General features: G+C 41.0%; 5 protein-coding genes across 15 annotated transcripts; 3 read left to right on the forward strand and 2 right to left on the reverse strand.

The window, feature by feature from the left end:
• Positions 1 to 4465: 4465 nt before the first annotated feature.
• Positions 4466 to 137608, reverse strand: add3a (adducin 3 (gamma) a). Of its 10 annotated transcripts, XM_033625321.2 has the most exons (17): positions 137350 to 137608; positions 115358 to 115395; positions 48060 to 48304; positions 34824 to 34962; positions 34050 to 34201; positions 32496 to 32576; positions 25363 to 25512; positions 24823 to 24966; positions 23955 to 24053; positions 21573 to 21749; positions 19515 to 19772; positions 17601 to 17705; positions 17356 to 17442; positions 16387 to 16410; positions 15525 to 15648; positions 11208 to 11300; positions 4466 to 7486 (listed from the first exon to the last, which is right to left on the reverse strand). In XM_033625321.2, the coding sequence occupies exons 3-17, from the start codon at positions 48252 to 48254 to the stop codon at positions 7236 to 7238; spliced, it is 2079 nt and encodes a 692-aa protein (XP_033481212.2). In that variant the 5' UTR covers positions 48255 to 48304; positions 115358 to 115395; positions 137350 to 137608; the 3' UTR covers positions 4466 to 7235. The 10 variants fall into 10 exon arrangements, with proteins under 10 accessions (XP_033481212.2, XP_078022146.1, XP_033481211.2 ...); XM_078166020.1 differs by lacking the exon at positions 115358 to 115395 and having other exon boundaries at positions 137350 to 137436; XM_033625320.2 differs by lacking the exons at positions 115358 to 115395; positions 137350 to 137608 and adding an exon at positions 95073 to 95209.
• Positions 137609 to 146699: 9091 nt separating this feature from the next.
• On the forward strand, positions 146700 to 164064 carry cusr (Copper-only SOD repeat protein). Its single transcript, XM_033624796.2, has 10 exons — positions 146700 to 146986; positions 149039 to 151121; positions 153301 to 153400; positions 155946 to 156014; positions 157437 to 157544; positions 158513 to 158645; positions 158763 to 158877; positions 161188 to 161312; positions 162449 to 162526; positions 163571 to 164064. Exons 1-10 carry the CDS (start codon positions 146947 to 146949, stop codon positions 163660 to 163662), a joined length of 2943 nt encoding a protein of 980 aa, XP_033480687.2. The 5' UTR covers positions 146700 to 146946; the 3' UTR covers positions 163663 to 164064.
• Positions 164065 to 165586: 1522 nt separating this feature from the next.
• On the forward strand, positions 165587 to 182203 carry xpnpep1 (X-prolyl aminopeptidase (aminopeptidase P) 1, soluble). 2 transcript variants are annotated; one of them, XM_033624798.2, is made up of 20 exons: positions 165587 to 165733; positions 166916 to 167040; positions 167388 to 167451; positions 168044 to 168148; positions 168610 to 168702; positions 168956 to 169099; positions 170153 to 170248; positions 171021 to 171102; positions 171285 to 171495; positions 172958 to 173047; positions 173136 to 173186; positions 173605 to 173663; positions 174023 to 174100; positions 174826 to 174897; positions 175018 to 175078; positions 175224 to 175293; positions 175752 to 175925; positions 179456 to 179532; positions 179663 to 179761; positions 180070 to 182203. In XM_033624798.2, the coding sequence occupies exons 2-20, from the start codon at positions 166924 to 166926 to the stop codon at positions 180187 to 180189; spliced, it is 1863 nt and encodes a 620-aa protein (XP_033480689.1). In that variant the 5' UTR covers positions 165587 to 165733; positions 166916 to 166923; the 3' UTR covers positions 180190 to 182203. The 2 variants fall into 2 exon arrangements, with proteins under 2 accessions (XP_033480689.1, XP_033480688.1); XM_033624797.2 differs by lacking the exon at positions 165587 to 165733 and adding an exon at positions 166471 to 166613.
• Positions 179831 to 184029, reverse strand: LOC117255791 (uncharacterized). The gene is made up of 3 exons (XM_033624974.2): positions 183837 to 184029; positions 183630 to 183726; positions 179831 to 182573 (listed from the first exon to the last, which is right to left on the reverse strand). Exons 1-3 carry the CDS (start codon positions 183940 to 183942, stop codon positions 182231 to 182233), a joined length of 546 nt encoding a protein of 181 aa, XP_033480865.2. The 5' UTR covers positions 183943 to 184029; the 3' UTR covers positions 179831 to 182230.
• An 80268-nt stretch (positions 184030 to 264297) lies between these two features.
• cxcl12b (chemokine (C-X-C motif) ligand 12b (stromal cell-derived factor 1)) lies at positions 264298 to 280852 on the forward strand. The gene is made up of 4 exons (XM_033625197.2): positions 264298 to 264454; positions 267036 to 267153; positions 274209 to 274292; positions 277546 to 280852. The coding sequence occupies exons 1-4, from the start codon at positions 264388 to 264390 to the stop codon at positions 277583 to 277585; spliced, it is 309 nt and encodes a 102-aa protein (XP_033481088.1). The 5' UTR covers positions 264298 to 264387; the 3' UTR covers positions 277586 to 280852.
• Positions 280853 to 288358: the final 7506 nt, after the last annotated feature.

Raw genomic sequence — 288358 nt, forward strand, 5'->3', positions numbered from 1 at the left:
GTTTGTGTTTGATGTATGAGTGTGTGCATCTGTGTTGTGTTGGAGAGCTTCAGTCAAAAACAGGACACTTGTCATTTGACAAAGATCTATGGTGGCCGCTAAAGTTTACAGCACAGCAACTGTAGAAAACACACACACATAATCACAACACCAACTTAACAATATATGCACAGCATACAGCCAAAGACAGCAGGACACAATGGAAAAGTTACAAAACAATGGGAACACTAATCCCTTGTTTTCCAGAAAGCATTTTTCCCCCATAGACCACCATTATAAAAAGACGTCTGTAACACTGTTGACAAGGTCAATAGTGACTGTTTTTATTACAACTTGGAGGTGTTATATTTGTAAAACTTTTTGTAAAACTCAGGCCGAGAAGAGCATTTTAAAAATCTGTGACATCATCACAATGTAAAGTCTATGGGTCAAGTGGGTACTTGTGGGCGAGGCTAGGAGAGACACACTACTGCACATATTCGGTGGGCTGCATACCGCGGAAGTAAACCTGGAAGCTAGGAACTTATTTTGGCGTCTAGTGCCAGGTAGGCAGTTCCACTGAAAAGGCACCATCTTGGCGTCCCGTATCTAGTTATTATTATACATCTATACATTAAATATGGTTGGTGTGTTCATAATTTTTTAGTGTACCCTAGAAACTTTCATTGTCTTTTCAGGGCCACCCTATAATCAGACCTATTCCTGCAAAATTATAAACTTAAAGGAACAGTGTGTAGGGTTTAGGGGGAATCTATCAGCAAAAATGAATTATAATATTCATTGGGGCGGCTGTGACTCAGAGGTAGAGCCGGTTGTCCACTAATTGGAAGATTAGCAGTTTCGATCCCTGGCTCCTCCAGTCTGCATGTCGAAGTGTCATTGGGCAAGATACTCAAAATTGCTCCCAGTGGCTCATCCCCCAGTGTGTGAGTGTGTGTGAATGGGTGAATATGTCATGTAGTGTAAAAGCGCTTTGAGTGATCGGAAGACTAGAAAGGCCCTATATAAGTGCAGTCCATTTATCATTATTTTATTTTAATAGTGTGTTATCACCTGAAACTGAGAATCATGTTTTTTTTGTTAGCTTTGAATTAGCCCTTCATATGTTCATAAGTAGCAGGTCCTCTTTCATGGAGTCCACTGTGTTGCACCAAATGTTTCTTAGGTAGCCCATAACAGATAACCACTGGCTCCAGAGAGGGCCTTTCGAATTTTTATGTTACCCGAAGGTTGCAATCTGTAAGCTCACTACTACATGGCACTAAATTCTACATACTGCACCTTTAAAATTTGTAATCAGTCTCTGTTTTTGACCAAATACTAGATGATTAACTTCTTTTGTTTTCCTAAATTGATAGATTTGACAGTACCCAACATAGTTCTAATGAATATACATTTTGCCCTTATCGTGTGTTCCTCTTTGCTGCTCTACAGGGAAGAGGAACACATTATGAAAGATGAAGCTTTATTGATCCCGACCCAATTTCCCAAGGGATCAATAGTTTCTTCTCTTATATTGTAATTTGTCTTCCTATATAGTACAGTTAAAGTGTGAACAACAAACCAATCAAATGAACTCGGCATCAGCACTTTACATCAGATATAAGAAGCTATAATTGAATGCACTGCTCAAACTGTCATTAGCACACTTCATCTTTCCACAGTCACAGGAAACACAAGTCACAGGATTGCTTGTATGCTTTTATTGTTCATATCAGGAACGTTGCCAAGTAAAGTGCTGTATACTGATATCACATTCACTGACACCAGGACAGGATTACAGTGTTGTAAATACTATATATGGAAGCTACATCTAGCAATATGTAAAAACAGAAATGATCCTACATGAAGACTTTCTCAAGACATTCTCTTCTTTCACTAACACACTCCCTGACGTGCGGATTTCAAGATTTTTAGCGTTTGTGTTAACCTGCTTATGATGCCATGTGGATGCCAGGAAAGTTTCCTTTCCTTAAAATTACATTCAAATAACTTTTTCCTCCAACCATTCAGGCATATCTTAAATTGTCAGCTCAATTATCTGGTGTGTAAGTATCCTAAAAAATATGATTTCTGACAGGTGTGGTGAAAGCTGAGTTGTATTGTTTCCCTCAGAAGAGTTCAAGTTAAAATAGGCCGAGGTGAGAAACGGCACATTTAAATTTTAATCTGTTCTAAAAAGAGACAGCATAAGAAGTGATGGGCAGTCCAGAGTGGACAGCTCCACCAATAATATCTGCAGCGGCTTGGCATCACAAAGATAATCATTATTGGAGAAAAAAATATCTTGAGGGGGTGTGTCAGACTAAAAACTGCTAGTTCTACGTCAACATATAAATATTCAGTCAATTGGCAGATACTTAAAGACCAGAAGGAGACATCTTACGGGGAAGTTAGCACACACTATCATGACATAGGTTTTGCATATTTTGTTTTGCATCTGAGGATATAAATGCAGTCAAGGCACATTGGCTGCTCTCATACACACAAAGTCCCCCAGTTGCTTGGATACTCGACTGGACAGTCCATGCTCACTGTGCAAAACAGACGCCATGTTGTGTCAAAGCTGTGACAGGTTTGAACCAGCATGAGACGGACATCCCTCTTGTGGATGGAAAGCGTGCAGCTGATTTGGGTATTAAGAGAGAAGCGGATTCTTTGGTGGTAAAGTGAGCATCTGTGGACACATCAGAAGGGCACCGAATAAAAAGTCACACCTACTTAAACAAAAACACAACAACATACACATTGTTTAAAGCAGTGGCTCCAGACCTCTTTTGATCATTTGAAGGGAAACTCCACTGAGCTCCACTGAGCTGTGTGAAATCTCCTAAATTTCCTAAAGTGATGTCATCTGTGTCAGCGTCAGTTGGGTCTGAAGACTCCAAGTTTGAAAATGGAAATAAATCTGGGGGTGTGGAGTTTGAAGAAAGTGAGCATAACAGACCCCAGAAGCTTGCTGGTCATCCCTGCTGGAAGATAGAGGCTCAAAGCTACATTAGCTGCTGCTAGCTTAACATACTGAATTGAACTGGCTGTGGTAGAGTTGCATTGTGGGTAATGTCAACATGTTCTCACTCCCAACTTGTCAAATATGGCTTGATCAGTGGTCCTACGCTTCAGACTATGACACTCCACAGTATTTAGCCTTCTGGCGTCACTTTTTGATGCTCAGGAATGGCGTCTAAATTATTTGCTCGTTACATGCATAGTGTCTTTTCAAAATAAACTTTCATATTGATAGGAGATGTAAGTTTCATCACAGAAACTACTTTAGGTTTAGGCAACAAAAATACTTAATAGGCTTAGAACGTTTTGACTGTGTAATGTAGTTATTAAACCTCATCATTTCACGAGACACACACACACTGGTCTCCAGGGTGAAAGTCCTGCGATTGTTTGACACATCCACCACCCCTCCCTTCCATCTACCTTGGTTTCTCGCTCTTTATACTACTTAACTGCTGTTGATGGGTTTACACTGGTGTTAGCTGAAAGCCCAGTACGTCTTTTACAGATGCTTAAGGGTGCCTTGAGAATCAGACGCAGATGGCCACTGACCAGGCTGCTGTATTTGACATCTGGGAATGAGAATGGGCTGGTAATGCAGGCCCCAAATTTTGTCTTATTTAAATATTTTCCAATGGGGTTAAAGTTATACAGTATTTTACAAGAAAGAACCAAAGGTAAGTCTGAAAAATAAAACTAAATTGCTGTCGCAGAACTGAGATCTTTCTCGAATTGAGATTTTTCTTATGCCTACCCAGTAACCAACTTGCAACCCATTGTGAAGGTCCCTCCCTAGGTTTGAAACCACTGCTTTAAAGAATACTGAAGAATTCATTACTTTACAGGTAAACAAGATGCCACACAGTATTTATAGTTTGTCAGTAACAAAATATACATCATATTGAAGGGTCAAATTTCTGGTAATGTGTATCTTCTGAGTACACAGCGTTTTGGAGAGAGACCTTCTTATACACGTCTGTCTCTACATTCATGCAGCGATGCATATCTCAATGTGTCAAGTGTCATTGTGCTCACTCTGCATTTCACAGCATGTCTGCTCAAGTGCTTCCTCTTTTCCTGTGCCTCTGTTATGATCATTGTCTCACTTGCATTTAGTCAATCGGTGCCATAAATGTGTCGCGACTTCCTGATGGAACTATTCACACAAACAACATTTCCATCTTTTAACATCATGAATAAACATTTCAAAAAAGGCACATTACTTTTTTCCTGCTCATTTAACACTGAAGTACTATATTACAGCATAGGTGCTCCTATTCAAAGCTGCTCTACAATACTGTAAATCATCATGAAAATGCAGCATTAAGCTTGTGAAACTATGAATATGTACACTTGATCATATACCTGTTTGAATCATGATAATGGTATAAAGGAAAATGAGTGTGTATGGATTATGCTGAACGCAAATTGTGATGAACAAACATGAAAAATGAGCTTCCGTTTCTTAAAATACAGTTTTATTTGTGAATTTACACTGATTAGCAATACATCTAAAAGCAACTCCATTAGATAACCATTTATATAGGATTTTCACAGGTCACAAAGTAGCTTGGCTCATTCTGGCATGCCAAAGCAAAACTCGCTCTTTTTAAAAAAAAAAAAAAAAAAACAGAAAAAAAGGTGGATAGAGAGGCATTAGTAAAGCAAGGTGCAAACAGTCGGAAACAGAAGAGGAGAAAATAAAAAGGATGCAATGCACATTCAGTTCATCTGGGAGCAATTTATGCTCATAAAATGGTTAATAAAAAAAGCCTAGTGCTCTCTGCAAACTAAAAGGAAAAAAAAAAAACGTACTGCGATACAAATAGAGGATGAAAAATAAAAAGAACTTCCCAGGAGGAGAGATGGTATGAAAGAAGAAGACAGTCTGAGTGATAAAAACATGGTGCGTTAGTGTCAGGTTGTCCTTACCCCCTGCCCCTCTCTACTACACACACATATGCACTTCCATTTCCAAACTCACACCTCCCTTCTCCATCTTCCAGTTGTGTGACCTCAGCTCTCTGCCCAGAGCCAAAAGCTATCGTTTAACACAGCTAAAGATGTGTCCCTAAACCCTCCCTCCCTTCCTCCCCACCAAATCCAATACTTCACATTGCTAGCTGGGATATTGGTACATCTGGTTAAACTGCGGGGGGGAGGATATGTGGCAACCCATCACACTTTGGCTTTGCAGTTCAACTGCGGGTCATCTGACAGTTACAACACGATCGTGTTTACTAGAGAAATTACATGAGGGGAGGCTTTAGAAGCTGAAATGACGATCGGGCTCGCAGAGCGATCAAATAAAAGTAAAAATGTCCATATGACCTCCTTATTATGTTCCAGTTCCAGGAGGAAATAAATGGCAAATTAAGCAAGAACTGTAGCTGCTGTGAAAGTAGCTACTGAGAAAAAAATAAAGTTTGTGGGAGCCTGAGGGGTGTCGATGCAGTCACTGGGGTGATTTAACAGAGGTCTTCTGAGGGTCCTTGATGCCCCAAGCAGGCAGAATCGCAACCCTTGTCTCATCATTTAAAACAATGGAGGAAAAAAATTACAATATGGCTTTAAAAACAAACACACAAACACACCAAACTAAAGATGTCACCACTCCACGACCCGTGATTCTCATTTCAGCTGGTGACTGCAGATAGTTTGGCGTTTCAACACTACACTTCCTGTTTTGTTGAGTTGAGAAGTAGAGATCATTTCTCACGCATGACACCAATGAAAGACTACTCCCTCTTTTCATTCGACTCACTTTCTGGGTCCTGACCTTTCTCCGACACCATGCCTCGCTTGCTACTTGCACAACTTTTTTGTTTTTTTTTTTAACCAAATACTTCACAATCTCCTTCACTGGTGAAACCACCTGCAACTAAAATGTGTTATATACCACAAGAAAAGTGCAGCACAATAAAATAAAAAATATATAGTTAAAAATCTATAGCCAACATATCCAGTTTTCATATATCTGTGTTATATAGTAAATTTGTGTACTCTGAAGATTAGAATATAATTTGAGCAATCAGGCATCACTACAGAACATAGTCAGCCATATAAATTCAGTTCTTGCAAAAAGAGAAAACATGCGTAACATCTGTAATTCTCTGTAAAAGCTTACAAATGAGTACAAAATAGAGTCGACTAATACCAAATTTGTGTTCGATAAAAAAAGATCAGATTTCATGAGATGACAAACTAGACACAGTGACGCTTCACTAAAATGAGATTGTTTCTTCTTTTCTTCCATTTTGTTTGGCAAAAAAAGGGAAAAGAAAACATTGAGATGAAGAGAAGATATGAAAATGCTACATAAATATTCTGAGTGAGTCAGCGGCTCTTTGAGATTACGTCAACTTAGTTGTGATAAACCGTCAGCCTTCATCCTCACTATCTTTGTCCAGTCCACTCTTTAACTCATCTTCTAGCTCAACCACAATCAGCTGAAGACAGGGTTTGTATCAGATGCTTGGAGAGTGTGAGAGAGCAGAAAGAAAACGTCTCTCACAGCAAAATAAATCAACACAAGCCCTGTGGCTGTTGTTTTTTCTGAGACCAGTTTTCCAGTGTGACTTCAAATTTAACATGGCCTCTCAGTTCCCTATACAGAGTCAGGTGACCAGAATGTAAAAACAAAACCTTTAAAGACAAGGGGATGTCTTTAAATAAAAAAAGGTTTAGTTTCATTTTGTGCAGTTGCACAGCACTCGTGTTGCAACCCAACCATCTAATAAAATTGGATTTTGAAGCAACAAATATGCGAGGTGGTTTCAAGTTCTATTTTCAGCCTGGGAAACAACACAGGAGGAGCCAGTTATTCAGGATCTAAATGGCCTCAAATGACACATTACGACTTTCAAGGAGCCCTGTTAGAGTACTGCATGAGTGATCAGGTGTGTAGACACTCAACACCCACTCAAGTCACCCCATATCTGCTGCAACTTTAATTTGTGGACCCACACGCCCATCCCAAAAAACATTCTCGTCTTTTTGCAGAAGGAGAGACATTTCTTTTTTTTTGCAAACCAATTAATTTTTTAACTAATCAATTATTCTGCCTTTTGCACATAAAACCTTTTGTTAAAAAAAAAATTCAAATAAAATTAAAAACATAAAAGGACATTGAAAAACGAAGACAAAATAAAAACAAAGACAAACAGAAAAGGTGGCTGCTGCCCCTCTCTTCTTCTTCTGCCTCGCTCCCCGCTGCCCAGCTCCTCTCAGGCCTCCGTCTTCTCTTTCTTTTTGTTCTTCTTCAGGAAGGACGGGGTGCGGAACTTCTTCTTCTTCTTGGTGTTCGGCGACTTGGAGGGCGAGCTCTCAGGGGACAGCGCCTCCTCGATCTTCTCTCCGGAGCGCACCGTGATCTCCACGCTCTCCACGCTGGTGGTCAGCTGGCTGACGCGCTTGGACAGCTCCTCATCCACGTCGCCGTGGTCGTCTTTGCCGTTCATCAGGCTCGTGTGGTTATCTGAGGGGAGGGGGGAGCGAGACACAGGTTAGATCAGGACAGGGAACAATGAACAAAGGAGACCACATCACTCAATTCAGCTTGACACACCCTATAAACAGACAACACCCACAACTAAGAAACAACCATATGGTCTGTGCCTGATATAACATCAGTGAACAACGTGTACTAATGTGGAGGAGTGGATCATGTGGGAGATAGTGAGACAGAGTTTGCAATCAAATTAACTTATGGAATAAATCAGTAATTTTCTTATAAAATATGTAAAAAGCACTGACGCTGTGGGTGTCAGGAAACACTTATCTCCTTTATGTTCACTGTAAAGGCCTTCACACACGGGGGGTGTTTTTGCATGTGATTCATTTACTCATCAATATATATGTTTTTGTACCTTTGGTTTGGTCATGAGCACTTTGACACAGAACGTGGATATTATGCAGTGAAAACAGCTTCTTTATACTTTTTTTTAAGGTTGAAGTTACTTTTTTTTCAAGCTTTTACACCTCTAATAAAGGATGCACCAATCACATTGTGCGGAGTAGATGTCACATCATAACCTTACCACAATAGCAACTGTTTCTAATTTGCATCTTTGCCGGTGTGAACAGTTTTGACTGAAAGTATTCGTAGCTGAGTATTTCAGTGTCATTTTTTCACCACTGCCCTGGTGTGTCAAGGCCTAAAGTCAATGACAAGCACAGACAATGCAAAATGAAGTCACAGAGACTGTCAGGGCTATGTGGACATGTGAAGTATAAATTGGGTCCATGATGTATGTCATGAATACACTAAACGCTTGAAAACAATAAACCACCTACATCAGGAAATTAAATGCTTTTAACTGATTTTGTCTTTGTATTTGATCATCGGCTGGAACCAGAGTAGAAATGTTAAAAAACAGATATAAATTGAATGGCCTAATGAAGCATCTTTCTGCTCAGGTATTACTAGTTTTAACTGCTTTAGTTTTTGAAACTTTAACCGGTATTTTTTTTATCACTATTTACACAAATATAGGTAACACTTTACTTGAAGGTATCTACATAAGGGTGACATGACACTGTCATAACTATGACATGACACTGTCACGAACTTGTCATAAACATTATGTACATGTCATAAACGTATATGACTGCTGTCATTAAGTGTCATTCGGTTTTTGTAATGACAAGTTGACATTATATTTGTTTGGGATGTCCTTATTATGACGACCTGAAATTAATCAAAGTGACGTTACCAGAAGTTGTCTTTGTCATGACAACTTGACATTAAAATTAAGACATCCTCTGGTTATGTCATCCTGATAATGTCAAGATGGACATCCCAAACAAATTTAATGTCAACTTGTCGTTCATTTGAGGCTTTGCTGTTCTGAACACACTAATACCATCTGAACTGTGTGTTGAACTTCCGCCTCACACAAAGGGACATGCTGTCCCAGTGCTCTACATATTTCATAACATCCCTGCGTAAAGCTCCAGTGACCTGATAGCACAGAGACTCTGTCCTCCTTTCACCTTAAAAAAAATTGGGGCTTTGAGCAGCGACCTACACCCTCTCCCTTAATGACTGTTCATGTAACAGGCCCGCTAGTGTCACATCTCTTTCTCTGGGCTGCGAATGCAGGTTAGAGAATGAAGGGCAGCGGCATCGTGTTACTGAACATGAAAACGGTGATGACTTCTCCTGTTATCTTCATCCGAGCACAAAAAAACCGACACAGTGCGACATTAGAAAGCAGCTCACACAACAACTGACCCGGTTTCAGTACATCTACTGTACACGCTGACCTCACAGCGGTGGTGTCAGAAATTATGGGTCCCCTGAGCCAATGTGCTGTCGTGGGTTAATTGTTACTCATTGTGTGGTTTTGCGTGTTTGTGCTGGAGGGAAGCTGACAGGAAGTCAATCCCATAGTGTCATTATTTACAGCCTGTAAGGAGGCCGCTGTGATCTTTGTCTTTCTTGGAGGTACACCAACTGGCTTCAAATGTCAGACCCAAGGTTAACTGTTACGAAACTGTAGATCCAAATGGAAGCAAGAGGCAACAATTCAGTACCCAGAAATCATGTGAGGTGACATCATAGCACACTAATGTTACCAACCCAGCAGGTCTGTGATGTTTTACACAAAGGAAAGAGACAGGGCAAAAGAACTCATATTGATGTGAACTCCTTTTGACAATGCTAGTAAGTGGTGCATTTAAGGACACTCCAGCATTCAAGATTAAGAGTTAACGTGCCCAAAACTTGATTTGCCTCCTTTAAAAGGCATAGTTTGTTGTTTTGGGGAAAAAAAATTATTTGGTTTCTTGCCAGGAGTTGGACGAGGAGATCGACACCACTTTTACGTCTGAGTAATGAAGACAGAGAGATGGTCTTTTCATAAAACTAGGCTGTCTTTGCAGTAGAAAGACATAAATACTTTTGAAATTGGTACTACGTGACCAGAGAGAACAGTGAAAAAGGACTGTGTCATATGCTTAAGAGCTCCGGCTGGTAGGTGACATAATGCAAACTCGTCCATTTGACACTATGGCGGTTGAATGGTAACAAACAACCTCCTATTACAGCCAAAACACATTTCTGAAAACATCTGAGGCGAGAAATAGGCAACACAGTGAAAGAATCTTGGTTTATATTTGATCAGCGCTGCTTGGCGACGCACGCTTCCCTCTGCACAGTGACACGGCTGGCAGATGTCGTTCGGTTGAAAGAAAATAGTTCCCACATGAAACTGCTCACAACAAGGTCTGTGGATTATCTTGAGTAACTGGGTCATGATTTCTGGAAAGTGACATTGCTGTTGAGTCTGCAAATGTTATTTTTTGGCACTTTGAGCACCACAAGCTGAGTGCCATCTAGTTCCATTATATTGGAGAGAAGGTGGACATCTCTACGGCCGATATCTCCAACACTCAGCAATTCACTCCAAAACAATCTAACTTGATAAACAACACTATGCTACGCTAGCTATGCTAATTGCCTGGCTCTCGCTCTATTCTAAACGACATAAGACAGGTATTGATCTTTGTCTAACTCATTGCAAGTCAGCAAAGTCTTCGCAAAATGTCAAACTACGACATCACAATCAAAGCCAGAAGACAACACGCAATAAGCCAACATGGACACTCTGAAAAGAACAATGTGAATTTGGTCTTCGACGTCCCTAAATGCACCAATAAGGAGAGCTTTCAAAAGCAGTTCGAACAAGGTAACAGAGCTGCTCCTGTGATGGATTTAACTATCTTAAAGGATTATTTACGACATGATTCTCATATTGTGCTGAAGGTAACCAGTGGCTCTGAATCTGTTTTTGTACCCTGAATGTAGAAATTATAAATGTATGCTTTAAAAAACTGTCAGCAGTAATGTAAAATAAGTGCCTTTAAGGTTTGCTTCATCGCTTCTGGCGAGTACTGATGATTTTCATAACCAACAGCAGAAATGTATTTGTGAAAAAAAAGGACAAATTAGGTTTTAAACAGACGGGACACTATTGCAGTTTCATTATGTAGACGGGTGAGCTTTTACATGAAAAATGGTTAGTGCAGTACAAACTTATAGCACAGATCAGTAGTTTAGACATTGCATACTGAGCTCTGAGTCCATTTCATTTTAATTTGCACTCTCATGCAAAGACACATCTGATTTTAAAGACACACAGCAAGGCAGTGAAGATCATTCAGACAAAGTGTCTCTGTCTCTGAGTGAGCGATACCTTCTTTAGCTGGAGTGCTTTGCGGGGACTGGGTGAGAGACAGAGACTGAGAGAGAGTGGAGCCGTCGTCGGAGGTTAGCTCGTGCTCTCCATCTGCAGGGAGGGTGGGGAGGGGGTCGAGGCGGGGTGAGGGACGGATGAGAGGATTGCAGGGTGGTGTAGAGGATTGAAGTAGTGGGACGACAGCAGGGGTGAGTGGGATGAGAGGTTGGGGAGGGGGATTTGGGATGAAGGGTCAGAGGGAGGGTGAGGGAGTGGAGGGAGGGGTTGAGAGATTAGTGGTAACACACACATGTTAGAATCAGGCCATGCACAGCTGTTTTTCCACAAAATTTCACAAAAATCCTTGTCTGTTGATTGTCAGGCTCTCGGACAGCCGCCGTTTGTTTGTTACATGATTCTCCTGGTGGCTGAGTGTGCACTGTAACGTTCTGTTGTGCCTTAATGTCACACTGACGGGGCAGACGCTCTGAACTCAGAGGCTGCAGGTTGGATTCCCAGAGCAGCTAGCTAGCTCCTTGCGCAACATGCTAACACAAAACATGCTAACAATAAGGCCATTTATTCGCTTTAAATATGTGATGGACAAAAATACAAAAATCTTTGGGCACTTTCACAGGAAAAACGAGGGAGATTAAATATATTAAAGCTAAGGCTGCCCATTATCTAATAGTGTATTTTAATTTTTAGCGGAACTGTATCATGATGAAATTGTTAGCCAAATTATATCATCAAATTTTTTGGTTAAGAATTAACAAGAGGAGCAATACCAACTTTTAATACACTTTATATCCTAAAGGCCTTTGCACACTGAGCCTGTTTTTTCGGATGCGTTTTTAAAAAAATCTGTCATCTGAAAAAAATCTGCACAGAAACCTTGCACACTGACTCCAATGTGCGACGCATTTCCTCCTTTGCCTCTCTCCACTGGAGTTACCTATCTGGCTGTCATCACTTCCTCCCTGTCTTTCATTTGGCACTGCAGCTGCACAAAGGGGCTGCACTGTCCTCCCTCTCTGTCTACACATTCTGTGTGCTGTCCACATCCTCCTCCTCCTCCTCCTCGTCATCATCCACCTGAATAATACTATCTGACCTGCTGAATGTGAGCCGCCACATTTTCTTCACTGACTCTTGGTCAGACGTCTCTGAAGGCTTCTGACAGATGCAAAGAACGCAGAAAATTGAACCTGTTCCAAAAATTTTAATGCTGGGCAAAAGTTTTGAACTCAGTGTGCAAACATGATTGACACAACGTGAAGTCGTTGACAATTTCAAACAAAAAATAAGGATTTAGCGTGCAAAGGCCTACTAAACAATAAGAATGTTCTTATTTCACATCCTACCATCATATTTTTTAAATTTCCAAGACTACCTTAAAGGAGCAGTGTGTAGTATTTGGTGCCATCTAGCGGCAAGGACTGCAAATTGCAACCAGCTGAAATTTCTCCCGTTTGCCAAGCGTGAACTCCCAGTTAGAATTACTTCAATTTTAATTGTTAAGGAGCTTTTTACTGGGCGCCAAATCATCTGCAGTGGTCTCCTCCTCTCCAAAACGACTGGACCAAGTTATTCAAAGATCTTCAAGGTTCCTAGAAGGTAGAGCAGTTTGGCTGCTAACTACAGTGGCTGATGTGAAAATGCGAAGGGCCCTATCTAGAGCTAGTGTGCCAGTGTTTGGTTTGTCCATTCTGGATTACTGTAGAAACATGCCACTGCAAAATGTTGGACGAGGACCTCCTCCTTTAGTAGATATGTAATGAAAATGCGACATCTTATTTACAGGTGATTTTACACCAAACAAAACATAATTCTTATTCAAATTCTGTCCATATATCCCCCTAAATCCTACACACTGGACCTTTAGGCCACTTCCTGGCTCTTAATGCATGAAAAATAACCGAGTACATGTTTTGTATCTCGTCCATGATAAAAACAGCTTTTAAAAAATACCTTTTGTACGTACAGATAATGTTACAGTGCAGCTCAGCATTAGTAGCTTCATTAGTTTTAAACACTGATTAGTATGAATGAAAGACATTCCCATATTACTTTAACACATTCATTGACACATTCAGGGTTACACATTCAGTTGGCTGACGCACCACAGTTATTCACAACAGCATTATAGAACGTGGTTGCACAACAGCCTGGTCTGTGCAGTGAAAGTGCTAATATGTTCTCCATCAGATGTTACATGCATTTAGTTGAGATCTGAGGAGTGAACTGTGCATTTTTCAAACATGGTGTGAGCTACATGAGTCCTGTCATGTCGAAAATTGCTAAGCTCAATTTAAGTGCACCTTAGGCAACACTTAAGTTTCCATCTAACAGCTGCAGTATACGCATTTCATACTCTATACGTTTATAATGATCACACTTTAACTTACAAAATGAATTTACAGAGTTGACTGAACACTTTCAATCACAGGCTAAACCTGTAAGTGTGTGTGTGCATGTGTGTGTGTGCGTGTGTGTGTGTGTGTGTGGCCCAGGCATATATCAGGCCATTACAGACGGTCTCCAGCTTGCATCCAGATTGGCCACCGGGGATTCGTGGGGCTGTGGGGGCAACAGTGTCATAGCAACGGGCTCCGCTCATGTGGCGGGTGTGAAGACCTGCTGTCTGTTCGGTCTGCCATCTTAGTCACACCGACCTCTCATACAGTACATGTACATGCACACACGCGCGCACACACACACACACATTGCACCATGTTTCATATACACATAAGGATGATCCATGTGGATGATCCTATAAACACTCATGACCATGTGCATGCTGATGTACACACACATGTACACCAGTATACACATTAATCTGGTCCAACATGGAGGGAGCGTATGCAGAATGGGGACTAGTGGACAACCCCCCATCACTATTTGTTCACTATTGATTTCCCCCCTGCCTGCCTGAAAGGCAGTGGGACAGAGGGCTAATATGATTAGTATTGACAATCCTGTGTGTACGAGCGTGTGTGCACACAAGGTTAACATGGATGATGGCAGCAGTAGAGCCTGCGGGAACAAGCCCTCATGTTAGGCAATATATAGGTGTGTGTTTGTATGTGATACCCCAGGCAGTGTGTTAGAATCCACTGGGATCACTGCTATGGTGATAATATGGATGTTTACTGCTGAGAGAGCGCAGGACAGACTCAACCTGAACAGTAATCAATCTGAAAGTCAAGATATGAGGAGGAAGAGGAGGGACGGATTTGCCAGTTCTAAGAAATCCTGATTTGGTTTGAACTCAGTTTGAAATCTGCTCCAGCTGTTTTAGTGGATTCTGAGCACTTGAAAATGTCAGATGGAGCTTGTTAACAACTTTAACAGACTTCAGCAGGACGTGCTCACATCTGGCTGTTAGGGTCTTGTCTTTGCTGCAGTTGAAAGTCTTTGAAAAGGAAAGAGAAAGCTCATGGAGGGAGGAAGTCACCTGGCACCAGCTAGACTGAGACTTTATTCTCAGTTCAAATCCAATAGATTTAACTCTCGGTGCATGTCATGGTCATGTCAGTTTTTGAGGCTGATACCAATATCTGGCTTATAATAGAAATAAGATAACGGTATACTGGATAATTTTGTAATCAACGAGTTGAAATACAGGATTGGGAGCAGGATTTTTTACAGTTGAAGATAAATTTTAATTTAAAAGATGGCAGCAACAGCTGCAAATTCAAGACAATGAACTAAATATGTAACTATAATAAATAACTATCAATCAAAGCACAATAAATTCAATTTAAGAGAAACTGAGGTTAAATGATCAATTAAAATACAACCTAAGAAACATATATTGCTGCGATTGATTTCTGATCTCTGATAAACCAAGATTGGCTGATACTTTTGACCCTGGTGACACATGAGAAGGCTCTAATACGAACAGCCAAAAATTAGAGCACACATCATTAACGACAGCAAAGACTTGCCACTTACTCAAAATCTTTTTAAGGGCTCAGATTAATCAAAACAAACTGTGCCTTACAGATTGATTATTGAATGACTGTTGTAAATCTGCTCAATAATGTGATGTTAAATGAACCTTCACAGATTGGGAGGATTGTTTGCTGCTCACATAAAGCTTTTGGCTACGAGGACGTCACTGTGTGTGTGTTTGTGTGTGTCAGTGTGTGCAGTCCATATGTCTCTCAGTGTGAGCCGGGCTCTTGTGGTGTTTGCAAGTTGAGCGTGAAAGAGTTCAGAATCAAATCCACACACCTATGAACAGTCATGAATTTACGGGCTGGTGTGTACTGTACGCGTGGGAGTTTACACGTTTGTTCGAGTGCGTGTTTCCATGTGTGTGTGTCGTACCGCTAAGGCCAAGTTGCCTCCTCTCCACGTTCTTGCAGTACTCCTTCAGCTCCTTTTCTGACAGCTCACTGAAGGGGTTGGGAGGCAGGGGAGCCATCTGCTCCTCCTCTGTGGGCACGTATGGCTGGGGAGGAGACAGGGAGAGGGGTGAGCATGGGCATTAGAGCACACACACACACACACACACACACACACACACACACACACAGACGAACGCATCAGAGCACAAATGCATGCACGTACAAAAAACAAATCCCTCTCCTTTTTCCTCTTCCTCTTAAACACACACACACACACACACACACAGTGTCTGAGAGGTACAATCATTCATTACAACATGACTACAACAGATCATATAAAGATAAAAGTGTCGACCACATCAAACAGAACTCATCTAATCATCAACTCCACGCAGAAATCTTCAACCAATTAGCCTGATAAACCCCAACATCTTTTTAACAGACTGTGGAATAATAAACACTCCAAAAGCATACTGATGGAGTTTACACTGGGGGCACCATGACTAACAAAACAAGTCACACACATGCACACAAAAACACACATTTGTGACACGTCTGCTCAGATTTTTGCTAAAAAATCTCTCCTGAAACCATCATGCTCCAACATAACATTTCATTTCCAGATCTCACACACGTGAAAACAAGAAGTGCAACTTTGTCTGAAACAGAATTATAAGTGGTGTAAATGAATTTAGAATCTTACAAAAACAACATTTATAAACACATGCAGTGTTTCTGTTCTGAACGGGCAAAAAGGTATAAAAAAACTCACAAAAAACTACAGTCAAATAAAAGCACCACTGCAAACGGTGACATTTAGAAAAACACTTGTGGATATTTACCAGAACTTTTATCTGCACCAGCTCCTTCAAGACAAGACACCAACCACAAAACCATCAGCATGGAAATGTCTTAATTTGATATTTTTTATCTTACGTTTTATGTGTTCATTACTGTCTATTTCATTCAGTCTTTCATAACTAAGTACGTCTATAAAACTTACAAGAGGTAAGGTTGCCAAATGTGCTCACTTGTCTCCACCTAGTGGCTGCAAGGTGTCATTAAACTGGCTGTGCTCTCCAGTGTACCACTGAGGCAGGTGATTAAAGCTCCATCACAACAATTCAGTGCCAACACAGGTGTTTTCACTTGTGTCTAATCAGTCAGAATAACTGAAAACACCTCTGAGTTATTTCTCAATAAACAAGTATTTAGGGAAATGTGTATTGTTGCTTCAGTGCAGCAGGGAGGCCGAATGGTTACAGACACATATACTGGATCTTTATAGACCATCTGCCGAAATCCTGAAAACTAAATGTGGAGTAAATGTGTCTGGCTCTGAAGAAGAAGAGAAAAAAATGTGTGTTATAATGTGTAAATTTAAAAAAAGGGTAAAAATGGATGTGAACTCTCCATGAAAATCTGATTTCTTGCTCTTACTTTCTATCATTACTTTCTGAGCTGCCCTCAGTGTCAGACAACTCTGTTAAAGTAAACAGGTGCCTCCTTCAGCAGGAAACAAAACACTTTTCTGTTAGGTGGGAACATCAAACTGTTAAAAGCCATTTGCATTAATTCAGATATTTTTTTAAAGTTTATTTTTCTAAAATTTTGTTGTATTTTTCGTATATCTCTAACTGTAGGCAAGATGATATGGAGCTCAACTACAGCCAAGTATAAAGGTGATCTAAAACAGGTCTTGGTGTCAGACCCAGTGTCTGGCACCAGTGTTTGAACAGATCTAAATCAGACTGTAATGCCAGCAAACCAAGTGAATTTAGATTTGAACATCAAAGAGAGCAAATTTTTACCCGTCGCGGTTCATCTATAGGGATGCCTGCAAGGTGCTGAGAGCGTGGTCCCGATGACGTCATATCAAAGCGGTTCTGCTCTCTGATCTGTGATAGGACAAAACACACGATGGAAGCTTTAGCAGTGACTTTGATTTAAAATTATGGACAATTCAGAGCTCAAATTAAATTGACTGAAACGCTGAAATGTGTACACCTTCACATGTAACACTGCTGACTGAGAGGAGAGAATAGTTAAGACTCACTTTGTTTCTCTTCTGCAGCACTTCAGTGGGGTCTGTGTTGAGAGGGACAAACTGATTGGGGTCCTCGATTCGGATTGGGGTTCCTGTTTCCTCCGCCTTCATCCACTATAGAAGAAGAGGAGGTGAAAACACGTGAGATCAAAACTATCTGCTCAGAATTACAACCTGACACAGTAAAAATATGTAAAAACCTCTGATGTGACTATTGAATGTATAACCCTATTTATAAAGCACTTTTTAAAAAATATCTATTCTATGCTTACAATATATATTTTTTTAAATATTAAAGTGTGGGATAAAAACTGAGGGACTAAAAATATATGAGCATCCAGCAGTCAGGGGCTCTGATAAAAACCTACTAGGTAGGCAGTTTAATTTTTGGCTTAATTGGGCAAAATTCCCATAATAACCTTTGAGCATTTTGTAATTCAAGTGGACTGAGAGAAAACTAGACTTCTGCACCTCCTCTTGTCTCTGTTTTCAGACTTTAGAAAGTCTCGCCTGTGATGGGAGACTTTGGCCAATCACAGGTCATTTTAGAGAGACGGTGTTCCTATTGGCTGTTCTACAAATACAGATGTGCATGTGCATCCCTTTAGATTCTGAAAGCTTGACTTAATGGTGGAGAGTCCTGCAGAGACAGTTGCTATCCCAGCATTAGCAATTGCTGCCTACACTGCAAAGCATCCCAAAAAGGAACACTGACTTATTAAAACGAGAGTCTAAAAGAGAGTCTGACTATAAATGAAACAAACACGTCAGTGTTTCAGAGATGGAGAGATAATGTTTCTAATAGTTTCGCCTTCTGCTAACCACAGCCAAAGGCTCACAGCTGTTTCATGTTCCCATTTATTGTAGCTTATTTTAGCTAGATCCTCGGAGAAGGACCCCCCAACCAGTAGCCACAGCAACCTGAATCCAGCCAGTGCTAGGGGACCGGACAGCCCCGACTCCCCACCGGACCAGGAAACATTCTGTGGCTGATGCTGGCCACCAGCCTGCTGTGACACCCAGTACTGGGGGGTTTGCACTGGCTGAATTCAAGCTACTACACCTGCTGACTGAAGTTCTGTCTCCTGTGCTAGTGCTTGCTCTCCTCCCAGGGAAAAAGTCCACAGTGGCGGAGAGACCATAGGGTAGCTTGCTAGCTCAGTCTTGTCTCATTTGTGGTCTGACGAGCAGAGACAGAAAGCAGGGCGAGGAAGGGCTGAGCCAATGAGCTGAATGCAACTGTACAATGAAAGTAGGATTAAACACGTCAATGTATGGGGAACACTTGGTTACTGCATGATGCGTGTGCATATGCCTGTGGATGTCTGGTGGGAGGGACTTAGGAAAGAGAGAGAGGAGAGCTGCAGGAAGAGGACATATTTTAAAATTTTGCCTTTTATGCCTTTTCTAGATTTCCTCCTATCCCATTTGTCAAGATGTTTCAGTTTTTGCTGCTGATTGTGCTCATTCGTTTTAACAACGCCTCTTCTGAACCATTCAACTCTGTGGAGGTGCAACATAAATCACTGGAGTACTCTTTTAAAGTCACTAAGCTAAATGCCTCAAAGATAAATCACATCAACCAGTGCAACTGATCCATAATGCAGTTCTCTACTCAGCCAGTAGATGGCAATATAGTATCAGGTTTTAAACACTGAGGAGCAGCTCCAGTCACAACAAAGCAGTCAACACTGACTGACAGTAAACTGGAGGATGAGTCAGGGCACTGTGTGATGTACATGTTGACCCTTTTCCTTCAGGTTTATTATTATAAGTCCGGATTCACATTTTAACACACAAACATTAAGAAAAAGTTTTACTTTCAAGAAGTTATGGAAGTTCAGCTTCATGCATTTATGAATCAGTATACAAACTGAAACCTTTAATCCATGTTTTTCACACCAACACACACACTCTGCTCACCGTGGTTGTCCTGCTGTTGTAGCGCTCCTCTCCGCCCTCCACGCTGACCTTGGTGTAGCTGTTGGGGGAATTGAGCCAGCGCGTCTTCTCCCTCTGCTGCCGCTGCTGCAGGAACTTGAAGGGCATCCTTGTGGCGCTGCTGTCCCCGTCCTCCTCGAACATGAATGCTGTGACCGTGGCGGGGATCTCTACGTCACTCTTGTGCCTGGGCTTCTCTCGCACGATGGGGTGCCTGTAGGCGTAACCTGTCCTGTAGCCCTGCAGCGGGAAACAAGGTCACATTAACAGTTGGGTTTTTTGATACATCATGATTTGTTTAGTGTTTACAGTCACCAGAAAACAAAACCTCATGGTTAAATCATACATTCCTATTTGTCTGCCGTATCTATGTTGTCCCCATTTGACTTCTGCTCCTCCATCCATTCCTTCTACAGCTGTAACATCCTGTTTACCCCATCAGGATCATTAGATGGTCTCAGATAATAGCTCACATGACAATACAAACATAATGATGCACTTAGTTTCTCATTTTTACACCAGTAGGAGCATAAATTAGAATTTACTCAGTGACTTTTCCTTCCTGTAATGCTGCTTGAGCTGCCAGTTTCACACTTAGTCGAATGGAAAAGAAAGAGAGACCCAGTGTTGTGACCGCAGGGTTTCTGGCAGCACAGACGGCAGAGCCAGAGAGCCATTTCCTGTCTGACCCTTTCTCTCTTGCCCCTCTTCCACTCACTCATCCCTCTCCTCTTTATCCTCATCTTTCCTTTTCTCTCACACTCCCATTGCTCCCCTCTCTCTGCAGCTTAAGTCTCACTGGGTCCTGCTGTTTTTCAGACATTTTTCCACACACGGCTTGACAGTGGAGTTCCGTTCTTTTCCGTTTTGTCCTTCTCTATTCATCTCAGAGTCATGGACAAAGTTAACCTTTCAACTTGACGTGAACCTCCTTTTTGAGACAGTTAGCAGGGCTGGCATGCTCTCTTCCTGCAACAGCCGATTTTTGTACTTGCTCAAATCAGGAACTTTGTTATAATTGTATACTGGTTGTGAAAGATGGATGGAGAGAGCAAGTGGTTTATTTTCTTTCCCCTCGTTCTCTTCACTGTGTCTGGGTCTTGTTCTGGCACCAACAGCTTATCTGATACAAATGTCGTGTTCATGAGGTGTGAGAGCAGAGAGGGATGACACAGAGCTGAGCTGTTCAGAGTCTCGACATGCTGCTGGGAGGCAGTGACTCGAGAGAGGAGAGCAGAAGAAGAGAGAAGAGGGGGACGGAGAAAGGTGAAAAGGTGAAGTGTGCGTGCGTGGGGAGGCACAGAGGAGGAGCAAAGACATTTAGCAAAGACTGACACAGCACTTCTCTGCGTGGTGATGCTAAATTATTATCTTTTAAATTATTTGCCCTCTTCACCCAAATTTCTAATTGTGCCATTTTAAATTCATCTCTCCTCCCTCTGACTGTTTCTGTCACCAGATTAATAGCTCTCAGTATCGCCAGTTTCCTCACATTTTCTATTAGTAGAGTTTAGGTTTCTGTAGGGGGCGCTCTTTTCTACTGTTTCCCAACAGTGGCCATCACCGTACATGTTGCTTCCTAGTCCCACATCAGTTCATTACAAATAAAAACAGACATGTACTATAAAACTACAGAGGATTTCTCCCACAGAGAACATTTAAAACAAATATAATGCATTCATGAAACGCTTATGGGTTGTGTCATTTTTTTTTTTTTTTTTTTTTTTTACAAAAAGCCAAACAGATGTTTAGTTGTAGGAAAATGACATCACTTTACAGAAGTGGTTTTGTAGGAAACGACCTCTGAAAGGCCACAATGTGCTGAGACTAAAGAAAGGAAAAGGAATCCTCTGTATACTTTTATTTTCGTGTAATTTTAATATTTGCCTCTGAGCTTATTTGTACAAAGATAACACACAGAAGCGAACAGTGTAAATCTGATCTAGTCATTTAACAAGCCCGAGGCTTTATGATAAACAGATGAGTGTTCTTTTCCTATCGTTGTGTTTGTGATCTTCTCACTTTGATGTCTGGACTCACCAGGTTATCAAGCATCCTCATCAGAGACTCAAACTCCAGCTCGCCAACCTTCCATTTGTACTGTCCGGCCATGCTGACGGAAGCCGTTGAGGCCAAGGCGAACACTCGTGATTTGTACTTCTCCTGATCCAGCACTATCAGGTTGTCCACACCGCCAGCACATGAGATGGCATTCACCTAGAATGACAAAGTAGGGACAGAAGGAGAGGAATATGAGCATCGACTGCAGACTGATGGCTCTTGATGCAACACAAAACTGACACAAAAAAGCCTCTCTGTTGCCAAACATCTGTAGCATTAGATCATCCACCTAAAATAAGAATACGCAGACTTCCTGACTATTTTCCACGCAGAAGAAAGACGTCATTCACCAAAATCAAAATGAGATGCCCCTCAATCTACAGCGACCACAGCACCAAGGAATATACAGTACATGGCATACAGCAAACATGGTGGGGGGATTTATTTATAGAAATTAAGCTGGGCTTTGCAGGATGGATTAATGTTTTCTTTTGCTTGACCGGGGGAGAGTCAATCAGGAGATTTGGTATGACTGTTCCAGCCTGGGACACAACGACGTCTCTAAAATCCTCCGTACAAGTGAACACAAAGACATGCAAGGGTCCAACAGCAAAACAACCAAATAAATCCCACACACATCTCTAAGCATTGATACATCATAGCATCTCTCACAGCTCTGCCACTGAACACAAGTGATGACATGTCAAAAAAGTATGATAGCTATATCTGTGGATAAAAACACGGTAGTTATGTGACCCGTCTTTGACATCATCATGGGATTCCTGATGTGTTCCTATTAATAGACTTTAAACTGAATATTATTCCCCCATGAATGGTATACCAGCAGCGAATATTGTAACAATATGTTTTACATACAGTTGAACAGTCAATGTTTATGTCAAGCAGGTTACGTTTGGATTCATACTGCTACATTTCAAACATTTACCCACCCATTTATTCAACCTTTTCCTACTTTTGCCTGACTATCCCGACCACTTATCCATTATTTTAAGCTTACTATTTCAAGCATTTATTAATTATTTTGAGCTTACTATTTCAACCATTTACCCATTATTTTTAGGTCACTATTTCAACAATTTATCAATTATTTTTTAGGTTACTATTTCAAGCATTTATTAATTATTTTGAGCTTACTATTTTACCCATTTATCAATTATTTTTAGGTAATTATTTCAACCATTTATCTTTTTTTTTAGGTAATTATTTTAACTATTTATCAATTTTTTTCAGCAATTATTTTAACCATTTATCAATTATTTTTAGGAAATTATTTTAACCATTTATCAATTATTTTGAGCTAACTATTTTAAGCATTTATCCATTATTTTTAGGTAACTATTTCAAGCATTTATTAATTATTTAGAGCTTACTGTTTCAACAATTTATCAATTATTTTTAAGGTAACTATTTTAACCATTTATCCATTATTCTGAGCTATTTCACCCATTTATCATTTATTTTCAGCTAACTATTACAATTATTAATTATTTTTAGGTATCCTTTTCGAACCACTTATCAAATACTTTCATCTAACTATTTTAACCATTAATCCCAAGTAATTTTTTTTTTTACTTTTGCAAACTATTGAAACCGCTTATCTTTTCCTTTCAGATAACTACTTCAACCATTTAATCTATTATTTTTTTAGGTAACTGTTTTAATGATTTATACTTTCGACTAGCTGTTCTAACCGCTTATCAATTACTTATTGCTTACTATTCCAACCAACTGTTTTAACTGTTTATCCATTACTTTTAGCTAACTGTCTCAACCATTCATCAGTTACTCATTACTTTTTTTTTTTTAAATTAGCTGAGCTACAATCTTTCCACGACAGAATTCAAATACCGTAAACTAAATATGAATGTGAAATTGAATATCAACTGACAATTCTGATTTAATTATCATTCATATCTCTTGCCTGATCCACACCTCTTGAAATCCCCTCTGCCATCTTCCTTCCAGCTTTCTTAGTGGCGCAATAAATCAAAAGGAAGAACAACACCCTTCTCTAAATGCTGCTTTGGACCAACGTCAACAACAACACATCAGCTCATTACTCCCTTCATCACTCCTGATAGCCTGACTGTGAGACTGTTTGGCCAACACTTTCCATGAGGCAAGAGATTACGACTTATGGAGTGTTAAAATAGTGAGAGTGGGGAAATGTGAAAATGGCTGTGGAGACATTATATTTAGCGGGAAAGCTGCCGCCCTGTTGGTCTAATACATGTGCAGAGGAAGCTGAGTGGTGCTGGAATGTGTTGGGTTCCCAAAACAGCAGCAGCTAGCTCGAGTGTGTGCGTTGGTCTGTGTGTGTGTGTGTGTGTGTGTGTGTACCTGGATTTCGCAGGCGTATTGGGCATTGTAGATGTAGTGAAAGGCCTCTTCGATGGTCTCCCCGAGAGCAACCACACCGTGATTCCTCAGCACCAAAAGCTGTAACACAATCAGTGATTAGGAACAGCAGAGCAGTCAGATCAAACAGAGTCTTCAGAGGTACAATTATGTAACAGGCCATTTAATTAATAAGTAACTATCAAAACATTTCTAAGTCAATGTATCAAGGGGGTCGGGCCCTGGATGACGACAGCAGGACCTGGCAACACACTACTGGTGGAAATTCCCTTGAATTCCATCTTTCTGCCAATTCAAATTCTGTTGAACTTCGATCATTACAAAAGAAGCCAAGTGCATGACGCTCACATGAAGAGCGTGCAGGGACAGAGGGGTAAAGCGAACCTCTCAACATCTCAACAGGATGTGCTGGTTTGACTGTCTTGCCACTGTTTCCTACTTGAAATAAACCACACCCTGATAATTCGTTCATTTCTCTTTCTTGACTGCAAGGACAAAGAACGAAAACACCCCTTCCTCTAGCATGTTAAAAATACCCGTCAAGATATCAGGTCTGCACATCCCAGGCTTAACAATGGTTCTGCGCTCTAGTGTGAGTGCAGAGTTTTTGGATATTTCTATTTATTTATTTATTTTTGCTGAGCATTAGATGAGAATATCAACACCACCCTCTATGTCTGTGCAGTAAATATGAAGCTACAGCCAGCAGCCTGAGAGTGTTATCCATCTTCTCTTCTATCTGCCCAGAAGAAAGCTAATTTAGCATATTTCTAATAAGTGAGCTATTCCTTTAAGAATGACGACGACTGCCCAGGTGGACGACCTTGCTCAATTTCTTGTTTTTTCCTACCTTCGCCGTAGGTCCCAGGGCCTTCTGCAGCTCTCTGCGCTCCTCCTGGTCGTCCAGGCTGCCCTGGTAGTTGTAGTAGGCGATATCACCCAGGATCAATGCCTCCTGGGAGATGGGCAGGATGCCACACTTCATAGATGACACCTAAAGCAGGAGGAAGGTGAAAAAGGCAACAGAGGCATATGAGAGATGAGAAGTTTTGACGGGTGTGTTCGAGCTGTTTTATTCATCTGAGTCTGCGACTGACATTTATATTAGATGTCTCTGTGAAGAACACTTTGAAACTCCTCTGATGACTACAGAGACGAGCCTCTGTGTTGCATATCACAAACACTTCCCATAACAGCTTCTATTTAGAGATCATTATTCCTTTTAAGTTGAGGTATGATTTAATTACAGCATTCAAATTCTAAAAACTCTCTGAAACAACTCAGCTCAAAATCCAACATCTGATTATTACGTTTGCTGTTAACAAGAGCCTCAGGTGTTCTGCAGGTTAATCAGGAGGTTTCAGTACTGTGTAGTGTAATGTGAACTTACAGCAGCTGCGGCAGGAGTGTGCACGTGTATGATGCAGCGGATGTCTGGACGCATTGAGTAGATGGCAGCATGTGGGCTGAAACCTGCAGGGTCGACCCTCAGGTTGGTGGAGCCCTGATCGATCACATCCCCTATGATGTTGACCTTCACCTGGGGCGACAAGGAGAGGAGACAGAGTCAGTGAATGCTTCATGGAGCTGGTGGAGGTGAAGCTATTTTTACCCAAACCCTTTTTCCTTTTTCTTAACTGGTGCAAAACTAAAGCTGGCTATTAAAGGTTTCTGAAACCCTGACAGCTGCATCATCCAGACAGCTCTCCTGAGAAGGGAAGGGAAGAGAGATGACGAGGCTACAGGGAGACATACTTTAAAACAAACCATGCCCAGATCAGTGTAATCAAATATACCCAGGCACTAAAGCACGTCCGGAGACTTGCACATAACCAGATCCACTCCCTCACACACAAACAAACAGCTGATAGCCCTCAGAAATTAACTAAGAAGACATAAACACAAGTCAGAATCAATGAGCATGATGACAGAAATCACATTATCAACGATTTCTCCTCTCCGTCCACTCCTCTCTGGGAAATGAATTGGAGCGTTACCAGGAAACATAATATAGTCAGGGAGTGGACATGACGTCCTGTACTATGACAACTTAATTACCAGGCAGTTAGCAGTTATTAGATTTAAGGACGGGAGAGAAGAGCGATGGAGGGAAAGATAGAAGAGGCAGAGACCTGGAGGGAAGAGAGTTGGCTAACCAGAGTAAATGAAGAAAGATAACTGGACCAAAAGGCTGAAGAAAGAGCAACTGACTGCAGATGACAGTACTCGCTGTAAAACCTAATGACAAACAGAAAACACAGCTCTGCCTGTAGATCTTGTGCTGCCGTTACCGTGACCACATATTCTGTGATAGAAACTAGAACCTACAAGCTCACATTTTGCATTCACATTACAAAGTCCAAATGTGCATCACAACAGGAAGGGGCATCAACCATCCAGTCTGAGGCTAATGAAATACACCCATTCAGCTGAATATTTACAGTCCAGATTTTATCTCATGTGCTTTACTTCTGCCACACTTCGCTCCTGCCTTGAGAAAGACTGTGTTTCTAGAGTAACTTGTTTTAAACTTTCTTTTCTTTTTGGGGCTTTTGTCTCTTATTAGGACAGTCGAAGCGGGAAAGGGGGGAGAGAAAAGCGGGATAACATGCAGCAAGGGGCTGTTGGCTAGAATTGAAAAATCAGAGCCCCGAATAAGAAATAACTGGTACAGCCAAAAAAGACATCTCAGGTAAAATAAGGAGAAACAATATCAGCTGGGAGCCTATCCCATTTGATATTGGGCGAGAGGCAGGCTACACCCTTGACAAGTCGCCCGAAAATCGCAGGGCTGACACATAGAGACAGACAACCATTCCCTCTTCACACCTACAGCCAATTTAGAGTCACCAATTAACCTGTATGTCTTTTGACTGTGGGAGGACTGTGGAGTACCTGCAGAAAACCCACGCTGACACGGGGAGAACATGCAAACTCCAGGGTTCAAAGCCCCGACCCTGGGTTCGAACCAGGAACCCTCTTGCTGTGAGGCAACAACGCTAACCACTGCACCACCAGCAAAAAGTAATTTTAAAAACACATATATACTTTGTTTATCATCATCAGTTTTCACAGTCACTTTCTTTCAGGTTTTCACCCCTCCAATTAACATTCAAAACTTTACTGTGACCTGAGTGGCAGTGGCAATACACTATGTGCGGACAATTTTGTGTAGTTGCCTTAAAAAAAAAAAAAAAAAAAAATCAATAATTTCTTGATTATTCTTGACATGTAGGATAAGCCTTGCACACTGAACCAGACTTAGTAGGCCAACATACAGTAGTGCTACCGAAAACTTAGTATAGTATACAGAGTATTAAAAGTACCAAATGCTAATGACAAAAAATGCATCAGATTCAAAACATGACTTTTAATTGGTTTACTTTGTATTTTGTTGTACTTGCATTTTTATTTTATCAAGATCACAATCTAATGCATTAGTGAGTTTGGCTTCACACAGAAAAAAGGTGTGGAACATGACTCACTTTGCAAAGTAACATGTTTTGGTATTAGAACAGAAACGCAGGTGTTATATCGGCACTTATATAAAAAAAAAATATTGATTAACTTAAACACCAGGGTGAAGTGCACAGCTTGATTTTAATCTCTGGGTCAACTCAAGCTGAAAATCCTGAGACCTGTCCTGAGTGCTGCTCTGTCTCCAACTGTTTGGATGGATAACCTTGTATTGATCTTTCACCCAGCTTTGGAAAGTGAATAGCACCAGCCGAGCGTAACTAACCACCACCATCTTTGTCTCTCTGCGCACACCCACAGCTGCAGCCAGCTGTCAGGCAATGGAACATCGATTGATTTAGATCACATGTCCAGTACAGTGTCAGTTCACCCTGTCATGTCCTTCAAAAAGCAGCTCCCTCACCCTGTCAGTCAAACCCACCCTGCTGCTGAGAGGCCCCTCTGACAAACATAGCACTGCTAATTATAAGAAGATGCCAAAGGACGTGTCAGAAAGAATCTGAAATGTGATTCAGCTGGATGAAAAGTACTGGATAAGGGCCCGAAGAAGAAGAAGTGTGGGCAGCTGGAACTATTTATCACTGCACTGACATCAAACTGAACTAACAGATGAATGAAATGCACAAACCAAAAACACTCAGATGGACCAAAGTGTGAATCCCTCTATGAAGTCAAACGACCTTGCCTTCACCTCAAAGCTCAAACAGAAGATCGAGAGGGAGAGGCAGATGGAAACTGACCAAAGCCAACTGAACTCCAGCCTTTCTCTGACGCTACAGCCTCCACCCAGCTGACCCCAACACGACCCCCAAGACTCTTTATTCCGGATGACTTCCTCTTAATCAGTCTCTTCGCTTCTTTAAACACTTGAACTCAACCATGTAACTACAGAGAGCGATGGATCAAAACAGGTTGAGAGAGGAAGAATAAGAAGGGGAGGAGGATAGAGAGAGAGAGAGAGAGAGAGAGAGAGAGAGAGAGAGAGAGAGAGAGAGAGAGAGAGAGAGAGAGAGAGAAACCCAGCAACGACAGACTGGCATCAAAACACAGACAGGCAAATCTGAAAAGTGCCAGACATCATAATTTTGTTGTGTCTCCCGAAAGCTGCTATGTTGTGGTCGGAAAAGATGGATGTAGTCCAGATGCACACTCAACTAAATATACTCCATTTTAAATGATTTTGTCATATATCTTCAAGACTGAGCCCACACTTTACCCTGCTGTCTCTGATTTGTACGATACAGTAAGTAGCTGTCAGCACAAAGTGTCATTATGAGCTACTTAACTGGGACAGTGTTTTTAGTAGTTAGACTTTTCCCAGTGGTACAAGGACAGTCATTCTTTCAGTCACTGAGACAGCTGAGAGAGTTCAGAGTGAAAGCTGCATGTAAACAGCTTCATTTATGTTTCATTTGAAATGAGTCATGTCGGGAAACAAAACAAGTCTGGATTGGTAAAATATTTTGATGGGAGGAGTGTGCGTCCACTTTAAGACGATGAGGCGTCTAGCTCGTAGAGTTCTAAAGGCCTAACCACACAGGGTTTAAGGTTCCTGCTAAAAACTTTCTCAAGTGTGTTAAGTATTTGACGCCAGAAATCAGTTTAATCTGGACAGGACCAGAACATGTGAGTATGGTCAGCAGGCAACTGTTTGCACCTTTTAAAATTATTACTTGTATACCCCGAAGAGGATCTCAGATTGTAATAAACCATGCCTTGCTCATATAGAAGAAGAGCGCACTAAATCAACGATATGGTCCCACCTGTTGTCAGGTATTGGCACACCAATTTCTTGCCCTCTAATCTGCTTCAGATGGGCTTTCAGATTCAGGTTACGGGAGTCAATGGGATTGTAAATTACAGAGATGGAGTGTTTCTGGATGGGATCCAAAGCTGGAGGAGAATCCATCAGGGGCCCAGGAGGGTGATTAGGGAAATGGGGATAGTTAGAGTTAATGAAATGTCAGACTTTAAAGCAGTATTTTAACTCCCTAAAGAAAATAGTGTTCTCACTTCTGGACATCGAAATTGTGAATACACTATACACGGCAACTTTTCCTATTTACTATTTGGTGTGAGAGTGTTTTTGTTACAACTAAAGTAAGCTAGAGAGCCTTTGTGAGATACAGTGGTGAAATATTAAAGATGTTTTATTTAGTTTTAGTCAGCTAAAGACCTCTGACCTACCTGCGTTTGGCACTGAGGGAATGCCTCACTCCCCAAATGATTATTTTATATAAATTACCTACCCTGTGTTGTTGAATTTGTGAAGAAAACCTTCTTTTTCTCGCATCCCAGTCTCGAACGACAAATCCAAAAACAGAGAAAATTCTTTATGAATTGAAGTAAAAGGGGTTTGTGTTAAACAGCAGCAAAGCTATATCAAAACATCTGTTTGCAAACTTTCACACAACTCAGGCAGTATAATCCGAGTCTCATTTGTCCAGTCTTATGCTCGGTGTTTCTCAAATAGACAGCCCTTACTGACGGGGAAATGAACAGAAAATGGAACTTAATCTGTGCTCTCTTCAAAGCCAGACTCCATTCACAAAAACAGTAATTTTACCTCTCTGATCACGGGAGCTGCTGGTCTACCACTGCCTCCATCAGTTACTTAGTTGGTATTATTGTGTGACTTTGGTGAATCTAACCCACTAACACTTCAATTCATCAAAATATTTTCAGTTTTTTGGATTCTTTGTTCATCGTGAACATGAACATGGGTGAATTATCGATACACAAACGATCATTTGGGAGTGAAGTATTTCTTTAAACTAGCACATTCATTCTTACTTAAAATATCTTTGGTGAATAAAAGGTTATCAGATCAGTATCATGCTTCACTTCACACAGAGATCAGCATTGACTGCGCAGCATCTGGACTTATTTGTTATTACGAGGCAGCTAACTGATACCACCACATCTTTGGGGGGTTGTAAAGTTGATCCAGATGTTACACAGACAATTTCTAATTTATCTATTTATTTAATAGCGTGACCATTGTCTTTATTCCTTGAATAACTTAAATCAGATTTGGATTTAAGCAATAAACACACATATAAACTGAAGTAAACTTTATGTTCATTTGAGGCTGCAGCTTCTGTTTGACAGATAAATTTTCTGAGCTTTATTCTGCATCTAACAAAGTTTTTCCACCAGTTGAACTTCTGCATTGTATTCCCTATAACGAACACAAAGCTGTATTTCCTTTGAGAATAGCTCCAGAAATATCTCACCGTAAAATCTGACTGTGTTTTGTGCTCAACAGAAACTGAACCAATCAGGACTGCCAAGAAGGTTTAGCAATAAAAATGTTCAAATTAAAGCCAGACTTAGAGAGGAACAAAGAATAAAACTAATCCGTCTCAATGACCTTAAAAATGCTTGTAAATTTACTCTTCACTCTCGTTGCTATCAGGCACCAGCAGGAACTGAACTTCAGCTGAGTTTCATTGCACATCTCTGCCTGCCAAATGCTCCTGCGGGTCAAACAGTGAAATCTGCCTGTCAGCAGTGTGGCTACTACATCCAGCTGTCGACCCACACCTGCAGCCACATTACACAGGTGTGTGTGTGTGTGTGTGTGTGTATGTTTGCACAGGTGCTGATAATAAAGTAGGAAAGAAGTACAACAAAGCAAAGAGAACAAGAAGAGAGGACATAAAGAATACTATTTAAGTGTCAGGTGACTTTTATGCAAACTTTGATAATGTTACATAATAGAAAAAACAGATTGTGGGGGAGTTATATGGCTTTGTTGGGTAGACGCTGAAAGATATTCCTCCTGAACGTCAAACAAACCGCAGCCACCAAAAACATGACAAACATTCCAAGAATTTATCAGTACTGGGCAAGTTGATATTGTTGTTTTGTCAGTTCATGTTTTTTCGTATTTTATGGATTAAACCACAAGACAAAAATATTTGCCCTAGAGCACAAACGGCCCCATGCAAATGACTGAAAGTTTAATTAATCTCAGAAGTTGTGGCTGACAGAATTTTCAGGGAAACATTAATGCTAAAGTGCTTTTTGTGCAACAAACATGAACCATCTTCTGGCTGCTAATGCCAAGTATGAATCATTTTTTTTATTCAGGCTGTTCGGTATGTCTATAAAGCTATTCATAGCATACATTACTTCATTAATACCACAAGTCAGGGTGTTTCATCTTGTTTTAAAACACCGAGAAAGCCTAATTAATTTTTGTAAGATACATGTGAGCAGAAATAAACTCTTGGATGGAGACGAGAGGGAGAAAGTAGAGCACGAGGAGAACAGACAGACAAAAAGATGAAAATAGAAACAGAATTAGAGGGAGTTAAAATGTAAGGCAGGAGGAAACAGAGGTTGCAAACAGATTATTACACACATCTATTGACATCGCATGCTTGCCGCTGTGACAGTGTGTGCACTCACTGAACCAAAACCTGACAAATAACACAAACAACAATATTTGCTGACTTTTTAGGGAGAAGCAGCAGACAAAAAGGGATGGACACAAGACAAACACTTGAGAGAGAGTGGCTGAGAGGGAGGCACGCTGTCCTTGCAAAGACCAAAACACTGAAAAGAGGCTCATCTACAATTTTTCATACAATTCAAGGAAGTACATTGAAGGAAGGAAAATGTCTGATTAAGCTAAGTGGAAAAGCATTAGCCTTGTCCAGTGAAGGCCACAACATTAATACTCAGAGCAAACCTTATTACTGCTGGCAAACACACAAACACAAGGACACTGACACACATTTACTACCTATTTGTTTGTTTCACGCTAACCAAGGGCCCGCTAAAATCAAAGGTAACTTCAGTTATGAAGTTACACAAACACTTAAAGAAAACATAAATGTCTTGAAAACATCTCAACTCAGAATCTTGCGCTTGTTGTTAAAATTAGATAATTGGATTAGATCTTAATCCAATTCTGTAACTTTTTTTTAACTTTTTCGCTTTACTGCTAAAAATGTAATTACATTCTTTAAGGCTGAGAATATAACTTCATGGCTGTATGGATGTAAGGAAGGGTCTGTGGGTTCTTAAGTTTCTTACCAGGTTTGATGCAGACGCCTCAGCGAAGGACAGTCCTCTGGGGATGATGAGGATGTGGTCTTGCTCTTTGCTGACTCGACCCTAAGACAGGGAAAAGTAGAATTACTTTTTTTGTTGAAGGATCAAGTTGACTGAAGTCTGACGGCAACTAACTTAAAAAAAAACCCTTAGTAAGGTAAGGATAAACTATTCTTCATCTTCCTACTCCGAATGAGGGATGTAAGTGATTAGTCAACTTCTGTACACCAACTTCTCTTCACTGTTAAGTTAGAGGCACTCACTCTCTCTTGTGTATCACTCATATCTGTCCCCACAAAACAGGGTCAGGTAGGAACCAATTGGCTCATAACCAAGGGAACATAATGACTCCACTTTAATACTGCACATGAGAATACAAATGAAACAATACACAAAGTACAATAAATGACAATGAAATAATAATTTACCAGTAACTCAATAATGCTGAATCTATTGCTACTTAAATATAATTAATGTACCCATTAATAAATACCACAGCAACTTAAGAAATAAAAATAACTGAAAAACATAATGTGTGCAGTAATTATGGTTACATTATTTATAAACTTATTATTATATACAATTGTGTTCACCAACAAAATCACATTTATTAAAGATTTATTTTCCTAAAGAATATTGTTTTAAATAAATGTTATTAGTTAGCTTTATGAAGTGAGTTATTGACATTTTTTGTATGATAATGTGCAATGTTCATAATGCGTGGTGCAAGGTTCCCCACATTTTAATGCATTTAAAATATGATTTAGTTATTGAAAAATGTGGTTAATGATTTCAAATGGCTCTTATAATATATGCAATATTTTTTAGACAATGTTTAACCATAAAGAATAAGTTGTGCTCAATTTTGAATGTTTTTCTGAATGTTTTGAGACTTTTTTAGACTTGCCGACTAATTAAAGTTTAAATTTCCATTTTAACATCAGTAAAATTAGTTGTAAAGAACACCTCTTATTACTGTTTATAATATTGAGCAGTGAAACCATACTGGTCAAAAGTAAAGTAAAGCAACATGTCAAAATTATTCTTTTAGCATGCTTCTATGAGTGAAAGTAACATGTGAGTCAAGACAATTCAGTCAATAAATCTCAACAGAACAATCAACATCTGGTGTATCTACTCTTATTGCCTTTAGAAACCATTGCTGTGTCTGAAGTCATTTCCTTGTAAATTCATTCACTACTCCCTGTAAGAGAGACACTCAATGATAAATCATCAAGTGCAGTGTCACACCTGCCACCTGTCATTTTTACTATAAAATCCAACACACTGCATTATGGGAATGTGGGAAGAAAGAAGCATACATGCCACAGACACTTTGTTTTTTATCCATTTTTGAAGGCAGTATATATAGTGCATAAATTTCACACTTAAAATGAGGACACTGAAATAAAAAGGACAGTAAACATAGTGTACTATATAGTAAACAGGGACTGATTTCAGACACAGCTCATGACTGTCAACACTTCTAAAGGACAGAGTTTGAAACTCAGTCGTGCTCATGATGCAGTGCCTTACTGTGATGAAGGAGTTGGCGAAGTGTGCCCAGCTGAACAGGTCCACCAGTCTGTAGAGGCTGGCCACTTTACAGCGTGTCAGCTTCTCGCCTTTCACCATCGTGGTGGATTCCATTCCGTACATATCGTTGATGGGTGTGACCATCCCCAGACCTGAACGATGGCACGATCAAGGTTAAAGGAAAGAAAATGATCCAGTCGCATTAAAATGATACGCACAAACACTTATCCTGTCTTTCTTACTACGGTGACGACAGCCACGCAGGACCACTGTCAACATCTGTCTTGTTATCTAATGATGTACCCAACACATCTGGCTCCATATGAAACACACTGAGGTCATGTAAACAGCACTTAAGCTTTATACTTTGTTTACTGCCAACGCCTCTTAGATTCACTCATTACGTGTATATCTTAAGGCAGAGCTCAACTGAACTACTACTTTGCCTTTGGTATGTAATTCTGCATTAGTCGTGCATTCCAGTGCACTGATTGAAAGCAGACTTCACATACGGACTCCTGGACACAACTCAAAGATCAAAATGCAGAGAAGTATGCGCAGCTCTTCCGGAGTCTGGGGTCAGGCTGTCTTTGGGTATTTATGCCCTTCAGCACACAAAGCTCATGTTTGGATCTGGATGTCCTCTCTGCAAATACTGATGCTCCGTTTTGTTTTTCAGAGTAAAGTGGCTGCACCCTGAGCAAGGGTGGCACGGTCTGCTAAATGTTAGTCTGGTTGCCCAGGGTGAAGGCCCACAGCACTGTGAGCACTTACTGAGGGGGGAGGTGTTGAAGCCGGCCACGGAGCTGGCCATGAAGAAGTCAGCGATCTGTCTGAGGGCCAGCAGGCCGGTGGGGTTGTTGCCCTTCCTCTGCTGCTCCTGGATGAGGCTCTCCAGCTCCTCTTTGAAGGCCTGGAAGAGAAGAGGAGAGAGGAAGAGTTGAGAAAGGAAATAATGTGACAATGAGATGACACAACGTTGATAACTAGAAACGGAACCCTCAGATTCCCCTAAATGCGGATGAGAAAGCGATTTTTATAACATCATAAAGGGCTTTTTGGATTGAAAAGATAAGATCCACCTGTACAGAGCACCAGCAGGAGAGTTCTGTATATTCAATTTAGAATTTTCAATGTATCACAACTGAAAAGAAACAATTTACAATATTTATACACCACACACAGAAATCAAACCTGTGATTTTGAGTTACAAGACTGGACAAGGAAGAAAAAAAATCATTTTGAAGATGGGACTTCAACTTTCTTCAACTGTACTGACATATATAAAGAGTGAAAAGACAGCAAGAGTTGATGGTGAGAGTGATTAGAGTTGAAGGGAGGGCAGGGGCTTAATGGTGACAGAGGGATGAAAGAGTAAAAGATGTGGGAACATTAAGAGAGACAGGAAGAGAGGGAATAAACAGGGAGACGTGTTAATCACAGATTAGACATGCTCCTCCAGTGTCAATCTGAATAGTCATCAAAGCCCTCTATGAAGCCGGATCAGGATAGGCTGGCTTCCCAACAAGCTGAGTCAGGATTGGCTGTCCGGGTAGCTCGCAGCCTGCGCTACAATTGGCTGCAAGAGTGGGAAAGAGAGTGTGTGTGGCTAATCCTCCATGTCCAGACTACAGTCATCTGTTGAATCAACAGATTCAGCTTCAGCTCCTTCATTTAAAAACAGATATAATGTTCATATTTATTATAGTTGATTCATGTTTTCATTGTATTTTTTCTATTCTATATTTACGTTTCTTGACTTTTGCAGTACTTGATTTTATTTTTATTTTCACTTACTACACAAATGCAAATTCCTAGTATGTGGAAACCTACTTGGCATTAGACCACGCTCTGATTCTGACACAATAAAACAGATGCCAACAAGCTCTTATGCAAGACCAGATACACTCACAGCCGGCTGTGATACATCACATGAAGCACTGTATGATTTTATGCTTTCACTTTCCTTCAAAGCAAATCACAAGACTTCTCATTGTACACTGACTGCAGACTGTGACAGCAGACAAGATAATACTGTATGTGTAGCTGCTCATAATCTTAATAAGGTTGTTACCCTCTCAGGGCGCACGTTCAACTGTCCATACTGGCTAATGTCATTAAAGCTGTGACCAGTACAGAGGTAATACAAAGGAAGACATGATAAAGTGTTTAGATATGGAGAAATAATGAACAACGTCTGTTATGTTCCATATCAGGACATCACATTTGTATCACATGGTCATCCATTAGTTTTAAAGTTTGTCTTCAATCAGTTTAGCCCATCATCATTTCACTGAATAAGAGAGTTGATGAGCAACGAAGCAGTGTTTAACTTCAGTTTTCTGTACTTTGTGCACTGGTTAAAATTATTTATTAAATCGACTCCAAACAGCCAGAAATAAGTATTTGTCTCGCTGCTATTACAATAAATTCAATATATATTAATGTAAATTAAAACTAAAACACTTCCTGGCTTATCTTATCCCCTGAACCATCTCTGTATGAGATGATATAAATGATTTCCTGGACTCAAATCCAGCTGAACGTTTTAGTCAGAACAATTTCCTGATAAATCCGTAACAGAGATAGGCTCCAGTCCTCTGCGACCCCTGACAGGAAAAGCCTTTACCGAAAATGAATGAATGAATGAATCCCCGAACATTTTGTTTTCTCCATCTGTTCCATCACCCTATCTTCTATCCTGCATTTCTTTCAAGATCTTCTGAAATTATATTTATTCATTTTATTATATCATTTGAATTAACAGTCCTCAAATCTCTGTGAACTTATTTGTCAAAATCCTTGTGTGGATCTCCTGCAGGTACATACAGTTCATGTCTGACATGCCTTAAAGGGAGTGCTCACCCCAAAAATAAAATATACATCTTCTTCCTCATGGGCTGCACAGTGGTGCAAAGGTTAGCACCGTCGCCTTATAGCAAAAGGATTCCAGGTTCAAACCAACCAGCTGGCTGGGGCCCTTCTGTGTGGAGTTTACATGTTCCCCATGTCAGTCCAAAGACATGCAGGTTAGATGCTCACTGCTCACAACATGATCTATGAAGGAAAAATATGCGGTTTTGATTTTGGGGTGAACTGTCCCTTTAAGAGTTATATTAATTATTTGAGAAGAGAAAAAGACGTGTATACTACCGCCTGTTTTGGCCTTACCCACTGATTTGATCTAAAATCGACTTCACCTCATGTGAAGTATGCTGACAATCTCTCACAGGCTCCGAGTCCACATTAACTTCCTGGTGGAAATTTTACACCAGTGATTGGAATCTGTGGCAAAATCAGCACAGCCTGAGAGTGAAAATAGGCCATGACACTATTTCCATGCGATGACTCCTATTGCAGGGAAACATCCAATATTTATGATTTTATTTTATCTCAGTGCTTATGCAACAGCCAACACATTCCCAAAGGAGCTGCATCTGTGCACAAAAACATCTCCGACACTTAACTTCCCCTTGTCTCTGCCCCCCACATCCCCTCAGCTCACCCTGTGGGACAGTCCATTAGTGTTATGCCAATGGAGTTGGGGCCGTTGGTTTTATGCCCATGTGGGGGTGTTTTTTGTTAGAAGTGGAGCAACCCCCCCTGTGTCAGGACACACACAGTCCCGGAGCACCGCTGATTCTTAACCCAAGCCAGACATTCCTCAGTCCCTGGTGGCAAGGTTGCTGTGGCAACTGGCCTGTTACGGATGTCTGACAGTGGTGGGTCGGGGTTTTTTGTTTTCAGTTGGTGTTGTTGTCGTTCTGGGCATTTCTGTTTGAAAGACTGTTGTGCCATCACATTGACACTGGAGCCGCAGTGCTAAAGACACAGTTTACTGGAGCCAGAGCAGAGTCACTTGACCCTCAGGCAGATTCTGTGCTCCTGACTCAACTATAAAGGTTTTTGTTTTGAGTCTGTGCTGGAAGATTATTTCTGCTTTGACGCTGCTTTTACAAAACGTCTAACATGAACAAAAACTTCAACAGTTGGTACAGTACTATTGTTAATATTAAACCTGCATTAACAGCCTTATTGACCACTTGAGGTCAGAGGTACATACAGGACCAGGTATCGAAACAACCCAGCAACAAGCACTATTGAAACTTCACCAGTCAAATGATACATGCATTTGGTCCTTTTTGTACTCTGACCTAGAAATAATGCCCATTAATATGGTTTTGTTCACGACCAATCATCGCAAGTCCTCCTCAAGTTAATGCGACCTGTGATTGGCCCACTGCCACAGCAACTATGACCCATACAGTCTGTGGTGTGGTGAAGTCGAGCTCAGTGTATTCCACAGAGTTGACAGTTAAGAGTGCAGGGAAGCCACCAAAACATTATTAAGTATGGCTATACTACACGCCTGTGGCATCCTGTGGCATTCTACGCAAGTGAAAGCTTCCATTCACATGATGGGTATCGAATAAAGTAGAAAAAAAAAGGATCAAATAAAGTTCTCTTTTGGTATCTGTATCACTTTTAGGGTACTGGTATCCTAATGTTTTGAATGATACCCAACCCTAGTGCTACGAGGTATAAACATTAACACTGACATATTATTGTCTTTAAAGCTGACATCTGCTTATTTACACATCCAGCAGATGCGAAACAATATTTGAATTCATTGGAGTCATGTTTCTGGCAATCTGATAAATTTAAATCTAACATTTTGTCTCCTTTTAGCTCTGTTTTGGTCTCCACCAACTCCTAAGGGAAATATTTGGCTCCAGCTGCGAAATGCTCCACTATGTTTACCTACTCTTCATTCATTTTATCTGTCTGCTTCTGAGCAGGCAGTGTAGGCTACAGTGGACTTTTACAGCTTTTTTTGATGGCTGAAAATGATGCTATTGAGAGCTTAAACTGAGGCAAAACAATATAGTTGCAGACCGTAAAAACAAAGTAGCTTAAAGATGCTAAAAAAAAACTATTCAGAATCACTTTTAAAATACTGTCCAATCAATTTCAGACAAACTTACAACACAACAGACCCGTAGTGTTTTGGAATGAAACCTTATTAAAAAGCACATGAGCGTAACAACAAACACATCCAGAAACACACACGCACACACAAACACTAGCAGGCATCTGCTCTACAATTTGTGTGTGTGTGTTCTCAAGCAGATTATGACAGCAGGGATTTGATTCCCAACAGATTAATCCTGAGGTCTAAAGTGGATCGTATCATTAATATTTTGGCAAAACCCCCACATCTGCACCAATGAAAATAACATCACACGTCAAGTGTGTTTTTTAGCTGCTGTAGCGTGACTGCTCGACTCTGATAACACCTTCGAACCTTCAAAATACATTACATCACTGCAGTTACAGCACATTTGCCTTTGGAGTGAAAAATAACAAATATCCATCATCTACCTCGCCTGATTAAAATCACTGACAAGGCGAAGCAGCTCTCTCCACTTACTAGAGGAATAAAATGTGATCCAATCAGAGAAAAGGTTTCCGTGACTGCTTCAAAATGGCAAAAGCTAATCTTTCAAAATGGAACTGCAGCGGTCTTGAGAGAATTAAGTCAACATGCAGACTAGAGCTCGGCGAGCACTTTGGGTGGACAAGTCGAAATCTAAGAGTAGAGAAAAAAGTAAAACATGTTCACTCCTGTAACGTAACAAAAAGCTGGTTTGTCTGACATGGAAATGTTTCAGACAACCTCTGTTGTAAAGGTGAGGATTTATTGGATGAGCTGTCAGGATTCACAGCCTGCTGAAGGACATTACATCAGGGCAGATGCTTCCTGGAAAGAGCACTTTTAGACTTTACTACGCTGTCTGGTGAACAAAAACAGACATTTTCACATGCATATTTTGGATCATCGGAGTCACATTCTCCAGAGGTCAACAGAATCCTTTCTTCAAACTCTTACTATAACAGGAAGTTTCTAGTCTTCCAAGAGCTTGAGTCATATGACCTACATGGGAGTTTCCTTTTGTCTGGTTTAGTTATTGTTGCAGATACAGGTGACACTTAAACCGCTGTATGTCATTCTGTGGGAAAGGAAGACAGAAGTTTTTATGACTTTGTTGGAGCGAGACTGCTTCTGCACGTCTGTGCTTGTGTGCTGATCAAAGAAGTGACGGTTGCAATATTACCTCACATGCTGATCTGAATCAGTGCATTTAAACAAATCTGGTTGTTGTTAAGGTTCGCACAGAAAACCAAGGTTGAAAACAACCGTTACAAGTAGCCTGTATTGGACGGGGACTCAACTAGGCTTTATCAGCTGAATATCAAATGTCTTCTTCTGTTTTCTTATACCTGTAAACGCTGTTTTTTGGGATCATTTCCTGTAGCAGGTTAGGATTACCTTCTCACTCCTACAAAACTGCATCACAGCTCACCTGGAAGAACACAGTGACCTTTTTACGGGTCTCTCAATGAAGGTATCCAAGCTCAGATTGCATTACCATCAACTGGGCAAATAAACCAGTAAAGGATCAAAATCAAACTCTTCAGACATACTTGCCGTGAAAAGACTCTTACGTACACAAACAAATGTGCAGAGATAAGTAAAAGGCAAACACACACACATTATCCTCAAAGCTTGTAGACACACACCAGGTGAGGCCTGTAATTTCAGCCACAACCTCCTCAGTTATGTCAGCACAATGCTGCTCTTTCAAGTCGCCAACGTGACAGTATTACAAAGTAAGAGAGTGTCTGCCTGCAAGCTGGCCAATGCTATTGATTTCCCCCATCCAACCTCAGAGGGTGCGTCAGTGAAATTGGTCCCCAACTCCAGCTGCAACAGCTCCCTACTCTGCATAAACTCCCTGCCCTTTTTCTTCAGAGATGAACTCGTTCACCCTGACAGAAAGTACAGGAAAATCTGAGCAACTGGGAGCATTTACACCGACAGGAATTACCTGCTCCTGTTTGTATACAGCATCACCAACAAAAATAAAAGCATATAGTCTATATACTGTGTTTTAGGAAGATCCTGCATTGTATTATGAATGGTTGTCAGAAGAGGACGGAGGGAAGGAAAGAAGCCTGAGTCACTGTCAATCAGAGTCACTGCAAACCTCCAGGTGTGCTCGTGTGACATTAGCCTATGGCACAACGTACTGTTAACTCATGTAAATCACACATGCCACCAAACCATCTATCAACAAACTCTTATTTCACTGGTTGCACAACAAATGGAAACAAACATAAATGTACTGGCGCTACATGATACAGTAGCTGGCTTGCTGTAACACGTAGGTGCAGGAATGTTTATGTGTTGCTTGGCAACAGTCCAGTCCCACTCCAGTTGCAGAACTACTTGTATTGGCAGTGCCAAATAAATAATTAAATAAACAAACAAATCATAATCTATGGTCGCTTATTACTGTTAACTAATAGATGGCTCTTATAGAACTGTTGTATAAAAACAATATCACAGCTCAGGCCGTGCTGTTGTACTAATTATCAGGTTGTATGACTGAATCTGTGCTGATAGTCAGTTCAACAGCATGACCTCAAGTGTGATATTGCTCAATTAAATTAGTTGCAAACTAATTTGATAATAGATTAATAAGTTTGAGTATTTTTTAAGAAAAAGAAGTCAAACCTTTCTGATTCCAGCTTCTTAAATGTGAATATTTTCTGGTTTCTTTCCTCCTCTATGAAAGTCAACTGAATACTTTTGGGATAAGGACAAAATAAGATATTTTTGGACACTATTTTGGGATATGGGAAACAGTGGTCTACATTTTTAACCATTTAATGACACTTTATAAACCAAACAACCAACTGATTAATCGAGAAAATGGTTGACAAATTAGTGAACAATAACAATAATTGTTAGTTGCAGGCTAGTCCGGATTGTATCAATATCACCGGATCAATGTCGGATGCAAGGAAACTGTGCATTAAATATAGTAGGTTGGTCATGCCATGGCCAATACCCAATACACCTAATCAGGTCAGTATCTGCACTGCTACTGAACCGGCATACTGGATCACTGCATAGTTGCAGATGGGTTCATGCACCCATTTCAGCAAGAAAAATCTTTACATTTATTTTGCTTTATGACTAAAACATTTCTGCCCCTGATTTGGAATGAAAAATGTTTATTTTAGTTCCCAGATGGGGAAACTGATGGCGCTTACATACTAAGCACCCCAGAGATTCTTTTGACTTGTGGTCAATCCTTTTGAGGTTGCACATGAGCTAAAGTGGACTTAGTAACATTTTAGTATGTTACCCTCTAATCCTGAGGGCACTGCTCCACTGCTGGAGGTTTCTGCTAAGTTCAGCACCCAAGAGATGTCGTGAAATGCCAAAACTGAAACACAGCCGCCGAGACATGGCTCTGAGGGGAGAGGCGGTGGTTTAAAAGAGTCTCTGGAGAGAGTTCAACCACTAATGTTCTTTCAAATGAGACCTTCAGGACTCGAAAAAGAAAAAGGAAAAACATAATAGAGCGCAGCCTTGACATTCGCCTCACACGAGGGGTTCTCGGCAGAACCCGCCAAAGCACCATAAATTATCCACTTGTGTTTTCTGGCAAGTGGGGGGGAAGAGGAGAAAATGTGCACTTCCTGTGAAAACCACGGGACCGGTGCAAATGAGGCTGAGTAAATTCACCACTTGGCATCAGTAAGTCACTTCTATGGATGATGAACAAACTGTGCCACAAGACGTGGAGAGGAGAGGAAAACCTAATAGCAGGGGAAAAAGCAAGATGAGCGGAGATGCAGAAAATAGAAGCAGCATGTGGAAGTAAAACTCAAATTAAATTTCATCTGATTTAATTTCAAGCCTCTGAGGGCTCCTGACCTTTTGACTTTCTGGGTCGTGAATAGAGTCACGGCAACCTAGTTCCCAACACAGAGTGAGGCTCGACCACAGAATTTAACACAAATTAATATCATGATTTACCAACCATGACATCATGAGACTTGGATTTGCAGCCAAAATCTGGATCCAAGCTCCTTCTTGCGTATGAAATGCGACAGCAAACCACCTCAAGGCACATTTCAATCCTTGCATGTCATACGAAACACTCTTTATGTTAACCACCATTACCAACGAAAGCCTTCTGAAACATCCTTTCACTTCCTCTTCTCTCTTCCTTCCTCATATTGAGTTTAAGCAACCAAATAAATCGAGTAATATTAACACTAAAACTTATTTACACACATTAACTAGACTTTCAGTGCGGGAAAATAAATATTATTCTGGAATTTATATATTAGTGGAACAATGTGTAAGATTTAGGGGGATTTAGTGGCATCTCTCGGTAAGGATTGCAGATTGTAACCAGCTGAAACTTCACCCAGTTAGAACTCCTTCAGAAGTCATAGTTCAGGAGGCTTTCACTGGCAGCCGAATTACCCACGAAGGTCTCTTCCTCTCCAAAACAAACACACCAGGTGATTAAAGCCAGTAAAAACGCTGAATAAAGCAGTTTCAAGTTACAAATCAGCGTTTCTCCTATGCTGTTTGGCATGTTAGCCCAGCTCCTACTAATGTGTGCTTAGCTTTTTTCACTAATAACTTAAGAACTAGACATCCAGGAGGTTTTTACCAGGAGCTGAATTATCCATAGAGGTCTCTTCCTCTCCAAAACAAACAAACCTGGAGATTAAAACTGGAAAAAAAAAAAAAACACTAAATGAGCAGTTTCACGTTAGAAAAATCTGGGTTTTTCGGATGCTCTTGTTGCAGAGAGGGGTTCTAACTACGGTGGCAGATAGGAAAATGCAAATGGCTCTGTCTAGAGCCAATGTTTAGTTTGTACATTCTGGGCTACTGTGAAAACATGACGATAAAACATGGTGAACTCTGTGGACGAGGACCTGCTCCCTACGTAAATATAAAAATGGCTCTTTCTAAGGTAACAAAAACATAACAATTCTTATTTCAGGTAATAATGCATGCATTATCCTCCCTTTCATCCTTCCACCTGTTGTCTTACTATGCCTCAGTGCATATTATCGTTGTGTACATGCAATGTTAAGTGTCCACAAAGCCTGGTGGGACACAAAAGGACTGAAAAGGGTTCAAGGTTCATCTGCAGCGTCTGACTTCCAAAGGTAAACACTGCCGCATGAATGAGGCGGGTGCATGAAGTCAGCTGAGTTGATTCAGTCCCGCCTGGGCTATATTGGTCCGATTTTAACTACAACCTGCCATCTGAGTGCTAGAAACATGTAATCTGGAGCCGCCGCTAGTCCCATAACACTGGAATCAAAACAAATAGACAGAGAGCAAAAGAGGGAGAGAGAGAGAGAGAGAGAGAGAGAGACAGAGTCCCCATGTGTAGACTCCCAGCTGGTGACATTCCTGTTATTGTTGTAGCTGAACATGGGAGAGCAACAGACTGAGAAGGATGGAGAAAGACATGGAGATGATAGGACAGAGAGAGGGAGTGAGAGGGAGGACAAGCACACATGTGCACGTCCAGCTGGTGACACACACTTGTTATTGTTGTTGAATATGAGCAGAGCAGCGCTGAGAGGCCAACTGTCCTGATGTAAGGGCTGAAAAACCCTCAGCGGCCAACAGGGAACCACCTGTTACTGCTGACAGAGAGCTGGCTGGCTCATATTTACAACCGCATCAGGCCCGGATAATATACATAACACTGCAAGTGTTACACATAAGCAAACACACACACACAGCTGCTGCGACTTGAAATATGATTGATGATGACAGTGAAACTGAACTAAAAAGGTCAAGTTTTGGGCCATAACACCAACAAATAGCTGAAAGAAACTAAAACGCTCCATAGAGCTGAGGGGATCTGCAGTATCAATTAGGGGGGACCCATGTTCGACAATATGATAATAAGATCTGGCAATCTGATGCTAATTGATGCATAGAAACAGCTGTTTGCAGCTCACTCTCTTGTTAACTATCCCTTCAGTTCCCTGTTGTTTCCCTTCTGTCTGTTGATTGCTAAAATGGGGGGACCAATCAGATCCAACTATGTAAATTCTTAGTTAGGGAAACCCATAGCGTTGAGTGGTAACTCTCCGTGGGTTCATCATAATGAGGAATATCTTTCACATCACACACTGTCATTTGATCTACTGTGAACACAAACATATGGATTAGAGCAGCTAAAATAAACGGTTATAGTTTTGTCACGATTAAAACATCACTTCAGTTTAATAAACTATAGTTAACCTTAACATACACCATGAGTTTAGACCATGAAGATCAACCAAGAACTAGGGCTAACTACAACTTACTTAAAGCATGGCTTGAAAGCAGCATAAGAACACACTATAAGGACAAGAGCCAATAGTCAGCTGGTGGTCGGCAGCATTCATGTGTTCAGCACCTGCCTGAGAGGAAATAACTAGTTTATGTTCAAGCCAATCATCTCATTTCACAGTTTCACTGGTGTGTGAAATATGTAAATATGGTGCGAGAGGGTAAATATGTAAATATGTTCATAACACAAGTTGAGAGCATGTTTAATAGATAACTGTCTGGCACTGTTTTTGCTCGGTGTTGTCAGGCTGTGGTCGGGCAGCTCTCACTCACTCACCACCACTGCCATTGATTCAACATGCTGAATCATTACTGATAAGGAAGGCCTGAAGCAGGCTGTGCCAAACACACCGCAAAAAACATCAGTGATAGTCGGCCCACAGACGAGCTCAATGATGGCCCAACAGTGCCCTGCGGACGACTGTCTGATCAGAGCAGGGCCCTTTACTGTACTCACTCATTGGCTCACCCGAAACTGCACTTGTGGTGCTCAATCACGTACACAGACAATGTGACACAGACACACACAGGGTATCAAGTGGAAACCTGCATCAGCAGCACCACGCTGCTGCCCTCCCAGACATCTGGCACATAACACAGCGTGCCAAGAAAACCACACTGGGCATGTGCAGAATGCAGATCACATTTAAAGCTTAAAAAGAAACAGGCCAAACCACGGCAGCCACTACCCAATATCAATCACACACACACACGCACACACACACACACACGGCTTGTGTTACTCTACTTGTGAGGGATGCTCATTCATGACATTCATTGCAGCACCTAACCTTATCCTTTACCTAACTTTAACTTCACCATGAACCTGTCCCTGCTGACTCTAAAACCTTCAAAGTGTGTTTCTCACTTTAAAGTAATTTGAAGTTCAAATACATACAGACATACACACACACCTTGTCTTTGCAAATGTAAGATCGCACTGTTAACAGTGAGGAGTGCTGCAGTCAGAGACCAGCCTTGAGTCAATAGCACAGAGTAAATATTCTTAATACTGTGTGGGCTGGGCTGAAAGGCAGGGGGCTCGTTGTAAAATCTCCACACAAGGTGACACAAGTGTTCAAAGGGCACAATACAAACAGCGAGACAGGGCAGCACTGAGCTCGACTCTGTGGCCGAGACTACATGTCCTCGGGTATTATTTTTACTATGATTTTGGCCTTTTGTCCTCATGCAAACTGCATTGTAGGTCACTGAAAATAACCCTGTGTAAAACTCTGTACAGGGTGACGATATTCAGAGACTTTTCAGTGCTGCCATGTACACAGGGAAAACTGAGTTTTTGGCATGTCACATCAAAGTGTGCGCTGTTATCTCCTTTGTGAGGTGTCACAATCGATGCGACATTTCGTGCAATGGCGGATGTGTCCAAAATAATGCTGGCTCTAACCTTGCTAACAGGACTTCTTACACGGTTATACACACATGTACAGTTACTCTTACACTATACTGATAAAGAGAGGCGTCAAAATATGCTATGGAGGTCACTGCTTCAGGTAGCCTTGCAGTATTAGCTTTATTTCAGGCTTCAGATTGGACATCTTCTTCTTTGTGTGGCTTTAGGGTTAGCATTATATCACTGCCTGTTGGTTTGGCATGTTCATCAGTGTGCTTCAATTGTGTTTTCATTTGGACAAATATTTTTTGAAACAGTGCTTGTGTGGACAGTTGGGTTTTTTTTGAGAATGAAAGAGGAAAAACTGTTTTCAAATATACCTGTGGATGTGTGGACTAGGACTGTATATGGGTAGATGAGCAGAGTGAGTTGGGCTGTTATGACCAGAGTTGGGTGCTGAGTTCCTGACAGGGATGCATCCAAAAAGGAAACACAACCTGACAATGGTTCGTAACCCTGTGACCTCTGGCTCTGTCGCATAAGTTGCCATAACTTGTGCTCTCTTTGAGATTCTGCCTGTTATCTATCCTTTCATACGTTGCATGCAACTGCAAACCTACAGCAAAGACACAACATCCGAATACTTTACAGTACCACAAGTGCCTAAATAATTAGTATGCATGGTCCCAAAGGGGCTCAAACCTTTAACTGTAGCTCCAGCATTTCAGTTTGGCTTTTAGACTAACAGTAATTCTCAAGAACTCAAGACCTCCAGGGAAAGAAAATCCAACCACAACATGATGCTTGTTGGCTGAAATATGCCCTGTGCTCACAGAGTTGTTTACCTCAGCAAAACCTGACCCAACACGAGCGCCTCTGGACTGGAGGGCACTTGGGAGAGTTCCGACAGTAAGCCTGAGCGAGGGCGTGGTAGCTGGTGGTTATATTAGGGTTTAGGCGGGCTGCTGACTGCTGTGATTTTGTGGCCAGTGTCACAACATCAACATGAACACAGACACACGAGCACATGAGATGCTGTAACGTCTTTAGAAATAACTTGATTGGGGAATAATAACTGACAGAAGGAGAAAACGGGAAGTGATTACACAGAGTGTTAGTCAGTGAGGTGAAAAGTTTGCGGCAAGTTCTCCAGTGAGTCGTCAGTGATCTTAATAACTCAACCACCCTGTTCTTTGGCAAAAGATAGACTAACATGCAGGTGGTTTTCCCTCCTTCCATCCTGTGTCATTGCAACAGTTTGTTTTGTTCGGGCTAGAGTCTATTCCAGCATACACTGTGGAACAGGTGGGGTACACCCTGGACAGGTCCTCAGTCTATCACAGGGCCAACAGATACAGACAGACCAACACATTCACCTATAGCAGATACAGGGAATTTAAAATTGCCTCTTTTGACTTACGGGGCTCTGTAAGATCTGCGTGACTCGTTTCTTCTGCTCCAGTACATTGAAGTCCTGCCGGAGGTCAGGGGACATGTTCCTGGCCCTGATGTACTCCGGATCGTTGACATTGACCCGGTCGAAGTAGCGCTCCTTAGTCCCTCCACTGGGCGGGGGAGGAGTGGTCACCACCCCCTGATGGCCGTCCGCACTCATGCCTGCTTCACCTCACACGTTCACTCTATGGCCGCCGCTCTGACTCTCACCTGAGAGGGAGAGAAGAGAGAAGAAGAAACGATAAAACACAAATCGTGGCATTATGAAAGGCAAGTGTGAAGTGGCCATAAAGCTAAAGCATATGCACTCTGGTGTTTTGCAGTAGGTTTATGGACGTTTAGGGAACAGAACAGAATGTACAAAGATCCAAACTAAATGCAAACATAGTCATCAGGATGCAAAACAGATTTGCTTGTAGAAGGCAAATTCCTTCTTATTTCTCCTTATTTCTACTACAACACACAGAACAAAGCGTTCACTGACGGACACACCACTGATTTAATATCCATTGCTCCCCCTTGCCACTGGATTGAGTTCAATGATTGTTGTCTTTCTGACATGACAGTGTAAGCAAAAAGTAACATATAACTTTCAAAACTAAAGCAAAACATTGGGCATATGCCAGTCCAATTTACTGACAAACAACATATCACCAGCAGATGACGGAGCCACAGTGTGTGTTTCAAACAGGAAAAAGATGGCCCTGTTGCTGCTGCTCTTTGACACAAATAACAAGCTCCTGTGCTGTCCTTACAGCACAGTTTTGTTCCATACACACATCATGTCACAACTGCACATAGGCATTAGTCAGGTCACACTGACACAACACCCAACAAAGCATATGAGGAGGACAGGAGCAGTTTTGTTTGAACATCCAGGCCTTGACTGGTGAGAGGGTTTACTCCCACCGTTCATTCTCAGGTCAGCTGGCATGACAACAAGCAGTTTGCAGGATAGAGGAATTGTTACAGTAAAAGCAACAAGTGTGACTGACCCTCTCAATGCCTTGTTGTAATGCCAAGGGACAAAGCCAATGAATGCAAAAGGAAATACATTTGAAAATATGCCAGCATTTGTTATGTAGAAAGAGTTTACTTTGTGATACAGGATACATTTAAGAGGAAATCTAGCAATAAAGTACAATCTTGAAAACAAACTTTCTTTTGGCTTAAGTGCATAAGTTAATGACCATAAAGCCCCATCTATGTCCTACGCAAACTCCTTTAAAACTTGACCGAAGACCAAGTGAGGACACAGTGGCCTGACTTTCCACCAATTTCCTTTTTTTGGATATTGTGAAACCAAACACATTAGAACAAATGCATAACCTCCTTGGTGAAACGCAAAGATGAATTCACAGACAAAACATATAAAACTTCATTCTCCAAGATCCCTTGCAACACAGCTGCTGTTGCAGTAGTGAAGGATAAGCTGGTGGTGTATTAGGAGAGGCGGGGTTTATGGGAGCTCTAACAGATGGTGCCTTGGCTTGAAGAGCAGAGGAATGATAAAGAGGGAGCAAGAAAGAGTTTAAGAAAGGAATCCCGCTGCTTTCCATCTTCAAAAGCCCAGTGGTCATCTGACAGCAGGAGGGTCGAAATTTAGGGTTTACTCTGCCAGAAGTGACTCCTTCTCCTTTAGCTGTTTCTCTTAACTCTGTACGATGGGAAACAGGGGGGTTGGAGAGGTGATTTGGTTCGCACATGCTGCTAAGCTACTCACTCAGGTCAAATGCCACTTAAAAAGATGGTTGAGATTAGTAGAGTGACACACAGCTCAGTGTATGGAAGAGTCGTACTCAGAGCAAACAAACAATGAGTTTAAGAAAATCCTTCCGAGCGGATGATCGTGTTTTCAGTGGGTTTTTTTCTCATGACCACACGTCCTCACTTGCTCCTATGACAGTAAACCACTGTGTAAAGACTTGACATTTATAGTGTTGCTACTGTACCAATTAAAATACACAAGAAAGCCAGCAACAACACTTCCTTTCTATTACCAATGGCTTCAAACGTTATGAAAAGTTACTGCAATTATCCATTATGCAGCAGACCGTCGATTTACCTCAATGTAACCACTGCTGCTTCCTCTGCTACCAAACACTGAGCGGTCAAGTGTTTAATGCCTCGCTCAAAGACACGTCAGTGGTGGTTCAATGTGTTTGTCACTTGTTTTTCCAACCTAAATATTCTCCATTGGTACTTTGAACTGGAATCACTGTCACAACCCTTATAAGCTAGGAGATGTGGCAAGCCACAGACAAAGAGTGTTAGCAAGAAGCGATCCTAGCCCAATCAGCTGCTACTGATCATCCGACCGATATTCGGATGAACTTCTGACGTGTCCGAATTTTTGGACGGCCATCATCAGGCTCTTTCGAAGCTGAAGCAGAGCTGCCTGTCAATTTGCCAAGATCAGTGCTTTTTCTTTCCACTCAATCACTCGTACAGCGCGTACATACGTATCCAGCTAGTTTGTTGGTGCTGCTCATTTGATAACTTGTGTGTGTGTTGGTGAGAGAAAAGAGAGTGAGAGAGAGGGAATCAAAACCTGGACCGGTTTTGCAGGAATGGACCCTGAACCGTACGAACCGTACCTCTGGTGGCAAACATACTTCTACCTTCACTGCCCTGGAGTTTTCAAAAAAATCTTAATTGACAATTGGCAATAGCCACAAAAATTCCCAGGGCCACACAGGATGAGCACGTAAATCATGAACTTTGGCTTCACATCGCAGATGATTTACTCGTACAGAGGGAGTTGGAATTAAACAACAGCCTTTTTAAAACATGCACAAATTGCTTAATATGACAAAGGTTTGCCAAAATATCCATGTTATCCGTACACCAGAGAATCCATGGAAGCGCAGGAAGCCCCTCACTCCGTACCTGATCCCACTAATAAAGCTGTGATTTACAGTATGGAAGTCAATGAAAGCCACCAAAAAAATCCTCTTTAACTGGAGGCAGCTGGGTGGTGAAGAGTTATGTAACATGATATTGAATTCACCCTCCTGCTTGCCTGCACAGTTCTGTTTACTGAACGCACAGGACAGGCCAAGCCAGGATAAAACCACAAAATGATGGGTTGGTGATGGGAGTAGGCGTAATGGGTAATTAAAAGAAGAAAGACCTGAGGAGTTATTTGCTATTGTGCAACATCTGTACTCCGTCATCAACTCGTCACTGTACTGTTGTTACACTCTCAGCTTTGAGTTCCTTTACTTCTTGTACCCATCCTGTTGCACTTATTCAAAGATGCTCCAGTAACCAAAAGTAAATGAAAAGTTGCATATACAATTATCCACACCGTCTCAGATGTGTTCCTGACTGACAGTGGAAGCTCATGCCTGAAATTTGCTGAATGAGTGAAATTCTGTGGGGCCAAATGCAACAGCTGAAGCCTCACCAAAATAAAGTGACACCCCCCCTCGGAGCTCTGAACCCTGCCTCACCCCACCCTCTACTCTCACAGATACACCAGTACACTATCCCATCCCTGTTCTGTCACAAGACACACAACTCCAGCAGTCCCCAGCATGAGCTTCCACCCTCCCTCCCTCTGCTTCTCTCAATAGATCATTGTCCCCATCCCGAACCCTCTGGGCCTGGCCACATCCAGAGAGATCGACGGTTGGGAGGTTTGGGAGGGTGATGCGGGGAGAGGCGGTGGTTGTGTGAGTGTGCACAATTAATCTGAGTAAGAATGAAATCTGATCCTTGCATTAATGCATCAATGTTTATAATTCAAATTTCACGCTTCACGGCAGACGCTCTCTCGTGATTTGCTCAAATGCTTCTTGAATGAGACACATTGAAGTCTCTCAACAATGCCAGAAGTTTAGATTGAGTTCAGTGACCGACTGGAAATTTGAGACACAATTGCCCTTTACAGATATGGCATTAGAGGACAGAGCTGTATTGTAATTGATTTAAGCTCCATTAATCTGTGGCAGATAGACCAGGCAGGCTGTGTTTACTGAAGAGCGCTAGACTGTGACTGCTGCCTGAGGCAAGGTGACCACAACCTCTCACCCCATGACCTGCAGTGACCTTCCCCTCCCTCTCACAGCTCTGCAGACATAAGCTATCTTCATCAGTGGGCAAGCTGTCCATGAAAACGTTCTCATCTATAAACAATTACTTTAAAAGTGCCATGAAACAAATCACTGTGATAAACCTTGCCATGCTCAACATGTTTTTGGTAAGGAGTTACAAGATGAATGGTGTGGACACGTAACCCCCATCTAGCCCCACTTTAACCTTAACAGTAGGCTGTTAATGCATGAGAGGAAGAGATTTATCAAACACTCTGCAGGTATGTCTTTTATGTTAACAGAAAAACCCTTGGAGTGTATTCCGGGGTTTGGACTGGACCGAAAAATCTGTCAATTATCGATCAATAATCTGGCAATTATTTCCCCAATTAATGGGTGAATTATTTGTTTCAGAAAATGTCAGAAAATAGGAGTAAGTGGCTGATGCCACTTTTTTAAGCCCAGCCTGATGTCTTCAGATTACTTGTTTTGTCTGATGCGGTCCAAACTTACAGACTTTCAATTCACTATCGCAGAACACAAAGAAAAACAGCAAATCCGTACAATTAAGAAGCAGTAACTAAACAAAGTGTCTGCTTCAAACACCCAGTGAAATGAAAAAAATATTTTTTCTCAGTTCTAATCCTGTGTCCCTGTGTTTATTTATCATTTATCTATATGCCAAATGTTTGTCAAAAAAATTAGTATCAGAGTATATTTACATCAAAATCCTCATATTTTTTCTTCGTGTAAAACCAGGTAAAACAGCTTCAAGTTTTTGATGACAAATCCTGCACTACGGGATGTTTAAAAAAAGTTCATCCAATCAAATGAGACTTTGGGCGACTAGCCACACCAATCATATAAGCTCGCACCTCACCATTTGTGGGTTGTAGTCAGGGCGTAAAATTAACATTTTACCTCATCTGCCATTGGCTAGTGACCTCCAAAAATTTACCGGCCAAACATATTTTTCACCAGCCAAATAAAAAAATTGTGCCTTATTTGATGAAAAATAGTTACCTTACGTTTTAGTATGAAAATCCAACCCTGTCCTCTGTGTTTCTTTGGTGTGCTTGCGGCAAAGGCTGCAGCTCATTGTGTTGATGTGCGGGTCGTAGGTCAGCCATGACCACGGCTGGCCAGCCTTGTCTAGTTTCTGTTTTTCAATAAAATGCCATGCGACATTTGTACTCTGTTTAACTGTCTGTTCTTCTTGTCCAAGTCCAACATGTTCATCTTCGTTTTTCCTCTTTTCTGGCATTGGTTTCACGGCAGAAACGTGTCGCCACATCTTGCTCAGAAGTTACCATAGAATGCCCGGGAAACAAGTTCTGGTAGCTGATGTCATGCGTTCCCGGCACATGTACAATAAGCCATGAGGGTCAAAAAAGTCTGACACAGCCAGAGGCGGTCCTGGCTAGTTTTACGCCCTGGGCGAACCTCCTCCATTGACAAATAAAGAACAGTCCCTCCATAAGTAAAGAACAGTCCCTAAAGTGCGGTGAGGTTTGTGGACTGTTTCCTGCCACAAAAAGCGAAATGTGAACGGCTCGTTTCTCCTCTGACACGCCACATACCTGTGTGCTGCCACGGCTCGGCTGTCCAGGTACTACTGGGCAGTCATGACGCCAAGAAGAGGAAATTACTGGACCTGGAGTCGGACTTCTCTGTCGCTGGTAAGCCATTATCTTGCGCCGCAGAGCACTATGAGCCTGTCTATTCCTGTCTGTGACCCCCGTTCAACCCACAACTGCCAGGATTCGCCTTTCCTTTCTGCTGCTGGTTGAAACGTGATAATAGGGGCGCCCCACTCCACTAACTTGACGTGGAAATGAGTGGTAGTCTAGAAAACTGGAGAGTTTTGTTTGGGTTTTTTTAGTTTTTTTTTTTGGAGGGCGCTCATGCAACCTTACATAGATTGCGCCCCGGGAGGTTGCCCACATTGCCCATAGCAAAACCCGTCCCTGGACACAGCTGGCAGAAATGGTTGAAGCACATAAAAAACCCACATGCAATTCAAAATTTTCCATCAGCCACTGGTGGGTGTGTGTTTTTGTTTTACACGCCAAACTCATTTTTTACCCACCATTGGCACTTGGCAGGTGTTAATTTTACGCCCTGGTTGTAGTAGCTAACAGTGCAATATGGAGAGAGACTGAAAGAGATGTGTGTTCAGAAATCAGTGGGCAGAACCTTTGTTTTCATTTCCATAATACTGAGGACTATTTTGTTTACCTCTCCCTCATCTTTCTTCTGATCTCATGGTGAAAGAGTTGTGTGTGAGGAACCAACAACCAACTAAACTCTAAGCCCGCCCACACTTAAGTGGTCCTGCAAAGTGCAAAGGATTTGATATAAATTCCTCAAAGTACAGAAGCTAAAGATGCTCTAACTTCCATTTCATTAGGACTGTGGATGTCTGACCAACAGTCTAAAATCCCAAAATACCGTTATGACTATCATGAATGACCGTCACATTGGAGAAGCTGGAACCAGCAAATGTTTGCTTATACATGGACTAAAGATATTATTTGATCATCAAAACAGTTGCCAATTAACTTTCTGTTCATTGACTAATTTAATTGCATCGATCAGTTGCTTTGCTATAAACAAGAGAGTACATATATCAAATTCTGAATGACTTAAAAATGCATCTGTCTTGTGAGACCTCAGAGAAGTCATATTGATGTATGACTGCATTCCTTCATCTTTATCATTTATAAGAGCTCACTGTACATTTCTAAGACAGAGTGTTCACCCACAATGCTTCAGTGGTCCTCTGACATTCGGAGCTGGAGCAGAGCCAGCAGCTCAGACAACACACAACTCTCCATCGTCATCTGATGACAGCCAGCTAATCTGAAAACCTGCGTCTGACCCATGTATCTGCTGCTCCATCTCTCTCTCTGAGCCTGTCTCACTAGTTTGCTACATCTCTCTCATTTCTGTCCATCACTCTGTCGGACTTTATCTCCCTCCTCACCTTTTGTTTTGTGCCTTTTAAAAAAACTGCACCCAAGATACCTGGCGCATGCACGCCTAGAAGAAAAGCATGACAAACTAAAAACAAAGTCACAACAATACTGATTGATATTACAGGCAGTCGACACAAGCACACTGGAGGAGACGCCCACCAACAACACCACACACCCATCCACCCACTCACACACACCTCCTATCTTTATCTAGCCTGGGGGAAGCTTCAAAGCGTGGCTGCTTGAGTCTCCATGAGCTGCCACCACTAAAAATAGACAAACAGCCTTTTGGGTTGTGTTACGACCCCAACGGCAACAATACCAGGAAAGAATCTGTACGTTGGCTAATTTTATCCACACACAGTGTAAATGGCACGGTGAGCACACGCATGTAGAGGCAACTCACACACACACACAGAGGTAGGTGTGTCATAACATGCCTGCATGACAGATCCAGCAGTGAAACTGGAGGATGGTGTGTGTGAGCCAAATGCTCAGCAGCTTACAGATCCTCCAGCGGCTTTACTATGAGATGGTGAAAACTCTTCTTACGAGCCCACCAGCGAGCCAGCAGTCCCTGCTTTTGTCTGTAGCTGTAACACATGGCAGCAGCTGGTTGCAGTTTGGGGTGTTGGTTTATTGTGCAACACTATTATGCAGATTGCAACACACACAAGTCTTATTTTGATCCTTTTCTGGGCGTTCTGTCTGAATTATTGATTCATATTTTCAGGAAAGGCATGCTGAAGGCTGGTTCTTGTTGCTCCCATGACCCTAAAGTGTGTCCTTCCATCACAGACAGCCACTGATATTGTACACATTAGAGATAATAGCCACAGCTAATCTTCTCTGGTGTTCACACTCACTGCACTGTTACTGCCAAGCATGTTTATAGTGCAGGAGTGCGTGCCTGCGTGTGTGTGTGTGTGTGTGTGTGTGTGTGCCCTACCAGTCACACTAACATGGAATTCCCCTAAAACTACAAATCAGTTTAAGGGTTGGGAGCTGGAGTCATGCTTTCGAAGCTTATGGGAGCACAAAGACAGAAGACAAACTGCATTCCTACTCAAATGAATGAGACTGGGTCTTCAGAAGACAATTAGAATATATATGTACGTATCCCAACCAAAATTCAAATGTCCAACCAGGTGTGATGAAGAAACCACCTCATAGACAAACAAGCCAAGCCCAACCAACCTTGTATTTCCTCCTTGGTCAGTGAATGGGAGAGAACAGGCAGTAGTAGTAGGCGGCTGGGGCAAAACACATGTCTCTATTTTTCCTCCACTGCTCGCCGTCTGTGCTCAAATTCCAACACTGAGTCCCAGAGAGAAGCCGGTGAAAGACGAGACAGAAAGAGCAGGATGCGAATGACTGAAAGTGAGAGCCAGGCTGCAATCACGAAACCAGTCGGTCCACTTGTCCGTCCAGATTGTCCATATAGATGCTCTCTGGCCGAGCTGCCAGCAGTCAGCAGATTCTCCCAGATTCCTGTGGGCTCTGCTCCTCGGCTGCCCCGGCGTTCATCAGAGAGAAACGCATCAACAGCTGTGAGTGTGTATGTGAGAGGATATATGTGTGAGTGTGTGTGTCTGTGTGCCCTCTGCGAATGAGGGTGTGTGTTTGTGTGGAAAAGAAGCTAAAGGGACCACGTGATGCAGGCTTAATCCCCCGCCCACTGGCTGGAAGCACACACATTCGGGCAAACACACACATACAGGCTGCTGGACCAATCAGAACTCAGGCTCACACACACTAATCACCCCTTCTCCTCCTCCTCCTCCCTCCTCCTCCTCCTCCTCCTCCCTCGCCTGCTTTCTCTCTCTCTCTCTATCTGTCTAGTCATCTTTTTTTCTTGCCTCTCTTTTTCCTTTGATCCATTCACTTTCTGCTCTTTCTCCCACATTCCACAATCCTCTCTCTCTTTATGTCCCTCATTCACGCCCCCTGCTACAACGCCACCCCTCAGGCGACTGTACTAAAGGTCAGTGTTTATGAGTCCGGCTGGCAGCGGTGTAACTACAGCCACACAACCTGCTGCAGCCAAAACTGCACAGCCTTTAAAGCTGCTTCCGCCCCTCACGATCATTGTTTTCTGACTCTGCGGTGAACTACAACACCAAATGCCTTAAACCAAGTCAGAGGACACTGTCGAAACTACAGTTTCAAATTAAAATGTCACAGTTTAATGATTCCAGGTCAGAGGTCAGAGGAAGCCTCGTCACAGCTGTTTGTAATTCAGCGCCTTTGCCTAAAGCAAAACTCCATTATAAGCCTGGCATCTTTCCTGCCATCCATTTTTTCTGTTAATATTTGTTACTGTTGATTGATTCTCACCAAAGCTGCAACTACTGACTACCTTGCTTTTCTCCAGTACATTCCTAAATGATGCTTCAACAACCAACTGCAACCACTCATTCTTCTTACTCACGCTGAGACACGGCACAAACACATGAAGGAAATGATCAAATGTCAGCGCATAGTCACTTTAATTTTTCTGTTTGCTGGTCAGCTGTAGCAGATTAGACAGATTAATTCTGACTGATGACCACAGTGATTTGGTTAAGTCATCAGTTCCATACTGACACAAATAGTGATTGATATAATACAGCAACTGTATTCACAATCACACAAAATATGAAAAACTGCATTGCTTAATCACTGCATTGAACCATGTTCCATTATAATGTATAATTGGCCTTGAGGCCCAGACGCACCAAACCAACATCAATGAACTAATGGCGAGCAAGGCCAACTGTTGAGTTGGCTGTGTCTCAGCCAAAACGTTGTTCCTTAACACATGGCAAAGTCTACAACCACTGGCCAACTACTTGTAGGTTCTGTGTCTGTGTGTGAGGAAATAACTCTTCATACCGACAGGGGGAGGTAGTCTGTATTCAACATTCAAAACGGGAAACCGGAGGTCTGTCAGGATGGATTGAAGATGCTAGTTAGCCAGTTAACAAATTAACGCCACCCAACGTTGAAAGAACACATTATATTTACTGTGCAATGGTGAACAAAAATGAACCATTACAAACTATCTCTTCTAAAGAGCTCACTGGCTAAAAAATAGCCTTACCTTATATTACAATTTTTTTTTGTTTGTTTGCTTTCCTCACTTCTGTTTCTCTTCCTTGTGAACTGACCTGAACTGCCAATGAGAGTGATTTCATTCACCAACTGGCCCCGCAATCTGCAATGGCTCTGGCCCCAATTAAATATGCTGAATTGGCCAAAAAAACGACAAGTAAAGCAACAATCTCCACAGTGACTATGTGATTATAGGGGCTAAAAAGAAAAAGTTGGACTTTGGGTACATCATCAAATGTACAATGAGGACATTGTAGTTTTTCTTCCTGTTGATATATCGAAGCAGGAAATTTACTAAAGTTGTACCATAAAATAAAGACCACAATCTGAACCCAACTTGTGGAGAGAAAGCAGAGGCGCAGACGACTGAACACAATTTACAAGTCATATATGCAGAAGAAAAACAAACAATCCAAGCAGCCGGCAAGATGTCAACAACCTGTCAGCCGAGTCATGCATGATGCGGTTTGATTTTCACAGAATTATGCTTCACCTCGACTGCTATGTAAATTTACACATGGATAATTTAGATTTACCAGTGAAAAGAGAGATTATAAATGCAGGTGTGATGCACAGAAGGGTTGAAGAATCAACTACAGGGACTTTTACTCTAACTTGAATAATTAAACAACTTCTAAATGTCTCACACATGCAGGATACGACACCTCATTCCTGGCTGAGTGTGAGAGATAGTGCTGGTATGTAACCTACCAACTGTCCTTCTTAACTTTGAACTGTCCTGTAAAAGTATGTCATTATCTCACGCTGGCACCAAACTTTGTCATAAAACCTAACACACGATTTATGTGGATAATAGATGCCAGAGGCTTTTGGCAGAGAGCGTTTGGGTTATAAAAAGCCGTAGTTCACATTGATTGCCATCACCTGATAGCTTAGATGATAAGACATTTTTGTTTAGGCTCCTGGGAGAGAAACTGTAGCAACACAGTGGCAACAGACGCCAAGCCGAACCAATCTGATGACCTGCAGTGTGAGCTGAAAACCTGCCAGAATTAAACTTTACACTAAATCCTCCATTGTTTTGTGAAATCTGTATTTCCTGCTGATATCTAAACAATCGTGCATGACATTTTCTGTACTGTAATACAAAATGGTGACATTTGTGCTGGTGCATGAATTCACTGAACAACATGTAACACATGTTCAGGCAAGAAGTGAAAATCAATGTGCCAAATATGCATGTTGTAAGTATGCAAATAATGTTGGCAAAAGAATGAGTTAATCAAGATAAATGCCACCGTGCGGAGTCTGATTATTAGTGTTCCAGTGTGTGTGTGTGTGTCTCTCTCTCTATCACTGTGAGCCTGAGGTTAAAATGAGAGGGACACTATGACTGACAGCTTGACACAGGAGGCAGTTAACACCACTGAGGTGAACCTGTGACACAGTGCAACCATGTGAGCTACGTAGAGTTTAAAACCACAACTGGCAGCTATAATACTAAAAATATTTGGACAAATTCAGTATACTGATATATTGTGTTTTATATGCTGTTTAACTGTATGTGAAGAGTTTTTAAGTTTTTCAAACTGTCTCTCCTCTTGAGTCCAAGAAGAAAAAAAAAAACATTATCATAAGAACTCATAATAATACAGGCTTGCAGTACAATAAGTTTACAAGTTATTTTGAGAACAATGTTTGTTATCAGAAGATTTCATGTTTTTCATTGTGACGCATTATTGCACAATCTATTATCTCCACCTGACTGTTCCACTTTGACAGGAACACACAAACAGACACACACACACACACGCCCACGCCCACACACACTGTGCGGAACTTGTCTTTATAGCAGAGGAGGAAGATTGTACCCATTGATAAGGCTGAGAAGCCGTGGACATCAATTTGTCAAAAATATCAATTTATCAATACACATCGATTCTGAATATACTAAAAGGTTTCAGTACTCATTTTCCGCAGTATTGATACACTGACACCAGCTGCGCTTTCTCATTTTCTTGTTGTTAATGTTTACTACAATCATTCTGCTTTTTCTGCTATTAGCCAAGAGAGGAAAAGTCAGTATGTCATGTTATAGCCTTGTTATATCTATTTATTTTAATAAAAATAATAATAATTTTATGCCCTAAATGTCAATTCTTCCGTGTGATATCAAAAACGGTTTAAAATATTGATATTTTTAAGGTGTGCCCATTGTATCAAAGTTAGAAATTCCAATATTGTCACAACACTAGTGGGCATACAAACACAAACACACAGACTGTGTTATGCATTCCACAGTCATGGACTGGGTGCTGCCGGCTCTTTTAAACCAGTCAATTCCTCTAAATGGCATCACATGCATGTGGAGGGAATAACTGGAGTGTTTGCTCAGGGGGCTGCAGCTGGTTTGTACCAACAAACAACTATCATCCTGCAGTGGCCTCATGACTAACTGTCTTTTCCCACATACTGTGTCCCCTACACAAAGAACAATAACGTGCTCTTGGGCATTGCTTGCGCTGCTTGTCTATGAAATTACATTATGAGCAATGCTTATAGAAAATAACCCTATTTGTAACACTGTTAGCTTAGAGGGGAGTGAGCCTCGACTGCAGCAAAATATTCCTTCAGTGCAAGAAATGTGCGATGGAGAGGCTCTGCAGTTTTTCAGTCCAACCAAATGCTGACACAGCAGATCTCACTGATTAGTTTCTCCAATTTCAGTGACGGTGAGCTGATCAATACAATCTGCAGCAGTACTGATTGACTGGAATCTGCACGGCACATTATTGTATCCTTGTCAGTCGGTGCTTTACATTATCAGTGACATATAAAAAGCTGCACAGAGGACTCTGCTATTTGAGCTTCATAGTATTCTTCATGCTTGCAAACCATGGACTTTAATGGAATGGCCATGAATTCCCTTGTTCAATATTTGATTTTGCTTTTGTTGGCAGAGTCAGTGAAATACTGACACTGGCATTATTCCTTCGTATTGGTACAATATTAAGTCTCTCTGTGCTGCCCTGCCCTCTGTCTGCACACTGTTTTCTTATCCGCAGTGCAGCGATTATGCCAAGTACAGACTGGCATAGAAAGGAGACTGATCTCCCCCTCAGCACCATCACCTCCTGGATGTTGGTGCATCACTCAGCACTTTTATGCACACACACACACACACACACACACACGATCCCCAGCTGTCACTGCCAGGCCTGACTCAGGAAAACAGAGCTACACACATACACAAACACCTGCACAACACTGAACGCTGCCACTTCTGGACAGAGTCTAAACACAGGTCATTGTATGAAGACATAACACTGCACTATGGATTGTGTCACATTAGTATGGGTTGTAGCGCCTGCTGCTCATGTCCTATGTAGTTATCAAAGGGTTGGCCTGGGGTTAGACAATAAGAGCATTCAAAGTACCAATCACTTCGCTCTGACAGACAACATCTGGACTGTAACGCTTGCACGCCATCTAAAATTTTAAAAACCTAATGAAAGATGCAACACAAAACTGTTCTACAAACTTCACTGCTTCTCTCTTTTGCCTACACAACAAGTGCAAAGAAGGCTAAAGCAAAGGGAAGACATCACGTTGGGACAGACAGTATCCAAGCAGCTATGTCTCAGTGGTTGATAACAGCCGTGTGGAATCCAAAATTACTGTTATTGCTTTAGGCTGACTCATGTGACACATTACAGACGAGGTTGGTCTAAACCCAGGCCATCAAAAAGAGCTTGATACTCTGCCGTCTCCACGCAACTGTTATCAAGTGTGATGATTAACAAGCCCGTTGCACACCACAGTGCTCTTAAGTCACCCCCCCCCCCCCCCCCCTCGTGACCTCTGTGATAAGCCGCGGACAAAAACAAAAACACAACAGTGAGGAAGACGTGAGCGTCTGCGGGGCTAAGTGCATGCTAGTATCATTTACTGCCAAAGCCCTGCTATCAGCGTTCTGTCAGCGTTTCCCACCAAACGCCAAGCAGTAACAGGAGAGCAGTGAGGGGCACGTTCACTGATGCTAACTGTTCAGGAATGTACAAACACTTGAGGTTATTGCTGGGCCCTCTGAGCTTTTTCCCAAGATCTGAAAAAAAAAATAGCCGACCAGTTTGGGAGACCCCACGGTGGGAAATTGACAGATGTGGTAATGCTTAAGAAAATAAAACTCATTTGGTTAATGGGTGTGAGGCGACCCCACTGACACAAGAGAAGGATTTTTTCCATGAAGCTTGTTTTGACTACTTTTACTTCAAACACCATTTGCCCACATGACAGGGAGGTCAAGTTGATTCCCAGAGGACAGTCTAAAGCCACATGACGGCCTCCAAAATAACTTTTGCTAACAGCTTGTCAGTTCTTATAAAACACCATCATGTTTGTGTCATGGGTCGACCTGCAGGACAAATACAAAAGAGCAAGTCTGCAGAGCATATTGAGACGTTTACACCTGCCAAGGAGGATTTCAGCCTCACCTGGAGACCTGACATTCAGAAAGAAAACAGTAGTGGTGGGGACATGCTGCAGGTGCTGGCCCGGTTTCAGAAATACTGTCAATTCAACAATTTGAAGGCTTACTAGATGTGAAAACACTGCAACCATGTAGAATTCTGAGACACTATTATGCAACTCTGCAAAGTTACCAGGTTGATAATATTTTTTTCTGTTAACAACACAATAACCCTATTCATGTTACAAAATAATCTAAATGTGCATTTACAACAATGACTGGAGCGTCTCCACTTCTGCTCACAGTGCAAAAATGAAGCCAAAACATCCCAAATATGGGTACGGCCATCTTGTGCTGATGAAGTTATTTGGAACCCGAATCTGCACAGTAGTGATCAGAAAGCGGAGCTGTGATATCAAGTTCCCACCCATGTAGCCGTCCAACCCAATCACGAGCACCCCAATTTATATTCAGCTGTCCATCATGATGTCACACCCCCTTTTTTTAAAGCATTAGATAGCAAATTAATACCAAACTTATCGGAAAAACAAACACGTGACAAAAAAAATTCTAAAATGACAGAAACCAGCTTTAGGAAAAATTAATTTGACATGTACTTGGATCTTATAGTTTGGCCCATGTCCCATCCGCTAACATGGAGGAGAAGGGGTTAATGACCTATATTGCAGCCAGCCACCAGGAGGCAATCCAGATGTTTTGGCTTCACTTTTAGGGAACTGTCAGGCCGTTCATCTTTATTATACAGTCTATGATTTCCATGTATACACACCTGCAGTATGATGTTGTATTTCTTTGTCTTAACACTAGGAATGTAACGATTACCGATATTACGGTAAATCTCGGTTAATTTTTACACGGTAAGAATTACCGTTTATGTTTAAATTAATTGCATTATCGTGTTGGATTATCAGGATATGTAATAACAGCCTCATTCAAGTCTCGCGATGCAGGTGCTGCGTGAATACGTAGCATGTGTAAACACAAAATGAAAACATAGCGGAAGGTGGTGATAGCGTCACTCAGGACATTTTCCCCCCAACTAAACGCACAAAGTCTGAGGTCTGGGCATACTTTGGGTTTCTGAAGAATGCTGAGGGACAGCTGGTGGAGGACAACTATCCTGTGTGCAGAACATGCAGAAAGAAAGTTGCTGCGAAGGGTAGCAACACTACAAATCTACTGGCTCATCTCTGTGACCATCATCCACAGCTTTACAGCCAATGCAAGCTATGCTATACAAACATCAGTTATTGTGTGAGGGACTTCGGTTTTACTAAGATCGTCATAATGTGTAACTCTCGACGTATACGGGACATTTGAGCCATATCTGTCCTCCTAAACGGCGACTAGGTTTTCCGTTTTCGTTTAAGACACTTAGGAGCTACTAGCTGAGTAGCTAATAGCCGTATTAGCATCTATGTTGCTAACGTTAAGTGTTTCAAAACGAAACGGAGCTGAAAACACTGAGCGGAGCCGACAGAATATAAACCAACATAACGTAACGCTAATTGAAATCAACTATGATTGAATGACTGTGATTATGGTTATTGTATGGCGAGCTAGAATCGATATAGACAGCCAGTTATGCTTTCTCGAAATAAGCTCAAGGAAACAACATAAAACGCTGCCGTGTTAACCTTTGACCGAGAGCATGCACTCCTTTTGTCATACAGGTAATCCTCTGACTCACATGCACACTTCTAATGTGTGAATTATTCTGTGTAATGATGACCATTGCCCTTAGGGCTTTTTTGGTTTCTCCTGCACATTTGTGTTATCTATTCTATATATTGTATGTCTTTTGTTCTACTCTTGCATTGTTTTATATATATTTTTCCTCTCATACTAATAGATAAATAATTAATATATAAATTGTTTACATATTTTGCTGACTGTTAAAATGCACCAGACAAATAAGCTTTGCTCCTGTAATGTGTTTACATATTTTGTTAATTTAAAATAAAATTTTCTGTTGCTGTGCCAATCTCTTGCCCCTTTAATGTGAAAGTTTCATTTTAATATAAGATTTTGGCTGTTAAAATTTTAGTATGATAAGGAAATTACAAGACTTAGTGAAATTATTTCAATGTATCTATTTTTTTGACATTTTACAGCGCTTAAAAAAAATATCGCAATATTATCGTTTACCGTGATAATTTGGTCACTATAATCGAGATATCAAATTTTCCATATCGTTACATCCCTACTTAACACAGTCTCTCAATAAAACAATTGACCAACCTCGGTGTCGTTCATTTTTATACTACAAATTTGATGTAATCGACACACAGCTTGCTTGCACCTGGCAAAGTTTTTTATAGTGTAGGAGGTACGACATTTATGTATCACGTACAAATTGACGTAATAATAAAAAAACATGGATACTTGGCATCTATTTATCGATTGTCTTGCAAAGTATCGTAATACTATGCTGTATCGATTTCTTCCCCTACCTCTATAACTGACACGGTTGACATATTTTTACTTGAAAATGGCAATTTTCACTGAGAGGTGCAGCCATTATAATGAGGAAAAAGTTAAATAAACAAAACACATAATGAACCCTTAACAGCTACATTTGCATTTGTTGCTTTTTTGCAACTTCTTGATGTTTTTTTTTATTGTTATTTCTTTATTTCAAGGAGACAGTGTTGGCATGATGGGGTTGCATTTTGTTTCCATGTAGTGCCAATGCTGGTCTGAACCTTAGTTTATCTATCAAACTTATGTGGCATGCTTGCAAGTAAAAAAAAAAAAAAGAAAGAAATAGAAAAAAAAAAAAAATGAAATAAATAAACAAACCCACTTTAATCTCAAATTAAATATGTTTGGATGCTGGAGGGGACTGAAATCTCCTGATACCTCGTGGCATTCAGCAGACCCTGTTTTTTTGTTTATTTTCTTATTTATCTACAGCGTCTTGCTTGGACACGACAGCAGAATACTGCAAAGTCCTTCATTAGCAGTCACATTCAAGTGCAACAACAGCAGGTGGAACACAAACCTGTGTTCCTGCTATTGTTAAATAAAAACAGAGAGATAGAGGTGGAGAAGACAACCAGGTTCAGAGCCTCTGTGTGTTCTTGTAATCAGCCTTTATGATCATCAGGGTAGTAGGTGTTACAGTGAAGCCAGCTCTGGTCTTCTCTGATCAGTTTTTAACCCCGCAGGGCTAAAAAAACAAAGGCAACTATTGCGTTACCTGCGGTACACACACACAAACACACAGAGAAAACCTGTAAAGCTGTCACTCCTCCATTTATCCGGCTCTTAACGGCCTGTCTAGTTTTACGCTTGTATGGGAGTGATCTTAAGTAGCCTCTAATCCATGTTTGAGGGGTAAAGAGGCATTTAGAAAGCAGCTAATGTTTAACGCACTGAGACGCGTTCAGATTCACTTCCTGGAGCGCTCACTGGGAACAATGCTGTCACTGTCAGGGCAGCTGTGTTACTTAGCAAAGAGCAGAGGCACACACGCACACACACATAAAGGCCATTACAGGGATGTACTCAAGCGTGACCAGGGAAGTCTGCCTCTGTCTCGGTTCAGGTAGAGAAATAAGGGTAGAGACAGAAGAGAGTGGGCAAGGAAGTAGAGTGCTTGTGTGTGTGTGTGTGTGTGTGTGTGTGTATTTTTTAAGAAGTCATTGTTAATCCTTCATTTCCTCCGTTGATGGAGATGAAAAGAGGCCTGGAAGGGACAATGGGAAGTCACCGCCCAGTTGTCACCTCGGTCAAATGTGCAATTCAAGGTCATGTTGAACGAGAAGCACTACAGTGACACATCGCTTAGGAAACACAATGTTTGTCTGTAGGAAATTTAGAGCACGTATCCTGATTTAGTACCCAAAATGAACTACCGATTAACCAGTTATTTCCCGGATCTGATCTGTGTTGACTGTTAACAGTCACGTTTGAAGTGACTCATATGTGACATCAGTGTGATTGGATCTCTGCCCTGAAACACTTCATATACAACAAATAATGTCTCATGCGTGCACTGGAACAGCAAAAAACCCCAAAACATTACATTTGCGAGACATTTGGGGAGAAATTAATGACATCTAGCAAAAGCTTAATTTCTTGAGTGACCGCCATACTTGGAAGGTCTTATGACGCCATTCTGTATAATAATTAGCCATGTGCTTCTGTTTGGGAGAGTGTGTAGCATATTTTGGGAAAAATGGCCCATCAGAACAATAGGCGTTTGTTTAGTGGGAGCGGGCTGTTATACAAATGGGCTTTTGGTCCACTAGCTCCATTAGCAGCTACTGCTGGTAGTTCTGTGGCGTAAAAGAGAGGTGTGGGTGCATCCAGGAGAGGAGTCAAGTCAAGTGGGGCTACATGTGGAAGGCTTCACAGAGGAAAGCTTCCTCCAAGACCTGAGGACTCCCGGAGCTACATTCTGATATCTCTGTTGGCGCCTCCAGATAACACTGTCACGGCATGTGGCAAGCTGTCCTTGCCACAAAGCATGTGGCAGTCAGCTCTACTGACTGGTGACTGAAGCCGACTGCAGCAGTTGTACAGCTATTGCAGGCTTCTGTTACTTCAATTGTTTTGTTTCGATGCTGCATGGTGAGTGATCTGCTCCTGCACACTAAAGTATGATGTGAAAAATTGCGTTGCGTGGCCAGTGATCGGATATGTGGATTTGGGATCAGATATGAAAGTGGCCCAGATCTGATTCTGTATCCACACTATGCTAAAAAAAAAATCTGATCTGTGTCACATGAGAGCAAAAACAAAAGAACATCAGATTTGGGCCACATCTCCTTGTAATGTGAACGTGGCCGTCAACATACCTGTCAAGGCTCACAACTAAAACTAGAGTAAAGATAAAACCAGCTGATAAAAATGACCCATTGATTTCTATGTACTCTTTCTTGTCCTGGTCACATGTGTCACTGCCTGGGAATACTGGTAATAACTTTCAACTGGCCTTAATTCCATTTTCATTCGTCACTTTGTGCAATTGAACACTGACGCCTCATACTGATATCTCTCTGTCTTTTCTTATCTTTCTTGTGAACAAGGCGGGTCACTAAACGGATTGAGATAAGCTTCTGTTTAAATTCTCATGAAGGCATTATTGAGTCATTTTGTTTCCAAAAATACAGAAGTAGAATTTGAATTTGAAAAAAAGGCCGGTGAATTTTGTGCTATTGTAAATATCTAAGTGAATTATCATGTAAAGGTTTGCTAACATTGCCTGACATGGAGCACAGGCGTTGGGTTTCCAGCTGGTGTTCATTCAGGTGCGCTGTAATGTCTTTATCTGTGCTGCATATCACATGTGGAGGCCCCAGACCCATTCTAAACAGAGCCTACAATACCTGTGGCCTGCCGTCACTCCCATAGCAATCACAGCTTATCAGATAACACCATGCACACATACATGCACCTTTTCTCCTCCCTGTTGACAAGAGAATGCGATACACACCTTGAGTCAACAGAAACGGAGGACAAAAGTTTACAATAATATCACTTCCTCTGGTTGTTAATGCAGGATTTCACATTTTTACGTTCAGCAGGTTTTCAAGTTGGCACTCGATCCATTAATACATTTATTTGATTTACAAATTGTAAAATGAGGAAAGAAGAAAAAGGGAAAGACGTCAGACATTTTCTGAAGTCCTGGTTGACCTGCAGTCGTTATATTCTGAAGGAGCCAGATGGCCCAAATTCAACATGACAGAATGTCAAAAGAAATTTCCTGTCAAGTTTTAGTCGAAAAATGGCCGGATACACCTTGAACGCAAACTATAAATGAGTGCAGGACAGCTTAGAAGTTCAAAGTAGACGTTCCATTTTTGAAGCTGAGGAGAACCAAGTCTATCACAGTCCACACTTGGCAGTCAGCTGCATGACTCTTCAATGAAACTGTGGCATGAAAGCTAAAACACAGCGACTCACACAAACTTTCAGGAGACAAAAAGGTGCTTTGTAGCTTCACATCCCACAGGCCAATTCCTCTGTATCAAAGCCGTGAAAGGAGGGGATCGCCCACTTTTATCTCCACAACTGAACGCCACCGTGTGTACAGCATTAAAGACACTAATGACCTTTCATACCAGCAGAATGTGTGCATGCAGGTCTCTGTGTGAACGCGTGTCCTAAGCCTCTGTGTGTGCCAACACTGCCAACACAGTAATCAGCATCAGTCAATACTGTTTAGCAGTAAGTGGTGTGACAGTCTTAATTAGCTGTTGGAAATGCACTGGTCACGCCGTGGTTTGTTGTAAATGGTTAGTAAAAGTTATATGAAGCATGGAATTCTTGTAAAGAGCTGAAAAAGCAAGTAAGTGTGAAAGAGAGTTACATTTAGTTACACAACTTGATTCATCACAATGAAAGGTCATTTTGTCGTCAGGTCATTAAGATGGCCTGCACAGTAAAGCTCGTCGTACCACTGATATCACAAACTAGGGGTAAAATTAATACCACAGACATGTTTTCCAATATGAATGTATACAAAGATATGTAACTGTGCTCACATTTGGACAGAAAATTATATAAAGCGCAAGGAACTGTGCTCAACTGTTGTGGATTACACCAGACAAAATTTTTCCTGTAAGATACCATATCAGTACTTATTACTTGTAATTAGCTTGGAATAACAGAATTTCATAATAAAAATGAGCACAACAACCCAATAAGATTACACTGGAAGTACATATGTGTTCAAATATAACTAGTCTTCAATTTTGGGAATTATGTTTATTGGTTTCTTGCTGAGAATTAGATGAGAAGTCTGATACCACTCTCTTATCTGAAGCTCATATGAAGCTTCAGCCAGGGCACATTTATCTTAGCTTAGCATAAAGCGGTAAACAGCCTGCCTGGCTCTGTCAATTGGTGGTTTCATGCTAAGCTAAGCTAAAGCTAAGTTCACACTACACACTCAAAGTCATTAGATCGCTGCGCTGTTCACACTACATGACTGAAAGGCGACAGGGGGTCATAATGCCAGGGAAACACAGAAGTGCAATAGCCCACCTTCCACCTTCTCTTCCCCACTCTCTGTCCCTGGTTCTCTCTTTCTCTCATACACAGACAAACACACCTTGGAAAGCACAGCAGCACAGCAGCACCACTTGTCTCAGTCCTCAACCTGTGTCTTGCGCTGTCATTGGCTGTAGCTCCCAGACAATGTCCATGACTGGTCTAGATATTTAGTATGCTACATATCTGGGGAGCGTCTGCAATGCGTATGGTTGCTTCTCGTCTTACATCTTCAGTTTACACATAGCGCTTGAGCCCCAATTTAGAGTGCCAAGCCAGCATTGCTTTGCCTCTGATCTGTGACGTTGCTGAGGGGCTCAAAAACAGTTGGGGGGTGGACAATCAAGGCTACAGTCATGTAGTATGAACTAGGCATAAATGGCTTGAATGTATGTGTACAGGGGAGTCTTGTCATCGAGGGTTTGTGAAAATTGAAGCTTCATAGTAGTCACATATCATTTTAGGATATCATTTAGAGGCAACAATGAGTCAGAATTTGTACAGCATACTGCCATACTCAATAGTCAAACAGGACCTTTACTGTTGTTACATCTAAGTTAATTGGGCCTGCCCAGTAAAGTGATTCTAACATTGATGTTTGAGCAATTTAGGACAATTTAAAAAGGATTAAACAAACCCAACTGAAATGTAAAATAAACTGCACACACACACACACACACACACACACACACACACACACACACACACAAACACACACACACACACACACACACACACACACACATTGCTGGCTCCTAATCACCTTGTAATTACAGCTGGTAATGACAGAGCCATAGACAAAGTTTAACAAGACCCCGTTGCTTTAACCACGCAAACAAAAACAATCCATCGCCGGGTGTCACAGATGCTAACTGCTACCGCATGTCCTCGCCGCCAGACGCTGGCTTTATAGTCAGGCAGGGGCTCAACAGCAGAGCGGTCCAGGGCGCTCCATGGCTACACAACACAATATACTTTTACAGGAGAGCTGTGTGCTGAATTAGCTTTGGTGTGAATTACTTGACATTTTCTCAAAGCTCTTACTGACATCAATGCCTGACTGGGAACGACTGTGAAAACCATGTGGATGCTGATAAGTTGACTCCACTGTTTTTTTCTTTAACTACGCCCTGATGGTTTCTACAAACAAAAAAGCTTTTGAACAGTTTTAATGGTACCTGGTTAAGATTCAAATCACAGGCTGCGGCTCAGAATGTCTCCCTATTATTCAGACAAACAGCTTCGGCTACACAAACAATACTGACCACTAATAAACACACTCGTCTGTGACGCTTTGCTCAAGGTCACAGCGGCATGTAATGTGAACAGAAACTTACTGCAGTACTTATGAACTCCAAATACCATTTGCCGGTCAGTCAGTTCAAATCATTGGACTTGACACAACAGAGACACACACACCAACAGAAGTCAGTTCCCATAATGCTTTGTGGGATGCAAACAGGAAGTACAATGTTACCATGACTTTAAGTTGCTAACACTGTACACACTTTATTTTTAAGTACAGTGAATTTCCAGCAAACGCTTTTATTTTAAAGTGCCTTTTCCTGTTGTTGAGTGAGTGACTAACAGACAGCTACTTAACAGAGACAACTAGCTCAACAACATGGGCAAATACAAGTGTGACGCTGAATATTTTAAACTTTGTGGACCTTGAACTAATGACTAAAAAACAATCTGGACCCTGTGGCTGGACCAGTTGGGAAACACTGATATAAAGTATGCTGAATTAGCTATTTGTAGTTACTGTCTGCATTGTACCCAGGTCTTTACAGACAACTATTATTGGATTACTTTGATGCTTGAGAACATTTAAAAACACAATGATTCCTGGGCAAGTACTTGAGTATTAAGAGGTGTCTTTTGACGTCCGAGGTATTATAATGATATTAATACACATATATGATATCCTTGGAAAGAAACAGTCACACTGAATCTAAAAATATGTGTTCAGTGTCTGTGTGTTCAGATATGACACATTTGAGTTATGACAAAGAAGGAGTATGATTTTTTTTTTTACTGAAATGGCTGAATCTTTGCCTCATGTCTTTCTCCACGACCTCCCTTCAACTCCACTGGATTTAAACATGTGTTAACATAATCTTTTTGCCAGTTAGTTTAGTCATGTCTGACTAATGTATCAGAAATGTTGAGCCGTGTAATACAGATCCATTTTTCAGGAAGCAAAACTGCAGTATCTCTCAGGCTCTAAGCAGAAAAGTTGTACAGAGAAACCTTTTATGATCTTTTTTATATCTATAAAACCCCTGGAGATTTCCCCGCTCTAGGCTGCAGTAGCTTACACAGATTCCCTGCAGTAGAGGACGAGAATACACTTCTGTCCTGGATTTCTAACAGATAATCGAGTTATTTTCTGGCAGTCTCAGGGGCGAAAGCTGCAGAGTGAGATGGACTGTGTGTCACTATTGCAGTAACAATAGATAAGTCATATTGAAATGACAAGTTTCATTTTGTATGTTTGGCAACAAACTGTAGGATGTACTAAATAATAAAAGAGAATTTGTCTTTGAGGCCCCAGAACAGACGAGTGACAACAAACTGCAGCTTTGAGGTAGGAAGGTTTTGGCGCCGTGAAGCTTAGCGGTTAATTTCCGAGACAAATGGTTTCTGTGCCAATCCCTCCACACCAATCTGAGCCTGTCTCTACACCAGGTGAGCACACATTTTGCCTGAACTGGCATGTGGGAACAGATAGGCAAATTATCCATGCAGCACAATAGCAGCTTTGGGGGATTTCTGTGCTAAGTTGCTTGAGTTGATGCATGTTGGTTGTAATCCCCGAGTCCCTGCAACAACCTTATAGAAACGACTGGTTTGAGTCAATTTATCTATTCATTCCAATATGAAATGCCTATTTGAAATCAGACTTGTAAAGTTGCATATAACAGGATAAGTAGTCATGTGTATCCAAATGTAACTGATTTATTTTTCTCAGCTTTGAGTACTGACAACAAATAAGGAGGCATACTGCAGCAGCAGCAATGATCCATCGACACTGTGTCAGTGCTTTGAATGTGCCCCTTTTTACAGTGAATATGGCCTTTCGGTGGACGACCACAGTCACATGGTGGATCAATAACAAGGCCTTTAATTACCGTGCACGCTTATGCTTTGGGGGAAAATAGATCTTCCAGAAATCTTTGTGTGATGAAGCAGAACTTTTCCCCTCAGAGAAAGCAGCATTCTTTTCCACATGGAAAAGATTTCTTACCACTGACTTGGCTCTCAGCTATAATAAATGCACATCAACAGCTGGGCTGTGTTCCACATTTTCACACTATCTGAGATTAGCAGCTGAGGAACGTCAAGTGATTGACCCCGGGTGATAAGGTGGGAGTGGGAGTGGTTTTGTAACAACATGAAACACTGAAATGCAGCACAAACATATGTAGAGAACTCAAGTTCGAGGGTTCACAGTCAGTTCATGAACTTTCTTTCCCCTTTTCTTAAAAGTCGTCTGATTCAGATAAATCAAATTCCACGCTTATGCATGACACGAAATCACATTATCAAGAAATCCCCGATTGTTCCTTTTCTCAAATGGAGGTGTACTTCTGTTGCTTAGGGACCCATAACTCGTCTGTGGTCAAGCAACGAGGCACAACATTGAGGGGGCGTCGGCCAGGGAGCTGGTGTGTGTGTGTGAGTGTGTTTGGGGACTATCCATTACACAATCCGAGGAAGCAGACGGATTCGATATGTTGGGGTCTGTGTCTGGATGAGGTCATTACGCGTGAAGCAGAACTGCAGCCCCATCACACCCACACAAACACATGCACATATACACGCAGGGACATGAGCACACAAACAGTCACAAGCTCACATGAGTTTCTATGGCAACTCCAAACAAACAGTCCGTGCATGTGGTGACCCCACCCCGGCAGAGAAGAGGGAGAAACCAAGAGTGCGAGGCAAAAACAGGCATAAAAGTAAGATTGAAAGTGAGAGCAGAGATGAAGACTGCAGCGAGGGCCATCACATGCAGCTCCATATGCTGCAATTTATGCTTGCTCTATGTCTTATTCATGCTGTAGCTGCCATTAAAAAAGATCATAAGCATCGAAGAAACTCATAACCATATGCAAGTGTTTCCCACTGCACATAAATCTCCTAAACTGTGTTGAACTTTTAACCTAAAGTTGCATTTCTATTCCTGAAACCATCCTCAAATTTGGTAACTTCACTTCTAAAACCGGAGTCTCATGTTTAGTCACTTGGAAGGACTTGATTTCACAAGAAGACAGGGGAATTGTGAAATATCCTCATCCCACCAGTATCCCACGGGCTTCTTGTGTTGTTCCACCACACAGGTTGCAGCCTGAACACAGTGACCACACAGGCAACCACCCCCCTCCAAAAGGCCTTTTCATTCACCTTAGAGCTCCATGGAACAGCCAGGGAAACAAACCAACAATAGACACACAGCTTTGCATCAAAGTGATGGCCAGTTATTGAGGCTTCGCAGCTTCCAAGGTCAATCAAGGTTGAAGACGCCCACATCTGCACATTAAAAGAACATTGGCATTTAGATGTTTTGCTGGTTGAACAAACCTCTGACCATCTGGACTTCTGGCATTTTCCCCTCTGTTTTACAAAGATGAAAGCTGTGACTCTGCTGTTGTAGCTAAAAGGTTATGGGTTGGATTTCACGAAAGCCGTGGGCACCTATGGGCAGGGTTGGGAAGGTTACTATAAAAACATATTCCACTACAGATTACTGAAGACATGCCCTAAAATGTAATCTGTAACATACTCCTTTAGATTACTCAAATTAAGTAATGGATACTAAACACTTTGGATCACATTATGGAATACTCAACAGTCTTACTGAGCTTATCTGTCTGGGTCTTATATTTTCATGCCAAAAACACTAGCTGTGCATCTCCTCTGACACTGTCGAGTGGCAGATGCACTGCCCACACTTTTTTAATCTGCTAATGGGAAATGTGTGCCTCCTATGAATTTTACAGCATGTCCTACAAGAGCAAGTAAGCATCGCTCTCTGTCCACACAGAATCTGTTAAATATGTAATTCTGTTACATCAAGCGTGGGTTTTCTCTGGGTACTCCAGCTTCCTCCCACAGTCCAAAGACATGCAGGTTAATTGGTGACTCTAAATTGTCTGTAGGTGTGAATGTGAGCATGAATGGTTGTCTGTCTCTATGTGTCAGCCCTGTGAAAGTCTGGTGACCTGTCCAGGGTGTACCCCGCCTCTTGCCCAATGTCAGCTGGGATAGGCAGCCCCCGTGACCCCTGACAGGATAAGCAGTTACGGAAAATGACTGAATGAATGAAATTAATGTTACGTCATGTAAACACCAACCCTGTCTATAGGCACCTGACGTGGAGGATGACAAAACTTCAGATGTGTTTCAAAGCTTTCTGGTTGAATGAATAACAGAAATTAACCAGGTTAGATAGAGGAAAGACCACTGTTTCTCCAGTAGAAATTCTGCACGAGAAGAAATGTTTCAGTAGCATCAAACTGCCAATATTGTACTATAAATAAATGTCAAGCTGTTGTCCCATCAGGGAAATGAAACAGTGAAATGCCACAGTGATGCCAGTACTCACTAATGACCAGCAGCATCCTTTAAAAGATAACAACAAGTAAGGTGAGTAGTCGACCATGACTTGATGTATACACACAGCTGCGGCAGGTCTAGAAGCTAAAACGTTTAGGATGACAGATACAGGAATATTTCTCTCTCTCCAAAAAACACTGACAGTAATGTTCAAGAAGCTGAAAAGCTGCTCTCCAGACTGGACTACAGCATGGACCCATGTGGAGTGGGCACCAAATGGGTAGTCTCCACCGTCTGGAACTCAGCCAGGGGTCTTTGATGAGTCCTTGTTTTGTTTGAAAGGAAATCTCAGCATGTCTCTACCACAACAGGAAAGGAAACAAGCGGAGTTCTTCTCAGTGAGTCACTGTCACTGTGCTGTGCTTTGACCCTTTCTATCACATCTGACCGCTCAATGACACGCTGTCAGAGCGGAGAGAAAAGAGCCTCCAGTGTGTGTGTCTATGTGTCCGTTTGTGCGTGTGCGTGAGCCCCTTCGTGTTTCCGGGCCTGTCAGGCTCGGGCCTCGGGGGTTGCGACATAAATCCATACAAAGCATCCATCATGGAAAGGAAAGTGGCAACAACTGATGCTGATGACATGCAGGAGGTCAGGCATCTTGCTGCACTGGTCCCCAGGGTCGGTCCTCGCCTCATCAACAATTCATCCACTGAGCTTCGCTGTCATGGAGAGTCCAGCTAACATGTGCTAAGATTGAAGAATTTCAGCTTTGATGAGGAAAGAAGAACATTTAGCCGGTGCTTGTGGTAGCTGTCGAAAGTACAAGTATGTGTGGCTGAACAGAATTATATATTTATTTTCAAACAGCAGTGCTGAAACGCTTTATCTTTCAAGTCTGGGCTGTTGGTTGGACAAAACGAGCAATATGAACACATCTCCTTGGGCACTGTGGTGGCCATATGCAACTGTTATTTTATACTGAATGATTAATCGAGGATATTAACTGTCAGTTGCAACCTTCAAACTAAAAATAATAGCACTTTATCTGACATATAAAACATATGGACAAAAAAAGCATTGTATTACCGTCTTCTTCTAACTGTGACTTTCAAGTCACCTGTGCCTGCTCTATGGAACCTGTAACCACACCTGACAGCGAAGATGGCAGAGTGTACCAACCACATTGCTGGGTTTTTCAGATACCAGTGCTAAAACAGCACTTTTAAAATGGTACCGGTGGCTAAACTGATAGCACAAAATTATGGTCAACAATATTGAAAAACAGCTTTTCTATTGCCAAGGCAAATTTTAATTTGAAATTGAATAATATATTAACTCTTAATAGTTTAAAGTGTGTAAATAAACTAAACAATTCTCTCTTCTGCACACAATCCGGCACCAAAATGAGGCACTGAAATCTGCATTTTGACTGACTGATTGCAGTGCAGCAGATGCTTTTCGGATGCCAGGCACTCAACATGGGGTCACTGCTCTCCATTAAGAGGTCCTGGTGTAATTTAGGCACAATTTCCCTCCATTTGTGGTCTGTGTAATGAATTCTATTCATCTTTGTCTCCTTATCACTGTTATTTTGCGGCTGTCCAAATGTGTAGCCTGCAGTGTTTCAGTGCCTCTCTCTCCCCCTGTGACAGTCCCATACGTGTGTGTGTGTGTGTGTGTGTGTGTGTGTGTGTGTGTGTGTGTGAAGGAAGGACAAGCTTCCTGTCAGGATGTGGGGTCCAGCAGGGGGACAGTGGCTCTTTGCCAGAAGTCACAACTTTCTGCTGAAACCAAGTGCGTCAGTGAGTTTGTGAGTGTTTGTGGCTGTGTGTGTGTGTGTGTGTGTGTGTGTGTGTGTGTGTGTGTGTGTGTGTGTGTGTGTCCTTGCGGTGCACGCATTCATGTGCGATTGTCTGTGTACTGATCGCTCTGGCCGCTGAGTGAGCATACTTCATTTCAGAGGAGTCATTTCATCTACTGTAAGAAATTCTTCGCCAACATCAAAGAGATTTGAGGCTACTGCCGCAGCGGCGCTTCTTTCATTCATAAACTCCTGAACAGCAGAGCTCAAGATGAACCTGAATAAGGCCAATTATCAGCGTCTCTCCTGCAGCATGATCATAGTGTAAGGCTTCACTGGTCTATACAGACTCCAGATAATTAGACCACCAAGGAGGAGAAAAATTCTCCAGAGCCTGGGCCTCATAGATGCCGTCTCTTCCTCTCCTCCTGTCTCTCTCCTTTTTTACATCCTTTCTACTCCCTCCGTTCATCTCCTTTGCCTTCTCTATGTGCATTCTCTCCTCCTTTCACCATAGTTCATGCCTGGTTCTCTCTCTGTCTTACTACCAGGCAAAATGTATAGAAATCATTCAGATCTGCACAAGAAGAACAAATGGTGCACACAGTCTCTGATGCTCTGAGCAGGAATAAAGCTTTATCAACCAAGAAAAGTAGAGAAGTATTTACATCAGAGACTTAAGTGACACTTTGTTAATAAATACTATGAAATTACAATTTGGTCTGAACCAAGATCAGTATTGAGCTAGTGTCGGGTGTGAGGGGAAACTGCAATCATCCAACTATCACAAGATGTCTCGCATGGATTCCTATGATCCTTTCATTCACATAATTGTGTTTTTATGCCTTTAAAACAGAGAGGAAGTGGCAGGAATATAAATGGCCATAATCGACAAATAGCATTTCCAAGAAAGCATGAGGTGCTTCTTTCCCCTCAGATTTGAGTAAAATCCCACTGTACCTTGTCATAGTTTCAAGGCCCCAAACAAAATTGCCCACAAACATAGAAATGACCTCACAATTATTACCGATTGTATGGATGTGGATGAGTGTTTCTGTGTGTGTGTTTGTGTAAGTAGGTCCAGCTGTTTCCTCACACATCCCTCACAATCCCACTTACACACAAGTTCACAAACTGCCATCCTTCCCACTCAGGAAGAGCTTAAAGGATATCCAAAGAGAAGCAGCATATCATTGGGGCAACTTATTGTTCCTGACGACCACTGTGTGACTCACAGTCGCCACGGAGACCGAGAGCTAGTGATGCAGTCAGGAAGGAAAAGTTTGAAGCTAGTGACAATCGTCACAGCTGAAAGCTAAAGTTAATTTTCCCTGGAAGCTGCCAGATGCTGCCTCTGAAAAAGTCTAGCTGTACTGAACTGACTTGAGAAACCCTTGATGAAAACCTCAGGTTTTTCACACTTCTCCTATTAAATGAATAATTTATGGTACTTAGAAACTAGTTTTATTAAGAAGAGATTAAACTACTGTTTGTTCTGAGGGAAGTTTGCTTGGTGTGAAGAAATTTCAGTTTATGAACTCAACTGCAATGGTAGCTATTTACTCTCATTACACCTCCACCATGGCACCATTTCTGGTTCCAGGAACAAACACTGGGTCTTGGGTGTAGGAGCTAAGAGCTTAGCACCATATTACTGAAAGTAAAGCAGAAGCAGAGGCAAAAAAGATGATGGGATGCAGTACAGCCCTGAACTTGCAAAAAGCTAGAACACATCAATAGTGCTTACTCATGGTATTCACCTGGTTTGTTTTGTCTCAAACCTCGCCTTGCTCTTTTATCTATTTGGCACCTTGACAGAAGTATCTTAAGACTCCCCGTCGCTGACATGCAGCGCGCCTGTCCCACCATCACACGTGTCACTGTCATTTGAGACAGGCGGGGAACATACCAAAGGATCTAATGACAGATATGTTAAAGCCACTGCAGACAGGGAGATCTTTAAAAAGGCAGAGGAAAGCAAAGCAGGCAAAGGAAGGATTACACAACTGACGGAGGATCATAAAGCACAAGGGATTATCTTTTCAACCTTCAAGCTTAGAGGTCTGATCATTTTCCCGCCGGGATAAAGATCACTCAGATATTCAATCAAGAAAAACTCCTGCAGGATAATGGTTACTATGAAGTACAGCGTGTCACTGTGCATCAGCTTCAACTCCAGTCGCCTCAGCTCACTCGTCTGAGAATTTTATATTTTCAAACATTTCGAGACAAATCAGGAGTCATTTTGTCTGACAGAGGAAGACCTTTTATCAATTACAAACTTCAATTAAAACCATAAACACCTGTTACACTCACATTCTTATTCACAATGAATGCAACAACAGAGTATGCCTACTTTCTTATGATACAACTGACAGGTTGGGAGTATGAAACGCCAAGAAAACAAAGCAGATTACTGTGTCTTCAAGATGGATGACTGTCACCAGCAGTACCAACCAAGGGAGCATATCTATGTTTCCCAGGTTCTATGTTCCCCACTTAACCCTGCAAAAAAGGTTCTGTGTTCCCCGCTTACACAAAAAAGGTTCTATGTTCCCTGCTCAACCAAAGTGGGAAAGATAGAACCCTTTTTGGTTGAGCGGGAACATAGAACCCGAGAAACATAGGGATGACCCCCCAACGAATACATACAGAATGTCACACAAAATAGGAGCTTAATGCATTGGCAGCTCAGCAATCTCATCTTTAAAGTGACTTGCTCAAGAGTAACATCAAGAGAGTCAACCACTTCCTCTGGTTTAAGGCCTCACTTTGCCTCAAATGAACAACCGCATATGCAGTATTTTCCATTCACATGTAAAAGCACTCAAAGGCGGGGTAAAATCTTCATCGTCGTAGCTTCTTCTCAACTGGATCCCACCAGCTCTGTCACTAGCCAACAACTATGTGCTTTGCGGGTCCTTGTAGTCTTGATGTAATTAATCAAAGTATCCTTAAAGCGCCCCACGAATTGCGTTGTTACATTACGTACTTAACGCAAAATTATGTGCTAAACGTAAAGCTTCTTAGGTTATGTTTAGGAAAAGAAACATGGTAACGATATAGGTTACCTTATCATAACTCAAAGTTAACTTGTATGCACACATGAATACTCATCTCTTGGGAGTGATCTGATTGCAGCTTTCCTGATTACAGTGGTTAAATACGAATTACTGACTCATGATTACGTGGATTATATATAAATTTGGGTGCAATATTTGTTTCTAGGTGTACGGACAAACAGTGTGTAAGAACAGCCTTGATAAATCATATAAATGGGAATAAGAATGCACACTTAAAGGCAGTCCTTCCTCGAAGGCATTCATGGTGTTGAACTTGGTCAAACACAAAAAGTGACCAAAGGAGTTATATACATAATGTTCAAAGCCTGCCTTCTTCACACCTGGATCTGCACAACTAGCCAAGCTCTGCGTAAAATGGGCAGGATTGTCGATTTACTGCTTAAGATGACTGCGCCATTAGACAAGATGCTTCAGATGCTGTCACATGATCCGACAAGTGAAGCATGGTGTGGCCTTTAGGATTCAAACTGGGTACCTTCTTCTTTGACTTAATTGAATAGAAATCTGTTCGTACTTATTTAAAGATGGTCACAAAAACCAGAAGGCAACCTCAGCAAACCTTTTGCATTTGTCTTAAAGCAGTAACAATAATTTACAGAATCCCACTTTCATTTTCAAGCATAACTACCTCATATCTTTGGTATTGAAGAATGCATCTGACCCATGGCACCTATGTCACGTCAGCTTAGACATACCTCATAATGATTTAATTTGGCATCATGGACATGTTATCCCAGTCTTGGATCTGTGTCAAAGGCCACAGCCGTCTGGGAGGGAACATTTAGGCGGGAGGGAGACACAGGTTCTCATGTTACATCTCAATTAGCCACCGATTTGTCGGTGAGGCAGGTAAATGCCAGGATCACCCCCAGGGCCCACATTGCAGCGTCAGACTCGATTAGTATGATCAAATAGAGGGAAACAGAGAGAGATGGAGAAAGGAACAGAGAAAAAAAGAGGGACAAAGATGGAGAGTGACCTCGCTGAAGGCCTGTTGCTGAAATCTCTGTCTCCTGGCCCACGATGAGGGGAGTCTCCGCAGTGAGAAAGATCGTTTTGATACATTTTTCAGCTGCGCAAAGCCATACCGCAGCTATGCACCGAGAAATTCCACAACTCCCTTCTTTCGCTCTCTGACAGCACAGTCCTCATCCCTCATTCCCTCCCCCTGTGGTGTCTTCACAATCTTCTTATCCATTATCACTGGTTATAAGATTTAAAAAATGGCAGAAAGATGAATGGACTCGAGGCACAACCCTGCAGTCGGCTTCACTGTAGGTTTTCCCTACTATCAGGCTACTGTCAGATCAAATGGCTAACAGAATATCTCCAGTCGACAAGAAAAAGAAAAGCAGTGAAGTGCTTTAAAGTCAAGGCGGTGACTTGACTCGGTTTACAAGGTGCCTGATGGAACAGACAGACTGGTCATTTCTGTTTTTGTCTCCCACACACACTCACACATGCACAGTGGTACATTATAGAATCGGTTCCCCCGGGGTAACACTCTGCACCAATATCCCTTTCAAGTCCTCCCCTCTGTTTAACCAATCAGAAAAAACGCCCACCATCACAGCAGGCCCTTCTTGGATGTGGTGTTTAAAGACGAGCATGAAGGGATCTTTCCACATTTAAAATGAAGGCAAGAAAAGATTTATGGCTAGTTGGTGGGCGATGTAAAGCATGACCATGTATTGCATATGGAGGAACTAAGAAAATAAAGAAAATTACGTCTTTTGAGGTCCCTTATTAACTGCAGACAATGCTGGATGGCTTTAACAGAGGACAGTGGTGTGCAGAGGGGAAATGATCTGATGGTCCGATTACCTGCTTCGGTTCGTACTAAAGGTCTTGAAAACTTGATTTTTAAGTGATCTTGATGACTGACACACTTGGGCACTTTTCACGGGGGTATGATACACATCGGGCAGCAGCAGTTGTTGACACAGTATGCAACAACCAAAAAGTGAATGTCCACGTGAGATACCGATGCACAAAGGTACAAACGCACCATCCCACAGAGTTTGTAATGCCGCTGGCAACTACGTAATATAAAGAGTGAGACTGTTCATATTAGGGCAGGAGGGAGTGGTGGATGGGTCAAACAAACTCCAGACTTTCACATGGGAGACCACTGTTCATTTCCCGTGTGAAACCAAAAGTTAATCAAGTTATAGTGTGCTAGTATGTGTTGCATGTGACAGTAGCGATGCAAGTCACATGACGTTACATGATATTAGTATAAATGTATTTATTTTAAGGCAAACCATGATGCTTTTTGTACCTATGTGTTTTTGTTGCCCTAAACTTAAGGAAATAAACGTAAAAATAAGGTGTTTTACTCAGGTTGTATGTTTATTTTGAAAAAGACTATATGCATGTAACAAACTACAACTGTACATTTCCTGTGAGAACATATGGATATTTTCAAAAGACACGACGCATGTGTAAATTAACGTGCCGTCCCAGAAAGTTCAAAACCGGCACAGGAGGCTACCTAGCGCGTCATAACTTCACATTTACGTCCACTAACAAATGGCGGTATTTGATATGTTGGGATGAGAGTGCACTGTAATATTATTATTTGATAATGAACTTCATCAGGACTTTGTTTTAGTGGTTTGATCAGAATTAACAGACAGTCTTTGAAGCAAGCAAGCAACCCTGTAACCATCATCAAATCAGTAAAGGAGGGAAAGGAAAATATTGCTAAACTGATTAACATCGCCTTTTTCCAACAGAGCCTTGCCAACATGAAATCGGTGAGATAAAAAAACAGAGGCCTTTCATGAACAATCTGTAAAGCCTCATTCCCACTGGCCCCTGTGCCAGCGTGATGCAATGACGGGTCGTCACAAAATACCATCTGTCTCCGTCTAAGCACCTCTCGAACTTAATTCAAAAAAGTCTGCACCAAGTTTGAAAGATAAACTGCATGAGCAAAAAATATATTTAAAAAAAAAAGCTGTAACCATCGTAACATTTTCATGGACTACCATGCTGCTTTCTACTGTTTACTAACCTTTTTCCAGCATGTTTGTGACATTGAATGTGACACATTAGATAAACAAACAAAGGCATACTTGTCTACTGCAGAGCCGTGTACACTGCTCTGGTCTTTTTAACATGTTCCCCTAAGTTTATAAAACCCACAGACATGGGCTAAATTTGGTGGGAAAAGGGTTTAAGAAAAGTGAAGACACCTGTTGCATATTGTTCAATGAAAGGATTAAGCAGAAGTTGTGCCCATAATTCACAAAAAGTATCCAGGAATATGATGAAAACAGTTCCTATATAAGTTTCCAACTCTCTTTCCACAGACTGACTTTCTTTGCACTCCAGCAGTTGGATTTTCATCAGATTTTTTTCAACCGATATATATCAAATTAGAAAATCTGGAAAAACAAAATGCATAAAAAAAAACCCTCTTTAATATAACATGTTTACAATATTTAAAATTGATGTGGCCTTTGTTACCACTGAATTCCTTTTTAAGGCCATGTCATTTGCTTTAACCAAACCAATAAAACGTAGTAAACTTTATTACATTTTTGTGACATTGTTAAAGTTTGTCTAAACTTAACTTGACAGTTGCACAAAATGTAGCCATTATATCTCCGCTTCTGCCTCCCTCCACTGCTCTCTCTCCCGCCTCCAGCCTGTGTGTCAGTCCATCCGTCTCTAATCCTCTTCCTGTACGGCTCACTGAAACCTCAACGTTCATTTGTGCGACTCTTTGTTTGGCATCCAGTAGAGGGTGCCTGCCTCTCCCCCTCCTCTGTCTCCATTCATCCCTCCATCCTCCACTTCCCTCTTTTAACCACTTCCACTCTCCCTCCATCCTTCGGTCCCTCCACCCACCTGACCTCCACTCATTCCTCCCCTCATCCGTCTTTCATCTCCTTCATCCTCCATCAGGCCGTCCTTCTCTCACACACTCAGTCTGCTCTCCTCCGTGCTGAGAGAAGGACAGTGCAGCGTCCTGGCAGCTCTCCACCCTCCCTGCCTGGGAGGAAAAATAAACAAGCGTCCACATGTTCCCAAGGAATTTTAATGACTTCCATAACTCTGACTTCTTTACCTGCCAAAACTCAGGCAGCATGAGAGAAACGGGGGACTCTGGACGAGCCAGTGTTAGCGGCTCTGATGACGAGCTTCGGGAGCCTGAGCCAAGTAGTATCCTTTGAAGCGTTGAGCAGTTTTAAAAGAGGCTGGAGGTTTCTCAAGCGAGAAGCCATATAGCCATATAGACAAATCTAACAACGCTACATAAACCTTGACACTAAAAGACATTTTAAAGTAGAATAATTCAAAAACATTTTTTTTAAATGCTGAATCAGTGGTTAACACTCTGCCAAATCAACTGTAAACTGCAGATTTCTTTCTTTCTGTTACACATTAACACACACGCACACACACACACACACACACACACACACACACACACATACACACACACACATTTGCATCAGTAATGACCATGGCTAGATTGGGGCCTTAGCACGCATTAAATGAGTAGTGATGTGCTGAGCAGTGATCTGTGCATCCTCACAGCAGGAAACCCATGATAATGTGGTCCTCCTTAGAAACAGTCTCTGTCCTCAGCTGGGATGTTTAAATGCACTGAAGTGATTGGCTCAACATTTGTGGCTGGGCAAGAAGCTACAGAGAAAATGGCATTTACAGAGAACAGTAGCCCTTTTTAAATAGGAATTGTGCAAAGTTGCATGAAAGCCCAATCAGTCTTTGTTCAGCACCGGCAATATAAAAACAAAATCTGGGAGTGCAGCAAAATGCTGCCTACTTTTGATTATACAGAATGCGCCTTTTTCGGGGCAATGGGGGGCGTAAGCAAGTAACAAAATGTGTAACGTAAACAGTGATGTGGGAGGGAAGCCGCAGCCAGTCAGTCCTTCGACGATTCCCTCATAAGTCGGCCTGTCTGTCACCTTTCTTGTCATCTGATGGTTAATGGCCTCTTCGTTTGCGAGGACAAGGAGGGCGCGCAATTCCTTGTCTCCCCAGTTGCTCATCTTTAGAGTGTCTGTCAGGTTTGCGTTTCCCTCTTACTACTAGCTGCTCATTCCTGCTATCAGCTGTTTCCTGTTTATCCACCGCCAGTGGGTCGCACGTGCAGCGTCATCAACAGCTCCTCCCACAAGTCTTCAACAGCCCCTCCCATGGCGGAAGGGCTTGTTTTTTTTTTTTAACCAAAAAGGTTCTGCCAATATGACTACCCTACGAGGTGGAAAATTGGGCACCTCAGATCAACTCGCCATTCCGCCTCTGTGTGTCTAAACGCTTGCAGCTTGCAGGCAAAACGGCCCAACATTTGCCGAAAATCTGGCAGTGTAAAAGGGGCTAGTACCTCTGTAATTTCCTGTGTCAGGTAGTGAGGCTTCACTTCCATGATTTGCTGGATCTTGGCCGTTTTGGCCAAGGCTACTATCTGGTGCAACTGCTGTGATGGACATCACTAAAGACTTCAATTTGCTTGGAACAAGTGGGTTTGCATGATGTCTCATCTGACTACATCTTAAGGTTAAAGTGTTTATAGTTGATGAATGGACACACTACAAAAGCCTGCCGTCACAGCCTCCCTCTTCCTCACCAATCTGTCTCCCTGAGTTCTGTGTCTTTTGCATGTCTTCATAGTCTAAGAATCATAATGGGGAAAAGCTTGCACACTTTCATTCTCCTCTCGGCAATCATGATGTTGTATCCAGATGTGCTCACAATAAGTGACGGCAGCAGTTGTGTGAAGAATAAAAAAAGAGAGCTTGAGAGAAAAGGTCAAACCCGTTGACCTGACAAGCACTTTGTTTAAAGCGTAGCACACGGAGGCCTCTATATAAACCAAACATCGTGTGCTTCAGCTACACAAGGCTTTTGTTGTAACAACAGGAGCTCTGATCACAATTGTGTAGAGTATGACATACAGCGGGTATCCCAACTATATGACCCTTCCTGGGGTTGAATTGTCTCTGGTGTGTATGAGTGCACACATGATTGTTCATGAGTGTATGTTTGCAGTGACTGAGGTCCAGGGGAAACTCACTGTCAGGTGGTAAAACCCTCGTTGGGAGTGTGTTTTAATGGGGCCATGACCCACAGACTGTCAGGTCAGACTCCAATGACCTGACCTGAGAGTAGACGGGGGGTTGATGGGAGTTCTGTCGAGGGTAAACCAGGGCAATAAATCTGTGGAATTACTCTTGTCACATTAAATATTGAGACCTATTTAAGCAACAGGGAAACAAAACAGTCACAACTTTCAATGAACTTGTATCAGAAGAATATCTTTTTTAACTTTGTGAATCTTTGCTTCAATTCACTGATTTATTTAACATAAGGGCTGCATTGCATCTGTGCATTTGTAACTCGCCTTGCCTTCTCTTCGCCTTCATTAGCAGCACATTACGAAATCAGACAATGTGTTTTATTACAGATGTGTCAGTGGAGGGGAACACCCAGCCCACTGGCAGGACCAATGTTTATATTTCTGATCTCCTCGGTTGTGTTATTCTTTCCCTCTCAACCCAGGACCAGCTGCAGAGGAAATGACAATACGAGGGGAAAACAACAGAAATTAATAACATCTCCTCCCACCTACTCACGTGCCCAGGCCTTATCCCGAACTGGTCTTTTTCTGTACATGTGGCCTGTTCGACCTCCCACCCTACTCCTCAATCTGCACTTCTACTCGTTTCATCTACACGATTGTGACCCTCGACCCATGAAACTGATACGTCACTCTGTGTTGCACGAACTCAGGAGGCTCACACACTTCCAGATTGAGTTTCTCCCTCTCCTTTCCCCTCTTTGGACCCCGTCCTCTCATGCGCGAGGAATCTGGGCTGCGTTCTCGAACTTTAAGCCAGCAATGATTAGCAGGCCTTGGAGTGTGGACCCACAGAACTCCCCCAAAGTTGTAATGTTAGAGCTTTATGGCTCAACGCAATCAAGAGATTTGTCTGTTCCTCTTTGTCTTAAATGTGTAAATCTACTGTCTGTATATCTGCACAGTAAAACATCTTAGCCCTTTTATACTTCCCTTTTTCCTGTAGTCATCACAGTGTGAGAAAGGTACATGCTGACTTAAGACTCTCTCTCACAGAGGAAACACAAAGGTACAGATCACCTCAGAGAATACAGACGGATCAAATCAGCATATTTTCCGGTGAACCCGATTAGGTAGATCCGGATGAGAAAGCACAATGAGAGTACAGACTAGCTATCTCCTCGCTCTAATCCAGTTTGTATGACAAAGGTAAGAGACGAGAGGAAAGGAAGCTCTTTCAGCTGAGGCACAAGATCAAGATTCACAGGATTCACAGAGACAAAGGAGGATAAAGGTTAGAAATGAAACATGGATGTTCTCAGAGAAATTCTCTTTCCCCTTGGAGAGGACTGTGAATGACAGATGCTTTGGATTTGTTTCCTTCAAAGGTGACTCAGTAATCCATTCCTTTAAGATACGCTTAGACATAAAGCAATGGGGGCTGTACATTGGAATATCGTGTGTACATGGTAGGGATGTCAGTTTTGGTTAATTTGCTTTCATTAGCCTGACACCCATTACCACTGACTAACTGGTTAATTAAAAAAAAAAAGTAAAGTGACGTGAAATACAAGAAGCCAAGAGGCACTACTCAGTGAGCTTTGGCATCACATTTGAAAGCACAATCCATTATGAGGTGGTGAAGTTTCAGTGCTTTTAAATGTGTTTCTACTTGTTTAATGGTCTCTTGACTTTGCTGACAGACAGCTGGCTCGCTGCAAAAATATGCAGAAAGATAGCGTCTGCTGTCCATCCTCCAGTATCCACTGTTTAGCTAGCCTCGGCCTCTCTGCAATGCCACCCTGGGTCTGGTGGGAGCAGGCTAGCAACACCACTCATTTGGCGATTACCACTGGTAACGGCATCCCATTGGTGGGATGGCAGTGCTGTCCATTGCTGTTGCTGTCGAAGACCAGAGGGGGGCTATCATGTTTCCGCAGTAAAGCCATTCTGCCATTGGAATGATGTCACTGGTCGTAATCACGGAATGAGTGGCACCGCTAGCTAGCTCTAACCCCACCTGGGTGGAGCACACTGCAGAGTGACCAAAGCTAATATTAGCTAACCAGTGAAGAACAGAAGTTGAGAAGTGGGCACTATGTTTCAGCATGTTGACGCAGGTTATCTGTCAGCAAAGCCAACATTTACATCACAGAACATTAAAATTTCACCACCTCTAAATGGATAGCACTTCGGAATGTGGTGCTAAAGATAACTGAGTCAATGGAGCAACAGACTATAAGGAAAGGCCTCCTGTAATTCAAGTAATTTTGCCTTTTCTTTTTCTTCAAAAATATGTGATTGGTAACTAGCTAATAGGTGTTGAGCTAGCAAAAGCAAAATTAACAGGACCTGACATCTCCAGTTTTGAGCAGATAACCCCTTTAGCATTGCTAACTAACGTATGTTAGCACTACTAGCAATGCTGACACCGCTAACGGTGCCAACAGTGATAACATAGTTAACAATACTAAGAAGGGTTTTCATCTCAAAACTGAGCCGATTACTCACCAGGGTGAACTGGTGGTAGACAGGAGGGTGGGCACAATGTTTCCACAGCAACACTGTTGAGTTGGGATGGTGTTACTTGTGGTAATAGCTCCCATCAGACCAGGGTGGTGCCAGTGCACTGAACTGAAGAGAAGCAAAACTAACCTATGGACCGACAAAAATATTCTTGGCCTTTACTGATTACAGGTTAACCAATGACATCGCTAGTACATAACAGAAATCCATCAACTCATTTATCTTCTTATCATCACTTAATGCCCTGAGCTCAGAGGAAAACATTGTGGTGAACTGTGCCAGTATAGGATGTTCCTGATTTCTCCCTCACATTGTACAATGTCTTGTACAATGTGTTTTCACCAACACTATTGACGCATATTCCAGCACTTGTTTACACTTGGGAGACTTTAACTATTAAAAAGACTGTGGCTGTAGTAAACACAATCTCTGCCTTAGTAACTAGGTTTGGTTATAGCCAAAGCTCCACTCTGATGCAATTCTCTTGATGGGAGGTGTGGGACTTCAAACTGGAGTCCCTCCTCACTGAGCCCTACTCATGTATCCACTTCTGGATGAGGAGAAACCCCATCCTGCCCTCTTAAATGACTTCCAGGTTTCGGTTAAGAAGGAGGGAGAGGAGGAGGAAAGAAATGATAGAAAGAAAGAAAAAGAAGAGATTTGAGGGGAAACTGGGAGGTTGTGTGCTCAGCCCCCTCACTACCAGAGTCAATATTTGCCAGTACAGAGAAGCTTCCCAGTCAATGATGAAGTCATTGTTTTTTGGGGAAACAAGGTTCTGTATTGTTTTGCAGTGTATCCCAGGGATGTCATAAGTGTTTGTGCTAGCTGGTTGGTATGATGCTTCGTTATGTAAAAGTTGACAAGGCCAGGATGAGTAAAGCAACACCTTCCTTCATGCATGCTTCACTCCTCCTTATACAATCCCCCAACCTGCCTTTACATTACACAGAGCTGCAAATCCCTGCAGACATATGTCACATATAAGCAGACAGCTTGTCAAAAATCGTCTCCCTTTTCTTTGTTCACACATCCCCTCTTTTTTTACTTACGAAGTAGAATTCGGGGTTCCAAAAGTTTCTACTCTTAAAGACTTTATCCCAGGGAATTGAGAAATTAGCACGTATTACCTTGCATTTGGTAGCAATTAGAGTGAGAGTCAATGGAGCATTAAACATTACAATAAAAAAACTCATAAAACACCTTTCAAACTTACCACAGCTACAGAAAAACCAAGAGTGGCCTCAGTCTGATGTGGTTTCTTATTCGACTAGCTTCCATCAGCATTATTATCTAACACTAATAAAAGGCTGATGCCGGTTTTATGCAAACACAAACCCTGAAATTCCTCCCTAGGATCAGCTGATCTGGTGTAAGACACACGATAGTCCCTGTGACTCAGCACAAGTCTGCTATTATCACTGCCAAGATGGGGAGGGAGGCAGTCCTTGACAAAAAAGAAGGACTGAGGAGAAACTATTAGATGCAAACAACATGTTACGTTTGCAGATAAAAATGTTCATGAAGCACTTCGGGTCAAAGAGTAAGTACAACTTTGGGTCTTATGACCAAGCGAAGCAAATTTATGCACAGTAATGGAGTAATATTTGCAGATGGGGATGAACCAAAGTGAAAGGAACATAAGCATAATGGAAAGTAAAGGTTGGTCATGAATGGGGGAGAAATGTCCTGCTGCATCGTGTCCCCAAGGCCTGAGTCATCTGCTGGTTTCGTGAATATTTCATCTGGTGGAAACTTTTACTCAGTGTCTAAGAGTATTCAGTAACTAATCTAATCTTGAGCATGCATTCACAGCCAATGCAACTACTTTTATTCACACTTAAAATGCATACATTACATTAATACATAACATTTACTGGGTCAGAAGCCACATTAACAGTTTACTGAACACCTACAGTAACAGGTGTGTATACATTTTCCTTACTTCTACAAACAACTGTGAGGTAACTTTGATGACAAGTCATGAGAGCAACATGTCAGCAGGTCCTGCCGGTCGGTGAGGACAGGTTCAGCAAAGCTTTCCCATGAACTCTGACCCAACCAGAGCAGTCTATAAAAAGTGCTACTGGTTTCACCCCACAAGCCTCAACTCACTGCGGTCAAGGCCGACTGGGAGCCTCGGGTCAGAAGGGTCTAACCACTGCTGGGCGAAGAGAAGAGCAAGACATTGCCAGACATTTCTATTGGCACTTAGCCACTTAGCTGATATTATCATCCAGAGGGGCATGGACAATGGATATAGTGAGCGCAGTTTGTATTTCACTGCCCTCTCAGGCATCCTCAGAAAGCAAACAATTCAACCACGCAGCATCAGTTCCTCCTTTTTGGAGCCGTTTTCAAGAATTTGATTAAGTGGAATGACTGTAAACCACCATGGGAGAGGACAACAGTGTCAACAAAACATGAGATATGTTTTTAAGTCTGAAGGAAATTGAGGATCAGTTGTCCATGGGAATATCAAACTTTAAAAGACCTCAGTGTTTACGAAATAAAATGACCTTGACTGTAAGAAATTGACCATTTGGCAGATTCAAAGATCTCCATGCTTTGCTTTCTGCAAAGAAATGTGATCGTAGTGAGTCTGGGCCCCTGCGTGTGTACCTGCATTAGAGCTGAAACGTGTGCAGTCCTTTGTCAAAGCTCACATCTAAGCCCCTCACCAAATACATTTGGTTTAACTTAGAGCAGGACTGCAGTGTTCAATCAGACCCAAATCACATCATCAAAAAGGTTCAGAGCTTTCATCAGCCAGAATCTGACAGCATTCATTACTTGCTTGGCCGGCCGACAGGTGACGCTTAACAGAGTTTATTGAGTGTGCACTTTTATACAAACAATTAAGCACCAATCTAAAAAAGTACAAATATATACAGCTTATGTACACACAGTGACATAAACCACACACACACACACACACACACACACACACACACACAGGTTGGGGATGACTTTCTTGAAAGCAAAATTAAATGCAGCTGACTTGGACAGCTGGAAACCATGCTGTATGACATAATGGCAGGCAGGCTAGCCAAGCTATTTAACACAAAAACACACACACACACACACACACACACACACACAAGCACAGCACCATTACATAAACCAGTGATTTACAACACACGTTAGAAAGAGCAGTAACACCCATTTTTTAGACGATAAGACACCCACTTTCCTGTCTCTTTGTAAAACGCACACTCATTCACTCACATACCCACACCCACACCCACACACACATACACACACACACACACAGGGTCTATCATCCCTTCTTAAGTGGAAACATAAGGAGAGGAACTGGAGAGCTGCTTGGGTCACTGAGGTTGATTGAGACACCGGGACAATACTTCACCTCCCAGGCCTCAGCATGGGGGAAACTGAACCTCTTTCAGCTACTTTAAAAATGTAATCAAACTACATGTCCAAGGTTGAAGTACAATATCTCACTTGCAACCCCGAGGAATCCGTCTTAATTTAACACAAAGATATATCTTAAAAAACCTTGACCCGAGAGCAGGCATGTGGTGTTGAATTCAGATGAATGCACATTTGCCTGGGGAGAGGAAATCAAGGCCAGCAGAACTGCAAATCACTCGGCCTGAAGCAGCAATATTTTCTTCCAACCTCCCCGGCACACAAAGTCATTCCTGAAACAATGAGAAAACCTCAGAGAATGGCCAAAAGATGAAGACCAAACAAAGCCTGTTGCAAAGGTCCTGTTTTATTACTTCTCTGGAAAAAAAAAAGCTCTGGACAAATATTTGATTAGACGACTCTGGATTTGTCAGAGAACTGAGGCCATCACCATGGTAGCAAGTACCATGGAAGCAGGGTGTGTGCGCACATTGTATCTGTCTTCTACAGACAGAGTTGAATCTCAAAGCAAAATAAATTTTACCTCACTCTGCAAACAAGACCATTGAAATTGCAACTGAAATGACCGTGCACATTTTGTTTATTCATAAAGTGTTCTGAGACATTTTGTGACTGCAATCTTCTTTTCAGCAAGAACAAGATGTTTAACAAACAATCTTTTACATTCTTTCTGCATGATGCTATCCTATTATTAGAGCATTATAATCAATGACATTCTCTGAGGACCTCTAGTTTCAAGTATGTGTACCTTGGTGAAGACTGAGGCTGGAACAATATGTTCATCTCCTGTTTGGATATTATTCTTGGGTGAAGACTCATATAGCACCACAATATCAACATTGTTTTTTTTACAACGTGAAATGGGTAAAGTCTTATGACATTGTAGAGTTGCATGCAGCACACTGAATTGCTCGGCTCCTCAACCCATTCTTGCTCTCACTCTCTGTTCATCAGACTACAATTGAGACAAGAAATGACAAGCTAACACAGACTATTCCTCGGGAGGAGAGCAGTCAGAAGCACTGGAGATGGACCTTCAGGAGCAGCTGTAGCAATTTAAGATCAACCGGAGCAAACCCCAGCGCCAGGGTCACAGCAGGCTGCATGGGTTTAATCTGTGTAACAGCAGCAACAGAAAGTTTGCTGATCCGGCAGGGAGTTTTCACTGGCTGAATCTGAGTTGCTGTTCAGGCTGCTGAAGGTCTGTGTTCTTGGACCAACCATCAATTTCGACTCTGGCACTTCAGCTTTGTTTTTTACTTACAGATTACTACAACAAAAGCAGCATTTTCTTTCCACCGCATTTAAATTGTAACAATTCAGGCATTTAAAAAGCAATCTTTGGTGGATCCCGGTTTATTCCACCTTAAGCCAGTAAAGAAAGTGTGTGTGTGTGTTTGTGTGAGGAGGTCACAGCCCTCAGGAGGCAGTACCATGGACGCAGGTGTCTGTGTCACTGATGCGAATCCATCAGACATCATCGCTTCACCGCTGACAAGACAGGCATGACAGCAAGTCAACCCTTATTTGCCAGCGGTTGAGAAATTATTTCAGCTGTGCTAGACAGGCGAAACGGTGAGATGACAGGTAGTAAGACATGAGCAAACAGACACACTGTTAATTCTAATATGGACACGACACTGACATTTTCAAGTTTTGTTATTACACTTCAGTGTTCAGGCTCATTTGTTGCACTGCTGAATGGTCTTACTGCAGAAAGAGTGTGGTGTAGGTTGAAATTATACCTTGCTACCAAACCAAAGGCAGCACAAACAAGACTCAACTTGACTCTTAATATTTCTACTTCACTCCCTAATCCAACAGATGATAAGAGTTTGCTGTCAGATAAAATTCGTACTGTATGTTAAAATCAGAGGAGATTGAGCTGGATTAGAGTACTGATTTTGTGCTGCTTCCTCTGTAGAGGTTTACAGAGAAAAGAAACACTGCTCCATAACCTCGAGGCCTGGGATGCAGATCCTCGATCACGCCAAACACCTCAAGCAACAAGAAATTGAAAAAATGAAGTGACTAAAAGCCGCACATTCAGAACCGGCAAACAGAGATAACAACACAAACAAAGGACAACCAAACAGCAGACTTTCCCATCACTCTGTCTGTTATTCTACCATGAAAGGGGGCCTTTCATAGGAACACCCAGAAAACAACAGGCAGAAATAGAAACAAGCAGCTGCTTATCACTGCTCAGTGAATGGTAAACAGACACCTATGAAAAGATTGGCTAAAGCACTTGACTGCAACACTCCGCCTTTCCCTCGGGGGTTAAAGAACAGTATAGGAACCACAAGAAACATTAGATTTTAGACAGAAATTAACCTTTGGGACTTCTAAAAGTTAAAACAAGTAGATGACTACATGCAGGTAACAGCTCATCTCTTATAAATGTGTCCCAAATGCATGAAACTCAGCCCCCTCTCTGTAAACTTCAAGCACATGAACCTACCCCCTGCCATCAACCCACTAAGCATGCTGACACTTGAGAGGGCGGCACCTCTCTTCTGCACACAGAAAGCCATCTCAGGCCCATTCACAGCTCCTGCCTCTATTCTTCTCCAAAGTAAAAGCAATCTGAAAAGGAGGGAAGAGGCCCTCTGCTTTTTCATTTAGCATGAAGCAACCAAAGCAGAAAAGTCCTCTATTCTCCTCCTGGCTTAGAAGTTTCTAATGTAGCCTGAACTTGCCGTGCATGAGGTACCAAGAAAAATAAAATCCATGCCTCGAGCTTTGAAAACAATGTGTGAGTTTATCACAGAGTCGTGCTCTTTTTCCTTGGTACTGTCAGCTCTGGGAAATGTCACAACCGCACAGAGGTAACAAGAGTAGACAGCAGTGAGATAGCAGCCTTGATGGTGGAGAACACAGCATCCATTATACCAGTCACAGAACACACACACACACACACGCACACACAGAGGCACACAACATGCAACAATGAGCCAGCATTGTAAAGAAAAACTGTGCTACAAACCTGCTGGACCACCAATTAGAGTTTAACTGCTGCCTCCGAGCCTTCCTCTTCAGTTGTGATCCACCTGCACTGCAGCGAGTCCTCTGCCTGTACTGCTCTCTCTCTAACACGCCTCTCCCATTGTAGCTGAGTGCAGTGTAAAACTGTTGCGCCGGCTGCCCTCTTTCCTTCACGCTCCTCCTACAGTATCTCCCCCTTTTTTTCCTTTAGTGCTCTTCCTTTCCCACTAAAGCAGGAGTCACTTCACAATATCTGGTCCTGTGCAGAGTAACACTGATAGAAAACAACTTATCTGATGCAGGAGCTGCAGAGGACTAGCCAGCATGTAGAGAGAGAGGGGAAGACTGTGAAATCAGTGAGTGATGAAGGTGGTGGGGGGTAGAAGAGGGGTGAAGAAGGGGGAGGGTCAAACCTGATTTAAATTCACGCACACAGGAGTGAGATGACAGGGTCCTTTCCCCTCTTAGAGCTTCAGCTGTGTGTGAAAAATACCTTAATTTTTTTCTGTTATAAAACCACTTATTGGATTTATTCCCTCCATCTATATTCTTACCTTCTCTAAATCTTCTGAACTATTCTCCAATTTCTTTTAAGATGAAACTTTTATTTAAATTTCTCCTCTCCTATCCATCATCGTTGCTACATTTTCCAGAGTCCTTGGCGAGACAGAAAGAAAAAAATGCCTGTTTCTTTCAGCAAAGTTTGACAAGAGAGCCTTCCCCTACTTTCCCTCCACTGAAAGGGTCCCTCCCTCCCCATTACTCCTCCAAAAGACGTCCAGCACTTTCCCTGATAGCAGCTTAACAACCTCCTCATGTGAGGAATCTCATCTCCGCACAAAAGAGTTTGGGGAGGGGGGGGGCTTTGACCAAAACAAAGACAGGAGGGAGGTGCTGGTATTTAGGAATTGGGGAATTTGCATGAAGCATCAAGACGATGAATATTCTGCAAGCTTTTTGTGTGCTTGTAGAGTTTCAGAAAACACAAGCAAGCCAAACCAAGCCTCTTCCTCGGAAGGAATAGTGTGACTTTTGGGAAACATCATTAGCCACTATCTTGTGAGGCTACATACACAGTATGTTTTCATTTTAAAATGAAAACAATCTTTGTACAGTCAAGTATTTCAGAACTAACCTCTGTCCATACCATGCCTGAAAATATATCACATGAACACTGACATATGCTGGGCATGCATGTGCCCGTATAAACAGGAAGCAGATTGTCTACTCTGCAGTTGGTTGCTTAGTTATGGAAACTACGAAGTGAAAAAACAGACTTTTTTTTTCTTACACCGACGATGAGATGAAATTGTTACTGAGAGTAACACAGGAGTATAAAGCAGTCAAGGTGGCGGAAACCACAGATTGGGAGTTTGCAAAGCAAGCTCAGCAATATAACAGAGCAGAACTGGTAGAGCCAGGTATCATTACAAAAAATACAATTCCAGTGTCCATTCCAGTGCTCTTAAAGTGATACTGATACCAATGGAGTTCTTCACTTGATACCTTATTTCTACTTCATTTGATACCCATCATGTGAATGGAAGCATTCAGTTGCGTAAATACCACCAGGCACCACAGGGCGTGTAGAACTGTCATATTTTCGGCATGCTGAACTGTCAACTCCATTAAATACACCTTGCTCTACTGGCTGTGAGCAAAACCATACAAATAGTCTTTTTTTCCAGACGTGGTAACAAAAAGGATAGAATGAAGGTATCTTTTGACTGGAAAAGTTTCAGTACCACTTGGGACTGGGTTATTTTGGTTGATAAGATATGTAAGGTATCGCGCATACATACCAGGCCCTAGGTTCCAGGAGCATTAACCACTGCCCGAGGAAGCCATGGGAATGGGAAAGGAGTAACGCTACGCTACCCACACAAAATGGATAAAATCACAAAATGTCTTGCTATAATGTTTTGGTTTGACACGTCTTGTTTAAAGAGACCCAATAGGGAACCGAATGTGTGTTCTCCATCTAGACAGAAAGACGAAAAGGCAACCCTGGAGTTTCAAACTAAAACGGGGTCAGCGGCATTTTCCAAGGTCCAAAACCTCACGTAGCAAAAGTTAGGCTATGTTCTACAACCAAAATGCAATAGCATGAATATAGCCAGAGTGAGATGAGAATACTGATGTCACAGTCACGGCCTTGCGCTCCATATAAGTGAGAGCCAGCAGTCAGTTAGCCTAGCTTAGCATAAAGAAGGAAACAGCTGCTTGTAGAAATAGTCAGGGACACATCACCCCCTAATACAGTGAATTGTTGTTTTGACACTTTGGCTTTTGTAAGGACTGTAACAAACTTCTGTAGCAAACACAGTATTACATGTTCATTAGTGATATTCAGAGGTGCTGGTAAGCAGATTTTTCTTATCTTTGGACAGATCCAGTCTGTATGCTAAGCTAAGCTAACTGGCTGCTGGTTCCAGCTTCATCATGTTATCAATCTTCTCATCTTACTCTCAGCAGTGTACTTTCCTCAGTGTCTAATTCCTTTATAGGAGGCTCAAAGACACATATGAACAGTAAAGGGTAAATACTACTTGTTGGCAAACACTGTAGGGACTATATATACCTCCAACAGGACACTGATAATTAATATGCTTTAGTGTTGTCACATTGCTGTGGTTAGGTCAATTTGTTAACTGGGGCGATAATAAGAAGAGGCCAGGGGAATGACATTAAATTAGCATGTGAAAGGATCACTCACTGCTCACACTGTCCAGGCTGTCCACACAGAGTTCAACTGAGGAGGCATCTTCACACTTATTCCCCCCATGTCCCTGAACAACTCTTAACACACTGGCTTTTATGGCCATCATTTAATTAGTGTGTTTTCAACTGATTTTGAGAAGATGGATATTGAGGAAAATCCATTTCCAAGAGGCCTTAGATTTCTCAGAACTCCATTTAGAAGAATTAAAATAGGCATAGGCTGACATTTAACTCCCCTCACGTAAAGAAACGGTTGGTGTGTGTAATTTATGGTTAGTAAGAGCAACAAACAAATCTCAAATGAATTTTTAATTACCACTTCCTCGAAAATGCTTCCATTTAGAGGGTAAAAGCCTGGCTTTACTGCTGACTAGCACAGAAACAAGGCAGACAATAATTATAGGAAGTAAAAATACATATACGGCAGGACAAGCAAGTGAGCCAGCTGAGCCTGAATCAATTCAGAATCAATTATTCAGGCCGAGAGAGGAGGGGATTATGGGGAGACACACTCTGGACAAGCTACTGTATACCCAGCTGTCAATCTCTAAGTGGCAGGGATTCCCTGCTTACTCTGCTTGTCTGTGCGGCGAGTGTGGTTTTGTTTGTCAAACTACGTCTAGTATGGGTGGATCAATCCCTCGTCAGGGCTGAAAGCAGTGAATCTCCCACACTGGAAACTATTTAGTTGTGGTGTGTTGAAGCTGCACTGGAATAAACGTTGTCCTCTGTGTTGTCGGGAATAATTTGTAGCTGACAGCTAATCGCTCTTGTTTGCAGGAAAATCTCATACCTGCATAGCCTTGATGAGAAGATGCTTCATATGAGAATAATTAACAAATGCATTTATTTAACAGCATATTAGAGGAGCAGCAACACATGCACTCTCACGGTGTCCCTGCGGCTCTTTCAGACTGTGCATACCTGTCCCAGAATAAACCTGGCCCTCTGGCCTCCTGCTGGATGCCTGGTCTAACATTAGCACATATTTGAGTGAACTGTGCAGGGGCCCGGCAGTCTCCACGGGTTAAAAAAGGATGCACGTCTAGATTATTTATGAGCTGGATTGCTAGTTGTAACTTTCTACAGTACCCGCTTTAAGAAGGGGAAGGAGGAAGATGAAGTGCACTTTGCAAATGGCAGAGGGTGTATGCACACTGTGCGTTAATAAGCACTCACAGGTAGGTAATTATATAGTTCAAGCAGAGCAGGATGAGCTCTACAGTCAGAATAAAGATGTAAATCTCTGCTGGTAGGTAATTCTGTGTGTGTACATGTGATCGTTGCTTACCACAAGATTCATACATTATAAATAATTAAACGGTTACGTGATCGACAATCAGAACAATCAGAAACCTCTCCTGTAAGTATGCCTATACTAAGGTCCTGTTTATACGACAGCGATTTCAACCGAAAGTGGTAAACTTTAGGTGCGTTTGGCTGATCGTTTACACAACAGTGGTGTTTTGGGTGCCTGAAAACGCATCGTTTTGAAAACAGGTTCCAGAGTGCAATTTTTTGGAATCAGCACCGTCTCCATTGTCATGTAAACTTGCAATATGTAGCTCCTCTGAAGAGACTTTTCACACATGCGCATTACAGTTCTGGTCACTCGGCACATACAAGAAAGTCGACCATCACAACAACAATGGCGGACTCCCGAGCTCTGTTTGTCTCCCTTGGGATGCAGCAGATAATCAGATCAAAAGCTGTATTGTACGTTAGGCTGTAATAGCATTCAAAATAAATGATACTAAAGCAGCCTGCCATGTCTGAGGAGGCATACATCATTTCCCCCCATGATGTGTTCCCTTGATTTGCATCCAGCAATATTGTATCAATTGATTCAATGTTCTAATTTGCCTTGTGTCCCATCTAGAGCCACCATACATTCTTTGAGTTCTTTCCGCTATTACATTTGCAAATATGTAGCTTTTCCTTTTCCTAATGAAAACCAGTTAAGTACACAGCCAGGAGCAGTAGAGAAAGCCATACCCACAGAACTGCAGCATCAACAAGAATAAAACAATAGTTTGTCAGGATGTTTTCTTCCGAAAAGGAACAAGATGTGCTTAAAAATTAGATCAAGTGGCTTAAAAAAAAACCTAAACCAAAATAAAAAAATAATACTTTCTTTGCCCAGAGTCCAACTCTGTGCACGCACAATGAATGAACCCATTCTACTCGATGCAAACACGAAAAGGATAGCAAAGCAAAGGAACTGCTGACGCAAGCTCAAATCCCCTGAAAAACCCAGAGGAAGTGCAAGGATTCACCTGCAGTGACCTATTGGCCTGCATCCAGCATTACAAATAAAGTGTGTATGTGGAGTAAAGAGTAGAGGGAAGTTGATGCAGAGGAGAGGGGTGGAGGGCTCATATCACAGTGACTGACTGGCCTTTTTGTATAAAAATTTGAGCCATGTGTTGTCAAATCCCCTGATAATGCAGGAAGGCAGTGATAATGCAGAAAGGCTTTGCAGCAGTGAACAGTGTAGAGTTTTGTGTTTGTGTTTAAGTAATAATTGTGTTTGTGTTTAAGTAATAAAACCTGTAATCATTTTAGAGAAAACAGTGGAACTGTATGTATGTATGTATTATTCATCAAACTCCTTCAGGGGTTTATAAGGTTTCTCGGATCATAGCTCCAGATCTTTACAAAATATGACATTGAATTAATAATTAATGGGTTTAATAGTCATTCATTCATTTCCCGTAACGGATATCCTGTTGGGGGTCAGGGGGGCTGGAGCCTATCCCAGCTGATACTGGGTGAGAGGTGGGGTACACCCTGGACAGGTCGCCAGACTATCACAGGGCTGACACATAGAGACAGACAACCATTTTCGTCACATTCACACCTACGGCCAATTTAGAGTAACCAAGTAACCTAACCTGCATGTCTTTGGACCGTGGGAGGAAGCCGGAGTGCCCAGAGAAAACCCACGCTGACACTGGAAAAACATGCAAGCTCTACACAGAAGGGCTCCCCCAGGATTCGAGCACCCCACCCTGGGTTTGAACCAGGAACAGTCTTGCTGTGAGGCGACAACTGCACCATCGTGCTGCCTATAATAGTCGTATTTCATGATAACTAAACCTGACAAAATGGCCCCCAGCACACAGCTTTATTAATCATCCAGATTTATTTGTCCTTGTTTATTCAGAGAATTCGGTCGCCTCAAGTCCTGAGGCGACCTCCCTTCACAGCGTGGGGTGTGGAGACTCTTGGCCTATTTGCAGTGGGGAGCAGGGGGTTCTCCTTAATTCCCCATGTTGACTGTAACACCATGTGACAGAGGTAAACATGGTGTTTCAGCTAATGAGTCCATGTCTGACACAAGGTCAGGAGGTGCTCATTATGGTAAAAATGCACTCTGGAACAGGGACTTAAACTTCACCTTGTGATAGTTAGAACATGTTTGCAGCTTCATTTTAAACTGAATAATCCAATTCTTAAAATACCACTGAAGGCAATGTTGTTTAAAACTGACCTCACATCAGTGGAGCACCTACCCCTCTTCTGCACAGACAGAAACACTCATGCTGGAAGCTTCATACTATAATGATGTCAAGTTTAGCAAAAGCATGAACGTCATGTACCTACAACAGGCTGTAAAAATGTGAAATTTCAACCTAATCTCCCAGTATGGTCCGCAGGGAGCAGTTAAGACATAAAATCTCACACATATCCGAGAGGGGGGTTGGGGTTCGGGCAGTGAGAGCCCCTCGTCAACAGGAGGCCCGGACTTAAAATCTGCCTGACTCCACTGGAGACAGCGAGGGAGAGATCCAGACAAACACAGCTCGCTGCCAAGCATCGTTACTTACAACACCCACTCCACTCCGCAGCACATTTCCACTGCGGCTGCCAGATTCAGTAATGATGATATTAGATACAAAAAAACAAACGCCTTTGTAAAATAAAAAGATCTCTCCTGCAGAGAAATGAAATTAATTTGGGATAAGCTATTGGAAAGAAAAGGGTTTGGACATTTTCAGAGTGTTTTTATGCATCGGGACAGAATGACTGAAGAGTGTAAATATGTTTGAATCATTGTGAATAATGATGTGTTATGGTGGCCATCAGTTGCCTCTAAATTCTGGGAGTTTTGGCTGTGAAGCTCATAAACTAAAGCAGGATGATGTTTTGATGGTGCACTTTTACGACAGCCATAATGATGCTAATAATGACTCTCTATGCTCTCTATAATATATCTGGACCCTCTGAGCAGAGCTGGGTCACAATGAAGGGAGCAAATAATTTGTAGTTTTTGTTATTACCTGCCTTGGGTGTGTGAGGTTTTCATTTAGCACTTGAGCCAATCAGAGACAAGATATGACATCCCTCCAACTCTCTTTTACCACAAACATAAACCCTGCAAGACACTTAACTTCAAGAAGAAAACCTGTGCAGAGGGAGGAAATCCAGAAGTGATCTCAGCACCGGCATGATTTGCATGCTTTTATGTCACAGATCTTTAGGCAGTGTCACATTACAAGTTTGTAGTATACCAAAAATATAGTTCAGTCAATTAAACTCAAAACACATTATACCCACAATACACTGTTAAAACCAATGCTTCTGCCCACAAAAGCCTTGAATGACACTCATCTAAGGGCCCTGACACACCAAGTGGACAGTCGGCCATTGGTCAATGTCCAGTCGTCGTTGAGCGTCTCTTGCCCTAGTTTTTGTGGGATGTCCCGCACTGTTGGCACTAGTCAGCCCTTGTCAGCTGTTCCTCAGCTGATTCAGTGTGTAGAATTTGTGTTGGAGACGGCAGAGCCTGTCAATGAGGGAAATCACTCTGATTAGAAGTTCAGCTCAGTGCACAAGAAATGAAACGGAAGTGAGGGAAGCAAATAAAATGACTGAAGTCAAAAGGGAATGAGATCAAAACAAACTGACGTATATTAGGTAGGATTAGGTACAAGTTTTTTAGCCATTAAGCTCTTTAGCAGAAACCCAAAATTGTTTCTGCCATTGTCCACTTGTACAGAGTAAATATCCTTTGTTCTTTCAATATCAGGTTGTGTTGTTAATGTGCTAACTGGCTAACTAGCTAACTAACTGGCTAACTGTGCTAACTGCTAACTGGCTAACTTGAATCTGTCCTGTCCGTCTTCCAGTTTCACTTTTTGAATGACGAATACAGACGACCACTGCCTGCTGGAAAAGAGAGCTATTTCCTCTCACATACATGCTAGTTGGTCATTGGCTGTAGTCATTGCGGTGTGTTCAAGTGCAACTTTTGGCAAGACACAAGCAATGTGAGGTGACTCAACAGTCAGCCTTCGTTGCCTCTAGTTCTTTGATGTTGTTTTGGTGTGTCTGGGTCTTAACATGATGAAGACAGACACACAAACACAACAAAATGAGTTGTGGTTATATAAGAGATAAGATAAGATAAGATAAGATAAGATAAGATAAGATACACCTTAAGGCTCTATACACACACACACACACACACACACAAAAACAAGTATTTTGGGCAGTTCTCTCTTTTAAGACTGACCTGAACACTGTCAGGTCATGTCTGATTTCAGCCGTAGAGTGCTGAGCTGTAACACTCCCATCTCCTCGTCCTCCCTTTCCTGCAAGTCCATTTTCTCCTCTAGTGTCATGAGGAGGCTCTAATGAATCAGCCTATTGAGCCGGGCAGAACTGCACACAGGCTTTGACACTGCCAAAGTGTGTGTGTATATGTGTGTGTCTGTGTGAGAAAGAAAGTGTGCATGTGTGTGTGTGTTGCGGTCCAACTTTCCCAGCCTCCCTGAACACAAAGCTGTCGTTTGTGGCCTCTCGGCACTACAAAAGCCCCACAGGCCACCAGAGCTGAAAGTGAATGTGTGTGAGTCTATATGCTTATATACTGTATATGTTTTTGCCATGTGTGTTTGACTAAATGTGCACATATGTCCTGTGTGTTTATGAGAAAAATACTTTATTTATTTATTTTTTTTTTACATGTGTGCATGAGTTTGTGTACGCGGTCAAGATGTGGCCACATACACCCCGTCTGCATTTCACTGGGATGCACCTAATGATTACAAGACACATCATGTGGCCTAGAACCAGTGAAACACAAACTTCACCACCAAACTGTGGCACACAGACAGACGGCCATAAAGCTGAAGATATACGACCGCTGCGACAAAACTAGAGCTCTGTCTTAGATCTTGACACAACTTCAAACAGGCCAACAAATCATATCAAGTGTGTCTGTAAAACACAAACCAAATACAGTACATATGTAACAGACACAAACACACACAAACCAAATCCTCCTCCGGCTGCTGTCAAGACTGATGAGTCACAGGAGAGGCAGCTGTTATTTATCAGTGAAACACCCACTGTCATTATTATTAATAACAGTTTGTTACTACATATCTGTGGGTGTCGGTCCTTGGAAAGATGACTTTTGATTAATATCGATGCACATGGTCACCATAAATCAACATCAAGTGTATGTGTATGCGTGTGTGGGCGTGTTCCTCCAGGCCTACAGAAAGAGGAGTAGGTCAGAGTGTGACCTTGACCGTTTGCAGATTCATCTCTGTCTAACCATGCTGTAGATGCAAAACAAAACAAAAATATAAATTTAAACAGTTACATTCATTTAAAAATTAGATGCTTGTGCAATGTCTCAATAAATCTAACACAGTGGATAGGACTAACCAGAATTAGCTTGTAAAGTTGAAGCCCTGTTATGCCGGAGGGCTGGGCTGAACATCATTCTTCAATTATCCATGTCAGATGTGCCCGGCCTTTCATGATTTACACCAAAGACTCTCCCCGAAAGTCCAAGAACTGCACGCCTTTTATTGTTTCCACCCTCTATAAAAACCCATCTCTCTGGCTGGATGCCTGCAGTCTTTTTATGTTTCTGTATCACGGCCTGTGTGCCCACCAACAGCTGCCCATCTCTGCAGTATTTTTTTAAAAATATAATTCAAAACCCTCCTTTGTCTGCAGATTTTCTCAGCAGTATCTAAACTGACGCCAGCTAAGCATGTGTGTGTTGACTTGTCTGAGTATGTGAGTGAGAGACAAAGACATGTCTGGCTCATGATGTATCTGTGGGAGAGAAGACGAGACTGTGGCTGTATACACACAAGTGAGTGCACAGATCCTCAGCTGCACCCATCTTTAAGGAGTGGAGCTCTGGACCAATCTATAGTCTTAACATGCATGGGCAATTATTTAAATTACAGTTTAAAACTAACACAGTCCAAGCTTCAAATTGCAGCGTATTGCCAATTAGGGATGTGTGTGATTAGTCGACTACTAAAATAAATGTTGCTACCCTTGCTGGTCAGCACCAGAAATACTAAAACTCATTATTTACATTATTATTATTTTACATGACTGCATTAGCCTGATAAAAATGCCACTGTTATAATCAGGCACATTTCCTAAAGATTTATTTTCCTAAAGAATAATGTCTTCAGTAAATGTTATTTGTTATCTTTAATGAGCTGTTTTCGTGTTTTGTAGGACAATGTGCAATGTTCAAACTGCACTGTGTCGCACATTTCAGCAGCATTTAAAATCTGATTTGGTTATTGAAAAATGTGATGGCTCTTACAATACATGCAACATTTTTTCTGACAATGTTTAAATAGATTAAACTGTGCCAAATCTTGACTGTTTCCTGAGGGTTGTCTCACTTCTCCACTACTCTAAGTTTATGCATTTGCTACTTTCTTACCAGCATAGAATGTTATACATATATCTTATGTAAACTATGTGTTCTGTATTTCCTGATGACTTTGCATGTATAAATATATTTTATGTATCCTCACGGCTATTTCTGCGGATATCATCGTGGATGATGGAGGAAATCGGCATCTGTATTAAATTCCTGGTTTATGTTTATAACGGTCATTGGATCCCTGGCTGGCAAATGGGTGGGGTTGGAATGAATAAAGTAGAAGGAAGGGAAGAGTTGTTATTCATTTATCTATGTATTTGTTTATTTTCTCTCTTTTTCTGCATGTTTTTGTTTGTGCTTGCTCCAAGTCCATCTACATTGTCTTGTAGGGCTGCAATTAATTGTAACAATGGTAATAATAATGACAATGACAATTTTAATTGTTAGTCAATATCTGCCTTACTCTGCTCCCGTACTATGGTCTCTTCTTGTCAGGGTTTAGGGGGCCCTGGGTGGAGTGGATCAGGGGAAAGGGAACACGGGAAATAAGGGGGGCAGAGAAATGGCCGATTTCTTTCTTGTATTTTACTACATTTGTGACTCCAACACCTCCTTTGGTGCCTAAAATATAAACAATAAACAATAAAAAGTTTAAAAATTTGTGGTAATCTTAAGGAAACTACTCATTAGGAACATCCTTGTTGGCAATTAAAAGAATATTTAAAACATTAAAAAGGAGAGGTTCATGCTGCAAAAATCCATTCATTCATTTTCTGTAACCGCTTATCCTGTTCAGGGTCACAGGGAGGCCGGAGCCTATCCCAGCTGACATTGGACCAGAAATGGGGTACACCCCGGACAGGTTGCCAGACTATCACAGGGCTGACACATAGAGACAGACAACCATTCACACTCACATTCACACCTTCGGACAATTTAGAGCCACCAGTTAGCCTAACCTGCATGTCTTTGGACTGTGGGAGGAAGCTGGAGTACCCGGGGAAAACCCAGACTGACATGAGGAAACATGCAAACTCCACACAGAGGGGCTCCCCCACCCTGGGCTCGAAGTCCCAAGCAAAAATCCAGAAAAGGTTAAATCAAAATCAGGTATGTTGACGGTCCTCTCTGTCTAGAACTAAATAGGGTTTAAATAACGTTGCCGATCAGTTGTGTGTGTGTGTTGTGTACTGAAACTACAAATCAAATTACTGAAAATGCATTGAATATATGTTGGCATACTGTCTGTATCAGTTTATATTGGCTTTAGTATCAAATGACTGCCTGTATTTGGTCTCTTGTGGAATTTCTTTTCTCAATATGTTACATTGCAACTGTCGAGAGGTACAGTACAGGACACACCTTCTCATTCAATGCGTTTTCTTTATTTTCATGACTATTTACATTGTAGATTCTCACTGAAGGCATCAAAACTATGAATGAACACATGTGGAGTTATGTACTTAACAAAAAAAGGTGAAATAACTGAAAACATGTTTTATATTCTAGTTTCTTCAAAATAGCCACCCTTTACTCTGATTACTGCTTTGCACACTCTTGGCATTCTCTCCATGAGCTTCAAGAGGTAGTCACCTGAAATGGTTTCCACTTCACAGGTGTGCCTTATCAGGGTTAATTAGTGGAATTTCTTGCTTTATCAATGGGGTTGGGACCATCAGTTGTGTTGTGCAGAAGTCAGGATAATACACAGCCGACAGCCCTATTGGACAACTGTTAAAATTCATATTATGGCAAGAACCAATCAGCTAACTAAAGAAAAACGAGTGGCCATCATTACTTTAAGAAATGAAGGTCAGTCAGTCCAGAAAATTGCAAAAACTTTAAATGTGTCCCCAAGTGGAGTCGCAAAAACCATCAAGCGCTACAACGAAACTGGCACACATGAGGACCGACCCAGGAAAGGAAGACCAAGAGTCACCTCTGCTTCTGAGGATAAGTTCATCCCAGTCACCAGCCTCAGAAATCGCAAGTTAACAGCAGCTCAGATCAGAGACCAGATGAATGCCACACAGAGTTCTAGCAGCAGACCCATCTCTAGAACAACTGTTAAGAGGAGACTGCGCCAATCAGGCCTTCATGGTCAAATAGCTGCTAGGAAACCACTGCTAAGGAGAGGCAACAAGCAGAAGAGATTTGTTTGGGCCAAGAAACACAAGGAATGGACATTAGACCAGTGGAAATCTGTGCTTTGGTCTGATGAGTCCAAATTTGAGATCTTTGGTTCCAACCGCCGTGTCTTTGTGAGACGCAGAAAAGGTGAACGGATGGATTCCACATGCCTGGTTCCCACTGTGAAGCATGGAGGAGGAGGTGTGATGGTGTGGGGGTGTTTTGCTGGTGACACTGTTGGGGATTTATTCAAAATTGAAGGCACACTGAACCAGCATGGCTACCACAGCATCCTGCAGCGACATGCCATCCCATCCGGTTTGCGTTTAGTTGGACGATCATTTATTTTTCAACAGGACAATGACCCCAAACACACCTCCAGCCTGTGTAAGGGCTATTTGACCAAGAAGGAGAGTGATGGAGTGCTGCGGCAGATGACCTGGCCTCCACAGTCACCGGACCTGAACCCAATCGAGATGGTTTGGGGTGAGCTGGACCGCAGAGTGAAGGCAAAGGGGCCAACAAGTGCTAAACACCTCTGGGAACTCCTTCAAGACTGTTGGAAAACCATTTCAGGTGACTACCTCTTGAAGCTCATGGAGAGAATGCCAAGAGTGTGCAAAGCAGTAATCAGAGCAAAGGGTGGCTATTTTGAAGAAACTAGAATATAAAACATGTTTTCAGTTATTTCACCTTTTTTTGTTAAGTACATAACTCCACGTGTGTTCATTCATAGTTTTGATGCCTTCAGTGAGAATCTACAATGTAAATAGTCATGAAAATAAAGAAAACGCATTGAATGAGAAGGTGCGTCCAAACTTTTGGCCTGTACTGTACGTCTGAAGAGCTTCACCTGTTTTGCATTTAGAGTGAGACTCTGGAAAAAATTTTTAATATCACTATCAAATGATGTGTGGAAAAATTATATCTTCACACAAATCACATCGGTGCACTCCTCACAGAAAATAAAGGCAATTTCAACAGGCAAAGGAATTTCCATCGTCACTGATCCCTGATGAATTCACCAAACTCCGCTGCGTATGTGTGTTTACACAGAGACGGTCATGTGGGTGGCCGGCATGTGTGATTTGGACCATGCGGGAGATAAGAGCAGCTGTGATGCCATCCAGATGACTGGAGAGGAGACAGCACCAGCGCCAAGTCAAACCAGCATCTCAGGTCACAGAGCTGATTAACTTCACCAAGTATTCAACATGAGAAAGTTATCTCTGGGGATGGAAGCCTGGAGGTTTTTTTTTTTTATAGTTACCATCATTGTTTCCAAACTGCCAGGGCCAATAACAAAAGGCAATTTACTATTAAAGTCAGGCAGATCACACCAAGCCACTGAACTCATATTTCTCCTGTAAAAACTCAGTGTAAATCACATTACAAGCAGGTGCATGACATCAGAGGGGCGAAGCAGCCAGGACCGGGCTGCACGCTGAGACATTCAACAAAGTCAGAAGATGAGGGCACTTTAAATGAGGGTGAAGGAAGATGGCTAACATCCCTTTACTGCCCTGCTGAGTAGAGGACAGTCTTACAGAATGAAAGAGACAGAGAGGAGGAGCAAATACAGAAAGTGAAGGGATTGAAAAACAAGAGTGGAGACAGAAGAGAAAAAGACAAATGAAGGAGAGAAAGAAAATGACCAGTGGAAAGTTTTAACCTTGGCTTCTAGTAAACGGTTTAGCAGTGGTTTTATATCTCTATTCTCCTATTTTTTGCTTGGCCCTCAACTTGGATTTTCAGCCCTTCTTGTAGTGCAGACACCCATGAAATCCTCAAGAATGCCTGCTCCTTTCCTTTTTTCTTACCTTACATTGTGTTTTTGTTACCTGGTTACATGGACACCTTGACTGCTTGTGATGCAAAGGGTTTTGCTCTTTCACTGTTGAACTCTATCATAGACATTAGTCACGAAAGACTGGCTTACAGGAATAATTAGCTTGAGAGAAAGGACTTGCTGTAAGCAACATTTTTATGTTAACAACAGAAGAAATTCTTATGTATTAGGGCTGGGTATTGCTACTCAATCCCTTTAAGCTGCTGACAGAAATAACCCAGTACGAAGCAGTATCAAAACCACGAGCTAATGCAGCAGCGGCTAACATCCAACACAGAGCCGTTAAACTGTCCCAGCAAACTCCCATTGCAGTCTCCAGAGCCACTCTCCTCTCAGCAAACGCTAAGTTCAACTTCTGCTCAGTTAGCACAAGCTAACACAGCAGCAGCGACTAACAACCAACACTAAGCTCTTAAACAGTTCCAAAATCAGCAACACTAAAACAGCTCAATACAGTCCCTGACAAAAGTCTTGTCGCTTATCCAAGTTGTAGGAACAACAAATAATAACTTGACTTGTAGTTGATCAATTGGAATCAGAAATAGCTTATATGAAAGGCAAAGGCCTTTAGATTATGCTTATTATACCAAAATAAAGTTGTGCATCATTCACTGAATTTTATCATTTAATTAGGACAGAAAGGTCAGATCTTGCTTGGACAAAAGTCTTGTCGCATACAAAAATAATGTACTGTAGAAATGATACTTTATTTTGAATACACAAACATGCTCCAATAACATCAGAACATAAAGTCATGGTGCCTTGGGAAAAAGAATTAATATCGTGTATGACTCCCATGAGCTTGGAGGACTGCATCCATACATCTCGGCAATGACTCAAATAACTTATTGATGAAGTCATCTGGAATGGCAAAGAAAGCAGTCTTGCAGGACTCCCAGAGTTCATCAAGATTCTTTGGTTTCATCTTCCAAGCCTCCTCCTTCATCTTACCCCAGACATGCTCAATAATGTTCATGTCTGGTGATTGGGCTGGCCAATCCTGAAGCACCTTGACCTTCTTCACTTTCAGGAACTTTGATTTGGAGGCTGAAGTATGAGAAGGAGCACCATCCTGCTGAAGAATTTGCCCTCTCTTGTGGTTTGGAATGTGATGGGCAGCGAGAACCTCTTGATACTTCAGGCTGTTGATGTTGCCATCCACTCTGCAGGTCTCTCGCACACCCCCATACTGGATGTAACCCCAAACCATGATTTTTCCTCCACCAAACTTGACTGTTTTCTGGGTGAATCCTGGGTCCATGCGGGTTCCAACAGGTCTTCTGCAGTATTTGTGGCGATTGGGATGCAGTTCAATGGATGATTCATCAGAAAAATCAACCTTCTGCCACTTTTCCACTGTCCATCCTTTCTGCAAGCTGTGGGCCTTGGCAAGTGCAACACGATTCTTTTGTTGTCTTCTGTTTAATGCTGGTTTGTGAGCAGTAATTCGGCCATGGAGACCATTGCGTGAGAGAATTCGACAAACTGTTCTGGTAGATACAGAGGTTTCTGGTGACCAGTTCTGATGTAGCTCTGCTGCAGTTGAAAAAGGGCTGGCCCTGGACTGCCAAAGCAACAAACGGTCCTCTCTAACAGTTGTGTTACGGGGTCTGCCTGACCTGGGCTTGTCATGAACGTCACCAGTTTCTTCAAATCTTTTTTTTATCCTCTCCACTTGACGTTTGGATACACTGAAGATGTCTGCCACCTCAGCAGCAGACTTGGTCTTCAGGCTCTTGATGATCAGCACTTTGGTCTGTGGTTGAATCTTTGGCATGTTGTCAGCGGTCAGGTTGCACTTCACATGAAGGTCTGGTGTGCTGGGGTTCTTTTTATACACACCTGGGAATGTGTTAATTACAGTATTTGTCAAAGGTGGAGCTCTAATCTGTGATTGGTTGAATCGTTTAAAGACACGACAAGACTTTTGTCCAAGCAAGATCTGACCTTTCTGTCCTAATTAAATGATAAAACTCAATGAATGATACACAACTTTATTTTGGTATAATAAGCATAATCTAGAGGCCTTTGCCTTTCATATAAGCTATTTCTGATCCCAATTGATCAACTACAAGTCAGGTTATTATTTGTTGTTCCTACAACTAGGATAAGCGACAAGACTTTTGTCAGGGACTGTAAGCTTAAATCTGCTGATAACCATAACCAGTGTGATGCTAGTAGTTAGCCCTCTCACTGTCTGTGTGTGTGCAGGCAGACTCCCTGTCCCAGACATGTATAGTGTGTATTTGACTAAGCTGACAGTTCAGCGTGCCGAGATGCCACCAAAACGTTGAAAAGTATGGCAATACTACACACCATTCCTCTAACATTTGGATATCAAATGAAGTTCTCTATTGGTATAGGTATCAATTTAAGGGTACTGGTGGTATTGTTATATTATAAACGATACCCAACCCTTATAGGTGTGATGTGAAAGGGATTATTCCCATAGACAATTAGCAGTTACCCTCAGTTATATGGAGCATTTCAGCATCTTTTAGTGCAATGTTTTGGTTTTATAGCCCATGACTTTACAGTTTCACTGCTCTCACTGGAGTCATTTCCCATGAAAGATTTCCAATAAGTTTAAGTTTAAGTTTAAGTTTATTTACTTAATTAATCCAGTGTTTTCGAAAGAGACACACATGCACAAACAGGACCTATACATGCACAAAGTGGAGAGATGTCAGAGTGAGGGGGCTGCCCTTTGGTCAGGCGCCCCGAGCGGTTGGGGGGTTCGGTGCCTTGCTCAAGAGCACCTCGGCAGTGCCCAGGAGGTGAACTGGCACCTCTCCAGCCACCAGTCCACGCTCCATATTTTGGTCCGGACAGGGACTCGAACAGGCGACCCTCCGGTTCCCAACCCAAGTCCCTATGGACTGAGCTACTGCCGTACCCAGAGTACACTACCTGCCCAACACCCAACAACACAGACACAAAGTTAGCGCCTGGCTAGTGAACACTGTGAAACATTTAGCAGCTAAAGCATTAGATATTTCAGTCAGGAGTTGGTAGAGACCAAAAACAGAGCTAAAAGAGAGTAATGGACTTACTTTTGGCTGGACACAAACTCGACTCTTGTCTGTGTCTGTTTGAGTGTAAATAAACAACTGCTTGCAAAGATGTTCCCACATCAACTTTATAATGTGATAATATGTCAGTGTTGTGTTTCAAGCTTGTTGTGCTGCCCACAAGTGGGCAGAAAAATCTGATATTGCAGCCTTTAAGAACAAGAAAAGGCAGAAGGATGGACTTAAATGTCTCCTCATCACTACAAAGTTTCATCACTTGACAATATCAACACGTCAAAAGTCTGACGTGCTTAATTCAGCTCAGTAGTGTGTATTTCTTCTGAACTCTGCTATCAGTGCAGGCTAAACCAAATCACAGAAATCACTATGAAACTCATTAAGGGATTACATCAACAGCTGTTAATCCACTTTCTATTGTGGTGTAATTTATAAATGGAGCATTAGGGGCTTAGCCAGATGGCTTAGCTGTGGTTTGCATTGTAAATGTCAAACCTGTCTGAATCACAAAGCTGTCAGCTCCACTGGGAATCCTGTGGCAGAGGCCTTGTTGATAATTACACAGACCCAAAACAACATCAGATTTAGTTATTAAATCAACTCTTAGTCAAGTTAAGTCAATATAATCTCACTCCCAATTTGTCAAATACAGATGCTTGGTCAGTGGCCTTACACGTCAAACTGGGAACCCTCCTTCCTCAGTTTTGGATGCTGTGGGATGACGTGTCAAATACACTTGTTACACGCATTGTGTTTTTGCAAAATAAACTTCCGGCACAGACTGAATCAACGGTTCAAGTTAAACTAAATTATTCAGAGAATACGTAATGGATTGTCACATATATTCTATAAATAAATACCTACAGATACAGATACCTACAGGTGTCACCAAAAATCCTCTGTGATTTCTGTAGGGAAAAGTGTGTCTTTCGCACTCAATGTCTGCGAGAAAGAGGCAACCTACAATGTGATGTTGTCACCTTTGTTTGGCTTAAACTTATCGTAAATGTAGACATTTATGTATATCGGAAAGACATGCAAAGTAGCCCATTCCCAATCCCGCGTTGGGTGACATTTAACATACTGATCTAAATATAAAGCACAGCATTATCAGCTAACAGGAGCCAAAGCATCAGAGAGACACACTAATAGAGTCTTGAAAACAACTAAAGCTCTCAGCAGCTAAACCTGGTGAAGGTTCAGATGGTCCCACACATGGATAAAGAACCCTGATATGAGGACAACTGTCGCCTGGTTTAGTCTGCACCAGTACTCTGAGAGGTATCTCACACATTATGAGACACGTCAGCAAGCAGAGCTGCGTTGTTGTTTTTTTCTCCTGACCTCACCAGCCCTGGACCTGACAGGTCAGCCAAACTGGGAGAGAGAGGATGGGAGAGATCTCTAAAAGTATCTGACAGAGAGAGAGGCAGAGTGGGACGGTGAGATAAGACTGAGACAGCAAGACTGAGAGGCAGGACAGGTTAAGAGAGACACAGACAGAGGGGGGATTCTTGTGTCCCTTGTAACACACTGTTTGACAGTTAGAAGTGAACATACTGACACTGCAGAGATAATAATCCGGTGAGACAAGACAAGTGGAGACAGTCAAGCACAAAGAAATTAGGGAGGGAAAAAGGGAAAGACCACAGAGAAGCCAAAAAAGAGATTTTAAATACAAAACAGACTAAAGCAAGCAGGCACTGCTGCAACAAATGAGATTATCTCTTTATAGTCTGAGAAGGGAATTTGTCTTAAGAGGAAAAGGCAACATTACTCAAAAAGTGGAAATGAAGCACGGCAGCTGTGACCTGTGCAGCCATGTGCGACAGAGGCCATTAAATTCTCAACAGTAAAATAAACAGGTGTTCTCCTGCCACAGAGTTGGTATGGTCGACTCAAAGCAAGATTGAATGGGTTAGGCTTGTAAGATGTTAGGATAAAAGACAAAAGTGAATGTTAACTGACAAAAGAAACCTGAATTTGAAAATTAGAAGCTTTACCCCTGCTAAAGTGCCAGTCAAGTGCACTTACACCATCCAACCTTTGCAGCACTGCACCTTTTTCAATGGCTACAGCTGCCAGTCAGGAAGTGTTGTGGTGTAGTGGCACTTGACATGTCTTGCCTTCAATAGGCAATTCATCTGTAAGTATTACAAAGTCACACATGCACAGACTCCTCATGTATGTTTGCTTCAAACAAAACAGACCCCCAAAATGTCAGAATCAAAATGCCACTTTCACCAAATTCACCAAAACAAATTCTTATTCATACTGCACTTGGTAAATAAAGTGCTTCGCAATCGTATTCTTGCTCTTTCCATGAGCTATTGACAAAATAAATAATGACCAGAAGGTTCTGACAATCTCAGAAAAATGCTTGTACCATGCACCATGGGAAACAGTAAATTATTTGGGAGACTCATGAGCAAGCCAAGATATGAGCGGGATTTATGATTGTTAAAGTCATCATGCACCAAACAAGATCCTGGTTAGTTTTTATGACCACAAGTAGGCAAAGGAGAAATAGGGAGAGAAAGACCTGTCACTATTTCCTTCACAGGATCCCTTCCAACACAGTAAAATGTCTGGCCAGAAGCAGTTTGTAAGCTTACCACTGACCAAAGCCGAAAAAGAGCTCACTATAATTCTCCATTTACCTTCTGTGTCCTTGAAAAAACCAAAGAGGAGGGCAGAGGAGTTTGGACTTCAGAGCAAAACTTCAGTCAACACTACATTTCAGACTTACATTTTTTTTGCATCTTATTTCCCATCAGCTGAGGGTTGTTATGGCGTAAGATAATACTCACAACTGTTCCGTGCTGTTAATGCAATCAGCAGGTGTTTTAAAAGGTTTGAGCAGGAGCTGAAATGGTGCGTGTTGATGTAGGAATTCTTACCTCTCAGGGGACTGCTGGAGGTAACGACGTCTCGCCAACTAGGACAAAAACAGACAAATGCATTATTACTTTCTGCATCCGAGTCTTCGAGGGGCTCTTAGAGCTATCCACTAAAACTCTGAGCCCTATCGTGTGCCTGAGGTGAAGAAATCTGTCACAATAAAAGGCAGACGCATTCATCTGCTTTAAATATTATTTACTTGTTGTGTGTGGTTTTGAAGTCTGTAATGGCAGGATGCAAAAACACAAATTAGCCCGGAACGAGTGAAATAAAAATCTGAAATTAAAAGGAAGACAGCTCCCATAGTAAAGCTGGAAACCTTCTCATTATCCTTAAAAACTCCTGTGTGCTCTGTAATTCGACATATTTGACATACTCCAAAAAAATCTAATCATAAAGAAGATACTCAATGTAAGCAAATGCTTGTAATCTTTCTTTTCCATCAGGTGACAGACATGGATTTATGTTACTTATACATCCTCTGCTGTTCTGTTGTGTCTCTAGGCACAATTACAAACCAGCTGTCCTATTTTGAGATACAGTAGACCTTGTATCTAACCACCTTCTTTACAAAGGAAACATTAAATGCCCTTCTTCTTTTCTTGTGAATCATTTACAGGAGAAAAGACGTAGAGATGAATGTACATGTGGTCCAAGTGCTGCATTTATTTTCATTGTGCTCTCCCCAAAGTCTCTGCACTACAGGAACCTCGACCATCTCTAGATGTGGCTCAATTACTGCCTGTGTCCATGTGTTTGCGCTGGTGAATTCTCACGTGAGGTTAAAGGCCTCAGTGTGTGTGTTCTTGGTCACGGCGGTCAGCAGTTTCCACCGCGGACAGTGGTACTGTACTGGCGGCTACACCAAGCGGCGGGCGGCCTGAGGGACTCGGTCTGTGCCCTTGATAGTCATCTCTGTCATCTGCACAAACACCAACTGTGTCAACACCAGGAAACACGGCTCGCCGTACGAGAACACGAGAGCTATTGATAGCATGTGAGATGTGTTATTGCTGAGGGTGCTGCGCCTGCATTCCATTATAATGATAATTGGCTACTGGGAATTTTGGGATTGGCCCAAAATAACACAACAAAAAAACATTCCAAACCTGTAGGACTGTTTATCGTTTAAAAAAATGACGACTTCAATACCATTAAAGCAATACCGATCCATTAAGATACTTCATTTGATACCGATGTGAATGGAAGCATTCAATTGCGTAAAATGCCACCACTAGTCCTTTACATCCAAATAATTTTTAAAAACATTTAAAAAGTGCTCGAATTATTAAAATACAAATCCACATTTTATGCATTTATTTTTATTAGATGCCACAGGCATCATACTTTCAAACCTTATGGCGACATCTCGGCTCAACTGCCAACTCCCTCAAATATTCAGACTGTATGGGTTGTAGCTGCTGCTGCAGTGGGCAAATCACACGCTTGTATTAATTGGCTGCAAGCAAAACAATGCAATACAGTCGTCTTCTTGTTTAGATCTTGGTAAAAAAAAAAAAAGGATCAAATGCAGGTACGGTTTGTCTGGAGGTGTGTCAATACTATTTGAAGCTAGGTTATTTTTTTGATACCTTAAAAGGTCTAAAGTACTGACAGCTGGCCCTATACAGATCTATATGTAAAAGAATAATGGAGCAATGTGTTGAGTAGTCTTATATAGCTAGACCTATCTCCACAGCACTGCGTCAGTGCTAGAGAACGGTCTGGAATTGCTAATTATCTTTCTGCTGTAGGTAAAAAAAAAAAAAAACAACAACTCTGGTTTGTTGTTGTTTCTTTGAACCAATCAGTCATCTTGGGAGCACTAAGCCCATGCCCAGGATGCAGCAACCTTGCCCTTGTGGGTAGGCGAGCACTGTCATTAAAATGGCTCCACAAAGAAAAAACCGGCACCAAAAATAAAAATAAAAATATTAGTAACAGATGTCACTGTGTAATTTAACTTTTAGTGATAAAAAAAAGACAAACATAATTTGATAAACGGTGCCCCAGAGGGGAGGCATGACTATACCTTACCTCTGGGGGAGCTTACTGGAACCATTACAACCACAGAAGATTTGCTGGCTATTTGTGGCTTTAGCAGAACATTATTACGACGATATCACAGAGGCTTGTGAAGTAGAATGGACTGGCATTAGTGAAGCCAATGTCACTGGCACATGCCTTCGTCAGAGTTAAAATCAACTCTGACTGGCTGTGTCACAAAACAGATAAACATCAGGGGTTGCGAGAGTCCTCCAAGACATAAACTCTCTTTCCCAAGGTGTGCTCACAAGTTGTTTTATTTGTTGTAGATCTTAACAACAATTCACTGCTAAACGAAGGAGGCATGCCTTGTTGCAAAATCTTCGTCAAAACATGACATTTTCAGCATGCAAGTTGTTGAGTCGGAGGTTGTTGTCGTTGTTTTCTGTAGCAAAGAAGATTTAGAAATGGTAAAACACAGATAGTAGAAGAAAGAGAGTATGCTGGCTGAAATCTCTTTCCCAATGGACGGCTTACAGCCAAAGTCTACATCGGGTGAGTCAGACTATGTGTTGAGAGAACAATATGTGCAACGATAAATGATGAAGTGACTGCATAAATCCACAGGGCTCACATTAGTTTGTATTTAGCAGAACAGCTCAGAGATGAGTCTTGCATGAGTTTGTACAGTCAAGATTATGTAAGTGCGGTCACAATGACTGAAAGTGTTGGTTGCTTCTGGGAGTTATGCGAGATGTTGGAGAGCAAGTGAAAATCCCCAGATGGCAGAGCAGTTGTGGAAACACGCTTCTGTCCAGGTTGGCTGAACGAACGGGAATTGAAACCACCTGCTGAATCTGGTGGAGATGTTTTTTGTATTAGTGGAGGTGGAGAAATGAATTTTCCATCAGGTGTGGAATGACAATGAGAAGTGTGAGAAGCATGAAGCTCGCTGACAGCAAGTCTGCATTTTTTTCATAGCTCAGATCTGCAGTATCGAGCCACATAAAGAATAAGAAGCCAGCAGTGTCAACACAGAGTTGGACGACAGATTCTACTCAGCGTGGTTATCTATGCACCCACAGCCTGTTTAGACTTAGTGTTTTTGTAACGAGATATATTGAGACTGTGCCTAGATCAAGTAGAGATGGACTGCTGACACCTGGCATCAGCATCAGAGTCTCAACTTCAGATGTGTCTTGATTGTGGGTCTGCTGTGGCTCAGGAGGTAGAGCAGACCCACAATCAAGACACATGTGAAGTTGAGACATCTGAAGTTGAGACATCTGAGTTGTCCAATAATGGCAGGGTTGATTGTTTGAGCCCTAGCTCTTCTGTCCAACTGTCCTCGAAGTGTCCTTCAACAAGACACTGAACTCCCAATGCTGCAGATGCTTAGGCCAGTGCCTTGCCTTGCATGTGTGAATGGGCGGATGAGCAGCAAAAACGGAAGCTTTGAATAAAATATTATATATTGTGAATGCAGTCCCTTTCCAGGTAGTGACAGGAAGTCTTCAGTCATACATGAAGAAACTAGGAATCTACATTCATTTATTTATTTTAATTCCACCTTTGCCTATAGATCAGTTTGACACAAAGTGGCAAAGCACTGCTTTTGCAAATACCAAACCTTCAGTAAAAGCCTTCACTCTACCTTTGCTGGGATTATTAAAAAGTCAGTGTTGTCATATAAATTAAGGGAAACATTGCCCATCACTGTTAAATATTGCCTACCCTGTGTGAAAAATGGTAGAGCAGACTTGTACCTTAAGGAGCAGGACATCAGGTTGCAGATATCCTATGAAGGTTACTTTGTAGAACTTCACCATACGTCCATTTTTTTTTTTTGGACCGACTTCCTCAGTTTTTGTTGGTTCCTGCTCCCACTCTTGTTCAGAGTAAGACAGAATGAATGGAGCAACCAACAGCCATTACTTTTCCTGCATCAAATACATAATCCCTCAACGGTTTCCCAGCCACCACCACTACCAATAGTTTTTTGATGAGGCCTACCCAGAAGGCACCGCTGCCAGCGATTCATTCCGGGTCTCGTGGGCCAGAGCTTTTTCCCCTATGCCATCTAGATGCCTCATCAGTGTGCTACCTAAACCACCTCTTAACTTTATCTCTGATTTCAGCCAAATTGCTACAAATGAGGACCAGAACATTTGTATCAGAAACTTGGACTTAAACTTAGAAATTTTGTGGTACCTTGTGAATCTTAAGATAAGCACCTGCATATGATGTGTTATGGTGCCAAGGTACATACTTAAAATACATAAGTGAAAGAGGTACTTTTACGTAGATCCAGACAATATTGCAATTTATGGATATCATGATAAGAGACAAGATTTTCTCTTAGATTTTGGATATCATACTCTACATGTTGTCTTTTCCTGGTTTAAAAGGCTGCATTACATTAAAGTTATGTCATTTTCTAAACTTACCAGACTGTTCTAGCTGTTCTATCATTTATCTTTGCCCACTTTGTTATTATATCTACATTACGGATGATTATTTATCAAAAATCTCATAGTGTAAATATTTTGTAAAAGCACCAATAATCAACCCTACAATATCGTCACAATATTGATATCAAGGTATCAAAAATATGATACTTGATTTTCTCAATATTGCCCAGCCCTACTTTTAAGAACAAAAAATGTACATCTATTTATTTGTACCATCTCTGTGGAATGTAGCTGAAAATGCAAACTGATTAAAGAGTCTGCCAGATTGGTTTGTGGTGTTGATAGTCAGCTGCAGGAAGTCCCCCATCACCCATACATCCTGGGGTCAACAAGCACTTTTAACATGGTAGCTCTCACCCCTTAAATCTTTGTTTCACACTAATCATTGAACCATCAGGAACACACAGTTGTGTCACAGCCTGTTGTCCAGACTTTAGCCTCACGGTATTACCATCATGACCGGGTTCAAGTCACACTGTCAGCAGCATTAATATCCTCTACCAGAGCAACTAGAAAGACCAGAATGAATTCCGCTTCACGTCATTAACTAAGCCGGGCACTGCACTTGACATGCTTATTATTTTTTCTCTGACCGAGATGCAGAGAGACAAGGAAAACCAGCACAGTTACATAACAGCCTCTTCTGCTGACCACTTTGGTGGATGTGACTGTCCAGCCACACAGCATGGCCCCCTTCGGCCTCATTATATAAAATCCAGACAAATGTTATTTTTAACTAATTATTGCCTTAGCCATATTAGGGGAGGTGAGGTCACTTCTAATAGTCTGAAAGCACCGCAAGGCCTTAAACAAGTGGCTTGAGGTGTCATCTAAACTCTAAGAGACACCACTTCATTATAAAAAAGCCCAGGGATGAGACAAGAGTGAACTTTCTGTCTTGTTAGTTTTGCCACAGTTATACAACAATCTCAACATCTCGTTAATCTGATTCTGTCAGACGGGTTTAGAAAGACGACATGAGATCCGCAGTGTCCAGTCTGGTCAGCCTTGTCACACTCTGATGGCGTGATGGCTAGAGACTTAACTCAGAGGTATGAGGAGGCTGACAGGTGATCCTTTCACTGCTGTTGAGCTGATTTATGTTACTTGTGACTTTGAAATTTAATGAGAATAAGTGAGTGAGTTGAGGAGACAACTAGAGTGGCTGAGCAAAGATCGGAGGTCAAATTCTGAACTGACGGGCAAAAAAATATAGTGGATCCTGAAGCAAAAGCAGGCGTGTGTTAAAATGTGTTTATGTTCACATCAGTTGCAGAGCAGATGGCAAGATAAGACAGTCTGTCAGGACTGTGTTCATTCAGCAGGAAACATCAGCAGATGATATTTAGTAGAATTTGTTCAGGTGTGAAAATCAACCCATTTATCCAAATAATCACACATGGGCATGACAACATCTCACCACAATAGCTTAATAAGGCAGTAGCTGGTGATTGCAGGCCTGCTTATACGTTTTCCGTTCTGCTTCAATTAAATGCAATGCAGTCAAATTTTTCTGCACATAAATCAGTTCAAATTCAAGAAGACATTTATCTTGCTTAACATTCACTCAAAAATATCTCTTACAAAGCTGAGACTTGGTTTCTGATCCTCTCATGTTTTTATACATGCAAAAGTGGATATGAATCGATGTACCCTTGCTGCCTGGCTGAAAAGCAGATGACAACAGAAAGCAGAATTTCCACCTGGTAGCAGCAGTTTTTCAGATGGTGTGATTCTGTCTGTGCTGCTGTCCACTCCAAAAGCCCCCTAATCTGACTACTGTTGACTCTGCTTTATAGGGACATGTGTGTGTGTGTGTGTGTGTGTGTCTGTGTCTGTGTGTGAGTGTTTGTTTCCGCCCAATGCAGCTACTATACTGTCCGTTAACATCAGGTTATATTAGGCAACTTTACTGCTGGAAAAGATGAGTTACTTGTTAAATTTCCAACATATAAGTAATTGCTGAAAATGACTAGAAAGGCAAATATCTTAATAATGAATGATCAAATCAAAATAAAGGCTATTAAGTAAAATGCAATATGCGTCAGTAGAAAGGTTGCAAACAAGATAAAACACAGTGACAGAAAGCAATTGTTTCCCTTGAAACTATAGCCAAAAAACTCATTTATCCCAGTGGAAAAAGATGACAATAGCCTTAAAGCTGAGTTAAGACATGGGCTAAATGAATACATTAATATACAGTAACCTCACTGTATAGTTGGAGTTGCTTGTTAAGTCAGTTATCGACCCATTCCTTCTGCACCTGTGCGGCTGTAGAAACCGGGCTATTGTCTGCATGTCAAATCTGCACATTGACTGCACAGCTGATGGAGGCCCCAAGTGTGAGGTGAATTTGGGGGATCTTATCTTACAGTAATTTCACTGGAGAGAACGAGCAGCACAAAGACAGGCAGGTCACTAATACTAAAGTTGGATGAACACAGCTGCTCAGGTCTGGAACGCTGCACACAAGCATGCACACATGAATACATGCATGTGCAAACACGCAGAGGCCTTAACGGGGCACAGGGAATTATCAAATTTGAGCTCTGGCACACATTTAGGGGGTGGATATGTACTATGTAATGCAGTTCAATGCACTTCAAGTCCTTTTCATTCTGCTAACAAAATCACTTCACAAAGGGAACCCCACCCATAAACAAACACAACCAGATTTATAGCACTGCAGCCTTTACCCAGATATTTATCCTGTGTGACACTCTGGTATACTTACATGTATACACAGCCTTGGGGAGTTTGTCTTGTGGATTGAAACTGCCATATTAATGTATGTAAACAAAAAGTAAAGGCCAAGTGTTAATATTGCAAATACATAAACCTTAACATAAAAGAACTACAGTTTCCTGAGCACACACATTTAGAAAATATCCAACACTACTTCTTTGATAGGAGACAAATCCTTCTGGTAACATTAGCACTGCAAGGTCTTTCAGACACACACACGTGTCAATACACACTCACAAACACAGACCCCAGCCCAGCATGAACCTCTCCACCCCAGACAAACTACATGATAATCCAATTTGGATAATTACCAGAGACACAACTTGTTTGGAGGAAAACAACACCACACAGGCTGCGAAAAGAAAAAAAAAAACCCACAGGGATTGTGCAGAGCTGTGGGAAAAACAGACGATGCTTTAACCAAAAGTTCAAAACTGAGACACCTGCTACAACTGAATTTATGTTGGATTAACAAGACCTTCAACAGCAGTTAAATACCTAAAATAATACTAAAATGATCATATCCAGCCCATATGTTTGTATTCACAATACAAAACAAGCAATCCGCAGTCATGTGTACGATGTCGAATGTTGTCTATTGTTCTGATGAGATGACACAATCCCCTGCTTTCTCCCTCAGGTCGATCTGTGTTCAGTGCTGGCAGCCTGCCGCTCTCTACAAAGCCTTTCTGAACAGATCACCCAGACAGCTGTATTAACAGGAAGAGCGCCTTCACTGAGGGATGAGTTCAAGCAGAGTACATGATGTGACTAGCCTAGAAACCGCCCCATTAAACACTCACTTTTGTTTTCATTTGTTTTTATTGTAATAACAATTTGAAAATGTGATATACTATCAATCCAAGCAGGACAAACACTCCTCCTCAGGGAGGTCAGGGGCTGTGCTCAGCTGTGATACAGACACTTTGCTCAAAGGCACCTCAGCTGGGTCAGTGTTTGATGATGAGACACGGGCTGGTAGGTGAGGGACGCAACAGCCCACCATGCTGCCAAATACTGTTGGAAAGAACAATAATTTTGACTGCTGAGTGTTACTGTGACTGATCGTTGTAAAACTTCCTTACATCCATATAAAGTCACAAAGTTAAGATGCCGCAAAGACCTCGTTCAATCACATTACTCAACAGATGTTTTGTTTTTACAGCTCCCATAACTTAAGAAACTGCTTTAGAAAATGAGTCCTACTGTAAGTAGCTGAATGGCTTTTGGACAATCCAAGTAACCAAATAAGTCCAGTGTTAGTCTGAGTCAACCTAATGTTTCTTTAAACATGGACCAGTTGTATTCCAACCCACAAACTGGCAAGGTTAAGCAGCATTCAGTGCAGATGAACTTGAATTGGCCTCCCAAAAAGGAAACCTGCTGCCAGTCCCAGGAATCATGAAATGTAAAATTATCATATGACTGAATATCGATATGGCTGAAAACCACAGACGCAAATAAAAACACTGGACTCAACATTTTGTAAGTTGCCCTCTGTGGCTGTTTTCCTAACCTTGACATCATCTCTAAAAATTCACCCAAACATAAACCATGTTTAAACCTAACAATCACCACCACAATTGTACCTCTGGCACTAAACCGAACCTCTAGCCAAGAAATAACCTAGAATTAACCTTGTCAACAAAGGATCAAATATGGCCCTGCTGATTTTATGCTCTCTCAAAGAAATAGCTCAATATTATTTGCTTTCTTGCAGAAAATTAGATGAGAAGATTGGCACCACTCTGTCTGTACACTAAATATGAAGCTAGAAAGCCAGATGACAGTTAGCTTAGCCAGGCCTGCCTTCAGGGGGGTCAAAGGGTACAGGTTACCCCTGCCCAAGGCCAAGGGAGGCCCATGAAAAGGTCTATGAATCCGTCTTTTACGTATGGAACATCCAATCTGGAACGTCCCATCTACAACAGTTGAGATGCGCCCTTGTTGAGGACTTGGCTCAGATTCTGGAGTTACTCTCTTATCCAAAAGCCTCCTTAAGGAATCTGATCCCATTTGATTCGGCGGTGGGAACCTCTTGCGACCGCATGCCTTTGCTGACGTCGACCCTGGCAGGATTCGAGCACTAGACCTTCCACATGGAAGACAAGTGCTCTAACTACTACACTAGGGAGGCCCATGAAAAGGTCTATGATTGACCTTTAAATTAGATCAGGTACAACAATTTACTTACTGACTTAAATCACCAACATGAAAGGTTTTATGTATTTTTATAAGTAAAAAACGTTTTAATGTGCTGTCTGATACTCCCATACTCAGTCCAGGACAAGTACAAGTACATGTGGAAATATGTTTACTTCGATTATATTCACAGGAAGTATAAAAATGCATAGGGATCCCCCCGAGCCTTATATGTGCCAGTTGGGGGATTTCATTAGCTTTGGAGGAGCTAGATCCAGGCTAGCTGTTTCAACCTGTTAACAGTCTTAATGCTAAGCTAAGCTAAGCTAACCAGCTGGCTCCAGCTTCATATTTAACTGACATATTATGAAAGTGGTATGAATCTTCTCATCAAGTTCTTATAAAGAAAGAAAATAAGCATTATTTATCTCTTTAATGGCCTCTGAAGTTCAGACGTAGTTGTGATTTCTCTGCGTCTGGCTGTGAAATCCTGCAATTCCTAAATTTATCACCTGTAAGCACATCTATTAGTCTAGACCAGCCTGGGCTCGCACTGCAAGTAATGCTAATGATGATATGCACTTAAAAAAACAGATGGTGATGTTCCCAAACTCTGTGATTTACAGGCAAAATGTCATCATCACAATTACAACCCAGCTTCTCATTAAAGATCCTTTTCTTTAGTTCATGCTGAAAACATTTTGGACTTGAAAAACCAGTAACACACCCAGTAACAAATACTCAGTAACACACACAAACACACACACCACAAGCGTATTTGTCATCTTTTCCCCTTATTGTCATGTCCCAGAGGCCATGAAACACATTTTTTCCGGAACACCAGAGTGGGGCTCAAACTGATGACATCATCTCTAGGACACACCACCACAGTCCCTTTGACCACAAGATGAATGACATCACTCGTCCAACTTATAAACAACAACTCTTGTTGGCCCATAAAGGGCGCAGAAACACGGTGATATCACATGGCCTTGTGTTTGTCTAACTTCCCACCCGGAGCATATCAGTGACCGTCCTGGAAGGACAGAACAAAAGATGGGTCCTATCCAGTGATTTCCTCTGCTGAGGTAAAGGAAATACAGCCTTCCCATACTTCCCATCCTGCGACAAGAGCCCAAGACATGTGACACAACACCACGTACATCTGACAGGGTATCTCTCCCCGACTCCGACCAGATACATCCTTAGTGGAAAATCTGTGAGTTTGTGTGTGTGTGTGTGTGTGTGTGTGTGTGTGTGTAGGCAGGGATCCCTCATGAGGGGGAACCGATAAGGCTGAAAGTGTATTTGTCATGAGAATCTGTTTTGAAATGCTTAAAAGGAAATGCATACACTTTGTATTTGTTGTTTTGATAAACTTCCCGAGAAGTGTTGCAAATTGCAATGATTAATCGTTTAGTTAATTGCACAATATGAATGGTGGTTTGAGAATTTAAATTCTATTTCAGTGTGATGAAAATTATATTATGAATTTCTTTTATCCACTACTCTACCTGACACTAGGGGATGATGTTTCAAATACCTAAAATCTGTTTTGTTTTCAGCCCATTTTCATAGCCTGACAAATGCAGTTTTTTCTCACAGTATGTATTAATGTTAGGGTGGGTCCTTTCTTTGAAGGAAGGGTTGCGTTGCCATCTGAATGCACAGGATGTAATGCAACATCGCTCCTTGAGTAACTGAAACTGGTAACAGACAGGGAACACTGGGTGTGACATGATGCAATCTGCTATCAGATGATCAGTTTGTTCACTTCTGCTCGGCCTCAGCAGGTTCTCCCCTGCAAGCACTGAGAAAGTAATAAAAACCCTGAGCTAGAGAGGATGAGTGGCAGCTGGCGGGAGTTGAGACAGATGGAGCGGCTCTGTGCTGTACCTGTGCTGCACACAACACGCACATACATAAATGTGCATTTTTCATCCTTCTGACAATAAATTCTGGAGGAATGATGAATTAAAAGTGTAAAAATTGGGCTTAAACAACTTGAAACCTCAGTTTTTCCTGTGCATATAAACAAACACACCAACAGATTATCTATCTGTAGGAAGAGAAACATTTACAGTGCACAAAAAACATGCAGTAAATTCAAACAAATCTAAAGGGAGCACGTTTTGTTGCACATCAAATTGTTAACACTACAAACACATGTCAATTTGTGTACTGTGCACACAAACAAACACAAACTGAAGGAGCGCACAGACTCACAGGCTGCTCGTGATGCCCAAAGGGGGGCTACTGAACAGAATGCAACATGCGTCACTGATGACATGCGTTTGCCCTCTAGCAGAGGAGAAGCTCAGCAACGTCAACAGGAACACGGTGTAAAGACACACTGCTCCTGTACCAACAGTACAGTGGTTTGCAGAAACATTGACCTGGATACGAGGCCAAGCACCAGTGGACACAGTAGATCATAAAGAGTTTTTACCTTGTTTATAATAAGGATCTGATCAATTACAAAGTCCAGCAGATGAACTCCTGATGCTGTAGTATTATGGACTCAAGGGCGCTGTGAGGAGGGAAGAGGTGATGGTGATTAGAGCAGCCCACGCCTGGAGGGAGTCCCCTGTCTTTTAATTAAGCGTCTTAAAGGTTGTCCACTTTGTTAATGGTTTTAATGGTGTCTTCAAGTGTATGAGCCTCACGCTATGTCAGGAAACCTGCAGCAGCTTATCAGGGATGTCAAGGTTATGAGTTTATGATGTCCTGTACTTTGAAAGTCATGCCAGAGTGCATTACTACAGCTGGCCCTGACATGCTCATTCTGCATCAGTGTATCAAGTAATCAGCACTATTGTAATAATCACACCTGTGCACACTGTTTGGGTGTAAAACAGCTTCGATGTGAGTGAAATATCAAGCAGAACAACCATGTTTCACTGTCTCTGAGTGTGTTTGTTTGCACCTCTGACCAAACCCACGGGTGCTGTCATAGTGTACTGACATACCCTGGGGTAGGAATGCACACGATGAGTTGCCACACTTGCTAGTCAGCACCAGAAAAACTAACCGGCTACTAGGCGAGTACTGTGTCACTTTTAAACATGTGACACAAAGAAGAGCTGCTTTTTATTTAACATTTTAACAAACCATATATGTTGTAACTCCTTCAAAACAAACACACTATGACCCATAGAGTATTGTCTGCATGGTGTCCCGAGTGGTATTTCTGGTCACGTATGCAGGGATGAGAGGTCATATTAACAAATGTAACTCCATAAACACACACAAGGGCAACACAACTATTTGTGACCCAGCAGGAGAGGAAATAAATGAACCGCAGATTAGCACCATGGTGGTCCTCCGGATCTAGTGTCACCACACACATAGCTCACACTCCACAAACAGCACCACTATACCAGTGATGCAGGCTACTGTACCTTTAAATACAACCTATCACTATGGTCAGCTCGGTCAATGTGCTAAAAAAACACACACATGTAAGACACAGCTGACTGACAAGTGATGTATGGGAGGCACAAATACAGAAACACCAACAGTAACCTGTGCCTCATAAACGTCAACACTGTTCTGTGAGCTGACATTTGGCTTCATGTCACGTCTCGTCACGCCCTGCTGCACCACACATACAAATAAAGAGCACTGAATCAATTAAAACCATAACGAAGGACAACAAATAACTGCCAAAACTCAACATGAAGACCACACTGGGCAGTGCTGACACAGCGTTTTAGTTCAGTGGCAGCGGAGAGGAGACACATCATTTAGTACACAAGCTGACCCAGTTAGAGACGAGACAACAGAGGAGGACAGCACAGTACAGCTAAACTCAGTGCTGCCAACCATGATTTGTCACCGTGTGTGATGTGACAATACCACGGTGTGTGTGTGTGTATTTGTGTGTGTGTGTGTCCACAAACAGGAACCGAAGCATGGGTGTGCCTGCTGAAACAGATGTGGTAAACATAGCTGTTTGGTCAGAGGCAATAAAGCATGTTTCCTGGACGCATGAGGCCAAAAAGAGTTCAAATATGCACTTAGAAAAACACATAGATTTAATTTACTGGATTCAATTGTGGTTTCCACTAGATCCCTGTGTTCCCCAAGTTGAATAAGCTTACATGAATGAAGACCTGCAGCATTACTATTACTATTTTACAGCAAAAATGCCAAAGATTTAATGGTTTCAAGTTCTCAAATTTGCTGCTTTTCTTGGGTTAACATTGTAGTAAATTGAATATTTATTGATTTTGGACTGTTGGTCAAACGAAACAAGACATTTAATGATGTCATCTTGTGTTCTAGGTTACCGTTATGGGCGTTTTCCACTGTTTTCTAAAGTTATAGCCCAAAAGATTGAATCAATGAATCAATTATGAAAAAAATCACTAGTTGCTGCCCTAAAATAATATAAATGTTTAGCCATTTAGCTTTTACAGCTCATCCACAAGACTGTCTGTCAGCTGGACAATAAATTACTGATATCATGAATCTTTACCAACTGAAAATTGAGTCATAGTGCAATTTACAGCAGTAAAATAAATGTATATTAAGTGACAGTAGCGACAACAACCACTGATATTTACGAAGAAGTTCGACCAGCTAATCGGCTAACAGTTGCCTGTCTTTAATCGGTCAAAAAGCAAATACATGTACTAATGCTTGGTACTGAGGTTAAACCTGATGTAGATTTTAGGTGATATCATTCAGCTGTTTCACTGCCACAATACCTCAGTCAAACAACAACAACCACTAAATGCATCCACATTCAAATACAGTGGTTAAACATGACATAAACCAATGCTGTGTTCAGGAATCCCCAAATTAACCAGCTGGTGGTCATCTAACCGAGACAGTAACCGGTGCAACAAGTGCAATAGCATTTTATTTCGTCACCCAGAATGCTTTTCACCTACACAGTACATGACATCAACATGCTGTGTTAATGGTTGGTAAGAATTTAAAATCCAGTGTCCTTTTAGAAAACACATTGCAACCAGTGAGAGTAATTACACAGAAGGTCAGTTACGGAGTGATATATCGTTCTATACAATGATGACAGAATGAACAAAAGCAGGGCCGACTGAGCTGAATGTCACCACTGGATTCAGGGCTGAGACTGTGTGAGGTTTTATGTGTGTGTGTGTGTGTGTGTGTGTGTGTGTGTGTGTATGTGTGTGTGTATATAAGAGTTATGTTGCTCTGTAGGACTTTTATAGCAGGGTAATAAAACAGCAGAGAAACATGGCTCAATAGAGAGAAGAGAGGAGAAGAGGAAGAAAAACACCAGGCAATATCATGGATTCAGATTTGGTGCACTCGCGCGCGCGCGCACACACACACACACACACACACACAAACACATTGTACACATGTGCAATTTGAGCTTTCCATCACAATCAGAAATAGAGACAGTGCATCCTCTCCAGATCCCCACACAGCGAGGGGATCAACACCCGTAATGAAGGCATCCATACAAGCTCCTCACGTGGCCGAGATCACAAACACACACACACTGAGCCATACTGAACCTCACATGAATGGATTCACCCTGGTTAATGAATACAAACCCTAATGGCTGTACATCACTGTACATTCTAGTATTTCTTTCCTTTGCCAGTAAATATGCAAAATGACAGTCAGTTAATTGAGTCGATTAAGTGACCTGGAAGATTCCTAATCTCCATATTAATGCGGACCCTCGGGGCAGAGTAATGGGCGAGGTGCCCACCCCCCCTTCCTCCACAAACAGTGGCTGCACACTCACTCACATGACTGGCGAGCAGCCCAGGCAAAGCAGCATACCAAGTCAGTGCCATTCTCTGCTCACAATGGCAGCTTTTCATTTGTCATCAACAATAAAATCGACAATTAAGATTGATGGTTAAATAAGGATCCAAGACTTTATGGATCTCATATCACACAGGAAGAATTCAGCGATTGTCCTGGTTGATAAAATCATAACAAGTTTACAAACTCAACAACTGGATAACGACAGTAAAACATCAAATATTAGGTCTCATTGTTCATGATGAACACTCCAGATGATTCAAAGTCCAATCGTCTTGTGGAGTCGACATTCCCATGTCAGCCTCAAGCTTCCATGATCTCAAATGCTTGACCCACAAAGAGACACTTTAATAAGGTGACGACCACGGGGATCAAAGGAGCCGTTGTCTGCTTCAAAAGCTCATTTAGCCCCAAACTTGGCACCTCCTCTTCTCCCATGGTCGGAGGCTGACCTCGTTACTGTGGTTACGCCACTCTAATATCTATGCAAACGCTTTCTCGCTGTGCTGGGAAGACCCACTGCTGACCGGAGTTGACGCCCTGCCAGGGACTGCCCCCTCACACACAAACATAGAGCGGCCTGTGTAAACATAAACATCTTATGTACCTGATGCTAAATAAACACTTGTATATCAACACACATGCAAACACATGCATATCCAAAGTGATGGCATATGGATGCACGTGTGGAAGTACACACGTCCTCCGAGCTGGACAGAAATCAGCTGTGCTCCACGTCAGGCCGGATGCTTTCAGTAATTCATCCACCCACAAGTGTATAATAAGGTTATTCTAACCCCGCCCCGCTGGGACCTTTGGCTTTGGCGACCAAACAACTGTGGAATCTAAACACTCGGCCCACACATGCAACACTTCAAACAACACCCTGACTGTGGGTGCACAATAGTATGAAATAAGAGACTGACTCCTTCAGAGCATTAAAAATAAAACACTGCAGATCAGGAGTGCAGCTTGGCGCGAGTTTATCAAGATCACCCACATCCTGAAAGAATCAGTATCTCAACCAGAGCTGATCCAACTACACAAACAAGCGTAAACAGCAACCATGCATGTCCGCATATATCAACAAAATCATCTAAAATGGTGCTTTTTTTCTACATTTTTCATTTAAAAAAGGGTCTGTTCACATCTGCTTTAAAAATGGCAAAATTTTGCACTGAAATTAATTAAATTCCATAAAATCGCTCATGGGGGTGAAGGAAATCTGCACTCAGCTCAACTGCATTTAAACCTTTACGTGCAAATTTGCGCCATTAAGCAAAAGTGAGCCATTTTGACAGTGTTGCCCCCTTAAAGGGACAGTGAAAGGAAGCTATTGAAGCTCATTAGCTGTGTTGTACCGTCCAGTTTTTGTTAACCTCCTCTGACAGAGTATAATCTGCTCCACAACAAAAGAGGAATGGTTTTCAGACAACAGACCTTTTTCACAGCAGCCATTTTGACATGTCATAGTAGGAAAAGAACAGGTGTATAATCACACTAATGATGGCTGCATTCCTGGTATTGTCCATGCTGGCTCACTGGAACACCTTCCTGGGACACTTAATGAGCTATCGTTGATGTTACAGTTTCACCTGTGCTTTTCCTACTATGATATGTCCAATGTCTGAACAAACTCTGCACAGATATTGTCCAATTAGCAAACTAGCTAACAAACTAGCTACATGTTAACTACCGAGCGGTTAGAAAATCTTTGGTTCAGAGAGCTTTTGTCCCTCTTTACTGAATGAAATTATTACATGACAATCTGGAAAACGCCAGGGGAGAGTGAACCGCACAATAGAGAGAAAAGCGAAAGAAGCTCAAAGCGCTAGTGCTAGCATTTTCACTGTCTAGCGTGTTAGCTCGCCAGCTACAGCCTTTAAACCTTTAAGTTTAAAGAAACAGTTGGACACTTTGGGAAATACCTGATACGATACGATACGATAAGATAAGATACACCTTTATTGATCCCACAATTGAGGATCACCGTCTTGCCTCCCAATCAATTCCATACCCCTCTCTTACTCAGGTTTCCATTAAAATGTAGAGCAAACAAACCAAATTTTTAAGAAATGTGTAAAAGAAAATGCAAATTTTACGTGCTTTTCTGTCCACTACGGTTATGTGAATATTGGGAGTTGGTTCACTGAGACAAAAACAGACAAAGAGAGCTTGTAGTGGCCCATGCAGTGATGGTAACTATAACTCATCATTTATTTGCTGAATCCAACACTTTGTTGCATTTACCTTTTATCAGTACACCAACGTTTTCACCCTCAAGAGTAAAAACTCTTGTAATATTTGATGATTTCTTTTAATTTTTGGTGTTTCTTTTAATTTTTGGTGAAACACACCCTCTGAGTGTGATATCAATCTTGTCCTCTGACTCTCAGAAGCAAGGCAAATGAGCATATTTCCTAAAATGTCGAACTATTCCTTTAAAGCACTGTATAGTATTGTTGTGTAATAATATGGCCAATAAAATGTTATCCCCATTATGTTTTTCCTCTGGTTTCATTGGGCGGAACGGACACGTACACACGAGCTCAGATGCTCAGGCATGGTGTCGTCTATAAGCCTGTCCAACTCAGTCTGACCAAACCCAGAGCTACACACTGAAACAAGCCAAATGAATGACAGATGAAGTCAAAACCCAGAGAGAGAAGAAAATCCAAGATAATAAAATGAAGCCTTCTTACGCACAAACACACATGTCCCCTAACAAAGGAAAAACATTGGAGTCCAAGACTCAATCACTTTGCAGTGTGGAGGGAGAGTGGAGCCACATGTTTTTGATAAGTCCTCTAGCAGAGCAGGGTGAGGTAATGATGAAGTCATCTATGTCCTCTGGACAGGTTCAAATTCACTGGGCCGTGTGCATTTTAAATGGCTTCAGGCTCACTAACACACACACACACACACACACACACACACACACACTTTTTTTTTTCTTTTCTGGGGTGCGACGCAGTAAAAAGAATACTGCGCAAAAACTTTTATTGAAGTTTGCAGTAGGTATCAAGACCAGATAATAACTGAAGAAGCTGTACCATGTATGCACCTCATCTTCTCCACACCTGTCACTCATAAAGGACAAAAAAAGAACTGCATTCATCAAATATTTTCTGCCTCCACGCTCTTCAGTTCCTGTTTCCACCAAAACACTCCCAAGCAATCAAGTCTTACTATGGACACACCTCATTAACAGTCCCTGTAGACTGCGCCCACTCAACCGGTCACTGCCACACTGTTATTAATCTGTGAGGCTGTCTGTCCATTCCCCCGCCACGGTGGATGCTGAACTTCCTGTGTCTCTGCGTGGATCTTAAGATTTGCCGAGCTGCCTGGGGTTATTATAAAGCCATTCATTAGGGCAGAGAAAATAAACAAGAGCGAGCAGCTCAGACAGAGCGACTGCTGCAGATGTGTTGAGACAAAAGATTTCCCTCAGCTTAGCACTGTCAATGTTATTCTATGAGTACCGTAGAGATAATCACTATAAGCCTAGGCTACAAATACAATATGGACATGGAGAACACCACCTCCTCATTGGCTGGTGTATTATTTTGAGACAGCTGCACGGCTCTCATGTACTCATCACTATTGTCAATACACCCAAATGTCCCATAACCAACACAAATAACACCACAGTTTAATTAAATCACTAGTGTCACAAACACATTCTTTAGCAAGCTAGTGACACACCTCCTCCTCTAAAGCAGTTGTGCGACACAGTTTTATAGATGCTGAGTGTGTTGGAAAACCATGTGGGCAGAGCAACTAAACTGCATGACATTTAAGTATTTATCCATATGGAGTGAGAGACTGGCTTTAAAGAGGGAACATCACCTAAAGTAAGAATTCCAATTTGTTATTTCCATGGCCTTAAAAAAGTTCAATCAGTATTAGTTAACATGAGCTACTTTCTCTCAAAGCCAGAAACCAGAGAAGTGAGTCTGAAACTTGTGAAGTTTCAGGGTATGAAGTTTCACAATGAAAGCGAGACTGATTTTGCAAATGAATTAATGAAATGACTGATTTTGCAATTACTGTGTCTAACTAGTGTATATATCTTCAAACATTGCATTTACGGTTAAAAATTACAACAGAAATAAACAAGTTTGCCGGGTGCTCTCAGTGGCACCTGTAAAATCTGTCCCAAATCATTGTCTTTGGAGCAGTTCCAGACTTTATACTTGATGACATCACAAATTTGAGTTTTAGCACTCAAACACAATTTTTGGAGTTGTTCATTCCATCTACTATTTTTGAACTGTCTTGAATCATAAGAATAACGTGAATTAATTTTGAAAATGGGTGTAATTCCCCTTTAAAGGCTTTAAAGGAAGCCAAGTGTACTCAAACAAAATAACACACATTTGTGGAGAAAATGGAGATGAGTGTAATTAAATGGCTTCAAAACAGTTGGACTAATGAGGGAATCTGATGGACGTGTAATGAGCAGTTTCAAGCTGCGTAAAGACAAAATTATCAGCAATTATTTAGAAAAAGGTTGGAATCAAATTATAGAGACATGACGGTGTAATTAGATTTTGCAGAATTGATGCTTAATAAGTTTTCATATTAAAAGCAACTTTCATTTCAAGCTTCATAAGTGGGTAATATGCCTCTACTTGACTCAGCTAAGACTGGCTAGAAGCCTCACTGTCTTGCCTCCCTTAAGTCCCAAGCAACTGCAATATTCATGAGAAGCTCGCGAAACACTGCAAAATAGAGTTTACATCAAAGAGGATGTGCGGAGGTGAAGGAAAAATAAATATGGGGTATGTTTGCATAGTCTATCTATTCCGTCATTGGCTCTGGGTTAAATATCTCACTTGTAGAAGCTCCCTGAAGGGTTCTGAACGGGCCCCCCCTCTATCAGAGTCCATCAGAGAACGAGGGGAATACCGTTTTAGATTTCAGCTCCATATGGTGAACATTCACAGCTTTTCAGAGGGCTCTGCTGAGCAAAATAAAAGAAGGGGAAAAAAAGAAACAAAAATGAAAAATTAAGTATGTCAGAGCTCAGGCCATTTGGAGACAATTATCATATTTGTCTGGGTCCTTTTTAAGTTCAGATGGCCAGACTTTGGTGTGGAAATGGATATCCTCAGTGAGTCATTACAGGTCAAGAAATATCTAGAGCCAGAGGTGTTAAGGAGGCGCTTGCTGGTAATTTGCAATATGAGGAGGGAGGAGAGGGATGGCAATGGGGCTGCATGCAAACCCGTGGTAAGTGAGAGTCACTATTACTCTGAATAAACACGTTAACACTTATACCTGAGGTGTCTTATCTGCAGGCGAAAGGTCATCGAACAGAGGGTGAAAAGACAGCACCACCAGGTAACCTCTTTAACTTGGCAAAAGCTTTAATCAATAGTAGAATATATTGTATTATTTTCTCCTGCCATACTTTGTTTTTAATCTAAACATGCAGGCACTGTTAACAGATTCCCCTGCCAATTTAACGTAGCACAGTCACCACTCCATGACTCCTCACAGTGGCGCTTATCAAATGAATGAAGGCAAAGTAAACAGACGTTAACTTGCTTGTGAAAAGGAAACTCACAGGGGGGAATGGCATACAGTAAGGACAGCGGGGGAAAACAAATCAGAGAGGCATAACCATCTTTCAAGTCGAAAGTCTGGGCCCACTTTGGCTTTCAGAATACAGATGGGATAAACAAAATCGATAAAGTCTACGAGATGTGCAAGAGCTGTCTAATGAAAGCAAAGTACATGGGCAACACAGCGAACATGCATAACCACCCGATTTGTCTTCACCCTGATCTTGTCATGGAGAAAATAGCTAACGCTACCACAACGTCAGACTACAAAAAGCAAAGCTTCCTTTCATGTACCCAAGGGTTACTAGTTTGGTGTGTTGATTTAAGCTTTAGGCGACTGTGGCTCAGAGTTAAAGTGGATCGTCTACTAATCAGAAGATCGGCGGTTTGATTACTGCCTCCTCCAGTCTGCATGTTGAAGTATCCTTGGGCAAGACGCTGAACCCCATATTGCTCCCGCTGTGTGTGAGTGCATGTGAATGGTTACTGAGTAGCAGGTGGCACCTTGTATGGTAGCCTCTGCCATCATTGTGTGAATGTGACTCAGTAGTGTTAAAGCGCTTTGAGTGGTCAGAAGACCAGAAAGACGCTGTACAAGTGCAGTCCACTTTTTCCTCAGAATAATGTGATGAATATGCTATACACAGGTTTAAAAAATCTACATGTCGAGGCTTTAGAGAGGTTTTCTTAATCACTATGTATCCCATTAACATTTGTGAAAATGGTATGCTAGTGTGCTTACTTCTCACTTTAACACCACAAGTTAGTACATACCTTGTGGTATCAATATAAAGGCTGGAAATGTAGTGAGTGAATCAGTGTGAGCTGCAGGAGGTGCTGTACTTTCACTGACCCTGACCTTTGACCTCCCTCCATAATAAAGAGCACTGCAAAACCTGGGCATATTAGAAATAGCTATATGTGCCGTCAAACCTGAAATATATATATACACACCTATAATAGAATATGGCAGCTACATTAAACACACCTACAGAACTTTCTGCAGTGTGCCTAAATATCAAACACAAGAGCAACTCATGCAGTAGGATATTTAGTAAACAAGGTAGTAAACAAGGTAGTCTAACGGCTGATTGGATAACTAAGTGTGGACAAGGCTGCACATTGTCACCAGATGCTGGACAAACATCTTAAAGTTAATGGACATAAACTTGTGTCACAGCCAGTAACACCAGTAAACATCTTTAGACAGGCACTGCAAGGATATACAACTACGAAACAACGCATACCGCCCGTGTTATTCTATCAAAATTATCTAATATATGAATCAAATCATCCACAGACCTTATGTGTGTCTCACCGCTGTCCCCCGGGTCAGCAGCTGACAGTCGACCTGCACCAATACGAGTGTCCCCGGGACTGTTCTGACGCTGTTTCCACGGTTTGAATTCAATGGGTGAGCACGACGTGTCCGAGCACTTTCACTGACGCTCAATCAACACGCTGCAGTTAACCCGCTCCCTGCAGGCTGAGCAGGCAGCACACACATGCTGTGGAGATCTAGTAAGCCGGCTAAAGCGGAAACGCTGGCTCACAATGTGGCAGGAAGTGGAACGTCATTCACTTCAACGGGCGCATTTTTTCGCGATTCCCTTGCTTGAGATGGCGCGCACGTGACTCAGCCGGGCCTGTTGTTGATGTATATTATTAATGTGTGTCCCAGTTTAGACAGAAAGAGCGTAGACTGTCTTCTTCAGCAGACCCAGCAAGGGACATGTGTCATTATACAGGTTTTTAACTGGTGTAAATCTATCTCGAAGTATATTTTGATTTACAATTTAAAGGCTACACTTGACACTCTATCATTTACTTAATGCTGCATGCAAACATGTCAGAATATATAGCTTGTTATAATACCACTATCCACCAGGTTACACATTAATAAGCAGTGTTTACTCATTGTAAAGGTCCTTTCAATCTGCTTTTATCTCTGTTGTCTGTATCTGTATGTCTGCCAGTATAAAGCAAGCACTAACCCTGATTGTGATGTAAAGACTGCTTTTTGTGCAAAGACTGAACCATTTGAGACTCATACAACAGTTTAGCATCCAAGTAAATAGCAACTGACTCATACAAATATGCTGCACTGCCTCCATCTAGTGGCCTTCAGCTGCCAGAGCTCTTACCATCACAAATCACTTTATTGGCTTCCCATACAACAAAGACATTACTGTAAATTCATCCTATTGGTTTTTAAGGCAGTACATGGTTTAACTTCTTAGTTTATTTCTGACCTGCTCACTGACAATGCTCCTATCAGACACCTCTGAATAACAGAACAACATCATGAGCTGGTAAAGAGCTGCCCTCTCAAATGCTTTGCCTGATGAACACAAAGCACAAAGTTTAATTGGATGTCCTATAGATTGTATGGGGCAAAGATTAAAGGTGATCCAGGGTGCTGGAAATGCCACGACTAGAGTACGTTAACTCATGTCCTCTGGGATTGCCCCAAAGAATGTGACTTTCAGACATCAGTTCATGATTGCATCCAGAGAATTCACAGCCAGGAGTCACCTTTTGCATTGGTTTATTTCTGTTGTGGGACCTGTCTACAGTGAAAGACACTATTTCCTCTGTCTGTACTGAATGGATCCAGACAACTATCAGGTTCGGTAGGAGATGGCTCGTTCAACAATGGAAGTCAGCTCAAGCACCATCAATCACAGAGTGGCATAACCTGCTTGCTAAGATGGCAGTATATGAATGGATATCCTTCTCACTGCTGGGCAGAATAGAAAGTTATTATTTGAAATAGGAGAGATTTCTTGACTAAATGAATGGCCCTTACAGGCAAACATATGGGTTAGCTTCCTTCCACGTGTATACACACACACACACACACACACACACACACACGCTTTTGCTCACCTGGTTCCACTTACAACACTGTCTTTTTTCTACCTGAATTTCACTCCTACTTTTTATGTGTTTTATTTTTATTTTTAAAAATGAATACAGTATTTTGTTCTATGTAAATGTCTTAACCTTCTGTGTTAAGTCACATGTGTACACGTTGTCTGTTTGTTTATATTCCTACGCCTTTTTAAAATTCAATAAAATGTCAATCACAAAAAACTAAGCTCAAAGCCTTCCTGTATTCTCAGGCCTATGAACAGCGTTAGTGTGTCTTTAAGTCTGTCCATCCCATTCTCAAGAACACAATATCTCAAGAGCACCTTGGAGGGTTTGGCACAAACGTACACCTGGATTCAAGGATGAACTGATTCAGATTTTGTGGCCATAGGTCACTGTTAGGCCATAACTCATGAATTTATGCGCTAGTTATGACAAACTTTCACACAAATGTTTAGTAGGAAAAAATTATGAAGTGATGACATTTTATATCCAAAAGGTCAAAGGTCAGCTTCATTGTGACATCATAACATTCTGCAAAAACACTTTTCTGGCCTATATTCAGCATCATATCTGAGACATTTGGTCAGATACTGAATTCGTGACACTAATCTCGGGTGTCCAACTTGATACTGTGCTGAGTGTACAGATCTTCTGTGCTGCCAGGTTGAAGATGTGTGTGACGCATCCACGTTTTAGAATTTGTAGCTTTTTTGCAGCAACATCTGTATTTGAAGCTTTGTTAACAGCCGTGGCTACATAAGAGTCTGGACAGACATGGATGTAAACTGTAACTGCAACCTGAGTGGTTGGTGGAGGCACACAACAGCGAGGCGGTGGTTCTAGTTTATTATTATCTTCATTGTAATGCCATAGTGTTGTTTGTTCAATGTTTTTATGTCCCTTTTGGTTTGGACATTGCGTTTCCTTGGAGTGAAATGTGCATGTTTATGAATAAAGCACCCTTGCCTTGCCCTAAGGGTGCTGGTGCACAACCTGATGAGGTCAGATGCAGGAACAGCACTTAGCTTAAAGAAGGCGACAAAAATCATAATGATTCTTCTCTGCGCCATTGTTTTTCTTCTGTGTTGAATGTTTTCATAAAGGTAATGCCACTGATCATTGATTCTTAAGTCTACTGGTGTAAAGATGTGTGTGTGAGTTTTACCTCAGCCATTGTTTCTTTTAACACAAATACAATCTGTAAGAAAAAAATAACCCTATACTGTTTTTACTCAGGTGACATTTTTCTTTATTGCACATTAGTAATATATGTATATGTCAACTGTTAAGTCATCAGTGTGTTAATATGCATCATATGAATGGCAAGTTAAGGCCATCTAGTGCCAACACTTGCAAGTAAATGGAAAAACAGTTCAACCATCCAAACCTGCAAAGGTATGATCAGGTCAACCTCTTTAAAAACCTGTTCTCCAGGACCGCAAGCGTGTTAAAAATATCCATTCATCTCAGCCTCTCTCACATCAGATCAGTATCAAAGTTTATGTTTCACTGACAGAAAAGAACGTGGACACATGGTGTGTTCGAGCCACTCTTTTCTCATCATCAAGATGACAGTAATGATGACAGATTTGTTTGACATGATTAATTTGGATTAGATTCAAGGGTGAAAACGAAACTCAAAAGGAGTGTTCTCTACCTGGGATTGCTATTGTTCTAGGTGACACCCAAAATTCTTTAACTTCTTCTCCAACCCCACCCAACTGGCACTTTAAGTAAGTGCCAAGAAACACTTTGATTCATGCCTGACTCTTACTTGTGGTAACAGCTGTGTGTCTTGTTTTGTTTTCATATAATTTGAATAAGTTTCTGGGAAGTGTGAATTATTACTGATGCATGGAAACAGATACAGTGAGTGACAGGGGTCAGTGTAGAAAGGGTCCAAATGGCGGATCAGGTCTTTTGACAACCTCACTGACCTCAAAAAGGCCTGTAATAATAAGAGGAGTTTACCGCTCGTCCTCCTCGTGACTCTGAAAGAAAGTACAAATTGGTCCCAAGTAAAGATTAAAGATTAAAGTCCCACTGATTGTCACACACCAGAGTGTATGAAATTTGTTCTCCGCATTTGACCCATCCCGAGGAGGTGGTGAGCAGCAGCGGTGCCTCGCTCGGGAATCATGTGGTGATCTAACCCCCCAGTTCCAACCCCTGATGCTGAGTGCCAAGCAGGGAGGCAATGGGTCCCATTTTTATACTCTTTGGTATGACCCGGATTGAACCCATGACCTCCCAGTCTCAGGGCGGACACTCTACCGCTAGGCCACTGAGCTGGTTGTATGGAAGCTATCTACACACACAGTTAAGTGTGCGTGTGCATGACTATACTTGAACAGATTTACAGTTCTGTTTGTGAAGTACAACAATAAATACTATATGCAATACAGTTTGTTTTGCATCTCATTCAGTGGTGGACAGTAACCTAGTATATTCCCTCAAGTCCTGTGTGGAGTATAATTTTGAGATACTCATACTTCCATTTTATGCAAATTTACCTTTTTTAATCCTCCACTATGTTTAAAGGGGGGAATATTTTACTTTTTGTTGCATTACTCCTTATTTTTTGACATTTCTTTACAGCTGAAGTTACTGGATAAATTAAGATTTTACTATACACTTGAGGAGCTTATAAAATACAATGCATTGTTAGTGTTTTTTGGCTTGTGAGCATTTGCTCAGACATCTGTGTTTTTACTGAGGTAGGATGATTTTGATTACAGGTGTATTTGGTCAACCAGCTTTGTCCATAAAGGGCTGGAATTCTGGAAGACATTATCAACTGAAATCAAATTAATTCCAGATATAAAATCCTTTACAACAAATGTTAAAGGTTCAGTGTGCAGGATTTAGGGGGATATTTTGGCAGAAATGTAAATATAAGTATGTTTCCTTTCGTGTATAATCACCTGAAAATAAGATTCGTCATTTATATCTAAAAAGGGATCGGGTCCTTATCTATGGAGATCACCATGTTTCTACAGTAGCCCAGAACGGACGAACCTGCTCTAGATAGGACCATTTTTTATGTTGATGTTCTTTGCATTTTCCTGTCAGCCACCACAGTTTGCAACCCCTCTGTGAGCTGAACGTCGGCAAAACACTTTTTTTTATGGGAAACAGCTTTATTCAGTGTTTTTACCAGGTTCAATCGCCTGATCTGTTCGTTTTGGAAAAGAAGAGACCTCTGTGGATCATTCGCTCCTGGTAAAAACCTCCTGAACAATTAAAAACTAAAGGAATTCTAACTTCAGCTGGTCGCAGACTGTGATCCCAATGGTTCTGATCCTAACTTATCAAATATCATTGCTTTCAGTAGACTGTCATGTCTAAATATGACATGCTGCATCTGTTGTTGAGTGTCTGGGATGGTGTGTCAATTTACATTTGTTACATGCATTGTATGGTTAGGTTTAGGGGGGGAAAAACATGGTTTGGTTTATAATAAGTATGGTTATTACTAACACGATGTAATGTCATGTAACATAGGTCTCTACAGTAGCTTGCTACACATACTAGCAAGCTACATTGTTATTAAAATAACTCCATTGACTTTTGGTTTCACAATGAACAGCTGTCTGAAAGTCCCCAAGCCTGTGCATTTCATAACACCACAAAAGGTGCCTTTGTGCATATGTATTTTACGCCGACATCCAATGACATTGTGCCAATATTTGACGACTTCGGTCATTGACTGCTGTGTATACCGGCACAAAAGGTGCCTTTGTGGATCGATATTTTACGCTGATGTCCACTGACATTGTGCCAATATTTGACGACTTCTGTCATTGACCGCTGTGGCCGTACTTGATGAGTTCAGAATGAGAACGGGCTGGCAATCCTCACCACTTGATGCCACTGAAACCCCCTAAATCTCAAGTGTTGACAAAAGCAAATCAAAGCTGTAGCCATTTTTAGCTAATTGTAATGAATCACCAAGTGTACTGGTGTGTGGTCTATGTGTAAAAGTGTACTGTGTGGTGTGTATTTTTATTAGACTTCCATATGTATAGTGTATTGCGGTTGTTTTTTACACAGGTTCTTAAACAACCTCTATCACTCCATTTTCTATCATATAAAATTGCCATAATTCCAATTTCCTTATCAAACTAAAGCAATTATAAATGCAAGTGATGTAAAGATGAAATGGAAAATAACCACCCTTGGTTACTGGAACGAAACTCTTCCTTACTGTGTTGATTGAGAGATAATGGTGTATAGCTTTCTGTTCACATGCCCTGGCAGCAAAATATCACCCCTTACTTGGAACATAGGATGTTGCAAGGAACAACAAAGTATATCTCATGAAAGGTCAGTACTGTGTCGATGTGTATTTTTAAACACCATTTCAATTCTTCTCAGCCACCCCTGGCAATCATTCTTGACATCTTTGATGTTTCCTCATGCTTCCAACGCTTGACGATGAGTCCATTGTTCAGACATTTCTTTAAATTTCCTGTTGGCATGTGTTTTATCAGAGTGATTTCCAGTAAAAGATCCCATCCCATCAAAGTGCCACTTTGCCAGCTCACATGATCATCAACGTAAATCTGAGATTACTGAATTGAAACTACAACATAATTTTAATGTTTTTAATAGAGATATTAAATAATGGCTTAAAGAGAAACAACATTATTCTCACACTTAGTGCCACAGTAGACACCCAAGTATTTTGTATTTTGTATGGATGTATGTCTGTGTATGGATTTGGGGATGTATTTTGTGTGTTTATTTGTGTATGTGCTTGCGGATGCATTTTCTATTCATTTTAATATTTCAATTTTTAAAAAGCCTCCTGTGGACAGGTGCTGCAAATTAGTATTTCACTGCAAACACAAAGCACTGCACATCTAGAGCTTGTGCATAAAGGTACAATTCTACTTCTACTGTGATGTTCATTTCCAATAAAATAAAATAAAATAAATTACATGAATCATTAGCATTACATGAAGGGGAGCGTTTGTGTCATGAACATTTGTGCTGCCTGCAACAAAAACGTTTTTGTGCATTTCTGTGTCAGAAAATGGGAAATCTCTGGCAAAACTCTCAAAATCCCATGTTTTCAATGTGAAATGACACCTACATTTCAATAATTCACGCAACTATGCTCCTAAATCTATGCGTGTTACGATAAATTCTTAAAATCCTGCCAATCTTGTCCTTACAAGACTCTGCTTTCAATGTATAATTATACTCTTACAGTCACTTCATAAAACTACTTGGCTTCACTGGTGTTCCTCAAATTCTGAGACACTAACGTTTTCTGGATTCATCCTGTGTGATGCTGTAGAGGGGATCACCTCATTAAGAAGACAGCCTGCTACCCCTGTAATGTCTCTGTTCTGATAGTGCTGCAGACTTTAGCTGCTTCTGCCTGCTTCTGCATGTGTGTGCGTGCGTGTGCAAATGATAAACCTGTGTGTACATGATCACTTCACGATTCTAGCTCCTGCCGCAATCAGTGAGCTAAACAAGCCAAGTGAAGCACCTGACCCACTTCACAGGCCCTCCAATATGTGTAATAGCTGTGTGACCTACCCCAAATAACCCACAATGATGGCCGCTATTATTAGAACAACTTACTATTTTCTGTCCTCCCCCCCCCAACCCTGTCACAAGGACAGCTGAGGCATATTCTATGAGGGGAAAGATGAAGAGGCAGAATCAGGGTTGTAAAAAGGGATAGAAAAGAATGGATCGACGCAGCAACCAGCTGAAAAAAAATGTGAAACTGTGGGACTACGAGCTTGATTCTGGACACCTTATTTGTCTTTGTTCCCACTAAGCATGGCCATATAATTAGAGGAAAAACCTGAATGAAGGATTGAAGAAACATATCAAATGCAAATGGCTTGGTGAGTTTAAAGATAAGAATGAAATGTTACAACCTTTACAGTCACCAGATCTCAACCCTGTTTCACACCTGTGGAAGACTTTGGAGCAACATGGAAGACAATGTTCTCCACTACCATCCCCATTAGACCAACTCATAGTATAAACTTTTATATTTAAATATATTTACTGATGTCTGTGATTGCCTCTGACACAATGCGTCCTTTTGTTATGTCAGGCTGTTTGTTTTTCTTTCTATCTGCTGTACTCGGGCCTCTCTCGATCGGAATGAGATTACTTGATTAGACAAAGATTGCATGTTGTTCTGGAGAATCATGGTGGTTTGACTCTATGGCAACACCCTTTTCCCTATGTTGTGATCGTCATGAGATGAGTCAGCAACTTTGTTTGAAAAACTACTTTGCATATTCTCGAAAGGCTGCATCTGAAAATTACTTGGCTCTGTAATTTGACTTTGGCTTTATTTGCTGCTGTTCTTTATTGTTAATAAGTATATTTATTTTTTTAATCTTTATTTGTATTAATTCATTATTTAGTGCATATAGCTTGTATGTCTTTGTGTATAGGTTGCTGCTGTTCACTCTCATCAGTGTGTTCTGTTTTGGAAAAATCTGAGTGCAGGTAGGTACTAAAGTATTAAAGGAATAGTTTAGATTTTTTTTAAGTGGGGTTGTATGAGGTATTTATCCATAGTCAATGTATTACCTACGGTAGATGGCGGTCGGCACTCCCCCAGTTTGAAGAAGCAGGCTCGAGTACCATCACGGGAGCTAAGCATTGTACTGCTGTGGATGGGGTCCGCAATAAAACGTATTTTAGCCAACTAAAAAAGTTTCCCCTAAAAACAAAAAAAACACATAACAGTATAAGTTTACCCTGTACTGAAAGTATTGTCACTGCTTTACCCTCTTGTTAGACAGCGATTTCCAACTGGGAACTGAAGCTGTTATATCACTCTCTTCCAAGCCAGACTCCATTGAGAAAAACAGCGATTTAACGTTGCTGAACACAGGAGCTGCTGGTCCATCGCACCCTCCATCAGGTAGTTTGTGTTATTGTGTGACTTTGGGATTTAAAAGGGTTAGTTTGGATTCACCAAAGTCACACAATAACACTAACTAACTGATTGAGGCAGCAGTAGACTACGTGCATTCAACAAGCCAAAATGACTGTTAGTGTCAGTGGACTTTGAAAAGAGCATACATGTGGAACTGAAGCCGTAAAAGCTTAACCTTTGAAATGGGCTGTCTGATGGAAAGGAAGAGCGGTGAAAATACTCTCAATATTGCATATACTTAATCTGGTATAGATTTCTTTTTTGACTGGGACTTAATTAGATGGTTAAAATACATTTTGCTGCTGACCCCCATCCACAGCAGTTCATGCAGCTTCCATTTTGGTACTCCTACCGCTTCTTCAGACTGGGGGCATACTGACAGACATCTACTGTAGATAATACACTGACTATGGACATGTACCTTATACAACCCGACTTAAAAAAATCTGAAATCTGAAGTATTAGCTCACTTTCAATTCAACCGATTGAGAGTTTACTTTCCTCTGAGTCCCCCAAAACTATAAATTGAAAAAGCTTCATCAGAAATATTGATATGTTGCTATAATAAATGAGTTGTAACATGTGCTCTTTAGAAAACCACTGAACATTTCCTGATTTCCTAAAGATTTTTTGAACACTGTGATCAACAGGTGCTTTTCCCTCCAATATTTTGCACTGAGCTGAGCATGGCTTCGACAGAGACGGGCCACCTCTACCCACCCAGGCTGCCAAGTATGCTCCCTCCCGCCCCTACCTCCATACATGAGACATTGTCATCATGTTGACCAATCACAGGCTGCCTGACTACAGCTGAAAAGCAGAAGCAGAACGGAGGCTGCACACTTTTGAAAACCTGTCTCACATGACATGTTCTTGGAGAGCACACACACACACACACACACACACACACACACACACACCCTCAATGGTTTTGCTATCATTGATCTTTTGTTAGAACTGAGCTGCTGTTTTTTCCTACACCTTCAGAGAGGATTTGCGTGACTTCAGTGAAGTTTTTTGCAACATTATTTTCCTTTAATTCTAAATAGACATTTTTTTTTCTCTCTTTGCTGTCTGTCTTTCACACATCTGCCACCATGTGCCTTCTGACAGCTGCCCTGCTGCTGACTTTACTTGGTGAGTATTTTTGCAATCATTGACCTTTGCATAAAGTGCCACCTGGGCTTTTGTGAGGGGTTTGTGTATTCAGCAGTCTAATGTTTATGTGAGGGTTTTTAAACCATGTGCCAATGGAGGACAGAGAGTCTGCAGGTTTTCTGCCAATAGAGGTCATTTCGCTGCCTAGTGTCTTTGCTCTGGCACATAAGCTGCTCCTTTTTTTGTTTGGAAAAAATACCCTGCAGGTTCTGTGATTCAGTGGCATGTTGATTTTGCTTTCTTTATAATGTTTAACTTGTTTTGAGACCAATTGTGCAATAGTCACACAGACAGCTCAGTTCTATTTATGAAGGCTCAGTAGGTTGCAGCTGCCTTTGTGAATCCCATTACTATGTCGAAATGCTTGAAACAACCCAAATGATAAAATTAGAAACATGTGATGCTAATGCTCTCTAACTTTGAGGACAATGAATTCCAAGTAGGCATTATTTGTTTATGTTACACGCGCAAACTGTCAATGCACAGCATCCTAAGCAATCTGTATTTCAGGATCTTTTAATCATTCATAGTCCACGGGATAAATGGTATGATAGCAATCCTTAGCATCTGTTTATCTTGCGCAAACAATGAGATGTTTTCGATGATTTTGTATCACTACAGTATAATATTCCAGAGATGAAGACTAACCAGATTAGCTGGTTGTCATCGCGGCTGACTCCAAGCCAGGGTTTCTGACTATTTAGGAAATCATTGGTAGCACAATAGCTCTAGATGGGAGAATACATCAATAACAAGTTAAACTTAAAAAATTACCACCATGCACTCCAAGATCCTATTTTAATGCTATTCAAATAAGAAACAAAACAGAGTCAATAACAAAAACTTCAGACCAGGACTGTAGTCAGTGTCAAAGACTGTAGTGAACGTAGCATTTCTATGAACAATTCTCACTTCAAATGCCATGAAAGCTTAATATAACTTTTGAATGAGAATAGAGACTAAAAGGTGCACACAACCTAATTTGGGCAGTGCTTTTACAGAGACAGTTCTCTCATTGTTAATTGTATGCTGAAATGCTTAACAAAAATAAATAAATATATAAATTAAAAAAGGATCAAAGTTGGTAATTATAGGTTGTTTGAAAGTTAGCGTAATGTGTAACTACGTCCAGTGATTATATGTAATTAGTCTGCAACAGTGTGTCTTAAAATAGTGCTGACCTGTCAGCTCTGTTCAGTAGACCTGCATCATGTGCGCATTTGCCTTACAAAATTTGCAGAATTTGAATGTGAACAGATTTTCGGATTATGTAATTTTCTGTACTTAGTCATCCATTAGGGTGTAGACACTAATGAACCATTCGCACCAAGCAGATTAAGCATTATAATGCATGTTTAAGCAGGTTTAAATATTGCCCTCACTTCTGCAATTCACACTCCGTAACTGTGGATCTGTGCTATATTTCTTTCACTTCATCTTTTGAACACTTAGAGCTTTAGCTTCCATATACAGGAACATAATTCCAGTTTCAACACAGTCTGATATCTAACATACTTTTAAAAATATTTTGAAGTGTTTTGTCCTTTTTAATGAATGGATGTAAAGTTCAAACTCTGGGAAGTCTGCCCATCTATGAAACATTTCAACTACTTTTGAATCCCTACATTATCAGTTCAATTTTTCACTTCGAAATGTTGTTCAACCTTTAAACCAGTTTCTGTCTCTTGTAATTTAAGTTTTATGCTCATTTCATACCTTCTCAGATTTTTATATTGTTTTGAATTAGGCTGAAAGTTCAAACCTATAGTGTGTGTTACATCGCAACACTGTCAGGTTTGGCAGTAGTTTAAAAGCCACCTGTTAGTGAAAGATAGGTATGTATATCTCTGACAGAATCAACATTAATCAGTGATATAGTGCATTAGCTAGAGGCAAGATGTTTGTAAAGTGATACGCAAATGCTTGTGAGAGTATTATTGAATAATGTTAACGTACTGTTTGTTGAGGAGAGTTGTATATTCACAGGAACCTAGAACACTACCTTCACCTCCTCCTTGTCGCCCTTTTCAGATTCCATTTCCTGTGTTCAGTTTATGGCGCCTCTGAACATGGGGGGAGTCACAGGGCAGGTGCACTTTAACTCCACCTCCCACATGGCCACTGTCAATGTGACTGGTGCTGGATCCTGTAGTGCAGTCAACTTCACCCTCAGTGTGTTCCCCGTCAAGTATGGCCACTATGCTCAGCCCTGTTCTGAAGCACATATCGGCTCCAGCGTTTACACCTTCACAGCTGATCCATCCTCAAATTCCGCCGTCAATGTGTCAAGCCTCTTCGAACAAAAGTCAGACCTGGATGACTTCTCACTGACTTTGCACACATGTAATGGCACCAAAGTATGCACGGTTGTAAGTCGAGGTCAGATGGTCAAAACGTATCAGGCCAGGTTCACTGGACCCATCACCGGTAATGTTTACATTCGCCTTAACACAGGAAACTCCAGCCCCAGGTTGCTCACAGACCTAGTTACAATCGGTCAGGTCAGTGCCTCACAAACCAATGTCACTCTCTATGGATCTCCGAGCACTGCTGCAAGCTGTGATGTTCTTCTTGGAAGCTTAAATGCCTCAACTTTGACCAATCTGGGTGTTGTGAAAGTCGGAACCCCTTTACAGCCTGAGAAATCCCGCCTGGACCCGAGCAGCTTCAACACCAAGCATCGATTTCTTATCCTTAAGACAGGGTCAAGTTACAAGTGTGCTCAGATTTATCGTGTACCTGAGAAACAGGTGATGGCCATGGTGAATATGAGAGGAATCAAGGGATACTTCAGCTTCCATCAGGCTTCCCCTTTCGATGCGACAAAGTTGAAAGTGAACCTGACTAACCTACAGAGCAAAGTCGGCCCTTATCATGTCCATCATTTTCCTCTCCCCTCAGTTAGGTCGCCTTCATATAGCCGGTGTTCAAATGATAATGTAGGTGGCCACTGGAACCCATTCAGTGTCAACACAAACGACCCAACATACCCAAGAGTGCCTGGTTCAACACATGACATGTACGAGATTGGTGATCTCAGCGCCAAGCATATGTCCCTTGCAGGTAAAAACGAGGTGGACATGATGTTCAAGGACTACAACCTCCCACTGTTTGGAACAAACAGTATCATAGGTCGCTCAGTTGTGATCCACCAACCAGATGGTGCCAGGTATGTTTGTGCCAGCATCGGCTATCCTGGTGAAGTGATTGTAGGCAGAGCCAGATTTCAGGGCCCTGTGGTTGGTGAGATCTGGTTTACCCAAATGACAAACAACCCTCTGTCTGACGTAACTGTCTTCACAGATCTGTCATATGGAAATCCCTCAATGACACCAACCAATAACCACAACTGGCATGTTCACATCTACCCCATCAGCTCCGAGAGGGATGATGATGAAAATCACTGCAGCACGGTGGGAGGACACTGGAACCCATTTAAAATTAACACAACAGACAGCAGCTATGCTCGCGACTGTGGCCCGTCCAGGCCCTTGTCCTGTGAGGTGGGAGACCTCTCCAGAAAACACAGCACTATCAACCTTGGCCCCAATGTGGGCGGAGTGGAAGCAAAAAAGTTCTTCACTGATGTCACTTCCTGGTTGCCCAGGTCAGGCATTATTGGTCGTTCAGTGGTCATCCATGAAGCAGACAGAGGAGGGCCGAGGATTGCTTGTGCCAACGTCACAATGGTGCGAGTCCCAAAAGCTAGGTTAGGTAGCTGGTTTGGCTCCCAGCTACCTGGCGGCCAGATCCAGTTCACCCAGGCTGTCCCGCTCGGACCCACGACTATAAACGTATCCCTAATTAACCTAAACTCCTCAGCTGGGGGTTACCATATTCACGTACTGCCTGTAAAACCTGGCACCACAGACCCCTGCTCCAGCGCAAACATCCTGGGCCACTACAACCCGCTAGGCTGGAATATATCGAACAGCCCTGCAGCTGGAACAGGAACAGTGGACCAATATGAGGTTGGGGACCTCAGCGGGAAGTTTGGCGGGCTGGTTGGCCTCAAGGAGTATCAGGCTGTACACACGGACCCTGATATGCCATTAACTGGACCCTACAGTGTCGTGGGAAGGTCGGTGGTGATTCACGCAACTAACGGATCAAGGTGAGAACCTGTGTGCATTTACACCTTTGTGCTTATTAGAAAGAAAGACACCAACAGAGAGTGGAACTGAAAGAGAGAAGGAGATGTGATAAACATTTTACATACAGTACAGGCCAAAAGTTTGGACACACCTTCTCATTCAATGCGTTTTCTTTATTTTCATGACTATTTACATTGTAGATTCTCACTGAAGCCATCAAAACTATGAATGAACACATGTGGAGTTATGTACTTAACAAAAAAAGGTGAAATAACTGAAAACATGTTTTATATTCTAGTTTCTTCAAAATAGCCACCCTTTGCTCTGATTACTGCTTTGCACACTCTTGGCATTCTCTCCATGAGCTTCAAGAGGTAGTCACCTGAAATGGTTTTCCAACAGTCTTGAAGGAGTTCCCAGAGGTGTTTAGCACTTGTTGGCCCCTTTGCCTTCACTCTGCGGTCCAGCTCACCCAAAACCATCTCGATTGGGTTCAGGTCCGGTGACTGTGGAGGCCAGGTCATCTGCCGCAGCACTCCATCACTCTCCTTCTTGGTCAAATAGCCCTTACACAGCCTGGAGGTGTGTTTGGGGTCATTGTCCTGTTGAAAAATAAATGATCGTCCAACTAAACGCAAACCGGATGAGATGGCATGTCGCTGCAGGATGCTGTGGTAGCCATGCTGGTTCAATGTGCCTTCAATTTTGAATAAATCCCCAACAGTGTCACCAGCAAAACACCCCCACACCATCACACCTCCTCCTCCATGCTTCACAGTGGGAACCAGGCATGTGGAATCCATCCGTTCACCTTTTCTGCGTCTCACAAAGACACGGCGGTTGGAACCAAAGATCTCAAATTTGGACTCATCAGACCAAAGCACGGATTTCCACTGGTCTAATGTCCATTCCTTGTGTTTCTTGGCCCAAACAAATCTCTTCTGCTTGTTGCCTCTCCTTAGCAGTGGTTTCCTAGCAGCTATTTGACCATGAAGGCCTGATTGGCGCAGTCTCCTCTTAACAGTTGTTCTAGAGATGGGTCTGCTGCTAGAACTCTGTGTGGCATTCATCTGGTCTCTGATCTGAGCTGCTGTTAACTTGCGATTTCTGAGGCTGGTGACTCGGATGAACTTATCCTCAGAAGCAGAGGTGACTCTTGGTCTTCCTTTCCTGGGTCGGTCCTCATGTGTGCCAGTTTCGTTGTAGCGCTTAATGGTTTTTGCGACTCCACTTGGGGACACATTTAAAGTTTTTGCAATTTTCCGGACTGACTGACCTTCATTTCTTAAAGTAATGATGGCCACTCGTTTTTCTTTAGTTAGCTGATTGGTTCTTGCCATAATATGAATTTTAACAGTTGTCCAATAGGGCTGTCGGCTGTGTATTAACCTGACTTCTGCACAACACAACTGATGGTCCCAACCCCATTGATAAAGCAAGAAATTCCACTAATTAACCCTGATAAGGCACACCTGTGAAGTGGAAACCATTTCAGGTGACTACCTCTTGAAGCTCATGGAGAGAATGCCAAGAGTGTGCAAAGCAGTAATCAGAGCAAAGGGTGGCTATTTTGAAGAAACTAGAATATAAAACATGTTTTCAGTTATTTCACCTTTTTTTGTTAAGTACATAACTCCACGTGTTCATTCATAGTTTTGATGCCTTCAGTGAGAATCTACAATGTAAATAGTCATGAAAATAAAGAAAACGCATTGAATGAGAAGGTGTGTCCAAACTTTTGGCCTGTACTGTATATATATAAGATGACCACAGATAAGAAGTGGTGAGCACTGTAACTATGACACTGTAGCCACTGACTTTGTTAATGTGCACATACAGCATACAGAAAAAGGCATCAATTCTATCAGTTTGAGTGGTCACTGATGCCTTTGCAGCTTGACAGACTAACAGATCAAAGCTTCCCCACCCCGAGTGGCCCTCTGGCACAGTGAAAGACTTGGGCAGTCTACTGAGGGCAATTACAGGTGTAGGATGTCATACACATCGAGTCATCCTCCTCATGTTTGGATTATAACACACAGATAATCCTCCTCATTCACTGGGAGTGACTCAACAAAACATTGCAAAGGAGAACATTCTCATGGTTAACCCTGCGGGATTTGGATATGTTTTGTTCATCGTGTGTTTTTGTGTCTTTCTGTGCATGTACGTACATGCATGTGTGTGTTTTCTGTACAGATTGCGGTGTTCTAATGTCTCAGCTGAAAGAAATACAGATGGACGATGGACTGTTGCCAAGGCTGTTTTCAGCGGTACAGTGAATGGGACAGTTACACTGGTAAGAAGTCTTTTCCACTCAGTGCCAATTTTTAATATGCAGTTGAAAGTACAATATATTCTACATCAGTATTTTTGCTTTACTGTCCATAATGTAGAACAAACGCCATGTTCAGTTCATTTTTTTTAAGTTCCTGTGATGCAATGTTCAGTATTACATTTATTTCCCTTGCTAAAAGCTGGCACCTACATAACCCACAATGCAACTCAACTGCTGCCAGCCCAGTCAGAGATTCAGGTGTGTTAAGCTACGAGTAGTCTTTCTCACCAGACCTTTCTCAAGAAAAGAAAGGTCTGGCTGGGCCGACTCTCACTTTGAGATTGGAGGAAAAAAACGCCCCGGCTGCTTGTACTTCTTTCAACCAATCACAATCGTTCTGGGCGGTGCCACAGCAACAGTGCCGGGGGGAAAACAGGTTTTGGTGTAACACGCCCACAAAAATATCACCTACAGGATGCGAACCATGGCAGAAAAATGGCTACATCCCCGCAAGATCAAACACCACAAAAGTTAGTAAAGGACGTGTTGAAAACGGTTGAAAACTGCTACACAACCGTAGGGCGGGACTTCAGCGGGTGGCTTGTTCCGCCCAATGAGAGGCTGATCTCTGCAGCGAACTTCCGCCCACTCAGACTAAGCTACGAGTGGCTAACACAGCCAGAGACCCTTGTTTACTGTAAGCAGAGATGAGGAGAGGGCAACGCAAGTCTTGTAAGCCAAATTCTCTCCAACTCCACATCATTTTCAAACATTCAGTCTTCAGCCCCAACCTACGCTGACTCAAGTCACAGCTTTGTAAAACTTTCTCACATATGCAGTAAAATTGGTGGAGTTCCCCTTTAAGGAGGGCAGTGGCTGATCTCCCACAACACCTTTTAAGATCACATTTATCTGCGGGTGACTCACACCAGTAATTAAAGTAATCCTAAGTCAGCTGCCCAATTTTTTGTTGCCCAAGTTCGAGTTGCTATATTAAGCCATAACGCAAAATGCCAAAACATATTTCATAGACATGAGAAAAATAAGGTCATCAATTTCCAGAGGTGGGACCAAGTAGTTGTTTCGCAAGTAAAGTCTCAGGTCTTTGCACTCAAGTACACATTTGAGTCCAAAGTCAAGACTGACCGCTTCCAAGTCCTAAACTTTGAGTTTTGAGTCCTAAACAAGTCATAATGCACTCCTCACCAAAAGTAATGCCATTTTAATAACAGAATAATGATATATTGCATTTACAAAAATCACAGATGCTTTTTAAAATTTGTATTTGTTCAAACAATTTTGTTAAAAGAGGTGCGACTGAACTGAATCATAAATTGGCTTAAGGGAAGGTATCAAGTATCCACAAGTCACAAGGCTCAAATCCAAGTGATTCAAGTCACGAGTCACTGGTGTTAGAGCAAAAGTCGAGTTCCAAGTATTTCTTGATTTTGTCAAGCTGAGTCAAAAGTCATCAGATTTGTGATGTGAGTCCATGTCGTTTGACTCGAGTCCACACCTCTGTCATTTTCAACATAAATATATAAGTATGAAATAAAGAAGCTGACTTCTGTCTGCATACATGGCTGTTTGCTTCATGAACAGGTGGTACAACTTCCATTAATGTGTGTGTGTGTATTTGTGCATGAGCTAAACTGAAATAGGATGCATTTATTTAGAGAGGGACATACATTGTCTTTTGCAGTGATAATGTATCAGTATTGCAAAGATAATATCCATTATTAAGATAAGAGAGTCAGCCTTTGTAACTTGACCACAATGTTTTCATATTGTGAAATTGATTTCGAAAGTGTTTCCTCAGCTCCTAACGTCGAAAATTATTCTTTAGAAGATTGTGTAATTGATTCTAATAAAAACCACCCTGCCCACACCATCAGCAGAAAATAAATGAGATTTCTACATGGTTGCAACAAACCATAAGAACCATATTTCAGTGGTTTTGTCTGACAGCTACAGAACACATACAAGATTTTCTCTTGCTAACTTATTAGGAGCCAAGCTGCCACAAAAACATGACAGAGTTTTTCTGCTGTGCTGGACAGACAGTGAATTCATTATGCCTGTGGTGGGTTGCAACAAGGAACCATGGGAAGCAGGGGCGAGATCACTAGCTTAGCTTAGCATTTGTCTGCTGGCTAGTGAAATATACAAGCCCCCTGAACTAGGAAGCTCCACAAGGGAACAGCTGTCTCTGTCAGCCGCCCTCCAGACGCCCCATACTGAGCTCAGCAATACATCTATGGATGAGAGCTTGCAATACTGTATCCCCTGAGAGGCTATATTATCAGGATAGTCTGTGGAAAAAACAATGTTACTAACCTTAATCTGCAACATTTGCTCAGGCACATTTAACTGTGAGTCACAGAGTGAGTGTAAGAATGGCTTAACAGGTTACAATGCAAAATCCCCACTGGTGTCCATTGTAAGTGCCTGTGGATTTCAGCAAAACAAGCACTCAGGTTTGGCTGAACTATTAACTATGAGAGTATGAGAGTACACGTTCACTTCTGTCACTCTAACTGTCTACTAATATTGGACATGTTGACAGAGGCAACAGATGTTTCCTGATGGGAGTAGCAGTGATGCCACAATGGAGGTGTTCCTTAAAGCAGAAAATGTAAGTACAGAGTCATTAAAAAGGGCGACATCTTCACTCAGACATTGGGGGTGGGGTGGGGACAGGTTTAGAGCACTAGGGCACTAGGGCACTAGGGCACTAGGTGTGTATTTCCTGTGTAGTAGACCAGTACGTTATCACCTGTACATGGCGCACAAAGTATATGAAATGTGCAAAAATTCATTCATTCATTGTTAATCTCTATCTGCATGTTGGCAGAATATGTTAGCAATGGTACAACATTTAGTACTGGAATCATTCTGGTTTCCATTTATTAGTAGTATTGACTTATCACGTTTGAGTGGGCTTTGGTTGCCTGCAGGTGAACAAAATCTCTATGGAGAGCAAAAGAGGTGGAACACATTGGCCAAATTGCAAACTTGGAACCCATCGGTTACCGACTGTTGACAGTTCGGCTTTTTATTAGCTTTGCACAAAAGAAAAAGTTTTGGCCCAGATATCCACTTGCTACCCCAGATGTCAGTTTTTTACCCAAGGGTGGCAACAGAATGGTAAAGTCATGACCCACCTTCCTCACCGAATGGCTAGTACTAGTTGCTTTCGTTGGTTGTATTGGTTAGGTGTAGGTGTGAGGAGTGGGATTGGTTTGTTGGTGTAAGAATGTCAGGTTAGGCAGATCAGAGGCAGAGTAAGGGGAGACATGCCTTTGCTACGATAGCCAGTGGGTTCAACGATTGGTTGACATGTAAACTAACATGATGCAAGAGTTAACCACCAAATTTTAAGGGGAGAAAAATAGCTTTCTTTTAGCTTTTCGAGGTCAAATCAGATCTAACTTATTAAGTATTTAGCATCCACGGTGCAAACCATTTAGACATACTAAGAATAACCTGAAAAGGGAATCTTCAAGGAGGAGTTACTTGATTCGTGTGACACCTGAGCAGCTGAACGTGCAAGAGGCTACAGGAAGAACAGTGAATTGGACAATAACATAAAGAGTGATGAGGAAGTAAGGAAGCACTCACATCCAGTGCCAGGTAGAAACACTGCGGTGGAATTCATTTAGCGCCAACAACTTCTGCCACGTAGAAGCCGTAGAAGTGTCTAGTGTCTGAGCAGGAGAAAACACTTACAACACACACACACACACACACACACACACACACACACACTGAGATCCACGTTGAGAGTGCCAGAGTTGGTTTTATGAGAGCAACAAAAGAGTGGTACTGAGTTTCATTTTGTAGATTTTGAATCCAGAGAAATGGGGCACTCACCAAGAATAAGTTTTGCTTGCCTGTTGATGTTTTCAAGATCATATATTTGTCTGAATCATGTGTTCATTGTTGGTTTGTGTGTGTTTCTCTCTGTATTGACGAGACAAATTGAAACCACACAGACATAAAGGATTAAAGATAAATCCATGCACACCTCACATTGTTTTTACCCCCCTTCCTACAGACATCTGAGGCATCCCTGTTCATCACCACCAGCCGCAGCACCAACATCAGCACCCGCCAGTGCAGCAATGGGCAAGGCACATTCAATCCCTTCAACATGACATCAATGGTGAGACCAGACTGTCCCTACTTTAACTTCTGCGCTTCTTTTCCTGCTGATTGTGTTGACTACTTAACTGGTTATTTTGTGTAGATATTTGGTCAGATTATCTTAATGAAAATTCATACATACAAGGTTAACCCCTAAAAACTTGATATCAGCTCCTTAAAGCCTCTTCCAAGACAGCATCAAAACTGGATACTGACTTGAAGAAGACAACATAAGAAAAATTCATCATCAAAGTCATTAAATTCAGTTCAGTTTTGATAATTAAATAACCCCAACATCAGCTTAATATCTGGGTAAACTGCTTAATAGATGTCCCTTATGTAAATATTTGTTAGCAAGCAGTGCATGTTATACAGTGATACCTCTGTAAATTCTCCATGGTATGATCATGTACCATTACATAGTGTACTGTGTGTGAATAAGCCAAGATGGCAAACTTAGTGAATACAACAGACATAGAAGGACATTTCTGTCTTTTATCAAGTTACTTTTACCTGATAAATCACAGAACTTTATTTAATCTCTGAAAAATACTAACAAGATAATATATTCCCTCCCAGTTTTGTCAGATTGGTTCGTTTGTACTTGTATGAAATGATAATCAAGATATTTTTACTCTCAATTACAGTATATGACCTATGGTAATTTGCAAAAATTACAACAAATTTTCTTTAATTGCATTTAGAAGCTTAGAAGTAGCTTAGAAAAAGGTCTTAGAAAGTAAGAGATTTAAACATTTCCAGGGCAAAGACTTTTGCTTCTGATTAAATCCTGGAGGTGTTACAAGGACATTTGTATTTGCCCCAGTAGAGCACTCGGTTGGTTGTAAGAGCTTTAACACTGTATGGCACAATATGCGGTGCAGATAAGGAAGTCTAATACTTAGAATTTTCTTTTTCTACCAATAAAAACATGACCATTACTGTATGTGGTTAACCTGTACTGCTCTTCCTTCCTTCTATTCTCAGAGCTCCAGCTGTTCACAATTAAACCCTCTGAGCTGTGTGGTGGGAGAGGTGTCTGCAAGACATGGCGCAGTCAGCCTGACTGAGGGAATGGTCATCACTGACAGCATAATCCAGCTCTCTGGACAGCGCTCAGGTACCACACTGACATGGTGATTTTTTTCCAGTGTATTCAGCACTTTTTTTTACCCTTGTTGTCACCTTTTTAATGTAATGGGGAAAGGATGTAGTTTAAGTTTGTCTGTGTTTACAGTGGTTCACAGATCTGTACTGCTGAAGAATAACAACAGCATCATCGCATGTGCCAACATCCTCCCCGAATCCCCTTCAGCAGAGCAGATCTTTCCCAAAGTGACAAACTTCAGCGAGTGAGTGTCTTTGTAAAATTCATGGTTCATACCCTTTCATCAAAATTTTATCTTTAATCTCTTGGCAAACAATAGTTCAATATGAGCTCATAACGGAACCTCAAAGATTTGGTAACTGGAGACAAATACCACAGAAGTGTTGTTCCTGTAATGTGACCTAATTTGACTTTAGTTTGTTTGTCTTTAAATAGAAACAGTAGCCTTCAGATATGTTTCAATAGTTTCCTAGCTCACTTTTGACCAACATATAAGATAAGAAAATGCATTGTTTGTTATTAAATTCCTTTAATCTTTAACACGGACAGCATACATAAATCCATGCTTTGTAGTGTAATTGTAAAATCAAAATGTCAGTGTCACTGTAGGAGGTAGATATACAGTTACATGTGACACTGTGTGCAAATGTCACATATGAATGAGCTAGTAGGGAAATGTAATAATGTAACTTTACTGGGGAAATTCCAAATATGCTTATAAAAGAACATGAAAACATCTGTGTAAGTGTTAAAAAAAATACAGCACGCAAATCAGAGAGAAAGATCGAATGCCAACCATTGTTTTTAGACTTAACAATCAAGACTAGTTCATCTTCATAGAACACTGAAATTACTGAGGAAACAAAACAACTTTTTATCTGTAATGTTACCTGAGATGGTTCATGGATAGTGAAACGATTCAAAATAAGGAAGCATCCTGTGATAGTGAGCTCAGCTAGTGTTGAGGGGAACGTAACCATACCATCTCGCTGTGAGATGGCACATTTTGATATTCAAAAACAGCATCAAGATCTATGATCCAAGACAAACTTCCTGTTGAGGGTCATTCACACAACATCAAGCATCTGACTAACAAATTCCATAAAAACAGAGAGGCTGATTATATGCGTGGGTCTGAAATGCCCTTTTCTATGTACCTGGATATCAGCCAATTTGGCATGATTTAAAGGGACATTTCACCCTAAAATCTTAAACATATTTTTCCTCTTACCCGTAGTGTTATTTATCATTCCAGAGTGGGGGTTGGCAACCTGAGGCATGCTTAACTAATGGCACACTAGCAATAAGTATGCAAGAGAGTTTTTTCTTTTAATGTTTAAGTGCAGGGTTTCTCACACATTCATTTATCTGTGGCGGCCCTCATGATAACATCATCTGCCGCCATGTGTTGATTTTATATTTTTGAGCTGGACCATTCATTAGGAGCACTGTTAGAATATATAAAGTCTACCGTTTGGTTATTCATTGTATGTGTACACTGGGCGGACGGAGCAGCAGAATGCAAGGCACAGGTAAACTTAATTGTTCTTAATTGCTGTGTCTGGGGACCCGCAAAAACCTCTACAGAATGATACAAAGGGACAGGCGTGCACACAACTCTAGCATTTTGCTCTTGATGAGAGCGTGGATGTGAATGACACACCACGTTTGACTGTCATAGCAAGATTGATTTGACTGTAAGGGAGGAGATCTGCTGCTCAAAACCAGTTCCTTAAACAACAAAAGGTGAAGACATAGCCAACATTTTAATGGAGCATTTAAGGAGGGAGGGACTGGCATTATATTGATGTGGCACACTGATTAACAAGATAATTTAAAAATGGCACTTTATATCAAAAAGGTTGCCGATCCCTGATCTAGATTGTTTTGGTGTGACTTGCAGAGTGTTGGAGATATCGGCTGTAGAGATGTCTGACTTCTCTCGAAAATAGCAATATCAATGGATTGAGCTAGTTACATGAAACTGCTCACCACAAGCTCTGTGATTATCTTGAGTAACCAGTTCTTGATTTCTGGAAAGAGATATTGCTGTTGAGTTTTTCAAATGTACTTTTGTGGCTCTTTGAGCACCACAAGCCGAGTGCCATCTAGTTCCATTATATACGAGAGAAGTCAGACATCTCTACGGATGATATCCAACACTTGGCAACTCACACCAGAACAATCTAGATCGATGAATAGCACTACGGGTAAAAGGAAAACCATGTCTTTTTGATTTTGGGGTGAGCTGAATGAATGATCCACATGTATTACTTCTTCACATAAACTCAAAGTGACTATCGTTTCTTGATTGTGACCAACAGGAATACCAGGAAGCATGTGTTTTGTACCCTTATTAATATAAAGTGTTCCTGAGAAATCATTACAACCCCTGAAGTTCATTGAACACTGTAGTTTGATCATGCCTGGGTTTGATTCGAGGAAACACACTGAATACAATGCATTTCGTTGAATACAATGTATGTCCAAGTATCTCCAGTTAGGTCTTATGTTATGTGATCACAAAGTTGATGTTTAATTTCTTTTTGCCAAGGTATGACTTCCGCAGAAGGGTTGCAGATGTCCTGAATGTGACGCCAATAATAGTCACCGTCCTGCAAGGCTCTCCCAGCTCTGCAGCTGGTGGAAAGTGCCAGCAAGTCGACTACATGGTGTCTGGTAAGGCATAAACCCTCTAAAAAAAGGCTGTTCCCCTATGATCACAACAGTGTGTCTATTTTTTGCATTAAAAGGGTAACTGTATTAGCTTTCAACACAACAACAGAAACACAAGTAACATCTGTTCTGAGTAACTGAGTGCTTCCTCTTCCTCTTTTTATACTAGTGATCATATCAAAATGATCAAAATCTAACCAATTCATATTCTCAAGAGACAGCTCCACTCTTGCCACAATTACTTTTAAGTGGGTCACATTCACTTTGGTTACATAACGTGGCCTGCTGACTCACCACATCAGGGAAGTTCATATGATCATGATTAATAGCTATTTAAAATGGCACTGTGTCAAAGTTATTAATGCAGAATGCTGCAGCTCCAGTAGACAATGAATATAAAACCTGTCATGGTTTTATAGAGAGGTTTTTGTTTGTCAGATATAACCTCAAGCAATGGGACTGTATGTACAGCATGTAAGCTTATAAACACTTCAGGCTTCCAGGTCCTATCTTGGCAAGCTGTGTGCCAAGCGCTGTGTTCATCAGGACAATGAACAATTATGGGCATTGAAGAATCTTTAGAAAACCTGAAAAATTGCCCAGTAACCTGACGCTGGAGTTGAGTGTCTGTGTGTCTCATTTACTGTCCCTTCCTCTGTCCCAGGGGGGTAACAGAGACGGACCCGTACAGAGGTTTCACACAGTATAGCACAGGACAGGCATTTATGCTCTTGCAAGTCTCTCACAAGGCAGAGAGTTTACTATTGTGGTCATTCCAGGTAGATGCACACACGGGAGTTTTTACACAGCGTAAAGCTGAGCATGTGTGATAATCAATATTATGCTTGAGAGAATTAAAACACTTTTATGTTTGTCGGAAGCAAAAGTACATGCAAAGCAATCACAGCTACTCAGCCACCGACTGAAAGGAAAACTTGCAATGTAACAGAGGTTATTATTATTTCTTAAACATTTAAAATACACTGCAGCATTTCAGTTAATCATCTGACTTAACGATGGGAAAGCAAGTCGATGACTGCCTTTAGTTTCAGCTACAGTAATTGTCAAGTATAACAAAGCAGTAATTGCAGTGTGGACAGTTTGTGTGTAATTAAACACTCCCATTGTGTATCTTACAGGGGAAGTCGACGCAGCACTTCTGGCATCCGTCAAAAACAGCGACAAGATGGGCATTTTCAAAGAGTCGAGCATATGCGGTAAGTACATGCTCGACTCTTATCATAGCTTCAACTGGACTTATGGTGCATAATGGGAGTGTTAATGTTCATGTATTTAAGGGAGAACAATATTTAACACTTGGAAACCTGAATCAACATCAGTTTTCTTGAGCTGCATTCAGACGCCTTTCACAAGTAATTAACCCTTTGAAATCTGAGCAAATTGGTTTTATTTGTTCTTAAAAACATGGGGGAAAATGACAATTACCAAGAAACTGGTAAAAGCTGATGAGAAAATGAACTGAATATCAATTATTAAAAATAGAGAGAGAGAGACAGAAAATCTTGGTAAATTAAAAAAAAAAGTAAAAATGTCCAGAAAACCAGGATAAGTGACAGAAAATAATGGAATGAATGTAAAAAAACAAAAACAAATATTATAATAATATATTCAAACTTATGCTATGGAAAATATATATATGTGTGTGTATTTCAAATTTTTTAGCCCTTTTTAAGGTAATTTCCTTGTTTTTTTTTTTTGTTTGTTTGTTTTTAATTTTCCTTCCTTGCTAATTTTCAGGTAATTTTCTTGTAACTTTTTACCAGTTCTTTTTTTTTAATTGCTAATTTTGGGTCATTTCTATTTAAGTTGCTTACGCCCTTCTTCCCTCGTTCTTAAAAGAAATCAAGCCAATTTGCCCAGGTTTCAAAGGGTTGTAAGTACTTCTGTGTTTGACTTGTATTTATGAATATTACCAGCTCTCTGAAAGAAACAATGTCTTGTTAAATAAATATTGATTTTGTAGAAGAGATTGTGTTGTGGGTTATCTCTCTTCCAGACTGTAATAGTTTCAGATTAAAAAAATTTACAGTATGGCCGAGCTGAACTGCAGTTTATAGAGATGGTAACATGGAAAGAATTATTTGCATATCTGCCACATAAAGGCAGCATTTTTCTTTTTTTGGGCGTGTATATGCCTATAAACTTTAAAGTTACGCAGTAGCCTATAAACTGAGCCACAATCCTCTTTTAATTAAGTGCCATTGTTTGCTATAATAACCTTTGTGCACCTTCTCATTTAGGGCGTGTGGGTCTGCTGCTGATGCCAGGGACTTTGCTTCTTGCCTTGATGTTTGCTGCCGCCTGCCTGCTGCCATCTGCAGTCTACACATAGCTCCGAGATTGGGCCACACCATGCGTCATCAGTGGGGATACATGGATCCTCATATTGTAAAACTGTGAATATGTTTATGAAATGTAGCCCACCAAATGATACGATGGTCATCTGATTCATTAACAAGCAAATAATAACTGTGTTTCTTTGTATGGCTTGCTTTTTGCAGTAATTTAGGCAACAAGTTATTCATTAACTACTCAGCGTAGCCTTTAAAAAACTTCATTTTTCCATAACAGATATCGCTTATATTTTATTGATTTGGACTGTTAAATGGATGGGTGAAATTAATGCTGTACATTTTCTGACTTTTTTTTCTTTACTTATGCACCATCCATAAATTCATGTCAAAATGTGTGTAAATATCAGGAAAATTGTGAATAAAATACAATATTGTTTGTATGCTTTGTACCAAAAATGTGTGTTTTTTTTTAAATTCTTTGCATAAACTCCTGAACACATCGCAGCACATGAATAAATGTGTATTTTAAGAGTGGAGCAATCACACAAAATGTTGGTACCACTTATCACTGAAGAGCCATTAACAAGAACAGCTGTTGGGTTGCTAGTTTTGAAAAATCAAATTTTCATCCTGCTCCAGAAATCTACCACTAGGCTACTCCTACTCCAAAAACTATTTATTAACAATTTATTAACATTTACAGCTAAGGACTGAACAGATAGTGGTAAAACAATTTGTTAGTAACTTATCAAGGGCTTATAACTAATATATGAAGCATTAATTGAGTAATTGTATTAATAAAGTCATTAATTAAAACCTAAAATTAAGGGGCGGAAAGACGAAAATACACACACACAGAGTCATCAGTGAAAAACTGACAAGACTGTAAAATGTTTTATATGATTAAAAAAATAAAACTGTTAATTAAACTGTTAGTAAATGGAAATATGAAGTTAATATGATAATGTTAATAGTCCATACGTTGCACATTGCTGGGGAAAATAGACAAATGGTTAAATGTGTGCCAAGATAAAAGAAAATGGATTAACACATGAGCTGAAAAATAACAGTGACTCGTCAAAGATGAATAGACAAGTTGAAAAAATTAAGTTGACTTGGTATTTCTTTTACACACCATTTTAATTTACAGTACCTAACTACTGGTATTTATTTAGGCCTACTGAGGTAATTTGTAATTAATTAAGGGTAATATTTTTGTCAGCAGGTGTGGATTTGAGTCACATGACTTGGACTCAAGTCACAAATTTGATGACTTTAGACTGGAACTGCAACTTGGACTTCAACATCAGTGACTTGTGACTTCACTCAAACTTGAACTTTCTGATTTGAAAATACTTCTTGTTGTCCCCCAAGCCCCAATTAGAAAGTTTATTTAAGAAGTGTGCACCAATTAAATTTATCTTCCTTTATTTCCTGCATCAACTAACGTTAATCTTTTTACTTTATTTAGACATAAAACAACAACAATATATGATATCACTTGAAGTCTTCCTGAAAGTTCTGGGAGGAGGAAGTTATGGACATTTTAACAACATGAATTGAACACAACAGGACAGAAACATACTAAATTCATTGTTTTTTGATGGTGGTTAATAGTGCTATATGCTATTAAAGCGCAATGTCAGCATTATTTTTTATATGATTAAGTTCAGTTGCACTTGTTTTAACAAATAAATACAAATTATGACTTGTTTAGGACTTGAAATTCATAGTTTAGGACTTGAGACTTGACTTGTGACCTGCAAAACAATTCATTTTACTTCCTTTTGTCGGATTCGATGATCCTTATTTTTACAGTGGTGTTAGACTGCTATATAATTTTAGACTCCCTGTTTAATACCGGTGTGTAGATTATTGTTGTGGCGATATTAAGATGACTTCTTATTGTTGGGTGAATGCATTACTCACTGAAAAGGAGGCGAGTCTGGATCCCTCTGCGTCTACTGGAAGAAACTGCAGTCACGTGACCGCAAACGTCTACAGCGAAATGGCAGCCTCCTGTTTTGTAAATTAACACAAGGTCCGAGCTGGCAAAGGAGCGCTTCGTTTTCTAACCCAAGAAACACATTTCCCAGACGAAACCACCGGGTGTGTATTCGCCATTTCACTGGCTGCATGAGGGGGGACTTAAACGTTAGCTAGCGGCGGCGTGGCGAGCTAACGTCTCCGTCTCCCGGTGGCACAGCGCGAGCTCAGAGAGGATGTTACTGTTATAAAATGAGGGGAACGGTTGGTCAGCACACGCCTGTTACCGCAGCACGCTGTGTGTTATGAAAGCGGAGAGAATGGCGTTTACTAGCTAGCAACTTTACAAATATCCCACCGGCGTGCTACCACACCCACTAACGTTACTAAAATCAACGGCGACCCAGTGAATGAATTAACGGTAGTTATTGTGTGTTACGGTTGGCCTGTTGATAACAGTGACTTGTTGGGTGAATAAAAACTCGCCTGTCCGCTTCAGTCCAAGCTCTGTGGCTTTATAGCTTTTTATCAGAACATCATAGTCACAGCTTTTTTTTATTGTAGTTAGTTAGCTCGGAGGTTAGATACGAAATGCGACCGATTCATCCAATGCCAACTTGTAAACAACAATCGCATGTGGAGTATTCAGCCAATAGGAGAGCTCACCGATGAAGGAAACTGAAGCATGATTGGTCAGTTTGTTCACACCGAGCTCTACGCTCTTCAAAGTGAAGAGTGATAGTGAATTTATGACTGCACAGTGTCTTCTGGCCTTTGCCTTGTGAGATTGTCGCTGTGGAAATAGGTCACAGACCTGTCGACACCAGCCAAGAAGCTTAGTCTGTTCCCTTTAATATTTAACCCTTATGAAAGTTGCTCAGTCAGCATGTTACAGCAGGTTAAAGATCCAGGTGTGGACTGTGACTTTGAGCTCCAGCTAGGCTGCAGTCACTCACTGTCCTGCTCCAGTCACCTTAAGTCAACATGACTTCCCAAAAGACAGGTAATCTAAGGATAATTAGGGTGGGTTTGAATAAAAGTAGATGAGGGAACCTTGACATGTTTATTGTTTAATGGGTAGATGTATGAAATTATGTCGTTACTGTGATTAAGTGGATTCATTTCTCATCATAAATACCTAGGTGTGACATGTCTGCACTTGGTAAATCCCAGCAGCTGTTATCCTAACTTTTGACGTTTACCTCATTGCTCATTTTACAGGCATTGTAGCTCTGTTTTGAACAAGTATGGTATCAAGAACATTACTAAATTGTGTCTTTGATGTCATGCTCTTTCTCCATGCAGCCACTGCCATGTCTCCAAAGATCACTGGAGAGCTGCTCAGGCAGCTTCGCCAGGCAATGAGGAGTTGTAAATACTTCTCTGAGCCCATACAGGCTTACATCGTCCCTTCTGGAGATGCACATCAGGTAAGTGAGATCACACACATAACGTTCACATGATAACAGTCACCCCCAAACATAAACTAAGACGCACAAGCTCACAGTCGTGCAGCTTCCACTCCTGCCTGTTTTACTTTCTGTGTGTCGTGATCGACTTCTGATTGTTTGGTCTGACCTTCGCAATTAATTGTAGCCCTTTTACCCACTGCTCCTCTCTTTTCCCCTCTCCATGCACAAGACATGATGTGAGAAGAGCAGCGAAGGTGGCATTTAAAATGTCTGACTGGTTGATGGCCACTTCACACTGATTGTTAATGAAGCCGATCTCTCTCTTCTGTCTCTGTCTTTCTCTCTCTGCCTTGCATGTCTTTCAGAGTGAATACATTGCACCGTGTGACTGCAGACGTGAATTTATCTGTGGATTTAATGGCTCTGCAGGTATGTTTTGCTTGCGTGTGAATGGCAGTGTGAGTTAAAAAGTCATCCAGAGTTCAAATCTTAGACCTGACGCCAAGATTTAATTCTCATCACAGTAAAAACACAGGACTAGGTGATATATATATACTCCCAGGAACATCCAACTTTTATTATGTTGATTTATTCAGGGTAAACCACCAGATCCTGATGCATTGTCTACTGTTAAATTTAGTCAGTACAGTAGATGCCAAGTTTGTTTTTATGATGTTAGCGGAGATGTAATTTCAGACTAGGTGGCCTACTTTGTTCTAAATCACTGTGGGAAATCAGCACAGTTTGAAAAGAAAGTAGGAGAGATCCCTCACTCTGACTGTGTGTTCGCTGCTGTAATTTTAGAGGCATATACTCTATATTTTGCTTTTTAGAACTGACCGAACACCTTTTGACCCAAGGTCTTACTGACGATTAATAGACCGTAATAGATTATCGTATCACCATTCCAGTGTCCAGTATTTTCTTGCATACATTCCACACCTATCTGTTGTCTAAACTCCATCCCCAAAGCAGCTATGATGCTGAAGGTCACATCTGTCATGTGTTGTGTGATGTATAGGTACAGCCATCGTCACAGAGCAGCACGCTGCAATGTGGACTGATGGACGATATTTCCTCCAGGCCAGTCAGCAGATGGACAACAACTGGACCCTCATGAAGATGGGTAATGTCCTGCTTGATGTCTCTGTTGTACATGATGAAAAATAAAAACTGACTTGTAGTATTGCTATGTAAGCTATAAACACAAACACTGATCGATTGTTTTTCCTTTTTCTTTTCCATTTTGTTCTCATTTTAAGAGTTGTGATCATTTATAGGGAACTCATACACAATTATAAACAGCAAGATTTGCATAACAGATTCTTTACTGAAGCCAGTCTTTATATACAATATAAAAAGTACCCTTAGCATACAAATATTATCAAAGGACTGATGATAAAGCGTGAATCACAGCCAGACTGTAAGTCAGGAGGTTCTGACCCCATTTTAATGTGGAAAATAAAGCAAGATTGTCCTATTTATGTCTGCACTGACTTTTTAAGACAGAAATAAATCATTAAAGATGCTGCATGAGTCAGGCATATTCTCTCTGTGTTTGATTGTGATATGTTTGTGTGTTTGTAGGGCTGAAGGAGACACCCTCTCAGGAGGACTGGCTGATAAGCATCCTGCCAGAGAACTCCAAGGTGGGAGTAGATCCTTGGATCATCGCTGCTGGTAGGTTGCTGTACCATTTTCTTCTTAGCAATCTTCATTACTAAAGGGGAAGGAGACACAGTGACAATCAAAGCAGTGTGAACATTGTGCTCTTTCTAGAATACAACAGGAAGTATTTTATGGGAAATAACAGTCTTACATTTTAGAGGTTTGTGGTTCCAGTACTTCTGCCCAGTCTGATTTGTAGAGAGATTAATGTGCTCACATTCTACTGCTATTTGTGCATCTCAGCACTGCTGATGTTATGTTTCAGATCAGTGGAAGAACATGTCCAAGGCGCTGACAGGTGCAGGCCACTCTCTGGTGGCAGTGCAGGATAACCTGATCGATGCGGTTTGGATGGACCGCCCAGAAAGACCCAGCACACAGCTCCGCACTTTGGGCTTAGACTACACTGGTCAGTGCAAAACCCCTTTTACGTCATTATCGCATGCACATTTTTTTTAAAATAGCTAAGTAGGGTTTTGTTTCAGAGAAACAGAGATATTAAAATCATGAAATATTTTAAGAGAATTTTAATGAATTATTTTACTGCAGAAAGAAGTATTGTGCGGTAGAGTATACGAGCCAAATTGTGGGAAAAATAAATCTGAGATTTTGTGATGAAGTCATAACATTACTAGAATTATGTTGTGTTTTTGAGAAAAATCATTATATACATCAATAAAGTTTTAGTTTAATGAGAACAAAGTTATACCACTTTAAGAGAGAAAAAGACATTGTTTAACGCCAATTTAGTCATGATTTCAAATGGAAAGAGTCTTAACATAAAGTGAATAAACTCACAGATTTACTGCCTGAAAGTCAGGTGATATACTAAAATAGGGAGTAAGTTGTGGTGGATGAATGGGTCGAGCACATGACTTTCACCCAGGACTCTGGGGTGCGTGTTTCGTATCAGAAGATGTTCGTTTATTATTTTTAGACTTAGCTGACTCATTATTTTCAGTTATCTGTGCAGTATGCCCTGATGCTTACAAAGTATGTCAGTTTGGCACCTGCCCAGTCTGTTTACACACGAGACATTCAGTCAACTAAGTCTAGAAATAATAAACCAACACAAAAACTGTGCTTAAATCATTGATCCACCACGACTTTTTCACAACAGGGATTTTGTGTCACTCTTTATAGTATGTCACCTGACTTTCTGGCATAACATTTGTTAATTTTTCCTGTAAATTTATGAGTATATTTATGCAATATTATCACTTTTTTCCTTGTAAAATCACATTTTATTCTTATAATTTTATAATTTATTTTATTGTACTTTATTTTTTTTCAAATTTATGGCTTTATTCTTGTAATATTGTGGCTTGGAGTATGTTTATTACCTTTACCTTTCTTATCTTTCGTCTCCAAGCCAGACAAAAGTTTTCAGTCCACTGTAACTAGATATACAGGTTTTGGAGGAAGTGCCCTGCCCATGATGAGCATTGCTGTCTTCCTATAGGTATGTCCTGGCAAGACAAAATCACAGCGCTGCGAGCCAAGATGACGGAGAGGAAAGTCACCTGGTTTGTCGCCACGGCATTGGACGAGATTGCATGTATGGAAAGTTTTTTCCAGAAACACACGTTAGTCGTGAAGGTGCTTGAACACAGTAATGGAAGTGATGAGATGGCTTACTTAAATCAACGATGTATAGAATGTGAAAATTTCAGAAATAAACATTTTCATTGGTCGTATCAATGACAGCATGCTTAATAAGCCCCGGGCCAGGGGTGGAGGCATCCAAGTGTGAAACATGTTAACCCACAGCTAGTGTATACACAAGCCTGGGGTCTTAACACCACAACCCAAAGGAACAAATAGTAAAAGGCCTGTTTGAGAGCTTGTTGTTAGTCACTTTAGGTTTAAGCAGTTTTTAGTTACCACTGTCTAAAACAAGCAGCAGCCATACCCAGCATCACCTCTGTTACATAAGTCCGTCTTCATACACGATCACGATCCAAGGACCCAGGGATGCACGGGTGTCCCTCTAGGTGCCTGTCTGAGCACCTCGGTCATCGTCACTAATGAGCTCTTGTTTCTGATTGTTTGGTTCGAGAGCTTGTGTTAATTAGAGTAATGCTGATTTTGATTGTCATCAGGTAGCATTCACACGAGAGGGTTTCAACAGGCGTTAAATTAAAGGGGATTCACTCAGGCATCCACAAAGGATGCGTGACAGTCCAATAATTACATTGATATTTAGCACCAGATAAAATGTAGTGAGGTTTCAGTTGAGATATTTGACACTGATTTTAAAGTAACTTTAATGTTTACTGACATTGACGCTTTCTTTATGATGAAACAGTTTCTTACTTACTTTTCCTCAGGGCTTTTCAACCTTCGTGGTGCAGACATCGAGTACAATCCAGTTTTCTTTGCGTATGCCATTGTGGGGATGAACTCAATAAGGTAACTGAATATAACAGTGCACCAGCATACTGGCTTAATCTGTATTAAAATGACCTTAATGCCACTGACTAATATGAAAGACTGAAGGAATAAAGGTTGATGATGAATTATTGGTCAGTTGGAGGAACAGGGATTTTCATCTGAATTTACTTTTTAACTGAACTTCCCCTTCCTCTCCGCAGGCTTTTTGTGGACCTAAAGCGCCTTTCTGATCCGGTATTAAGAGACCACCTGCAGCTGGACTCCCCCAGCAAGCCCGAGCTGAGCATCCACACGTTCCCGTACGAGTCGGTCTACACCGAACTCCAGGCCATCTGTGCGGCACACAGCCCCAAGGACAAAGTGTGGATCAGCGACAAGGCCAGTTGTGCTCTAACACAAGTCATCCCCAAGGTAAGAATAGCTACATTGTTGTATCTCAATAATGATTTCCTGGGTCATAAATGGGGCCACGCTCTCGAGCATCATCTGTATCCTTATACTTATTAAATGACACATTTTGAGAACGTTTCCTGTCGTCATGTAGGTCAGGTATGTTCTCACTAACAGCGTGCATTGCAGTTTTGCTGGCGGGAGGAGAGAAACACATACATTCTCAGACATCTCGGTGTCAGGGTTATTATCGGGTACAGCCTTGCAATAGTACAAATCCCCTTGTTTCAGCAACACCGCTCCTGATGTTTGTTGTTCAGTAGAACCTAAACGTATGAAAACAATCAACAGTTCATTTACTAAACCATTTGTCAGGACAGACAGGCATTTATCAGATAAATTTCTTTCTTCGGATCTTTCATTTTTGCCCGTCCAGATTATTGTGATTCCCTCTACACATGTCCTAGTAAAGCTGCTCTAAATCATTTATGGTTGGTTCAAAATGCAGCTGCAAGGCTATTAATTAGAGCTAGCCGTCGGCCCCACATTACACCTGTTCTTGCATCCCTCTCTGCCTTTTATCTATCCCCCGCTCTAACTGCAAAACAAAAGATAATTGTGCATTTTAGCCTCAACCCTCTGGAACAATCTTCCCTAGTACATCAGATGTGCTGAATCTTTGGACTGCTTTAAGCGTCTACTAAACCCACCTTTATAGGCAAGCTTTTCTGGGAGTTTCTTCATGTTTTATGTTTTTGTTTGCTTTAGTTTTTTCTGTCTCCCATTGTACTGTGTTTTGTGACTTATTTTACTTGATTTATTCATTCATATTTTTCATGTGTGTGAGTAGCTGTGTTTTAAAAAGTGTGATATGAGTAAAGCTTTACTTGCTATTTTGCTGATCAGCATTAATGCTTTTGACGTTTAAAGTTGGCACAACATTTTGCTTGAAATATTTCTAATATAGATATTACACATTCTAATAATTAATTTCTTTTGAAGTGGAAACAGATAACTTTTCAACTTTTTCCGTCCCTAGTGTTTCCAGTTGGTATTATTGTTGGTGCCTGTGTTGCAAAGACAACCTGGTCGCGTTCCATTTTCCTCAGAGCCTACCAACAGTTACCACAGTCCTTTGGTTGCTCCGCCACCTGCTGTTTCCACTACTGTGGATAGTAACTGCAAAAAACTTACATTGATACTCTTTGGAAACTGGAAATAGCTACTGAAAGCTGTCACAGAAAACAAAAGCGCTATCCTCTTTCTGTTTTGGTAGCACAACGCTTGACGCACTCCCTTTGTGTCTTACATCGAGCCGCTATTTTCCTTGGAAGTCGTATGCGGTGGCAGACAGAATTGCACAGTGAAAGCAATCATCATTTAGATTATAACAATGATTTAAAGCAAAAAAAAAGTGTCTATTTCTAATTTGAGATAACAGCTACTTTTCAAACTGTCAATGTTTTCTCTTGATCCATTCCAGTCTCACAGGACTCCAATTCCCTACACTCCACTCTGCCTCGCCAAGGCTGTGAAGAACGCCACTGAGATTCAAGGCATGAAAATGGCCCACGTAAGAACCTTTGGACCGCCTTAAAATCTGCTGTCTGTTTCACCCCACAATAAATGTATTACAGCATCTGCACTTTCCCCCCTAACAGATCAAAGATGCAGTTGCTCTGTGTGAGCTCTTTGCTTGGTTGGAAAAAGAGGTATTTTCATTATTTTTTTTCGAGGCCATACATTTGTAGATCTGTAGAAGAAGAGAATAGATTTCTCCGGTGTGTATTCACAGGGTTCCCACTGGACTTTAAAATGTTTTCAAATAACTGGATAAGCTAAAAACATTAATGATTTTTTAACGTGGTGGCCTCTCACGGCATCACATTTGTTGTACATATTTGCAGTGTGATGATATAAATGTTTATTAAATTACCATTTTCTAACATTAATGATTAATTGATCATCATTTTGAAAATTAAATGATTAGTGGAACGTTGCTGATTTGTGAGCGTGGGAAGCCTGCATTCAGTTGGAGGTCATTATGCAATTCGCACTAGACTGTAGGATATGCCAGGGTTTTTTTTACGGTCTCTTCGCATGACTTGGAACTGTGGTTATTGTTTATAGATCCCAAAGGGCACTGTGACTGAAATCTCTGCTGCTGATAAGGCTGAAGAATTACGCAGGTGGGTTTTTGTTTCCCATGAGGGCTCTATAAACTACCACATTTTCCTTGTTTGGTTGACACTCATGTTTAACTTCATGTCACCTGTCATGCTTAAAAGGCTGCGTTTTAAAGATGTTGTTTGAGACTGAGTCGTGATGGTGACGATTCTAGAGTTATATCCCCCTCTGCTGGATACAGAAGTGTAGCAAAATGTCTACCAAAGGCCTTGAAATGAGCTTGTTCATTTTTAAAATGTATTATTCTCTCCGTGTGCAGAAGAAATCCCAGGAAATTTGAACATTTAATCACCTGTCATCATAACGTGTGCATTGTTGTGTGGGAATGTCCCTTTTCTTACATGTACTTTGTCTACTCTAGTCAACAGAAAGATTTTGTTGGCCTCAGCTTCCCCACAATTTCCAGCGTCGGTCCAAACGGAGCAATCATACATTACAGGTTAGTCGGCTCACGAAACAGACACAGGTGTATTAGAGTTTTGTAATCGTATCTTTGAAAAGGTTTTTGTTCTCTACAGTGAAAGAAGGAAGCGCCGCATGGCACTGATAGCTGAGAGGTAGTCTTAAGTGGGGCAGGGGGAAATACGAAAAAAACAGGATCCAGGAAGTGTTGCTTGATATTAAATGGATACTTTGCATATTTTGAACCAGCTTTGTATCATAACAGTGTGGGTATTATGTGTACATGAACTTCCCTTCATCTTGCTGGAACTACAGATTGTACTTCTTTATTTTCGCATGCCATCGACTGACACTGACACAAAGAGTATAGAAGTGGATCTAGAGATAGCCGTCCCTCTATTTTCTGCAAACTCAGATCAAACCTGAGGTGAAATAGTGCTATAAATGTATTCTTCTAGCATAAAGACAATATAACAGACCAATGTGTATCAACTCTAGGTCTTCATCAGGGTTTGAAGAGCAAATAAACATTCTGAATTACATACCAGCTGTGGGTGTCATCCTCCCCAACAGATTAGGTCTAGCTCATAACCCACAGAGGGCGCTAAAACAAAAGCATGTGCCTCATACATGCACACAGGCCTAAGATATGTGAAGCTACAATAATGCATATTAACAATAAGTAAATGACATGAAGTGAAAATATATAAGCTCCTGAAAATACCCAACAGATACTAACATTTTTTTATCCTTTCCCCGCAGACCGCTGCCTGAAACCAACAGAACCCTCTCCATGAATGAAGTTTACCTGATCGACTCCGGAGCTCAATATGTGTAAACATGATAATCATTACATACATGAATTGCATTTAGGCTAACCAGCCGCCGAGGGAACAGTTGTAGTTTTTCATCCATTACATGCATTCACCAGCTTTTACATTCTATGTCTGGCAGTGATGGAACCACAGATGTCACACGCACCATGCACTTTGGGACGCCATCAGCTTTTGAGAAGGTAAAATATAGATTTGCCTGTGCACTGTTTTCACTGTCATTATAAGTAGTCTAATCTCAGGTCATAGTTTATTGACTAAAGCTATTTGAATTATTCTGATAATATTTAAATTGTTATGCTCTCTTTCTCTCTCTTTTTCCTCAAGGAATGCTTTACTTATGTACTGAAGGGACACATAGCTGTCAGTGCTGCTGTTTTCCCCAACGGAACAAAAGGTACAGTCCTCTGCTCTGACACGAGGGTTACCTTACATCATAGTATACCAGTATTAAATAAGTTCAGCACTGACAAACAGTGAGGCTCAAATTTCCTAAATATTCTTGTCCATGTTGAATACAGATCTATACTTTGTCTCAGACACAAAAAAAAGTCAGAAGTCATGACTAAAAATGTTGTAACTTAAGAGTAGCATCCTTCTGATAAATCAGTATCACGTAAACAGGATAAATTATAGCCATCTCCCTCTTCGTATCGGGTGAAAATGTTTACTTATTCATATGTTTGTGCACTGATTTCACTTTTCCAGCACACATTGATAAAATCACTCAATCAATTTTGCATTCAAGCAAAATGTTGTTTAGATATTTATATGCCATGAATTACGTGAAAAAAAAAAATGATGATTTTTTTTGTGTGTTAAAATGAAAGCTCTAACTTTCTGTTCTCTCCCCAGGCCACCTGTTGGATTCCTTTGCCCGTGCAGCTCTTTGGGAGTCAGGGCTGGACTACCTCCACGGTACGGGTCACGGCGTGGGTTGCTTCCTCAACGTCCACGAAGGGCCCTGCGGCATCAGCTACAAGACCTTTGCTGATGAACCTCTGGAGGCTGGCATGATCGTTAGTGATGGTACGGTAGTGGGGCAGGGAGGGGAGTGATTTTGATTTAGCCAGTGCTACAGTTACAGGACTCTGTGATCTTTCAAAGGGCCAGTGTGTAAAATGGGTTGAAAACAGTGACATCAGTGGCCAAATTCTAGATTGCAGGGCTCACTCGCTCACCCCTCCCGTCGGGTAAATGATGGCGGCCTCATAGGGACAAAAGGCCTTGCGCACGAGTTTTTCAGGAGTAGGTCTATCTAGCGACGAGGTGTATGTTTATTTAGAAATCTAAGCCATGTTACGATATTGTAATGAATCCCTCACGAGCAGGAGACCAGAGGAGCGTTCGGGAAAAAGGCCCGTTTATTTGAGCACTCCAGAAACTCCGGTAACACTCCAGGGGGTAAAAGACTCCGTCCCAAACTCTGACTCTTCTAGCGTAACAGACACACATCATAACTTTACACACATAACTCGTTTACCATACCGAGTGGGGACCCCCCTCCCCTCTCTGCTCAACCTCCAGCCCGCACACTGACTGACAGCGTAACCGGTAAACAGAGCTCAGCTGTTTATTTAGCCTAGCAATATCTCCGGACTATAGTAGCTGCAATGGACGACTTTGAACGCGATTTTAGAGTTTCTTGTAGCGGACACAGACCCAGAGCCATACCTGTTTGAGCCGGAGCACACAGATGAGGAACTCCATGTGTTTGATGCTGAGCGGGTGAGAAGAGAGGCTGAATGCACAGAATGGGATTCGGTGCTACTGCTACCATCGTTGGGCAGATATATCACCAGGAGGAAAAGCGCCGCAGAGAGTGCATCACAAGGAGTGAAGTTGCGTCTTCTTTTCCTCGCAGATGACGGTTCGGGTTCATTCTCTCCTGTTGCGTGGTAAGTGTGGTCCATTCGCAAACTTTATAACTAAAAAAACTTTTCACTACTCTCTATCGACAAACTACTAACACTCTCTGCTGTTTCCTCCTCCTTCTTCCTTCCTTCCGCTGTCTTTGTTGGTTCATTTATACATGCGAAACGCATTCTCTGGCTGGCTGGATTGTCCGCTCGGTCTGCTGTACATACATGGCGGCGCAAGATGGCGAGCTCTCTAAAGCAAGGCCCTTGCTATATACAGTACAGGCCAAAAGTTTGGACACACCTTCTCATTCAATGCGTTTTCTTTATTTTCATGACTATTTACATTGTAGATTCTCACTGAAGGCATCAAAACTATGAATGAACACATGTGGAGTTATGTACTTAACAAAAAAAGGTGAAATAACTGAAAACATGTTTTATATTCTAGTTTCTTCAAAATAGCCACCCTTTGCTCTGATTACTGCTTTGCACACTCTTGGCATTCTCTCCATGAGCTTCAAGAGGTAGTCACCTGAAATGGTTTCCACTTCACAGGTGTGCCTTATCAGGGTTAATTAGTGGAATTTCTTGCTTTATCAATGGGGTTGGGACCATCAGTTGTGTTGTGCAGAAGTCAGGTTAATACACAGCCGACAGCCCTATTGGACAACTGTTAAAATTCATATTATGGCAAGAACCAATCAGCTAACTAAAGAAAAACGAGTGGCCATCATTACTTTAAGAAATGAAGGTCAGTCAGTCCGGAAAATTGCAAAAACTTTAAATGTGTCCCCAAGTGGAGTCACAAAAACCATCAAGCGCTACAACGAAACTGGCACACATGAGGACCGACCCAGGAAAGGAAGACCAAGAGTCACCTCTGCTTCTGAGGATAAGTTCATCCGAGTCACCAGCCTCAGAAATCGCAAGTTAACAGCAGCTCAGATCAGAGACCAGATGAATGCCACACAGAGTTCTAGCAGCAGACCCATCTCTAGAACAACTGTTAAGAGGAGACTGCGCCAATCAGGCCTTCATGGTCAAATAGCTGCTAGGAAACCACTGCTAAGGAGAGGCAACAAGCAGAAGAGATTTGTTTGGGCCAAGAAACACAAGGAATGGACATTAGACCAGTGGAAATCTGTGCTTTGGTCTGATGAGTCCAAATTTGAGATCTTTGGTTCCAACCGCGGACGATCATTTATTTTTCAACAGGACAGTGACCCCAAACACACCTCCAGGCTGTGTAAGGGCTATTTGACCAAGAAGGAGAGTGATGGAGTGCTGCGGCAGATGACCTGGCCTCCACAGTCACCGGACCTGAACCCAATCGAGATGGTTTGGGGTGAGCTGGACCGCAGAGTGAAGGCAAAGGGGCCAACAAGTGCTAAACACCTCTGGGAACTCCTTCAAGACTGTTGGAAAACCATTTCAGGTGACTACCTCTTGAAGCTCATGGAGAGAATGCCAAGAGTGTGCAAAGCAGTAATCAGAGCAAAGGGTGGCTATTTTGAAGAAACTAGAATATAAAACATGTTTTCAGTTATTTCACCTTTTTTTGTTAAGTACATAACTCCACATGTGTTCATTCATAGTTTTGATGCCTTCAGTGAGAATCTACAATGTAAATAGTCATGAAAATAAAGAAAACGCATTGAATGAGAAGGTGTGTCCAAACTTTTGGCCTGTACTGTATATATATATAAAAGCATAACTATAAGGCTACGAAAACCAAACGAATTTTATTTTATAGCGATTATACACTTGTATAAACATATTAATGGGTAGAATATTCAGATTCAGATTCAGATTGACAATAAACCATGCCAAATATTACACACTGGCCCTTTAATTTATGATGTAAAGTTTATCAGTTGGATAAACTTTTCAGACATTAAAAACACCTTAAAGGGACAGTTCACCCAAAAATCAAAAATACATATTTTCATACATATTTTAACTGTAGTACTGCTATCAATCTAGATTGTTTTGGTATGAGCGTTGGAGATATTGGCCGTAGAGATGTCTGACATCTCTCAAAAATAATGGAATTAGATGGCACTCGGCTTGTGTTGCTCAAAGCGCCAAAAAAAATACATCTGAAAAACTCAACAGCAATGTCTCTTAACAGAAATCATGACCCAGTTACTCAAGATAATGCACAGACCTTGTTGTGAGCAGTTTCATGTAGGAACTATTTTCCAACTTACTTCACAACTCAGCCAAGGAGGACGCCATTCATGTCTAGATCTCTTGCTGTTCATGAGAAGATGCATGCTTCCTTCTGCACGGTGATTCGGTTGACGGGTGTGGTTCAGTCGAAAGAAAATAGTTCCTACATTAAACTGCTCTCAACAAGGTCTGTGGATTATCTTGTGTAACCAGGTCATGATTTCTGGAAAGAGACATTGCTGTTGAGTTCTTTAAATGTATGTTTTTGGCACTTTAAACCCCAAAAGCTGAGTGCCATCTAGTTCCAATATAGACGATAGAGGGCAGACATCTCTACGACTAATATCTCCAACGCTCTGCAACTCACACCAAAACAGTTGTTTGATAAATAGCACTACAGGTAAGAGGAAAATATGTATTTTAGGTTTTTTGACAAACTGTCCCTGTACCACTAACACCTCTATATAAGTATTTCAAAACCCAATATTTTGCCTTTTTCATCTTAGTTCTCTTTCTTTTTTCTAGAGCCGGGGTACTATGAAGATGGATCTTTTGGCATTCGTATTGAAAATGTGGTCCTTGTTGTACCAGCTAAGCCCAAAGTAGGTCCTTGAACTAAGAACAAGGCCAAATGTGTATATAATCATGATATCCATAGGGTTGCAGTAGAATTATTCTTTAAAAGCAGTAAGGAAAACCAGTATGTTTTTGTTCTCTTGTCTGTGTGTTCAGTACAACTACAGAAACAGAGGCAGTCTGACGTTTGAGCCCCTCACTCTGGTTCCTGTCCAAGTCAAGATGATGAACACAGAGCTGCTCACTCAGAAGGAGGTAAAGAATAACCAGTGTGATATATATTGTAAATAATCAAAGACAAATTCACCCACATTAAATTAATAATTTGTCTCAAAAGGTTTTTATTGGAAAGATGATTAACAGTTCAAATACATCAAATCATTAAATGTAACCTAGATAACACTCTGAAGAGTTGGAGAAAGAATATGAGGAATAGGAACGATTTAAAATCATTAACTATGCGTTTGAGTGTTTGATAATATTCCCAGCTATTCCTATTACGCTATGCACTACCTAAACACAGCCTCTTCATGGTTTGACAGCCTCTCTTCTCTGTCCTGCAGCGGGACTGGGTGAACGAGTACCACAGGAAGTGCCGGGAGGTGGTCGGAGCAGAGTTGGAGAGGCAGGGCAGAAAGGAGGCGCTGGAGTGGCTGATCAGAGAGACCCAGCCAATCATCTAAGAACTGACTCTTAAACGATCCAATCCCTTTGCCTAGGAACACTCTACGATCAGGTGCTCCGCAGTGATAATCGTTTGTATTTTTCTCATCTTTCTGTGTCTCACACTCGGCTTCTTTTGTAAAGCACATTGTATCCGCAGTTTTATTAAAGTTCATTCAAAAAAAATCGAGAATAACTTTTCTATGTTTACTACTTTGTGCCTCCAACGTAATCAGCATGTGCTGAACTATGGCAGCCTTACAAACCTGCTTTGAGCATGAGCATAACATCATCAGTATGTACAGTATTCAGACATTAACCCTCAAACATTAACACGCATTTACATTAGAAATCCACAATTACAACTTTAGACATGATTATCAGGCCTCTATATAACTGGCAGCATAATTCTGTTCTTACATTTTGCACCTTTCAGATTAAAGGTAGCCCGTTGAGTCTTCTGTTTACAGTCAGTGCTTCTCATCAAAATGCATTGTTTGTATTCTTGAAGCCTTGCAATCATGTTAAATGCATTTTCCATTTTATAAAACATTTGCAATGATGTTTTTAAATTATTTAAAATCCTGCGTTGTTTACATCAGTGTTTGCTAGCTTGCAATCTTCCCCATTGTTGAATTCTGTTGACAGCGATTCCTCCAGCTGTATCGACACAACCGCTATCAAACAACAGCTAACAAAATCACAAGTGGTCGACTGGACACACATCATAGACATAGGTGTGAAGAGTAACATGTCTCAGCTGTCTATGTGTTCAGATCACTGACACATGTTAATACCAGGGGTAAACTGGCTTAATCTTTTAGGGACACAAAACTGTTCTTACACTTTCTAAGACTTCTCTAGCCAGTGATGTCAAGAAAGGTATTTCCTTACAGTAGAATCTGATGCAGTGTCATGATCAAGTATCATATACAAATTCTTCTTCGCTTTTGCATTTGAATCAGTGAATTATTCAGCAACAGTCAGAAAACGTTTTAACTTTGGAGTAGTTTGTTATGAAAGAGAAGGTTAGGGTCTTAAAGGGGTATGCCAGTAATTCATTATTTAACTTTAAAATCAAGGAATTGTAAAGTGGATGGAAAATGCTCAGTTTTAGTACCGTGTATGGGCAAAGTTTTCAAACACTGGATCTCACATATCCCATAATGCAACTTGATAAGGTCTTAGGTTCCTCTCCTGGTAAACGGCCACATTTTTCAAACTTCACGCAGCCTATGACCTGGTAGCCCATTAAGCTATCTGTTATAAATTTGTAGTCCCAAAGCCTATGCTGTGATAACCATGGTGATATCACTATGACATCACCAGGGTTATTTTCTCAGACTTGAGCTACAGAAGACATTATGCAACTGTTTTTTACAGGCTGAGTAAAGCTCCCCCGAGCTCGGTCTCACTTCGAAGTCATCGAAATCTGACACTTGGCCAGTGACTTGTGGCGTCAGAAACCAACGAAAAAAGGCGTCCTTTAACGTCAGCATGATACACGGCCGGTTGCTGTTATAGTTGAAGGGTGCCCGGCACCATCAGGGTGAAACGCAGTGGGACAAGAACGAAAGTCAAGACGGCAAAGGTTCGACTGGGGCGGGTGGGAGTGGTGTTGGATGAGTCCAACAAACACAGACTGTCACCCGAGATAGCAGTGTTCATGTTCCGTAAGATTCTAAAGCCAAACCCTGTTCTTTTTTCCTAAACCTAACCATGTGCGTTTTTTGTTGAAGGAAAAAAACTTAAATTCGCGGTGTTGTACAGATGTAGTGCATTTATTTTGAAGGAGACTGCATGTAAACGTTAAATTTCCTGGGAAAACAGAAGTCTGTTTTGAAAGAGGACAATGTATGTAACAGGTAGAACTTGACATAAATGTCAATATGTGATGAGGTTGCAGTGAGAATGTTGAGTGTCCCTTTAATGGCCTGTACATTGTAACAACCTTTGACAGACACGGTCTCAGGGGTCCAGCTTCAGACCTTTCAGATTCTAGTGTCTCGCTTATCCAGTTCATAACAGTCCCCCCACCCCCACACCATAACTCTCCACCCTCTAAAGCTGCATGTAAAAAATCGGAGGATCCAAGGTGACACCGCTGTTGGGATCGTTGGCGTACTCTTGAAACGACAATGGCAGCGTCAGTGCAGTTTGCCCCTCCGCTGGTCCCTGCAGGGTTTTAGTCCCCCCCTCCTCCTCTTCCTCCTTCAGTCCTACAGGCAGCGGGTTGCTGTAGATGTAGTAGATCCTGGAATTGTCCTTTGCTGCCTCAGGTTTCCTGAAGAAGGCAAGAGGGTTGATGAAGCTGGTGGAGCGCTTCACTGCTTTGACAGCCACGGGGTCAGCCGCCTCGCCTCGGGTCACTGCACTCTCATACACATGGGCTCTCTTTGACTGCCTGGTGGAGAAGACGGCACTAATTGCACTAATGACTTCAGTGTAATTTTACATTGCATCGTACTCTATTTTAAGTTACAGTGATATGAAAGACAAACACTCTACAGACGGATTGTAAGAACACTCGTTGTTAGAAAATGTCAATTTTCTTTGAATCTGATTAATTAAGGCACTGACCTATATGTTAATAAAGGGACAGTTCGCCCTAAAATCAAAAATACCTACTCAAACTTAACAACAACAAAACAGAGCTCATTATTGTTACTCCCAATGTGATAATGTGGACGGATGCATCACCCACCCGTCCCCAGGAGTCCACAACCTGGGTGTCATTCTGGACTCCACCCTCTCTTTCCAGTCACACATCAAAACCATTACTAAGTCCGCTTTCTCGCACCTGAATAATTCTTCCAGACTCCGGTCATTGCTCTCTGACTCCATGGCAGAGACCCTCATTTACACTTTCATCACCTCCCGTCTGGACTACTGCAGTGGGGTCCTGTCTGGGGTACCCCACAAGTCCCTTGACAGGCTCCAGTATGTGCAGAACTCAGCTGCCAGGGTTCTCACCTGTGCCAAGCCCTGGCAGCACATCACCTGCACCCTCATCCATTTTACTGGCTTCCAATCAAATCCCACATCCACTATAAACCTCCTCACCTACTGATGCCTCCATGGTCTTGCCCACCCCATACCTGTATGACCTCCTCCAACCCTATACCCCATCCGACAACCTACGGTCCTTTGGCTCGGGTCTGCTCTCCAACCCCAACTCCAGCCTGTGAACTTTTGGGGACAGAGCATACAGTGTGGCAGCCGGCAGAGATTCACAAAGCTCCATCTCTGGACATTTACTAAATACTGCTGAAAACAACAAAAAAATGTTTTTTTTTTTCATTATTATTGATTTTGGGGTGAACTGTCCCTTTAAACTAGGGGCTGCATGTATACACAGAAGCTTCCATGAATCCTAATAAAGGTGAGAAGGCAGGTCAGTCACAAGTGTTTACAGCAATCATTTTAGTGTATCAAATCATATCTGACATCTGATGCTCACCTGGTGCGGTTGTAGCAGACAGTGATGCAGTACAGGCCAGTGACAGTGAGAACACACAAGGCCAGGGTGATGAGGACAATGTTAAACACTTTGAACTCTGGGTAAGGAAAAAACACATGAGTTTAACTTAAAAAGAAACGCTGAAACATCTTCCATTCAGTCTGTCTCTATGGTGACAGTGCTGTGGAAGTAAAGAGTACAACTCACCAAACAGAGCTGTGTTGATCTCCTGGTCATGTAGCCCCAGAGCTGCCGTCTCGTTCAGATGGAGGCTGTCTGCCTTCATTGCTCCGTCCAGTTGGGCTCCACTCATGCTGCTGCCATTGGCTTCCAAAACATGCACTAAAGATTGAGCTTCAAGCCTCTTCTTACTGCTCTCAATAGAAACCCGAGGCCATGTGACTCAAACAGCTCGACTCAGTCGCTGTGGAGACACCCCCTCTTTTGTCACCCCTCAGTTCAAGTTGGACACCCCCTCTTCTCCCTCCGCCTCTACTCTACTTGTTTACTGCTCATTATTCTGCTCAGCAATTTGGGGGGACACGGAGGGGAGGGAGATTTTGGGCCTTTTATACTGTCTGTAATAAGCTCTGAGTAGTGACCCAAAACCAGAAAGTGTGCATGCATTCAGCCTGCAAAGACCACCTCTGAAAATGTGTGAGAGAAAGTAAAGAGGACAGGTTACTTCAAATATGGTGCTCTCATGTGTTGTATTAGCTTTTTGTTCTTAAAGCAGTGTGAATCCTCTGATGTGAAATACATCCATGAGACGGATGAAGGAAGTCTCGCTGCCATATCTACTCATGATTAATATACACAAACAATGCTTGTGTGCCATATGCTGTCTTATACTTTTAAAAACATCTGTATCAGATTAGGGCTTTATCTTACAACTATTTTCTGGAGTTAACAAAATGAAATAAAAATCACCAAACACATGAAACCAAAGCCTTTTCCATCTGTTCTAACAACAGCTGTAATATGACCATAAAAATATTACAAACAAAATAAAGAAAAGCAACAAAAGGACACTGAAAAAAATGGACATAAATAAATAAATGAATAAAATAGAATAAAATAAAATAGAATATAATTAAATTAATTTAATTAAACTAAATTAAATCAAATCAAATCAAAATAAATTAAATTAAATTAAATTAAATTAATTATTGTATAATAATAATAATTAAAGGGCCAGTGTGTAAAATGGGTTGAAAACCGTTGGAAACAGTGACATCAGTGGTCAAATTCTAGATTGCAGGGCTCACTCGCTCACCCCTCCTGTCAGGTAAATGACGGTGGCCTCGTAGGGACAAAAAGCCTTGCGCACGAGTTTTTCAGGAGTAGGTCTATCTAGCGACGAGGTGAATGTTTATTTAGAAATCTAAACCATGTTACGATATTGTAATGAATCCCTCACGAGCAGGAGACCAGAGGAGCGTTCGGGAAAAAGGCCCGTTTATTTGAGCACTCCAGAAACTCTGGTAACACTCCACTCCGTCCCAAATTCTGACTCTTCTAGCGTAACAGACACACTTCATAACTTTACACACATACTCGTTTACGATACTGAGTGGGGACCGACCCCCCTCCCCTCTCTGCTCCGCCAATCTCCAGCCCGCACACTGACTGACAGCGTAGCCAGTAACAGAGCTCAGCTGTTTATCTAGCCTAGCAATATCTCCGGACTACAGTAGCTGCAATGGACGACTTTGAACGCGATTTTGAAGAGTTTCTTGTAGCGGACACAGACCCAGAGCCATACCTGTTTGAGCCGGAGCATACTGATGAGGAACTCCATGTGTTTGATGCTGAGCGGGCGAGAAGAGAGGCTGAATGCACAGAATGGGATTCGGTGCTACTGCTACCATCGTTGGGGAGATATCACCAGGAGGAAAAGCGCCGCAGAGAGTGCATCACAAGGAGTGAAGTTGCGTCTTCTTTTCCTCGCAGATGACGGTTCGGGTTCATTCTCTCCTGTTGCGTGGTAAGTGTGGTCCATTCACAAACTTTATAACTAAAAAAAACTTTTCACTACTCTCTATCGACGAACTACTAACACTCTCTGCTGTTTCCTCCTCCTTCTTCCTTCCTTCTGCTGTCTTTGTTGGTTCATTTATACACGCGAAACGCGTTCTCTGGCTGGCTGGATTGTCCACTCGGTCTGCCGTACATACATGGCGGTGCAAGATGGTGATCTCTCTAAAGCAAGGCCCTTGCTATATATATCTATAAAAGCATAATTATAAGGCTACGAAAACCAAACGAATTTTATTTTATAGCAATCATACACTTGTATAAACATATTAATGGGTAGAAGATTCAGATTCAGATTCAGACTGACAATAAACCATGCCAAATATTACACACTGGCCCTTTAATAAATATGCACCTCTATATTTGGTAATTTCAAACATTGTTAAAAGAGAACAAAAATGAAACTTAAGGTAAATTAACAATTCCAGTATGAAGAATAAATGCATGGAAATGCTCAGTTTGTACATTTCATATTGACCATGCCGACTCATCACTGCGTCTTCAGCCAGGATTGTGGTGATTTAGTTTTTTGTGCCTAAACCTAACCACATATTAAACAAAGCTTTACTGAAACTTAAAGAAAAGTAAAGTTTCAACGTATCTGCTACCTAGATACAAATGTAACATATCAGTGGTTTGCAGAAACATACAATGCTAACATTTATTCTTGTGATTGGGTTGACAATCTGTTGAATTTTCTGTCCATTAACACCTTCAGCAATATATCAAATCAAATAAGATGTCAATTAGTCATAGAAGGCCTAACAGAGTGCCTTCTCCTGCAGCACAACATCTAAAAACTCTTGTTCAGACCCAGACATCATTCAAAAGCCCCAAATGTACCAGCCATGACTGCCGTACTTGTACACCTGTTGTTTTTATGCTCATCGCTGCTGGTTTTGTGTGTTTTGAGGATGGGAGTAAAGGGAAACCAGGACCAGCTCCTCAGGCCGACACAAGAGCCATAGCCAGCAAAAAGGCAACAAAGACAGCATTCTGCTTTCTCCTCATGCTTCACTTCACCCCGCAGCGCCACAGGAGATATTATGCAATTAGCTGAGCATCTAATTAAAGCAGGGTTTTGTTTCCCTGTTTGACAAGACGAGCTGCTGTACAGAGTGAACTTGGAGGGGAATGTTACCTCTTTGCGAGTGACCTCTGTGTCAACCTGCTTGGGTGGGATGCTACACAGGATGATACATAATGTGCGTAATAAGATAAAGACCAGAACAGGGTATTTATAGCTCAACTTAGTTTGATATTAAAGAAAAAGTGATAATAATCAGCTCTCATTCATGCCATTTAGCTATGATGTCTGCTACTGGAACAACTGGACAATCACAGTCTCAAGCTTTCTTCACTTTTCACACATTGTTTTAACATTATTAGTTTTTCAAAGCAGACAGTATCAGGTCTATCCATGCAAGGACAATTATTAGAAACTGCACAAGATTAAATTTCCTTTTGCTTGTATATTTTAGGTCCAACAGATCCTCCACTAGGTGTCAGGCCTCGCCTTGCCTTGATTCAACATTACTCCGTCAAGTCAGCATACAGTAAAGAAAAACAAAGACAGAGAGATTGAATGATTAGGATATAAGTAGTGACACAGAGGCTGAAATATGTGTTTATTAGCCTCCTAAACGTCTGTAAAGCCTGTTTAATTTTCAAATCCATCCTGGCTCTCTACAGAGTTAGGCTGTTTTGATTTAAGGGGCATGTGGGTGGCATTAAGTTGGTATGGTTTATTTGAGCAGAGCACTATGCATAAACCAACTCTGCGCTGTCTGTGGTGGCGATCATGGGAAGAAGACGGGGAATATACCACCTCAGTGATTCTCAGTTTTACCAAAAACTATCAGCAAATTCCAGAATTTCTCATGATGATAGATAATAGATGGCTGAGGTAATTATAATTACTCTTTATGTTGTTTAATTCTTTTTTTTCAAAGGTTTTAATTGAAAGTATTTACTTAACCAAGAGTCATTGGAATCATTATTGTATATCATAGGTTTAATGACGTACTAATAATGTGCTGTGCTGACTGAGGATGCCATTTAAATGCTTGTGGTTTGGCATTTTTATTGAGCGAGATCTAGCTTTCATTTTTTAAGCATGCAAAGTCTGAGGGCCGCTGTGAAACTGTGCCTACTTAGGGCAACAAAAAAGTTTATCTTGGGTGTGTCGGTACAATGGGCAACCAAGAAAGGACAGCAGAGTAAATACCTGCACACTAATGCAACTGGGCTGGACAGCCACAAACAGGTTCACAGGCTGTGATCAATGCAAAACAAAAGTCAATTTATTAAGGACATTCGTGCACAAGAAAGGGTGCTCACAGTGCAAAAAATAATAGAAAGTGAATACAAACAGCAGCAAACGTTTCAGTCCTTGACTATCATCAGTGCTTCACAGAACACATACTGACACAGACAGATTGCTACCAGTGATTGCTACCACTCATTAGATAAGATCAACTCTGAGGAGCAGAGGCCTGAATTTTGTAAGCATGCACACAAGAAATGGTCATGGGCATGACATTGTTTTGCAATACCAGATGATAGGGAAAGTTTGGGGTACGTGGGATCATAAATTACTATAGACCTGAGAACAAACTGCTTGTGCTTGGTTAAACTTTGACCTAAATTGAACTGAGCATTTGTTTTAGAAAAAAAAAGGTTCTGTAGTTATAAACTGACAATGGTTTGTCCAAAAAAGAGAGAGATTACAGTCATCTGGTTTTGCTTTGTGCGTTTTATTGAATTAATTTTTGTATTAAATAGTCTAGTCAGCTCTTGACCTCTTTAAGAGTCCCGTAGAAAACTTTTAAATGAGCTTCTTTCCTAAAGTAGATGTGTACAATGATTTGGTAAAATATGACTCACATTTTTACCTATACATACAATATATAACTTTATTTAACCAAGAAATGGCTTCACTGAGATTAAAAAGCTCTTTGTCTTGACCAGGAATGCAGATCTACGTACAAAATAAAACATTAACACTTAAAAATGTTCCAAAAGAAATGCACATACAGAATAAATAACAAGACGTGTGTGTGTGTGTGTGTTTGTGTGTGTGTGTGTGTGTGGGTGTGTGTGTGTGGGTGTGTGTGTGTGGGTGTGTGGGTGAGGGGAGGGGTGGGTGCGATTGAGTGGGCATTTGGTGTATGTATAACTGCTGTCTTTTAATATTGTATGTTGCTTTGCTTTTTATGGACCTACGGGTCTGAAATAAAAATGTATTATTATTAAATCAAAGGAAAAACAAAAAATATAGACCATAAAGTTGTGGGTTAGCTTAGGCTTATTATACCTACCCTTTTTTCTTGGTTTATTCCCATAAGTAACTATTTACTTTAGGTTGCAAAACACACAAACAGACTTATTATGAGCCACATAGAGGATAGACTGATAGAAAAGGATCACAAAACAATCTTCTCTTTATTCTCTGACTTGTTTCTCAATAATATTTTCGCTACATTTGATTACAAATATAAAAATTTTAATAGCCCCAGGTCATCTCAAACCACATAGGAAGCATCTAATCTCCACGGTTTGGTTTCAAAACATTCACACACTTACTTGGGCTGCCAACAAAAAAAGCTTGGGAAGAACTATAAGCTCAGATCTGAACATACCACATCCCTCTGTATAAGACGTGGATTAATACAATTCAAAGTCTTTTCACTGACTACATTCGTTAAATGCTAGATTAGCTAAAATATTCCCCCTCTGTAAATCCTGAGTGGCTCAGGTGTCATTAGAGCCCTGCCACTCTGGACCACATGTTTTGGGCATGTCCAGCACTGAATAGCTTCTGGAACCGCATTATTGAATCCCTCTCACATGTGTGAGATCCTATCACTGCCATTTTGGTGTGACAAAATCAGGGGTGAACTTATCTGCCCATCAAAATAACACTTTAGCATTTGCATCTCTCTTAGCCCACCATATCATCTTACACTAATGGAGATCAGCAAAGCCTCCGTCATTTATACACTAGGTCCGAGAGATGATGAGCACTCTTAAATTAAAGAAGAAAGATATTAATTAGGAGCTCAGAAAAAGATTTTTTCAACCTGGTCCCCTTTTATAAGATAAGTAGGAACCCTGTCTTTTGCTTGAGTTAAACCCTAATATCATAACATACTGATGCCCTTTAACTACGGTAATTACAGCATCGAGACATTAAAGAAGAGAATTTACAATCTGAGCACTTTTTTTCTTTTCTTGGTTGTTTTGTTCTGTATATTGGTTTGTCTGTTTGTATTAACATGTACAGTCTATTTACTAGTCTAGACTGTGAAACACTTAAAGAAAGACTTAAACTTTGCTATTTTAATGTACATGTGTATATGTTGACCTTGGAAGGGAGGGGAGGGGGTGATGGGCAGGGAGGTTTCAGAGTGGGACGTCAACTGTAACTCTGCACTTTTTCCTCTGAATGGAAAAAATCAAAATCTAAAGGACAAAAAGGGATCACAAAACAAATAATATGAAACAAAATACAGCTGATAAATTGTCAGCAATATGCATACCATAACATGGAATATAAAAACAGATAATAAAATCCTTAAAAATAAATGTATAAAATGGGGAAACAAATCTAAACAAATAACACTGATGGTTACTGATGGTATACTGCACTGCACTGCACTGCACAGCAGCTAATGCAGGCTGCTTGCATGAATTAAGTATTTAGGAGGTAAAGTATTTATGCTGTTTATACAACATAAACCTTCTTGATGTGCTGCCAGGTTAAATAAGACGTGTATCTGTGATGGTGTCAGCTTCAGGAAACACACTGGATAAAATATTTATTACCAGTGTTAATGCATGCTCTCACTTTCACAGCTTATCCACAACCAGCACCTCACTTATCAGCGCAACAGCCTGTTAATATACTGCCTCATAACTTTCACTAAGCCTCTCACACACACACACACACACACACACACACCCAAGGGTCCCTTATCAGGCCGCATCAGCATTTTGTGTTTTACATGTAGATTTGAGGCATCTTTAACCGCAGCAGCTTACAGTGACAAAGCAGGTGAGATTTCATGTATTGCTCAATGACTCGTGGTTATTAGACGCGCTGGCCTGGGCCCAACATCCTCATGATAAGTCGCTATTTCCTTCACTCATTTCCTCACCCACTTCCCCTTTTGTTCTCATGCTTCTGGTTCTGTGTTATCTTTCAAATTTTTTTGAAAAAAACTGGCATCTGCTCCTGCAAAATAATACATTGCCCAAAATTAAATAAGTTTGGCTTCATGTTAAAGGCCTCGCTTGACCTTATGACTGCATTTACAGAGTGGATCCACTGAGGGTAACATTTTATACTGAGGGGCTTTTCAATAGAATCCTTTTTTTGGGAGTCATAAAATACAGCCAGCTCAATCAGTCATCTCTCCTATAATCTTCCCCCCAAACTCTCCCCACTCTCTCTGACTGGCCGGTGAATTCCTTACCATCCTTCATCGCCCTGCCTCACCCCTCCTCACCCTTCCTCACCCTCTGCTCCTCTGCCTCCTCCATCTCTGTGTTTATACAGAGGCTGGTGGGGAATTAGCATTCTGGCGCGATCCATTTGTTCTGACGTGGTTCAGCGGGAAGGTCCTGCCTTGATTTATTACACTTGTCAGTTAAACTTCTGGAGGTACATTTTAATACACAAAGGCTGCGTATACCGTGTGGTGTTTTTTGTGTATCAGTGATCATGCCGCAGAGTGTGAGTGACTCTATACATGGTGAAAGACTCACTGCTGATTGAAGTTTATTATATAGGCCTACAGCAGAAGTTATGAGACGGATATACAGCAGAGGAACATGTTAGGATTATTATTATAAGGCTCCATATTGTGAAGTTTGCATGATTCTGTTTTGTTTTTCAGATGCACTATCATGTTACATAGTTAAAAGGATGCCAATAGTGAACTTGTGGAAAGTCTAAACCTCATTTTAAAAACATCTTAATGAAATGTCTTTATGTATAAAGTAAACTTTATGTACATAAGTAGAGGAAAACAGGAATTTCTATGATAGGAATCCTTTAAACATCACACAACGCTTATTACAGCTGAAACACTAAACTGATTGACTGATCAACAGAAAATTAGTCTGCAACTATTTTGGAAATCGCTTCATTTTTTTGTTGCAAAAATGCCAAACATTCATTAGTGCTTTTTAATTTAAAGGATTTTCCGCTTTTCTGTGTTTTGTATCATTGTAAACTGAATAGCTTTGTGTTAAGTTCTGTTGGTTGGACAGAACATGTAATTTAAAAACATAATTCTGAGCATTTTTCAGATATTTTATAGACCAAACAATTGATATATCAATTGAGAAAAGAACCATATGACGATCTATAATGAAAATAATCGTTAGTTGCAGCCTTAAACTCAGCTCTCTAAGTAGATAGATAGATAGATAGATAGATAGATAGATAGATAGATAGATAGATAGATAAACTTTATCGTCTACCTCAGTGGAAATTAGGCTACAACATACAAGATATTTTACAGCACTAATAATAAAAGAGAGCTCAAAATAATAGTGTCCCCTGAAGCAATCAGGGGACACTATTATGATATATGTTCCGGCTTATTCTTGGGATCCTAAATTGATGGCCAGACTGGAGCAGCTCAAACTCAAATTAATCATATTATGTATATGTAAATTATGGGATTACTGTTTCTCCGACATTTTGAGCAGTGGAAGCTGGGATATTCATTTCATCAGTCTGCATCAGCCTTCATGCAATTTAAGGCATTTCACCAGGGCAATCCAGTCAGTATGAGAACTGTTTTACTGCAGGCTCTGGGTATTATATCAAAATCAAACAAGACAATTAAAACCTATAAACTGTAATAACAGCTTGTTGCTCAAGTGTATTGTGTCATTTCTTTTAAGTTCCTGTAACAAAGAAACTACACTGATATTGGAAGAATTTCTTTTAGTTCTGTGAAAAGTCTTTCAGGCTGAATCTGAGATGAAATTACTCGTCATGGCGGATGTCAGACTGACCTGATCTTTTGGCAGCATGAAGTTAAAGATTATTTACGCAGTGAGGAGAATACAGAATGAGCCGTGTTGGATTTACAGTGTCAGAGACAGGAAAGGAGCCGTGAGAAGTCATATTCAGCGACTGCATATGTGATTTAATGATTCCCGCTGTCATCGCTGTTCTGTCCAATTAGAATCGAACACAGGATGTCGTGGCCCTCGGTGGACGGCTGTGAAACTTTACCAAGTTGTATGGAAAAGAGGCTCTATATGGTGTGTGGCCCATAAAACATGCTAATGCGCTACTTTCTTGACCCTGTCTGACCCTGGACCCTCGTACTGTACTACACAGGAAACTTGCTGTGAGCCAAATCTAATTCACTTTATTTACAAAGTGCATGAAACAAACACAGTAGTGGTAAGGCAAACAAAGAACACCGAGGCCTATAGAGATGAGTGTGTGTGTCTATGTGTGTGTAAGCCCTATATGCTTGTACATGTGCCTTGTATGTACTGTAGCAGAGAACATCTATATAGTCTAAATCTTTGTTGTAAATCTTCAGGGAGTATAAGAAGCTTACTCTCCATCATTTATTTTTTAAATTTTATAAAAACAAGCTTTAATCATAAACACAATAGCTCATATATAATCTCCTAATATCTGACAACATCATTAGAGGGGGTCTGAAAATCTCCATTTCAATTCGGGGATCACTGCTGCAGAGCCTGTGCGGTTTCTCCTCAGGCTAAGCTTTAGCTTGTGCCAATATGAGAGTGAGCAGAGACCTCTTGTCAGATGTGAATGTACATTTCTATCACATCCTCATACAATTAAGAAAGGGATGCTACATGCTGTTGTAGGCTACAGAAGGTTTCAGCTGGTTTCAGAGGCATTTGACTTGCATTTATCAGTATTTATACATCACCATACACACACACAGGTGGTTTTTAATTTCTGTTTGGCTAATAATGGATGATAGGATGATAAAGAAATAAGGTGTAAGAGCTGTAATCAGGCAGACAAGAAAAATGTGTGTGTAGCCTCCCATGGGCCTCCCTCATTGGATGAAATGACTCAGTAGGAAAGAGGTCACTCGTAGTGCCAAAATCATTAAGAAGTAACACCTGTTTTGGTTTAATGCACACTGAGTGCCTCTTAGTCTCTCACATTAGATCCAGGTTTCATCAAGCTTTGATAAACACAATGTGTGCTAACAAACAGTACTCAGGAATGACTATTTACATGTAATTAAATCACAAATTAAATGTAATTGTAATCAGCTACAGTAACTGATAATATATATGTAATCAACTTACAGTGTTGGTAATTATATATGCAGATATATTCTCTTTGGTAAAACATTCGTCATCCGAAGGAAATCTCCTCTCACTACCTGCATGGACCAAGCACCGAACCTGGGGGGACATGGCCTCCTCCATCGCTGCCCCCCCCCCCCTCTGGAACTCACTCCCCAAACCCATCCGTATCTGCACACACCTCCCAACATTCAAGACCATGCTCAAAACCTTTTTAAATTAGCTTTTAATGTATAAGTTTGTGTGTTTTATATTGTTTTATTGCTGTTTTTTATTCTGACTTGCTCTATTTTATGATTTTTAAAAAAACTGTAAAGTGTCTTTGAGCATTTGTTAAAATAAATGTATTGTTATTATTATTAATATATGAAATATCACCTTCACTCTGTTGCTTTGCATCTTTACACTGTACAGGAATGGCTTCATTTGGCGTGGCTTATTTCTAGACATTTTTTCAGCTATATTGCAAACATCTGTTCAACAAAAAGAATCACAAAGTAATCACATGTAATAAGTTAAATATTAAATAATTAATAGTTAGCCTACATTATTTATTACTTTCTAACAGTGTAACTAGTAATCTGTAACCCAGGAGAGTCCAACGTTTTTTGAGTGGGAGGCCAGATTAGATAGTGTGAAAATACCTGTGAGACAGCTGCTTTTTGTATCATATGGGTAACTGGAAAAAAAATCATGCATACATGAGACAAACCCAACTATTTCATCTTTCAGTAAAAAAAAAAAAAAGTATTCAACTTTCTGCCACCCTTGAAAGCAGCAGCCCTCACTGTCAACCACAAGGCCTACTACTGGGACCATGGCTGCTACCTGGCAGGAAATGTTTGCTGTTAGGTAACTGTTCATTCACTTGTTCATTGTCTGTTAATGAAAACACATTGGTTGCACCTGCATAGTTTCTATTTGGAGCATGTCTACAAACTGCAGTAGTCCTGCCATCATACAGTGAATGGAAAAAATGCAATTGATCTTGCTTGATTAACCAATATTGTGTGGTGGGCCACATAAAGTATATTTTGAAAGACAAGCCATGGGCCATTATGGGCCACAGTTGTACTTGGACATACCTGCTGTATCTATTACATTTCAATAATAACTTTCCCCAAATTGCTAACAAACATCAAACAAAGTTAACAGGTGTTTCATGTACACATCTTATTGGCTGTACAACGTTACCAAGATAGCCACCAGTACAACAGTCACCTGATTATTGCTCATTGTAGAATTATAGTGTGAAGTCACTGCAGCCAGCTGTTGGTAGTTGAGTGTCTCTACGATGTGTATTGCTCTTTGTACTGTTTTGTTTTTATAATTCTGTTAGCAGATACAGACTAGCTGCTTCCCTGTGAACCCAGCCTTTGATTTAAACTCAGCTACACTACTGTTGTACACAGTGTGCAAAATGAAACACATCTTCTCAGTTGAGACACATATTTCCAAATATCCCACACTCTGTCTTCTTTCCAAATAAACTGCTGGGAGAAAAATAAAGCCTTACTGTATCTGAGATGACCTCTGCGTGTTTTAATTTGACATCTTGATTCTCACCGAGGATTTCTTTGCTGGGAACCATACTTTTTGAAATATCTGTCTAATCGCATGGGAGTGCTCTATGTTCCTAAACTACCACCTGCACTTCACACCTATTACTCAAATCATGAACTAGAACCAAATAAAGCTTAAATAACTCAGTTCTACTGAGCAGGATGCTTCATCCCCCACACCTCCGTGCTCAGTCTCAGCCCAGCTCCATGCACTGTTGGCTGGGCACCAGGAGCCTGTTGCATCCCTGAGGATATCCAGGCCTCATCTCCTGCTTGCCAGTAGTAAATACAGTTTGGCAAATGGGCCTTGGAGGCTGTGAGTAGGAACTGCATGCTGGACCGAAAGCAATGCACTTGCTTTGGGTTTTTCAACATCTCTGGACAGACTCTGTATCTGGGTTTTACTAAAGGCCGGGACAGTCGTCTGCAGGAGGTTGAGGAAAGTCAGCGTCTAAACATGACAGCAGATTTGTTCCAATTAGTTGTTTTTTGGAGTAGATGAATATCAGTATTTATTTTTTCACTAAGGGGAATTAAAGGTCAGCTAATGTTTGTAAAGCACTAAGAGTGCTGTTGTTGTGAGCAACGGCACAGAGAAGTGAATAATCTTGACTGAGATATGGGGATACTGCAGAAATCTCAGAAGTATTCTAAATGACGCATGCCTATGGACTCCCAGCTGTGTGGTTTTGCTGACTACATACAGACTGTTAACACTGACAAAACACACAGCTGCAGCAGTTTGATTCTGTGCCGAACTGCGGGCAAACTAAAAATTGGGGATAGTTTAATTTTTAGCAGCGAACTGTAGCCAGAGAATACTCACAGCCAATAGATCCTGTGACTCCCTTTACATGTTGACCCATGTAACAAAGAATTTCATCCCACCTGAAACACATGAGCGTGCCTCCTGGGTGCAGAAAATGTTATTACTGCAGCGAGCCGCATGTCACTGCTGCTTGGTGTGTTTTCGGTGCAAGGATTTTGCAAAGGAGGGTTCCCAGTCTGTACAAGTTTTGCTTAAAGTGCTCCCCATTTATCTGTAGTCAAAAAATGCAAATAAGTGCCAGATTCTGAAAGGGTCAGAAAACTGCCTTTACAGTATGCTTCTGTAGATCTTAAAGAGTAGGCTATGTTTTGGGCTTCAGCAAAACAGCAGCAACACCATTAAAGTTAGCTCAATATTAAGTTTGGACAGTTTATACATTATAGGTCATGAAATACATTTGTACTTGTGCACATGGCTTATACAATATTTCTGTTACAGTAGGTTTGTCAAAATAGGTTGTCCAGATATTATTAGCGCTTTTTTTTCTAGTGATGCCCCCACAAGCCCTGAAACATTGGTTTCATACTAACCCCAAGTAACCACCGACACAGGTCTCTTAATTGATCTATTGTTGTTACAATGCCAAACAATATGTGAGTAACTGATTCAAAAAGGAGTGAAAGGGCTCTTATCTGCAGCTCTCCATAAAAAGTCAACAATGATCCACCACTGAAGTTTCAAGAATACTAAACAATGTGCTTTGTTGTAACTTATCAGCAGGTCAAAGTTTATTTCTGTATCATTTTATTATATTCAGTGGCAGTTTCGTTCCTTTATTGCATCAAGTCTTGCTTTCATTTGGCCACAGTTAAAACAAGCAAAAAAAGAAAAAGTTCCCCTGAACTCAGACCACCTACTGTCTCTCTCTGTCTCTTTAAAACACAGTGGGAAATAAAGGATTGCAAAATTGCTTCACTTTAGCCTCAAAAACAGCATTACAATATAAATATCCTGTCACTGTACAGACAGAGGTCCCATTTAATAAATGAAAAATTCATACAAGACAAAATTAGACTTCTGTAAGTCTAACACAATTTTGAGTAGAATAGAATATTTTAATATATAAAATATATTTTTTCCACAACTACTGATGTGTCTGCAGTTGCTAAAAGTGCCACTTGTATCCTTTAGTAGGTGGTAGCAAACCCTTTTTTTTTTTTTTTTTTTTTTATCTATTACTTCCCTTTAAAGGCGTTGTATGTAAGAATGTGGCCAAAACGGTTGCTGCACTCAAATTCAAAATACTGCCGCGAGTCGTGTCCGCCCCCCCCTCCCCTACAGATTCAAGGTTGCTGGACAGCGGCACGCTGGAGACTGATTTGTTTGCCCATGGGCAGCTGCCGCGTCTGTGATCTTCGGTTTTCCAGCGGACCATTCGAGCAAATCCGGCTTCTCTGCTGCTAACGCTGCTGCCGGGATACAGCTGAGGAGGAGCCAGCTGCTAATGCTATGTACCGGGACACTGCTAATGCTGCTTGCCGTGCTGCTGTAGCTCAGTCGTAACTGTAACTGATGCTGAGACTCTACTGACTGCGTGACTGGTAGACGGCGGTGGGTGGCGCAACAGGCCTAAACACAAATTCAAAACATAAACATGATTTGCGGACCGTATATTCTGAATATTCTGGCTGTACTATTGTTGTCGGTGAGATCAGTATGTTATATGAACATTATTCCTTAGTCTCTGTGACATATTAGGAGGATTTTACGACTGTTTGCTTTAGATTTCTTACATATAGCTCCTTTAATATTCAAGTTCTTTCTTTATGTACTCAGAGTCATGAAAAGGGAAAACCATGACTTATTAATTATATTTCCAAAACATTTACAAGGTTTTGAACCAAAATAGGTCACATTCTAATGTTTTGCTTTAGACAAACAAAGCGTTTGTGTGGTCTTATGAAGAACCCCCATGTAACACACACACACACACACACACACACACACAAAGGTTAAGGATCCAGATAAATGTTCATTTCAGTGAAAAAAACCCACTCCAGCACTATGGTAAATATGTGCATGTACTATGTGCTTGCACACATGTCTAGTATTGAACACCTACACACACACACACGCACATGTGTGTAGACCGTGCAGGGTCCCCAGTGAGTCGATTCTGTTATCTGAACAAAGCCCATCACACATCTATTTATCTTGTATGTATGACAAAGCAGCCTGGGGAGTCTTGGTTAAGCAGTTTCTTCAAAACAAACTCCTTCTGCCAAAAGCTGCTGTTGGCCAGAAGAAGTCTGAACTGGAGTGGCTGCCGAGGGGAACTGAGGCCAAACAGACGATCTCTGGAGGGGAGTCGAGTAAAGAGACATTAGGGAAATATTGAACTTCTGTAGATATGCTCATGTTAGTAGGAATTTATTGAATCTTTGCGTGTGTTCAGTGCAGAAAAGGAGATGAGGCATGTATGACAAAGGACGCTGACATTATTTTTCATTTTTCAGAACTTTTACTCTTGTAACTTTTATCTCTACACTTCATCCTCTCTTCTACTAAACACATTTATTGCATTTGACAGCAGCAGATTTATCAAGCCTGCCCGGACAGGGGCAGGGGCAGTTGCTGTCCTTGATCATCTACCTCCAATCCTGCTGTATTAACCTCTGTACGTGATAACACAGCTACTATCTGCAGTCCATCAAGTCAAACCAAGTTATCCATTTTGAGCGGCTCCCAGATGAGATAAGGAACATTTGGAAAAGCAGCACTGGAAAATGTATAGTGATCACTTGATGAAGAAACAATCTAAATAGCATTAGCGTGGATTGTATTTAGATTAACGAGTCATTCATCACAAATCTGAAGAAAGATAAATGGTTGGTGCACTTTGTGAGGTAATGTGTCGTTAGCTGAATTTCACTGTTGACCTTTCAGCAACCTGTTTAATGTCTAAGAAAGAAAAAGTGGCCTCGAGAAGTTGAATAAAATTTGGCCCCACGGATTAAGACAAACGACAAGAGAGAGGAGCAGTATGTTAGTGTCACACTCCTCCTTGTCTTGCATAATGTGGTTGTTGCGTTTCACAACCTATAAATATGGTTCTTTTTCTGCCTGCAGTCCTTTCATGCTGCAGCTGTGTATACCCTCCACCTCCCCATCACCACCTAGCCTTCTTGGATGCAGCTTCTATTTGCCTCAGCAGTCATCAACCAAGCTCATCGGCCACCACCACCTCCACCAGAGTCTGGACTCCATGGGGGGGATTTATCTTGCAGCCACTCAGATGTCCCATAGTCACAAATAATCTCCCTCTGGTGTCTAAACACCAAACACTTTGTGAAAATATTATCAGCACAAATCTGTAGAGTTATATTTTGCAATAAATGTCATCTTTATTTCATTCTTCTGTCTCTCCTGATTGAAATGTGGTGAGCCTGTCAACTTATTTTGCAAGTATTAGACCATGTAGCATTCACAATAGCCGATTGTAGAATCCACTTCCAGTCGATGCAGTTCCTTTGAAGGCTGCCAAATGTTGCCTCCAAAATCAAACTCTAATTGTATCATAGAAAATTAAATACAAGCTAAATCAAGGTCAATACACTGTGTTTACCTACAGATTGTCATGTCTGTCGAGTTTCAGCAGCAGAGGTCGATGCACTTGATCCACCTAAGCTCCATTCAGGGTCAGTCCTGTTGAACAGTTGTAGATTTTGTGCCTTCAACAACAGACAAAGATGGAAGTGAATGATAGATTCTGCAGGCCTCAGACAAAAACTCTATTGTAGCTTTGTTTAAATTCTAATATGATGTCAGATTGTCTGTCTCTGGTTATAATGTGAAACAATGAAAACACATCGCACTTCACAAAGCAACAGGTGACACAAACAAATTGATACTGTGCTGTGGTGGCAAAGCATCATGGTGTGGAAATGCAAAGTTCACTTTCTTTGCCATCCTGTGGTCGAGTCTGCCAGCTCGAGGCCATTTTAGGTTTTCTGCAAAGCAACTGGCAACAACATTCCTTGTTTCTCACTGCACCATGGCACTGCAAACAGCAGCCCAGACGCACCAGGTTTAGTGCTCTGTCTGCTAGCAAAGACTGTAGTAATTAGAGGAAAGAAACCTCTGTAAATAATGTATTAGAGTAAATGGAATCATTTAATCAAATCCAGTTGTTTCAGTGCTGCCTTAAACAGTGCATGTCTAGGATTCTAGATCAGGACCTCCAACCTTGTCAGGCCTACAGTCTAAGAAGAAGCTATTACAATCAGATTTAATGGCAGAGAGGGATTAAAAGGTTTGCGAATGTCAGGGAGGAATGTACTGTATCATAGACGGGAGGACACACTACTGCTCAGATACCATTTACACACACTCATCTCCTCTGTCACAAAACTGCTTCTTATTACTCTAGATAATAAGCACATATTTTTCAAAGTTGTCGTTCAACTTCAGCGAGAAATCTCAAGTTTTTGCAATTCAGATGCAAATGATCAGATTGTTACAGTAAATACTCAAAATGACTGATGGTTTTGTTGGATCAAAAAGTCATTTCCCTCCCCTGACTGTTGCTATCCTGTTGATAAATGAGTGGACGTGAATTATGAGCGGGGAAGCTGAAACCATATTTTACTCAGATGGTTGTGCCTGTGTTCCGTACAATGCAGTCATTATTCATCCCTGTGCAATATCACACCCATCTGAAAGATATTTCTTTGTATGCCATCAATCATCACTGCAGAGAGAGACCTGCCGCTGAGTGATGACACCTAGCAGCAGGTTAGCTTCAAAGGCTAATGCTAGCTAACAAGCTCTTAAAATGAACCAACAAAAAAACTCTTAATATTTAGGTAGGTTTATATTACTTTAACAACAAAAAAAACAATCTGTGACTGATGTCTTTCTAAACTAAAAGATCTCCCCTGAGCTTTTTTTTTTTGCATTGCACCTTTAAATTTACCATGAAATACCTAAAAATGTTCAACATAAAAGCTTTAAAATCTCCTCCCTGAAGCAGATCACTGTCTGGCCTTTTTTAAGATGCTTGCCAACTTCATGTCAGTTCCCTTTTTAGTTTTATTCAGAGGATTTTCTTACTGGAGCTTGGCATCAAATTCTTTTGACGAAAGACTAAATTCAATATCCAAGAGTTTCAATAGGCCTGCAGCTAGGAGAAGTTATTGCTGACTCACTGACACTGACAGGCTCAGAGACATCCAAACTGGATATGATGCATAGATCTGTCAACAAGCGATGGAGCAAAAATCAAATCTATCTTGACTACTAACCTGAAACCTTATATTTTAATGGAAGCATGTGGACAGGCTGTTTGGTCAGTCTCACGTTGTTTATGCGGGTCAGTCACTTGCTCTGTCCAGTGGTTCAGTTATCTTTCCACTACATGTCTATTTTTAAGTGCTCATAAAATGGTGTCCTCTGTTATCCAGCCAAGAAAACACATTTTGGCAGCAGTACCAAAAACATGATGAACACATGATCCATCATGGAGCAAGTCAGATGGCTTCTCTCAGCAATGCAGGGAGCTTCACCTCAGCTTGTATTTTCAGTGAAATGTAAGCATTGCTCATTTTATCTGATTTTTTTTTAATCCGTATCAGTGTGCAACAGCACTAAAACAATATGTCAGATTCAACTTAATATGACCTCTCAATTTTTACCAAGACTGAGAGGCTTTAGCCATGCTTCATCTGTGAAGCTGTAATTCGCACAGTGGTGCTTTGAGCTAAATGCTAACATTAGCCAACATGTTGTCACTCAACTCATCAAATACCGACACACCCTGTGCCTCAAACTGAAAGCCTACAGGTAGCGTCAGTTTAGGATGCTCCGGGAGTAATTTAAGCATGTTACTTGCTCTTTTTTTCAAATACACCCCCATCTTCACTGGAAATGCACAGTTTTTGATCATTAAATGCAAATAGCCTCTTGTCATCCATCCATCCATCCAACCATTTTCGTAACCGCTTATCCTCTCGAGCGTTGCGGGGGGGCTGGAGCCTATCCCAGCTGACACTGGGTGAGAGGCGGGGTACACCCTGGACAGGTTGCCAGCCGATCGCAGGGCTAACACATAGAGACAGACAACCATTCACACTCACATTCACACCTACGGACAATTTAGAGTCACCAATTAACCTGGACTGTGGGAGGAAGCCGGAGTACCGAGAAAGGCGAAAAACCACACAGGGTTAGGTTTAGAAAAACCCCCATCATGGTTTGGCTTAGAATAAGTAGGCCTACATTTGTTATTAAATGTAATGTAACGTCAAATGACATACTTTACATATGTCACATTACACATGTCACTTGTGTAGCACCTACTTACTACTCAATAAAAAGCTCATATAATGTTATTAGTTTGGCAGGTATTTGGTCATAAATCAAAGTGTTGGAAAAATCCCAAATTTTGACTTAATGAAGAGATCACCACCCTTATTACAATTCATCCTTAGTGTCTTAACCTGATTTCATGACAATTCAAACAATAGTTGTCAAGAAATGTTACCCTAAGCCGCCGGTGTTAGCCTCATGGCAGCGCTGGAGGAAAAATCAGGGGATTATGAAGGATTCATCTTCTTGGCAACATGAATGTCTGCACCAAACATCATGACAATCCATCTAACTTATATTGAGATATTTCAGCCAGTGGTAAACCACCAACCTGAGCCAAGTCACAGTGCTGGAGTGGCTAAATATACAAAGATTACAAACATTTTTAAGTGACTGGATCTTTTATTTTCTACTGATGAATCACAACGTTTGCTGACTTGGCTGCTGAACTTAAGTTTTCAAATGAAATTATTCAATACTTTTAGTCTCACAAAATAAATACTCATACATTAACCTTCAAGACAGCAGCAGAGACAGATGTTATTTGTTGTGATTTGAATTAACTGGTCCTTTATATGTATCTGCCTTTTCCAGCCCTGTATAAATTGTGTACATCACCGACACTTAATGGTTTGCAGCAGAGAACATGGAGTTACTGCATCTGACACAGTTTGTCAGTATGTCTGGAGAACCACAAAACATTATGTTAGAGAAGATCCAGACCTTGTTGCACTCTTGGAGACTTTCCACCATCGTCCTCTAGAGGGGATGCACAGTGACCAACCATCTGATAAACATCAAATCAGAGTGATTGAATATGACATGTTTATTTGGAGCTACGGTGGAAATCCAAGCCAAGAATTTATGCTATTGTATAAAAGATGTTTTTCCACAATTAAAGACCTGACTCTGACTTAGTGAGTAAAACAGTAAAGCTTGACTGTGCCATATTAAAGGATCAATATGTCTACATTTCCAGTCTATGAGTAAGGAAACTTGCTAATTCTTTGTGTCAGATGCTAATTCCTTTTGATTTACGTTAGCATTGGCAAATGCTACTACTATGCTTTTCTCCCCATGTTGCCCAAAACCTTGTCTCTGGGAACCACATAGCTGATCTGGGAGTGCCTACATGACAAATAAAGATGACCTAGGACGCATGTATACATAGCTCTCTGGGAAAAAGATGTCACCAGACGCTCCAGGGGAATCATGCATGTGTGGGACACAGGAGCAGTGCCCAAAAATAGATACAGACCTCTTGTATGGAGATGGTTTGAGGAATGCAGCTCCCCCCTCAGCTTGTTTTCACAGGATCGACACGGGAACGAAGCTGCTGAAGCACCAACCGCATTCAGCCTCATCATTCATGCTATCGTTTGTAAATTTGGGAATTTTCTTCTTGCTTTATCCCTGGAGAGACAAAGTATCTTGGCTTTTGGCTACAAGCAATCAAACTGGCAGCATAGCAATCCCAAAACGCACTGATTGATCAAGAAACAGACGTTATAAAAACAGGCTTTAAGCTGAAATGTTGAATAAAATGTCGAAATTAAGAGAAGAATGTGTAGCTGCATGTTCTTATGTCATAAAACAACAAACCAGAAATGTAACAGTCAAACATAATGCCCTGACAAACATTTAATAGAAGGTATTGCTGGTTTTGCAGGTTCAAGCCCAGTCATTACAAATCATGTAGATTTTACATTAAAGTCAACAATATCCTGAAGAAAACTTGCACTTAAATTCCTCTCTGGGCATTGATTATGTCCCTAAAAACCCATCTCTGTTGATTAAAACTACATATTACGATTTTTTTTCACCATGAGAAACATCCCTTGATGCCTTTAAACAGCTTAGAAGTAGTAGTTATCTATGAATATGCAAATTAACCCCACCCCTTTCTTACTCGCCTGTGAGTGCACCTGCTCACCCTCAACTCTGCTCAATGAACAAATAAACACCTGCTTGTAAACAGTAATAAAACATGAGCCTTCTTTGCGTTGGTAATACACTCTGTCTTTTTATTTACTCATTCACTTAATACGTTTTTTTCTCCTTTAAAATTTCTGTCTTTGCATCTGTAATAACACATTGTTGTTATTTGTTTTTTTTAATTTTCACTGTCTTAAACTGAAATTGTGCTTTGGCAACACATAAAAAAACATGCCTATAAAGCTTATTGAATTGAATATAGCAAAATATGATACATAGCTACAACTGGCTTCTCCTTGTTTCACCTTAGCATTATGGAAAGCCCCACCTCACATATTCACGTGATTGGTTCCGTATATTTGTGATGTAACAAACCCTGGAAGTCTGAATCTGTCTTTTTGAGACTGTCGCTCATTCACTGCAGTTCCAAGGCAGAAATACTCAGCCACAGCTGGATGCTTATTTCCCTCATGATATGTCTTGTAGCATATACAAAACATCATATGGACATGTTACAAGGTTAAAAACTGGATTTTCCCTGGAAAGTATCTATGAATGAAATAGATACTCATGACAGTGAACATTTGTTATCTTAATGTATTGGTAAAAATTGCAAAATCATCGTGTTGTAATGCATATGTGAGCAGGGACCATTTTAAAAACCCTTATTGAAGGCCTGTTCAGGGGAGTCTTGACATCTGATACTTGAGAGTCAGCCTCTAGAAAGCATTACAAGGTATGTTGGAGGAAATCAAGCCCAAAGGAGAAATGTTGTGAAAGAAGATAATGTGATTTTGGCTGTTTATTGCATTACAAAATTGATGTTTGCGGGTGACTGTGAAAAAATGGATGTTAAAGAGCTCAAGTATGCAGTACAAGCTGACGATACATCATTCTGATTTAACAAGTAAATCTAAACTTGTTGTTTTCATATCTACTTTTGGACAAAATGATGTTACATCGCCATCTCTACAAGTAAATTATTAAAGTATCTAAACTAAAAAGAATGGAGCCCATCAGCTGCCTCGAAACTAATGGTCTGCTTTGAAAAATGTTCAACAGTGCTTTAAAGTATAAACAATTTGCAGTAAATGGACTTAAACATGCAAAACCACCAGTGTGTGGCTTTGAGAGTTTGGCCTAAACACCTCATAAACAAAGATTGTCTGTGACCCTCATTTAAAGACATGACCTCATTCACTGAACTCAGCTGTGAACATCAAGAACATGACACAACACCACTGAAATGCCGCAGCACAAAAGTCATTGTCGTGAGTTATTCTTCTGTTGTACCAGAATAAACAGCTCCATCAACCTAAACAGGGGATTTTTCAAATAGTTCCTCCATGATGCCTGTCTTTTCCCTCGCAGTCTGGCAGGCCACTCTTAAAGTTGCGGACAGTTTCAGTACGGGCTGCCAACCCAAACAGTATAATCACACACTCTGCGGCTCATGGTACAGTGAGCGCACTCGCCCAAGCGTAGAGAGAGGGGAGGGCGGGAGGTATTAGGTTGTCTTCCCCAGAGATCAGACACACACTGGAGGCGCTGAGCTTGTAAGGCCTCCACCAGCTGTACCGGGCTGGTGTGATGGAGCTCCTTCACTCCTGAGGTCCTCCTGAAACACGGAGTCGGGGGGGACTCCTATTTTGTTTAGGTTCATTAAGTAATTTAATTAGTCTAATTCCAAAATTAGATATCAAGCACATCCACATTTTGGCCAGCACAGACCTCAGTGTGTATTCTTGTACCATATTAATGGAATATATGCAGTGAGCATACATGTAGTACAATTTTGGTGACCTTTATTTAGATTTTGTTTTTCCTAATTCTTTTAATGGTAATATAGAAAGATATGTTTTTAAAATAGCAGGGCAGGTGATTGCTGATGACATGCAACCAACATAGTTCCTAAACATGCAGGAATGCTTTTGATTTTTGGCATTAGAGGGAAGATCGGCTCAGTAAGCTGGCACAGATAATTAAATGTAAATATTGCTATGTTTTCATAGATATCATATTTGCATTCTCAGCCTTATATCACAGTTGTCCGTTATTAACATTGATAGAGGCCATAGTTTAAGTCCACTTATACAGTGTCCGACATGGGAACAGCCGCTTTTAACTTGATGGTTGATTTACAACAATCCAGAATTATATTATATTTGGCTGATGATGACGAATTACGCTGTCAGCCGGTATGAGTGAAGATGTCATATCATCTCCTACTGATTTATGGATATTTCTCTCAGTGGAAAAACAGAATTCACTCCGGATCTTAGATAACTTCAACAGCTGTATGTCACATCTGTACACAATCACTCACTCTGTTATATTTTATCATTGTCATCATTAAGAGCCTTTAATAAGGTGACAAAAGCTTCAGTAGTGACAGTTTTATCAGGAACACACGTGTTACGCTGCGCTGAACGCTTCTAATCATCACAGAGCTTTAACAAGGCACTTAATGATAAGCCCTTTAAACCCCCGCCTCTACATCAGTGTCATTGTTATCATAAGGCTTTCTGAGGGCTTCATGTGATCACAATCAGTTGTGATGAATTACTGCGGCCTGAGTACATGTTTGTCTTCATGGAGAGTTTAGCACCAGTCTGAATCTTCACTGTGATGATTGTTGATGAAATATCAATCAATATTTGCTGAGCGCTGGGTTGATAATTGCTTCTATAATGCAGTAGAAAATCATAAAGTTAGTATAAATATTAACAGCAGATTAAATAGTCAACTGAACCCATTAAGAAGAGCAATATATTCAGACAGAGGTTTTGTGAATTTGATAGTACGATTGCTTTATTGAAAGTACATTAGTACCATTGCCAATAGTGGGATAGTTAGTGGGCTAAAACTGTACATTAGTAGTTGAGGTAGCACGTTGAAAGGCAGATAGTTAAAGTGTTTATATGTTGTATTGACTTAAAAGTGGGGCGCACTGGTAGAATGACTGACTGACAGAATGACACACTGACAGTTTCCGTGATTATGTACAGCATACCATACTATGACTTAGTCATACCAAAACATTTTTCTGTTGTTATAGCGCCACCCAGTTGCCAATTAGAGTTAAATTTCTCCAGTCACCTTGAGGCGTCCTGTTCTACATATCTACCAAGTTTTGTAAAAATCGATATGGCGGTTAGGCCTAGATAAGAAATTAGCTCTCTAGCGCCCCCATTTTGCTTGATGGGGTCAATAATGGAGGGTTCCCCTCAGATTATGTGTGGTCATATGCCTACAAAGTTGCGTGGTGATCGGTGAAACCCTTGAGATGTTATACACCTTTATGTGATGAGCCACGCCCTCCGCAATATTCATTGCCTTATAGAAGCTCAGTTTTAGTAAGTTTTCCAACTTTTGCCAAGAGGGAACTTTAGATATTGGTCCCTGGATTATGTTCACCGACTTTCATGCAGATCGGTCAAACTTCCTAGGAAGAGATCAATTTTAAGTGTTTTTCAAAAAATTCAAAATGGCGGAAAATCTATATAGTAGTACTATATAGTTATGGGTGCTTGAGGCAAATTTGTTCCTCATGAGGAGAGGCATCTCTGTGCAAAGTTTCATGTCTTTATGACATACGGGGCATGAGATATGCCCATTCAAAGTTTGCAATTTCAATAGGTTACTATAGCGCCCCCCTGATTGATTGATTGATTGATATTGCATTTAATTGATTTAATATTGCTTCATTCACACCCTTCCATGACCCTCTACCACTGTGCCAAATTTCACATGGATTGACCAAGTCAGTGAGGAGAAAAACGTGGAACAGACACACAGGCACACACACACACACACACCCACACACAGGCACACATATCTTATATAGTAAGATATATATAGTAAGATAAGATTAAAAAAAAGACCAGCTCCACACTTTATACTCTATGACATTACAAATTGGAGTTTTAGCACTCTTGTGTTTGGATTTGAGAGAGAGTTGTTCACGTTTACTAATATTTTATGACTGTGTTGGACCATTGGAATAACATGTTTGAATTTTGAAAATGAGTGTAGTTCCCCTTTAAACAAATGGATTTAGCTCTTTCCACTTAAAATAGGTTATAGTATATCCAAGTGTTCTCGCTGTAAACATTCATAGGTTGAGTATTCCTGCCATCTGGCCTTCAGCCACATTAACATTCTGCACATAATTGTCAATTGTAAACAGAATATACGCCAACGCAGAGGAGAGGCCGTCTGAGGTCAAAAGCTGAAGTCAGTTTACGTCGCCAAAATGCTTAACAACAAGTTTAATGTGGCTGCAGAAATGCTTTATGACAGTAATTGTTTAAGTGGGAGAAATACTCAGTGTACAGTACGTAAGACCACTTGGCTTGTGTTATTACTAAATGTGTTCAGCACATTAAACAGATTTATCTATAGTTGATGTAATCGTAAATTTGCAGCCACAGTTGTGAGGGTTTGGTTTGACTATCTCCTCTCACACTTGACTGAAACAACAAGTGTAGAGCTGCTGCAGGCTCAAATGATGACTAACTCCACTTAGAGGATTTGTTTTAAAAAGCGAAGGTCACACACAGGGTTGTAAAGGCTAAATTCCACCATGAGTTCATAGCTGGACTGGCCAAACGTCTTATTTGAAAATAAGGATGCAGACATGAATCCATGTCACTGTATACATTGTCAGAGGAGATGAGAAAAGCATCTACAGAATGTGTCTCGGCCATATACAAATGGGTCTGAATGCAGGGATCGGATGACGACACATGATGAATTCTGGACAAGAGAGCAATCACATGAATCCTCACCTCTCCTGAGTACAATGAGGCCTACACAAGCAGGTTTGGGGCAAACATAAAACAGAAGTGACCCTCTGTCTTTGAGGGCTTCACTCCCACCACATCTTTCAGACGGGCTCAAAGCTCACTCTCACTGGGAAAACAAGGACTCTCAGAGCAGGGTCTCTGAGAGCGCGGTCGGGACACACCTCAGAAGTGTTACCCCAAACATTTTTTCAGTGTGGCGCTGAATGCCGTGATCAGCTTGTCAATGTGGAGACCCAGAGCTGTGTTAGCTTTACCACACCTCTCCCTCAGCCAAAACTGTGAACCTGTGGAAAGTTTATTATTTCTACTCAATTAGAGCTTAATGTGATACTCCAAAGATCCACACCTAAATATGAAAATGGCTTCAACTCAGGCAAAGTGGCTGATTAATTACTTATCGCTGTAATTGAGGGTGGCATTAGTGAGACAGTTGGCTTTAGAAAGTTCTTGATAGGGAATATCCAATAGATGGCTGGCTGCGGAAACATGTTGTCTCCATAGAAACCATCACATCCAAAATAATCTCTAAAGCACAGTGGAAGTGGAGAACATCTTGAGGCCCTCCAGAAGTGCAATGTCCCAGTTCCCATAAGGCCTTTAACATCTTGTACTCGTCATTGGAGGAGAGCAACACGTCCATTAACTGTCATGGTATTTGGTCATAAGGTATTGATTTCACTGTGCTCTGCAGTCTTTTGTGTTAAACACAAACCCATGATGACAGAAAAATGGAAACCAGCTGAGCTCCCTGCACAGTTGGCACTTTAAAGCTTACATAAACTTTTTTGGTGCTGCTAATAAATTGAGCTGCAGTGACTATTGTAGAAGTGTAATTATAATCTGTGGGTCCTCGGAGAAAACAATTACTGAAGCCGAAGCCTCGATAAAAGCTGGAAATAAAGATGAGATTACACAGATGAAACCACAAGGTATTTTTTAGCCCCTGAATAAATAGCAATTAAAATGCAACTCATCCTGACTGGCGATGGTTAACGAGCTGTTAGAGACACTTAAACAAGCAGCTGGTCCTGGTGCCAGTTTCAACTGTGAAAACCCGGGTAAAGTTAGCTCAAGAGTATTTAAACTTCCTTTTATAAGGTCAAGCTTCTTTCTTGAAGAGTTGTTACAGTGTTCAAAAACCTGAATGAGGTGATGGTTCCAATTAATCCAAGAAATCTGTGTTCTCTCAGCTCCATGTTCCTTCTGTTGGAAACCCCTCCAGTTCCTGCAAAGTAATATCCAAAAATGTCCAAATTTGGAGGAAGCCGCATATTCCCTCGACATTTAAGGAATAGTCCCCAGTTCGATTGTTTGATTTTCCTATATCTTACACACCAGTGAAGTTGTGCTGAGTCAGATCAGCTTGGCCCGCCTTGAGTCCGATGAGGTGTCACTATGGGCCCTGACACACCAAGCCGACGGTCACGTGTTAGTCAGTGTTGTGCCGTCTGTTCTCCTAGATTTTGTTGTGTTGGCAATGGTCAGTTGTTGTCATCGGAGACCATGAAGCTCGTTGGTGAATAAAATCACTCTAATTAGGAGTTTAGATCAGTTTATGAGAATGGATATGGAAGTGAGGAAAGCTAACAAACAATTAAAGTCATGAGGGTGTGAGATCAAAACAAACTTGTTAAATTAGGTAGGATTATTTTTTTAGCCACTGAGCTCTTTTTGCAGGAGCAACACATCATTAATTGTTTTATTGTTGGCCACAGTAAATGTCTTTTGTAAAGCATGGGGTTGTGTTGTTGATAAGCTTACTGGTTAGCGTCTTGACTCCTCCTCTTCCTGTCAGCCTTATGGTTTCCCTTTTTGAATGATGAATACAGACTACCACCACCTGTTGGTATAGTGAGTTGGCCATTGGCTGTAGAATTCATGATGTATTCAGTGCAACTTTTTGGCCGAGACACAGACAATGTGAGTTGAAGCAACAGTCAGCCTTCATCACAACAAGCTATATGATGTTGGTTTGGTGTGTCACGGTCTCAAAGAGTATGTGGGGGTAAGACCGTATCCGATTAATGGATGACTGAGGGAACTCAGGGACAAGGAACATAGACACGCTCCTGGTTTCGCAAACAGTCTGACTCATGTCTGTACTTTTCAGTCAGTTTATTGTTGTACTGGTCAGCATATCAATAACTTCACTAAACAAAGCTTGAAGCCAATTTGTAATCCTTTTTGAATGTTTTTCCTCCTTAGAACAAACATGGATATCGAGATTTTTTTCTTATTTTTTTCAAACTAATTAAAGGAGAAGTCTGGTATTTTGCACTTTGAACCCCATTTCTGGGTTGTTTATGATGAAATAGAGTGGTTAAGACCAAAATAGTGACGATTGCTCATTTTCGGAGAATTTGGCTTTCCCCTGCCTGGCTTAACACTGCTGCCTATGGCCATGTGTGAACCTGTCCTAAAACCACCCTAAACATTTGTTTTCAAAGCCATGAAACTCACAGAGTGGTCAGTGGTGTTCGCTGATGTTCTGACATAAACATGTTGTTTATGACATTTCATCATTAACAACCCAGAAATGGGGCTCAAAGTGCAAAATTCTGGAATTCTCCTTAAGGCTTCTCCACGATCTTTCCACCCTGACAAAGACAAAAGTACCCCCTAGAGTGCAAGTATCCCTGTCTAGAAATTATACTAGTCAGGTGTCCTAAATTTAGTCAAACACAGACCTCAGACTGCCAGTGACAAAACACCAGTCCAGTGAGCTTGCTAAACATGACTGTTCAATCCAAAGCGTCAACCTAAACTGGGTGGTACCAGCATAGAACTGCCATAACAAATCTGGCAAGCATCTGAACTTAACCTAAGGAGATGGAGGTGTGTAGACAGTAAATGTCCAAGCTCTGAGATGCAGATCAGTTGTACATGCAGCCTGCGGGACAGGAGTATGAGGGTGTGAGGGTAGATTACTTTCCATTTACCTAATATCAGTGTGTAGATCATTAACATGGCAAAACAGTCACACCAAAGCAGACAGACAATGGCTGCATTGATAGAAGGAGGACCTCATGGGAAATGTGGGTGGCCTCTGAGGATGCTGTAAAGGGATCAGTGTTGAGCTTTAGAGGTTCTTTTGCTCTGCTCTCTATCTCTGCCTCTCTCTTATTTTCTTGATTTAGGCTCATGAACATATGAAGTTTCTTTCTGTCTTTTTTAATTTGCATCACAGGTTTACACGTTATCAAAATAATGCTGAGACGAAAGGGACAAAATTGGGTGCGACACTGAAATAAGCCACTGGGCTTCTCTTATTGCCATGCTTAAATTTCCTGCAGTGTTAACTATACTAGATAAACTCGGCCCAGTGTTTGTCCTACCTACCTCATTCTACTGAAAACAGGCCACACACACGGACACGTACACGTGCGCACATTATTCCAATCATGCTAACGTGGAAACACATATAGAGTCACTAACATCAACGTGCACGAACATCCCAACTGGGACCCTGATGAATTCAAATGACAACACACCCAAAAGAGCCTGCGTGACTGCAGTAATGAAATAAAACATCCAGCGAATCACAGTGGTCCAGACGTATTAATTTGATTGAGTCGATAAACATTTTTACGTCCTGAATGAGGACCCAGCGGACCCCGCTTTGGAAGACGGTTGCTCTTGGAGGCCAGTTGGTTTCCATCTCGTTCTTTTTCAGTTCAATGTACATTTGCTCCAACTCTGTGAGTGGAGATTACATTTTGCAGTTGCTTGGATTTCTTTTGTTGCTCTTTTCAAATACCAGCCCTCCTGTAAGTGCAACATTACCCAGAGACCTCCTCTTCAACTTCGGGATACGGTGTCATGATGTTTCTGCCCTTTTGATAAATGACTGTCTGGAGCAGGTTCCCCCTCTGCAGTGTGTCCTCTTGATTACAGCCCAAATGCTCACCAGCTGGCTATCAACAATTCTGGTTTACAGAAATCTTTTTTTTTTTGTTAATTATCGCAGAGGTATGACCAAAATGTGCATATTTTTTGTCTCAGAAGCTTGGTCTGTCTACAGTCCTAAAGAGATTGGCAGAAATCTTTGTGCAAATAATGTCTCAATAAAGATCGAGACAAGAACCAGTTGCATTGGACAAGATATCAGAAAACATTATGCAGAGTCTGATAATTTGGGTTTCTGCAAAAGGACGCTGCTCCCATTTTGATCTCCATTTATAAATAAGGAAAGTTAAAAAGCAAAACCACCAGCTTTGGATGTTTGTAATTTAACTATGATACATTTGAATATTTCTAGTCCCCAGGTTCCCCTTAACTTGATTTTCTCCGTGCCCCACTCTCACTGAGCAACATTTCTTCTCCTCTCTTTGCTCCTTTTTCCTTGATCCCTTGTCCTCCATATCCGCAGTCTCACAGGACAATTTAGCCTTCAACAGACTGCTCACTAGCCACCAGAATTAAATGTTGACATTGTACGTGTCACATGTATCATATCAACATTTTTTAAGTGACATAGTTCAGATTACATGTACATGAGCTGAGTGTCTCATCAGCAGGTGGAGGAGACAGTGAATGGTGCGACACCTACTGTAGGTGCGATGGGTGTCAAGGAGCAGAAAGCAGCAGACCACTGTTTGAGACCAACAAACAACAAAAGTATTTTCACTCTCACTCCCAACTTGTCTGATACCAACTCAATGGCCCTCGGCATCAGACAACGGCGCACGGAGGCACCCTTAGCGGCGAACCCTGCAGGCAACTACGGTACAACAAAGAGTGAGAAAGTCTGGGAGGGGAGGTGGAGGGGTCAAATAAACTCCTGGACTTTCATTCGGGGAGACCACTATATGACTGACGATGAAGATGTCTTGAATGACTCTGAAGTGGTGTTGAAGATGATATCATTGTGTTACAGTTGTGCTGTGTTGAAGTGTTCAAGTTTGATCTGAAGGTGAAGTCTCACTGACTTGCAGTGATGTAGCAGCTGCCCTGAAGTTGCGTCAATGTTGGCAAGGTCTCGGTGACAGGTGCTGAAGTTGCAGTGTTTTGTGATGAACTTTGTTGTTGATTGATGACAAAGTTGAAGTGGCTGGTACGAGCTTGACCCCACTGGTGGGGAAGGTTCTAAAAGTGGGAATGAAGTCATGCTGACTATTGGCAAACTTTCAGTTAGTGATACCTGACTTGAAGAAAGTGAGGGTGAAGTTTGAGTTATTGCATTTCCCATGTACCAAAAGCCAAGTTATTTCAACAACTAGTTAGTGTGCTAGTGTTACTATTACTATAGTGTTACTATTAGTGTGCTAGTATGTGTAGCAGGCAACGTTAGTGACGTAAGTCATGTGATTTATGTCATGTGACATTCCATAATGTTAGTGACAACCTTACTTTTTTTAAAAAAAACCCTTCTCTAAACCTAGCCATGTACTTTTGTCACTTATACATAACCTATGTTGTAAGTTAATTTTAAAAAGACACAGCATAAATTTAACATGGAGGAACAGGGCCGTGCCGCCCATAGGGCAGGTTAGGCAAATGCTCTAGGCGTCAGCATGCCAGAGGGCGCCAGGGAGGGAGGTGTTTTTCTTTTTTTCCCATTCTATTCGAAAAATTAGACAAGAATACACTACAAAACAACAACAGTACATATAGCCATACGTCTAATTAATGATGAAATAATATTTCTAATTTAAATTCCCCCCCCCGCTACCTGCCGTCTTCTGTAATATGATGCTGCTGAGTGACAAACTGACAGCCGGGTGCCATCGTCATGAAGAGCCAAAAGCCCTCTGGGGCGCAGTACAAAAACAAAGAAAAGAAGAGGAGGAGAAACGTGAACGAGACCGAGGTAATGATGTGATGTGATGAACACTTGAACACTTAAAATGGTAGAAACACAACGTAAGTTACAATTATTTAAGCACTTGCAAGCTAACGTCAGCTCATTAGCTGCTAATGATTAGCGGTTAGGCTACTAACGTTACTACGTAACGTCAATGTTACTGCGACTTCATTAGCCACTTGTTTGAGGAATACTTTAAGCATTCATCTAGAGTTAATGTCAGTTAATGTTGCTCCCATCTTAGAGAAAGCTGGAAAGAAAGACTCAAAGTGTTTGATGGAATGAATAAGCAACATAATTGAATATATTGGCCTATCTTTTCTTTTAATGTTTAGTGTGGTGCTGCACAAACCACTCACTGTTTACCAACCAGGCATATATTCATATACTGTATATTTATGGTTTCCAGTTTTCAGATTTGTGCAGTTTGTGATGTTACAGTTGCATTTTTTATATTCTGGCTGTTTGCTGTGTTTAAAATGTCAGTAGATCGAGGCAGGGTGTAATGTTAGGTGCTATTATGGTTATGCCATGATGGTTTCACAATCAACAGCTATTTGATTAATATATTGTAAAAGCCCAGTTTGTCAAATATATGTATCTCCTCTTTTTAGATGCACTTCTGAAGTATTTGTCCCTCACCTCTGCAAATCCTGGGCCTACTAATGTAACTGCAGCCACCTCATCCACCTCAGCACCAAGTGATGCAGCCTCAAGTGCATCTCCCTCCCACACACAAACTGCCAGTGGAGAAATAAGATTATTTAGAGAATGTAGACTGTTAAGAGATTAACAAGTTTTTATTTATTTATTGTGAACTGTAAGTTAATATGACTTAAGTAATGTTCATGTTTATTGCAATGCAACATTTGTTTAATAATTAATAAAATCCAGACATTTTTTCAGGAAGTTTTTGAAATGTTTCTTCAGTAGTTTTTGAAAACCGAGGTTTGAACCAAACCGTGAGACGGGGGGGCGCCAGCAAATATCTTGCCTAGGGTGCCAAATTGGTCAGGCACGGCCCTGAGGAGGAACTATACATTTCCTGTGAAATGAAGGTTTATTTTAAATTTACATGCTGTCCCTGGACATCCAAAATTATCCCAAGAGGTTATCCTGCATGTCATATTTTGATGTGTGGGGCCACTGACCAAGTGTCGGTATTTGACAAGTTGGAATGCATTAGTATCTTTTAATGAGAAGAGATATCCAGCTGTGTAGTTTCACAAATATGACATATCCATGGTTGGGAGAAATGTGCAGTAAAATTTATTTTGATGGTTGGGTTGCAGTAGCAGTACAAAGCAGATCAGTGATGAAACATTATAGTAAAAAAGGAGAAATATAGGGTCTCCACAACCTCATTGTCAGTCTGTATTTTTGGTTTTTAGTTATCAGAAGTGACTGTAATTCTCTTCTAGCATCCAAACTAATGCAGACCCTCAGACACTATCGGCAAAGTGATGCTCATTATTTGCATTCAGATTATTTTAAATACACACTGTTACATTCCATTCAGCTTTGAGCCATCTGTATCTCCTCTGGAAAATGTCTGTTTATTTGTATTTCTCCTGAACCCCCGTTTTATTTATTTTTTGTTTGAAAGAAAAACCAGGATTCAGAGCCACTGTGGTGTCCTCAGCAAATATTTGCCATTTTTATGTGAGTTTTATAAGGTTACTTGCAGCAGTACCATTTTTCTGGTGCTTAATATCATTATGTGGTTAAGGCTCTTATTCCTACAGCATGCAACCACAAGCCTAATTTGCTTAATTTTCAGTTAAAGTTTGGCAAGTAGCCAACACAAGAAGCAGCATGGTGGTAGAAGACAATTTAATTTAGCGCTACAGAACGCCTCTGCACCTGCTTTGCAGCAGACAAAAAACAAAACCATCCAGCCTGTGACAAACCAAACAATCAAATCTGCAGTTGAGTGAGAGAGAGCCGTGTGCCAAAAACCATAAACACTCGACCACAAGCATCACAGAGGGGAGCAGCCCTTCACCACAACACAGCACTCTGTGGTAGACAAGATCAGATCTGAGTCATAAATCAGACAAAGCAGACGACAACCAGCCGAGGTGGAGCTCCAGAGTAAATAGACAAATCTGAACCCCAGAGTGGATTTTAATGCTCTGAATTATTTGGTTTACAGTCACTGCTCCAGCTAATGTAAAACTCACAGATTGTAATCTCATGTTGGTGCATGGTTAATGTGGCTCTATCCCACTCATCATTCATCTGTTTTCTCTCTATATCAAAGAGCAGAGACTGTTGTGAGAGTGCTGCACTTTAGGAAGTGTTTTATTTTTGTGCTGGAGGTGATGATGACTATGTTATGGTTATCATAGACTGAGGAAATAAATGTAAAATGGCACCTCACTTCCCGGTAGTGATCGAAATGGGATTGATTTGAGTCTGGCATAGATTTTGTTCTTTCACCTTAGTGGAACTTTTGCACATTCGGGTTCAAAATTTATAACAGTTTGAGACGTTCCCAGCTGAAACCAGACCTCAAAACAACATCAGAAAGTCTTTGGACTCTTACATTTAACAGAGGTCAAATTTTAGCTGGAATGACAGTTGCGTTGATATTTTGAATGTCTAATGACATCAGAATTTTGCATTGTGTGGACATTAACATGAGGACGTTTTGCAGACGCTCAGTTTTTTTTCCATACCTTACAAGTAAATGATGTTACTTTCTACATCAAGATGACGTGTGTATGCAACGTATCCTCGTACAACAGTTTGTACAATAACCTCACAACTGTTCTTATGATATCCTGTGACTTATCAGCCCACCAATGGCATTATGTTCTTAACGTTAAGATATGTAATTAAAGTAAAGTTGATGTAGTTAGGTTTAGGAAAAGAAACATGGTGAGGATGTACCTTAAATTACTCTAAGTTCACTCAAAGCTCACACAGTTCTGGACACTGGTCTCCTGGTGCTGGTGGTCCTGTGTCTTGTGACCCATTGACCACCCCAACCTCCGTCCTACCTGGACCTCTCTGGATCGCTAACTTCCTTACTCCTGTCAGCATATTGATCACGTGATTGCTGCCTTCCAAAACACTGAATTAAGTATGAACTACAGGCTCATAATTATGTGGCCTACATACGAATTTTAGTAGATTACATTTCGTAGGATGTCACAACCTAAAGTAAACCAAATCATCAACATCTAACATAGTTGGTGCTGGTTTAAAAATGAACAATGTTAGAGCCTTTTCAATTGATTTTTAGGTACTAAATGCGTTTCAGGGTGTTTTAGTTCTTTAAATTCCTCAGCAAATAAAAGCTGGGGAAAAAATCAGAGCTCTAAATTACCTAATGGCACCATTATGCTCCGCTAGCAGCCATTCCTAAAACTTTAATCTCATCTCTACCATTTTAATCTGCTACAAATCTTTGTACAATTGTTTTTTTTTCTCCAAGACAATTTGAAAACACCCAAGGAATGCTATCTGACATCCATCAGAGGCTATAAATCATCATAAATGGAATCGCTGGCTTCTAAAGAGAAACAGGTTCTCGTGGCTCAATCGCTTCCATATGAGATACTGTATGTAATTCACACACACACACACACACACACACACACACACACACAAGGACTGTACGCATGGTGCACTGTGAACACTACACATCCATTTCAACCTTAACTAAATCACAGCCTTACAGACACACACGTACGAGGCACACCCACATGGCAGAAGGTGTCGCTGGGTGGCGTGCACTCAGACCTGGCAGCTGTTCAGGCTGAAGTCAGCGCTGTTTGATTTTGTCAGACGATGGATCATTTATCACTGGACAGACGTGCTCCATCAAACTGTCCTCGTCTCTGTCTGAATCAAGTGTAGCTGCTTTTTATTGGTTATCCATTCATCAGCTCACTGAGGGGTTTAACAGCAATCTGCTGATATTCGGATATCTATCTCAGTCCAAATTCTCATTCGTAGTATTATCTAAAAAGAGAAAGATACCTATCCATGAAACTGCTTTTGATAAAGTTATTTCATGTGAAATGTTTTCTAAGCCCTTAAAATAGTAGGTTTGGCATGCTCCTCTGCTGTGTTTAAATTATGTCCAGCTTTAAGTCCACACTGCAGCTTGTAGCTCGAGGGGGGAAAACTTGGCCCAGACTTTTATTAAATCACGTTCTGGCAGGCTTCTTGATCAACAAAGAAATTAATGTATTCTTATCTGTTTTCCACGGAGAATAATAATTTTAAGTGAGTTGATAGATGTGTTGTGTTATGAAATGCAGATATATACATTCACATGGAGGAGTGTGTCAGGTATTTGGCTGAGATTCAATTGTATTTAGATATATTGAAACTTAATCCTGTGCTTTAGGCTGGCGCTGAATGCATGCTGGCTAATCTTTTTTAGGAAGACCCCCTTGGAGTTTCCACAAAGACTGTATATTGGTGCAGTATGATGTTTACATGTTCTATATAAGAGGCTTAAGTGTAGGACGCAGAGGAACTAACCGAACCAGCAGCTCAGTATAGTGCAATATTAAAGTAACATAAATGCATGGGAAAGACACACAATAAAGACATAATTTAGTAGCTAAACACTCAGTGATCACTTTATATGAGCTAACAAACTACAACACACCTTAAAGTGCTTTGTCTGGTATGTCTTCATTACAACAATAATGCACTAGTACATCCTGCACATTCCCATGAGCTTCTTCTCTCCATAGCAATTGCAACTACAGTCATTACATCATCACCCAGAGCAGCTTTGCTCCATTTGCTGCTCCCAAACGCACTTTAAGATGAAATTAATTTGAGCTCCAGTGGGGGGGACATGAGACATCGTGATTGGCTCAGATGTGCATAGTTGTGATCGAACGCTTGCAGGAGAGCTTTCCATTAAGAGGGCTAAACTTGACCTCTTAACTGCAAGTATCCCAGTTGGCCCCCAAGTTTCCGTGGGGCTTAAAGCTCAGTTAGCTGTGATGACCACATGGTGTGGGTCACAGGTCAGAGGTCAAAGGAAATGAGGTATTAACTGAGACCTATAGGACCATACATGGTGTTTCCTCTGTATGTTCTGACACTATTATAGTCGCCACTGGTGCCATCATTGGAAAATTTCATGATATTGGTGTTAAAAATCAAATCATTTTCTTGTTAACGAGTGACTTTAGTGTCAGTGATGGCAGATGTTTGGGGAGATGACATTTTTCTGTCCTGACCTCATCAATAAACAGCATACAGACCACACCCTCATCCAGTCAGAAGTTTCTACAATCCAAAGTAATAAAAAGCTTTCGACTTCAGGCTGTGTGTTTACAGCTTCAGATTTATTTCTGTACTTTCAGATTTTATTGAAGAAAAAGAAACAAATGTGACATTTTTATGCTGTTGGTCTTTTGTTTTGTATTTTTTTTTTACGATTGGTGGTTTTATGATGTGTGCTAGTGGTTTTATTTCATGTTTGTTCTAGTTGCCTGTTTTGTTACTATGTGCTCTGCATGTACAGTGTTAACTTGTGGAACTGCAGTGCAGAGCTATAAACAGATTTCCCCATGGAAAGTATATATTGATATTGAAATGTACAAAGTTTATGATATTTTTAAAATCATGTTTTGCATACAAACCATCTGAGTTAACCAGTGCAGAGCTAATGCAAATAGTTGCTATGCTGCTATGAATTAAATCATATTATAAAGATAAAGATATTTTCTCACAAAAAAACAAGTGTTTCTTTTCTTGCACCATGTTTTTCATAGAAAAGATAGATTATGTCACTTTGCATGCCCATATTAGTCAGATTTTTTGAATGTTTATAATTTCATGCATTTTAGTTAATATCTTATGTCTGATAAGGATAGTTTCTGACAGTCTGATCTTCCTGTAGCTCAGTTAAAATCAAGTTAGCTTGAGAAGACCGTGGTGTGTGTTTCCACAGCAGTTGGTCTGGTGCCCGCTGCTGTCTGCTGACTTGTTCATGTGGATTTAACAGGACAATAAACAGCCTGGGGCTCTCTTTCCACTTTGTGATCTCATATCAACACCACATGAGGGGTGATAACCTCTTTCACACTGCATGCAACATATTAGGAGCAGCTTTACTGTCATAGACACTAGACTGAAGGTCTGATGGGGTTGATTGGTATAAAGCCGCTTTTACGAGTCTCTCCCAGCTCCACATGTGAGACATGAGAGTTTCCCTGCTGAGGTCAATGCAATATTATAATCATTTCATACACGGAAGAAAAAGAGAAACATTGAATTTACTAACGGTGAATGGACCTCCTTTATTTAAATGCTGGTGTCCACCTTTAAAAAACCTATTCAGCAGGATAAGAGGGGTTGCTTACAAAAAAAAAAAAAACTTCACTGTGAGTTACTGAGTCTGTTTCTATGTACATTCATTATTTCATGATGTAGTAACTGAAACTCAACAATGTCACGTGTGTCATTTTAGATACTTTTGGCATTGATAAACATCCAAATTTTAAAGAAGGAACGAACCTGTACCATGTTAAATTTAAATATACTGTGTGTAACTGTGCAAATGGAAAGCAGGATGGCTCTTTTAGGCTTGGATAATGAGGATATCCTCATAATATAAATGACTTTTTCCTCTGAAACATGATTCCAAGTATTTACAGACATTTTTTCAGTTGCTATGTTTTTCTACAGTAACCAACACATTAGAGTTGCCAGTCTTTGTTATCCTATTATCTTATCTGCTACTCCCCAAACTTAAACATATGGGTGCAGCAAAAACACACATGTGCACACACTCATTTGCTGATATGGCTGACACACACATCACCCTCCCTGGTTGACCTCCATCACTCATCACATCATATGAACAACTAAAGCGTGACTTTCTTAACATTAAAAAAGGGGGTTTGTGCAGACTGGGACGTCCTCTCTCTGGTGTTGTCTTTTTCAGTTCTGGGATCATTTTTAATAATGTCTTCATTTAGCCGGTCTTAAAACTGCTGAACCCTGGGGGTTGTGACTTTTTTAAAAGCTTCAATAAAGACGGATGTGGAAATAGTCCAATCCAGGAATCCTCCAGTTTTTTTCCATTTCTCCTCTAATGACCTGCACTTGGCCAGTTTGAAGAGTGACTTCTGATTCCTATCAATGAAACAAGAATGTAGAGGATGAAGTGCTTTTTCCTGAAAAACACTGTGGCCAAAGTGCTGTTTCAGTCTGTGTATCAAGTTTCAGCACTCACTCAGAAACAAAGGTGTCTCGCTACCGACACCCACACTGCATTGGGAAATAAATCATTTCTCTAAGTTGTAAACCATACTGTAGATATCACACTTCAATGGACATAATAATTTGTCAGAGTGGGAATCATGTTGTTTTTAATGCTGGATCTTTTTGTGAGGGCGTTCCTCTCTCCGAGGCCAAACTGTGAGTTCTGTTTGTTTGTCATTGGCCTGAGTGAGAGATTGATAAATGAGCGCTGTGAGGATTACTCTGAAGTTTGAAAAACATTCGTCATGGCCAGCTGCCTACACACAGTATCACACGTGGATCATCTAGATAACAGATCCATTAAGCCTGCTTTGATATTACATGATTTCCTCCTTTTAATTGTGGTAAAGAAAAAAAGAGCTTAATGTGCGCTGTGTCTGAATGCACAGAGGAAAAGCAGACAACATCTGGGTGCTGAGAGGTGACGGGGGTGATGGCCGATGAATGTAAACACATGCATAAAATGTTGGAATTTTCTAAATTTAAGCCAGTAAAATAATGACAGAACAAGCCTGGATTGTGATTTACAACCAAAATGCAAAGATTAATTGTGCTGTATCCATGCCATGTACATCTCCCAAGCCTTGTTTATTTACACAAACAAACAGCACACTATGCTGGGTTGCGTCTAATTGTCATGACCGCCCTCAGCTAGCTGACAAGCCGACAATGTCGTGCAGCCATGTGTGGAGGTAAACACCCAGAGCCTCTTCCCTTCTGTCTTCCTGACTCCATCCTGACACCCCCGCCTCACCTCCTCAATCTCCAGCTCATTGGGTTGACACCAGAGAGGCGTTGATCCCACTTGTTCTGGTTCACCAAGGCCTGGAATTCCCTGTTTGGATCAACAGGAAAAGTATCCTCTCCGTCCTTCGAGACAGCTAAAAGCCTGTCTGTTTTAAAGAGGGGCGGGCGTCTCGTAAACCTGTCAGACCCCACGGTGTCCTTTTACCTACCTAGCTTCAGTGTCGGCTTGGAGAATTCCCGGACGCTCTTAAATGGCGGTTTATGGGTAACCTGTCAGCCCCGGGATCATCAGAGGTTTATGAGTAACCAATAAAAACGCTGCTGTGGTTCGGAAGCTCCCTAACTCATCTCCCTTCTCTTAACCCAACCCCCAGTTCACTCTTCCTGTTTCCAAAGATTAGAGGAGACCCCAATAAACTCACCACCTTTTCCCCACTCGTCCATTTGCCCCCTGCATTTATCTTCCATGTTATCTGAGGCCAGGTTCAATTTTACAGTGTGATGACCTCAGCTTTTCACTTAGCTTTTTATCATCACTAAACTGTCATAGTGAACAATGTCAGTTGAGTGATAATCTGAAGCTCATTTGTATCTTACAAAGTCTTGAATCAATTCCAGTGACATTGTTATTTTTTAGAGGATCTTCTTTGAGTTAGAGGGAGATGTTGATACCACTCTCATGTGGTGTCAATTTTAAATTTTGGTTGTTGTGTGGATTAAACAAACGAGACCTTTTGACACAGCCAGCATAGCTGTTTCCCCCTGTGTCCAGTCTTTATGCTTAGTTTCATATTTACTGTGCAGCAGAGGTGTAGACAAGAGTCACGTGACTTGGCCTTGAGTCAGACTAGAGTCTCAAATTGGGGCGGCAGCTCAGTCCATGGGGACTTGGGTTGGGAACCGGAGGGTCGCCTGTTCAAGTCCCCATCCGGACCAAAATATGGAGCATGGACTGGTAGCTGGAGAGGTGCCAGTTCATCTCCTGGGCACTGCCGAGGTGCCCCTGAGCAAGGCACCGAACCCCCAACCACTCGGAGCGCCTGTCACGGGCAGCCCCACTCTGTCATCTCTCCACTTTGTGCATGTATAGGTCCAGTTTGTGCATGTGTTTGTTCGGACCTGTGTGTAATTGACAACAGAGTGAAAAAAAAAAATTTGAATTTCCCCTCGGGGATTAATAAAGTATTAAAAAAAAAAGACTTGACTTGACAAAATCAAAAAGGACTTGCAACTCAACTTGGATTTAAACACCAATGACTCTCTACTTCAGTTGAACTCGAAGCTTTTGACTTGAAAACAGGCTTCTTGATGCCTTACCCCCAGGCCAAAGATTAAAAGCTATAACCCTGAACTCCCCAGGACCACTTTGTTTGAACCAATCTGACAGCATTCAGCCAAGTTTAAGTAGAGAACCACGAAGAACTAACGTTATGTTACTTAGCGCCACTTGAAAAAAATTAACCAAAGACAATTTTGTTTGTGTACAATAACCAAACATGCAAAATTTCAGATGGAGATGCAACAACTTCCAACTTTGTTTGAAATTTCAACCCAGTCTCACGTCTCACTCCAAATTCTGCGAAAACTTCCAGCATTAGACACCAATGAAAAAGCAATCCTTTCAGGTTGACATGATACTGTTGTTTACTTCCTGTATGTTTGTAAAGCCAACCATGTGCTTTTGTTGCCTAAACCAAACCATGCCCATGTGAGGGCAAAATGTAACTACGTGCGTTTGTTGTTGAAGGAAAAAAGTGCCAGTTTGCATTGTTGTACCAATGTATTGTGTCTGCATGTCGAAGTATCCTTGAGCAAGATACTGGACTCCAAATTGCTCCCGATGGCTGTTCCATCAGTGTGTGAGTGGCAGGTGGCACCTTGTATGGTAGCCTCAGCCACCAGTGTGTGAATGTGTGTATGAATGGGTGAATGTGACTCGTAGTGTAAAAAGCGCTTTGAGTGGTCAGATGACTAAAGGTGCTATATAAGTGCAGGTCCATTTGCGATTTATTTTGAAAACAGAAAATGCATGTAACAGGCTGAAATTGACACGGCATCTCAGAACGTCAACAACCAATGCACCCAGGGTACCCTGCACATCATATGTCGCCGTGGAAAGTCCGTGACAAAACGACGATAAGTGACGAGGCTGGAGTGAGAATGTGTTTGATATTTGAAGTTGCACAAAGAATGGTAAGTCAAGGCTAATATTAACACCATTAGCAAGCTAATGCTTAGCTAACACTAGCTTAACAGCTAAGTAGCTTTTTAACAAACTTGTTTCAACAAATACAAATTTTAAAAAGCATTCGTGATTTTTGCAAATTTAATTTTATTGAAATGACAGTACATTTGTTAAATTGCACATTATGACTTGTTTAGGACTCTTGCCTATCTTGACTTGGAACTTGACTTGGGACTTGAGAGTGCAGACTTGAAACTTACTTGTTACTTGCAAAACAACAACGTGGTCCCACCTCTGCCATGCAGACATGAGAGTCAATAAGCAAAAAAGCCTATTTCCCAAAATGTCAAACATTCCTCTGATGCTCTAAATACTAAATATTCTCTGTCTGCATCTCTGCGTCTGTTTCTATCTGTATATTTTCCTCTTGGGGTTCAAACTGATGTCTGACATGATATCCAGGAGTCCAAGTACAATACACAAACGGAAGAATCATGAGGACGAATGGATTTCCCAGAGGTTAAATTTAACAGTTGTGGATCTGTTTTATCAGATGGTTGACTGGGCCGATGAGAGACATTCAGAAGCTCCAAACATTCACAGTGAGAACGTCACATGACATCTAAACAATGTCTAGTTTGTAGTACTACTAGAAACAGCTGGGAAAATGCTCAGCCATGTCTTTAATTAATGACTCAATGTCAAGTGAACATCCATCACTAAGAGTAAAGATGGTGTATGTTGTTGCACTCCCGTGGAGTTTGTTCTGTTGAAGATAAATTAAAGGTTATTTAATGAAGTAGAAGTTTGGGATTCAGGGATTAAACTGGATTTCCCTCTCCATGGTTTTCTCTTTTTGCCTCTCTTTTTGTTTATCTTTCTCCGTCTTTTCTAAACACATAAACATCCACTAACATCATCTTTCCATATGGTGACATGGTGCATTTTCACTCACTATTTTATGTCTTTCGGTGGTCAAATTTTATGGCGGCTGACCTTTCCTCACTCATAATGTCCATCAAAGCAAATTACTGTTTTCTTACCTGCGCACCCACAAATTGGAGGTGACAGTTTTAGATGGGACAGCTAGACGTGGTCGGGGCCGTTCATAAAAGCAGCGGCTGGGGTCAGTGCCACATGATGTTCCTGGTTATGGTTTACATGATAGATGGTGGAGTTACGGTTAAATCAACATGTAACCCACATACATCAAGGCGGGGAGGACCTGACGTCTCATACATTTGTGTCCTGGTGTTTGTATCTGTGTTAGAGAGGGATGTTTGGAGATGTGTGTCTGCCTTTGGTTATTTGTGTTTTTAGCACGATAATTTGGTGTTGGACTTTTGTTGTGATTTTATTCTCACTTACTCAAATTCAGGGAATCGGTTTCATTTTATATTAATTTTTGAGGCAGCTGTTTTGAGGTTTAAGTTTTTTTGTTCTGAAATATTTTAGGCTTTATTTCATCAAGTTTTGCCTTCAGCCACAGATAAAACAAAACAAATCTGCCAGATGTAAACCAAATGCCAAATATTTAGCTTCTCTCACATAGCATTTAGCTTTTCAAAAGAGACTGCAACAGTGTTGATTTCAAATTTTAAACAATCAATCAAATAATCACTATTTTGTCATTATGGATATTTATCACAACTTTTGTTGCAGGTAATTTGGTAATTCAGTAAATACAAATAAATGAATGTAGGAAACAAACACACACAAAAAACTAAGCCTGGAACATTGTGGATTTTCTAATCTTAGTTGTTGTTGTTGTTTTTTTGTTTTTTTTTACTAGTTTGTCATTATATAGATGAATATCAACCACAACTTTTGTTGCAGATTGCTCATAGGTAGAGCAGGTTGTCCACTAATCGCAAGATTAGCTCCATCAGTGTGTGAGTGCGTGTGAATGGTCACAGAGTAGCAGGTGGCACCTTGTATGGTAGAACTTGGTCACCAGAGTGTGACTGTGTGTGTGAATAGGTGAATGTGACATGCAGTGTAAAAGCGCTTTGAGTGGTTGGAAGACTAGAAAAGCGCTGTACAAGTGCAGTCCTAAGTAAAGCCTTGTTTCATATTTCAATTTTGTGTTCAGTTGTTGTATTTTGAGGTAAAATTTATCTGTTTATCTAAATGTAAAATCTATTACATGCATTACAATAGATTTCAAGACAGTTGTAGGTGTAGGGTTTGCAAAATGCTAAACTTATGATGAATACAAAATTCAAATAAAAATTGCTATTGGATATAATATTGATAATCCTAAGATTGTTTTTCAACCAAGTGAGAGATGTAAATATTACAGTGCTTGGTGTCTCAATAAAGATTAAAATATTATGATAAGGTCGCCCACAAGCTGAAATGTAAGTCAGAGTCTATGAGTGGAAGATCTACACAGGCTCTGTGTGAGGCCTGAAATGAATGAACGATCCCCAGCTGGTGCTGAAATAGGAAGTCACTTCACCTGTTTACTTTACATTACAGACCAACTTAATTGTCTTCCCTCTGAACAGCAGAAGACCTTGTTCCTGGCTTTTAACAGAGCACTGATTTAATGTTTTAATGAAGTTGCATGTTCCATTTATTCTCAGTACAGCTGTAAAAATAAGGACTGGCCTCCTCTGAGGGACTATTTATTTCAAATTCTTATTCATTCATCCCAGAAACAGAGGTGAGATCAGTCCTAGATGTGGAAAGATGCAACAGTTTCTGTGAACAGGCAGGCACACATTTATGCATCAACCTTGTGTCTTTATTTTATCATGTATGTATGTATAACACAATGATGGGATTCATTTCACATGAACACGCATGCACAAGAAGCAGAAAATAAATGTAGTATCAAAGCTTTATGAGCATGCTGTCTGCGTAGGCCTACTGATCTATTTCCAACTGTCTCTGATATATGTCGGGGGACTGGGAGATGTTCCTTCTCTCAGTCCCTGAGTGGGTGATTAAGGTCTGGATGAAGAGAATTTATGTCCAGCTCTGTGCAGCAGCCAAGCCTCCAGATGCTGCATTCAAAAGGGGAAACACACCGTCCCTCCTTTGAAAGAAAGATATGAGAGAAACATCAAGAAGTTGTTTTACTTTAAAAAAAAAATCAGACTTCAATTCACATGGCCTACATTTAATTCCCATATAGACCAAGATCAAAACTGTGCCCAACCCTTAATAATTCTGACTCTGAGGTAGTCATAATCACACAGTTTCACACAGTTATTATCTCAAACTACAAACATCCATCATCTTTGAGCAGTGTCACACTGGAACACACAACAAGGACAGAGTGAGGATGCCAACTTTGTGTCAGAACCCTTTTTTTTTTTGACAATTATTCATTTAATAATTCAAATTACTGACACAATACTTGCTTACAGACGGGTGTTCAGTCAAACTCATACCATACCCTGATGTCCTTAAATGAAACCCAGAGTAGTTGCTCTTAACTATAAAGAAATCTGTTTCATCTCTGTTCAGACAAGCTCTGACAAAATCAACCTAAATTCTAGATCATAAAAATCTTTATTGTATTAGAAATACTGAAAAGTGGAACTGATTATTAAAGGTTCAGTGTGTACGATTTAGGGGAATTTACTGACCTCTAATGGTGAGGATTGCAAATTGCAACCACCTGAAACTTCTCCAGGTTACAATTTTCTTTAGTGTTCATTGTGCAGGAGGTTTTTACTGCAAGCCGAAATATCCACAGAGTTCTCATCCTCTCTGAAACAGATAGACCAGGGGTCTCATTTATAAACACTGCGTACGCACAAACTAGGCCTGAAAGAGGCGTACGCCACTTCCCACGGAAAAGTGTTGATGTCTAAAAACATAAACCTTTGACCCATGCTTACAAACACTTTGGAGACAGGATATTGGCAATGCAGATGGTAAGGTGGAAGCCTGATTGTAGAAATTGTTAAATAATATTTTGGCGGTACATACATTTTAGTATGGATATTAGACACTGTTTTACAAATGATACCCTAGGTGATTAACACTGGTAGAAACACGAATAAAACAGTTTCACATTACAAATCAGTGTTTCTCCAACAATGCTTGTCACAGATGGGCTTCTAAAAATTCAAAAAGGCAAATGGCCCTATCTGGAGCCTGTGTTTGGTTTGTCCATTCTGGGCTACTGTAGAAACACATAGAACATGACGATCTCCATAAATGAAGATATAAACATATATACATCTCATTCTAAGATACCAAAAACACAGTGATTCTTATTTTCAAGTGATTATACACTAATGAAAATATACTTATCATGTTATATTCAATTTCTGATAATATAATATAATAAATATAATATAATATAAGCGACATATCAATGCTGTAGAAATGAATGCATCTAATTTGTGTTCAAATATGAGCTAGGTTATTTAAAAGGGGAAAAATCAGCACTAATCTCATGATATTTTTAACACATCAGATGTGTGAGTTACCACCACATATTTGACCAAAGCTTGTAAAATAACCGGCTTCCTCTAAATGTGTATCTCAGAAGTGGAGAACTGGAAAAACATCTGCTGTGGCGACCGCAGCACCTCAGCTGTCAGAGCAACATACTTCAAAAGGACATTCATCATTTAAACGACATGTCGTTTTCGACACATCCATGCATCTAGTTCAGGACACTTGATATTGCATTTCAATATGATATATATTTCAAAAATACATGCTGCTCTGCTGCTGGTGAAATACCCACATTTCTCCCCTGCATGTGAATCACAGCTGCCTCTGGTACTACAGCACCTCAGATGTCAGAACGTAATCCAGTCATCCATTAACTTAATCCATGATAAACACATGCCAAGCCCATAGTAACACTTTCCCTAAATGCTTGTGTGTGTCCCAGAGCCTGACCCTTTGCTCCATCTAAGTGGACCATAACTCTCATCTAAAAGTCATCTGGTCTAGTTTATGGCCTGTAGAAGGTCAGAAGATGGAGCGCTGTTAACTCTATCACTATCTGCACCAATCACAGCTGCTCTGTAACACTTATCAGTTAGGTGGAGTAGTGACAAGATGATGGGGGTGACGAGATGAGAGAGAAAAAATAGACAAGACAAGATAGAAAGGCAAAGAAAAAGACAGGAATGAATCACAAATTTCTGATTAGAGGTAAGCTCAGGTACCACAAAAAAGGAGTCGGGCAAAAAGGTTTTCTTTTTATGTTGGATAACAATAAAATAGTTGAACTCTGGCAATTGAATTCTGGCACCATTTCAACATTAGGAACCATATTTTATTCCGAGACAAAGGGACATGAAAGGAGGTCCAGGCAGGTGTTGCCTCTCCCCAAAGTGATTGCAGGGATCACTGTCTGTCAGCGATGTAACAGCGATCTGAGACGGCACTCAGATGGACTCGCTGATAGGATAAGACTGAGCTGTTGACCTGAGAGAGACTGACTGATCCATGTTCATGGTTGAGAGCTGATGGAGAGAGATAAAATGGTTGAAGAGAGAGAATCAAAAGATATTGAAAGACAGATTGGGGAAAAGGGGAATGCAATAAACAGCCTTGAGAAATGAGAGAATCACTGAAAACCTGTTTGAGAACTGAGGAGGACTGTTTAGAGCATGAGGTGATGAGTTGAGGTGATGGTTTGTTTAAACTGTCTATAAATCTCTCTCACGAGACAGGATTGAGTTACATCAATGAGTTTGTGTCCAAAAGCAGATGGAGGGAAGATGAGACCAAGTCAAGACTGAGACCAGAGCAACTGAGTCCAATCCAATATGAAGTAGTCTCACAGTGTATATTGTTTTACAATTATAAAAAATATGACCGGTGTGCCGGTGAGCAACAACAGCACCACAGAGAGAGTTATGCTTAACAACAGGACGGTGTGCTGGTGTTGCTCTGCAGCTGTAGGGGAGGTGAACTGAAACACATCAAGGAAACAAACAAACCGGAGGACAGCTCCCTGTTCCCATTGTGTTTTAATCAGCCGTAGGCGCAAAAGCAGAACAAGATACATTGTAGATGTTGCAGCTATATTACTGGAAACACACTGAACATGGCAATGCACAATACAACATGACCCAGATGTGCCGATCACTGGCACCCTTCTATAGCTAATGTAGTCTGTAATGTAATGACATGACAAAATACAATAACCTTCGGGCATGTTTTTTCTGGTGGCACACTGGCGGAAGTCAGTGTGCCACCAGAAAAAACTGAGAGCGGAGACTGAAAATTGAAAACTATAAACCATTTATTTCGGTTAACAAATTACGTGACTTTGTAAATGTAGTGATATTACCTGATATCCTATTGGTATGCATTATATTACTTCGTAACTGCTAAAACGTAATATGTTACTGTACCCCAACACTGGTTGTGTTGCCCAAAAAAATGTATCCACTGATTTACAGATGTCTTAATCACCATGTAAGTCAGTTCCATCAGGAGAGACTCGTTTTTTATTGTGAAAAGAATATTTATTAACATGTGCACATAAGAATGAAAAGTGTGAAAAGTCTTTGGCGATTAGACGCCATAGAGATGGTATGATTTAAGGAGGGTGATGAATCCATAGTCGAATAAGGAACTCCCCCGGGGTCTAGACGCTAGTGGTGGTAGAGGCAGTGAAGATGAGATGAGAGGAAGATGGAGAAGTGCTGACAATCTGGATGAGTAGAGGAATGTGTCTTTGTTGAGCTTGTCCTGGAGGACAGCAACAGAGGACAGAGTAGATTTAAAATATTGCAGTGGCATCCCGATTGGCTGAGAGAGATTGTGGCCAAGTTTGATTGGATAACTAGAAGAGTGAACACCCATAGTCAGCTGATTAGAGGAAGCAGGGGGAATGGGAAGGAAAAAAAACGGTGAAAGAATGAGCACAAAGAAAGTCTTGATGATTGAACTTACGCTGAGCTTCATTAGAAAAAAGCATTTTTGGGCAACACGTGACAGATGTTATTACACTGTTTGGCCACTGGTGGCCTCAAAGCCCTTCCTGAGGGCTTCCTCCAATGTCTGTACATTAAATATAACGCTAAGCAACAACCAGTTTGCTTAGCTTAGTTTAGCTTAAAGACTGAAAACAGTGGTTAAATGGTTAGAAAAATCTGCTCACCAGCACCTCTTAAGGTCACTAATCAATAAGTTTTTTCTTTGTTGTTGTTGTTTTTTTAATCTGCAAAAAAGTGTGTAAAATGATTTTACATGGTGTGCAGACACAATCGTTGCTCCATTTTCCCTGACTTGACTCTGATTTTATTCAAGTGGAAAACAGTGCAAAGTTTTGTCTTTGTTTTCTTAACTTAGCTATTCCTGGTGGATAAATGTAAGGTGCCTGGAGCGCAAAAGCCTCACCTCTCAGGTTCTGTGTGAATCCAGCCAAATACTGGTTTCCACACTCACAAGGTGAATGAAAGACTGGAGGGAGACCTTATCCCAGTGAATTTCCTCTGCTTTGCAAAAACAGCAGGGTTTCATGCCTCTTAAAGGTTTTTACTGAGATGCTCTTTGCCTCTTTGTTTCTCGGCTCTAAAGCTACGAGGGAGACGCTGTCCTAAAACGCTGCAGCAGATGTGTTACAGAGCTCATTTCCTTAACTGAATCCACACTTTGTGGAATTTTACTGCAGCGCAAAACTCACCGTAATCTTTCATGTTTACCTTTTACGGGAGAGGGGGTCACAAAATGACATCTGTGCATTGAAGACACAGTTGTTTGAGTGTTACTCCAAAGCCAAGGCGTGTTTTGCAGATGGACAGACTTTGTGGATGAGTTACTTTGATTCCGACTGGCATTCCTGAGGTGCAAAACAGAGAGGATGGGGACTTAGAAACCAGGCAGTGGAAGCATAAAGATATATCATTAAAGAGTGAATAGAGGTGGCCTTCGCTGGCCTTTGGACCCCGGTGTAGCGCAAGACATTCTTAATGACATTCATCAAAAGCCTGAACAACGCCAAAAGGCTCATTCACAGTCCGGGGCTCAAAGGTTGACCATGGACTTAGACACATGAAAACTCTCCCTCCTTGCATTTTTTTTTTCTTCCTCAATGGCAGCTTCTCAGCCTTTGTGGGTCGCCCACTGGAACGAGATGGGTTTTGAATGATGGCTGTCCGTTTGTGTGAAGTAAAAAGTGGAGTGAAAAGGAGGGCAAAAGAGGACTCCTGTTTGCGATTTGCCTGGAGACTTCACAAAACTAACATCCTATAGAGTGGTTTCTATAGAGGCCAGTGTTTTTGTCTGTGGAAGTCATGGGGTTAATGCTATGCTGGAAGAACCTGGGTTCCAGTTGGTTGTTCGGTGTGAAGTGCTCCTTGTTGACTCTGTGTGTCAGTGTGTGTGTCTGTGTATTCTCCTGGTGCGCTCACACTGGTGTGTAGACAATCAGTCAACATGTGTATTTGTGTTTGTGCAAGAATTAGGAAACATTAGCCTTACTAAACAACAGTCTCAGTTTGTGAGATGAGCTGTGTTATGTGTGTGAAGGTTAGGATAGGTTAGGTTAGGTTAGGTTAGGTCAGGTTAGGTGAGGTGAGGTGAGGTGAGGGTAGGTTAGGTTAGGTTAGGTTAGGTTAGGTGAGGTGAGGTGAGGTGAGGTGAGGTGAGGTGAGGTGAGGTGAGGTTAGGTTAGGTTAGGTGAGGTTACGAGTAGGGGTAGGAGTAGGCTAGGTTAGGTTGGGTTAGGATAGGTAGGGCTAGGTTAGGTAAGGTAAGATAAGGTTACTTTAGGTTAGCTTGGGATAAATTGTGTTATGTTAGGCTAGGTTAGGTAACATAAGGAAAGGTTTGGTTGGGTTGGGTTAGGATAGGAAAAGTTGGTTAGGTTAGGTTGGGTTAGGACAGGTGAGGATAGATTAGGTAAGGTAAGATAAGGTGAGGTGAGGTGAGGTGAGGTCAAGTGGTGAGGTCAGGTTAGGTTGGGTTAGGTAAGATAGGTTACTTTAGGTTAGCTTGGGATAAGTTATGTTATGTTATGTTATGTTATGTTATGAAAGGTTAAGTTAAGTTAAGTTAAGTTAAGTTTAGTTAGGTTATGTTATTTCAGCCTGAAATAGTTGTGTGACAATAGCATGGCATGAAATGCAATGCTCATTTGCTTGCAGGGGAAAGATAATCCAAGTTTAAGCAATTTTCTTCCCTGCATTGTCAGATTATAAACAGCTCAACAAGAGAGCGCCGGTTTGCAGACAGTTATGAGAATAGGAGTCATGGGAACCAAGACATCATTTTAATAAACCACATTTACTTATTAAGAATTATTGAAGTGGGGGAAAAAGCTCTCTGAGCTGGCAAGTTTGGTTTGCTAACTGACAGTGAACAAGCTGGCCTGCTCATCTAGCAATTGAATGAAATGTAATAGTCCTGAGAGCAAAAATAGAAACCTGAAAAGTTCTTGATAATCACGACTGCAAGCATGTTGCCAACATGGCTAGCATGTCAGCAGTTGGTTTGCCAGCTACAGTAGTTTACCAACTATCCCTGTGTGTGATTCCTACCTCAACAAATGGCTAAATAGATATAATATCCATCTCCCTTAGTAGCAATTTGAACTGTGAACATAGCTCTCACCAGTCCTTACAGTGTGTCTCTACAACTCTTGTTTTGTGTTTGGGAAACAGACCTTTCTTCCAGTTTCCATATATTCTGGAGCTGCTCTGTCAGTGCCTTGGCGATACTAAATAATTCCCTTTCCCTCTTTCCACGGTGTCATTTACTTTAACTTTCTTTCTCAAACTTCATTTTTTAAAATTGACAAACCATAGCATAGCAAAATGAAGATTAACATTTTTGAATTGCTTTTCTTCAACATTACATTTGCCAAAGGTTACAGTTCTTCTTGGCAGGTGTGTCTATTCAGTTATCAGGGGGAAGACTGGCAGCGAAGTGGTAAACGTGGACGTCGTAGAGCAGCATAGATGAGGCTCATGATGGGGAGATTTCAGCTCCAAGCACACTGGCCTTTATTTAGGAGTAAAAGAGGAGAGTATAGATGACTATAGGAGTATAGAGCCCTTATGCCAACAGACCCCTTAATCCTCAGACATGGAGGCATGACGAGACTCCCAACACTCAGTCTAAACTCAAACAGATTGACACAGTGATTGAGACGTTTAGATTTGGTTTTTGTTTGGGTGCACATTTTTTCCCCCAGGCTGGTGGGCATTAGCTGTTTGGGGTGTAAATGCTGTGTTTAAGTGTGAAGTGTAGGCCTGGGGGAGTTTTCTCTGACCAAGGTATTTGGAGAGTTCATTTCCAAAACACTGGATATCCTTTTTGAGAAATACCTGCAGTCTCTTACTAAGTGTTTTAAAACCAAGAAGCTCCTTGCTACCATTTTTACACCAATGATACATTCATATTTTAAATGTAACAGTTGTTACAGGATTTTTTTCTCCGTTTGCACGGTGTGAAACCTTTTTTTTGTTTATGTTGCAAATGATCTTTAAACTAACTTGGACCAGTTCAAGGTACAGCTGAGTGTTTTCAGTTAAAGCTAATCACAGACAAATGGTTTTGGCACAGCAAGAGGATTTAATAAATCATTCTGGACACATAATAATCCACACTGACCATACATTGCTATCGTTATTCACTGAATCCATCTCCAGTGCAGCTGGTGAGTGTATTTAATAATCCCAAAGCAGCATCTGAATGCTAATCACTGAAGCCCTCTGCTGATTAAAGCAAACATTAGAAAAAGTGAGAAATCTACTGTTTATGCTGTAGGGATGGCTACATTCATCTTGAACAGTATCGGTACGTACAGCTGAATTAAACAGACATCGGACCACACGATTGTGAGGGAGGGTTTGGTGAAAAGCAGGGAACCATAGACTGTTTTGACGTTTCTCTGACCCTTTGGATCTAGTTTAATATAATTTTAGATTTTTCCCCAGCTGGGTGGCTTTAAATGCCCTTGTTTCAACTGCAAAATATCAAATTAATGTTGGTAATCATAAGGGATTAGGGACTTTTGTGTAAGGGAAAAGAGAGACTTAACAACTTGATCAGATATCCGATAAGTAAAAACGAGCAGGGCTTTTAGTTTTACACCCTTGTGATGGTCAGATGAAAGAGGAAGTGAAGAGGAAGTAATGGTGAAGAGACTGGTGTTAAGTGGATTGACCCTGGACACCGATTAAGGCCATAAAAAGGTTTCTGGTTAGAGGTTATTAAAGGATTATAAAGGGCTCTGGAAGGTTATAAAGGACAGGTCTGGATAAGATTACCCAACACTGATGCTCAAATCAACACTGGCCCACATTCCACACCAGTTTACACACCGCAGAGATAAGGAGTCAACTTAGCTGACTCGCAAATATCTTTATATCACTGCCTTGTTGCGTCAGGTAAAAGAGACATTGAGACATTTAAGAGTATAGTCAGGATTATTATGCCAACCCAAAAGAACATTTCATTTTACAAATTAGAATATGCAGTTGTAGTTTGACCAGAGGAAATATGAAAGAGTAACATATTTGTTTCTATTGTTCTTTCAGTGCCCTGAAGCCTAAGCCTTAAGGTCTATTACGGACGCTTATTGCCTTAATGTCTATTTGTGTCATGCCTCTGGTTTTAGGTATTACACCCTGTTCAGTTTGCTTTTGTGCTTTACATGTTCTTTTGTTCCATAATTCTTACTTTGTTCTCAGTCAGACTTTACTTTCTCTCACATCCTCATGTTGCTCCAGTCCTTTTCTTCTGATTAAAAAACACCTCAGCATTAAGCATAATAAAATAGATGTTGGGCTCCATGTGGACCAGTGCTTCAAGGATCAATCTGTGCGACAAAAATAAGTCAAGCTGCCTATTGCAACTGAAAATGACACCATAATAGAGGTGAGACTGACCTGAACAGTAAAGTTGTTGGGCAGAAAGCTAAATGATATCCGCTTTAATGTCTGGAACCCCCCGTCTACAATGGGCTTGAGAAACGCCCTCGTTGAGGACTTGGCTCAGATTCCGGAGTTACTCTCTTATCCTGAAGTCTCCTTAAGGAATCTGATCCCATTTTATTCGGTGGTGGGAACCTCTTGCGACCAAATGCCTTTGCTGACGTCGACCCCAGCAGGATTTGAATCTTGGACCTTCCACATGGAAGACAAGTGCTCTAACCTCTACAGTAGGGAAGCTAAATAATGATCTGAAACTCACTACAAAGCTCTGTAAAGCCGAGGGAGGCTCCAGAAGATAATAATTCTCCATAGGTTCATTGTCCTAGTGTTTTCACATTATTTCATACATTTTTAGCATAAAAATAACAATTATAGTTGCTTTAATTAAAATATCACAGTGTTCCTTCAGTCTTTGCCAATACCAACACTCTCATTCAGAGAGGGGGTGAAAATACGTTTGCGTGGGCCCCCCAGAACACTTAATGTGCCCCTGCCTACGTTAGCAGATCCAGATGAATGAACGGGGTGATAATGGAAACCAGAGCACCAGAGCTTCCTCAGCTAATCACATGCAGCCACCAGCGAAGGCAGCAGCACCACTGGTCTCTCACTGCATCACTCCATCACTCTCTCTTTCCTCTCCTCGCATGACCGAGGCCTGAGTTTAGTCGCAGCTGTCGCCTGTTGCACTCACTGTTCATCCTTCTTATTCCTTCACAGCACCGTCATTTTGTTGCCCTTTTCTTTGTTGTGTCCCTTTTTCACCGGTCAGTCCTGCTTTACGCTCTTTCTCTCGTTGTTTTCTCTCTCTCTGACACACACACACACGCTCACACACCATGCAGACTTGTGTTTCGGCCCTTCATCAGTAGCTAATCTCTGATGTCTGCTCTGAGGTGTTCTGGGGCCACGTGCTCATAATGAGAAATGGCTCCCTGGCAGGCGGAAAAACAGATCAGTGTGTGTGTGTGTGTGTGTTTGTGACTTTCCTCACTAGTGACCAGAGGTCTAACTTACATAAATATTTAGTCCCATAAAGGCCGTTAGCAGCAGCTTATGAATCATAAAGCTCGTTAAACAGGGGTGTAAATAAACAGTAAAGTGAGTCCTGGCGCCCCGCCGAGCTCCCTCTCCTTCCATAACTCAGTCTGGGCTCCGCCTGCTGCAGACGGACACGCTCGACTCTCCACCTGGGCAACAGGTCCCACTATTTGGCTTACTAACCTGTTCAGCTCGACTGTCAGGACAGGAAAACAATAAATTAGCTGAAGGTGGGTGCTTGGGTGTCAACTTGTGTAACCGCTCGTTGGAGGCTGAAGCTGTGGACTTGTTTGGAAAAACCCTTCTGAGGCTTGTTCTCTCAGAGGTGATTTCTTTTATGGGGTTTGTCGTTAGGAAGGAGTCAAAGTTTATGATGCATGGATGATTTGGTCATAACGTAGACCAGACGGACAGGCTGAGTGTGTGTGTCATTTGCTAAATTCCTAATGGAAAACACAGATTTGAACCGAATTCTTTTGTTCATGAAAAGATATGATAATCCTATAATTATGTTTGTATGTGTATGTATCTAATTTTCAAGGGAATTTAAATCTTTTTTTTATTTTGTCTGCAGATGGTACTGTAAATTCTTATCTGTATGTGTAAAATGTCTGCTTTAATTGTTTTCATTACTATTAAAGCTTTTAAGTGTCAGAAAAGGAAACACTAATTTTTTTCATTTAGTATACATACTATGTATTTCTGCTTTTTCAAAGGCTTGGATGGATGGAAAACCAGCTGCATGTTTTGAATAATATAATAGTTTGATGCGGTAAAGCCAGACTGAGAGGAAATTATACTTCAAATATAAAACTTCTATTTTTTAGAGTGACGCCAGTTCATTTTATGTCTTCTGATTTTACATTGATAGTGTATTAAAAATGCATACATTGTACAAATGCAAAGTTGGATTAATACTTTCTTTAACAAGGCACTAAAGTATATTTTCACCATCACTTGCTTTGTGTGTTCTATGCAAAAGTGGGCACATGTCCCTACAGTGTGTGCACCCTTTGAAAGGTGTGAAGTGCATCAGAGGGCAGCATGTCTACATGGAATTACATTTATCAAACCAAATGTCTGCACAGATACAGCGTCAACTCTGTATCTGTGATGACAGTGATGAACTAGAGCAGAGATCTAAGCGCAGGTTGATAAATTGACCGTTATATCACCACTGAGACCAAAGACAGTAGCCACAAAGATCCACAACGGTGTGATGTTGGTCATTTTTCATCTCTTTTTGGGAAATGATTACTTGGGACACTGTATATGTCGGATGAGAAAGATTAAGATGCACCTTCATGAAGCATTTTAAAATAAAATAACAATATGAGATCATTTTTTGTTCCAATTGGACAGAAACCTTTGAGATGCCAAGACATACCAGTAATACAATATATTCCACTTCATACCTCCCTGTCTGTCTTGAGTCACACTTCACTCTCCCATGTCTTCTTCCTCTTCATGCTCTGCTACACATTGTCTTAACAAAACAATCCTTTGTTTTCCTCTCATTGACTTCTCTCATTCGTTTTCCACGCCTTTCTCTATCCTACAGGATCACACAGGAGGTCACAGGAATATTTTGTTACAGTTATTATCAGGGCAACTTTGGACCTTACACACCCTGATGCTTTTTTCTTACTGCCGTGGTAAATTAGAAAATGAAGGCACATATACAGCTTTACTTATTGTGAGTCACTGCTTTAAAGAGCACCATCTGAATGAATATAAAGAGCAAAATGTATGCTTCAGTCAAATTACATAATTCATGATAGTCCTGCTGTCAGTAACACTCAATTGTTCCCTGAAGGCGAATTCTCTTTTCACTTGTTCCTCTTCAGGGAGGTCAGACCACATGGTCGACTGCGCAGCAGCAACTCTGGAGCGGTAGGAGCTGCAGGGTCTTGCTCAGAGACACTTCAGCAGGGCAGAGATTTGCTGATACTGGATTAAACCCAACCACTCTGACTGAAGGATTCCAGAAATTATGTTCATATGCAGAAAATACATTGTGAAGCAAACATAATGCTGCTTGGACTCCTTTGTAGTGTTGCTAGTCGCTCCAGGGATGGCAATGTCAGTCTGTTGGTTGGTCCAACACTTTGGTATAGTCTAAAATATCTCAACAACTATCGGATTGATTGACATAAAATTTTCCACAGGTATTGATGATCCTCAGAGGATGAAATGTACAGACTCATGTGCTTTTCTTCTAGTGTCACCATGAGGTAGAAATTTGTGGATTTGAGTGAAGTATCTACTACTGCCAAATGGACTGCCACAAAATCTAGTACATATGCTCCTGTGACACTGATGAATTATAATAACTTTGATCATCCTTTGGCCTTCAATTAGCTCCATTGTTAGAGCAAAGTTTGTCCAATACTTCGGTGTTTAACTAAATACCTGTTAAACTAATGTACTTGTACTTTGTGTTTGAACACAGCTGTGGCTAAGGACAGCCTCACAGAGCAGGAAATGGAAAACATTTATCTGTTCTTGATAAGTAAACAGCTCCCACTGCAGCCTGATGCAACGGAAAATGTATTTTATGATCTAAAATAGAACACAGTGAGATTCTTACCCCTCCGCTGTCAACTGCTGTAAACAAAATGACAAAGGAAAACTTGCACTTATGGATCCTAAAACAACAAGAAGTAGTTTGACGCCCACAATGCAAACACACTTTCAGCTGGACCGTGTAATCCAGCCAGCTATTTTCTTTTTCCATTCACGGGGCATCTGTGTAAGTGGTGTCTTCAGTGCTACAGGCTCCTGTGTTAACCTCTGACGTGTTCTCCTTTTGTTTGCTGCTGCATGGTTGATGTGGTGACCTCGCGACCCCTGTGGTGATTGTCTTGCGTGGTTAAGTGCCTCCTTATTGTGGGCAGAGCTGAGTGGTGATAATGTCTACCAGATTCCCCTCCTGTCACACACACTGCATACATGCAGAAGCATGTAGGCACGTATTTCACCACACATACAAATCTACACACTGACCACTCTTTGCTCTCGGCCCCAACAGTAAACAGTTTAGTGATTCCCTGACGCTTCAGAATGTTTTCAGATGGCGGAGGAAGTCTCGTCAACACGCAGCTGACATGTTGACAAGCGAATGTTGAAGCGTGTCAAGTGTTTTCTGGTGTGTTTGTTTTGGAAGCTGCATGGAGAAAACTCATCTCCCAATTAGCCTGACTTTCTGCAAATGTTCGTATTGCTGACCTGAATCTCCACTTTGCCTTGGTATCCCTGCAATTTGCTATGTAATGTAGCCGTTTATTTTTAAACGTTTCAACAGTGATCAAAGGACTTGATGGAGGATGAGGTCTTGCATGAGTGACCCACAACATAAAACTTCAACATATACATGCACACACTCACACATGCACCTCACATTCACATCAGTTCTTCTTCCTCCTCTCATCACTGTAACCTCAGCCTCCACCATGGTGACTCGAGCTGTCGACAGATGGCCAATCCCACACGGTGAGTGTTGATTCAGTCAAAGATGTGAAAACAAACCAGGTGTCCTCCTCTCTTCTCCTGCAGCTTCTCTAAAACCTCTTTCCTGTGGTGAGCAGGCAGACGCCTTTCAAATCTCAGCTGGTCTTTTTAAGCCATCGCTATTTAATAACACTACATAATAATAGGACAAACAGCACATTATTCAAGCACATCATCATCATCTCGCTGAATTGTCTGGGAACCCAGATTCCCACTGAGTATTGCCAAAGCCATGGAAACTTTGTACCAATAGGCAGATCCAAGGTCAGTGCTTGACACTATTTTAGGCTCATTTTATCATTTGAAGCATAACTCTGCACTCTGGGGCTTAACATTTGCAAACCTAATGGAAACTTGGTTTGGGAATCTGTTTATAGAAGCTGCTGAATACAAGAACAAAGATGGGGCAAGGGAATGGTCCTTATGTCCCTTTTGACATGAAACATCATTTTGGACACAAGTCAGAGGGTTTGAAAATGCCTCTCCTTTGGCCTGCTTACGTTTTCCTGATAATCTGCTAATATGTAGTCAGTCTCCTGCAGGGAAACAGGGCTTGATTTCTTAAAAGGGCAGAGTCATTAAGGTTGCATTTGTCTTCCAGCACATATTTTATCAGCATACTTGCTAGTAAATATCAGATTAACTCACCAATAGACAGAATCTGATGCTGAATGGTCACTCATACGAAAAAACACATTTTAGTGGAGCAACAGCTGCTGATAATGAATAAATAAAAACATGTGGTAACTCTGTTAAGTCTTGTACCCTGAATCTGATAAGTAATGCTAACCACAGAGGCAGATGTCTTACACAGTATTCCCCTGAAGGGAGTTCATTGACAGACACAACCAGATCTGGCTGAGGCTTGTGTGTGGCCTGCAGAAGGCGAGTCTCTGGGAATTCATGCATTCTGCGTAAACGCTGTTGTATTAAGTGTCATTTGCGAAGATTTAGTTGCCTGTTGCAGGATAGAAAGATAGAAAGAGATATGCTGCCAACTGAAAGCAGACACATTCAAAATACACAGCTTGGATCAAACCTGCACACACTCACAGACACACACCTATCCATCTCTTTAAACACCTTTAATCTTTTCTTCTGTTCCTTACACTGTTTTCCTTTTCATTCTTAGTTTCCATTGAAGCCACCTCTCAACCATCTGCTCTTCTATTCAGCAGGGTCTTCGGCCTCGGGCCTGGCACCGAAGGTCAGAGAGTGTGTGTGTCAGTGGACAATGACCCAGCTGGGTAACCCCCAACACACACTTCAAACACTGAGACCTTACACCGCGACCAGTCCATCGGCATCTTTCAAGACGGCTGTTCGGTGCAAAGAGAGGTGAGAAAGGAGGATGGAATTTATGTGTGTGTGTGTTTTAGTGTATGTCAAGTGTGTGTCTCTCTATGTGAGCCTTGTCTACTCACATCTACATATCAGTCCATCACTTTTTCATACACAAGAGGATAAGGTCCTTAAAAGCAGCACAGATGAGCATCTAATCAATACAAACATTCCAGAAGTGTTAACGTCTGCTCGTCTCCCAAGAGTAATACTAGCCCTTACTCTCATTGATTTCTAAAAGGGAGATCATTATGGGTGGCTGAGCTGTAAAACACTTAACTTTTTTTTTTCTTTTCTTTTTGTGTGTTCCTTCATGGCTCAGTAGTGGACCAATCTAGCGTTGCCAGAGATAAAGCTTGAAAGGATCAGACACTCTCGAAGCTTTTGCCATGCTTCATTTCATGCACTTCATTTCACTTTTCATCCGTGCGCACCGAAGGTGAGGAATATAAAGCTTTATCTCATCAATACTAAGTCGGGAGCATTTGAAGTTTTCTGGATATGTTAGGTATATGGTTATAGACTGTCCTCCTGTCATCATCTTTTAAGTTGGTATGATGAACTTGGTGCAATCACTTATTTTCATATCCAACAGTTACAGAGCAACATTACCATTTATTTGGAGGTGTGTCTCCATCCCCTTGTGAATGAAAGTCCAATATTCACTCTCTTTTGGCTTTGTTTTTGGTCTCCACCACCTTGTGGGGGAAATATCTGGCTCTTTTGCTGCTAAATGCTCCACTGTTTTCACCAGCTTGTAACTAATTGTGTTTGACTGCTGTTTGCTGCTGAGAAGGTAGTTTAGAGTGGGTTTTTAGAGCTTTTTCTTTTGGCTGAAAAGAGCTGCCAAAAAAACACTATGAGAAAAATGAGAGCAAAATAGCCAAAACAAAAAAGTTGTGGGCCAGACAGCTAACCAATGACCTGAAACTCACAACAAAAGCTCTATAAATTCGAGGGGAGCTGCAGCTTCAGGTGATAATTCTCTGTAAATGTATCACTTCGAATGACCCCTTTTCACATTTTCATTTTTTTTCACATTGTCATTTGATACATTATTATGAAATATGAACTATAACTTCTTACAGATTTCCATCTTTGGTAGGATTGAGGCTGGGAAGCACAGACAGGGTAAAGAAGTCAGGAGGAATCGAAAGAAGGACTGTACACGTTGGTTTTGGTCATTTTATGGGATTTGTTAATAAGAAAAATACGGTATATCCAGATCCAGTTGGTCAAAATCGTGACATGATTGTTGTGGCAAGTCAATACACTCACTCAGAGAGTGAAAGTCTGCCTCTGAAATCTCACGTCTCGCGAGATTTGAGTTGTTGCAGGAAATTACCGCTGGACTGACCTTACAAACGCCAGGAGTTACTCTGTTTGGAGTAATAGTCATGACTGAATTTTTACATGATTTTGACCAACTGGATCTGGATGAGCCATTTGAATTTGATGACCGCCCGTATTTATTTGAACACGGAGTACACAGACGTACACGGATGCAGAGCTCATTGAAACTGAAGAGCGGACGAGGAGAGAGAGGGAGCAGCAATAGGCAGAGGAACATGTCTGAATCCAGCTAAAGGTAAACACAGACGTTCATTTCTCCTTTCCGTTATGTTGTCGGATAATTATACTAACAATCCGAGCCTATCTGTGTGAAAACATGTCGTATTTTGACATTGCTTGGCGCTGTCTGAGTGCCCTATTATTTAATATAGCGTGCGCTCACGGGCTGCAGGCAGGTCAGCCCTAGCTTCGTACTGAAGAAATGTCGAATATTGAACATCCTATCACTCATTTAGACAAAAGTAGATCGGAAAATAGGGCCCAGGTTGAAAAAAACATTAGTTCCCCTTTAACATAATCAGCACAATAGGATTTTCCTGATGTACATTTTAGATGATGAAACATTCAAACCCTAACACAAACGTCTGCTAGATTACTGGCTTCATTCCTTGCTATAACTGCAAGCACTTATGGCTCCATGATGCACCTTACAAATTACCTCATATGGTGATATGAGAGATATTTACAACACACTATAACACTTTTTTTCCACAGTTATTATCTGCCTCATCATAGCATGGGATACTATGAATCAAGTGTCAGCTTAAAGACAGATATCAAATGTTAAACCTCCACAGGATGTTCACTGGCTCACAGGAAATACATACAAATTCCAGAGTGAGCTGATGACATATTTGACAAAGTGACTGTCATATTGATGTCATATGTTGTTCATTATCTTCTGAGAGCTGTCACTTTGTGTTAAAGATGTGGACATAAAGGTCCATTATGTCTGTCCACTGAAATCGATGTCCACATCTGCAAGATAACCGCACCGCCCCACATGTTTCACTTCCTCTGGGTATAAGAGAATCGTTTTTATTCAGCACAGAGATCAATAAGAAACCTACGAACAACCTGTGCCACTGTTTCAGAGGAAAGCGGCATGTGGACTTTGATCTGTCACGTCACATTTAGTGTGAGGATTTACAACTCTCTTCCATCTGGGAACCATCTTACAGAGACTTCAATGGGCGGGTTAAGCTCTCCTCTTGTTATCCCTCTGTCTAGAGAGAAGAAGAAGGAGGAGGAGAGAGAAAGTCCTGTCATGTTTCCACAGACGGGTCATAAATTGATGATACTGAGAGGAGGGGACTCATAATACCAGTTAATGGGTCTCCAGTAAAAAAGCTGAGTGGACAAAAATGGTCTGAGTAGCAGCCCATTTCTTGGTCCTAAAACTCAACTCAACTCAATGCTCAACATGAAACTATTTATCGTAGTAGATAATGCGATAGAGATCATCTGTAAGATTAAAAGGGGGGATGTTTACATTAAAGCGTAGCACGATTAACAGTCAGAACTCTTTTTATTTATCGCTGAAGGCTTGTTTTGAAGTTCAAGACCTCTTAGCTGTAATGGAACCAGTTTTGTCACATTATTCTTTCTTGTTTCTACAGTCTAAATATACATGGCCCCCATTCAAAACATTTGATGATGTATGGTTGGTCATTTCAATGATATTGTATTCTATTATGTCTGTGTTTTCACAGCAGTTAATCATTAAAGAGCCTATTGGGAAACGGCACATCCCATGAGAAGCGCTGCTTGTTTGAGATGAGAAACTCAGAAAGTAAGCAACGTCTGTGTTTACTCCTCGCTTCCCAAAAACTAGACTTTGGTTCCGTTTAATTTCACTGTGATGCAGTCCACACACTGGAATGCAAGATTTTTTTCAGTTAGTCACATAATGCAGATGCTGGTAATGAAAAATGGAAACCTACCTAAAACATGAACGTGAAACGTGAAAGAAGGGGTCAGTTTTTGCTTTTCAAAACCAAAAAACACAAAAGAAGAAATGCAGGACATTGAGTAAACATAACCATTTATTGCAAATGTTTATACAGGAGTTTTGCTGAAAGAACTCATATACACATTTTTAATAAACATACATGAACATTAAATCTTGTTTTTAATGCACATTTTCAATTTGTGTTAAAAAAGGAGTAGGTATGCAAAGCAAAATGTGACAATGTGTTTCTGAAACAAACTAAGCAAGTGAATCATGATGTAAATGAGGCACATTACCACTCCACTAAAACATCGCAAACAGAAACGTCAGATCTGTGAGGAGCAATGAGACTGTGACGTTTCTCATATTAATGCACAACACAAATATAAATGCCATATTTACATCACATTTTCTAGTACATGTTTTTGTTTCTTTAAAATTTTCATAGTGCCTTTTTACTTACGTCACCCTGGTGCACCCTCCTCTCCTGTGATGGTTTAATGGTACCCGGCTGGAGAATTAGCACCACCAGCTGTTTATCTCAATGCGCCCAACTCATAATATTCGCCTAACGTTAGTAAAGGGAAACTAGCCTGAACTCCACACTAGCCACAGAGCTGTGAACAAGCCAATGATTGTGAAGCATGGATGAAACAGCTAAAATCAATTAGCACATCTTCAGTGAGCTGCCTGAAGTAATTAGTGACCAGCAGAAAAACTACACCATGAAGCATCTAGTCCTTAATAAAATTCTAGGATAATAACCACCATTGGGTCTATGCATAATTAGCCTTGCTTGTGCACAGAAAGCAAAAAACACATAAAGTGCCAGACTTCTAAGGTTGCTTGATCGTAAATGTGCTGTTGTGTATGTGGATAGAAACATGTTTTCATACGTTAACTAGTGGTTTGTGTTTGTGTGTGTCTGTGTGCAGATTACCAGTCAGGCTGCCCTGGCTGGGTGCCCTTTAATCTTTCTCTCTCTAGAATATGTTGGCAGGAAGGCTGCTGAGTTCCCTTAGATGCTATCAACTCTGCTGGGTTTTCTCTGCTGACAGGAAGAACAGGCTCTAATGCTTTGAAAACAAGCCTGCTGCGTTCGTAAACGGACAGAATAAATGACTGGTAACATTAGAAGACGCAAAGACCAGTTTAGAGGAGGAAAAAAAACATTGAAAGAGATGAGGGGTGAGAGTGAAGACAAGGAAAATTGGGTGAAACGGGGGAAACTGAGAGGTGAAACAGCTTGTCATGAAATGGGAAACAATAAGACGAGACCATTGAGAATGTCTCAGGTAATAATCTGTCTCAGCAAGTAGCCTGACATTTATCTGAGTGAGATGTTTGACACAAATGTGCTCACGAGATGGTTTGTGTGGTATAAAAAACATTTTCACACCATGTGCTAGGAAAACTGATACTCGTGTTTTTCATAACACTAGTTTTTGCCAAGCCACCTGTTTGGTGAAGGTTTGAATTAATGTTTCTTGTGATAAAATGTTCTTGACACAGGTCGTGTAGAGGTTCAGGCTATTCTCCTGCACTGTTTATATGTATGCCTGTGAAAAGTAATGTACCACAATTATATAACCCATGTAATCAGGAGCCAGTAATTTGTGTATAACTCACCTAATCCGGAAGGCTGCAACCATGTGACCAAGCGCTGACAGGAGTTAGGAAGGAAGTAGTATAAAGACCAAATGTTCACGAATGGCAGCAGGTTTGGGTTGGTCAAACAATACAGGACTTTCCCTCGGGAGACTGATGTTAGAGAGCTTGTTAAACCAGGTGAACATTGAGTTATTTTAAGGTATGCCCCCGCCATATTTCTTTTCCTAAACCAATCCTACATATCTTTACTTGCATAAATCTAATCTATGTAACTTAATGTTAAGTACGTATCTTTAAGTTAAGTACATATTATGATGATGATATGATGGGTGCTAATTAGTTAGATGTCATATGAATTTAGCATGAGGATACACTGAGGGGTTAGAATAATGAGCCATGTTGAAAAGTAAAGCATTACTTTGTAATACGTAATGATAACTCTTAATAGTAACAAGTGATCTAAGGGATTACAGTTTGTATTTCAGCCATTACTGAAATACAAATTGGTCTGCATAGTTACAGTAGATGGGTCATCATTTAAAGCTCACTCTGCATTCAGTAGATAAACTATCCAGGATATGTTAGCCTGCCTTAGGGGCTGGAGTGGCTGGAGGTATTGTAGTTAGCCGCTAGCTTCAACAAAACAGTAAGTAAGCCTTCCAGGAACACCAGTGTTTTGTTTTGTTTTTTTACACATCATGTGTTTTTATCTGGCTTGCTAATGTTACTGCCACTGGTAAGCCACTACTCAGGAGTCACCTGGTTTTGTACAAAGTTAGACGTGTGTCAACTCCACCGCTCACTGATAGCTACTCCTTTTTCACCAACATTCTGTTTCCGTTCCCGCACATAATTTTGAACAGTTTGGAGCATTCTGACCAAATATTAAGTGGTTCGGAAACCCAAAAAGCTGGTTCCAAGCTGGAAGCAAGAAATAGCAGGTTTTCCTTGACTTGAAGTGCTAACCATGACGACATCAGTTGGTGTGTTATATTCTTTGGGTTGAAAAGAGAGGATGGAGAATACAACAGAAAACAACAGAAACATTGAGTAAGAAATCATAGGCAAAAAAAGCATGCAGTGCTCTTAATACTTGATCTGTGCTTATTTTTTGATAAAAAGAAATAACAAGGCCGCAGGTAATCAGTGAGGCCCATCTTGCTACAATTATTTACTTTCGCTGTGCGTTGTGCAACGACCTCTGTTGATGACACATCCTTGATTACAGTGGCTCTGATGTAAACTAATGGAAATGTGGTGTCATTCACAAGAGAGCACCAAGGTCCCAACAGTCCTGAATGGAACCAGTTCAAGAAGGAGAGCTAATTTGGTTGAAATGGGGTATATGAGGACCTTTAGAGAGCTACATGTAGTCTAAGCTAGCTATTAATTGTCATTAGATACTTCCAAACTGTGGGCTAGCTACTCATTAAACCACGATGTCTTTTCCTTAGTTTAGAAACATGTGTAATACACATTGGATTTGTTGGAAGGTACTTTGGACATTTTGAGCCGGGCTCGTCAACAAAGTTAGCATGTAACAAGCAATGTCACAAATTACTCTTTATGCTGAGTGATTAGTAGAGTCATATGGGTACTTTTTAAACATACAGTGGTGGAAAAAAGTTTTCGGACACCCTTAAAATTTTACACAATCTCAAATATTATCATGAAATATTTGTGGAAAAATCTTTTTTGTGTTTCAAAAGGTGTGGCTGCATTAGACAGATACAAACAAATACAAATTATATTTTTTTGTTTATTGTTTACAAGAAAAACTAACAAAACTAAATTCTTGACAGTTTCAATATGTCAGTTCTCAACATTGTCGGTATCACAGTCAACAAATAACAGAGAATGTGTTCAAAACTGAACAAAAAATAAATAAACCATCATATCATCAAATTAATATTTAGTAGTCCTGCCATTGGCACGTAGTAGAGCTCTCACCCTGGCTGGCATGCTCCCCACGAGCCTTTCACACTGTTGAGGGGTAATCTTGTCCCATTCTTCTTGAATTACTGCTTTTAATTCTTCTAAATTCTTTGGTTTATGCTTTGAAACAGACCTTTTGATAATCCACCACAGATTTTCAATGGGGCTCATGTCTGGGGATTGAGCTGGCCACTCTAAGACCTGGATACTGTGCTCCTGCAGCCAAGTTCTACTGGCCTTGGATGTGTGGCAAGGGGCATTATCTTGTTGAAACATCCAGTTTTTACCTCGACGGAACAGTGCACGCGCAGAAGGGAGCATGTGGGTTTCGAGAATGGTACAATACTTGGTAGAGTTCAATGTGCCATCACAGACAGTGAGATGACCAACACCAGCAGCACTCATGTATCCCCAAACCATGATACTGCCTCCACCATGCTTGACAGTAGGTACTGTACATGCTGGAGATAATGCTTCGCCTGGCCTTCTGCGTACCCTCACATTAGTAGGAGGAAGATAAAGCTGGAAACTGGACTCATCTGACCACAAAATCTTCTTCCAGTTCCTGGCTGTCCAGTTCTTGTGTGCCTGGGCCCAACGACGCCGGGCTAACCTCTGTCTCTCATTGATCAGGGGCTTCTTGATAGCCTTGTAGGACCTTAAGCCATGATCTAAAAGTCGGCCACGTACAGTGCGGGTGGAACACTGGACACCAGTTTGGTTTGACCACTGCTGCTGAAGCTCCTGTGATGTCATTCGGCAGTTTTGCCTGCACATGCGGATCAGGATGCGGTCATTTCGTGCTGAAGAAACCCTTGGACGCCCAGATCTTGGTTTGTCTTCCAAGCTGTTGGTTCGTCTGTATTTCTGCAGAGTGTATCCAACTGCTGAAGGACTGCATCTCCACTTCCTGGCTATCTGGCGGCAGCTGTACCCTTCCTGGCTGAGAATCTTTATCTTCAGGCGTGTTTCCTGCATTAGGTTCCTTGTTTTAGCCATTTTTGTGTCTGAAGAACTTTCAAATGTGCTGGCTTTATGTAGACACGAAGCTTGGCAACAAAAATTGTGTCTTTTAATAAAAAGAACGACCTTCATCCCTGGTACCAAAATGACCCAATACTCAAAATTTCTTATGTATTTTTATGGAACCAATCGATTTTAAGTTTTTAATGGCTTTTTTTTAGGATTTATTTAGTATTTTGGCTGTGACTGTACTAAAAGAAATTGCACTTGAAGACCTAAGAGTGATTCTTAATGCAATATTTCACAAATGCATGGGGTGTCCGAAAACTTTTTTCCACCACTGTATGTATTGAGTTATCTATACCATATTTCAAATAACTTACCCAGCTAACACTGATACAAGACCATTTTTGTTGGTGTTCATTTTATAAATTTTCCATCTTAGTTAGAAGAGGCAGACTCCTACGCTGAAGAAATACATTCATTTTGGACTGCTCCGCCACACACAGGTACATCCAGTGTTCAATGTCGAGTATGATCTTGATATTACACAGTTAAAATGAGACATGTGGAGGATAGGAAAGCATCCACAGTAATAACAACAGAACCCGTGTTGGCTTTTGTTAGCGTTTAACCATAGCAACAGTCCTAATGTAATATTAGCCAAGTTCTGTTTGGCAAGTCGATTGGAATAAAACACCTTTCCAGAAACAGTCTCTCTCTGTTTAACACAAGACTGTGTTGGCTGTCGAAGCACAAGCACCCTGTCTACTATTGTAGCTCTAACAGTTTAGAAAGAGAAAGTACCGCATGCCTTCCACCTGCCAGCGTGTGACTTCTGGCCAAACTGGGAGCAGTGAGGAGGACTCACACTGATACTGGCTGTCCAATCTGCCGGGGTCATGACCTCAGCTCCGTCCCAGCACTCTGAGGATCACATCCCAGCACGGCCTCAGCTCTGGCCTCGTTCCATAGAAATAACGTGTCTGTGTGTGGTGTTTAAATAAAAGTTATGTGTGTGCCAAAGCCAACAGATTTGTTCCTGATGTGCCAGACATACATCCCATTAAGTCTTCAGAGCCCATAAGTAATTTACATCACAAAGACCGCATCCTTTCTCATTTGACTGCACAGGTTTTACACAGTGAATTGCCTCAGTGCAGAACAAACTACAGATTTAGCAAAGAGTGCGCTCGACAAAATGCTGCTGTTTGCAGAGTTGTTAGAGTGTGTGTGAGCCAAATCGACTTTAATTTGCCAAGGCTGAAAAGCTCAACAGAGGAACATGTGCTTTAAAACTCTGCCATGTAACCTGGTGTTTTCAATTTATCTCCTTTTCTCTACGAGTCTTCTTGGCCTCCGTCAGGTTGGGCTTGAGACAAACTCAGGAAAATTAAACTTGTCAAGTCGAAACGTACCCCTCAATCACGCATCGCCACGGGACTGTTTTAAGGAGGAGGGGCAAACAGCGGCTGCCATTACTGTATCTTTTCTACCGAGATTTGAGGTGATGTCATGAAAACTGTCACATTCAGATGAAGCCTGCGTGTGCTGTCAGTGGCACAAAATGGGAACACCCAAAAGTTGTGCATGTGCTATCATGCTCAGTGCACTCATCAACACACCCTTTTACATAGGCAGATTATGAGACGATGGGCCCCTGGTCACAGATCTGCAAAAGACCCTACCACCTGTCCTACACAGGAGCAAGACACACAGACTTTGTGGTGGCTTTGCATCTCCTTTTAGTCTTAATGCATGTTTTTGGGGTATTGTGTCTCTTTGTGGTTATTTTGTGTCTCTTTGAGGCATTTGTTTTGTCTTTTTAAGGTAGTTCTCTGTCTCTTTGTAGTCACTTTATGTCTCTTTGTGGTAATTTTGTGTCTCCTTGAAGTAATTTTACATCTTCTTTTGGTTGTTTTGTGTCTCTTTGAGGTAATTTTGTGCCGCCTTGAAGTAATTTTACGTCTTCTTTTGGTTGTTTGGCTTCTCTTTGTAGTCATTTTGTGTCTCTTTGATGTAATTTTATGTCTCTGAGATTATTGTCTGTCTCTTTGTAGTCATTTTATGTCTCTTTGTGGTAATTTTGTGTCTCCTTGAAGTAATTTTACATATTCTTTTGGTTGTTTTGGGTCTCTTTGAAGTTTTTTTACATCTTCTTTTAGTTGTTTTTTTGTGTCTTTGAGGTAATTTTGTGTCTCCTTGAAGTAATTTTACATCTTCTATTGGTTCTTTTGCATCTCTTTGTAGTCATTTTGTGTCTCATTGTGGTCATTTTGTCTCTTTGTAGTTTTTTTGTGTCTCTTTGAGGTAATTTTGTATCTCTTTGAGGTAATTTGTGTGTGTTTGAAGTTATTTTACATCTTCTTCTGGTTCTTTTGTATCTCTTTGTAGTCAATTTACATCTCTTTAAAGTAATTATGTGTCTCTATGAAGTTACTTTCCATTTTCTTTGGTTATTTTGTGTCTCTTCAAGGTTATTTTATGTCTCCTTGGGGTTATTTTTTGTCTTCTTTTGGTAATTTTGTGTCTCTTTGAAGTAATTTTGGTTCTCTTTGTGGTTGTGTTGCCTGTTTTGTAGTTATTGTGTCTCTTTGTTGTACCTGTGTATCTCTTTATGGTAATTTTCAGTCTTTTCCTGGTTAGTATTTGTTAATTTGAGTGATGTTTTTTAAGTGAAAACCAGGAGTGCTTTGGGCCCTGGACCTGTGCCTGTTCAGTAATCCATCCATGCACTTACAGACAATTTGATCGATCTGTGAAATAATACTGCGGTTCTTTTATTATCCATGCTTCTTGTGTATTCCTGGAAACTGGTACTGTTTCAGAATTCTCTGTTCTCATTCTGTATCCAACTCTTTGTCGAGTTTCTTTTTTTTATAACACTGTTGATTGTATTATTTTTCTGTTGCTGTCTGGGGTCAATATTTTCTCATACAGCTGGCCAATTTTTTTTTTGTAGCTTCATGCTGTTTACTGAACTGTTTCCTGAGCAAAATCCCCTGTCCTGGATCATGAGCTCCCACAAATGACAACCTTTATTGTACCAAATGATAAATTTGATTAAGAAAATAGGAATAGGATGAATTCCAAAATTATCAAGGGCATCTTTGGCCTCCATGTTTAAGAATCTGTGGGTATTTGAGGAACTTTTAAGGGAAGTTTTGTCCCAAGCACTTGTTCTCAGCAGCAGCCTTTACATACAACAAACGCACACACATTTACAGAAACAGCCTCATGTGGTTTAACCGCACACCCGCGGTCACTGAGCGTTCATGGAACATCCCATCCAATTAGAGTCTGAGTTTGTGATGACCATCCCTTCATATGGCCTCCTGCTCTGCTGAGAAGAGGAGCAGACAACTGCCTATAGCATTAGAAACACACAGTCTCACACACTTGAATGTGGCACCAAAGGGCACCAGCACTCCAATCCGCCCTCTCTTTTCTCAGCATCCCATAATATATACAGTAAACACATGTCTTACCCTATACAGGAGCTGAAACCATGGCAACAGGGTCAGACAAGCCATGCTCTTGACAAATATATGAAAGACAAGATGGATTCAATGTGCTTGTCAAGCAGGAAATAGGGAGCGAGGAGGAGGAGAGCAGAGGAGGGGAGGCCATTTTTTTTTTCTTCTTGCTTTTGTTTGGAAAAGCATCTATTGAGTGGCATTTGGTGTCATGCCAGATGCTCTCCTCCGCAGACAGGCACAAAGTAAACTGGATTAGTCACTGAGAGGCCTTTCTCTTGTAACTGACAGCCAAGGAGAGCTGAAAACTTCAAACACATTCAGGACGTTTCTACCTAAAGACCAGACGCTCATTCAGATGGAAATGCCTTTATCATCGCTCTCTGCCGGAATCCATAGCTTTCTGACTGTATGTGCTGTACATGTGAATGGGGAACGCAGGATTAAAATGGTCAAGAGGCTGACTCAATGAGGCGCTCTCTCCAGGTTTCGTTCAGCCAAGACCTCTTTGGTGTTTAGTCATTGTTTCTTTTAGACTGCTGCCCTCTGAGTGCTGGTATAATGCTGTGCTATTATTTGTATTTACTCATTAAAACTGTTGTATAGTGTGTGCTGACAACATTTCTGTCACGACTGTGTTTCTTAATTTCAGTGGTGGAAAATGTCAAATCTTTTCAGTGCCATCAAAACTAATACGCCTCATCATTATAGATTAAATGTTGTTGTAGTGAAAATACTCTGACACTTTGTTTCATCAGTTAATCACTAGCCATATTATACTGTATGCACTAAATGCTTGAAAATACCAGTTACATTTGAAATGTCAATTTTGTCTCATTTGCACAACAGAAACCCAGTTTCCTACATGTGATTATTTCTAAATGAATATTATTCAAAGTTTCATTTGAGTTTTTTTTCTATGATGCTTTAAGTTACTGTAATTGAGTACATTTTTAAATAGATGAAATGAGACTAAGTACTTGCTTAACTACTGGCAAAAATGCTGGTGAAAGAGAAACAACACAAACAGAGACAGCAGACTCTACTATGTGAGGCTTACACACAGCAATGCTTTGAGCTGAATGTTGTCATCTTATTTTAGTGTGTTAGCATGCTACCAGTAGCACAAATTTGTTCACAGGAAGAAATTTACGTGTATTTTGATATTCATCAATATGTTAGCAGCTCGGATCTTTTCATAGGTGCAAAATCTGCACCTGCTTCTGACTGCTCGTAGTGTTCGTGTAAATAAGGAATAAATGATTCATAAATAAGGTGTGTACATAGATATTGCTTATCCTTATTAGAAATTACAATTTTGATTTATATTGTGCTCTGTTATGTTCACTATACGCAGATACCTTTGAACACATAAGTTAAACATGACAAAAGATTAGAAATCTAACACATTTAGTTAAATTAGTTGGCAATTAGCAGATTTAAGATTCAGATTAGGTTTCTAAAAAATGTGAATGGGTGATTTAAATTGATTTAATACCTGTTGTTTCTACATTTCTGGCATCCCTTTCCCACTCCACAAATTTATCTTCTGTTTGAGTGGCAAGACTGTGAGATCCATGTTACTAACCAAACACTAAGCTGTTAGTGATGACTGTCAGAATGTACAGCGATTTAACAGCTATATAAAACATACATCACCTGCCCTTTGAGTTTGCTGCTCCAGTGAAGGCATGTCACGAGGTCTCTCCCATGATGCAAGCAATGTGCTCATCTGTAGCTGTGACTAAGAAGAGTCTCCTTCTGTAGCTGTTGCATTTTTTTCTATCAAGGTTCACATCAAACCATTTTCGTTTAACTTCTTGGATGGTCTTTCGCTCTTTCTTTGTTAGCTCCATGTTCACAGGATTACATCGTGATTATCACCTCCATATATGGTGGTCACTGGCTATTCATGGGCGGGAATGTAAGCTAATTGCTGACTAGCAGGAGCGTGCTATCAATTTACAATTGATTGGCATTCCTTAACATACACACGTGCCTACGATCAAATCCAATTTTTTCGCAGCGTTTATGAATCCAGTGTAGGTTTTTAGTACAAAGGTTTTACATCTACTCACAGATTTACTAACATTTCTTGAATGAGACCAAAAGTGTAGCTGAGGATGGTAGGAGTGTCTTAAGTTTTGCTGGTTTTTGGTCTCAAGGCAAAAATTGATGAGGGTGCCAGATTAAAAGTCAGATGATCATCAGAGTTATTACTGTCCTGTCCCTTATGTCAATCCTCCTTAGGGGGACATAAATGTGTGTACCAAATGTCCACCCATGAGTTACTGAGAGTACATTTCACTCAAAACCAAATAGGTGAACCTTCAGGTGTCATAAGATAAGTCTACTGAGGGGTTCATCAAAGTCTTTAGAGTTCACCCTCTGGAGACAATGAATGTTGATAGAAAATGTCACAGAAATCTAGCTGACAGTTGTTGAATTGTATTTCAGTCTGGACCAAAAGAACAATCTCCCTAAAACCACAATAGCAAAAAATAGATGCATTTTAAGCTAAATCTTGTTTTAAAGCCTTCTAATATTCACATTGTGCCTGCATTTGACCTGCATCCCACTGAACTATGCTGACATGCAGAGGATCTCTTACCTTTATGACATGCTCTTTGAACACATTCTTAATTCAGTATTTCTGCATTTATTCCAGTATAGTTTTGATTAAAGGTATACCATGCATGTCTGTTTGCATACACAACATTCAAGCTTGGCCCCTCCTCCTTACACCGCTTGTGTAGCTAGCAAGCTACTGTACTATTGTAGGAACAATATCAAGCTGAAATGGAAAAGCCGAAACTTTAACAAGTGAACTAAGCTAACCATGACACCTAGCTGTCCAACAGAAAACAGGCCAACTACGCGTTGCTTTGTCCACTTGACATTTTTGCCTCACCACATTTCCATTTTTCAGCGTTGTTTTATTTATTCATTTTTATTATTTTCATAGCTTCCATGTGCGGTCCCTACACCTTAGGCAGCTCTCCATCCTCACCTGTACATTGCTTTTGGCTGTGGGCTGTTCACCCAAAAGTGTCTTGACCACAGCAAAATAACAAGGCAATACAGGCAGTGGGCAGATTCTCTGCATACAAAACAACACCACACACTTCTGTGGGTCATAAGTGATGATTAAGAGTGATTACTTGTGTGTATGAGTCTAGACATTGCTTTTTTTGTCAGGAAATGTTCTGCAGAGCATGCCTTCAAGTATTGTAAAGATATCCATAGTATTCATTTTTTCGTTCTGTCACAAAGAAATCTTTGTGAAACCTCTGTGATGAATGCATCACTGATATACTTGGATACACAATGAAACATTTTGTGCATGCTGGCCTCCGCTGATGTGCCGAATTTCTTAAATTCTGGACTGTGGAGAGATGATTTGATTCATTACTGATTAACACGGTTATCATCTTGCTAAAGTTATCTTCAACAAGGACCGTGTGTGTGTATGTGTGTGTGTGTGTGTGTGTGTGTGTGTGTGTGTGTGTCAGTGTTCCCCTTGAGAGGCCAGCTGCTGAGGCTCAGGGAAAAACGTGCTAACTGATAACAGGGACCCCCCAAAAATCACATCACACACCCATCCCCCTTTGTAACCCCCCCACCCCCAAACACACACACCTTAAACCCTTCAAAACCTCCTGTTTATCCTGTTTACAGTACCCTGCTTTAAATGACCACCATAAACACACACACACACACACACACACACTTACTGTTAAATCCACTCATCCGACTGCAGATCTTATAAATACAGTAACGTAGCTTGGCCTAGAGTAGATGTAGCAGGCCTAGTTTTAACTCAACACTTTTCCTTTTTATGATCCATTTGGTGCTCTTGAGAATTTTTCCACATGTTGATTAATGTGTGTTTACATGGCACATTTTGAGCCTCTCATACAGCCCCGGTTGTGATTGTGAACTACTGTTTATCTTAGCCCAGTGGAGGGAAACCTTTCATCTGCCCTGCCACCATAAAATAAAACTCAGCACCAGACTCAAACTGCTGGACAAACACAATAAACTCTGGACCACAAAGCAATCTCTGCACAGAAATCCCAACAGGAAAGTCAGGATCTGCCGTCGCATGGGAGATTACCCAGAAGATTAGTACGTGTTTATTTGGCTTCATTTTTACATGGAGGGGCATTAGAGGCGTTAATAATGTGTTTGTGAGCGTTTGGTTTAAGTGCTATGACACACCTGTTGATGACAGATGATCATTGAAGTGGACAGAGTGTGTGTATTTATACTATTTATGGTTCAGATGGCGGTAAACGTGAGTGTATGTGTATATTATACCAGAAAGATTTTATCCAAGACTATTTTCTTGGGTATATTCTTTACAGACCATGAGTGTAAGAATGGCAGGAAACCAGCAGGTTTTGTCATTCAGATATTTTTCAGCTCTCATTAAAAACCCTGTTAGCTCCTATTTAACCACATCCTATACGTCCTGTTGTGATCAAGGTTGTGTTTTACAAGCGACTATCACATGTACAGTGAACATGCAGAAGTTTATTGCCCCTATTAACCTTTATTTGGGCAATTACTTAATTCAAATAGGATGCTGTTGCATGTGTGGACCTGATGGAGAACATCCACCCAGACTAAATACTCGTCTGCTCTCCATCATGTCCCTCATCATGGCAGCCATTTGTGCAAGCTCATCTATCAGGACTGGTCCAGAACAAAGACCTGGCTGCCTGTAATCCTATACAGGGACATGAAACACTGACCTTCAACCCTATGTGTGATACAAGTGGCAGTGTTGTCCCACAGGTCAGCGGTAAAACGTGCCAAACACATTCCCAGCCTCCGTCACAGCCCAGCTTCTGTGGCGTGTTAGCACCGGAGCCGCTAAAACACTTCTGACGTTTGTTTTCATGTCTCAGTAAATACAACTCTCAGAGCTGTGATGATAGGATTGACAAGCTGTAGGTAGTTTGAGAGTTTGGGGGTTTATCCGAGCTAACTTGTAAATGTTAGTGTTTTGCATGAAACATAATACAGGCTCATTTTACACTGCCAAACATCCCATCATAGAATCGTTACATCCACTGAGGAAATCCAAACATTGTTGTATGTTGAAGGTGTGGAGCACAAAGCAAGGTTGACTTCGCTGTGAGGCACTGGGTTTAATCAAATCAAACCTTACAAGCCCACATCTGTTTCCCAGCCGCCTTTAAAAACCAGTACTGTGGTCCTTTTTACAGCCTATAATCTAATACACAGATGATTACTTTAAAGGGTCAGTTCATCCAAAATATGAGGGAAAAAACACTTTTTCCAAAAACAACCTCTAGTGGAATTTATAGTGAGATAGTTTTGGTTTTATTTGTCCAAGTTTTGAGATTTCTGTTTCAACACTAACATAATTGAGGTGAACAGCTTTTGGTTTGTGGTGCTCACAACAGTAGAAAATTCCATTTTAACAATTCGTCAGCAAACAACGTCCTGGTTACCCTGGATAACAGATGAATTGTGCTGTCGATGATTCCTTGGCCAAAACGATTTCTTTTCTCCAAAATTTTTCACACTGTAACCATGTACACATGGACTGAAGTGATACTTTTTTTGCATCTTTTTTGTCAGTGTTCAGGAGGCTTTTTTTGTAAAACGGGATTGCTGCTTCACACCTGACACTACAGTCTCTTCTTAAAAGCCAGAATTCAAGAGCACACACTTTTTCATAATTCTTTTACTTTGAATAATCCAAACTGTCAACTCTTTAGGGACTGTTTCTGTGTAGCTACATTGAAACCTGTTCAGGAATGTTGCTGATAAGTCTTTTAAAATATAATTTTTTTAATGATCTGAGCATCACAAACTGAAATTGACCTTCATTAGGGTGGCAACAGAAATCTCTGGACCAAGTATCTCAAAACCTGTGGCAAATTAGCTCAAAACTACTTGTACAGCAAAAAATGTTATGAAATAGGTATATTATTATTTCCATAATTAAGCAGCACAAAATACACAAGAACAAAACAAAAAAAACCCCTGCTGTCTGTCTTCATGACTGTTAACATTTCACTGGTTTTTGTGCTGTTACTTGGGCCAACAAAACAATTGAGAAAAAAACAGTTTGTATGAAAAAAAAGGAGATTTCTCAACATATCCTCACACAATAGTTTGTATGATATCTAACTAATTAGCACCCCATGAATAGTGCTATCACATCATGTACTTAACATAAAGTTATGTACTTAAAGTTACTTAGGTTATGTTAACGCCTTGACACACCAAGCTAATGGTCAGTTGTCAGTCAAATTTAGACCTCTCACTGGCCTTTTTGGGACTTTTTTCTCAGTCAGTTCAGCATATTGAACCAGCATTGGACACGGCAGAGCCCAATGGTGAATAAAATCACTCTGATTGGCAGTTCAGGTCAGCACAGGAGAAGAGTACAGACGTGAGGAAAGCAAACAAACAGCTAAAGTCAAGAGGGAGTGAGACCAAAACAAACTTATTACATAAGGTAAGATTATTTTTCTTTAGCAGAAACATTTCCTGATGGTTTGTGTATTGTTCACTGGCACACAGTAAATATGTTCTGTTCCTTATACACTGTGTTGTTAATGTGCTAACTGGCTAACTAGCATCAGGTGGGTCTCCTGGTTTCCCTTTTTGAATGATGAACTCAGACTACTGCTGACAGCTGATGTGAACAGATATTTCCTCACATGCAGGTGCAACAGGTGAAGTGAAATGACACAACAGTCGGCTTTTGTCGCCGCTAGTTCTTTGATGTTAGTTTGGTGTGTCTGGGCCTATGGTGGCGACATGATGAACCGCAAAATAACTCAGAGGTCACTTGGTTTCACACAGGACACAATCACTCACAATCACAATCCTGGGGGGAAGTCGTGTTTCTTTGACCATCCAATACCTTAAAACCTGCCTCTTTACATGGAGTTTCGCTCATTATACTACTCCCTTCTTTACTCATGTCAGTGTAAAGGTCACGTGATTGCAGCTTTCTAGATTATGTAGGTTATATATGATTTCTGGTGCACGCTTGCCAAGGTCATTTAATGTTCATCTCTCCACAGCTCAGTTTCATCTCCCCACTGTTACTGGCAGTCATACTGGGTGACTCTCTGGCTACCAGTAAACACCTCTCAGGTTTACGGCTTACAGCAGGACTCAGACCTGCAAGCACTCTCTCAACACACCGCCATGGTGAGGGCCTGTAAACTGCAGGGGAGGAGTTGCAGTGTATGGATTGACAGGCAGTGCATAGTTTTATTAGTGGTGGTGGTGGTGGTGGTTGGGGGCTGTAGATGATGGTAGGAGGGTGGTGGTGGTGGGGGGGTTGAATCACCTCCAACTGCTCTGACAGGGAGGGCGTCACGTTCTGGCATGAAGACCAGTTTCAGTTTACCAGCTGCTGGATTCAATGCAGCGGAACGGAGGCAAAGGAGAAAACATGTATAATTGCATGCATGTTTTAACACACACAAACACACACACACACACACACAGACATGTATAGACATGCACATGCTAAACTAACCGCACAGCAACATGTACACACACATCTGTGTCCCGTTACATTGCTGCTCACTGTTTCGGCCCTTTTATTCCAGATGAAATTGGAAGTTCTCCATGAGATCTTCAGTTAGAATGAGTGTTTCAGAAACATGTGAGACCTCACATCTGCCCACCTGTTATAGCACCCAACCAGCAGATATCATCTAAAATCAGATATTTGTGCACCACAAAATAATCAGTGTTATGGACCAAAGAGATATCAAATAAACACTTGGCACAGTAACAGTATATTACACACCATATCAGATTTTCTAAGTCCAACCAACATTTATCAGCTATATCTGTTTCTCAAAATGTAACATTTCTTAACGCTGAAAATTATAACGGATTAGTTCAGCATTTTGGGGAGTGCATTTAGTCACTTCCTCACCGAGAGTTGTGTCTGCAAGCTACATATGACGGTACTTTCCAAAATGCTGAACTGCTCCTTTAATACATCCACTTAAATGATAATTGTACTGCCTTTGCAGAAATTAGCTTTTGCAGATTGGCTGCATGATTGCCCCCAAAAAGTTATTATCTTCGGCAGCAGAAAAAAAGGAAATTAATGTTATGTTTCATTGTGTCATAATTTGTCATGTTTTTACCTTCTAATTTGTTTTTCAGTCATAATATGCCGACTTTCCATAAAGATTCATTGTAAGAGGGTCAATGAAACATGTATTTTCTGTGGAAGCTAAACGTTAAAAGCAGGGTTTATTTACAGTTCTTTGATAGAATCCATTCTAACCTTGTCTGATACTATGGAAATCTAAATGTACAAAATTACATTGTCAGTTTTTATTCAGTCAAGCCCTGTGCGTCTCCACTCATCCTCTGACGAGTAGTCCTCTATGCATCTGGCTAGCTCTCCAGTGCTTCCTGCTCCTGTTATGTGTCTTTCTTCAACACATCCACGTAGGTTAATGTGGGATGTCCCTGTGAATGTCCATGTGTTGGCTCCCACAGCACCAGTTTGCTGACTGGAAGCTCCTGGTTTCTCTGGCAGAGATTGGCTAGTCTCATTCTCCTGGATGCTATTTTCTTGCTCAGCTTAGGCAGCTCTAGATTCCCGATGGTGATGTGCACGCCCTGGTTGATGTTTGTCAAAGTGACCAGAAAAGCCGTTAAATCACTTAGTCACCAACATATGAGGACATCAAACCCAGACTATTCTTTTTGGTTTAGGAATTAGAGATACTTACATGTGGTCAGACATACAAGTTTCCAATTATTTCATTTATTCTACTTGTTTAAAAAAACTACAAAATGCTTTTCTTCATCATCCTTTTTAATTTGATTTGAAATATGTCCTTTGAAGCTGGGGAGAAATTAAACAGCATTTGGTGCTCATTTCCAGTCAGTATTTGGCAAACGACAGCAGAAGCTTCCTCTCCAAATTATGTTTTAAGCATCTTGGCACGCGGAGTCACATAAGTCATCCACAATTAGTTTATATAATGAATCCACAGTGATGATTCTCATTTTTATTCAACACAGCTTCTCCCATTTTCATTTTAATGGTGCAACTGGCAAGTATAAACAGTCCTTTCATAGTTTCATCGCAGAGCGACAGTGAAACTGACATGAAATCCAGAGGAGCCCAGTGAAGACATGAACCAGGCGTCATGGATGGGAGCCGAGCCAGACGACAGGGAGTCAACAAGTGGGGCAAAAAGAGAAAGAGAGACGCAGTCAGACAGGAGAAAGACAGAAGGAGGGAGAGAGAGAGAGAGAGAGAGAGAGAGAGAGAGAGAGAGAGAGTGGTCTGTGTCCCTGTAAACAATAACACAACAGTCAGCTGAATTATACAATATTAGTGCAACAGCAGGGAGCCCTGGCTCTGAAAACTGTCTGAGGACTCAGTCTGTGTGTGTGTGTGTGTGTGTGTGTGTGTGTGTGTGTGTGTGTGGCAGGTGGCAAGAAGGATGGAAAGAAAGAAAAAAAAAGGACGACAAAGGTGACAAAATAGACAAAAGAGCAACACTTGGAGTGAGAAACACGAGAGCAGGAAGATGGAGAGAAACCAGTGAGGACAGAAAGAGAGAGATTTCCCCTTCAGACTTTCTCCTTGATTCCCAGCCAACACATTTACAATCGAGGAAGTCTCTACTGACTCGCTGCTGCTCCTTCCCTCTCCCCTCCTCTCCTCTCCCCTCATGCCGGGACCCCCCTCCCTCCTGAGAAAGTGGGACTCCCTCTCCCTTCCTCCCACCCTCCCTTCCTCCCACCCTTCCTCCTCACTCTCTCGCCCTCCCATCTGAAGATTTAACACAGTGCAGAGCAGAGCTGGCGGTCACAGTTGCGCCCTGGATTGTAGCAGAGAGAGTTCAGCCCTCCTGCAGCCTGTTAGCCCACCACCATGGATGTCAAACTGCTGGCACTGATGGCTCTGCTGGCCGTGGCCACACATGTACCAACCTCCAACGGTGAGTCCAGGAGAGGGTCGGGAGACTGTAGGGCAGTTTGTAGTGATGCAGAGATTGTTGGTTTGATCATGTTTGAGGGGTTTGCTTGAAGGAATGTGGTACTTGAGATGTTTTAGGATGGAGATATCTGGATGCCGATACTTTTGTAGTTTGGATTATTTTAATCTTGTCTGTGAATGAACTTTAAAAAAAATAGATTCAGTTTATATTAGAAAATCAGATGAATGTCTTAAATCTACAGGAAAATTCATACATTTTAACTTTTTTGTCATTATTAAAGCTTGTGTCAGTGTTGCTGGTTCACTGTCAGGTTTTTTTCACATTAATATTGATTTTTGTTTAATGGTTGATGAGTTTCATTTGTTGTATACAAGAACGATACCTTTTTCTTGTTGGACTTGTGGCTTCAGCTCTTTGATACCCCTCTTTGATTTTGATTCTTTACATTTCATGTTTTTTTGAGACATGGAACAATAATAACTACAGCGTATTCCAGTGATTCCTCCACCACCATTTGTCTATATTGAATAAATAATAACTGAAGAGTTGAAACTATTAGACAATTAACTGATTACTCAATCCCCCTAAAAAATATTTTTCAACTAAGTGGAGATTCAACTGATTGGTTAAGTCATTTTTAAGGGAAAGTGCCAAAAAAAACACTGAATTTTTGCTGGTTCTCTTAGTTTTTCTCAGTTCTCTGTCTTTCTCAAGTTGAATATCTTTGGATTTTGGACTGTTTGGACAGAAAACATGCAACTTGAAAATAACAGCTGGGGCTCTGGGTAATTGTGAATTTTGATATTTTACAGGCCAAAATGATTAACTAAGAGAAAAATTAGCAGATTCACCAATAATGAAAATAGCTGTCCTTGATTGGTGGAACATATGTTACATTTTATAATATATGGACTATAATCAGGAATTTACATCACTAATGCAGCTTTTTGTAACATTTAAGGGGACTCATGTGGTTGCTGTTTTTTGAAATAAGCAATAAATTTGCAAATGTTCCAGTATTATAGACTAAAAGCCTTCACGTACCACAGCACGAGTGCAGCTTCTGCAGTGACCCCACATTAATCTCCCTCATGTTAACCTTGGTGGGAGACAACCAGGGTGTTAAGTCACCCGGCCTGCGTTATGCTAAACTTGTTGTTTCGGCCCACAGTTAGACCCCTGATTGCATATTAAAGAGTTAGGTCTAAATGTGTGTATTTGTCTTTTCACTTTGCTTTCTTTTAATTAGTTTCTAATTAGGGATAAACAATGCGGCGGTGATAGCGGTGGATGCTCGCCTCTTGCCCCGGTGCTGCATAATGATCCCTTAGTTTGCATGAGAAAAGGCCCTGAAGAGGTGTGAATCATTAGGCTGATATTACTGAGGATTTAGCCATTTGTGGCAGCACATTTGGTGCTGCATGATAAGCATGCATGTCAATGGGAATATGTTGAGCAGCAGAACAAAGGTCTGTTATTTACACCTGGTGCACATGATTTTGTTTATTTGTGTTTATTTAGCCAGGAAATGGCTGATACAAAGTTGTTGCAAAATGAACATCTGCTCTGTGAACTTCTCTAACAGTTTCTTGACTGCAGCCAGAATGAGGCAGATTTTCTTTTAGACCATTTGTATGTAATCAATAAAGCAAAGCATCCATAGCATCAAGGCCTTTGGGAAAGTTTTATAATTGAAAGTTTTATTGCAGGGTGTTTCTCTTCATCTTTTCATAGACATTTTTACAACCACCATCATTTCTTTGGGATCTGCAAACTCAAAAGGGCAAATTAAGCTCCAAACTACAATCAGTTTGTAACTGCATGCACTTGGAGTTATTCTTGAGCATCTGTGGACCCCTGGGCCCCCACAAGCCTCCGTGGAGGCCCAGGGGTGATTTGTAATCATTTTAAGAATGTACTTGAGGTGATTTCCTCAGAGGCTGTTGATGTCGCCTGAGCTGCAGAGTGGTCTTACATAAAGGGGCAAATATTGGAAACTGAATGTGGAGGACCCTTCTCCATTAGAGTGGCAAGGCTGAATGCTCTGGGAGTGAAAAGCTAAAATTCTGTGTGTATGTGTGCGTGTGAGAGAGTGTGACTGGTCCAAGGGCTAATCTCTTTTTAATGAACATGTTGTTCAGAGCAATAGCAGGTAAACTCACACGGTCCCATGCTTTGTAAAGGCTCGTTACAGTAGATTAAACACGCTTTTAATTAGTCTATTGAGGGAAGTGATGCTTTTAATCACAACTGAAATGAAGTAGAAGCTACTGTGTCGGACTTTGGATTTTTAATTTGAGTCGATGTAAATATTTTAATCCTCATATGATCTAAAACGATCCCTTGACCCTGTGTACAATGAAACGTTTAAGTTGTCTGGGAGAAAAAAAAAACAAAGGAGTCATAAAATTGCTCTTGAGCTCTGTTCCATGTCTGTAAGTGAGCCGGTGAGCTGAAATTACACCTTATTTCCACAATGCTCAGTTGCCTGTTTGGTTTGACTGTGCAGTTTCTTGTCTTGCAGTTTTATCACTTTTTCTCATATTAATGCTAATTTGTTATTTTCCTTGTGTGTTTGCAGCAAAGCCCATCAGTCTGGTAGAGCGGTGCTGGTGTCGTTCCACCCTCAACACGGTTCCGCAGCGCTCCATCAAAGAGCTCAAGTTCCTCCACACGCCCAACTGCCCCTTCCAAGTCATGTAAGTGAATGAGTGTAACATCACTGTGGTGATTAACTTGTAGAAAATGAATTTCCTGATGTGAATGTGTGCTGATTGTTTGAAAGGTTCTGTCACTTGCGTAGCTCTTTAAGTTAATTTTCTCAGTTGTTGGTGTGTTGTGCCAAAACATTGCGCTGCAAAAATCATGCCAGCTCTCCGTAAACCAAGGGTTCAAGCAACTGTTCCAAATCGGTGACAAATCATTTTTAAGGGGCTTTTAAGTATTGTGCGTATGTATAAACTAGTTTGCTTGCTCATGACTTGTGGCTGATCCTGACTGGGACCATGCACAGTGCTCACCTGGACATGATGTTCCCATCATTACATACTGTACCTGAATGCGTCATGTGTGATAATCGGCTGTTGAGTTTAATTCATCCACCAAAACGAGAAGTAATGTCACAATATCTGACAATAATCCCACCTTGGTGATACAAAACATTTTTTACTGATTACAGCAGTGCAGCTGGAATCAGTCTGATGTCATCATATTTTATGTCTTTGCTGTGTGTGTGTGTGACCTCCCACCCTGAACGTCTTCAAAGTGATATGAAGAGAAAATGAATCATTTTAATTAATTTGGGTGCAGAGAGTCTTAAGCAAAGACTGGAGATGTATTAGGCCTAGATAATGGACCTTAAAAAAAGTTTAAATGAACACTAAAGGGACAGATGGAGGAATTATTCACATGTCTGCAACAGAAATCCTTCATCCATAGAAATATCATTAAATTTGAAGTAAATGGAAATTAAATTATTTCTACTTTAATTAAATAATACCATCATAGTCTTGGGCCTATTGGGCAGCAAGTATTAATAATCAACAGTTTCATGTGGAAATGCAATGAAATAAGTGAGACATCAAAACTGATCATCTGCTAATGAAACACTATGGCACAATTCTCTTACTCAATTTTGCTTGTGTTCAATCCTGCTTTAAAATAAGGACATATTTCCAGTCACATTTATCCCAGTCTACCTGAGCTAATGACCATTTTTTAGCCCCTGCCTCCTAAAATACCACACTCATTTATTTTCTTCTAATTTAAGGCAATGAAAAAACAGTCATCCTTGATTTATATTAGATTCTTCTTCTTTTTAGATTCAATTTTGAGGTCTGTGTCACATGATATTAGTCCTTTTTATAGTCCTGGTGCTTCTTTATCTTTTTTATGTGATAACTTTTTTTATAACTTAATTTCCCTGATTTTCACCATTATTTAGTATGTTAAATATAAAGGGAATCATACACTACTCAACTAAAACAGTGTGGATAGATTGAGGGTGGATGTGTGAAGAGTGGTGTTAATATCCTTCTATTCTTTCCCTAATGAGAGGCCTGAGTTTAAAACAACATGATCCTCTCAGAGAGAGGAAAGCGGTAACGGCCGGAGCTCGAGGGGGCCGTTTATGTTTTGCAAAGGAAGCAATAATTAAAGGTCAGAGTGATTACCTTTGTATTTCTTCTGACCCCCTGTGTCCCTTACCACTTTTTATTTTTATTTCCCGCCTCAAACTGCCCAGCAACATCGAGCATAATGTCACTAATCTGGAACACATTAACTAAAAAGCCTCATTCATTTGTCCGCTATAGAAAACGGGGCGGCAGAAGCTTCACAGCCAAAAGGCTAAAAGGCTGTGGGGCTTCTGCCAGGAAGGGCGGGGGTGTAATGACTGTTAAGGGGTGAGCGAATGGCAAAAGGTCAGAGAGGACACACAGCGCTCCAGCCAGGACACAAACTCCCTCTAACCTCCCTCCAGAAAACTGCCAGAGGAGTCAAGAAGTCACTGAGACAAGGAGCCTGCGGAGTTGCTCCTATATCTCTATTGAGGCAGATGAAAGAAATCCAGTAACACTACACCCTCTACCCCCCCTCCTCCTCCGCCCAGTGTCCCACCGTGCGCCCTCATCCCAGCATGCTGTTGGTATTAACTTGCTGTGAAGTAATTACTACCTGCTGCTTGTGGAACTCCGGCCCTCAAATTCCAGCCAAGTCAATTAGGGTTTCAACTCTCAGTTGGTCACCCAGACAAGCAGACAGATAAACAGGATGAAGGGAGACACATCAAAACAGCAGAGAGCGGCTGAGCGGATGAGCCGGGACGCCCCTAATAAAATAAGAGAGGAGGGGAAGAAGGGGAAGAGGGTGACATCCCTGGAGGAAAAGCAAACACAGATCCAGTTACTGAGCTGTTTGGCCTCCTGACTCGCATGTTAGTCTGAGGGATTTAAAGCTGATGCTTGGATTGATGCTCCTGAACTGCTCTTTTAAGTTTCAGGCCATTTGCTCGTTGGCTTGCGTGTGTGCACCTTAATGGAGTGAGGAATAGGGGAGGTGGCATGTTAAAGGTGTAGCAAAGGGTGGGGGTTCAAACTGAATCAGAAAACAGTGATCAGGGAGCAGTGAGGAGGTGCAGAGCAATGTGTTTAATTTGCAGGGCAGTGTGATGGAGAGATGGAGGGAAGAGAAAGAGGAACAGTGAGGCGAGACACCTCTTCAGTTGTTAACTCTCATACACGATCTTTTGCCACCGAGGTGTGAGATCCACATGTTTGGAGGGGGGGATGAGACCCCGCCGCCTGCCCCCCCAACAGATCTGACACCCTCCCAGCAGTTTGTCTGATAACTGAACAAATCCCCTCCTAAATATTTGGCTCAGCTCTCTTTCAACAGGCCGGACATCACACGCAGGAACAAGCACTCTGCGTGACCGTAGAAGTGTTGATCATAAATCTCTGCAGCTTCTGCTTCACTCTTATACTACAAATGAGATCCAGCTGATCTGTAAACACAACTGCTTGACATCTGAGTCACGAAATCCAAATTTTGGACATTCAGATTTTCAAGTTTTTTTTGTGTATAGTTGCACATTTAAAAATAGTTTAAAAAAGCACATATATGACAATATTTATTCTTAACCCAGTAATAAATTATAAGGAGCAACAAATGATTTGCACTTATTTTTAGCCACTTATTCATATCAAAGTAGAACATGCAAAAACCAAATAGACAAAATAGGCAGCAAAAACAGATACATTTGCCACAAATCACAATCACACAGAAATGCAATTATACAATTATGAATAAAAATGTAAAATACAAGAATTTACAGGATTCTATCCTTATACTGTGGAAACCAAACCAAAACCTCAAATCAATTCAATAATGATAGAAAAGTTTTTGAATGAGCGTTGGGCAAGGATAAATCAGTCTATTACATTTAATTTACAGTACACAACATTAATGATATGCTTACTGTTACTCATGAATCTTTGTGTAATCACTAACACTAAGTCATTGTGTGGCACTTTTCCATAACGAGCCAGGTCTCACTCCGAAGTCGTCAAAATCCGGCACTTGGGCGGTGACTTGTGGTGTCACAAACCAATGAAAAAAGGTCTCCTTTAACATTGGCATGATACACAGCCAGTTGCAGTTATAGTTTAACAGCACCCAGCAGCTTCAGGAAAAGGACAAAAGTTAAGGCAGCGAACGTTCAAGAGGGGCAAGTGGAAGAGGAGGTGGATGGGTCCAACAAATGCTTACGTTCACCGGAGAGAGCAGTGTTCGCGTCCCGTAAGATTCTAAAGCCAAACCCTGTTCTTTTTTCCTAAACCCAACCACATTTGTTTCAATTCACATTCGTTAAATTTCCTGAGAAAAGAAAAGTGTATCTTGAAAGAAGAGAACTTGACACAGTGTCCCAGAACGTCAACAACCAACGCACCCAGGGTACCTTGCATGTCGTATGTGGACGTGGAAAGTCCATGACCAAAACATCAATACGTGACAAGGTCGGAGTGAGAATGTGTTGCCATAACAGCAAGGTGAACTACTTAGCTAACAGTTGAAACACTGGCTAATCGTTTTGTAACTTTTCGAGCTGGAGAGTCAGACAAACCATCAACTTCAGAAACCATCGACGATAAAACTACTGCTGACTGAGAAGGGACAGGCAAATGAGAAAAGACCCAAAAATATTCAAAGAATGATCTCAAGTGCAACTCAGTTTTACACAATCAATGTAATAGTGGGTCCCTGCTTTGTTTTTCTCTGAGCTGAGGGGTCTTTGGCCTGAAACATGTTAAAGACCCTTCTCTTTGATGAAGAAAGAGGTTAAACACGCTTCAACCACCTCAGAAGAAATAACAGGCCTGCCTGGTGTCATAATAATGTCTGCAACAATGTGAAACATAACCTCATTTTAGGAGCCAAGATTACTCATGACTTTTAAACCAGCCTGACCAAAATGCTTTCCCCTACAAACTTCATCAGCCTACGAGTTGGGATGTTTTGTGTGCAACGTAGAGACAGCTTTACAAGCCACGTGGCCCACTGTGATCAGCGATGCGAGCCTCCCCTCCAGCTGTCCCTGAGTGGAAACAGAGAGCTGCGATTTTTCACCGCCAACCGGAGGGTGACAGCCTGTTATGTGCAGTAATCCTCCGGTGTTCAGCTGGGATGTGTTGTAGGATGTGCAGAGGTTTTTAGGGCTTAACTGAGGTGTTTCTGAGCTCAGCCTTCATAAACTGTATCAGATATCATCCTGACATATTGTGCTCATTTCAACATCGAGGTCTTTTGATTTATTCAACACGAGTCGAACCTTAAATAGAGCAAGTTTTATTTTATGTTATGATATGCTCTAACAAAGGAAGCTGCGTTCCTTTTTTGGTTTAAATAAAGCAGATAAGCTGATGTTAAATGAAGCAGCACCAGTGTGATGCTCTTAATTTTGACGTTAAGGTGACAGTTTGTTAGAAGTAGTAATCCTCTGGTTTTAACTGGGATGTGTTGGAAGATGTTCTAGGCTTTTGGAGATTTAGGTGAGCTTTTGTTCAGGTTGGCTTTCATAAAAAATAAATAATATTAAAGTGATTTACTGGCCATAAAGAGCTTATGTTAAAGATATTTTTAGAGCATTATCTCTTCAACTTAAACAATATCACCTCCCAAATATATGCCATCTTTATAGTGCTTACAAGAATTATAAATGTTACATATGGTACATTTAGATTTAAAAGGTCATACCAGCGGTTTGTGTGTTCAGGTTTAATAACTGCAAATTGCCTGTATTGTACATTTCTGCCTGCCATTATCCAAATTATAGGCTACAGTGGCTTTTTAGCAAATTTCTCACGTTGTAAGAAGCCATTATTTTCCATTAATTTCATTACTGTGTGAGAGTGGAAACTTGCTTGACCAAAGTACTTCGTCAAAGTGAAGAAATTGTCACCTTCATTTAAAGTCAAATGTGTGTTTACTGATGCTTGGTCTGGCAGTTGTGAGCAGAAACTATTCTTTATGCTGGTGCGTTCAAAGACGCTCAAACATTTGACACTACTGAGCAGCAACCATTTAAATGCAAGAGATAATGGTGGTCACAGTATAACGCTTACAGCTTGCTTTTTGTTTTGGTGTTTACATTTTGAATTAGATTGTGTTTAACCCTGAGCAAATTGGCTTGATTTCTTTTAAAAACATGGGAAGAAAGCAATGAGCAACGAAAGAAGAAATTACCCCCAAAAAATTAGCAAAAAAAAAAAGAAATAATAAAAAGTATAAAGTCAACAAACAAAGAAATGACCTGGAAAGAGTGCTTAAGAATGATAATTATTTTGTAATTTAAAAAAAAATAAAAAAATAAATAATAATTAAAAATACAGTAAAATCCCTAGGTGTCTTCTTTTTTCCCCCTATTTTTTTAAAATAATTTTCCAAATTTATGTATTTACTTTTTTGCAGTTTGTGGGACATTTCTTACCAAGTTGCTAATTGCCTTTTTTCCCATCATTTAAAAAGAAATCAGACCAATTTGCTCAGGGTTCAAAGGTATAAATACTTGCAAAAGGCATCTAAAAGCAGCACAAGAAAAGTGATGTTGCTGGAGGTTTGAAAGGGTTAATCACAGTTCATTTAAACAGTTTGAGTTTGGACTATCAAAGGAGGTCATAATGTAACTTTGGAAAGATTCAAGGTTGTGATGGATTATTGCTAACAACAAGTAAGTTCCAAGTCTCTATGAGATGATTGATGGGGTTCCGACATGAATGGAAACTGTTGGCTCTCTGGAAGTTGGGGAATCAGCTTACAGAGATTCTCAAACTGTGGTACGCAGAGGCAGAGACATCGTATGAGGCAAAGATACTGCGTGAGGTGAAAGGCGTTAAGGTGCTTGAAAAAACTTTGCACCACTACTCTTGTCAAAATTCATACTCTGTCAAGGGCAAATTGAATGTTTTAAATATTGATGGATGTGTCCCCTGTATCCCCCCAAAAAAGCTACACCTATGCTCGGAGTCATAACTTTGTCAAATAAACAGAACACGCACATTGAAAACAAGAACAGGTAATAGTTAATTCGGCATATTTTTAATTACGCCAAATTGCTAAAATCTAAATAAATACAGACTGAAAATAAAATTTGTAGCCCACAACTGGCTCCACAGCATGTTTACTTTCTGTTTAAATCTCTCCATCCCAAAGCATTATGGGAACAGCAATTTTGTCTGAGGGCGCCCAACAGTGTCAGACTTCAAACCCCTCTGCTTTGGAAAATAGTCTGTAGTAATTTAAAATATACAGTACTGTAATAATAATAATACACTTTATGTACACATTTGATGACTGGTCTAATACCATGCACAGCCACCTGTGTGGTCCTCAGGAGAAGATGCCTAAAAAGGAACTTGACTGATGTCCTGTGAGGGTCTGTGTTAATTAAAATGCCAGTCAAGTTTCCTTGAGGTTACTGAGCGGTCTTGTTACACTTTGGCTGACCACACAGCTAATGAAATAGATATAATCTCTGCACTGTACACCATCACCGGATGCTCGGCTACAAAAGAAGCCCCGAGGTGAAAATATTCTCCAGCAAACGTCCTTGAACCTAATTTATTAAATGTGAGTTTGGATTAGATGAAAATGCCTTGCGTCCTCTCCCTGTCTGCTGCTCCTGCTTCACGTGCAAAACACTGTAAGAAATGCTCAATGTGTGGCATCTAATCCCTCAAATTCTTTTTTTCTCCCACAGTGCCAAGCTGAAGAACAACAGGGAAGTCTGCATCAACCCGGAGACCAAGTGGCTGCAGCAGTACTTAAAGAACGCCATTAACAAGTAAGAAAAAACCCTCCTCGCCCTCGCTGTGCAGACACAAGCTTCGCTGACAGGCTGAAATGAAATACAGCTCTCCTCTCTGCTGAGTTTAGAGCCCACAAAGAAGAAATAAACCACTGTGGCAAATGGCCATTTCTCAGTTTCCTGCTGACAGTTAATCTCTGAAACCAGTGACATGGTTGATGTAAGCAGCTGAGTTATTATCTGTGAAATTATTAGCATCAAGAAAGAATAGTGATAAATCTGTCACTGGTGTGTCCACTTCCTTTTCTCTCATAAAAGGCTCATTTCTGTGACTTCAGAGGAATCAAATGATAATCATTTTTACCCTCTCAACTCACTCACAATTAATGCACCAAATCGTGTGTTCGTTGTATTTTTAACATGAATTTTTAATCCTAAGAAGCATTTTCCACATAATTATTATCACTAATTGCACCTCAGCAACAGAGTTCTCCCGGTTGGGTTGCAGCATTGTGGGTAAAAACCATTCATAGTAAAAACTGCAGCAGCTCGTTCAGTTTTTTAATGAGCTATGCAGTTAAAATCTTTGCATTCCTCGTAAAAAAAAAAAAAAAAGTTTCAAATATGTCTGGTGGTGATTATCACCAGGCTGCACGTCTGCTTCTTGAAACACCATAAACACTTCAGGCACAATGTAAAAACAAATAATAAAGTAATTTCCGAGGGTTAACGAGATATTGTTTACTGTGTTAGGAAAGGACCTCTGCGAATACATAAGTGCTCAGAGGTGAACTCTTATCCTGGGAGTTATTGCAGGTCACTGAAGCCGGCATGTACCACAGCACATGCTGTAGAGAGAGTATATTTTGAGCTTATTCAAGGAGGTGTTATGCGCAGAAAATGTGAAAATGACCAAAACTGCACTAAAGAGTTCAATATAGTAACAGTATGGTTGCACTGATCATGAATGAATGGAGTGAGAGTAACTTTAAACCTGTTCACACCACAGTCCGACGCTACAACAGGTGTCATAGGATATGAAATAATTTACCAAGAATGCATAGTGTGTGTGTGTGTGTGTGTGTGTGTGTGTGTGTGTGTGTGTGTGTGTAGGCTCTGTAGAAACGCAGTCTCCTGTCACATAAAAGGCAACCTGAATTATTCTCATTTCAAACCTTCTATTTCATAGAGGGACCTTTTTTTTTTTACAGCGTGGCTGCTCTTTGTCAGCATCACCCTTTTTCACGTTCAGTTATAGTTACATATAAATCACACTTATACGATATGATGTTCACCTTTCAAAGCTGTTTGCCAACACCTGAGGTCCCCATGTCCCTGCTACAAACAGCATTTTTCATCTCCTCCATAGCTTCTTTGCAGATGATGTCATACATTGGTGCGCTCTCCAGATGGAGGGCAGGCAACTGGAGGCAAAGACTATCAAAACTGTAGAAATGCCTGTGATTTGCGCTGTTCATGGCTGTTCCCATTGATCAAATTGAGAAAAAATAAAGGCAACTCATGTCCCAAAAATAGTAGGACGTAAAGAGGAGAGTCAACTACTTTTAAATGAAAACATTAAAGCGTTCTGTTAAACATGCTTTGAGTTGGATGCAATGTGCTGTGACACCTTTCCGTCTTTTTAGCCACAACACAGTTTGTAACAGTGTTTCACCAGACCTCTGGTAACAGTTGATCTACTGGATAGAAAACAGCTAAAGTTAGCTAACTTTACCTAGAAACGTTACCTAGAAACGTTAGCCTGACAGCGGTGCATCCATGTATAATGCTCTATATACTGTATATATAATATAAAAGATTGTTTCACTCAAGCAAAAAGGAGGCAGCAGTTGTCTCAGTCATGGACCCAACCCCACACAAAACAGTTATAGTCCACTAGACTCTTGTGAGCTTTGATCTGCCGGCATGTAACATTAGTAACATTAGGAGGTCTGGAGGAAGAGATCATTTGTAACAACAATCATGTCTACACCTGGAAAATCGGTCAAGCTGTGGGAAAACTCACTTTTCTTTGTTTTGTGTGGACCACATCCAACATTAGTTTCAGTTTTCTGATGAAACCTGCTGCCTTTAGATTCTTGTGGTCAGGCTCCTCTTCCTTTTCAGTATATGGATTTATCACATCCTGCCCTCCATCTGAATTTCGCACATCATAAAAGTCACATGACTGCAAACAAGCTATCAAAAGAGACCCACAATACTAACCCTGTCTACTAGAAATCATACTTATATGCTCCAACTTTTTTCCCTACATACTTTCAAGAAATTATTATTGCTTCCCCCATTACATGCTCCAACAACATTTCACTAGTGTAGGAAGCACCAATTGCCAGTCATAGTGAGGGGTTACTTAAAGGGATAGTTTGTATTTTTGTAATGGGGCTGTTTGAGGCACCTATCTATTGTTCCTATATTACCTACAATAGATTGGTCGGCACACTCCCAGTTTTGAGAAGCAGACAGCAGTACAGCCACTGAAGCAAAGCACTGTACCGCTGTAGACGAGGGCAAAAGCAAAATGTACTTTAGTTTAACTTAAAGATATCAATATCAGTTGAAGTGTGAATCCAAACTAACCCTTTAAAACACTTAAGTCACATAATAAACCAAACAATCGAGGCAGCAGTAAACCAGCAACTCCAGTGTTCTGTGAGGTAAAGTTATTGTTTTTGTCAAAGGAGTCTGGTGGCTTTGAAGACAGCAAGATTACAGCTTTATATATTCATTCATTCATTCATTCATTCATTCATTCATCCATCTTCTAACCGCTTCATCCTCTTGAGGGTCGCGGGGGGGCTGGAGCCTATCCCAGCTGACATTAGGCGAGAGGCAGGGTACACCCTGGACAGGTCGCCAGACTATCACAGGGCTGACACATAGAGACAGACAACCATTCACACTCACATTCACACCTACGGACAATTTAGAGTTACTCCACACAGAAGGGCTCCCACGCCCGGGATCGAATCGGCAACCCTCTTGCTGTGAGGCGAGAGTGCTAACCACCACACCACCGTGCCGCCCATTTATATATTCATTTTTTTTCTAAATATAGCATACACAATATAGCATAGCATAGCATACACAGCTCCTTTGACATTTCTGTCTGTTCATCCAAATGTTTGTATATAATCATCATTAGATTAACTGTGAATCTACTGGTGGTAATTTCCTGTACAGAATATCCCATCTGGCCAAAAAAAAAGAAACAATGGTCATCTTCAGTTTTAATGCTAATAAATAAATTATCCTTCTTATCTCTCTCCAGGGTGAAGAAATCACGAAGACGCAATAACAAGAAAAACTAAACACACAGGAAGACAAGTATGTCGTCAGGCCTGGTGTCCCTGGGTCGAACCTGTATACCTCCCTGTCACTGCTATGGATGTATGTAATCACGCTGTATGTACCCGTCCACCTCTCTGGACTGCTTGCAGAACCAGCACTTCACCGCCGAACTGTGCCGTCCCCAGCACCACCACCACCGACCCCTCTGGACACCCACGCAGTCACCTCCAACTCTCCATGGTAGCAGCAAGTGCAATTATACCTTGGGATGACGGGACACATTCTCACATCAGATATATATGTGTGTGTGTGAGCACTGGGCACAAGAGCGATTGTGTGTGTGTTTGAATGTGCAACATATGAACTCTTTTGTGTGTCATATATAGAATTTTCTTACTTCACACAGCCAGAGAGGAACAAAAAGCTTTCTGTCCCATGCAAGGCTTTGTGGGTAATGCCACCTTCATGTCACATCAGAAAAAATATTTACATCAGCCTCCCAGGAGGAATAATGATTGGGATTTTCTTGGCTGGTCATGTCCTGTATATTAAATTGTGCAGTTTTGCAAACTGAAGAAGTGTTTAATTTAGAAACATCAAAGGTCAATACACCCAATTCAGTTATTTTCACAGTAATATCTCCACTTGTGCTGCGTTAACATGGAGTCAGGGAGACGGTAGACGGCATACCGCATATTATTTTACATTTTTTAAATTAGGTGAGGCTGGCAGAGAATACTGGCAATGGACACAGTAGACATAATTTCTGTCCAAAGCTAAAATATTGTCTCTCTGACTCCATGTGAATGTAGCATTATGAGTTACAGATTTAAATGTAAAAGTTTTCTCTGATAAGAAGTGAAAGTGGCATTACTCTATCACTGAGAGGACCTGGGGCAGTAACAGGGGCTGGCCAATGGGGGTGAACCCCTCACAAGTAGTGACCAATCAGGGCAGACGATATCAGAACAGAATCTTGAGTCGTCTTCAAGATTCGAGCTCCACCAACAGCAACAAAACGGAGGCTCACACACACTGCTAAGAAGCAAGCACTGATGTTGTGGTGCTATATATCCAGTTTAAGGGGTCAGAGCCATTGACATAATTATATTCCACTGTTTATGTTTATGCAAGATTTAAGATGGGATGTTGTGACCCCTGTGTGTTATATACAAACACTACTATGTTTTTTTAACCAGTCACAAAATATTTAAAGCGCTGTTATAAGAGTCTGAAGTGGAAAATGAAATGGAAAGCTGATGTTATGCCAAGGCCATACTGTACTGATAAATACTATAAGAAATGAAACACTTATCAATGCATCTTTTTTTATGTTATTGAACATATCAGTTAACTGAGACCAAACATGCAACATGAAGAAACCTGTGAAACCTCAGAAAGCACGACTTTATATTCCATTTACTGTCAGAAAAAAGGAGAAGATCATCATCATTCTTTTTTTTTTTTTTTTTTTTTTACACCTCATTAAGGGACTGTGGGTAAATGTATGTCATGACAAGAGAACAATTCAACTGCAGTATTTTCATACCAACACCTGTCCTTGGTAGGAATGAAAAGCTAATAAGTTGTCACATTAAACATCTGAGTGAGAAATGGAACATGGGGAATATTCACGGTGGCGAAAAGAAAGTTTTTGTTAATCCGTTTTTTATATATATATTTGAGCCACTTTATTATCAGATGTGTCTTTTAAATGTAATTGTTTTATTTTTATATTGTGTATAATCTTACTAAATGCTTCTTTTCTAATGCAATGTACAGTAGGTGGTAGCTACTAAATGAAGGCTAGTCCATAAAATGCAGGAAACAGTGTTACGCTTCATTTTTAAGGTTTTATGCAATATTTCACATGTATGTAATGGTGTTACTACACAGTATGCAATGTTAAGGACTTTTTTAAAAATAATTTTTTACAGTGTAGATAAAAAGAATAGCAGCCCAACACTTCAAATATCTTCCTCCTGGTTTTATGTTCTGTCCATCCTGTTTCCATATCAACTGATCCGAGATGTAACAACAGTGAACTGAATAAAATCTGTGAGGTTCAGCACACAGTGATTGAAAACAAAAGCCACTGTCATTGTGTTACATGAGTCAGGAAACTATTCAGCCCACCAGTCGTCCCCACGAACACTTGATTTGATTTTTTATAGTTTTACTGAGGTTGATGGACGATGTGTCAATAGCCACGGAGCCAAAACAGAACAAAACCTTTGAGTCGAGATCCAAGCGCCCAACATGTGCTTTTAATCTGGACACTCCCAGCACCCCACGGGCTTTCTTTTCACTTTCACTCAACTGTTGCATATTTTATTTTTCCTCTCAAATCGTAGTGGAGGTCATGTTGGCTGTGGTCAAATCCATGGTCTTTGTTTTGCTTTACATGGTCTGTTTGCTAAGTGCCTGATCACAGGTGATACTCATATCAATTTGCAGCTAATGGTGCAATAATCATATAAGTGTAATTCATTTCCCATTAATGTAATAGAAGTTAATGCACATTCATTTTATATTATTATACTCATTTGTTTAAACACGTGGCTAAGTAAGATAAAAATGCTCCAGTTTCCACATGCACTGATATGCAGTGATAAAAGTCTGACTTTATTCTTTGTGTAAATTCATCACAAAACCACCAGCCATGCACATTAGTTTATTAACTATAGAGTTACATCCAGAAAAAATGTGTAACTTTTTAATATATAATGTGATAATTATCTCAATAACAGGAAAAATATACTGCATTACATGTTGTAAAACGTAACTAACCACTCACTTTCATTACTGATTATGTTCATTTGTAGTAACAGGTCTTTAGTTTTATTAATCAGACATTAACTCCTTTTATGTTTAGTGCTGTGGCCCCTGCAGTGCTAGCGCCACTCTCACTGAACCGTCACTGCAGAGAATATTTCATGTGATTAAACTGTGTCAGACAAATACAAAGTGTAGACTCCTTCATCATGGTGCAAACAGAGCTTTTACAGAATGTTTCTGTGTTCATTATTGGGACCAAATTCACATTCAGGTTCACATTTATCGCCATTCGTGTGTCGATAAAGCCATCAAAGTGGGTGCATGTGTTTTCCTTTGGTCTCCAAGACAATGTGAAATCTTTCTTTTGAGGCAGCTTCTGACACATATCCTTCATATACGTGAGATGTATTAGAGTATTATTATCTGTATTGTCACTGTTTGTAAAGCAAGAGGCAGTATTTTAGCTACGATACTCAAGCCCTTTTTCAATAAAGTCATATGAAATTAAATCAGCTTCACATGTCTGTGTTTTATCTGCCAGAACCCGTGTTTACCTGTGTATTTTGTTGATTTAAAGCTACGTTACGTGTTTTCTGACCAATAGGGGGCAGAGGGGTTTCAAAACATGCTTACAAAAAGACATCCTGATTAGACTGTCAGCTTATGTAGTTGTTGTGGCCAGCCTGTTTGTTCGTCCAGCAGACATGGAGCAACATGAGCATCCTACTGGAGTCGAGTTTCCGCCCACCTGACTGAAGCCCAGTGTTCACTTTTTAACTTCTTCCTCCACCTCTACAGAAAACCATCTGTCCTAAGCTTTTTAGATGATGTTAGTCGTTGTGGGTGTAAGCTGTCTACAGCAGGACTTGTAACCCAGGTCCTGAAATGACATTCTCTTTTGTTTTGTTAAAATTCTCCCGTAACGTAATTCATTTTAATTATGGGATGAACAATTCATTAAGCAGTTACTAAGAATCTGTAAAATAATTCATTTTATTTTGAAATACATAAATAATTCACGGAAGTTTATTTATATGCATAAAAACTGTTAAAAGTGTCTTAGAAGTGTTAAAATGGAGAAAAGAAGAAAAAAAATGTTTTGTACATGACCAAATGCAGTCTAGCACGGGGTTTCCCCACCTAGCCAATCAGCGAGCTGTGTGAGCCCCAGGTGATCAGCTCGGTAGTCTGACGTCCTGTCGTGATATCCTGCTTCAGAGCATGTTCATGCTGCGGCCTCGTGCGAGCTCAGAGAAGGAAAACTATTGAAATGAGTGGTGATTTACCGGGTAAGATGCTAGAAAAATATCTTAAATGAAGCTGTGTTAACTTCGGATAATGTATGACAGCTGTAAATGCTCACGTTTCACTTTGTAGAGCAGCGCGAGAGTCAAAGTGGTTGTGCCGACCTGGTGGGGTGAAACTTTGTAAAGCCCGTGCACATAGTAATTCAGCGGTGAGTGAAAAAAGTTCTTTTAAACTGTTTTAAGGCAGCTGATACTCATGTCTAAATATGAATGTGTTTTAAAGTGGCTGTTACTCGTGTATTGGCACGGAGAGCCACGGGAAAAAGTGTTAATGATGCTAATTGCTCGAAACGCTGTTTTGCGATGCTAGCGGCCTACTAGCTTGGGCGTAGCCATTTAGCGGCTATGATTGCTTGGTCTCATGTGCGATTTATTGAAATGCTCATTGATGATATGTTTACAGAGGAGGATGTTCTTCTAAACTGTTTACTATATGTTGAGAAAGAAAAAAGATATTGGTGCGTTTCATCGGATTGTGTTCATTTCTGATTGTGGTGATAAAAGAGGTTAATTTTTAGTGCAATCTCTCACTGTTACTGGTGCAGGGGGGAGAAAATTAAGCACATTGAGCCATATTACCTCAAAGATTACTACAATAGTTACTGTTCTGAATGTATTTGTTCATCAACTTAAAGGTGCACTATGTGATCTTTTTTTTATTTCTGGAAACTGCTCTTTTTTGATTGTTTATCAACATAATCATAATAATTTATCATTTTGAAATGGTTAATGTTGTAAATTGAATATTAGAACATGATTGTAAGAAGTATTTTGAATGCATTTGTGGTTTCACAGCTGCAGATGAGAACTTGAACTGGAACTAGATTTTTGTTGTACAACTAAACTTTTTGAGAACATGATTAAGCCAGTAATGCAAGTGAGTGCTATTGGTTGATAATAATACATGAAGAATTAGAAAATGAACATGATTTTGAATATAACAATATACTTGGATTTCCTTTGACCTGCTCATAGGTCAGGTTTTTTGTTGGATGACGTCGTTAGAAGAGGTTGCATCCACGTTCCACCATCCATTGCAACGCTTCCTGTTGGATTCGTGGGAGGCTTCCAGGGATTGTTCCAGATCCCAAGATTTCAGGATTCCCAGTGTGAGCTGGGTGGCGAGCCGCATTGAACTACTGGTATCGAATTGGAGAATCGTGACGGACTCCTGATCTTCCTGTTGCACGGACGGTGTGGTAGGACAAACACTTACACTGATACGCTGACACTGAGTGAAGAAGGAAAAAAATAGAAGAAAGCAACAAGGGCCCCAACACTGACTCTGGGAAAAAGGGTTTTATTTTTGCCGGCTTTATTATTTTAGTTTGTTATTTTTCAGTTACTGTTTACAATAAATTGTTGTGTTTTCATTGTGTTATTATTATATAATAACAAGTTACACACAAAACCTCAAACCATTGTTGTTTGTGTCTTCTGAATTCAATACCAAGGGCTCTTACAAATCTAAATTCTTCTGTTACTGGTCCATTCCTCATTACAGTTTATTAATTACCTGTGCTTTGTTATTATATTATAACAAGGGTTACAGACTGTTTGCAGGAGCCATGTCTGACACAGTCTGTGGTTACCCTGTCTCCCAGGAGTAATGTTATTATGCTGCTAATCTGCAACAGGCAACACATTTTCAGAGCAACACAATGCTGTCTGAATTGTTTCAGCAAGTCCCCTCCACATTATTTCAAATTCAAGTGTCAAAGCCATCTAACAGCTGTAGTGGTTATGATGGGAGCAGAGAAAGAAGGTGATGTTGTTATGAAATGATGAAGTTCATGTAGGTTGAATGGATTATTTAAGAAATCAAAGTTGGACTTGTGAGATAGCTGTTTGTTTCCTGTTTCTGTTTGGGTTTCTATTCAAAGCATGACCACGGCAGTTCCTTGTGCTCGACTCGACTGAAGATGGTGGGAGAAAGGACAATGATAGCCAAGCTGTCATCCCTTATGGTCAACATGTCCCACCCCGTGCAGGACACTTCGACAGCACTGGGCAGCCCCTTCAGTGACAGGCCGATCACCCACAGTGTTTGAAGGACAGCTACTGCAGGTCCTTCCTTCCTGCTGCTGTCTGACTTTACAACACTGCTCCCAGTAGACCTCACATACAAAAACTATGGACAATCAATCAACACTTAATCAACAGCAATATCTGTATCTGTATGTACCAACTGTGAAATATCTACACTTGATACGTGCAATAATGTGAATCCTGCCACTCAGCCTGGCTATTAATTATTATATCTTGCATTTATTTTTTTACTGCTTACAATCAATGACTCAGATGCTTCTTTATTATATTGCTTTGTGTTTTTATGGTGTTTGCTTATTGTTCTACTCTTTGTTTGTGTACAGTTTAATTACTTTACGTATTCACATATTGTTTTGCTCTATCCCTTTGCTGCTGTAATGTTGCAAATTTCCCCACTGTGGGACGAATAAAGGATTACCTTACCTTACCTTACCTCACCTTACATTACCTTAGATCACCTTACCTTACCTCGCCTTGCCTTGCCTTACCTTACCTCACCTCACCTTACCTTACCTTACCTTACCTTACCTCACCTTACCTTACCTTACCTTACCTCACCTCACCTTACCTTACCTTACCTCACCTCACCTCACCTTACCTTACCTCACCTTACATTACCTTCGATCACCTTACCTTACCTCACCTTACCTTACCTTACCTTACCTTGCCTTGCCTTACCTTACCTTACCTTACCTTACCTTACCTCACCTTACCTCACCTTACCTTACATCATCTTACCTTACCTTACCTTACCTTACCTCACCTTACCTTACCTTACCTCACCTTACCTTACCTCACCTTACCTCACCTTACCTTACCTCACCTTAACCAAGTGATTATTACTGTAACCATGATGTTGAAAGTCACACTTCATCCTGTGTGGTGATATTGTTGGCGAATGTAGCCCGTAGAAAGAAAACAGTTCCTACATGAAACTGCTCACAACAAGGTCTGTGGATTATCTTGAGTAACTGGATCATGATTTCAGGAAAGACACATTGCTGTTGAGTTTGTATTTTTTGGCGCTTTGAGCAACATAAGCCAAGTGCTATCTAGTTCCATTATATTTAAGAAAAGACAGACATCCCTACTTCTGATATCTCCAACACTGCAAATCACACCAAAATAATCTAGAGTGATAAAAAGCACTACATATAAGAGGGAAAGTCCTTTTAACCCAAACCACAATGTTTCCCTACAATGTTTGAACCTCTCAGCAACCACAGCATAAATGTTGTTTTTGGGGTTATTTTAGGCACTCCAAACACTGGGTTACCTTGGGAGAAAGATCAAGACCTTGGCCAGATACTAAAAACGTCTAGAAGTGGCTTGAAGCCCGAGACAGATCATATTTGGCTTGTTAATACTGAATCAAGACCAAAATCTTTCCCCATCCTTTTGGACTCTGGATGTGAATCCTCAGTGTCAGCACTTTGTACAAAAATGTAGAATTTCCTTCACTAGAAAAAAATCTTGCCACTGAGATGAATGTAGCAGCAAATTAATAGTATACACATTAAACATGATTTCTAGGGGACAGGGTTGCTATCAGGTTTTAAGAATCTAGTAAAAAAACAGGAAAGAGACGGACATCTGTTGAGTTGAGTGCTGATACTTTTGGGTTTAGCACTATTAGCAACCCATTTCACAATACAGGGAGTCATTTGGATTAACAGTAATACCTTAAATGTCTCTTGATGCAATTTTGAAGTGGAAAATGCCGAGCAGAAGACATTTCTCTCTTTCAAGAACTGTCATGAGGAGTTACACACTCACTTTGATGATAATAAAAAGTGGCTACACCACACCTTAGACAGTTGGGAAAAGTTGTGCTTCAGACTATGCAACCTCTCCTTCTACAGAGAGCAATAAACCACAGGAGACCAGACTTCCTGTTGCAGGTTCACCAAAATAATCTGGCTCAAACAGAAAGGCATCAACAGGCCAAAACCCCATGCAAACAGCCGACCGCTTTGAGGCCCGATGAATAATTCAACAGGACTATCGCTTGACATTTTCCACCTCAGGACTGAAACCTATTCAGCAAATCTTTTTCCAGTAAAGAAATAAAGAGGAAGGGCACATGTAATGGCCATTAACATCCCTGTCTGATATTCCAACACCTGAGGTTTGAAAAGTATTCATTTGTGCTGGTTCATTACTCGCCCACAGCACCAGGGAGCCCATGTAGCTGTATAAAGCTGTCAGCTCTAATAAAGTGGAACCATGTAGAGAGGATTAATTTCATGGTACAGCTCTTACCTCTGACCTGTGTGGAGATATATATACGAGGAACATGAGACATGGTTTTGGATGTGGACCAAGCAGTTTATAGGGCGAGGGTTGCATGTTTAGGCCTTTTGGGCACAGTCAGAAATGATTATGGGATTTCTACACTGTGCTTACTCAGCTGAGACCCGGCCATAATGGAGGTGGCTGACATATGTACACAGTGTTTATCAATATGTATTTTTACTGACACATTGAACCACTTCAGCACACGGCGTTTAGAGGTTTTTACAGCAAGAGAGGCCTCAGGTCAGAGTGTGAAATATTCTTAATAATACTAAATAAAACATTACAAGCCAGTTGTGACTAATAAAATAAGTCCATGGGGCTAATTAGAGTCTGAATTAGACATACATCGTCCAACGGAGAACAATAAAAGCACAGATTGATGAGGAGACATATCAGCAGATAAAGCACTAGAGTAAATGTTGACACAAAAGGTACAGGACCTCACACAGAGTTCAAGGAGACAGCGAAGGATATATGATGAAGTGTGTGTAAGTGCACTGCACATTACACGCTTATTATACAACATGGTATTACAGGTCGTACTGGGTGTTTCCACTCAGTCGGCATATAAATGTCCAGAGGTGATGCAGGAACTTTTTGGCTGATCATTACTAACATGGTGCATCATTCTTCATTCATTCATCTTTCATTATGAATTCAAATTGGTGGTGTTAAACTTATGGATTCTCGGACTAAGGTCTTAAAAATGGGGTATTTCCCCGCTACGCTCTCAAAAAAATCCTGTCCACACAAGCATTTAAAAAAAATCTCTGTCCAAATGACAACACTAAAACACAATTTAAGTCAAGAGCATGCCAAAAAAAGAGGAATATGTTCGCCAATTAGAAGCCTGATAAAAAACTATTTGTCTGCTAGGACGCTACCTGAAGCAGTGACCTCTGTAGCGTATTCTGACGACACTGTTCTTCAGTGTAGTGGAAGAGTAACTGTACATTCATGTGTAAACATGTAAAAAGTCCTGTTAGCAAGGTTAGAGCCAGCACTATTTTGGCCGCATCACCGTTGCACAAAATGTTGCCTCATTAGTGACAACTAACAAAGTAGAAAACAACGCACACTCTGACAAAAGTATGTTGTCTGTCAATATGTCAACTGTGAAAATGGATTTTCTGGACCCTGGAAGGAGTTTTACAAAAGGTCTGTTATCAGTGCCATACAGTGCCGTTTGCATATGGACAAAAAGGCCAAAATGCATAGAAAAAGCTGCACTTTAAAAAATATCTGTGTACATGTGGACCATAGATTTATAATGACACCTAGATACTGAATCCTGAGATGGCACCTTTTCATTCCAATGAAGCTGCTCACCTGGCGCATATGCCAAACAATGTTTCTAGGTTCTGGGTTTATTTTCGCGGTATGCAGCTCACTAAATATGTGCAATAGTATTTCACCTGCTTGCTCCGCCCCTGAGTTACTGCTCAACTCAGAGACTTTACTCTGTGATGACACAAGATGTCACAGATTTTTAAATTGCTTTTCCTTGCTCCAGTTAAGTTTTACAAATATAAAAATCACCATGGATCAAAAATTAATAATAGAAAGAGTCATAATTGACCTTGCAGTTTGAGGAATCCTGTCAACAGTTTTACAGACGTCTATGGGAAATATGCTTTGTGGGCCGATGCTTCAGCCCTGCTAGTGGCTGACATTCTCACAATGACAATGTCAACATGCTGATGTTTAGTGGGTAATGTTTACCACCTTAGATTAATGTGCTAGCATGCTAACATTAGCTAATTAACACTTAACACAATTTAATATAAATTTTATTCTGATGGTGGCGCTACATGAAAAGTTAAAGTTAATTACAATTCATCCTGAAACAAGCATGAATGTTTGGACCAAACTTTATGGCAATCTGTCCAACAGTTGTTGAGACCGACCAAACAGCTTCGCCATTCCTAATGTCACGCTGCTAGCATTGTCACCAAGTCTGCCTCTCTGTCCCTTCTTCAGCCACATTGTCCTGTAGTGCCATTCTCCAACCATCCACCAGATGCCTTTAGACTTTCCTACATGTCCCAGCTGTGGATCAGAGGGTTGTCCACCAATCGGAAGATCGGTGGTTCATTCCCACCTCCTCCAGTCTGCATGTCGAAGTATCTTCGGGCAAGATACTGAATCCCAAATTGCTCAAAATGGCTGTTCCATCTGTGTGTGAGAGCATGTGAATGGTTGAGTAGCAAGTGGCACCATGTATGGTAGCCACCAGTGTGTGAATGTGTGTGTAAATTGGGTGAATGCAAGTGCGGTCCATTTACCACTTTTACCATTTTACCAGTCACCTGACCCTCTCATTCACCTGCTAAACTGACCTGTTGTCACTTTCAGCCCTGC

Source organism: Epinephelus lanceolatus, chromosome 3 (assembly GCF_041903045.1).
Source record: "Epinephelus lanceolatus isolate andai-2023 chromosome 3, ASM4190304v1, whole genome shotgun sequence".
Taxonomy (NCBI): Eukaryota; Metazoa; Chordata; class Actinopteri; order Perciformes; family Serranidae; genus Epinephelus; species Epinephelus lanceolatus.

Bases quoted from the DNA above. Each gene is read 5' to 3' on its own strand.
- cusr (XM_033624796.2), top strand. From the start codon at position 146,947: ATGTGCCTTCTGACAGCTGCCCTGCTGCTGACTTTACTTG. The intron at 151,122-153,300 runs GTGAGAACCTGT...TTTTCTGTACAG, and splicing joins CACGCAACTAACGGATCAAG to ATTGCGGTGTTCTAATGTCT. The intron at 153,401-155,945 runs GTAAGAAGTCTT...ACATGTTGACAG, and splicing joins TGAATGGGACAGTTACACTG to AGGCAACAGATGTTTCCTGA.
- xpnpep1 (XM_033624797.2), top strand. The intron at 171,103-171,284 runs GTAACTGAATAT...TCCTCTCCGCAG, and splicing joins GTGGGGATGAACTCAATAAG to GCTTTTTGTGGACCTAAAGC. The intron at 173,187-173,604 runs GTATTTTCATTA...TATTGTTTATAG, and splicing joins TTGCTTGGTTGGAAAAAGAG to ATCCCAAAGGGCACTGTGAC.
- add3a (XM_033625321.2), bottom strand. From the start codon at position 48,254: ATGAGTGCGGACGGCCATCAGGGGGTGGTGACCACTCCTCCCCCGCCC. The intron at 32,577-34,049 runs GTAAGGCACTGC...TCCCTGTCTTAG, and splicing joins TCGCCAACTCCTTCATCACA to GGTCGAGTCAGCAAAGAGCA. The intron at 25,513-32,495 runs GTAAGAAACTTA...TTGTCGCCCCAG, and splicing joins AGGCGTCTGCATCAAACCTG to GTGAAGGTCAACATCATAGG.
- cxcl12b (XM_033625197.2), top strand. From the start codon at position 264,388: ATGGATGTCAAACTGCTGGCACTGATGGCTCTGCTGGCCGTGGCCACA. The intron at 264,455-267,035 runs GTGAGTCCAGGA...GTGTGTTTGCAG, and splicing joins ACATGTACCAACCTCCAACG to CAAAGCCCATCAGTCTGGTA. The intron at 274,293-277,545 runs GTAAGAAAAAAC...ATCTCTCTCCAG, and splicing joins TTAAAGAACGCCATTAACAA to GGTGAAGAAATCACGAAGAC.
- LOC117255791 (XM_033624974.2), bottom strand. From the start codon at position 183,942: ATGAGTGGAGCCCAACTGGACGGAGCAATGAAGGCAGACAGCCTCCAT. The intron at 183,727-183,836 runs GTGAGTTGTACT...TTCCTTACCCAG, and splicing joins GATCAACACAGCTCTGTTTG to AGTTCAAAGTGTTTAACATT. The intron at 182,574-183,629 runs GTGAGCATCAGA...CTTCTCCACCAG, and splicing joins GTCTGCTACAACCGCACCAG to GCAGTCAAAGAGAGCCCATG.